This window comes from Microtus oregoni, unplaced genomic scaffold, assembly GCF_018167655.1.
Source record: "Microtus oregoni isolate MIOR12 unplaced genomic scaffold, Mior012 000028F_ref0000031, whole genome shotgun sequence".
NCBI classification, from domain to species: domain Eukaryota; kingdom Metazoa; phylum Chordata; class Mammalia; order Rodentia; family Cricetidae; genus Microtus; species Microtus oregoni.
Window position 1 is genome coordinate 19,519,749 of NW_024543087.1, and position 243,793 is coordinate 19,763,541.

At 41.9% G+C, this 243,793-nt stretch overlaps 2 protein-coding genes and 1 pseudogene across 4 annotated transcripts; all 3 read left to right on the top strand.

Annotated features, from left to right (window-relative positions):
• The first annotated feature begins 32,717 nt into the window (after positions 1-32,717).
• On the top strand, positions 32,718-33,639 carry LOC121464540 (annotated as a pseudogene).
• Positions 33,640-40,392: 6,753 nt separating this feature from the next.
• Acp3 (acid phosphatase 3) lies at positions 40,393-89,413 on the top strand. The gene is made up of 11 exons (XM_041677453.1): positions 40,393-40,503; positions 51,948-52,043; positions 54,456-54,542; positions 54,971-55,123; positions 59,023-59,121; positions 61,741-61,833; positions 63,786-63,918; positions 66,813-66,895; positions 69,235-69,338; positions 75,931-76,100; positions 88,950-89,413. The coding sequence occupies exons 1-11, from the start codon at positions 40,393-40,395 to the stop codon at positions 89,066-89,068; spliced, it is 1,248 nt and encodes a 415-aa protein (XP_041533387.1). The 3' UTR covers positions 89,069-89,413.
• A 29,491-nt stretch (positions 89,414-118,904) lies between these two features.
• On the top strand, positions 118,905-242,153 carry Dnajc13 (DnaJ heat shock protein family (Hsp40) member C13). Of its 3 annotated transcripts, XR_005976505.1 has the most exons (58): positions 118,905-119,128; positions 137,337-137,417; positions 154,231-154,306; positions 155,036-155,185; positions 156,344-156,385; positions 158,987-159,187; positions 161,003-161,209; positions 161,304-161,399; positions 161,899-161,990; positions 163,827-163,993; positions 164,102-164,181; positions 164,270-164,439; positions 167,253-167,352; positions 169,178-169,285; positions 170,375-170,530; positions 171,190-171,246; positions 173,459-173,580; positions 175,024-175,099; positions 175,302-175,397; positions 176,177-176,320; positions 179,363-179,377; positions 179,912-179,994; positions 182,155-182,308; positions 185,357-185,460; positions 185,545-185,704; positions 187,004-187,066; positions 187,700-187,801; positions 189,957-190,061; positions 191,104-191,306; positions 192,372-192,456; positions 195,005-195,159; positions 195,646-195,691; positions 198,144-198,298; positions 199,742-199,943; positions 201,357-201,472; positions 204,556-204,634; positions 206,449-206,584; positions 208,490-208,674; positions 209,049-209,123; positions 210,421-210,540; positions 212,135-212,314; positions 213,045-213,212; positions 214,313-214,426; positions 215,218-215,334; positions 216,434-216,611; positions 218,624-218,715; positions 220,074-220,173; positions 222,675-222,749; positions 223,081-223,193; positions 226,240-226,409; positions 226,529-226,571; positions 226,973-227,146; positions 228,065-228,244; positions 228,489-228,629; positions 231,791-231,934; positions 235,895-235,994; positions 240,453-240,561; positions 241,293-242,153. XR_005976505.1 is itself a non-coding variant. In XM_041677122.1 (57 exons), exons 2-57 carry the CDS (start codon positions 137,350-137,352, stop codon positions 241,388-241,390), a joined length of 6,738 nt encoding a protein of 2,245 aa, XP_041533056.1. In that variant the 5' UTR covers positions 118,905-119,128; positions 137,337-137,349; the 3' UTR covers positions 241,391-242,153. The 3 variants fall into 3 exon arrangements, 2 of the variants coding, with proteins under 2 accessions (XP_041533056.1, XP_041533057.1); XM_041677122.1 differs by lacking the exon at positions 240,453-240,561; XM_041677123.1 differs by lacking the exons at positions 179,363-179,377; positions 240,453-240,561.
• Positions 242,154-243,793: the final 1,640 nt, after the last annotated feature.

Here is a 243,793-nt window from a genome sequence, read left to right on the forward strand (position 1 = left end):
GGGAATCCCACATCATCTCCCCTTTTCTGTCTAAATGAAAAGAAAGGTTTTAACTTTAACATACTAAAATTACATATAACAAAACAGGTATCAAGCAAGAATTACAGTTATAATATCTACTTTATCTTTTATCATAACTAAGGAAAACTATAACTATCTATTCTTCAACTCCATCAAAGAACCCTAAAGGATATATTACCTAAGTAAAAAGGAAGTGCATTGTAAGCAACTTCCAAAACTCTAGACTTGACAGAGACATCTTGCTGCCTGGATAGTCACCCAAAGTTCTTCTGTAATATTGGGGCATCCATCTTCAGCCTATAGGCCCATAATATCTGACAGACTTTTCCATAAAGCAGGAAATTTTAAAGACTATTTTGCCTCTATTGGCAGTTTGTCAGTCACTTTCTTTTGTACCCTGCAGAAAGTCTGGCAGACTCTTTCATGAAGCGGGAACCCTGAAGGACGGCCTCACCTTTAGGCAAATTAATCAGTCACTTCTCTGTGGGTCCTGCATGCCCAGTTTACACCACACAACATCAAGTAGTCCAGGTAAGAACAACAAATGGCTAACCAATGTCATAAGGAGCCTCTTCAATGCCCATCATCCTCTTGAAGTAGATTGGTGCTGCCAGAAGCAGATATGTCTCATTGTCATGAAAAGTTCAAAGTTCTTAAAACATTTTAAATACTGTATTCTTTTAGTCCTTGAAAGGTTATCAATCTAAAACATATCTCTATACATCTAGAAAATCCAACCAACATGACTACAAGCTTGACCATTATAGATCATCATCTATTAACCTATAATATTTCTTAATTATATATTACATTTCCAAATAAGATGCACAAACACAATGCTCCAATCAAGAGCAGAGATATACATAAAACAAAATTGACCTCAAATTTGCATCAACAAACCAAGATCCAAACCAATGCAAAGCATTCATCTCTATAGCATATCCCCCTTTAAATGTAAGCAAACATTATAAATAATCATTTAGGAAATTTGGGTGTTGTTCTCTAAACTAGTTCCTGTTGATTGTGAATGCTGTTTATCAGGTCTTTCATGAGGTATACTATGTGGTAGGTCCATCTCAGCCAGCAGTCCTGAAGCTGTCATAGATGTTGGACATTCTGGGTCACTGCTTCAAGGGATCTTGCTTGATCAAACCATATTAGCCAGTAAAGAATACACAGCTTTCTATCCTCTGTAGAAACAAAAGCAGAACCTCTTTTCTAAAGCAACATATTCTTAGACCCAAATTTTGAAGTCAAGATATCTTTATGTTGGTTCAACTTAGCAGCCCCCAGAAACAAATGTCTATCTGGAGTCAAAAATTCATAATAAATACAATAATATGCATAATCCAGACTCTCTGTATATTTTCCATCTTTATGTGTGGTGTAGGTTAAATTATATTGAATATTGTATACATGTATTCTTCTACCTCTGTTTGAAACATTGTTTATGTATTGACATATATATTTACCATTTTGCAGTGTACACTACTACCTCTGATCAAGATACTTATACATTGTTTACATTTGAAGGTCATTGTTCTTATTTATTGCACAGTTGTTTATTATTTTTGTCTTTAAGTTAGATAGGTATTGAGAATTATAGATCAATAGTCATCTATGTTTGTCATATTTATATTTAGGCTAATCATGTTCTTTAGATACATAGAGATTATATTCAGTATAGATAGTATAATCTTCAACCTCTTCAAAGAGCTGTAGAAAATAGCCTTTAATCTAACCTAGAGTTCCATGGTAGTGAGACACAATCACTCCTGGCAACACCTATCTACTCCTGAGAGAATGTTGAGCACCAAAGACATTACACCTGGAACCTTTCTTCTTGGCAGAACTGGCCTTTGGGCAAAGAAATGCCCATACCTCCACCACTGACAGAGATACAGAGTATCCGTAAATGGATAAAACAGGACTGTCATATCCTGCCAAGACAGGGTAAGATAGTTTTGAAAAGTTTCTTGCCTTTAAAAATGGTGTGTCAGTTATGTTAGGCCTTAGCCAAAGTTGGTTGCCTCAACATTGCAAATGAGACTTTGGGTGATTGCCCAGGTAGTCAGTTGTCTCTGTCATTTGTTGCACATTTTGGAAGTTTCTCGATTGTACTTCCTGTTTACTCAAGTAATATTACTTCCCTACTCAGATCTTTGATGGAGTGAAGATTAGATAATTGTAGTTCCCTCCTCATGATTTAGCTAAACTTAATTTCAATACATTATTTAGACTCCTTGAAATAAAATGCTTAGTAAAAATTTTGTTAAGTATTCCTTGCTTAATATTGTTTATTATTTGTAATTTTATATTTAGTATCTGTTCCTATTGTATATAGCTGCATTGGGTTTGGATCGATCTTGTTTAGACAAAAGGGGGAGATGATGGGGAAGCTCAACCAACCATATCTGATTAGGGTGTGGCCACCTGGAGCCCAGGTAGAAAAACTGGGAGAGGCAGGTGCTCTCTCTCTCTCTCTCTCTCTCTCTCTCTCTCTCTCTCTCTCTCGGTGCTCGCCAGACCCTTTTGGATTTCGGACCTCCCACTCTTGTAGCGTGACTTCTCCTTTTTCAAGTATTAAAATATAACTATTGCTCTTGAGCTGGTCTGATTATTTATCGTACTGACCTAATTTGTTAGCATATGTGGCTTATTTTTAATTCATTTAATCTATGACTGTCTGTACTCTGTCTCTTCAAAGACTTTGTTTTATTTTTTTAAACTATTTTTTATAACTATACTCCTTTTCTTCTCTTGCTTAAGCCTAAGTACATTTTTTAAACATACAGTGACCCATTCATTCAGAGGTTTTTTTCCTATCTGAATCTGTCTTTACTGCATATCTGTAATCATTTTCTGACCAGGATTGCTTTTAAAATAGTAAGCAGCTTGGTCACAACAGCCCTGAATGCTGACTCCGCCTCTCTCAGCCTTTCAATCTGGCAGAGGTAGTTCACCGCCTATTCTGGGACTGTCCGGTGGGAGCCATCCTCCCCACCTCAACTCTGAGAAGCACCATGCAGCATATAAACCCTTTTTATCTGAGTAAAAGCTAAATCTGCCATGCAGCGCACTGTGTGGCCTGGAAATATCTCTGTGTATGATGGTGGGAATCCACCATGCTCTCCTGCTCATGCACTCCTAGCAGACCTGATTCTGCTACCTGCCCAGGTGGGGAGCGCTAAGCCATGGGTATGGTCTCAGCTACTTTCTTCCTGACCCTGAGTGGTCACATAAGCACCTAATCTGAAGTGGATGGCAGGCATCAGCCCCATTTTGGTGCCACTTTGTAGGCGGAGGCTGCTTGTTTGTTTTCTGGCTTCCTAGACCCAAAATAATCACACAGAAACTATATTAACTACAACACTGCTTGACCTATTAGCTCAGGATTCTCATTAACTAACTCTTACATCTTACGTTAACCCATTCCTATTATTTTGTATTTTACTACGAGGCTTGTGGTTTACTGGTAAGGTTCCAGAGTGGGCATCTTCCTCCTTCAGCAGCTACATGGTGTCTCCTCGACTCCACTTACTTTTTCTCTCTATCTCTGCTTGGAATTACCACCTTGCTCTATTCTGCCTGCCATAGTCCCAAATTAGATTCTTTATTAACCAATGGTAACAAAGCACATTCACACAGAGGGGAATCCCACATCACGCCTGTCATTCAGTTCCAGGTGATTTGCCACCTAATCTGATCTCTGTAGGCTCCTGCATACACATGGTATACATGCATACACTCAGGCACATACATAAACCCATAAAATAAAACATATTTTAAAAAGGAAATGGATAAATCTGGTTGTTCAGAATGTTAGTAGATCGACCCTGACTACAGTAAGAAGATACACAGTGCAGCAATCTGAAAACACCACAGTTTTTGGAACTTGCTGTGGCATTTGCTACAAATCTATAGATGTGCTGAGAGATGACTCAGAGGTTAAGAGTCCTGGTTGCTCTTTCAGAAGATCCAATTTCAACTCTAAGCACCCACATGGTGGTTCCCAACCATCTGTTCCAGGGGATCCAATCACCTCTTCTGGCCTGGGTACCAGACACGCACGTGGTGCACAGACAGACATACATCATGCAGGCAAAACACTCATATACATAAAATATAAAATAAATCTTAAAAAAAATCTACAGACAAGGAAAACCTTAGAGGCTTAACTAAACAGCAGGCTGTGCTAAGCAGTTATGAGCCACATAGTTCCAACCTCATTCAAACTTAGGTAAACAGGCTCTCATAAGTCCAGTGTCCAATCTGATAAAGGATGAGTAATAAAATCATGAGACACTCTCGCCTATTACCATAGTAGCAAAACACTAAGCCAAATATTAGCAAAGCCAGTCTACTACAGGAACAATGGATTTTCCCAAGAAATGTGAGGATAATGTAACCTTAGAAATTAGTTATTTAATATATTTCTTGACTTTAATCTATCCATGTTTTATCTCAATAAATTCAAAGGGAATTTGAATAATCTTTGTAATATGCATGACTTTAAAAGAGAATAAAAGGCTGGAGAGGTGGTTCAGTGGATAAAGGGCTTGTCTTGTGAGCATGAGGACCTGAGTTCAAATCCCCAGAACCCATGTGAAGCCACCTGTCTGTGATCTCAATGTTCCTCTGCTGAGCTAGGAAGTAAAGACAATAGAATCTTCAGAAGCTCAAGGCTGGCTAGCCTTGAACACATATCCCTGTGTTCATGGAAAGCTCCTGCCTCACACAAGATGGAAGGTGGGGACCACCAATACCAATGGTGGTTCTCTGGCTTACCCACATGCATTGTGGTACACACATGCCTGCTCTCGTGTTACACACACACACACACACACACACATATATATATATATACAACAGAGGGGGAGTAAGGACAGAGACAGAGATGGACAGAGATAGAGACAGACAGAGGGATTTTTAAAAAGAAAAATCAACAGGAGAATAGAAGAAAATTTCTTGAACCCGATAAAAATCCTGCTCCCCAACCTTTACTCTTATGTTCTTGGCTCTGAGCCTAGCTTTTCATGGCTGAGCCAGCTCTCAGGCCACTAAACATTTACTCTTGTAGAATAAAATAAGAGCCAGCGTGATGACCCACGGAAGACATTTCTTATACAGTTACAGACAACTCAAGGGTACTTCCTCACTGCTTCTGCACAGCATGGCACTGGGCACTAGCTAGCATTTTAAGGCACGGAGAAGAAAATGATGTGTTTAAAATAACAAGGCTCATTGCAAAATACAGCGTGGGAGAAGGTAGCTGGCGCCATTCTCAAGGGGGTAATTTAAAGCCAGTGTCTACGCTACAAGAAGCCTTGAAGGCAAGGAGAGAAGGTTTACGGGGAAGGCCAGAGAATCTAGGCAAACAGTTTCGTTCCTGGCTCTTCCCCAATCAGTTGATTGGCAGAAGGAGCTACCAACAGTAAGCAGTCAAGGGGCTGGGCTTACAGGGCTGAAAGGCAAGGTGGGCAGGATTTTCACATTACTAGTCCCACTTTGACCTCCAGAGCCATCCCAGCATAAAGCAAAACTTCTTCCCCCATCAACCCTGGAGCCCCCATTCTCTACCCACCTTGCATGACAGAAGACTCTGCATACCTTCTAGATAAACACTGAAGTGCCGTCCACCCAGTGCTGCAAATAGACTGTTCCCAGTGGGAAGGTGCAGAAATTAACTGTAAACACACAGAACCTGTACAGCAACTTGGTGCAGCCTATGCCAGAGGTTCTAATAACCCCCTTTTAAAGTAGAGGGTTGGTTTGTTTGTCTTTTTCTCCCATTGATTTTATTTTTCTCTTAATTTTTTGTAGCATTTAAAGTAGCTAAGACTGAAAATTTAAAAACAAAATTAAAAAACATCAGCTACTTTACCTGTAACACTTTTAAAATATCCCATAAGAAGAAAGGAAAGAAGGAAGGAAGGAAGGGAGGGAGGGAGGGAGGGAGGGAGGAAGGAAGGAAGGAAGACAGACAAGCATGGATGGTGGTATACACTTATAAACCCAGGACTGGGCTGTTGGAGAGATGGAGACAGAAGATCCTTGGGGCTCACTGGACAGCCAGTCTCAGGTCCCAGTAAGAGACTCTATCTCAAAAACAAGGTAGACAGGATAGAGAGACGGTTTGGCAGTTAAGAGTACTTGCTGCTCTTCCAGCAAACCTGGGTTCAATTTCCAGCATCCACATTTTGGCTCACAACTGTCTGTAACTCCAGTTGCAAGGGATCTGATGCCCTTGCACACAATGCACAAAGATGCAGGCAAAAAAACTATACACATAAAATAAAAATAAATAGAAATGTAAAAAACAAAAACTATGTGGGTGGATCCTGAGGAATGAATGAGACCTGAAGATGCCTCTGACCTCCACAGGCGTGCGTGCGTGCGTGCATGCGTGCGTGCGTGCGTGCGTGCGTGCGTGTGTGTGTGTGTGGACACACACAGACAAAAGTAATGAATGAATGAATTAATTAATTAATTGGAAAACTTCCTAGTACACAAGCCACACCTTGCACCTGGACCTATTACCTATCACATCAGAATCTCTGGAGTGATGCAGATATCAGTGCAAAACAAAACAAACTCAGACTACTCCTGCACAAATGAGGTGCTGGCTGGTTTCTCAAAGGGGATCTACAGATCAGAACATTGGCCTTCTGGGTAGAACTACAGAGGACTCTACCTACCCAGACCTACTGAACTACAGTTCACAGTTCAGCAAGGAGACTTGCATGGCCGGTACTAAGGACTGATTTAGGGACTAGCCATAAGTACTGCCTGTTGAGGTGCCATGGCATGGAGATACTTTTGTGGAGTGGCAGGTTGATCTGGGTTGTCACCAGCAAAGATATTTCCAGAAGGTCTCTCTTCCCCATCCGTCCTTCCCTCTGCTGTCAGAATGATTGTCCAGAACCCAGGCCTGTCATTCATTACCTTTTAAGAGCCTATAAGGTAAACTTCAAACTACTAACCATGAGGAAAAGGTCAAACCCCTAACTCACCTGCCCATCTTCAGCATTCTCTGTCCTTTGTATCCTCCCAAATCTCTTGAACACCTCCAACATGCTCACACAACATGTCCACAGTATGTATACATGCCACACACCGTACACCATATACCTCACACACCATGTGCCATATATACCAAACCACACGCAGGCCACACCACATATATACACACAGAAACTGGGTATGTTGTTATAGTTCCACTAAGTTCCCTCACTATACCTGTAATTCTGCTGCCTCACAGCTCTGGAGTTAGGATTCTTTTCCCTGTTTCAAGATTGAACTTAAATATCTGCCCTATTGACCCTTCTGGGAAGGCCAGGCATTTCTTTCTGCCATTTCCCACAGCCCTGTCTGTGGCAGCTCAAATATAACTGTGGTTACAGAGTGGGAAGTACTATTTATGTCTCTCTGGCTAGTGTCTTGGTGCTCTTACTGGCAGGAACCATGTTCTCATTCCTGCTGTTGATCTCTGGCATCTCCTGTCCACTCCTCAGCCAAGGGATGGTAAATTTTCCAAGGAACCTTGGCCAGGGCTCTCACTAGATCCTCTGCCTGCAGCTTCATCCCTGGCTCAGGATGAGGATGTGTGTGAACTGGCTCTTCTCAACAACACACATTAATAAACCACACACAGCAACAGTCAGTGAAGGCTGCCTTGGGGGTGCAATTCTGCCCTCCATCCTCACCCAGTTGCATACAAAGAGAAAGTGGGTGATGAAAGCAAGGCCTGTGAGAGATAAGGATAATGTTAAAATGCTCCTAACACATGTCTCTTCTTAGATAATATTCCAAATACTGTCAACTGTTGTTATCCACAATAGTTGGTTTCCTAAATGTAGCTCAACCTGTGAACAGATAAATATGTAAGAGTTAGGTACCTACAAGCCTCTGGTCGAAAGACTTTCATCACTAGGGACAAGGAGACAGACCTCATTACGTTAACCTCTCTCTCTCTCTCTTTCTCTCTCTCTCTCTCTCTCTCTCTCTCTCTCTCTCTCTCTCTCTGTGTGTGTGTGTGTGTGTGTCTGTGTGTCTGTGTGTCTGTGTGTCTGTGTCTCTCTCTCCCTTGCAACCAAGGCAGAGGCAGGAAAGAAGTCAAAGTCATTCTGTGGCTGGGGCCCCTGAAAGCTAGGGAAAAGAAAATCAGAAAATAGCCACGTGGGGGAAGCAATGTCTTGAGTATAAATAAACTTGACCACATTTCCCTTGCAACCCACTCCTAGATGACAGAGCCTTCCCAGAGACCTTGAAAGAAGGGCAGAGAGGTCAACATGTGGTCTAGTCTCTGCCAACGTGCTTAAAAGAGACCTTGCAACAGCTTCTGAGAGACTGCACCTGGACCTTATTAAGAATCCCACTTTAAGGTTTTAAGCAAGGAAATGATGTTACCACATATGGGAGACAAAGCATGAAACCTCACGTAAAAAGCCTTTTTTTACTGTATTTAGCTCTGTCCTTGCAAAGAAGAGTTCACCTCAGCCCGTGCTTGCACATCAAATTGTTGTCCTGAAGACACGGTGTCCTGTCGCTTTGTTCAGAATCGCACAGCAATCCTCCATGACACAGCAAATTTGAGGTCAGCCTTGGTTTTACAGATGTGCACCACCACATCTGACTTATGCAGTGCTAGGGATGTGCATGCTACATAAGCCTTCTACCAACTGAGCAACAACCCCAGCCTTTCTCTTTTTTGTGTGTATTTTTTTCTATTTTTATTTTACTGAAAATAGATGTTTTTCATATAATGTATTCTGATTATGGTTCCCCCCCCCAAAAAAAATTCTCCAAGATCCTCCCTACCTCACCTCCAGTCCAAATCCACACGTTTTCTGTCTCTTGTTAAAAAACAAACAAGTTTTCTGTATTTTTTAAGCAGGGCCTCACCACATAGCCCAAGGTGCCCTGGAATTCAAACTCCCCCTGCTTCAGTAAGCATAAGTGTTGGGGTTGCAGGTGTGCCCCACCAGGCCTGGAAACATGTACCCTTTTTTTTATACTTGACATCTTAAGAGTTTTGCTTTTCTCTTCTTAAGAACATTAGGAATGTTTTGGGGTTCATCAAAGTTTTTTTTTTAATCTACTGAGATGATCACAAAGGTTTATTAAGTTGGAGAACCACACTGAAAGATTTTCTAATGTTGTCATCCTGTATTTCTTGGGGAAATCAATTTTATTACTTATACCCATTACTGGGTTTACTTTGCTATTTTTTTGTCTTCTGCAGGAATGAGTAAGATTGTTCTATGATTTTTCATATTCATATTTTATCAGATTGGACAGGAAAGTTCCATTACATTATTAAACAATTTTCTGCTTACCCAAAAGACATTGTATAATACTGGAATTGTTTTTATTGCTGTTTAATAAATTTCTGCTTTAACCCCTTGGAGCCTGTGACTATGTGTGTTGAACAACTCAAATTTTTCTCAGCATGTGTCTACAAATAACTGTGGAGTCTCTGTAGTATTCATTGGAGGATTACAAGTAGATGTTATTAAGTGAACATACTTATTGCTCTTGTTGTTGTTTGAGACAGGGTCTTACAATGTTACTTGGGCTGGCCTGAGACACTCACTATGTAGACTAGGCTGGCCTTGAACTCACAAAGTCTGCCTGTCTCTGCCTCCCAAGCACTGGGGTTAAAGAAGCAAATCATCATGCCTGGCCTGGATGTACTAATTGTATTAGTTATGCTTCTGTTGCTAGGATGAAACACAGTGGGGTAAGAGTCCATGATGGCAGACTCAGGGCATTGAAGCCTGTCCTGAAATAACACTTGTAGACCAGGCTGGCCTCAAACTCATAGAGATCCGCCTGCCTCTGCCTCCCGAGTGCTGGGATTAAAGGTGTGCACCCACCACCCCCAGCCCAAGAGCTCACATTTTAAACCACAAGCAGAAAGCAGAGAGTGAACTAGGGCTGGTGCCTGGCTTTTAGACTTCAAAGTGTCACCCCTACCCCAGTGACATACTTCCTCCAGCAAAGCCACTCTTCCTAAACCTACCCAAATAGCACCACCAGCTGGGGACCAAGTGCTGAAACCTATGAGCCTGTGAGGGACCATCTCATTCAAAACACTACACTCATGAAGTTGGAATCTGTGAGTAGCGAGGACGGGGCTCATGTTGTAAGTGGTAGGAATGCTAGCAAATCAGAAGAGATGCCAACCACGTCATTCCATCCCTGGAAGTTCCTGCAGGGCTGGACAACAGTGCTCTGACTGCTTGGGGCTGAGTCATGGACACTCTGAGGAGAGCCCAAGCTCTGCCACATCTGGACAGCCAGGGTGGCAGAGCAACAACAACTATGTCTCCAATTCCTTCAGCTACACTAGGCTTCTTGATGCCAAGGTTATTTACCAAACTGAGAAATCTCAATCTCATACATTACTTAGTATTTTACACATGTGTTTGATTCACTTATGTTAGAAATTTTATCAGCTCTCCTTCAGACAGAGAAGTTCATTATACCTTTAAACAGGGGCTCTCCTGACAACTGGGCAGTTTACTAGCTATCTGGTGGCTACCAGCAAATCGCTTGAGTTTCAAGTGGTACCACTCCAGTCTTCAGAGACAAGAGTAGAGCCAGTTCTGCAAGAACAGCCTGGTGCTGTTCAATTTTGCAAAATATCTGTTTCTGACGGCGTCACATAAGGGCACAGGGAAGTAAAGTTACTCAGCCTATAGGCATGTTTCAGGGCTTTGATGACTGCCATGGGAGGCATTATTGCTAGCCCTGGCTCTTGGCTAGCTCTAGGAACACAGTGTGTTCTAATCGGAGCTTTGCAAATTGTGGTAGCCTGGCAATGTCTGGGAAAGTGAGAATTCTGACACAGTAGGGTGGGAATGGGACCGGGGAGTATCTTTGTAACAAGCTCCTGAGGTCTGTTGATGATAGTGGTCATGGTCCAGAGACCATGCTGGGGAAATCAGGGTCTGGAGTCATGGATGCTTTGGGCTTGCTTCGGCGTCAGAGGGATGCTCTGAGAGTATAGACTGCTGCTGACTGTTTCCAACTCCCATACGCTCAGCTGCAGTAGCCTTTCCAGCTGCTTCCTAAGTGACAAGAATGCTCTTTGTCTGGAGAACTCTTGGGGACTCACTTGCTTAGCCTCCGACCTAGAGAACCCCATCCCCACCCCCATGAAATTCTCAAGGGCAGGGCTGATCTTGTATTCATTTGATCTTGTGTGACTATGGCAAGAACGGTTATCACCACCTGGATCTATGGCAATTAATAATAAACTTTATCATCTGGTGGGAACTGTCTTAAGGCCGTTCTGTCTCAGCTGGCACAGAGCTAACCGCCACTTGCCAAATCTTGCTGTCAGATTCTTCTTATATGTTCTCTCTTCTCTAATTTCTCCCTTTTTGCAAGTGACAAGCTCTGGAAAGAAGTTAGAGGGTGGAGGGCCATGGCCCCTTCTGTTTGCATTTCTTACACCTAAAACAAGACCTGTAGAAACGCAAGTGATCCATGAATACTGGAGGAGGATAGGAAGGAGGGAGGAAGGGAGGAAATGTATCCCCTACTGTGGATTTTGTTACCAGCGTGTCTTCAAAATAACTAAACTGAATACTTTGCCTAAAGAAGAACGCTGTTCTAGAACTTTGTTGTTGTTAGGCCTTTACTACCAGTGAAGTCCCTCTAGTGATAATTCAGATTAAACAAAAAAATATTGTCAATGTGTTACCATACTATTGGCTGACACAAAGTATCTGGCAATCAGGTTTCTGAGAAGAGTGTGTCTAGGTCTGTTCTCAAGACACAGAGCGTTCTCTGCTACTGGCTTGATTTCTCAGAAGATTGATCTGCCCTTCATGGACAGCAGCTGCCCACCAATTACATTCTGTTTGCACAGCTAAGACACCTGCCTGGGCAAGTCAATTGTCCCACAGCTCGGCAATTAGCTTGTTAGGCTTCCCTTCCCTTTCCTTTCCTTTGATGAGATCAAAGGCTGCAAATCTTTATAGGAACTTACTATGTGCTGGTGGTTTCTGGGGATCAGTTTGGGGGTTATGGGACAATCAAATGTAGCCTATACCTGCAGGAGGTCACAGTTTTTCTGGAGGGCGAAGTGTCGGTGGCTTTATGTTAGTTACAACAGAGCCCAGAAGCCATGAGATAGTGAGGGAGTGACATTATTCTTGAGACATCCTAGGACTTTGAGAAAGAGTAACATTAATAGTGGCTTTTAAAGGATATAGAAAAATTAATTCAAAAGCCAAGCATAGCAACACAGTGCTGGTACCCACAAGGCGAAGAAGATGCAGAGATGCAGGAGGATTGCCTTGAGTGTGAGGCCAGCTTGGATTACGGCAAAACCCTGACTTAAAAGGGGTGGGGGACAACAGATATGGTGGCATGGGCCTTTAATAGCAGCACTTGGGAGGCAGAGGCAAGTGAATTTCAGGACAGGCTGGTCTACATAGCAAATTCCAGGCAGCCAGGGATACATAATGAGACCTTGTCTTAAATAAGAAAGAAGAGTTTGGATAGGGGTTTATCAATCTTGTTGATTTTCTCCAAGAACCAGCTTTTTGTTTCATTGATTCTTTGTATTGTTTTCTGTGTTTCTATTTTGTTGATTTCAGCCCTCAGTTTGATTATTTCCAGTCTTCTACTCCTCCTAGGTGAGTCTGCTTCTTTTTTTTTCTAGAGCTTTCAGGTGGGCTGTTAAGTCTCCAATGTGTGCTTTCTCTGTTTTCTTTAAGTGGGCACTTAGTGCTATGAACTTTCCTCTTAGCACTTTTAGACCTGTTAGTCGCGAAGAATTAGAAGTTGTTATCAAAAACCTCCCTACCAAAAACAGCCCAGGTCCAGACGGTTTCAATGCAGAATTCTACCAGAACTTCCAAGAAGACTAATACCTATACTCCTTAATGTATTTCACAATGTAGAAACAGAAGAGTCATTGCCAAATTCCTTTTATGAAGCTACAGTTGCCCTGATATCAAAACCACACAAAGACTCAACCAAGAAAGAGAATTACAGGCCAATCTCACTCATGAACTTCGATGCGAAAATCCTCAATAAAATACTGGCAAACCGAATCCAAGAACACATTAGAAAAATTATCCATTATGATCAAGTAGGCTTCATCCCAGAGATGCAGGGCTGATTCAACATACGCAAATCTATCAATGTAATCCATCATATAAATAAACCGAAAGAAAAAACCATATGATCATTTCATTAGATGCTGAAAAAGCATTTGACAAAATTCAACATCCATTTATGATAAAGGTCTTGGAGAGATTAGGGATACAAAAGTCATACCTAAATATAATAAAAGCTATTTACAGCAAGCTGACAACTAACGTCAAATTAAATGGAGAGAAACTCAAAGCCATCCCACTAAAATCAGGAACACGACAAGGCTGTCCACTCTCTCCATACCTCTTCAATACAGTGCTTGAAGTTCTAGCAATAGCAATAAGACAACATAAGGGGACCAAAAGGATTTGAATTGGAAAGGAAGAAGTTAAACTTTCATTATTTGCAGATGATATGATAGTGTACATAAGCGACCCCCAAAACTCCACCAAAGAACTCCTACAGCTGATAAACACCTTTAGTAGCATGGCAGGACACAAGATCAATTCCAAAAAATCAGTTGCCCTCCTATACACAAAGGATAAGGAAGCAGAGAGGGAAATCAGAGAAGCATCACCTTTCACGATAGCCACAAATAGCATAAAATATCTTGGGGTAACTCTAACCAAGGAAGTGAAGGATCTATTTGACAAGAACTTTAAGTCTTTGAAGAAAGAAATTGAGGAGGATACCAGAATATGGAAGGACCTCCCTTGCTCTTGGATTGGGAGGATCAACATAGTAAAAATGGCAATTCTACCAAGGGCAACTTATAGATTCAAGGCAATCCCCATAAAAATCCCATCAAAATTCTTCACAGATCTTGAGAGGACAATAATCAACTTTATATGGAAAAAGAAAAACCCAGGATAGCCAAAACAATCGTATACAATAAAGGAACTTCTGGAGGCATTACCATCCCTGACTTCAAACTCTATTACAGAGCTTTAGTATTGAAAATAGCTTGGTATTGGCATAAAAACAGAGAAGTTGATCAATGGAATCGAGTAGAAGACCCGGATTTTAACCCACAAACCTATTAACACCTGATTTTCGATAAAGGAGCTAAAAGTATACAATGGAAGAAAGAGAGCATCTTCAACAAATAGTGCTGGCAGAACTGTTTGTCAACCTGTAGAAGAATGAAAATAGATCCATATCTATCTCCATGCACAAAACTCAAGTCCAAATGGATTAAAGACTTCAATATCAGTCTGAACACACTGAACATGATAGAAGAGAAAGTGGGAAGTTCTCTACAACATATGGGCACAGGAGATCACTTCCTACGTATATCCCCAACAGCACAGACATTAAGGACAACATTGAATAAATGGGACCTCCTGAAACTGAGAAGCTTCTGTAAAGCAAAGGATACTGTCACTAAGACAAAAAGGCAACCCACTGACTGGAAGAAGATCTTCACCAACCCTGCAACAGACAAAGGTCTGATCTCCAAAATATATAAAGAACTCAAGAAACTAGACTTTAAAATCCTAATTAACCCAATTAACAAATGGGGCACTGAACTGAACAGAGAATTCTCAACAGAAGAAATTCAAATGACCAAAAGACACTTAAGGTCATGCTCACCCTCCTTAGCGATCAGGGAAATGCAAATTAAAACAATTTTGAGATACCATCTTACACCTATCAGAATGACTAAAATCAAAAACACCAATGATAGTCTTTGCTGGAGAGGTTGTGGAGTAAGGGGTACACTCACCCATTGCTGGTGGGAATGCAAACTTGTGCAACCACTTTGGAAAGCAGTGTGGCGATTTCTCAGGAAATTCGGGATCAACCTACCCTAAGACCCAGTAATCCCACTCTTGGGAATATACCCAAGAGATGCCCTATCATATGACAAAAGCATTTGTTCAACTATGTTCATAGCAGTATTATTTGTAATAGCCAGAACCTGGAAATAACCTAGATGCCCTTCAATGGAAGAATGGATGAAGAAAGTGTGGAATATATACACAGCGGTAAAATACTACTCAGCGGTAAAAAACAATGACATCGTGAATTTTGCATTCAAATGGATGGAAATAGAAAACACTATCCTGAGTGAGGTAACCCAGACCCAAAAAGATGAACATAGGATGTACTCACTCATAATTGGTTTCTAGCCATAAATAAAGGACATTGAGCCTATAAATTTGTGATCCTAGAGAAGCTAAATAAGGTGAACCCAAAGAAAAACATACAGTCATCCGCCTGGATATGGGAAGTAGACAAGATTGCAGGGCAAATATTGGGAACTTGGGGGTGAGGTGGGATGGGGGTAAGGGGAAATGGGGTGAGAAAAGTGAAAAGGGAAGGATTGGGGAGCTTGGGGGAATGGGATGGTTGGGATAAAGGAAGGGTGGATATGGGAGCAGGGAAGTATATATCCTAATTAAGGGAGCCATCTTAGTGTGGGCAAGAGACTTGACTCTAGAGGGGCTCGCAGGTGTCCAGGGAGATGTCCCCAGCTAGTACTTTGGGCAACTGAGGAGAGGGAACCTGAAATGACCCTATCCTATAGCCATACTAATGAATATCTTGCATATCACCTTAGAACCTTCATCTGGTGACGGATGGAGATAGAGACAGAGACCCACACTGGAGCACCGGACTGAGCTCCCAAGGTCCAAATGAGGAGCAGAAGGAGGGAGAGCATGAGCAAGGAAGTCAGGACCGCGAGGGGTGCACCCACCCACTGTGACAGTGGGACTGATCTATTGGGAGCTCACCAAGGCCAGCTGGACTGGGACTGAATAAGCATGGGATAAAACCGGACTCTCTGAACATGGTGGACAATGAAGGTTGATGAGACACCAAGGACAATGGCACTAGGTTTCGATCCTAATACATGAACTGGCTTTGTGGGAGCCTAGCCTGTTCGGATGCTCACCTTCCTGGACCTGGATGGAGGGGGGGAGGACCTTGGACTTCCCACAGGGCAGGGAATCCAGACTGCTCTTCAGACTCGAGAGGGAGGAGAAATGGAGTAGGAGGAGGGGGAGGGAAATGGGAGGTGGGGAGGAGGCAGAATTTTTTTTCAACAATAGATAAATAAATAATAAATAAAAAATTTTAAAAAAAGAAAGAAGAGGAGGAGAGGAAACATAGCTCCACTCTGAGGTGCTCCAGCTCTGCGCACCTCTCTGTGTGTTCACCGATACAAACAGCTATTTACGCTTTGCTTACAGGATTTGACAGCGGCCACAAGTCATTAAAATGACTGAGTCCAAACTGAGCTGAGTAGCATTTGGTAGGAACTGGGGGCGTGGCCACAGGCTCCAGTTCCCGAAGTGGCTAGTATGGATTTCCCACTTCCCACCACAGCTTGCTCAGCTCAACTCGCCCTCCCTCCCGCGAGTGTCCTACCTTGCCACCACAGTGTCTCCACTTCTGTTTTGGTCGTTCAGGATCCTCACTACCAGGGCCTGTCTCAGCGTGCTCCTTTTTTTGTTTTGTTGTGTTGTGTTGTTTTTCGAGACAGGGGTTCTCCATAGCTTTGGAGCCTGTCCTGGAACTAGCTCTTGTAGACCAGGCTGGTCTCGAACTCACAGAGATCCGCCTGTCTCTGCCTCCCGAGTGCTGGGATTAAAGGTGTGCACCACTTTTGTAATTGAGACTTTGCCAACCAAGAAAACTTCTCAGGCTGACTCCGAGTTGTTAGTCCGCAGATCCCTCTTCAGCAACCAAGCCCTGCCACTTTCTTTCCTCCACCCGGATGTAAAGGTGTACGTCCGGAGCTTCTGCCTGCGAGTCCTTAGGAATTGGGAATCTGAGTGGTACAAAGGGGGGGGGGGGGGGGTCCTGTGTCTTTAAGAGTGGGGAAAGTTTAGGTTTCGGTTTTCTTTTTTCATAATTTAAGAACAAACAAACTTGTGTGGGTGTGCCTGGGGGGGGAGGGGCCTGCTCGTGCACATGAGTGTGGAAGCCAGAAGTCAATCTCAAACACTGTTACTCAGTAACTGTTCACTCTAATTTTTTTTAAAATTTATTTATTTATTAAGGATTTCTGCCTCCTCCCCGCCACCGCCTCCCATTTTCCTCCCCCTCCCCCATCAAGTCCCCCTCCCTCATCTGCTCGAAGAGCAATCAGGGTTCCCTGACCTGTGGGAAGCCCAAGGACCGCCCACCTCTATCCAGGTCTAGTAAAGTGAGCATCCAAACTGCCTAGGCTCCCCCAAAGCCAGTACGTGCAGTAGGATCAAAAACCCACTGCGATTGTTCTTGAGTTCTCAGTATTCCTCATTGTCTGCTATGTTCAGCTAGTCCGGATTTATCCCATGCTTTTTCAGACCCAGGCCAGCTAATTTTTGAAACAAGGATTCTCACTAGGACCTGATGACGTTCACCTACAGGGATAGACTACATGATTAGTGAGCCCAAACACCCTGCTGTCTCTGCCCCAGCCTTGGGATTAGAGATTAGAAATGAAATGAATGCCTGCTTGCTTTGTTTGCTTGCTTGATTTTCTTTCTTTTTTTTTTTTTTTTGCTTGATTTTCTTTTTCTTTTTTCGAGACAGGGTCTCACAGTGCAGCCTTGGCTGACCTGGGACTCATTATACAGACCTTGTTGGCCTTGAACTCACAGATTCACCTGGCCCTGCCCCTGAGTGTCTAGGACGCTGCATTCAGACATACCTGGCTTTTTGTATGAGTGTTGGAAATCAAATCTGGCCTTCAAGCTCTCATAGCGAACACTTACTGCGTAAGCTACCCCCCCCCCGCCCAAGTCCCGGGTTCCACTTTTCTAATGGGCCATAAGGGGTGCCAATGTTGTCGGTCTGTGGGCCACTCACTGATGCAATCACATTCTGACAGAAGACAGGTAATTCTGACAGAAGGCACGGAAAACACAAGGTAGCCCAGTGAGATGGCTTAGTGACTAAAGGCCCTTGCTACCAAGCCTGGTGACCTAAGCTGGACCTCAATGAAAGAGGAAGGCAGCCAACACGTTATCCTATCCTTCCCGCGTGCACGCTTTGTCTCTTGCACTACCCCACATACTCACATGTGCACACAGTATAAGTAATTTGAAAACATTTTAAATAAAACAGAACAGCAAAGCAGCAGCAGAAGGGCCCAGGGTAAGAAATGAAAATAGGGAGAGCGTGTTGAAAATAGGTTTTTGGAACATGACTGCTGTCTGGTATGAAGGGAAGTCTGGGAGTGAGGGAGAGGCGAAAGACACAAGCAAGTAGTCACTTCGATAATGCTAACATGCATGGAGCGCTTACATCATGCTGAGCAAGGGCAATGCCTCTAGAGAGCCATCTAGCCAAGTCCCTTCAATAGCCCTGTGACACAGGTGATAGTGGTAGGCAGAAAACACCGCTAAAAATGCCTATGCTCTGGCCCGTGTGAATATGGCAAAGGACACTTAAGACTGCAGACTAATGTTATCATCTCACCCTAAGCTAGGGAGATTGCCCTGGATTTTCTAAGCAGTTGTAATGTAACCGTAGACTACTGGAAATAAATGAAGGAAAAAGAAGACAGTGTCAAAGTGATGCCATGTTAAAGATGCTCAAATAACCACTTCAGGTTTTGCAAGCAGAAGCAAGCCACAAACCAAGCAGCCTCTAGGAATGGAAAGCATAGAGCACGCATCCCCCCCCCCCCCCGCCGCCAAAGCCACAGAAGAGAGACAGCCCTGCCACCATCTTCATTTTTGCTACTTAGGATCCCGAACCGTAGGATAACAAATCACAAATGTTTTAAGTCACCAAGATGTTAGGAATTTGTTATAGCAGCCACAGGAAACTAATACGGCACCCTTTGAGTATATGGAAATAAATGTACAAAGTTCCTTTACTTGGTAGTAACTGACTAATTTGGAGGCTGAACTCTGGAGATGGACTTGACATTGGTTAATAAGGCATTTGACATCGTATAGTAAGCATCTGGATTTAAGAAATCAGACTTGGTAGGATTTTGTGACACTTCCATATGCATAGGTTTAGGAAATGAAATCTAGACTAGGTGTGTGAGTATACACTATAATCGCAGCCACTTGGGACATTAAGTCATGTTGTCGGGGTTTCTGTCCTGCCCAATTTCCACAATTGTTAAGTCCCCAAAAAAATCACACAGATGTCTACATTAATCATAAACTGATTGGCCCATTAGCTCAGGCTTCTTATTAACTTTTATAACTTATATTAGCCCATTATCTTGTCCATGCTAGCCACGTGGCTCAGTACCTTTTTCAGTGAGGCAGTCACATTTTGCTTCTTCTGTGTCTGGGTCACACTGCAGAGGAATGGGCTTCCTCCTTCCCAGAATTCTCCTGTTCTCATTGACCTGCCTCTACTTCCTGTCTGGTTTGGTTGTCCCACCTATACTTCCTGCCTAGGTTCTGGCCAATCAGCGTTTATTTAAAATATAATTGACAGAATACAGACCATGGACCCACACCAAAGTCAGGAGAACGAAGCATTCTCAAAGCTAAAATAACAGAAGGAGGAAATGGAATCAATTGGGGGGAAGGAGGAGGAGAAAGAAAGGGAAAGAAGGAGGGGGAGGAAAAGGAAGGGGAGAGGAGAGAAGGGAGGATGAAAGGAGAGGAGGAAAAGATGAGGACGAGGGGGAAAGAAGAAGAGAGGTGATAAGGGAAGAGAAATCCAGGGTAAAACCAGGTTTTCTGTTTTCCCTATTGCTGGAGGAATGGCGTCTTTCCATTATTACTGATATGACTAGAAGCAGCAGACATGCAATTGGATCTTCTGGGGGAGAGTGAAAATACATTTGTATCTAATGTCCATCCTTAATTCTAGACTCAGCCTGCTGTCAAACCAAGCTACGACAGCTTCTCTTTAGGAGACAGTGCTCAAGATGGTCTTCACTATGGCTCTCCATGCAAGTTCAAGGGGGGCAAAATGGGTGTGGGCGATGGACACATGGCCCCTGGAGAGACAGTCAAGCAGGGTAGACCTTTAATTTTTCTTTTGGTGCTAGGGGCTGAACCCAGGGCCTTGTACATGCTAAACAAGCTCTCAAGCTGAATACCCAGACTTTAAAAAAAATGTTATGTGGAGACAGGGTCCCACTGAGCTACGCAGGATCATCTTGACCTTACTCTGTATGCCTGAATGACCTTGACTTTGTCATCCTCCTGCCTCACACTCCTGAGTAGCTGGGATTATTGGCCTTTCTGAGCCACCAGGCTGGTTTATCCTTCAAAGTCTTCCTAGTGGTCTGTGAATCATGTGGTTAAGCATTTCTCTTCTATACCATGCTCTTTGCTCCAAGTCAGCTTGTGAAATTCCTGCCTGTGAAACATCTCTAGATCTCGCTTCTTACACTGTGGGGACAAGCAACCTCCCTTAGGAGAAAGCGTCTTAAGTTCAGAGGAAATAGCCTGATGCTAAAGGCAGCCAAAAGCTCCTATTAGAGGGAAACAGTGTTGAAATCTCACAGGCTTTGGTGTGGCAAGGGCCTGGTTCTGCTGGCTGTTATCTGTGTGGTCTTGGGCAAGTTATCTAACCTCTCCGCATCTCCCTTCCTCATTTGTAAAGTGGAGGATCTAAGTGCTCTGTGCACAAGACATGCTCAATTGAAAACTAGAATTAAAAAAGCAAAGCAGAGAACCCTATCTATAGCATACCCTCACCAGGCGTGGGGGATTAGTTTTGCACAGCCTGTTTTTCTCAGCTTCCATGTGAAGTACAGAATTCTGCTATTTATTTGTTTCCAAGTTTCGAAGTGTGGGTTCCCAACTTCAACAACCCACAAAAAAAGGCAAGTGCTCACCAGGCCCAGCTTCAAGTCACAATTGTACTAAAAAAAAAAATTTGTCTAGAACCCAAGATGGAGACGTCAACTCTTTCCTTCCATTGCTAGGTTATTTTCCTTCCATGCATCCCAAGACACACTATGGTCTTTTCTCAAAAAGCCACTTAATTTTTCTGGCTATAGTAGTGAGTGCCTGGAATCCCAACACTCTGAAAACAGAAACAGGAGCAATGGAGTATTAAGATGATCCTGGGCTACACAATGATGTCTCAAAAATAACTGACAAAAATAAAAGGCCTAGGGGTGGTGAGGTGGCTCAATTGATAAAGGCTCCAACCATCAAACCATACAGCCTCAGTTTGATCCCTGAGACCCACATGGAGAAGGAGAAATGGACTCCCTTACTCCTGCAAATTGTCCTCTGACTTATAGACACACACACGCATGAGAGAGAGAGAGAGAGAGAGAGAGAGAGAGAGAGAGAGAGAGAAGAGAGAAGAGAGAGAGAGAAAGATATAAGAGAGAGAAAGAGATGAGAGAGAGAGATATGAAAGTCTCATAAGCTACATGCGTATCCAAAGAGGTCTCCCATGTCTTCACCTTGGCTTCATCTCCTCTTTCCTCCAGGTTAATTTTCTTCATACAATTTACATGTGTGTGAAAGTGTGTCATAGATGTGTGTGAGTGGTGTCTGTCACTTCCATGCCCAGCTGTGTGCAAGGAATATGGAGTCTTTCTCCACCTGTTGGAACTATCTATGCTTGTAGGTTCACTGCCGTATTCTTGCCACTGAAAACTGGTCTGCCACGTACCGGATGCGGCACGTGTTTTTGTTAGCTGAATGCTTGAAGATGGATGTTCAATCAGTGAGTATATTCCTTACTTGTCAGGCTCTGCAAACTGCTTTGAATAAGCAGTCTTTTATCAGCCTCGTGTTGTTGGCGAGGAAATAGGTTTGGGGTACTTACCCAGGGCATACAGACAGCATGTGGTGGGATCTAGACTCAGCCTATACTTGTGTGCCATCCCCGCTGGAGCATGCAGTGGTGACACGCCTAGAGAGATGAATCCAAACCCGCAACATGACATTGTCATCTATAAACCTTACACTCAAGAACCAAGCAACTGAGGTTGCAATAAAACCACCCACACCACATACGTACACACAACTGAATACTATTTTAAGTAGTTCACCATTTTTGTGTTGGGCCTCATTTATAGCTATCTTTGGCCACAATGTAGCCCACAAGCCATGAGTTGGGCGCACTCAAAAGGATCTAAAGATCTTAAGACTTAAAAGTCCCCCTCTAAATATGACATTAATTGACATGAAAACACTTGATAACCATATGAGTTAAAATATAAAGCGTATTAACCCATAGTTAAGTTTCTCAGCCTCTTGCTAAGGCCTCACAAAGCAACAGACACATAATCAAAGCACGAAGACAAAAAGCAGACACGTTTTAAAAAGAACAATATTATTTTAACAAGACCATCAGCCAACCCAGACAGATCTGTTAAGGGTCCATTTGGAAACCAGAAACACCTCTGCTCCAAGCCGCACGCTGTGTTCCTGTCTGTGAGGCACACAGTGGATTACTGCAGGGCAGAGGGGGACAGAAAATGGGCTTGGGCTGAGAGCATGTGAGAGCAAGCCATAGTTCGCGTGAAGACAAGATGGAAGTGATTGTACCTGCCCAAGGTGGAGGCCGCATGGGGAGGGTCACCTCCAGGGCTGGGATGGGCTTGCTAAAGACTGACCTAGGTGTGTAGAAAGTAAGGACAGATTGCCTTTAACGACTCACTCTCACACACACAGCCCAGGGGCTGCTTTTCTGAGCTGGTTGGCTGTAGCACCTGTTTGGCAATTGCTAGTTTATCTGATCTCACTAGCCTTGCTCTGCAATGTTTCCCAAGAGTGAATTTATTTCGCCTTTCTCCCTCACCAGAACCTACCACAATGCTTAGGAAACTCCAGGCTTCAATCAGTTTAGAAAGAACCTTTCAAGGTTGTTGGGAGGAATAGTGACACCATTTAAAAGGGTTTCGGCAAACCCTGGGTGTTCCCTTTGGAAAGTGTGTTGGCTTGACTCTCAGTTTAACCTCCTCCCACTGACCCATGCCAGAGCTCTAGTAAATAATTGACTAGCCATTTTCCAAGGTTAACAAGTTTAACTAAAACACTTACACAGTGATTATGTAAGAATTTATTAATACTTTATCATGCCATAAATAATAACAGCAAATTGAGTCAAATAAAATAAAAAATATTTTCTATAAATAAAAGATTTAATATTCAGGTAGGGAGACTAAATGTAAAAGTTGTTCAAACATTGTAAAATTGTTGTAGGAGGTTCTTCTGTCTTTATGTTGCTCTCATTGGTTAATAAAGAAATTGCTTTGGGCCCTTAATAGGGCAGAACTTAGGTAGGTGGGGAAAATTAAACAGAATTCTGGGAGAAAAAAGCAGAGTTGAGGGATGCCATAGACCTGCTGCCAGAGATAGACCTTCTGAGACTTTGCGGTAGGCCACAAACTCGTGGTGATATACAGATTAGTAAAAATGGGTTAAACTAATATGTAAGAGTAGCCAATAAGAAGTTAGAGCTAATGGGCCAAGCAGTGATTTAATTAATACAATTTTTATGTGGTTATTTCGGGGCTAAGCTAGCCAGGTGGCCAGGACAAACAAGCAGGCCCTCCTCTTTGCAACATAAAATAGGTAAATGGTAATAACAGACAATTCATCAAAAAAATTAAATGATCAAGAAAAAATAAATTTGAAATAAAGCTTTTATGTTTCCCAAAAATTGAAGACTATAAAATGAAACAATAGATCTTTTTTGCACACCAAATTAGTATGAATGAGAAGAGGGAGGAAGAAGGAACAAAGGAAAGAAGGGAGGAAGGAGGGGAGGAAAAGACACTACGGTATGGAGACTATACATTTTCAAGTAGGTTTTACCTGTAGGATTTTCAACGATAATATAAATTTTCTAAAATATAATTTGTTAATATTATGAAGAACATATCTAAAGTGTTTATCATTTGATTCAGTAGCTACAGTTCTACAATATCTGCTTGGGCAACAATCTAGAACGATAGAACACTTATAGAGAATGGCATTCATCTCAGTGTAACTTGGCATAGGAGAAAATACACAAACGTTAAACAGCTAAGGTACAAAAAGCAATTACTAAACGTTTTTCAAATATATGATACCTTTGGAAAGTATTGACCTACAATACAAAATAATGAGAGGCTCCTCCTTTCTCTCCTTTCATTTCTTCACTTCCTTTGGATTCCCCTGCCTACAATGAGACACTTCCCTCCTTCATAATGCAGCTTCCCGCTTAGTTAACCCTCTCTGGAAATGCCCTCCCTACACCCAGAAGCGTGCTGCATTAATCAGCGGGTACTTCTCAGTCCCTCAAGCTGACAGGCAAGAGGAGTCGGTAACGAAGAACTATCACACCGCGATTTCTTCATGGGTTTCTTAACCAGAATCCTTCTCTACGACAGTAGGTCTTGTTGTTTGTGTTTTAAGACTTTTAATTACATGTCTATATGAGGATAGGGTATGTACAGGTGTGAACACAGTGCTTGTAAAGTCCAGAAGAGGGTGCTGGACCCCTGGAATTGCAGGCAGTTGTAAGCCGACTGAGTTCTGGTCCTCTGGAAGAACAGCACATGCTCTTAACTGCTGAGCAATCTTTCCAGCCCTGATGGCAGTATCTTTAACAGAAGGTTCACAGACCATCTTCAACAACATCCCTTGGGGTACTTATTTACAATCCCCATTTCCACCCCTCCAAGTCTTAAGAATCAGAATCTCTGGGAGCGGAGGCAGAAGCCTACATGTTTTACCAAACTTCAGGTGATGACAAGCAACCAAGGCCTAGCCACCCTGTGCTTCTTCAGGTGTGTAAACTGTAGCCTGGTGTGTTAGGGTGGTTTGGTTTTATGGGGAAGGCATACCCCCCATATTCTCTGGGCTAAGGGAACAGCTAGGAATCTCTCAAACTCCGGCAATATGTATTAGGCACTTTTCTCATTTGGAGACAAAATGTCTGGCAGGGAGTTATTTCGGCTTACAGTGTGAGGGTACCCTCATCCTAGAGGGGAAGTCATGGTAACAGGTGCTTGAGGTCACGTTAAATCCAAGTCAGGAAGCAGAAAGGTTTGGACCCTCTTTATTCAATCCAGGACCCTATCCTTGAAATGGTACTGTCCACGTTTAGGATGGGTTTCCATGTCAACGAGCCTAATCTAGAAAACTCCTCACAAACATACCCACAGATGTGTCACTATGGAGCCTCGAAATTCCAGCAAGTTGACAACGTTAACGACCAAGATTAACCATCCAACAACACAATGAAGCTGTGGATCAAAATGTCAAAATGATGAGTTTGTCTGTTCTTTATTATGTTATGTGAGTTCCTTTGATGATGGGTGAGCTCAATATGGAGGAAAATTAAAGCATATATTGTAATGTGAGTATGTATTATGTTTATTGTGGTAGTTTGAATGAAAATGCCCTCCCTAAACTCAAAGGAGTGACATTATTTCAAAGGAGTAGAATGCATGGCCTTGTTGGAGTAGGTGTGGTCTTACTGGAGGAAGTGTGTCACTGGGGGTGAGCTTTGGGGTTTCAGAAGCTCAAGCTGGGTCCAGTGGCTTGTTCTTTCTTCCTGCTACCTGCTGATCCAGATGAAAAAGTTCCAGCTCCTTCGCCAGCACCATGTCTGCCTGCACACCACATGCTTCCTGTCAGGATGATAAAGAACTCATCCTTTGAACCAGTAAGTCAGCCCCAATCAAGTCCCAAAGCTTGCTGCAGATTCTGCTGCTAAAGAGGCTTTGGGAAGAAACAAACAGCAATCACATGTCCGAGATGCTATTGGGAACCAGAATGGCCATTGGTCCATGAGCCTGGAGTCAGGAGAATGGCTGGCACTGAGGACATCCGTCTATTATCCTAGACATATGGATAGTTCATAAAGTCATGGGACGGTATGAGGTCATCTCTACAGAGTGTGGCAGTAGAGAAAATGGTAAGCACTGGGTAAAGACTGAAATTTTTAGCTGTGGATGAGCAAGGAAGATACTAGGGTAAGGGGTTGTTCAAGAACTGGATTGTGGTGATGGCTGCTCAACATCATATATTTATTTTAAAAAAATTATAGAATTGTGTACTTGAAGTGGGTAAATTTGTCTTATGCCAAGTATATCCCACTGATGGTTTAGAATTTTAAAAAGACCAAGAGAAGGGTGCTGGGGAACTCCAGTATTAGATTCAAACAGAGGAGGAGGGGCCTGGAATGAGGTAAGGGCGGTAACACCATGGCACAGAATAAGAGGGAAGAGAAAGTTCAAGGAGAAGTGGCCAGTTTTAACAGTTGAGAGTGTTAGCAGAAAGGTGATGACAGAGAAATAGCCTCTGGATTTGGTCAGATGCAGTGATGTTCACTGTGGTAGCCTCTGGATTTGGTCAGATGCGGTCATGGCCACTGTGGTAGCCTCTGGTTTTGATCTGATGTGGTCATGTCCACTATGGTAGCCTCTAGATTTGGTCATATACAGTGATGTTCACTGTGGTAGCCTCTGGATTTGGTCAGATGCAGTCATGGCCACTGTGGTAGCCTCTGGATTTGGTCAGATGCGGTGATGTTCACTGTGGTAACCTCTGGATTCGAGCTGATGCGGTCATGTCCACTGTGGTGGCCTCTGGGTTTGATCTGATGCGGTCATGTCCACTGTGGTGGCCTCTGGGTTTGATCTGATGCGGTCATGTCCACTGTGGTGGCCTCTGGATTTGAGCTGATGCGGTCATGTCCACTGTGGTGGGCTGTACATCTGGAGTGATGGAAACAAGAGTAAAGTCAGAGTCACTTGAGAGGAGAGTGGAAGACAGCCACCATTAAGGACTCTGAAGAAATTTAGCTGCAAACAGAATAGGAAATAGGGAGGTTGATGGGGATGTCAAACTGCCATGGAAGCCCTGAGTTTTCCTGCCGATGCAATACAGAGAACGGAGAAGAGCCTTTGAGTCGAGCGAGGCAGTGGGATACAGAACACGGTGAGATGAATAGTCTTATAACACAGGAAGTCATCAATTCAGCCACTCTAGTTTGTACACCAGCCTTGCTCCTGTGGCCTTGGCCTCTCAGGTGCTGCAGTAACAGATGTGTGCTGCTGTGCTCAAATAATCCATCCTTCATTTCAGGAGGGGGGGAGGTGGAGGCACAGACATGCTATTCTCAGGACCTTTACAGTCGCAGTTGAAAAATAAAGAAGAAACAATGTCTTCGAAGGAAATAGAATCATGGAGAGTGGAGAATGTTTTAAAAATTTGGGGATGTAGGGGTTAAGCTCACAGCCCGGAAAGCGGGGAATTGAGTCTGCAGAGCTGAGGACGCACTGGAGGTCTGGCTTTTCATATGGCAGCATTCACTTATACAGATTACCATAGCCCAGCTAGTTAAGGGCACCTCCTATGGTCATGTCTTTGTTCTCCTTCTTGATAATATTCTAAAGTTGATTTGATTTCATAGTCATGATACAGGGACATGGTAAGTCCAGTTCTGATTTTGAAAAGAAACTGGTAGTGTTTCACATTGAGAATGAAGCTGGGGTGTTGGTGGATGGATGGCTCAGTGGTTAAGAGCACTTGCTGTTCCTGTAGAGAACCTAAGTGGGTTTGGTTCTCAGCACCCAATATGGCATGGGCACAGCAGATCTGCTATGCAATAGAACCAGAATCATTTCCGGCTCTGAGCTCAGATCTTGAGCTGGCACTCCCTAGCATTAGGTAAACCTCCCATCCTAACGGTCTCTGATCCCGATGGCTAACACAGAGCCTTTGTGATTTTCTGAAGGAAGGAATGCCTGATGGGAAGCTCTTAAAATCTGGGGAGTTTCCTGGAGTAGTCAAAATACCTAAGATGGCAACTCTTGGCAAGCTTCTAGACTGCTTCAGGGTGGAGTGCTGATCTACCAGAAAAGCAATGAGATTGGAAAGTTGTTGGTCAGGCCCTGGTCCCCGAGAAGAGAGAGGGGCTAGAGATTGGGTTGATCACGGATGGCTAGTGTTGAAATCAACCATATGCACACAACGAAGACTTTGTGAGACAAAATAACAAAAAAACAAAGTCATGATGTGGAGAACAACTGAGCTGCAGTTCGTGGTTAACGCACCCCAAGGGGACGTGGAAGCCCTGCACCCCTTCAACCACACCTAGCCTTCTCCCTCAGCTGCCTGTTTTCACTGCCTTATTGTCTTTTTAAACTAAACTGATAAGCAGAACTATCTCTATTAACTGGACCTGAGGAAAGGGCTGTTGGAAGCCCTGTAATAGCAGGTTGGTCAGAAGCACAGATCACAGTCTGGAGCTACTGATTGGCATCTGAAGTACAGGGCAGTCTTGTGGAACTGGACTCTTAAGCTGTGGGGGTGGGCAGACCTGGAGTGGAAAAACTCAACCGCTGTTCCCAATTCCCAGTGAACGCAGAGTAAACAGTGACCGCCGTAGCTGGCAAAGATGCAATCCGTTCTTAGCTAGCACCAGCTGGGTTTTCTCCAGTTCAGTTCTGACACTCCCTCTCTATAGGCAGCATGGACGCTCTAGGCTGGGCTTTCAGTCTCCAAGACTTCTTCTCACTTCAAATGTCTGCCACCGTGCTCCCCAAAATGATAATCATTGACCCACCCTCTGAAACTGAAAGCGAGCCCTCAATTAAATGCTTTCTTTTATAGAAATGGCCTTGGTCATGTTGTTTCTTCACAGAAAGAAAACAGTAACTCAGACACCACTCTTAAAGTAGCAATATTTTTCTCCTTGGTTTGTCAGGCCACATAGAAAGAAATTATTATTTTTTTTTCTGCAGATGCTTTTGTTCCTGCATGCTGGGGCGCTATGGTGATGCTTCTGTGCCCTGAGGGTGGAGCTGAATCTAGAATGGTGGTGGACATCTTGAGATGATGAACAGAACTGTTCTAACGATGAAAAAAAAAAGCTTAGGGTTTTTTTTTTTTAATGACATGCTGGACTCCTTGCTATGTGAAAATGCAGAGGGTTCTTCAAAATTCATGGTACAAATATGTGACCTTAGTAATAGTGTAGCCATTAAGCTCCTCAAGCCCGAGGTCTTGGAGTAGTCCTTGAACCTCACCCTCTCTCTCAAATCTCTCTCAATACCAGTCAGCTCCTCCTTCCATGCATTCTTTCAATTCTTTCTATTTGTTTTTGTCTCCTCTAGGTCCACTTCAGTTCCCGTTACGACCGTCTGCCTCTCAGGCCACTGTGAGCACCTCCTGGCCATTTGGGATCTCTTTTTTGCTCCTTTCTGATCTTTTCTCTGTAAACAGCAGCCACGACTTTTTAACACATATCACTCCCTTGATTAAAATCCCCCACTTGGCTTCCCACTGCGTCCAGAGTTAAGTACAAACTTCTCACCACGGCAAGCAAGCTCTTCTGTGGTTTGACACCTTCTGTTTTGAGTCTCAATACCTCCTACTCTTCCCCAAGGTCACAAGTTCCAGTCACACTGGCTTTTCCTCTCTCAGACGCCACAGCCTCAGTCGGTTTTCACGTTTGTCTCCTCTCCCTGGCATGCTCTGTTCCAGATGGTGCATGATCTTTATTTGCTCAGACCTCAGAGAAACCCTCTCAGCTAACGCGGTCCAACTTCATGACGTCACTCACCTTGTGACTTGTCCTGTCGCCCCGTGTCATTGTTCTCACCATAGTTCTATCTGACACAGGTATTCTCTGCCTCTCCCTTCGTGGAAGGGACTGTTTTGTTTGCTTCAGCATTCCAAACACCTAGATCAGTCCTGACCCGTATTAGCCTCGGTGGACACTTGGTTGAGTCAGAATGAGCGCAGGAACACGTGGTGGGAGCAGGGAGCGGAGGGAGAGGAGGAAGACTCTTCCCTGGGGATTTTAACTGCAGTTGGAAAAGAGCCCTTTCTTCTTCCGTCACGATCGGACAAGTCCTAGTTGTTTGCCTTGGAAGCAGGTAGAGCTGGAGAAGTGAGTCTGCGGATGAATGAAAGGTGGATGGCGTGGACTCCGGTGAAGTTTCTTCCGGGTCTTCAGTGACCTTTTCCTTCCCTTTGTGCAGTTACACAAAGTCAAGAATTGTCTTACTTACTGTATTAAGTTGCCTTTTTTTCCTAATTTTTAAAAACTCGTTTTATTTCATGTGTATGAGCATTTTTCTTACCTGTATATATGTGCACAATATTCACACTTAGTGTCTGTCAAGGCCAAAAGAGGGCATTGGAGTCCCTGGAACTAGAGTTATGGGTAGTGTCACCACATGGGTACTGGGAACTGAACCCAGCTCCTCTGAAAGAGCAGCAAGTGCTCTCAATGGCTGAAACATCTCCCAGCCCTGCTTTTCTTTCTTTTTAAATTTTTATTCGTTGCGAGTTTTATACACATCTACAATGGGTTTTGATTATTCCCATTCCCACTTTCTTTCTCCAACTCCTTCTGTATCACCCGTGCCCTCCTCCCTACTTCATCCGGTCTTTTCAAACAGCCCACCAGTTGATTTGCTCATTACTTTGACCAAGTACCTGGTCAGAAGCAACCTAAGGCCGGTTTTATATTGGCTCACACTTTTAGAGTACAGCCATTATGACAGGGAAGGGAGGGCTACCCACACGTCTAGGGGACAGTCATCACAACAGGGAAGGCAGGGCTGTAGGTATGAGCAGCAGCTGGTCCCAAAGCCTCCTCATTCACAAAACTGAACACAAGAGGTGGGGAGCAGGCTATAACACCATTATGGCCTATGGCCGGCTTCCAGTGACCCACTTCCTAACCTACTTCCTGAACAACTCTACTGCCCAAAAGCTTTCACAACCTTCCACACAAGCAACAGTAGTTGAGAACCAACTCTTCAAACACATGAGCCTATCGGAGACATTTTGTTCAAACAACAACATTTATTTAAGATTATCAAATTAGAGTTCTTTTTCATCTTTTTCATGCCATCACAGTCTATCATTGGCTCTTTCGGAAGGGAGGCTCTGGCCTGGTGCTAGTTACCTGTGCTGGGTCCCTGCTGTCCTCTCATCTACACCAACCAAGTGTATGGGGGAAACAAACAAACAACAGCAACAACAAACAGGCTGTATAACAAAGACGACTTCTCACTTAACAAGAGTGTTCTGGGAAGTCTATCTACATCCACGGGCATCCGGTAACCAACTGAGAATTAGCATGTAGTAGACACTGGGGCTACAGGGCTAGGGATACAGCTCAATGGGTAGGATGCTTGCCCAGCATGTATGAAGCCCTGAGCTCAACCCTCAGCCCTGTGTAAACTGGTGTGGGGCTCAGTCCTAGAGTCCCGACGTTTGGAAGGTTGGAGGCAGGAGAACCAGAAGTTCAGAGGCATTCATTCGTGGCTACTGAGTGGGTTCAAAGCCAGCCTGGGCTACATGAGACTCTGCCACAAATTTAAAAATTGCCAGACATTTTAAAGTTTTGGATTTTGTTGACCTTTTAAGGCTGTATTATAGGTGGAGTCGAGATAGGATATTTGCCATGTCGTTCCAAGCATCAAATCCTTGCATGACACTCCAGGTGGACGGCCGCAAAATGTAAGGACTTTGTTTTCCCGCCCAGTAATAAATGGTTGCTTTGTTCTGCACAGTAATTTCAGAGCTGCAGAATCCCTTCTGTGTCTCCAGAACTCCTAGATGATGTCACCATGAGCTCTGTTCCCTCAGGGTATTTAAACCCTTTTTACACACTTTTAATTGAAATGTAATTACATCACTGTCCCTTTCCCTCTCCTCCCTTCACCTCCTCCCATGTCTTCCTTCCAACTCCTTTTATGCCCCCTACTCTCAAATTGGTAACTATTTTTTCTTTTGTTATTTTTATATACATATAAAATATTCACAAAATAGAACTACAATCTGCTGAGTCGATGTTTGTTGTTTGTGTGTTTGTGGTTTCAGGGTTGACTACTTTGTATTAGATAGCCAAGTGGGGCCTCATCCCTGGAAGAGGCTAATTCTCCTCTCAGCAGTGGTTAGTTACTTGTAGTTCTTTGTCTAGGGGGTGGAACCTAATGAGAATTTTCTCCTTCTCTGTTAGCTTATCTATTGATTGTCATTGTGCCAGTTTAGTTTATACAGCCATTTCTAAGATAGACCTTTCCCATAAGATCCCAGTATTCTGGCTCTTTCTCCACCCTTTGCCAGTGTCCATAAATGCAGGAGCTTTGATGTACATGTATCCGTTAGGTCTGGACTTCCCATGACCCATTGATCTCTGCATTGTATCCCATGGAGGTTTTCTATGATGGTCTCCATTTCCTGTAAAGAAAGGCTTCTGTCATGAGGGGTGGTAGCTACGTTTCTCCATGGGTATAAGGGTGAGGTTCAGAATGCACTTGGACCCTTTTATTACAAGCAGGAAAAATTTGAGGACACCTGTCTGTAGGCCAAGTCCAGCAGGTGGCTTGTAGGCAGCTTGGTTCAGCCTCAGAGATCAAAGCAGACGGTTCCTTGACATCTAAAAGCCTCAGAACAATTGGCCAGTGTCTGCTTCATCTCATCCAAGCCTGCATTTTCTTGTTGATTGAAATCAGAAAAGGTTAGGACGGTTTCATCTCAAGAAGAAACAGAAGCGGTTATGGCCTGTCTCCCAAATAGAGTGATGGCTGGGAATCAGGGGGACATAAATGTGCCATTCACTTTGTACACTAAATTCAGGGGCTGTCGAAAACCTCTAATATCAACATGATTGTTTTAATAAAACATTAAACAGAAAATTAACAGGTACTCTTTCTTGTGGCGTTCAGCCATGTCAAGATGAAGCTGAATTATCTCCGCCCCAGCCACAGGCTACAAGCAGCTCGTTGAAGTGGATGATGAACGCAAAGGTCGCTCTTTCTATGAGAAGCACAAGGCCATGAAAGTAGCTGCCGATGCTCTCGGTGAAGAGTGGAAGGTTCCCGTGGTCAGAATCAGTGGTGGGGATAACAAACAAGGTTTCCCCATGAAGCAGGAGTCTTGACACACGGCAGAGTGCACCTGCTACAGAGTACAAGCATTCTCCTTCTAGACCAGTGGTTCTCTACCTTCCTAAGGCTGAGACCGTTTAATACAGTTCCTAATGCTGTGGTGACCCCCAACCATAAAATGATTTTCATTGCTACTCTAGCTGTAATTTTGCTACTGTTTGAATTGTATTTTAAGCATCTAATATACAACCCAAAGGGGTCGCGACCCACGGGTTGAGAACCACTGTTATAAACCAAGGGAATGGGGAAAATTGTAGGTCTGCTTGTGAGTGTACCGTGGATGCCAATCTGAGTGTTCTCCACCTGGTTATTGTAAAAATGAAGGATATTCCCGGGCTAACAGATGCCACTGTGCCTCAGCAGTTGGGGGCCCAAAGGAGCTAGCAGCATCTGAAAGCCTTTCCGTCTCTCTAAAGGAGATGACGTCCACCGAGATGCTGTCAGAAAGCCCTGAAACCAAGAAGGCAAGAAGCCCAGGACCAGAGCACCCATGAGTCAGCGTCTTGTTATTCTACGTGTCCTGCAACACAAACGCCTACATTTTGTTCTGAAGAAACAATGAGCTAAAAAAAACAAGGAGGTTGCAGAATATGCTAAACTTTTGGCCTAAAGAATGAAGGAAGCCAAAGGGAAAACACCCAGAACAGACTGCCAAGAGACATAGGCCATCTTCACTGAGAGCTTCTGCTTCTGAGTCCAGTCAAAACTAAGTCTTTAAGAAGAACAAATAAATGTTCTGCCCTTAAATCTAAAAAACTTAGTGAATGGGGGTGGGAAGTTTACAGTAGGCGAGATGGCTCCGTGGGCAAAGGCTCCTGCCACCAAGCCTGAAAACCTGAGTTCAGTCCCTGGTACCCCCTGGTGGAAGAAGGGCACCTGCAAGTTGTCCTCTGACTGAACTTTTGAAAGTTAGTTTTAAACAAGCCGTGATAAGCAGACGTCCATCTTAAGTGAAGACAGAACAGATAGTGCCGACGTTTCTCATTTTGTCTCAGGCACCGCCTGGTCCTGGCAGCCACAAGTCATCTGAGTTCGCTGCTTCAGATTTCCTGGGGCAACCATGAACCTGTTTTAGTAAGGCTTCCAGGTGATCTTCGCATATGATCAAGTTTAAGAATTACTAAAAAGATAATCACTGATGTTTCTCTCCTGCCTTCCGGGCTGGTGCACCCAGAGAACCACGCTACCATACTGGAGGGACCCAGAGAGCAAGGAAGGAACAGAATCTCACCTCCAACGACATGACCTGGGAGATGACCCCAGGCCTGGCTGCACTGAATTGCAGCCTTGTGAGAGGCCTTTTCAGCCCTTTGAGTCATCCCTGGACGCTTGACCCAGACTCAAGGTCGGATGATAATTACAGTTCATTTTAAGTCACTAACTTTGTGTTTATTTGCTTCAATGCAGTAGAAACTTTAACATCCTAGGCTTTCATGTACCTACATGGATCATTGTTTTTCCAACTTACTCAATCATGGTGGAAATCATGTGTTAAATGTTAAATCTCTACAAAATATGTTTACTTATCGATGCTCCTATGAGCATCTTTATAGTAAATAGAATATTGGCTGTACATAAAATTATTTTCATAAGTACTTCCTCATTAGTTGTGCACTAAATTATTTTCATAGCCACTCTATTGTTGTATGTCACCCGTACTATACAATCTATCCACTTAAAATGAACAGTTCAGTGGTCTTAGTACCTTGAGAGTGGGGCAAGCATCAGAGAATTGTCTCAAGGCCCACGAGATCATACGCCCTTTGACTATCACCCCAGGATCTGACACTTCCCTCCCTTCCCCAGGCAGAACCTAAGCTACCTGCTGTCTCCTAAGATTTTCCTACTTAACGCATCCTGTGTAAGTAGAACGGTGTGGTGTGTGGCTTTGCGGCTGCTCTCTTAGATGTTCCTAGGTTTGTTCAGGTTGGAATATGTATCGCTTCCTCTTAGGGCCAAAAAAATATCAATTTAAAAACAATCTGCTATAAAAGAAATTTCTGCTGGCTACCCCCCTCTTTAAACTCAAAAATATACATCATAAAAGTTTTACTAGTTTCTTTTCTTTGAAAGAGCTTGCCTATGTAATGAACTCCCTGAGCTATATGCACCTTACTTTAATGATGCCATACATGGGGACACTTGAGAACATTAAACAATAAAAACGTATGCTATGTTATGGACAAGAGAAAAGACATATGTACACACACTCACTCTCTCTCTCTCTCTCTCTCTCTCTCACACACACACATACACACACACACACACACACACACCTTCTCACACACATTCGCATGCACTCATACACATAGCTAGATTATAGGCAGAACATGTATTTTAAACCCACCTTCTATTAAATGTTGACTAGGAGGAGCTCATTTTAGACCAAGGTGCAGATGGCTAATCAATCCTAGAGTTGGCTGGAAGTCTATCAGGTGCTAAGAGTCCAATAACATAATGGTGAGGATGATCAGCATCCAGACAGGTGAGGCAGCATTCCCACCTGGTGCACAGCTATAAATTCCAGACCTAATCCATCTCCTCTTCAGCAGCACATTGAAAGCTGTTATGGCCCTTGATCCACCTAGGAGCATCAAAGTGTTTCCTATGAATTTTTATTCATTGCCATAGATTTGCGTCGCATCACCCAAATGCCTATCAAATACTGAGTCAGTTTCTCCCAGATCTTTTACATATTTATTTATTTATTTACTCATTTGATGTTTGTGTGTGCCCCCACCGATGCCACAGCTCATGTGTGGAGGTCAGAGGGTGGCTTGCAAAAGTTGGTTCTCTTCTTCCATCATGTGGGCTCTAGGAATAGAACTCAAGTCATCGGGCTTGGCAGTAAGAGCTCTTACTAAGTCATCTTCTCAGCTCCTCCTCTTCATATTTTTTAAAGATGTATTTACTTATTTTATGTATATGAGTGCTCTATCTGCATCATGTATGACTTTATGCCAGAAGAGGGCATCACATCCCACTATAGATTGTTTTTGGTTTTTTTTTTTTAGCTACATTGTGGTTGCTGGGAATTGAACTCACGACCTCTGGAAGAGCAGCCAGTGATCTTAACCACTGAGCTATCTCTCTAGCACCCTCCTCTCGATATCTTAAGAAATTTTCATCTCACTCAACTCCCATCCTATCCAAGGACAGCCTTGTCAGAGGAGCTGCCTTCACCTTACCTAGGCCACCCTCCCTATCAGGACCCAGCGGAAACCTGGCTAGTTCAGAGGTAAAAACAACCTTGCCTCTCTTACCCCAACTCAGGACAGCTCCAAAAAGACATCAAAACACCTAGCAGGGGCAGCTTGACTGTCTTTAACATTGCATTGCAGCCAAGCTTCTTCCTCTGTCAAACCCTGACTAGTTTTCTTCCCCTCTGCACATTGATGAGAGCCCTTCTTAATGAGCACCCTATATGCAAATCTCTATCTGAAGATATACTTCCCAAAAGTCCCAGCCTGTCCCAATGATGGGACTTCTCAGCACTGTGTTAGCCAGACGTTGGCACGCAACACTCGACATACGAAGGGATAAGCAGTAGGATAGAACACATGATTTGGACTCTACTGCATTCTAACCATGGGAAATTATTGCTACCCTTAACTCATATAAAGGCTTCTAATTTTTTTTTTATTTTACAAACCTCAATTAAAAGGCAAACACACAGCTCTCACCTCAAAAAGGATAAAAAATAGTTTATTCCAGAGTCAAATATGAGTGATCATGGCCTGGGAACAGTTTTAGGGTACCCAAATTCCAGTCCAACATGGCAACAGTTTCACGGAACTTTATAGAGACAGAATGAAGGAAACCATCCACCAGGGCACGTTTTAGATACCCTGGGGGAGGGGGGGTGAGCGAGTAGGCGGTCAGAGCGGAGAAGGGAAGCTTCTGCTTTAGGAGTCCGATGCTCTCTGATGACAGTCCTAGCATTTATGTTGGTGGATGTGAGGATCCATTTACACATTCCAAAGGACTTACCTGACACTCACAGGAATGCTGTATTACATACAGAGGTGGGAACAAGGTAATTGTTTAAGGGGCTAAAGATGAACCGAGATAATTCCACTCTGAACCTGTAACAGTACAGCTTCTACACATCAGTGAAGTCCTAATAAAACATCCGTTGAAGGCACAGCTTTTTTCTGAAAATTTTCATTCATATTCCTATACCATAATCAGCCTTGATTCTTTAAAACGTCTCCACAGAAGAGGCTAAACTGTGTTTGATTTGGGTTTTTTCTTACTTGAGGTTTTTTCGGGCTCAAGTTCATAGTTTTCAGGATTTATAAGACATGTACAATCTTTTAAAATGCTTTTTTTTAGTTTTTAAATGTGAATATGTGTACATGTATAGAATTATGCATATAGGAAAAGTCACCCTTGAAGGCCAGTAGTGTGGGATCCCTCTGGGGAAGAAACTGTGCTGGGAATTGAACTTGGGTCTTTCGCAAGAACAGTGTATGTACTTTACCACTGAGCCAACTCTCTAGTCCTGTTACTACCACTACTACCATTAGTGTGTGTGTGTGTGTGTGTGTGTGTGTGTGTGTGTGTGTTTGCCATGTGTGGGGGGCTACCTACGGAAGCCAGAAGAGGGCATCAGATTCTCTGGAACTGGAGTTACAAGTGATTCTGGGACACCTAACATGGATGCTGGGAATGGAACTGAGGTCCAAAAAAAAAAAAGCAAACACTCAACACTAAGCCACCACTCCAGCACTCCATGTGTATAATGTTAATCTGTCTCTCCTTAGACTTGATGATCAAAGTCTAAGACATCTTAGATGGAAGTGAAGTAGAAGCCATCTTCCTAAGTCAACAGAAATTGCATTTGAGATGTTTCTATTCAAGCAGCCTTTCCCTGGTTCTGTCTTTAAGAAAGCTTTGTTTTTGATATTGTTAGAAGTAAGTTTAGGGTCACAAAGAAAGAAAATGCTGTCCCAGTGAAAGTGTCCGAAGCAGGCAACCGTGTGCTTGTGAGAAGAGTGCACTACTCACAGAAACGAAAGATCAAGCTCGAGAGGACAGGGCATTCTTTGGTTTTCATTGTAGCTTAGATGATGACTGTCTTTCCCCAGTGGCTGGGTCTCACCTCACAGTCTTCCTCGATTGCCTCATGTTAAAAGAATCTGTGTGAAGGAAATGAAGGAAAGCAGGACCGGGGCACTTAAGTTTGGGGATGCAGCCTGGCCTTTATGTAAACAGAAGTCTTACCTGGTGGGAGTTGGAGGTTAAACATTTGCATCAAGGTTTTATAAGGTGGGAAAAAGAAACACATTTCTATCCCTTGTGGCTACAAAATGGAAGTGTTGCAGTTTTGACAACAAGGCTAATGTTTCTTAAGATCTTACCATTTGGGAGGGAGAGAAAAACTCAACCGAGAAACCACAGAGACACAAGGATCAGAAATGTTTATACAGTCCAAGAACCAGGTAGCCCATCCAACCACAGCCTTTTCAGGAAGGGCAAAGGCCATAACTACAGCAGTTCCCAGCATGACTCGGGGAACAAGAAAGAGACAGAAGGAGAAAGGAGACTGGGACCTGAGAACTTGGGATGCTCAGCAGAATCGGGGATCCAGCACTAGTTAAGAATTGGGAGCTGACTAAACCTGTGTGAACTGTAGCTGATGGAGAGTCCTTTCTGTTACCAGGTGCAGACTGCAGGGATTGCCATGGCAACTGTCTGTCCTGGTCTGGATTGTTTTTCTTCTTGTTATGACCAGTTACCTGACAGGAAGTAACCCAAGAGAGGAAAGGCATGCCTGGTCTTATAAGGAGATACAGTCCATCGTCGCGGCAGGCGGTTCCGTTGTGGCAAAAATACACAGCTAACACTCTTTCATCTTGGCAGAACAGGGAGCAGAGAGTGAGCAGCTATGCCCAGCTATAAAACCTCAAGGCTTGTCCCTAGCGGCCCATTTCTTGCTGCTCGGCTCCACCTCCCCAGAGACTCACAACATTGTAAAACAGTGACACCAGCTGGAAACCGTGCGCCAAAACACACGAGTTTGAGGGGGACATCGCTAACCACGGCGCTGAGCAGCCATCCTTGGCCTTGCACCGTCTTCTCATCCCCACACTCAGTAAAACTATTTGGTGGGGAACCCAAAGAGGAGAGCACGCATCCCTTTAAAAGCATAATCTACCACATGCACGCAAAATCTGACTTCCCCATACCAGAAGAGCCACAACTCTCCCACACGCCACCTCCCAGGGCTTCCTATGACCACAGGGCAATGCAACCTGCTGTCCTGGTAAATTCAATACAATGCTGACGACGTTGTGGGCAAGCCATGGTTCTTCCTCCATCCTGGGGGCGGAAACGTCACAGCAGGCCCTCCCTCTGCTCCACCCACTTCTCCTGCAGGTTCTCACCGAGCCTCTCCAGCAGGTGTTTCAGTCAGTGGTGAGACAGACAGGGTGGGAGCAAACAGAAAGTCTTCCTTAGAGTCCCAGTGACGTCATGGCTAGAGAGTCAAGGATATGTTTCTTCCAGAAGGTTCACAGCCAAAATTGTTGACTGTCAATAAAGCAAAGCAGTGTGGACTTCTTTGGTTTTGCTTGGGTTTTGTTCATTTATTCATTTGTTTCGTTGTTTGTTACTGGCATATGTTAGTTCTATATCATAATAGATTTCCCTGTGACATCTCCATACATGTACATAATGCATTTCGATCTTATTCACCTCCATACCTGTCTTAATCTCCGGCTAATCCCCTCTTCCCAATTGGCCTGCTGCTATGTTAGCTCCTTTGTTGCTATTTGTATTGGGTCTGTGACCGAGGGAGTTTGTTAGGCTTATTCTTGGGAGCTCAGGTGGTGGCTGTAAGTTGTTTGTTATTGTTTGTGTGTATTCTTTCTAAAAAAGGGGCCTCCAACCCCAACTTTGCATTGCCACAAATGACCCCAAATACCTTAAGGCATGAAGAGAAATCTTGAATATATCCCCATCCTCACTTTCCTGCCTCTTAAAAACACCTTTATTGACTGCACGAGAGTTGAAATGCAGACACCACCTTTGGCAGGAGAATAAGCCTTGTCATGTCAATACATGCCCACAACTGAAGCTTCCTCAAACACTAAGCGCTGAAGCCTAAGCCTTCCAGAGGCAGGGAGGGTTTCTTCCCAGGTGGCTGCCTCCAAGCCAGCACTGCATCACCATCCAGATGTGGAAGAGATGAAAGCAAAAGAGAAGGCTGGGCGGGAGTGGAGGCCTTGAACTGCTCCAGCTGAGCCTCCATGGGCTCCTAAAAGAAGTAGAGAAGGCTGGGATCTAGAACACCAGGCATTATTTGCATGCCAAGCCCTGCCCCACCCTTCTTGAAATCCTACTAGGGAAGAACGTGGCCCCGCCTTCCTGTCAATCTCTTGATTAAATAGGCACTTCCCTCCAGGAGGCCTCTGGAGTACAGCACCTCCTACTGCTGCCAGAAGCAGCTCTGTCCCACCATGAGAGCTCTCCCTCTGCACCTGACCCCGACAGTAAGCCTTGGCTGCCTGCTCCTGCTTTCCCTCCTCCCAGACCAAGGCCAAGCCAAGGAGTTGAAGTTTGTAACGTTGGTAAGTACACTTTTCTCATTGTTCTTCCTGTTACCAGGGTCAGAGAAATTGCCAAATGCCACCTTTCATGTTTCCTTTCTGTTATCTGCCTGAGACCAGCGTTGTTCAGACTCGGAAAGTGGACAGTCATGCAAGCTGGCTTGAATGAAGACAGCATTCCCATTTGCCGTCGACGGCACTGTTTCATTACTGACTTCCCAGCTGCCCTCTGGTCTGATTCCTGCCCTCTGTGATTCCCCAGACAGGGGAAGTCACAGCTAGCGCTGTTCATCTGCGGGGAGCTAGCCTGGCTTCTTCCCATTTAATGCCCATTTGTTTTCAAATCAAAGAACAGTCACTTTTGAAGTCACTCCTTATGTTTTTCGCGACACTGGTGCATATGCTTATTGTGTATATTTGGGAGCGCAAAAGAGAAACTGAGCACAGAATTTCAGAACTATCAACTAATTTAGTTGATCATTAAAACCATGATGTCCCCTATATATAGTCACTGTAATAAGCCATGAATAAAAAAGGAGAGAGGTGTGTACTGCCTGGTGTCGGGGGGAAAATATAGACTATTGGGAGTTAGAAACATATGGAAAGAACATTCTTCAAAGTTAAAGGCATTTGCCTCCCCCACTTTTTCTCTCTCACCTTCTTTTATTTCACATCCTCCATCGCTGTTTACATTTTTTATTTAATGTAGTGAAAGTTGGCGGATTTATAAGCGTGTTTTCCTTCTGCAAGAATACTCAGAAGCTATTTTCACGATTTAGAGAAAGGGTCCCTCTCACCTAAGCCTTCAACGTGCTGTCCTCTCCTGTCAGTGAGGAAAATCCTTTGCAGAAAAATCTTTCTTGTTACATAAATCATGATGCTTAGTCTGGTAAATCTTTACCGGTTTTGAGTCAGGAAAGAAAGAGGAGAAAAACCAAGAAAACACCATCCTCGTCCTGAAAACCATTTGCCAGCTGCCAGGCTACTGTGTTGATGAAGCAATGTTCCAGACTGTACCTCCTGCGGTGCGCTTTCCCTGACATGCATGAGCTCCTTGCCAATGTGCTCATTATCAGAGTGTAGGGGGCGTGGAGTTGCCTTGGGTTCTGCTGGTCTTGTTGCACTGGGCTTGGAACCAGCTGGCTCGAAGGCAGTCTTCTCTGAGATGGCAAGTGAGCTTCAGTCAGCTTCATGCAGTGGCAGCTCGCTGAGTTCCACCCACAGCCCAGGTAGCTGCCGCTGCCGCTGCCAAATGGTTGTGGTTTCCTTCCCAACCTTTCTGCCTCTCTACTCTCAGTTCAAATATGTTCAGTGACTACCAATTAATTCTTCCTTAAAGAGAAACCAAGCTACAAAGACAACTCTCTAACAACTCAAAACTTAGCCAGTACTGCATAAAGCAAACATTAACCACACTTTCTACAGTGGTCTCTTCCTATGAATATTAAATAATGGGCAATTTGATTTATCTTCCTTGGCCCCTAACAAAACAACTTCTTTCTGATGATAAAAGTCAAAAATACCATTTTCTTCCTTTTATTAATGATACAGACTATTTGAGTGCACATAAATGGTTAGACTGAGCATTCAGAAAAATCCTTGGGAGTTTATTAAGAGAACAAGTAGCCAGGTGGTGGTGGCACATGCCTTAAATCCCAGAACTCAGGAGACAGAGGCAGATGAATTCTTTCTGAGTTCGAGGCCAGCCTGGACTACACAAGAGTGACTCAGTCTAAAAGAGAAACAGAGCTCACACCTTTGATCCCAGCACTTGGGATCCCATGCTTTTAATCCCAGCACGAGGGAGGTAGAGACAGGAGTGATATGACTGGGCAGAGAGGAATATAAAACAGGAGGAGACAGGAGCTCAGGGATTTAGTCTGAAGTTTCATAGAGACAGTGTTCAGCCTGAGGATTGGTAGCGACAGGATCTTGTTCCTTTGGTCTGAGCATTTGGAGATGTAAGAACTCTAGGGACTGGCTTCTCTGCTTCTCTGATATTTCAGCTTTCACTTCAATATCTGACTCTGGGTCTTTATCATTAAGTCCAATTTGAATTTGAGTTACAAGTTTCTGTCTCAGAAAAGCACCCAACGTATGAATAAAACAGAGACAAAAGTTGGGCAGTGGTGGCACAGGCCTTTAATCCCAGAACTCAGGAGGCAGAGGCAGGCAGATCTCTGTGAGTTCAAGGCCAGCCTGGTCTACAAGAGCAAGTTCCAGGACAGGCTCTAAAGCTACAGAGAAATCCTGTCAGAGAGAGAGAGAGAGAGAGAGAGAGAGAGAGACAGAACAAATAGAAGATGATAAGGTGTGGTGGCACACACCTTTAATCCCAGCACTTGAAAGGCAGAGACAGGCGGTTCTCTGTGAGTTTGAGACCAACCTGGTCAATATAGTGAGTTCTAAGTAGTACATAACCCAAATCTAGTAACCCCATTACTCAGGAGGTAAAGGCAGCAGGATCAGAATTGCAAGGTTATCTTAAAAGCTAGTGCAAGACCAGCCTGTCCTACATGAGATCCTGTAAAACAAAAATAAAACAACAGCAAAATCCCACCCACAAACTTCTTGTTCCTGCTTTCAAGATGAAGATACAAGCGAAAGAGTTTAGGAAGCTGGATGGAGGTCACATGGGTAGAAAGGTAGCCTCAAACTCATTGTGTGAGCCTTTGACTTTGCCCCTGATCACTAGATTCCAGCTATCTCTGTTTATTGCACATAGCCCAGAACCTGGAGCTGATCTGAGCCAACTGCACAGTTTGTAACATTACTCTGACTTGGAGGCTGGAGATGGTTTCCTTGTTTTTACTCCATAATCCAAGAAAAATAAATCCTCAATTCTGAAAAGCTATTTGTGGGGAAAAAAGAGGAGACTGCCTTTGGTTCTTGTTCTTGCTGGTGAACAAACCCATGATTTGTTTGTTTGTTTGTTTATGTAGTGCCAGGGACTGAGTCCAAGGTCTCAGGCATAAATCCAAAGCCTCATATATGCCAGACAAGCAGCCAAGAAGGAGTACATGCTCAGCCCACTACTACATTGGACACATAAACATCATACACACACACACACACACACACACACACACACACACACCATGGAACACATGTAAAGTCAGAGGACAGTTTAGGGGAGTTGATCTCTCCTTTCAACACTGAATACCAGGGATTAAAGTCAAGGAATCAGGCTTGAATAGCAAGCCCTTTTTACCTACTTAACCATTCGCCAGTCCTACGTGATCTGTTTATGCAGCCCTAGCTGTCCTGGAATTTGCTCTGTAGACCAGGCTGGCCTTGAACTCAGAGATCCACCTGTCTCTGCCTCCCAAGTGTTGGAATTAAAGACGTGAACCACCACTTCCCAGCTAATTTACATGATCTTTATAACAAACTTACAAAAGTATTTCCTGTGAAATTGTGGTTTGACCACTTATTAACAGTTGGATGAAAAAAAAAAAAGGAAGAAGTTAAGTCTAATACAGGTTTACATGTTTTAAAAGGCTTTCTTTAAACCGTTGAATGAAATACATCTTCAACAAGCACTATGGATTTCAAGGAAGGAATCTATGAAGTGAACTGCTTCTTGGCAAGACTATGCGCCCACCTCCCTAGACTGTCTGTGAAGAATTGGTATTTTTAACTTTTGTAGAGAGAGGAGAGTACGTTTGCTGAGTCTCAGCGTATGCTTTGGTAATGATCACTCAGCGCCAGTCTTGCTTAGCTGTGTACCTGCTTATTTTCCCCACACGCTCACTTGCTTTCTTTTTACAATAATCTCACGCACCGTATTACCCCACCAGAAAGAGAGGATGCCATTGTAAAGCATCTCTCTCTCTAGCAAGGGGAAAACCACAAGTCAGGTGATCTCAGACAGACAAAAATTCTGGGTTGCTCTTCTGGCTGTTTCTAAAGAAAGGGATGATGACTCACAACACAGCACCTCCTTGTATTCTTCAGGGTTGACCTGATTTCTGCAGTAGTGCCTGAGTCACAGCGTATTCTTGGCTCAAAGCGCCTCCAAGCCCTGTGCACATTGCCTCTTCAGTGGGATGGTAACCTAGTCAAGCTTGGCCCTGCACATGATGCTAGCCATTGCTTATTTCCAGGACCACCCATCTTCTTCACGCCCACGCCTCAAGGATTAGCAGCCAATCCCATGATTAGTTTTCTAGTGCTTTTTCATTAGAACTGCAGCTGAAAGTGATACCTAAAAAAAGCACAGAATTTTTTGCTAACTCAATTCCACTAATGTTTGTTAACCAGATCTGGGAGCAGAAACAGGCCATTAATGAAAACAACTGAGTTTCAAGTTCCCTAAACTTAAAGCTGACGATCGCAACCACGGCTAAGCTTCCACTTTCACGGGTCATCTTCAGGATCCAGTGACATGATTTAGTCATGAAGTGTGAAAGGGGCCAACATGAAGTGCTGCTTGGAGTCATGTAGACGGACTTTTCTTTAGGCCTCCAGCTCATAAAACATGACACAGAGACTTGTTATTAATTATGAAAGCTTAGGTTTGTCCCATTAGCTCTTAGAACTTAAATTAACCCATTTCTATTAACCTACGTGTTGGCATGTGACTCATGGATTTTACCTCTCCTCCTGCATGTCTGTTCCTTCTGTCTCTACTGGTGACTCCTCTGTTCTTCTTTCCAGATCTCTCTTGCCCCCAGAAGTCCCACCTTAACCTCTTCCTGACCAGCTAATGGCCATGCAGCTCTTTATTAAACCAATCACAACGACACATCTTCACACAGAGTAAAGGGATATATTATTCCACAACAGAGTCGCCATCTAAAATGGAAGGTTTCTAACGTTTTTGGTTAAATTGTAGATGATCTCTAGTTAATTTTAAAGTTTATGGTCTTAACCATCTTAAGAATAGGCTTCGATGGTGTAAGTGTATTCACAGGCTTCCACATCACCATGAAGCTCTGGAACTTTTTTTCAAAACTGAAACTTCATACCCATTACCTGGTGGCTCCTCGTTTGGCCCTTCCCATCTGGGCCTGTCCAACCTTTGGCTCATGGGCAGCATCTGACCAAGGATAGCTATGAATTTGACCCAACGTAGCATTGTAAATTCACTTTAACAATGAATTTCTTTTGCAGATGACTGTCTCATTGCAATGTCAGAAGGCTGCACGTATCTCTTAGCCCTCTGAAAGCCAGTGTTCTACTCTCTGACTCTTTGAGTTAGACTCTCCTATCTCTAGACCTGCACCATAGTTGTTGGGACCAGCTCAGGCTGCTTACCATAATGTCCCCAAGGTTCTGAGGAGACCCTTCATTCTTAGATAACTTGTTGATTGAGTAGAGGCAAAGAAAGGAGGCAGATGTTGGACTGTTAGCAGCTCTTCTCGCTTCGTAGACCAACCACACCACTCTTTTGCATATATGTCTTCCCCATCTATTAATTCCAGCTCACTTTTTTCCCCTTGGGGACATTCAGTTCTGTGCATCTGGTGTGCCTTGTGGAGAAAGGCTAGGGGTGGAAATAGAGGGACTATCACACCACAGTTCAGACAAAGAAAGCATTGTGAAGACCCAACTGGATCAGAATACAGTAGACTTGGAAAGCAGAGGTAATGTTCTAAATTGTGCAAACACAATCTAGTGGGTTGTAAATATTACAGGAAATGGCGAATAGCTAATGACCCCATGATTTTAATGTGGGTTACTGGAGAGATTAGGATGCCGTGGAGGTAGAACATGTAGAGGAGGTTAGAAAGTAGCTCACACAGTTATTGTATGGTTACCATATAATAGAGCACTGTAGCAGAAAGTGCAGATCCAAGAATCAGACCACTTGGGTGGCCATGCCAATTCAGCCCAGTGCTAGCTGTGTGGCTCTAGATGAGCCACTTAACCAGTCTGGGAGTCATTGCTGGAAATGGGACTAATAACACCTCATGGAGTTATGAGGCTTTAGGAAATGCATGAGAAGTACTTACGCCTCTCTGGTGAGTGACCAGCACTAATATTCTTATACTAACCATTCATGTGACCAGTTCATTCTTTTTATTCTCAAACGAATCAGGTAAGTATTTACATATCTTTTAAGTTCAGTCCACTTTCTTTCTTCCTAGATTCAGGCTTTGGCCCAATAAACACAAGAGAAACATGTGTTGGTGGGAGATGCAGAATCACAAAACCTATTGCTATTTTCCTCAGTATACTGGTTCATTCAGTTCCTTTGTGCCTTTTGGTGGCAGAGACGTTCCATTTGCCTTCATCATCACTGTCTGTGTCTAGACAATGTCTTTGGCCACAGGCATGGACTTTGCAAGACAAGTTCCCCTTTTTCTTCTTGACTTCAATTGAAGTAGAATTTCAAGTGTAAGTAATAGGTTATAAACAGCTACCAGATGCCAGGCACCTGACTTTTCACACTCAATCTTCCAAATTACCCAAAAGGCATATTAGTGTCACATGGGGGTCAAGTTATTGCTATTGTTGTTTCATTTTGTTTTGACCTAGACCTTGTCTTTAATGGCCCGGCATTCAATAAATCCTATTCTGGATTGTAAAGAGAGCTACTACATAAAATGTCCTGCTAGAAAAGAAAAAGTGGTCCTTTTGCTCACAAACAGCCTCCTGCTCTTTCTCCCTCACTGTGTGGCTCCCTAGTCTTGAGTGCCCAGGAGCAGCAGATGTCTCTGGCAACCAGCACGTTCTACAGACGTGGGTGTTGGAAGCTGATGGTCCTGAGAACTGGTGTCGGCCAGGCAGGAGTCATCTAAGCTTGCAAACTCAGGAATTTCTTACCACTTGCCTGTTCACACATTTTGCAAATTTTCAGAGCACTGCACTCATTAGAGAGAATGTATCTGGCTCAAAACATTTTAGGTTGCCAATCGAGAAAAGTCAAGTTTGCAGAGTGGCCCAAATCCAAAGGCAAAAGCAACATGACTCTTAGGTAAATGCTTATTCAGGGAGATGATTAGATATTAATAGAGGTGTTCCTTGAAAGAGAGGGCTGTTTTCCTTTGCTCAACAGAATATGCCCTGGATGCTACAAACCACCTTCAACAGGAAAGGAAGCACACAGGACATTTGTGGGTGTGAATAACATTAGTAACAAACATAATAAGAAATACCATGGACCGAATGTACCCTGTGTATCGGTACTCATACATACTACTTCACACATATACTATTACACCTGCAGGTCTCATGTTGCTCTCGAGTAATCAAAAATGATTCTGTTGTTACGTGGAAAGAGAAACCGAGACACGCAGAACTTTGAGTTCAGTCATTTACTCAGGGTCTCTGGGGCAGTGGTTGACAACGCTGCGGCCTGAAACATGGCCTAGGTAACCAGGATAGCAGAGCTTTCTGTTTACAGCTTGTGCACAACGCAACACGCGGTTTGCCCCACTTCCCTTTCCTGTGGGCTTCTTGCTCTTCCTGGGCCCTGGAGAAAGATCTTGCTTAGGCCTCGCACATCTTCCTCGTGGCCAGGGCAGGATGTAACTGCATACTGACTCTTTACAGCTGGCTCTCCCCTTACCTCTTACAGCATTCGTCTATAGCAATCATCGTTTCCGCCCAAACTGTCTTATGTTCTGATGATCTGCCAATAGGTTTATTTCTTGGTTCCTTAAAAGGAGAAAATAGGACTGGGGAGATGGCTGTGAGTGTGGGCACTGGAGTTTGGATCCAAAGACATCCCAAGGTTTTTCTGCTATCTAGAGTTCTAAACTGGAAAGGACAACACGGTGGTTTGTTAAAACTCCAGCATGGCCCAAGGCAAGACTCACTGTTCTGAATCAAAGGCAGAAATTGGCGTGATAGAAGGGGAAGTTGAGGGCAAGGGAGGCAGGAAGAAAACAGGATGGCACAGCACAGCTTCTCGTTACGTGACAATGAAAATCAGAAGCTCTTGGGACACCAGAGGGATAGGAAGATGCTTTCAGAAGCCTGGAGGAAGGAGACCCAACCCAGGGTCCATTTGCTCATCCAGACAGGCCTTTAGTGTGTTATTGTATTCTAGGTAGTCGCCGTTTCCACAGGGGTTCTGCTTCCAAGGACTTCTTAGGAAGTTGCAGTATCAACTTGACTGGCTCTGCCATCACCTAGGGACACTTCTTGGGCATGTCTGAGAGTATATCCTGAGAGGTGTCACTGAGGAGGGAAGACACACTCTGAATGCCAGTTCATCCTAGGGCCCAGGGTCCTAGACTGGATAAAATGGAGGGTTTTAAACAAGAGAAATCTGACTGAGCACCAGAATTCCCCTCCCTGGCTATGCTTCTTGACTACATATGCAATGTGACCATCTGTTTTGTATTCCCAATACCATGCCCTCCTCGCCATAACAGATCATAACCAAACCCAGAGCCAGAGGAAAAGCCTTCCTGCCTTTCCTTAAGTGTTATTGGCAAGTATTTTGTCACAGCAATGAGAAAACTAACTAGTATGAAAGAGAAGAACCAGGTAATTTTTTAAAAAAATCTCTAAAGAACACAACCAGAAAATATTAGAGATGGAAACAAAACAGTAAGAAAAGGTTAAAGTTATACAAGGGCTACTTTTATGTTTTCCCATAGAGAGAGAGAGAGAGAGAGAGAGAGAGAGAGAGAGAGAGAGAGAGTCAGTCCTGAGAAGCAGCAAGCACTGGGCATTCATTCAAAGCAGATAAAGTCACACTGGGCAAAGGCACGGAGTTGGGCCAGCGGGAGAGATCCTGTGGCTAAGCCCATTTAGTGAGACAATAAACTGAGGACATTGAGAAGGAGGGACCTGATCAGGTAGGGTTTAAGGGGCGGGGACGAGCTCTTATAAGGACTTTGAATTTGTTACAAAGAGCAATAACATATGATATTTCTAAGAGTGATAAGGTTGTAAGTTAAATACTAACTATATACAGACTGATCATAGGAGCCGGCAGAGGGCTCATAGGAATTCCTTATTTAAAAAAAGTATCGTTATTTGCAGATCATATGATAGTATTAATTAATTAACCCAAAATTTCTACCAGGGAACTCCTAAAGCTGATGAACATCTTCAGTGAAGTGGCTGTATATAAGATTAACTCAAAAAAATCAGTAGCCCTCCCATATACAAATGATAAACGGGCTGAGAAAAGAAGTCAGAGAAATGATACCTTTCACAACAGCCACAAATAATGTAAAACATCCTTGGTGTAACTCTAGCCGAGCAAGGGAGAGACTAGTATGGTAGAAAGAAATTGAAGCTATCAGAAGATAAACATCTCCCATGCTCATGGATAGGAAGGACTAACATGGTAAGAGTGGCCAGGAAATCCAGGTGTGGTGGATCACACCTGCAATCCCACTGTTTGGGAGGCTGAAGCAGGAGGACCGTGACAAATCCAAACCAGCCTGGATTAGATCAGGGTATGCAGAGGCAGACCCCTTCTAAAGCAATCACAAGAGATAGCAGAGAGTTCTATAAAGCATAGAGGAATGTGAGATTGAGAGTTCTTGTGGTCTCAGGTCTCCTCCTGTTGCAATCATCACTAGTTCTGTGGAAACTCCTGACCATTAATAATGTATTTTTTACACTACACACACACACACAGAGAGAGAGAGAAAGAGAGAGAGAGAGAGAGAGAGAGAGAGAGAGAGAGAGAGAGAGATCCAAAGGAAGACACATTAGTGAAAGATACATGGCCAATGCCTGGTTAGTTCTACTTACCTGCTTGAGGATTTAGACTCATTACTTATCTAAGATGAGCTGTGAAGTGTATATCATAATAATGGCTATGTTGCAGAACTGGTCAAGAGAATTAAACACAAAAGCACTTAGCAACTCCTCAAGGCATAGCAATAATGGAAAAAAAACATAAAGGATTGTTGTAGTTGGGTGCTGGGAGGAAGGGTTGTGCTCTGGTAGAAAGAGTTGTTCATTGTTTCGGTAGAATGCTTATTATTGGATTTCTCCCTGGCTAACTCAGTGGTGAGGTGTTTGGTCTTTGCAATTGTGTAACAAGGAAATACAAAAAGCCAAGGGCCTACTAAATCATCCACAGGGCAGCTTCCTACAGTGAAGAATTATCTACCTCTGAAAATGTATTGTATTAAGATTGAAAAACTCTGAGAAATCAATGTGAGGCTAGTAACCTGGGAAAGTGTGTCACAACTATTGTTCCTCAGATCTGGGAGGTTTGCTGCACAGTGATCACAGATCCAAGCAGTCTAAGATGCACCTGGTTGTGGAAACAGAGTCACTAATGGCTAATATTGGTGGTTCCCACTTATGTCCAAGTCACTCCCACAAACTGGCACCAGTGGCTGTTCTTCCTGCTGGAAAGGGAAACTTCAAGCTTTATTTCCTTACCTTCCCCCAAGGGGGCCTCTTACCACCCTCTGCCCTGTTCCCCTCTGTATTCTGTAGGCTGTCTTCCTGGGCTTTTAATTTTCCACTGGTTTAGGGCAGCAAAGAATCACTTTATTCAGATACCAGAGTCATAGCATTGGTCTTAGAAGCCATCCTTGCTATTCTAGAATTCTTTCCTGAAGATAACTCAAGTTTGAGGCTGTTCCTTCCTTGGTGTCTACTGAACGGTGCTGTAGGTGTTCAGAAATACAGCATCCTTGCTTACTTACAGTGGGGTCTCCCAGTAGGTAATTCAAGTGACCAGCAAAGGTGAGCTCAGATCAAATGAAGTGTTCAACAACTATCCTGTATGTTATTAAATATTTTCTGCCTCCATGTAAGACCTCATCTTGTCCTTCTTGAATAGGTTTCTTTTTTATGTTTTGATTATAAAATAGCACTGAGTTTGGTCTGGCATGCTACTATTTTAGAATCAAAGAACTGAGGTTTCAGAAGTCCAAACGTCTCTCTTCAAAAGCAAATGCGCAGTCTGAATAGCATGGTGTGTATCCAGATCTAAGAAGCATGTTATTAAAGCGCTGAGATCCAGCTTTCCTATTCTACCAATCTGTAATTCATATGCCCCTAACCTCTAAAAATTAACTAATCTCTGAGCCAAAGTATTCCCAAGTGAGGGTGTCATTACAAAACTACCGTTTTTATTATGTGTGAAATTTTAAGAGCATTGTTGTTCTTAGTAATTAAGAGAAGAATATTTCTAATCAGTCTGTCTGCACCAAGTGATCTTGTATGTTCATGCATCTGTCTTTCATCTTAGATACATAACTCTATCTCCATGCATATACCATTCGCTTTCCAATGGCCAATCATCTTGATCGTATAATTTTCTCATGCACAAGAAAATGTTGGTGGTTCTTCCCCTGAGTTTCATTTGGACAGGATTTTAGAAGACTTATACCCTTTAGTCATAAGCCCAACTAATGAAACTAAGATCCCAGGAGAGGGGGCACTTTGCCATTAGAATTTTCTAGAACTCTCCAGGTGATTCCAGTGGATAAACATGGTATCAGCCATGGTTTAAGAAATTGTATTATGACAAGTAGACGCAAGACACTCAAGTGAACTTTGTAATGTTGTTGTCCCACATCTTTCCTTAGGTGTTTCGGCATGGAGACCGAAGTCCCATCGATACCTTTCCTAACGACCCCATTAAGGAATCCTCATGGCCACAAGGATTTGGTCAACTCACCCAGGTTAGTTTGATCTCTTTTATTGTGGTTTTATATTTTATGAGGCAGGGTTTCATATAGTACAGGCTGGCCTTGAACTCCCTACACAGCCAGGAATGACTTCAAACTCCTTCCTCCCAAGTGCAGAGATTTCAAGTACGAGCCACAGCTTTGGGTAATTTTTTGAGTAAAGGAGAAATATGTACAGAATTTTCCACTTTGATGCATTTATCCTGCTGACTGCATTTAAGTGTGAGAGGTTTCCATGGAGATGGTCTATTAGAGATTTGTTAAAAATAGCAATGATGTCTTACTTAATTGGCATAGGGCATGGCCTGGGCATTAGGATGTTTGGATGCTCCTCAACTGATTGCTTTATTTTAATGTGCAGCCAAAGCTGAGAATCACGACCCTAACCAACCATCAGGTTTTGTAGACATTATAGCTCAGAGAAGTCATGGGAAAGCCAGTATCTACTGCTTCAGAAGGTCAGAGCCCTTCCAACCATGGCCTAGCCATCTTTCTATCTAATGAGAGAATGTGACAAAGGCTCATATATTGTTTTCTTAGTACATGACACCTGTTTCCTTGCTCTAATTTTCTAGTGAGACTAAAAGACTTTTGAGGACCATGAGGTCTGGATTCACACGTAGAAGTCTCTTAAGTAGCAATCAGATTCCAAAACTCAGCTGTAAGCTAGAAGACAATTGGATCCAAAGTACCCACATCTTCAGCTACTCGGGCCATGGTACGCTGTCCTTCGCAACAGCCATCCTCATATTTGAGGAGAGACTACATTTTCCCTGATTTGTAAATCTCTGGTGAGGCTCTGGATTAATAACAAACCACAATACAATGCTCCTCTGTTGTAATAATTGGAGCAGTGGGGCTGTGTCCCCAGCACCCCGGCCGCCTGGCTAGCTTATGCCCTGAAATAATTACACGGACACTGTATTCTTTTAAACACTGCTTGGCCCATTATATCTATCCTCTTTTCGGCTAACTCTCGCACCTGGACTAGCCCATTTCTAATCATCTGTGTAGCATCAGTCTTACCGGGAAAGATTCTAGCCTACGTCCATCCTGGGTCGGAGCTTCATCGTGTGTGCCTCAGAGAGCAGAGCTCTAGCGTCCGCCCGGGAGAGGGAAGCATGGCGTCTCTCTGAGCTCACTTACTCTTCCTCCCAGCATTCTGTTCTGTTTACTCCTCCCACCTATGTTTTAACCTATCAGGGCCAAGCAGTTTCTTTATTGCTTAACCAATGAAATCAACAGATTGATATATGACACTCCCACATCACTCCTCTAAGCCTAGCACACCTGAATCGTTTGGGGGTCCTACCTAAAACGGGTTCCAGGGCCACATTTCAGATGCAGAGAGCTAGAATCTTTGGGGGAGATGCTGAGGAATCTGAGTTTCAACAGGTGTATCTGGATCCTTTTGTTTTAATGCACACCAGTGCTCAAGGAGCATGAGTTAAGGCTGATCTCAATGATCCACTGGGCTTTCTAAGAGAGATGGTTAAGAACAGATTTCTGGGGCTGGAGAAATCACGCAGTGGTTAAGAGTACTTGTTCTAGGATGATTCAGATTCAATTCCCAGGACCTACATGATGTCTAACAACCGTCTATAACTCCAGGGGTTCTGATGCCCTCTTATGACCTCTGTGGGCACCAGGCACACGTATTTACATAGACACACATTCAGGCAAAATACTCATACACATAAAATAATAAAATAAACCTTTAAAAAGATTTCTGAGCCCCTCTTCCAAAGTTACTCACTTTGTACACCAGGCTGGTCTCTCACTCACAGAAATCCACCTGCCTCTGTCTCCCAAGTCACTGCACCAGTACTGCCCAGTGCTCCCAAAGTTTCTCTTGCTCAATTCATCAAGAGTAGGGCCCAAGAATTTGATTTATAACATGCTCCCAAATGATGCCAACCCTGCTGATCTCTGACCACATTTTGAGTAACAAGCTCTATTTTTTTATGAGCCAGCCATAGATAGACTGTGGATATAATAAATCTGTTTACTGCAAGGCTTAAAGGGACCTTCAGATTCAGCAAGCTCAACTTCATTAGACAATTGGATTTTGTTCTCAAAACCCCCCTAGGATGTGATGAATCAATCACTTTGAATGTTCTGCCCATAGGGAATCCCACCACACCTCAAACAGGCCATTTACTTAGATAAGTTGCCAATTATCAGCTATATACATATATACCAGCCTCTTCATTGTGTGCTAACAACGATGAAGGAGTATTCTCAGGACATCCTGACTAAGGTGACTACTCTCTTCTGCCTCAGTTCAGATAGGAGATTTTATTGTGGAACTGATAGGCACATCGTGTTCACACCACGCACAATGAGGAAAGACATGTTCTATGATAACACATACCTTTCCCTAACCTTCACTTTTCTTCTCCATAGCGGGGCATGGAACAGCATTACGAACTTGGAAGTTATATAAGGAGAAGATACGGAAGATTCTTGAACGATTCCTATAAACATGACCAGGCAAGTTGGGAAACCAGGACTTTGAAACTTGACCCTTGAAAAAAAATAATTCTTCATGCATACGAAGAACTTATACCTTTGCCTATTTTCTGAAGAACTTATATACATCAGAGATCTTATTTACAGATGTTTTTCTCTTTATGGGACTATTTTCCCCTATATAGTCTTAGTTCAAGTTTTTATAGGTACCTGTGCAAATACTTTGGCTTAGTGTCGTTGATCAATTCAACTATTGGCCTATGGACTGCTTTGTCCCATTGTATTTTCACGTTACTATCCAATCCCCTGACAGACGTGATTATGATGTTCCCACAGAACCTGCTGATATCCTGTGTTTCCGCTCTTTCCCTAGCACCCTGGCAGCTCCACAGAAAGAAAACTTGGAGTTTCCTCTGATTTTCCATCTGCTTTGATTTATCCCCCTCTAGGTTTATATTCGGAGCACAGATGTTGACCGGACTTTGATGAGTGCTATGACAAACCTTGCGGCCCTGTTTCCCCCAGAGGGGATCAGCATCTGGAACCCCAGCCTGCCCTGGCAGCCCATCCCAGTGCACACAGTGGCTCTCTCTGAAGATCGGGTCGGTATCCTATATAATTCAGTAGGAGGAAGTCAGGCTGCTAGGGACTTAGAGATTCAGTATGATGGATACACAGGACATGAAAAGACTCAGACAAGCAAGGCTAGGAGCTGAGTTTCAATTTGGATTCATTTTGCTTGACTAGCATTTCAGTTTTTGTTAATTTCCCTTCGTCCATCTACACACGTGTGGCTACACACACACACACACACACACACACACACACACACACTTCCTAGTGTTCTGTCTTCAATCCCCATGATTTTAGTGCCCAACATAGGTTTCTCATCTCCCCTAAATATCCAAAGATCTCCATGTCCACCAAACACTCCTTTCTCATTAAAAATTTACATCCTGGGGCAAATGAAATAAGTCACTCAGAGAGGTAAAATAACAAACTACGCCCAATGCCTCACTGCTCGTAAACAACAGTCAGTCCTGGGCTCCCATTCAAAGCGTCTTCTTCCCTGTGAAATGGTGGTTCTCAGACTCAGCTGCAGGTGAGAACCACCTTGAGAGGTTTCAGGATGCCTGATGACTAAGGACACTCCTCAAGTCAATCCCTGAGGGTAGGGCCTGTACATCAGTATATTTTTAATTATTTTTATTTCATTATACATGTAGGATGTTTTGCCTACATGTATGTCTGTGCCCCATGTGTGTGCCAGGTGCCCTTGGAAGCCAGAAGAGGGAGTTGGATATGGAACTGGATACAGATGGTTGTGAGCTGCCATGTGGGTACTGGGAATCAAACCCTGGTCCTATAGAAGAACAACAAGTGCTCTTAATTGCTGCACCATCTTTTCAGCACCAACATCAGTATTTTAAAATATAACTTTCTTAAATTATTTCATGAGCAGCCAAGTTTGGGATGCAGCACCGTACACCAAGTTGCCTAAATAGAACTATTTGAGAGAAATTCAACTTAACTCAGACAGGGTGGGTTGACCAAGAAATCGAACCTTGTCAAAGGAACTGGTATCTAGAAAATATGAATAAATAAATCTAACCTTCCAATGTAGAATGTAAGGGAATATAAAGGAAACAGTTTGGAAGAGAGAGTTATTGCTCAGTTTCCCTGACCTGTATTGTTAGCTTGGCCATTTTGTGTTTTTATAACTGATCATTCCAGACTGGGCCGTTTATTTAAATACAGAGGTTCATTCAGCTCACACTTGGAAGACCTGAGGTCCAAGGCATGACACGAACATCTGTTTAGAATCTGGAGTGGGTCCTCTTGCTGGTCATGACCTGCCAGGGGATGTCAGAGGGTGAGGTGGAGCAAGTATATCCAAGAAAGTTAGCTTTCATAACCAACTCCCTCCCACCCATAGAGAACCACTAATCCGTTCCCGCATGCAGGGCACTTGGGATGCAATCAATCACCTCTCGCAGGTTCAGCCTCTCAACAGGAGACCAAGTTCCTACCACGGGACTTCTCCAAGGGACATATCCAAATCACAGCAACATCTCCCACTCTGCATTAGCATTGACCGGAAGTTTTTCCCAGGGACTTCTGGGATACACCTTCTCCTCTCTGCCCTGGCAACACTGCTAGAAACTTGACTTAATGGCAGTATGAATTTTTCATACATGCTTTGTAGAGTTTTTCAAAATGCTCTGTAGCAACAACCCTCCCTGCCAACCTCACTCAAGTTTAATCTACTGTAACCATTTTTCTGATGTTTTCTGAAAAGCTAGGATGATGTATTTATAGCCTTACCTTCACAGATTGGAATGGAAGCATTTATTACCAATGTCTGTGAACAATACTTTCCAAAAAGAAAAGACAATTATGTTTGCCACACCCTTTTCTGCAGAGATGAAGCCTGAAATGCAATATTAAGCATAGCCAAAGTAAAGCAAAGAAACTAGTCCATCTGTAATCCTGACAGAAGGTAATCACATTTCACAGTAGACACTGGTGCTCACTGGAAGAAGAAAAAAGGAACAGAAAGCGAGGGAGATGGAGAGAGAAACAGACAAATTAACTATCCATAGGTTCCAGCTACCTTTTCATTAAGGCAAGCAAAATTTTCTTAAAGAACACTAGGTTACTCCCTAGTGTTGAGTGATAAGACCAAACTTCATCCCTAACTTAAGATTTGTTTGATGAAAGAAATTGAGCATGCATCAGCCACGCGACACAGTACAAGATGATAGGCAATGATTTCAACACAAGCTGCATTTATTGAAGGAGTTCAGAGAGGAGGCCGCCCAGGGCAGGGATGCAGGTCCTCACAGAATCCAACTGTGAGCTTTGCACTGAGCTAAGGGAGGAGATGAAAACATGCATTCCTCGGTATTGCTTGCATGTGATGAGGGGTGGGTTAGTCACTGTGCTGACAGCGCTCAGAAAGGGAAGATGTGGGAGCCTCAGAAAATGTTGCTGATGTAATTCAGGGATGCAGAAATGAATGTAGGAGATTACATGCTCATAAAAAAGGAAGGAAGCAAAGGTAAAACCAGGTGGCATACAGAGTCAGAAAGGACAGACAGGAAGCCATATAAAAGCCTTCTGAGCAGCAGCTAATACACCACCCTTGTTCTGGTTGTTGACAATACGTCCATGAATGTGACAGAGAAGAGCCTAGTTTACTTGAGATTGCTATCTTATAGACAATAAAGAACACCAATAAAATGCTCTCAGATTGTGATAAGTTCCTTGGAAGAAGGAAGTGAGTTGCTGTAGCGGCTGGAGCGGAGTGACTTAGGAACCTAAGGTGGAGCACTCACAGAAGAGGGTCCCCAGTATTTCTGTACAGAGAAAGTGAGATGGAAGAAGGGGGTGGGGGAGCAGGGTAAAGCACTTACTGTTACTTACTGCTCATCTCACATAGACTCTTAGAAGGCAAGTTTGCATTTGATTCCAGGTAAAAGAAAAAGTCTGTGGAAGTCAAGACCTACAAAAACAGTTTGATCTTTGGGGTGCCCTTAGAGATGGTGGGGCTGCTGTGAGGAGAATGGACTGTACAGTCAGAGGAGTGGACAGCCACCCACCTGCTAGGGGGCATGGACAGTGACTGAGACAGATTACACCGGTCCAGACCAGGAGAGACGACCAAGAGGAAGGAAGGGGTCTGTGTTAGATCTAGGCTGAAAGTAGACCAGCTCTAGTGTCACTGCCCACAGAGCAGCTTTTTAACTTTCTCGTGGGCAGGAGGAAAGACGTTAGGAAAAGGAAATGATTGAAGATGAAGCTAACCTCAGCTTTATACACACTAAACTTCAGAATATCAGGGCTCAAAGAGCGGCCCTTTGAGCAGTGCTATCAAGGGCTGCAAAAACAGACCAGGTGAAAAAGCCTCACAACAAATTTGTAAGTCGGCAGCCTGCGCATTTCAGTTAAAGCTAAGAGAGATTGTGAAGCTTACACTAATTTCACAATGATCGTTCTGTCCTCCTCCTAGATCTTAAATACTACTATCCATACATTTAATTCATACCCTTATTTTGACGGTCTGCAGATTTGCTAGAATGAACTCGGTGAAGAGCTGATCCCTTTAAGATTCTATCCCAAACCTCTAATTTATTTCACCTCACTCCTGGGGAAGAGAGGGTGCACACAGAGGTGCACTTAGTGCCAGAATTAAAGGGATTGGGGAGGAAGCAAGGTAACAGCCATCCACACAGAAAATGAGCAACCGAGAATATTCCCCAGCAGCAAGCTCATGAGAGAGAACTAGGTAGATCACAGTTTCAGCAGCATGCCCTAGTGTGTTAAGACCCAAGGACCATTTGCCTCATTGCCTCTAATTTTAGAACTTCTATTCAGCTCACAGGACAGTACGGGATTTTAAGGCTGCTTTAGACCTGATGAGGCTTAAAAGGTTGGCACCGAGTATCTGCCGATGCTCCTCTGGCTAATCAAGGTCTTATGTTGTTTTCTTCGTCCGCAGTTGCTCTACCTGCCTTTCAGGGACTGCCCTCGTTTTCAAGAACTCAAGAGCGAGACTTTACAATCTGAGGAATTCCAGAAGAGGCTTCGTCCATATAAAGTTAGTAGTGTCGCCTTCCGTACACTGGGGTGCGAAGGTCAAGAAAAAGGGTGAAACTCGGCCTTCTTGAAGGAAGTGTGGCGTGAATGTGTCTGTCAGAGGCTTGTTTTAGCAACGATGGCCACCAGCCAGGACAGACGCCAGTCCCTTCCAAGTGCTTTACCTCTGTCCTTGACAAATGAATGACAGTGAACACAGGTGTCAATCGCCTGCTTTGAGGAGGAGAAACTGAGGCTCCTGTCTTTCGATACACAGCGTATGCTGTCCCCTTTTGGGCAATATTTGCTTTTCAGGGTGGCACAAAAGGTAGATATGATCACCTGGATTTTCAGAAAGTAACCATCTGAATTAATTACACATCTACACGGTCCAAGAATTAGAAAACATACAAAGTAAACACAATAGGATATGGTGGTCTCCCGATGACCGCCTACAAGTGACAGTGATGTTGTTTCCTATGGAGTCTTTTAGTTTTCTGGTGCATATTCAGATTGATAGCTTTCCTTCCATTACATGGATGCATTATACCAATCACAAGGCTGACCACTCCTTTTTTTAAAAAAAAAAAAGTTTTATTATTTAACAAAATATCTGGAAAATATTTTATATTTATATGTGAAGTATTTCTTCAATTTTTTGTAAATGTGCAGTATTTTAATTGATAAACATAACATTTTATTACTTTGATTTATTTACTGGAAATGTAGGTTTCTGATCCATTTATTTATTTATTTATTTTGCTTTTTTGTGTGTGTTTTTTGTTTGTTTGTGACGGGGTTTCTCTGTATAGCCCTGGCTGTCCTGGAACTCACTCTATAGACCAGGCTAGCCTCAAACTCACAGAGATCTCCTGGTCTCTATCTCTTAAGTGCTGGGATTAAAGGCATGTGCCACCACACCCCCAATTACTTTTATTAACACTTTGTGTCCAGAAGATCTTCCAGTTGCTCCATCACACTTTGTTAACTAGTTCACCTTTTCTCTCAATCTTAATTTGAGTTCTTATGTATCAAAATCTCCTTATAGATGGAGCCCATTTCTAGAATTTAAGTTCTATTTCTTCTTCTGATTAGCCAAACCATGACTTATTATAACTTAATAGTGTATTTTAATATTTAAGGTGCTGATCACCTGTCATTCTTCTGTTATCTTTTCTTTCCTTTTTTTTTCCTCTTGATTTTCAAGACAGGGTTTCTCTGTGTAGCTTTGGAACCTGTCTGGAACTCATTCTGTAGACCAGGCTAGCTTAGAACTCATGGAGATTCACCTACCTCCTGAGTGCTGAGATTACAAGTATACACCACCACCATCCAGCTGTTTGTTTCTTTCTTTGTTGTCATTGTTGTTTTGAGACAGGATTCTCTCTGCATAACACAGGCTGTCTTGGAACTCAATATATAGACCAGGCTGGCCTCGAAGTCACAGAAATCTGCCTGCTTCTGCCTCCCAAGTGCTGGGATTAAAGCTGTGCCACCACACCTGGCTCCTCTGTGTTCTGGATTTTCATGTGTATATTTTTAGCTTCTTTGTGAACTGTAGCCTCAGCCAGCCTCGTTTCAAAACTAGTTAACATTTTAGTGGTAATTACACATTGAACCAGGAGCTTTATGATAGCCTGTGCTTCCACACATGATAGTTAAGACTTGTACCAGGAGCCTCATGATAGGAGTGTGCTGTCTAATGCAAACTAGGTGATGACCCAGCCACTGTCCCCGTCCCTTATATCTCCCCTCACTCAGTCTCTATCTCCTTGATTCTATTACAAGCTCGTGTCACCAAGTGTGACTTTTTACATGGGCATCAGGAATGAAGCTGTACTCCCAGCCCCACGAATAGAAGATTCTTGAACACTTATTTCTGTTTATTTGATAGAAGTCTGTCGAGATTAATATTGGCAAGGAATAGTCTTCCAGAAAATTTATCCATCAAACTGTCTTCCAAAAGACCTTGAAATGGCTACCAATCTCACAGTCCGATAGCTGAACATGTATCTTGTTATGACAACATAGAACTGTCTAGCACATTGCCTACACAAATAGATATAGCATTTATACACAAGAACACACACAACACACACACAGACACCTACTCCTATATATCCCCATCTCATTTTTTAAAATATTTATTTATTTATTTATTTATTTATACAATGTTCTGTCTGTGTGCCTGCATGCCTGAAGAGGGCGCCAGACCTCATTACAGATGGTTGTGAGCCACCATGTGGTTGCCGGGAATTGAACTCAGGACCTTTGGAAGAGCAGGCAATGCTCTTAATCACTGAGCCATCTCTCCAGCCCCCCCATCTCATTTTTATAGTCAAGCCCATCCTTGCTCTTCTTGCCTCGGGACATTCGTTTGCATGTGCTATACTTCACCCATTTCTAAAGAGTCCAGGCAGAGTGCTTCCCTCAGCCCCTAGCACAGACCAGGAACATGTGGCAGTAAGCTAGCATCTATCTGCAGTTTTAGTGTACTCTGAAAAAGAAGCTCACATCAAATATGTCAGTCACCATCATCATTGCCAGTATCATTCACTGCATCTTGCTGCAATAGGTATCAAAATCTATGGATGATGAGAGGTCCTAGTTTTGAAATATTTTCCTTCTCTTTGTGTTCCAGAGCTTTATAGAAACCTTGCCATCGCTGTCAGGATTCCCTGGCCAGGATCTCTTTGGAATTTGGAGTAAGGTTTACGACCCTTTATATTGTGAGGTAAAAGAACTTATCAAAGATTCATTTGCAATCTTATTTTGTGATTTGATATGTATATTGAATCAGATAAATTCATTCATCTTCTTTCTCTTTTTAAAAATGTACTGCTTATATGGCCTCTGATATTGAAATATAACCCGAGCTGTTCTTATACAAGCTTGAAAATCTGTGCTCCTCTCTTCTCCTTACTTATGTTTCTGCCCTTTAGAAAATTGCAAACAAAATTGCTTTTCTTCAAAACATTGCCACTCATTTATTTGGCAGTCACACTGGAATGCCAGGTTCCTGTCATTGGTTTTAATGAAAAAAGCAATGCTGTTATATATAAAAAGGGGAGAAAAATTGCCAGGTTCTGGATATTAAAACAAGTCAGACAACTATATGCTAGGCTGTCAGCCATGGCTTCTGAAGAAAGAACTCCCCTGTGTGGTGCCATGGAAATCATCTTGTAGCTCGATAAAGCCTTTTGTTCACCGGGCTCCATCTTCTGGCCAAAAGAAGTAATTTTTATTCCTGTGTCTTGGAGCAGAATTCTGACCTCTGCAAGCCTCATGTCCACTTCTGACATGGAGGCCATCATGAGTGTGTGTGGCAGGAGCTACCTTCCAAGTTCTGTCTCGAAGAGAGATCACCCAGTTCACCCATCTCCATGACAGTCTCACCATGCATTCACCCATATTTCCTCTTGATCTTCAGCGTTTAAGGCTCCTTGTTTTAGTCCTGGCAATAGATCTTCAACTCCTCCTTCTCCTTTCTTCTCTTCTTCTTCCTCCTCCTCCTTATTCTCCTTTTTCTCTTTTCCTTCTCCTTCTCTTTTTCTTCTCTAAATTTTCTGCTTGTTCATATGCTTGTTCTGGAAATTAAGGCCAGGACACAGTCATAAAGCTACCCCAAGCTTTGTCACTGAATCATACCCCAGCAACTTCATAAGGTTTTCCCTGAGCTATTCTTTAATAAGGCCATGTCACCTGATGTAATTGTCACATCGCTTGCATCTTCCTCCTACATCCCTTTACTCTGCTCTTCTCAAAACCTCTCTTTTTTCTTTCTCTCCTCCCTTTCTCTCTCTCCCTCTCCCTCACCCCACCTTCTCCCACTTTTGAAACTAAGGGGGATCCTAATCAACTCCCCTGAATAGGTGAAAACATCCCCACAAGATCTGTACCTTTACTAATTGCAGCTCGGTCAGACATTCAGCAAACACTTGCCAGTACTCACTGTGCATGAGGTACAGATGTTCCCCCAGCCAGGAACTAGACGTTCATAGTAAACCTGCGAAGATTCCAGAAATACACAGATTTTTTATAACTGGCCTCGTGTGAAAGTCCTGACTTTTAGGAAACATCACCTAGCCCTACACACCCCTTTTGCCTTTGTCCTAGAAACAGACCACAGGGGAATGCCACTTGCTGCCTTGCCCCCTTTCCTCACACTCACTCAGCTTTCCTATACAAGCCAAGACCACCTGCTGGCACGGGCTGCTCACAGTGGCCCCTCTGCCATCAATTACCAGCTAAGAAAATGCTCCACAGACCTGCCTGAGGCTAATTTGATGGGGGCCATTCCTCAACTGAGAGTCCCTCTCCCCAGGTGACTCTAGCTTGTATCTAGCTGACCACAACTAACTAGCACAGCCTCCCTCAAAGGTTCATAGCAATATTCCTAAACCTTTCTAGAAGGAATGAGGAGCATCCTTGCCCCTGAGGCAGCATCCCTTTCTGTAACTGAGCCAGAGTTAAGCCTTAAAGCCTGTAGGGAGGGACAAATTAGTTTATTTTGATCTTCTAACTGAAATCCATGGCTGGCGCTCACAAATTCTTAGAGAGAAATGGCAGGATCAGCAAGGTTGCCTGGCCTGAGTTGTTCTTACAGGACGAAGAGGAAACGGAAATCAGCAAAGGAGGTCCTAATCACAACTGTGCTCACATCTCTCTTCTTTCCCATTCCTGCAGAGTGTTCACAACTTCACCTTGCCCTCCTGGGCCACCGAGGACACCATGACTAAGTTGAGAGAGTTATCAGAATTATCTCTGCTATCGCTGTATGGGATTCACAAGCAGAAAGAAAAATCTAGACTCCAGGGAGGTGAGTCGTTTTTTTTATATATATATAATGAAAAAAAAACTGTTGGCATTGCACTTGGACAGTCTGGGTCTGAGTTCCAGTCCTGCTAACCACCCCCTGAGTGACTTCACACGGATCACTCGAGCGTCTTACAGTTTCCAGTCTGCAAATCAGATACGAGGAGAGCACTGCTCATGAGGCTGTGAATACTAAAACGAACGTGTGTTTAGGAGGCTGAGAAGAAACAGGAAGTGGTACCCTATACATCATCCATAAACACTGCATTGCCATAAGAGACTGATGTTGCCCACTCTGGGTGTAAATTTTTAATTCTGGGAATGAGAATTTGGGGCTAAAATCACATGTTCCTCTCCATTTCTTCCAGATGTAATAGTTAAGGATTTTTTTTTGTCTGCGTTCCATGAGAACGGGTTGTGTCTGGCAGCTGCTTGGATGCACTACAAGTGTGAAGTTTGGCAAAAGTTAATACTTTTTGCAAATATTTGACAGATACTGCAACTGGCAAGTTTATATGACTTCTTCCACTGGTACTGGAAGATATCAAGATACTTATCAGTGACCCCACTTCATGGTTAGGATTGGCACTTTGTAGTCTTTGACACCCTCCCATCCCGGAGGCAAGGCAGAAAGAGGAATGCATGAGACGAATAAAGTAGGTTGAGACTGACGATTTAGGACAATGGTCAGTAAGAATCTCGGGGTGCTATTTAGCTGCTGTGGCAGAAGTCCCAGTCGCATGGCACAGATGCATACCGAATGAAAATGTTTGAGCCTTCCCTCTACACTGATGCAAACGCAGCAGGCCCCAGCCTTCTAGGAAAAGCGGTGCATCACAGAAAGGAGTCTTAGATGGAACCTGATATACTGAGAAAATACTAGGATACAGAAGTATGGAAGATGCTCCATCCTGCATGTTTCACAGCAAAGGATGCAGAGGACCTCATGGGCCATACAAGCAGCAGGCCTCATTTCTGGTCCAGCAGACAACAACAGTATGTTTCAGCCCCAAGCCCCTTCAAAAGGTGAAGGTGGAATCCTAGATTCGTTCCTCCAGCCACATCAACGATGGGTCCAGGAATGTTCTGTTCAGAGTACAGCGGGAAGCATCAGCAGACCCAGCAGTGGCTAGGGGACTCTCAGACCCCGCCCAGTACCTACAGAGTGAAAACATGCATTTTAATGAAATCCTTACGTGCTTTATATCAGAACTCTAATGCTAGCTGTAGGGATTTGTTTATAGGACTATAACTAGGGTTCATTCTAGTGGGTTACTAGAGGAGCGCACCAGGAGGAAGCCACTTCCTCTCTGAAGGTATGAGTTCTCAGTTTGAAGAGAGGGTTAAATTAGATTCTCCACAGAATAGTCCTTCTTATGAGATGTCTGGCCTTAGATTATAAAGGCCAGCCCGACCTGTTCTATGGGGCAAGTCCATTGCCCTTGACTAGCCAGAAAACTGTTCCCCGAATGGAGTTTTCTGCTATTGAGAGTTCTTATTGTTTGGGGATAGGATCTCATTGTGTGTAGCTCTGGATGTCCTTGAAGTCCATAGGTAAACTGGACTGTCCTTGAACTCATAGACATCTGCCTGCCTCTGCCTGCCAAGTGCTGGGATTAAAAGCATGTGCCACCATACCCAGCTTCCTGCATGGTTTTGACAAAACACTGTCTTAGCTTGTTGTTCTAACCTGGCTAGGTGAGAGAGACTTGTCAATCACGTGATGACTGAATGATAAAAAAGACACAATCCTATAGAAAGCATGAATTGCCTCAATGGCACAGCAACACAAGAACACCTGGATGGTGGCCGGTGTTCTCTAACCATTGCTGGAACTTCTGTCTTGTACTTGGTTTTGTGGATGGCAGTGCTTAGCAATATGTACCCACACATACTCAATAAACCCCCAAGTCTGGTTTAGGAACATTTGTCTATTCTTGTCATAGACTAGGGACTGGCAAATAACTGTCTATAGGCTGAATTCAGCCTGACACCTGATTTTGTAAATGAAGTTTCTGTTATGTTCCATTTAACCAGCCTTTAATGAAAGATGGATACAATATTAGTCTATGCCTGCATTTTCTCCATTGCTTCTTCTTTGTGGTTGCCCTTTTCTTCTACTTGGCAAAGTCTGGCTTCCTGTTCCAGGATTGTTTTGAGGCCTTTGTATCGTGTTAACCTGATGCTAAGCACCATGCTAAGGTGAATGCCATGTGGACACCTGTGCTTCTAGCTTTCCCCACTGCACCACAAGTCTTCCTTCCTGAAAATCTGTCCTTCTGTGCCAACCTCCGGACCTTTATAGTATTCTTGTACAAGACGAAAATCAGCATCCTTTGGATGGACATAGATGGAGCATGGTACTTCTGCCTAGCCCTTTGGAAGAAGGGCAGTCAGTGTTCCTCTGAATGGAAAAGATACTTTGAAGTTAGAAGTCACAAAGAGATTGGTGGCTGATGTCCCAGAAATGGCTACAAAGGGGGTTCTACTAAGGTCTTTTCGAAACAGCCACACTCACGTATTCTATTCTGCCTATAGCAACTTCCCTGGTACCACTATAAAACTGGGTGGTGGCTGCAGACCTATGCCTCACAAAATCTAAAATATTTACTATCTGGCCTTGTACAGAAAAAATAAGTTCACTAGTCTTTGCTGCATGGGACCCACTCAACTTTCTTTTCCAAGCTGTGTAAGTCATATGTGCCTCTGAGTTTCAGCTTGCACAAGACCTAATCACACTGTCTGACATGAAGCAGATTATGTGGCAAAATAGATTTTTGCCTGGTCTGTTAACTCACGACAGATAGAACTCTTGAGTGTGGTTAGACAAGAAGCCCGCAGATCATTATATAAGTCTCTGTGTGATTTATCTCTCTTGTTGATTTTGTCTCCTATAAGGTGTCCTGGTCGGTGAAATCCTCAAGAACATGAAGACTGCAACTCAGTCACAGAAGTACAGAAAATTCGTCATGTATTCTGCAGTAAGTGCCTCAGTGTTCACTTAGCATAGACATGTTCAAGTGTATGACATCATCATCTTCATATCTCCATCACCCAGAGAATGGTAGAAGCCTGCACAAAGCTTCTGGAATGAAATACATCATTCCACCCTTGAGGAATTTACAATGTAATACTAATACCAGCAGCAAGACAGGCATATAACAAACATGATACCAGACGATACATGAAATCCAGCAGAAGAAGGTGTCTTTGCACCTTCAAAGAGGCAGCCAGCCATCTTTCTGCTGCAGGACATGGGAAAAAGATGCATTGGGTATCCTGAAGTAGGAAGCCCGCTGAGTCATTAAGAGGAAGGGTGAGGGGTAGTATGGCTCCTCATTGTCGTGAAGGCTCATGAAAAAAACTGCTAAAACAGTGAACAGCTAGAAACACTTTTGTGGAAACTCTGGTATAGAATTAACAGATAACTGGTCTACCTGCTATAGAACCTTGCAGCTACATACAACTGTTTACATTTAAATCAGTTCTAATTAAATAGAACAAAACCTCAGGCTGAATATGATAGTTCATGCATGCAATCTCAGCATTTACCTAGAAGACTGGGACAGGAAGATTGCTATGAGGCCAAGGCAAGTCTGGACTGGATAGAGCAGGAGTTCTCAACCTGTGGGTCACAACTCCTTTGAGGGTTGAATGACCCTTTCACAGGGGTCACATATCAGATATTATGCATATCAGATATCTACATTATGATTCATAACAGTAGCAAAATTACAGTTATGAAGTAATAATGAAATAATTTATGATTGGGAGTCACCACAGCATGAGGACCTGTATTAAAGGGTTTCAGCATTAGGAAAGTTGAGAACCACTGACATAGAGAGCTCCAAGATAGTCTGGCCATACAGTGAAACCTTATCTCAAAAAGCGGGGAGAAGAGGATCAGGAAAAAAGAAAAGGACGAAGCAAAAAAAGCTTAAGTGTCTCCATTGTACTGTCCACATTTACACTGTTCAGCCATGCAGCCAGCATCTCCTGAACTGGACAGCATAGATGCAGGGCCTTCTCATCATCACCATTTTGTTAGGCAACCTGCAAACAGTGCAGACTGTCTGAACTAGAAGGCTCTACAAGGCCATCTTGTCCTGTGTGCCTGTTGTGGTAAAATGTGTGAAAAGCCCCCAAAGATGTTAGCACAGAAAAGACAGGACCAGGGAGGTGAAACAGGGGCATCGCTCCAGGAACACATCCTCCTGAAGACGAGGAGAAGCTGGGAACGGGATGTAGTATAGAAGACTGGTGTGTATTGAGGGGAAATGGGGCGCATCATAAAACTGGGGTGGCAACAGGAAAGGAAAGGGTTAGCTTAGGTGAGGAAGGCTATGCTTCAGCTGGAGAACAGGGGGGTTGTTACCTGCATGCACTCGAAATAGGAAGGACTGGAGAAACAGCCCATGGAGAAAGATAAGGGGCTTGCTTCTGAGAGGGAAGTGAGCCTGGGGTTAGACAATGCTGTCTGTCTCTCAAAGTTTCTAAGTGAGGTTCCAGTCCTGACTTGTGTGAATTCTGGAAAGTCTTAGATTTAACTAACTCCTTTTGAATATGTGTGCCCCGTCATTCAGCTTAGGCATCCAGATATATGCAACAAATACGTGTGTGTGTGTGTGTGTGTGTGTGTGTGTTCCCCAATACGTGGGATTGAACCCAGGGGTTTGTGCTCTCTACCAACTGACGTATAGCCCCAGCCCCAGGCAGTCAAATGTCCTCCCATTTTATACAAATGGAAGATACAGTTACTTGAGATTAAACAGCTTACCCATGCCAAGAGTGGGATTAAAAACCACCCTGAGGTAAAGAACTACTACATTAATATTTTAATCTTACACTCCCCACTCCCTTACATCTTTAACCCCCCTAAACATCCTTGGCATCGGATACTCTCCTACAACTTTAAAAATCGGAGATGTTGCAAATCTGTGGGAAATGCAACTTAGCATTCATGTGCTCCAGAATTTTTAAATGTGTTGAAAACCACTATAGCATGCAGAAGGGAAGGAGGGCCCACTGTAGGCATGGGACTTAAAATCAGGAGATTTGCTTCACATTTATCCTATTTGATGACTATATGAAATTAAACATGGTGCCTAATTTCTTGGATATCAATTTCTTCATCTTTTAGATGAAAACAATCTATGAGTAAATCTTACTGCCCAGACACACCAGAGAAACACGTTCCTCTTCTTACATATTAAGTCAGTGAGAATATGGAGGGGTCAGGAACCACCGCTGTATCTTACACTTGGTGAAGTTTGTTACCTGTGAAGCAAACAACAAAATGATTCGTTTCCTATCTCCGTAGCACGACACTACTGTGAGTGGCCTGCAGATGGCGCTAGATGTTTATAATGGACTTCTACCTCCCTATGCGTCCTGCCACATAATGGAATTGTACCAAGAAAAGGGGTAAGGGGCTGCTTTGGTGTTACTAGTTTGGGTTTGTTGGTTTGTGTTTGAGACAGGATTCTACTAAGTAGCCTTGGACGCCGTGGAACTCATTATGCAAACCAGGCTGCCTGAAACCCGTAGAGGTTCTTTTTTTTTTTTTTTAATTTATTAATACTTTGAGAATTCCATGCATGCATTCAATATATTTTGAACATATTCACCTCCATCCTCCCCTGAACCACTCCTGGATCCTCCTCACTCACCACCCCCGCACCCCACCCCACCCACACTTTCCCAACTTCATGTCCTTTATATGTTACCCTACTAAGTCCAATTTGTGATGCTCATATATTCGTGGAGAATGGTCAACCTTCCAGGACCCTCTAAAGGAAACCAGCTATTCCTCTTCTGACCATCCCTCAATAGCTCCTTAGCTGAGAGTCTGATTTGTTTGTTTAGACAGAGTTTTATTATGTACCTGGGGTCTGCCTTGCACTCACTTTACAGCAGAAGCTGGTCTTGAGCCTGCTCCCAGGCGCTGGAGCTGCTGCAATGGGCTACTATGTCAGCCTGCTATTATTTTGTTGCTGTTGGCTTCATGCCCACTGTGTCAGTCTCTGTTTGGTTTCATAGTCAGAGAGAAGGGTTGGGGATAACAGGACTTTGGCTCTTTCTATTGCATGAGCCTTTTATTGGGAAATATTGTGCACATATTAGAATGATTGGGAGAACCATCCAAAGTAAAGGAAATGACATTTTTTTTAATGAAGGCAATAAAAAAGAAGCAGACCTTACATTTTTTTCCCTTGGGGAAAAAACTCTCTGGTATAAGACACCAAGAGGGAAATAAGGAAGCCTGATGCTTTTGTAAAATATCTTTCAGTTAAACAGCCCAACCTGTCACACCGCTCCTGGTGACTCATATCCAGCATCCGGTGTCTTAAAGTCAACTGCTGAGCAGTGTTTACCCCGATATGACCTGGTGTGACCCTCACTGATGACTAGTTTGACCCCTGAAAGAAAAAGAGGACAAAGAAAATCAGGCTAGAGGTTTAAATGGTCTGGTTTATCTGGAACCGGAAGACTTCAGGGGTGAAGAGTTTTGCTTTTCAAGTGGGAGATCTCTGGGAAAATCAGAAAAAAATATAGACAAATATATTAGTTACTTTGTTTTGCTTTGGTAAAATACCATGACCAAGGAAACTTATAGAAGGAAGGGCTTATTGAAGGCTCACAGTGCCAGAGAGGAAAGAGTCCATCACCGTCATGGCAGAGAACATCGTAGCAGGCAGGCTGGCTGGCCTGGACCTGGAGCAGCAGCTGAGAGCTGACGTCTCACTCCGCAAACAGGAAGCAGAGAACTGGGTCTTAAAATGGCACACGGGTCTCCGTGGAGCAATGGGCAGATGTTAGTAAGCATTTGTTTAAAATCTGTTGAAATTATTATCAGTGTTGATGATATGCTCTTTAGCTTCTCGTTGTAAGCATTCCTTCTGATGTTCATTCACCACTAGGCAAAAATGTTGAGGGATGGGGCAATTTAACTCCTTAATTGGCTGCTGTTGTACTCTCCCTTGCTACCCTGGCAGCCTTGAGCAAGAAAACTATCAAACAGCTACCGGGCTGGACCACCGTTATGCCAGTATGGGCCGGTATGAACACCCTATGAATAACATCCTATGAACGCCTTCAATGCTCCGGAGGTGCAGTGCCAGCAAAGATTGTTTCATATAGTTTATATCAGACATTTTGCTAACACAAGGCTTGATGAGCTCTAGATGGCTCTGTAACCATTCCAAACTAGGTCAACGGCAGAGTACTTCCGCTGGTGGCAGAGCAGAGTGACTGTTGTAACTGGTGCCAACAGGGAAAAACTAACTGATGAAACATATACTCTCTTGTTGTTGTTGTTGTTGTTGTTGTTTCAAAACAGGATATCTCTGTAGCTTTGAAGACTGTCCTGGAACTGGCTGTGTAGACCAGGCTGGCTTCGAACTCACAGAAATCCATCTATCTCTGCCTCTCAAATGCTGAGATTAAAGGCATGTGCTACTTACTACCCAGCTAAACTCTCATTTTTACATGAGGTTTGTGCTCTGATTGGTGCAAATTCAAGCCTTCATCTGCATATCATATGCTGTGATTGGCCCATGTACCTCTTCTCGTGATATATTTGCGGGCTGTTCAGAGTCTCTTAGCAGGGAGCCACTAAAATAAAGTATAACAGCACCCATACTTCATCCTCCGTACCTTCACTCCTCACAAAGAGAGTGGGCCCTGCACAGTCAGGAGAAGGTAGACACTCTCTTTCCTGAACCTCTAACTGGGCACCAGGCATGAAAAAGTGAACCTAAAATGTCAACTTGGCTACTCTCGTATTCAAACACCTACCATCCATGCAGAGAAGAGTTCATAGTGGAAACTAGCAGGCAAATCAGAGCAAGGCAGTAAGAGGCTCTCCCAGTAACACAGGAGTCTGAAGGCCAACTCTGGGCACATGCTGAGAGACCCAGCTGAAATGCTGGCATCTGTTCTAGAGTAGTCTGCCTCTTCAGAGATAAGAGGATTTGTCAGTTTCCTCGAGCCCTCTATTCTCTCCAGTGTCTTCACCACAGCCCAGCTTGCTTTATTAGGGTGTACAGTTCTAAAATTGTTTTATTGAAGGGTGCAATCCCGAACTTGCTTTACTGGGGTGTACAGTCCTAAACTTGCATTATCAGGGGGTGCAGCCCTAAACTTCATTGGGGTGCTGTAGTATATTCTTACTGGATCACTGTGTCTCATAGCCTCACCCCAGTCTCTGTTACTAACCAAGTCTGGGGTTCTTTTCCACCAGGAGACTTGGGCACACACACGTTTTACCAAAGGGTCACACACATACTGATCTGGTGGTTATACTAGGATGTCTTTTTCTAGATTTCAGGGAAGATTCAAGGGTTAAACTTTATTGCTTGTCTTTTAGTTAGAACAAGGGGGACCCAAGTTAAGATGCGCTTTGGTTGTATATTACCTAATCCTGACTCGAAGCCTGTAATTTCTCCTGAAAGAAAAGATGGGACGTGAAGGGAGAATGTGTTCAATTCCTAGCCATTTTACATATGTGGGCTATTTTTATATATGTAGGCTACTGAAACTGTAGATGCCATGGCTACGTGTGCACTTAAAGCCTTTGTTTTTTGAAGGAGGGCCTCACAGTGTAGCCCAAGCAGGACTTCTGTTTGCGACGCTCCTCTCTCAGGTCTGTGTGGTGAGGTTACAGGCCTGCAGCACCGTGCCTGCTGCTCTTCAAGAATTTTCTCTCTAATCGGGCATATCAGTTTAAAGCCATAGATTATGTAAAGTAATTTACTTTATTAAATTACTGTATTTTTCCATTTTCACATTTTATGCCACAATTTATCCATTTTTGTGTGCCTTTAGTTTGTATCTTCACCACCAGATCCACTTTAGAAACTACTCGGCAGATAGATTCATTCAGAAAATTAACTTTCCCTTCAGCATCAATGAACCTAGGGTTCTCAGGCTTCGCACAATGGAAAGTTATCGCTTGTGTATCTAACCCTCCAGTGCAGGGAATAGCTGGCCACTAGGTCATTAGGTCAAGGCGAGTGCTGTGATGTCATAGGTTGACAGTCAGACACTGGGCTTAGGACCTACAGCTTCAAGGGCTGCCCACCTGCTGGCAGATCCTCCAAAGGAATTCCTAAGTGGAAAGGGCAAGTGGCTTTTCAAGCACCTCAACTCCAAAGAAACGTGGCCTGTTTGTTCATGCTTTATCGGCTAAAATGGAATACTTGATCCCACTGAGGTGCAACAGACTCTGAGAAATAATTCTAGTCTTTGGGTATAATCATGATTTTGACAGACTATTGGTCATCAAGTCCACTTGGGAAAACAGAGTTGCTGTTACTGAAAATGTCACCCAGAGATATAGTCACCAGTTTGTTCCATACTGGGCATCTTAAGAAATGTATCTTGAGGGATGGGGAGATGGCCTAATGAATACAGTGCTTGCTGTGCAGATTGAGGACATGAGTTCGTTGGAGAAGGCCAGCTTGTTTGTTCCCGGCCGCCCAGAACCAAAGTAATCACACGGAAACTGTATTAATTAAAACACTGCTTGGTCCATTAGCTCTAGCTTCTTATTAGCAACTCTTACATTAATTTAACCCATTTCTATTAATCTGTATAGTGCCACGTGGCAGTGGCTTACTGGCAAAGGTTTGGCAAGTCTGACTCTGGCTGCGGTTCCACAGCATCCTTGACTCTGTTTTTCTTTCTCCCAGCATTCAGTTCTGTCTTCCCTGCCTACATAAGTTCTGCCCTATCAACAGGCCAAAGCAGTTTCTTTATTCATTAACCCAGAAAAGCAACACACAGACAGAAGGACCTCCCACACCCTGAGTTCAAATCCCCAGCACTCATGTAAAAACTCTGTGTGTATGTATGTGTATACACACACACATACAAGCCCAGTGCTAGGAGGCAAAGACAGGCAGATCCTGGCAATCAACAGTCATCCAGTGCAAGCAAAACAGCAAGCTCCATATTCATCGATGAAGAGCCTAGCTCTAAATTAAAGAGAAAAACAGTGGGGGAAGATACCAGACATCAGCCTCTGATCTCCACCCTTGAACATGTATGTGTAAACACACACCATACCACACACATATACACAGAGACACAGCAACCTCTGATCTCCACCCATGAACATATATGTGTATACACACACCATACCACACACATATACACACAAACACAACAACCTCTGATCTCCACCCATGAACATATATGTGTATATACACACCATACCACACACATATACACCCAAACACAACAACCTCTGATCTCCACCTTTGAACATTTATGTGTAAACACACACCATACCACACACATATACACAAACAAAAACGTATCTCATAAACGGATATTTCACACAGTCACTATCTTCCTTCTTTAAAGTAGTATCGTAAAAGTTTGCTTATATGACATTTGCAGTTTGAGGTCATTATAATGAGACAGATCATTAACTCCTACTTGAATTTCCCTCCTGACTCCTTCATTGGTGAGTTACTTCCACAAACAGGTTGGCGCGGTCCAGTCAACTTTCCTGGATAGAAGCAGGTTTCAGGGAGAGCCCTTAGAATGACTCAGGAATTGAATCCATCCCTTTCTCTTCAGAGAGAACTTTATCTGAAGTCTTGGCATATCCCCCAGATGTCTTGCATTGTTCCCTTCTGTGTTTGCTGCCGAAGGAGACGAGAGACACATTTAAGACAAAGCCTGAAAAAATACCTGAGGGCAGAGAAAAAAGAAAGGAGCGAAGGAGAAGCGTTGAAGGGACAGACCAGGAGAAGGGAGGCCCAGCATCTAGTAGACCCCACATTTCCTGACCTCTCTAGAAATCAGTAAGACTTTATCCATTTCTATATTTGCCATTAACAGGAAACTGGAAAGCAAAATTTTCCCTGTTTACAAAGATCAAAAGCCTCCTTACCCAGAGATCAAATGGGAACAAGAGAGATGAACACACCTCTCCTTCCTTATTCCCTGAGCTGACCTTGGCCCCTTAGAGCAGTGGTTCTCAACCTTCCTAATGTTGTGACCCTTTAATATAGTTCCTCACGTCATGTTGGCCCCCAACCATAAAATTATTTTCATTACTACTTCATAGCTGTGATTTTGCTACTGTCATGAGCTATAATGAAATATTTGTGTTTTCTGATGGTCTTGGGGGCCCCTGTGAAAGGGGTCGTTCGAGACCCAAAGGGATCTCAACTCACAGGTTGAGAAACGCTGTATTAAGACGAAGCCTCTGACTTTTTCCTTAGGATCCTATCTGTGGCCAGTTTAATATGAGAGCTAAGAAATTAGGACAATCCAGTCCCTCAGTACAAACGTGAAGGAAGCTACACCGAGGATTAAGTGTCTGTTTTCAATAGGAACCAGGGGTACTGATAAAAATAAATAAATAAGCCGGGCGGTGGTGGCGCACGCCTTTAATCCCAGCACTCGGGAGGCAGAGGCAGGCGGATCTCTGCGAGTTCCAGGCCAGCCTGGTCTACAAGAGCTAGTTCCAGGACAGGAACCAAAAGCTACGGAGAAACCCTGTCTCGGAAAATAAAAAAATAAAATAAAATAAATAAAAAATTAATTAATTAATTAAATTAAAAATAACAACAACCAGCTTACGAGAGGTCTCTGCAGTTAAGAGTAGTGCAGCTCTTACAGAAGACCCAAGTTTGGGTCTCAGCGCCCACATCAGGCAGCCCACAACTGCCTGTAATTCCAGCTCCAGGAGATCCGAGCCCTCTTTCTCCCGTGGGTACCCACAAAACACATGGCATACACTCACGGGCATACATACATATAAAAATAAAACGTCTTTAAAAAATAGTAGATCTTCGTTCTTACTCAAAGTCACACCCAGCTCTGCTAATGATCTCTGATGAAGGATGCTGTCCCCCACTCTCCATGTCTGGCTTACCTAACAAACCAGCCTTTCCCATTCCCTTGGTCCTTAGGGAAGGGCGACAGTAGGGTGGAAAGAAATTCACGGGACAGTTTAGCATCGCGGAGCTAACATTGCTGTCTTCTGCCTGTCCACCAGGGGGCACTTCGTGGAGATGTACTATCGGAATGAGACCCAGCACGAGCTCTACCCACTCACACTGCCTGGCTGCACCCACAGCTGCCCTCTGGAGAAGTTTGCAGAGCTAGTGGATCCCGTGATCCCCCAGGACTGGTCCACGGAGTGTATGGGCACAAGCAATCACCAAGGTACTAAGGGCGCTTCGGCTTAGTGAGCTTGCAGAGCTCAGCAAGAAGTTCAGGGTGCTTTCTCAAGCAACCGGGGTTTCCAGAAAGTTCTTTGACCATTATTCCCCAGCTTGGATGGAAATGAGTTTGGGTTGATAACTGTATATTTTAGGAACCTCTCACTTCGAGCAACTCCTACCTCTCTATCTGTCTTAATGCTTAACTTGGTTGGTCTTTCTTACAGTGTTGCTGTAAAGAAAACCATGTCCCAGTATAATTGGGAATAAGAGCTAGGTCAAGGTTGTGGGGCTGCCATGGCGCCGTGATTAGCCCAAGAACTCTCCTGTTGAAGGGCTCCCAGGTTCTGCTTGAGCAGGATCGAATAAGGCTGCACTGAAAATGTTTGAAGTGAAACAGGTTTCAAACAAAGCCCACAAGTTAGTGTACAAACAAGAAAAAGAAGACGCTAACCATAGGCTAATGGACAAAGGACTAATTTACCTGACAACGGCATTTACCGGTCACTGCCTTCTCTCAAAGAAAGGCAAAATGATGAGACAAGAGAGACACCTGGAGAAGTTTTTCATACCCAGCCTAGCATGATCGGATTTTATATGCATGTTAAAACACATTGAGTAGCAGAACTAAAAGATAAAAACCTCTTTGTGTCCATTCATGCTCCTTTCAAAGAAACTAAAAGCCAAGCTTTCCAGAAAGCTCCATATATGGTATCCATACAGCAGCTCCTGGAAGGCACTTTGTAGCCAATAAAAAAAAAAAAACAAAACTGACAAGAACAAGAAACTCAGAAGCAGCACCTCCGAGGTAAGGACGCTTCGCCAAATGCCTCTCGATACTCCAGTGCCAAGAGATGCAGAATCTAAAGCCGATTCATAAGAGGAGATATGACGACACGCACACAGACACACACGCATGCACACAGGCATGCATGCACACATGCACGCACACACAGATGCCACTGAAACAAAATGAGAATATTCTAGATGCCTTCAAGTCCAAAACCTATCAGAACATTCAGTGTAGCTGCAAAATCTGCTCAGAGGACAAATGGAATGTTCGAGGTTCTGATTCTGATACCTTCCAAAGCCCTAAGTGAAGTACCTGGTCTACTGCCACTGCTCCTGATGCAGGAAAGTGTTATCTGGATGACGCTCTTGATTGGCCACGCAGCAGAACAGAATTTATTTCTAAGGTGGATAAAGTTAAGATGACTGCTGGAGGTGGCCCCCACCGGAAGCCAGAACCTACATCACGGCCACCCTCTCTCAAGTTGCTTATGGAATGAATAACCAGACATGGGTTGACAAGTTGTTTTGAGATACTTTCCCCCATGTAAATACATGTTGTTGGGGCCATGCAGCATCTACACTCTGTGAATGTCTTCCAGCGGTGAGGCAGGTGAAAACTGGCGAATAAAGTCTTTATTATTAGGACATCCAAAGGAAGCACTTTTATAGTGAACTCTGAAAAACTTGTGTGTGTGTATATTCCTGCAGGCATATGTAAGGGCTTTTTCCCTAGGGGAGGGTTGTTCTAATGTAACAGAAGTGACTGTATTATATATAAGATTATTCAGCTGATTTAAATTCATTTTTACATTAAAAACATAGTTTGAATTACTTGAGATAAAGAATAAGCAGTCTATCTAGCTCTACCTCATCTGCTCAAGATAGAACTTGACAAGAAGACATCCTTAGACCTTAGAAAGTTTACAGTGTAGTATAGAAATGGTATGTCCTACTCAGAACAAGGGCATGTTTTGCAACTTATATATCTATTGTATATATATATTATAAGATAATAATTATAAGTTTATAAGAAATATCAGCTCCACAAAGCAAGAATTTTATCTGTTGTGTCCTCAGTACCTCAGAGCTGGTAGGGTGCATTGTTTGGTGCTCAATAAATGTTTTCTCGCTGGTGTATAATTAGTCATCTTTCCTCCTCAGCCCCCTTCTTATCTTGATGAAACACAATAGCCATCACGTTTAGCCCACTCTGTGCCTTATCCCCCAGCCAGTTGTCTCCTCTTCTTACACCTATCTGTACCTATCTGCAGCGTGTTTTTGGAACCTCCCCCTCACAACAGGACCCTTGGCCATTCCATACCCAAGGGAAGAGAAATAGGAGTGAGCCACAGGGCATTTCAACCATAAGAAAATCCAGTGGCTACCATGTGGTAGCATCCCATGCAGATTCAAGGGTGAAACGTGTGTTTGTGTGTCTTCCCGGCACTGATTTCCGCAACATCTCTTTGGTAACCTGAAGTTGGCCACAGCTGCCCATCACAGAAATCAGCAACTGACACAAACCAGGGGGTTGCTTCAGAGTCAAGTCATCAGCACCCTGTTGATTTTAACTAGCAGGAAGCTTTTCAGGAGTCTATGAGACAAGGTGGCCACCAATAAAATAAACTTTATATTTAAACTCCCTAATGAAAAAGGACTAGATTATACCATCCAATAAAGTCTCAATAAGTGATCTAGAGGTGGCAGGCCAAAGTGGAGACATTCCTGATACAGGAAATGACCACTGGGGTTGGGTGACCTCTTGCCTTAGCATAGGTACTAATCAGTACAAGATAAGCAAGGCAGCTGGTAAGGGTTATAAATATCATTTCAATGGAACCACCAAATTTAGTACATAATTTAGCAAATAAAAAGGATAGGGGTCCAAGATCAATTTAACAAATAGTTCTAACAGCTGAGTTATGATCTTGTGGGTGGAGAGTCAGGGGTCAAGGGGTAGAATACAGAATATATGTTCAAGGTTGTCAGGATGGCCGAGCGGTCTAAGGCGCTGCGTTCAGAATATACGTTCAAAGAAAGTCAATACCTAAAGCAATATAAAAATTATATATAATATCCTACATGTATGACGTGCTGGCAACACTGAAATTAATGTTTGCAGACTGAATAATTGTTCAACCCTCCAGATTTAACCTGACTTTCTTAGGAACTCTAAGTTAGCTGGTCAGTAATGGGGAAGAAAAGCTAGGGATGAGTCTCAAATGGAATTGCTCAGTAAAGACCCTATCACTGGCTATATTTGCAAACCCACAAGCCGGCTGATCTGTGTCACTCAGTTTCTGTTTTTAGCATCGCCCCAGTGAAGAGCCCTTGCTCCATGATGTCCCTCCCAGCACCATTCCTCCCTCAGGAATGAGGCCAACTGGTGAAAACACTTTGTTCTCACCCTGCCACCATTGTCTTTAGTGACCCAGGCCATATCTCATTCATCATTAAAGGTCTTGGAACTTGCAGTAGCACTTGGCTGGCAGTACTTAGACCCCATATCTACTCCTGCCTCAATGGAGGCAGCTGTGGCACTTTTATGATGATCTAGCCTGTGTCCTGCCAACCAAACCAACACCCAACCCTGGGGACAGGCAAGACAAACAGGGAAAGAGTTTAGAAGCATGCCATATAGGAGCACCATGATGAAGGGCATACAGGCAACTCTGAGAACAAACTACAGAAGCAATTAACTAAATTGACTAGTCAGAGTTCTCTCCGATGGGGTAATGTTCAGACAGGAGCCTGAGGGAGAAAAGGAGCCAGCTGGGTGAATGGAATGAAGCTGAGCAGGAAGAAAAATGTCCTAGATAAGGGGAAAGAGAAAGTATGGAGGCCAAAAAGCTGAAGACAGTATGGGGCATTTTAGGAAGAGGTAGGTATTGAGTGCTTCCTCAGTGAAAAATTTAGGGAAGAGGACTGAAGCTGCCATTGGCTTCTTGCTTTAGAAAGGCCCTGGCTTCAACAGCCAACATCAAACTAAATGGAGAGAAACTCCCAGCGATTCCACTGAAATCAGGAACAAGACAAGGTTGTCCACTTTCCCCATATCTATTCAATATAGTTCTGAGGTCCTAGCTAGAGCAATAAGACACCAAAGGGAGAGCAAGGGGATACAAATTGGAAAAGAAAAACTCAAACTCTCACTATTCGCTGATGATAAGATAGTTTACATAAGCGACCCCAAAAATTCTACCAAGGAACTTCTACAACTCATAAACACTTTCAGTAATGTAGTAGGATACAAGATAAACTCAAATAAAAATCAGTAGCCCTCCTTTACACAGATGATAAGGGGGGGGGGAAGAAATCAGAGAAACAACACCCTTCACAATAGCCACAGGTAGCATAAAATATCTCAGAGTAACTCTAACCAAACAAGTGGAAGACTTGTATGACAAGAACGTTAAATCTTTAGAGAAAGAAATTGAAGACATCAGAAAGTGGAAAGATCTCCCATGCTCTTGGGTAGGCAGAATTAACATAGTAATAATGGCAATCTTACCAAAAGCAATCTACAGATTCAATGCAATGCTGATCAAAATCCTTCACAGACCTTGAAAGAACAGTACTCAAATTCATATGGAAAAGCAAAAAACCAGGATAGCCAAAACAATACTGCACAATAAAAGAACTTCTGGAGGCATCACAATCCCTGACTTCAAACTCTACTGCAGAGCTACAGTGCTTAAAACAGCCCAGTATTGGCATAAGAACAGAAAGGTGGACCAATGGAACCGAATCAAAGACCTGGATATTAATCCACACTCTTTCGAATACCTTTTGACAAAGAATCAAAGAATATCGAATGGAAAAAAGAAAGCATATTTTACAAGTGGTGCTGGCATAACTGGATATCAACATGTTAGAAGAATGAAAATAGACCCATATCTATCACCATGCACAAAACTCAAGTCCAAATGGATCAAAGACCTCAACATAAAGCCAGACACATTGAACCTTATAGAAGAGAAAGTGGGAAGTACACTTGAATGCATTGGCACAGGAGACCACTTTCTAAATATAACCCCAGCAGCACAGACACTGAGAGAAACAATAAATGGGACCTCCTGAAACTGAAAGCAAAGGACTCCGTCAACAAGACAAAATGACAGCCTATAGAACGGCAAAAGATCTTCACTAACCCTCACATCAGACAGAGGTCTGATCTCCAAAATATACAAAGAACTCAAGAAATTGGTCATCAAAAGATCACATAGTCCAATAAAAAATGTAGTACAGACCTAAACAGAGAACTCTCAACAGAGGAATCTAAAATTGCTGAAAGACACTTAAGATTTTATCTTACACTTGTAAGAATGGCCAAGATCAAAAACACTGATGACAACTTATGCTGGAAAGGTTGTGGGGTAAAAGGAACACTTCTGCATTGCTGGTGGGAATGCAAGCTGGTACAGCCCCCCCCCCCCTTTGGATGTCAGTGTGGTGATTTCCCAGAAAATTAGGAAACAACCTTCCTCAAGACCCACTAATACCACTTTTGGGTACATATCCAAAAAATGCTCAATTGTGCCACAAGAACTTGTGCTCAACTATGTTCATAGCAGCTTTGTTTGTCACAGTCAGAACTTGGAAACAACCTAAATATGACCGAAGAATAGATATGGAAAATGTGGTACATTTACACAATGGAGTACTACACAGCAGAAAAACATAATGACATCTTGAATTTTGCAGACAAATGGATGGATCTGGAAAACATTATTTTGAGTGAAGTAACCTAGAAACAGAAAATTATCACAAGTGCTCACTCATAGGTGGTTTTTAAACATAAAGCAAAGAAAAGCAGCCTACAAACCACAATTCCAGAGAACTTAGACAACAATGAGGACACTAAGAGAGACTTATATAGATCTAATCTACATAGGAAGTAGAAAGTAGAAAAAGACAAGATCTCCTGAGTAAATTGAGAGCATGAGGACCTTGGGGGAGGGTTGAAGGGGAAAGGAGAGATGCCGGGAGGGGAGCAGAGAAAAATGTAGAGCTCAATAAAATCAATAAAAAAAAATAAGGAAGCTTTAAAAAAAAAAGAAAAAGAAAAAAGAAAGGCCCTGGCTTCAGCGAGAGACTGGATCTCATAAGGAGGCTGAGGGCATGGAAGGTGAGAGGTTACTACAGTGGACAAGGCTAGAATGAGAGGAAGAGAGAACTGGGGTGTCGTTCAGGAGGTAGCGGCACACAGGAATACCTGGGCTGCATTCCCAACACCGCAAAAATACCAGGTGTGACGGTGCGGTGCACATCTGTAATCCCAGCAGTTGAGGGGTGGAGGCAGGGAGACCAGAATTCAAGGCCATTCTTGGCTACCTATCCAGTTAAGGAAAGATTGTGTCAGGACATTTCTTTTAGCGGCTGTTGTGTGTTTCCATGGGACGGGGCCTCTTTTTCAGCCCTGGCGTGGTTTTCAGACCCCTGCTCTTTGCAGTAAGGAACCAACGATCACTGTCATTTCTCAGCTTCTAGAACGTAACTCTGCTAAATTTCCAAAGTCTTCTATAGTTCAATCAAGCATATAATTTTAAATTAAATTCTAAAAGTGTAAAGCTTCCCAGAGAGGCTGGTGTGGTGTGTGCCTGAAATCACAGCACTTGGAGACAGAATGATCTTGAGTTCCAAGCAGATTTACCTCATTAAAGAGTGCTGGGCTAGCATGTATAAGGTTCAACCCTTGGTACTGAGAAAAGGGGTTGTCTTTCCTGGGGGTTTTTGTTTGTTGTTTTTCTCTCAAGTCCCTTGTCCAGATTCTTTTGGATAGATTCCTTCCACAAACCCCTGAAATAATCAGATCTCAAAACCCCGTAGCTGTGTCCTCATCCCATGCTCACCACGAGCCTGTCCCCCGACATCTCCAACCCCTACTGCCGCATCTAAGTGAAAAATTATAGACCTGTTTTTTCCAGCTACCTCTTGGCCACGTCTACCACAGAAGAGCTCATCTCCATCCCATTTGAAAACAAAAGTCATTTCGTCCTCTAGTCTGTAACAGCCCTGTCTGTGGAGCTCATCCCTAGCCACAGCACAAATCCATGGGGTCAGCTCAGCCGCATCTTCCCCTTGACCAGTGAGTGGTCTTTAGTCTGTCACCAACACTTTTCAGCTCAACCGAGGAATGACCAGCATTCTACTTCCCTCGTCTGTGTCCCCACGTCCACAACTCTAGTTCTGAGCCTTGGGTACCCAGCCTGAGATATTTGAACGGCTCCCTACCCAACCTGCCTTGTCATTACCATCATGACACTACAGGTTATTTTTCCTAAACTCAGGTAACAGCTCATCCCTCCCGAGCATTACTGGTCATTTCCAGGTGCTTCAGAACAAGACTAAACCAGAAACCCAAAAGTTGGACCCCAAGATATACACCAAGTCTTACCCACCCCAACTCCCATGCTCCACGCATTGTGTCCCAAACGTACCCTGTGCTACAATTCCTGTCTCACTGAAAATCCAATTTCTTATACAGGTCATCTCACATCTCATAAGCTTTCCAATTTTTCCCTTTTGCAAATTCAATTTACTCTGCTGGTTGCAGTTTTCTCTGTTTGAATGGCAACAGTAACACCTCCATTTCAGCATGGGTCACACTATCACATAACTACCTATCTGGTTCTCCCAGCACATGCTGGGTTTCTCAGGAGCAGAGCATATAGGGTCTCCCATAGTCTATCTGGTACAGGCTATGTGCTCACTGCAGGAAAGTGTGGGGACGCTTATCCCATGGGACTGCTGTAATAGCATAGCCAAAGTTAATGAGTTAAGTAAAAATTAAATTTCTAAATTCAGAAAATTAACCATGAAAATAGATTTACCTTTTCAGGAACTCACTATTATAGCCCAGGCTACTCAGGAGCTTAAAATCCTTCCATTTCAGCATCCCAAATGATAGGATTATAGGCATGTGTCATCATTCCCAGCCCTGTGAAAATAGATTTTTTCCCCAAGACAAGATAAAGATGATAGATAGATAGATAGATAGATAGAGAAAGACAGATAGAAATCATTAGCATCTGTCTCTCTTCTTTATTTCCACCCAGTCTCTTCTTTCCCTCTTCAATTCTGTTCCGTTCTCTCTAGCTTTATTGTAGCTCCATCTACAGCTCTAACTGACCAGCTGTTAGGCTCTAACTTTCCTAAAATTAGATTTTTCATGGCACTAAGCAGCATCCTGGTCATGAGAAAAGCACTGAACTAAAACCTGGCAGTTTATAAGTCAACATCTTTGGTGTATTTTTCAGGGGGGGTTGTTTTGTGTTTGGAACATGGTTTCACATATCTCAGGCTGGCCTCAAATTCCCTATGTGACAGAAGAATATCCTCGAGCTTCTGACTCTCCTGGCCCTGCCTCCTGAGGTATGGGATTGTAGGTGCATCTCTACCATCATCCAATTTATGCCGTACTGGGACTCAAACCCAGGCCTTTGCTCATGCTAGGCAAGCACTCTACCAACTGAGCCACACCCTCAGTCTTTAGGTCGCTAATTTTATGATTAATATTCATTAACACCTATGGGCCAGGTACTGATCCATAAATACAAAGTTCCTGAAATGGATAGTCAATTAGAAGAAACGAGAGACAAATGATAAATATAATGAGTATTCTGAAAGATTCAGATCACAAGTGTCTGTTAGCAGAAGGGAGTGGAGGATGGTACATGAATGGGACTTTGAAATGTGAAGACTTCATTGAAAAGATAAGACTTGAGCAAAGACCGTAAAGGCGTGTCCCATCAGGCTGGAAGAGTATTCCAGCAATGCTATCAGCTGAAGCGATAGCACCAAGCAGGGATGCTAAGGGGTGTTTGAAGAAAAGCTCGAAGGCCGGTGTGACAGGAGGAAAGTCGTTATCAGGACTTCAGCTTCTGCTCTGATGGACGTAGCCACAGTAGACTTCCCCTGAAGAAGGAGAAGGACAAGATTTGACTTGTAAGCATTTGGCTGCTGTGCTTAAAACAGATTGAGAAACAAGAAGCTGGGGATAGACCAAAAGGGCATTACAGTGGTCCTGGTAAATTGGGCTAGCGGAACCAGGGTGGTTGCAGAGATAGGGAGAACCATTGACTTCTAGATTTTTTTTCCCAATAGAACAGGGTTTTCCTGACGGATCAGGTGTAGGCTATTTAGAAAATAAAGGAATCACAGAAGACTCATTTTCCCCCTAAGCCAAGGGAGTTTTCATCATCCAAGGAAAGGGTGGCTATGAGAAAAATCTATCTGTAGGGAGGAGGCTTGGGCTTCAGTCCCCAGGACCGCATAAACCCAGTGTGATAGTGTACTCCTATAATCTCAGTACTTAGAAGGTGGAGACAAGAGGATCAGAAGTTCAAGGTGTTCCTTGGCTATACAGCCAGTTTCTAGCTACCTGGACTGCATGAGATCTGGTCTCAAAACCAAAACAAAGATAGAACAATTATTTAAATGTACTACAATGGAGGGCATATAAATGTACTCTCTCTCTCTCTCTGCTGTATATCTTCACCCTTCACTCAAGGAAAATACATTACAGCTTCTCTTCAAGAATCCAGTTTCCAGTATTACTACTCTTGTCTCTTTAACCATTATTGAGAAAATTGGGGTTACATGAACACAGGCACTGAGATCCATGACAACCGCCTGGTAACCAAGGTGCTATGGTGTGATTGGTGGCAGGCAGGATATACAGCATAGTCTTGCCAGACAAAGTCATCACTTCCATCATATCCCAGGTGGGACGGAGTGGGACAGTGTGAGATACCATCATGCTTCCCAGAGAGGTGCAGCATTTAAAACTCAGGAGTTGTTTACTTCTGGAATTTTCCACTTAATATATTCACACAGTGGTTGACTGCCATGGGTAATTGACACCACAGAACGTGAAGCCATAGATAAGGGAGACTGCTACATACCAAGTACACATTGCTTATGCATCAAGCCTGAGGTGGAAGTCATTAGTGAACAGATGGATTTGAAATCGTGCGACTGATAAGATCCTCTGTTTCTAGGACAATAAAATTACCTGCTGAGCCTTTATCAAATGATCTACTTCTTCATTTCCTCCCTCTGCAACAAGGTTAGGCTAAATCAGTGATTTTCGTATGTGCTCTTGGAGCACCACTGTTCCTTAGATGAGACATCAGGACCAGCAATGTTTGCTTCCCATTGCCTCAGTCACCCATGTTTATACAATTAAAAGATGTGTGGCTGGGCATGGTAGCAGCTGCCTTTATTCCCAGAACTCCAGAGGCAGAAGCAGGCAGAACTCTGAGGTCAAGGCCAGCCTGATCCACAGAGCAAGTTCTAGGACACCCAGGGCTACAAAGAGAAATCCTGTCTTAAGCACCAACAACAGAGGTGTGCACTGAGAGATGGAGCAAGCTGGTATGGTATGTCAGCTTCGGTGACAATGTGTGCCGGGGAGAGCAACTTTCTAATGTATTAGTTTCTCACCTGAAATATGACCTTGTGTATCTCCTCACGGCTGCTCACCATCATCTATCAAGAGATCTTTCTCAATAATTACAGATTCACACTACTCTGTGATTATGCAATAAATGTCCCCCAAATAAAACTATGCTCAGTTTCTCCATAAAATATGCTTTTTTGAAAAGTCAGTTTTATGGGGTTTTTTTTGGCTGTTTTGGTATTTAATAACAAATTCAAAGAAGAAGTAGGTGCAGGAGCCAAGGCCCACTCACTGTGTAATACTTCAGTTTCTTGTTGTGCATGTGGATGATATTGGTACAGACCCCATTCAGAAAGTCCTGGGAATGGGACACGAGGACCAGGATGCGCTTGGAAGTCTTAAGTTCCTCTTCCAGCCACACACAAGCATCCAGGTCCAGGTGGTTGGTAGGCTCATCCAGAAGCAGCATGAAGAGCCGAATAAAGAGGGCTCTGGCGAGAGCAACTCGCATTCGCCAGCCACCACTGAAGTCTTTCAGCTTCTTGCGCTGCATGGCAGGTGTGAAACCCAATCCATGTAAGATCCTTGAGGCCCTCATCTCAGCTTTGTTGGCATCCAGCTCTTCCAGCCGCTCATAGAGCTCCATGAGCTTCTCACACTCCGCATCCTCGTGAGCTAAGCGCTCAGCCTCCCTCTCCAGCATGGCCCGCTCTGTGTCCACCTCCATCACATACTGCAAGGGTGTTTTCTCGCTAGGAGGCATCTCGCGAGTCAGATGGTAGATGTCTATGTGCTCAGGGATGGGCACTTCACGCTTCCCAATAGCAGAGAGCAGCATGGACTTTCCAATTCCATTTAAGCCAATGAGGCCGTAACGGTGGCCTGAGTTTAGTTCTCGCTTGGTGTCACTGAGCAGCTCTTGACCATGAAAGGTGAGAGAGAGGTTGATGATGTGGACATCAGTACTGTTGGGGTGAGAGGCCAGGACGCCAGGGACAGCGCGAGCAGTAGCTTTCTTCACCTCAAAGTCCTCTAGCTCCTTGGTCAGCAAATCCACTTCTGTGGCCTCTCTGCCATTGTTCTCCTCATTTTTCTCCTCTGTCACCTGAGGTTCTGTGACAGCGTCTCCATTTTCTTCATGTCCCTTTTTGGGCCGCTGTCGAGCTTTGGCAGCTTCCTTCTTTTTGGCTGCCTTCTTCTTGGCCAGGTCGGAGGGCATGGTGATGAGGCACAGGGGTAGTTACTGTTCTTTCAGGAGTGGGGCCTCGCCGCTCGGCCTCTGTCGCAACAGAGCTGCTCCTTGGGCTCCTCCGTGTGCGGCCGGCTGAAAAATCAGTTTTAAAAAAAGGAATGGGCCGGGCGGTGGTGGCGCATGCCTTTAATCCCAGCACTCCGGAGGCAGAGGCAGGCGGATCTCTGTGAGTTCGAGGCCAGCCTGGTCTACAAGAGCTAGTGACGGGACAGGCTCCAAAGCTACAGAGAAACCCTGTCTCGAAAAAACTAAAAAAAAAAAAAAAAAAAAAAAAAGGAATGGTTCCACTTATTTTAGTCAATTGCTCCAAGTGAGTTATTCAGATTTTCCACTGAGCTTCTGAGCAGATTCAGTTGATCATTTAACCATAGAAAAATGCATGAGATTCACTGAGGAATCTGAGGCAATAGAATTGGAAGTTTGAGCCCAGTCCATGGGGTTGGGGGGAGGAAGGAAAGAAGGAGGAGAGAAGAAAGGAAAAGAGAGATGAAGGAGAGAATTAGCATAATGAGAAGACCGTATCACTGTGGTCTTCCATATCACTAGGATACCAGATACCAGGCAAATGCATGGTGCCTTCATGGATGGCGCCAGCCTTAAAGGTGATTGGTTGAGCCATGACTTATACATAGTAAAAGTGGACGAAAAATGTTCACAGAAAATAGTCTAGATGTACTTCTACATTTATCTTGTCTAGATTCTTCCATTTTAGATTAGGAAATCAAAATTTAGGCCAAAAGCCAGTATGCTGTCACTCCCCCCACCACCCCCTACCCCAGTCCATGGGAGGGAGGGGGAAGGAAGGGAAGAAGGAGGAGAGGAGAAAGGAAAAGAGGGAGGAAGGAGAGAAGTTACACTATGAGAAAACCTTAGACACTTCATTCAGTTACCTTCCCTCTGCAGTGGAGAGCTGAGGTCAAATGTCAAAGGTCATGCTGAAACTAGAACTTAAGTCCCCTCCTGACTTGAGTTCTATGTTCTATCCAACACTCTCTACTGAATCCAAGGCTGCTTCAGACATGCCTCTAGAATTTACCATCGAGGCAGGAAAGCTAGACATGATGGCACACACTTGTAATCCCAGTACTTGGGAGGTTGAGGCAGGAGGATCAAGAGTGCAAGGTAGCTAGCTCACCCTTGGCGACATAGCAAGGACAAGGTCCCTCTGGGCTCTGTGAGACCCTGACTCACACAGCAAAAAAGCAGAAGGACAAAAGCAAAGTTTTGTGAAGACTATATTGCTGACACAAAATAAAATACCTGTTTAAGTTTTAAATTAAGGCAAAAAGTCAACAATGATATGCGGTTTTCATCTGCTTTTTAGGGCATTCATTGAGGGGGGTGTTGTTGTGATCTCCGCCTGTTCTTAACATATTAATTTCCCATCGGTGTATTTGTCTTTGCAGTCCTGAGGGTCATCCTTGCCATTACCTTTTGCCTGGTGTCTGGTATCCTAGTGATACTGCTGCTCGCCCTCATCCGCCACGGGCCCTGCTGGCAGAGAGAAGTCTATCGGAACATCTGAACAGACGGCTGACCTCCAGGGACATCTATCAGTGAGGTGGCACCTTCAGGGTGGGCTTCTGCCATGTGGGCATTGAGAGTTGGTGTGAGCTCACTGCCATGGGGACGAGTGCAGAGCTGGCAGGTTAGGTAGGTCTTCTGGCCACCGAGCTGCTCAAGGGCTACCACAGGACTCCCCTGCAAGAGCTCTTCTGTTCTTCTCTGTTCTCTCACACAGAGGTCCTGAGAGAAACAAGAAGCCAAATTCTAGTTCATCTTGTGCCTGCAAAGAGGAAGGGAGAGAAAATAGGACCAAGACACAGGTTAGAGCAGAGTAGGTAATCCGGAATGTTAGACTAGAAGTGGAGAGTCCACAGGAAAGTGACTTAGTTATTTACTAAACCTCTCTCTCTCTCTCTCTCTCTCTCTCTCTCTCTCTCTCTCTCTCCCCCACCCCCCCCCCCCGTCTGAAAAGCAATTTAAACCCAGTGTTTGATAACTGGTAGACTTGTACCTGTACATCTAACACACACGTACATATATCCATATTCAAAATGTCTTGGGTAAGGCATTTGACTCTCAGAAACTGTAATGTCTTCCACTTTAAGAATAGCTTGGGTTATTTTCTCCCAATTCCCACACAGAGAAATAACTGAAAAACCGATGAGATAAAGTCATTTTCCCGACTCTCATGGCCTGATTTTTGTACAGTTTGTATTACCTTCACTTTAAAATTATGATGTCTTATACTCACAGGGCTGTTCATGGCCAGTATGAAATGATAATTTTTTTACTTTTTAAATTTTTGGTGTAGTGCTGGAATGCAAACCCCTGGGCTTTGTGCACACTAGGAAAATGCTTTACCATTTAACTATGTCTTAGACCCTTCCCAACCATGTATCAACATAGAAAGGAAAGTACATGGGGCAGGGGACTGGGGAAGATTGACAATATACTGGCGTTTGGCCTTAAATTTTAATTTCCTCATCTAAAATGGAATAATCTAGACAAGATGAATGTAGAAGTCGCATCTAGATTGTCTTCTGTGAACAATTTTAGTCCACTTTTACTACGAATAAGTCACAGCCTGGTCAAGCACCACCAAGGCTGGTACCATCCATGAAGTCATTAAGGAAAAGACTAAAACTTACTTGATATCGTTATATTCTACTCCGGACACACAAGCATTCAGCTGGTGACAAATTTGATCTCACTCCTCAGTCAGTTGCTCTACTTCCTTGGGGTTGCCTACAGATCTCAGAGTATACCAGATTTGGGGTGGGTGGGTCAGAGAAGGGCCTCTGGCCCCACTGTCCACGCTCACACGTCTTTCTGAAGACAGGCAGACACATCTGGACTGTGGATCCCAAGAGCATCCTCAGAATTCACTGTCTGGATGTCTCTCTGGGATGCTGGGGTCCTTGACACCCAGCAGGGAACTCTGCTCTCCACTCGGATCCCCACCCATCCCTCGAGTCCCATGGTGCCCCTGTTAAACACCGAGCACTCATCTCTATAGTCTGTACTTTAATATCATTCTCAACGAGCCAAAGCCATCAAAAACAAAACTTGAAGAGCGTTCTCTCTCTCTCCCTCCCTCCCTCTTTCCTTCCTCTCCCTCCCTGATATGTGTTTGTGTATTTATGTGAGTATGCATGTGGTTTTTATACACATGTTTTGCTTTCCCACGCATGCTCAGAGGATGAAGGAGGATGTCACATGTCCCTTCCTATTCTTATTACTTTAAGACAGGATTTCCCACTGAACTCGGAGCTATTCTGGAATCCAGAAAGCCCCAGTAACCCTTCTGGTTTGTCCCCCAAAGCACTGGGGTTAAAGGAATACACGGTTCACACTCAGCTTTTTACACAGGTGCTTAGGATTTGAACTCAGGTCCCCACACTCATACAGCAAGGCCTCTTACCCATTGTCCCATCTGCCCAACCCCCAGTACCTATCATCCCTCTGATTACTGTACAGAAAGCTCTCAGGCTCAGTATCACCATCTCCTTTACCTTCTTCCGCTGGCAAATGCTATAGCCATTTTTCACACAACATAGCAGAGGGAAAAATCACAAGTGACAAAGATCTGTAGAAATAAAGCAGAATGCACAGATGAACTGTAGGGTCTCTCAGAAAATAACCGGTAATAATGCAACTTCAACAACGGGGAAGGTGAACGAACTCCCAATACTGATAATTGCCTGGCAGGTGGGACAGATGTGACCATTCTAGTTGCCATGGTAATACTGCCGAAATATCATCACTAGAGCTGAGATCACCTCCGTTCTGGTGTGTGTTCCTTGTCATTTGAGAGGCCTTTGTGTAGAATTCACACAAAGCAAGCATTATCATGTTGATAATAATTACATAACAATCCCAGTGATGAGTAAACGGGAACGCACTGAGAGAGACACGGTGGGCTATCCTTAGCTTTAATGGCATAGCACTGACGGGGAATATAATATAAATGAATATAATTGTGAAAAAATACTAGTGCTTAAGAAATGTCATACATGAGGCTCCAACATTTAGCTGGCAGTCACTTGACAGCCTTTTGTACTAAAATAGGCCTCTTGTCCCTGAATTTACTTGTATTTCCTATTTTCTCAACTCCCTGCCCCTTTCCTATCTTAGTCTAATAATTGTTAGCTGACTGACTCCTTTTGGTCAGAGAGGCTTCTGGGTAAATGACTGTTTTAACTGTAATAACTGTTTTCTCTTTTAAAGCTCTCGACAAAAACCTCTCGAGCAGTAATTCACATGTGAAATGTTGGTGCCTCAGATCAGGGCCCCTAGACACACACAGTCACACACACAGTCTTAAAGATCCCACAATCAGAGCCCAGAGACACATACAGTCACACACATGGTCTTAAATGTCCCACAATCACATTTGCACATTTATAAAGATAAACTTTTTTTAATTAAATGAATTTTAATATAAAATTTATTTTTTAAAATGCATATAAAATATCATTTCAACAGGTAACTGATATTCAAAAGGTGTTCATGGAATATTTTAAAGATGTTTCTCATAACAAGTATTTAAAATCTGATAAATTTTAGTCTTTTACCACTTCCCAAGTTGGAGTATCCGACTTTGAAGACTCAGTAGTGGCTAGTGGCCCCTACACTGACTAGGGCTATAGACAACAGCCTTTTTAAAGCAGAGAGAACACATTCTTTATTTGTAAAATACACTTTGGGGCCAGATGGTGGTGCCACACGCCTTTAATCCCAGCACTAGGGAAGCAGATGCAGGTGGATCTCTGTGCGCTCAAGGCCAGTCTGGTTACAAAGTGAGTTCCAGGACAGCCAGGGCTGTTACACAGAGAATCCCTAACTCAAAACAAACAAACAAACAAACAAACACACACACTTTTGGTTATTGTGACAAAATGGCTGTCATCTTTAGGGCTGGAACACAGCTCACTGATGAAATGCCTGCCTACCGAAGGCAAGCCCTGAGTTCCATCCCCAGAACCACAATAAAGTAAAAATAAAAGAATCACAGGGGATTATTTTTCTCCCGTGTCTTCATTTGTTTTTTACCTTTGGCCAAACTGATGAAAGACTGTCTGAAATGCTTTAGTTTAAAACCTGTCTTAAAGGTAATAACGGAGCCCTCTTCTAACTTACCTCCTACTAAATGTTCGATGTCTAGAGAAGAAAGCCAGTAACAGAGGCAGAGGGATGCCTTTTCAAGGTCAAAAGGAACAAAGGGCAATGACTTCTCCAGGAAACCATTCACACGTCATGACTTCCCACACAATTTGCTTTATAGCTAAATCAACAGAAATATGGAAATATGTTTACCATGATGAATTCTGAGCCCGAACACATCACACACACAAACACACACACCCATGCACAGGTGTTGTTTGAATTAGGGTTTCTCTGGATAGCCCTGGCTGTCCTGGAACTCACTGTGTAAAACAGAGAAAATGAGCTGGGCATCAGCACGCATTCATTAGCCCCTCCCTGCTTTCTGACTGTCATGTGACCGGCTGCTTCCAGCTCTTGCCACCTTGACTACCCTGTCACGGTGGGCTTTACCCTTGTGCTGTGAGCCAAAGCTAACCCTTTGTCACTTATATTACTTTTCTCAGAGGACTACATCACAGCAACGGGAAGAGAAGTTAAGAGAGAAGGAATCAGTGCTGATTCCTTATAATTCTTGCATTTGTGCAGGGCTGGATTCGATACCATGATGATAAGTTATTATAAAGAAAGTCTGTCTCTCTCGCTGTCTTTCTGTCTACCTCTGCCCCCCATGCTCTTCCACAGCTACCTGCTACTCCACCAGAGGCCCTCCCTAAAGCAGATCCTGGCACCATGCTCTTGAATTTTCAGAACTGTGAACTAAATAAACTCTTTGTAAATTGTTCTGCCTCCGGTATTTTGTCATCGCAACATCAAAACAAATCAAAGTAACTTATGTGGAAAGCAGAAGAGAATAAGGTAGTGAAGCCAGATGCATGGGCTGGCGTCCCAACTTGGACTCTTACTAGCTATGCGGTGATAGTCACCTAAATTTTTTACCAGTCTCCTTGTCTGTGAACTGCAGACAGCAGTGGCTCCTAGTCAAAGTATTATGATGAATAAATGAACTACTACTTACAAATGCCAGAAATGGCCCTGGGCCCTAGTGAGCAATATATTATTATTAAAATAATAATATTTCATTAAATATTCAGTGTAGGATGTCAGGAATTTGTCACTGTCTGTCAAAAAACCTTATCATTCTGAATTTTATTGTTAAACAAACATGAGATGTGATTTTTCATTAGGTCTCTATACACTCTCAAGAGTGGATTTCAATCTTACCCCACATCTTAAAGTGACAACCATTATTAAAATGATGAAGTTTCCCGTGGGGGAGCAGCAGGGACACCAGAGATCTCATTAAAACTGTTTTTTGATTGAGGATCTGACTCTGAGCGAGGAGAACACTGCATTAAAGAAAGAGTAAGTGGATTTCAGCAGGAAGCCAACCGCCAACAGAACCTTCAAATAAAGTTCATTAACGCATGAAAACAGAACCTACGGAGGAGATGCGTCAAGTCGGCTCCACTGTCGTGAGAGAATAAAAAACAAAACATGGTTGGCTGTATAAAGATTTGTTATCTTGCTAAGCATAAAAAGGAATTATTTCAAACAGACTAAGAGTGAAGGCTGGGGGTGGTGATTTTTTTTTTTTTACTTCCTTTAGTGTTTTGATACATATCAGCTTTTTATAATTACAGAAGTAAACTGTCACCCTCAGGCACAAATTTCATTGATCTTGAGGCTGATGGAATCAAACAGGGTGCTACAAGCAGATGGTCTTCAGAAATGCAAGCAGGGCCTGGCCATGCGATGAGGGCAGGAGAGTGGGTTTTCCGGGATGGAAGCCAGGCATTGTCTCTTCACCAGCCTGCAGGAAAACTGTCAGTGTCCCTTCTTCCCAGTCATGTGGACTCATCCCTTCTGCCTCCTACAGACTCTTCCTGGCCTCTTGAGGTTCAGGTCAGGGGGGTAAAAGCCACTTGGATAACACTTGGATTGAGTGTATAGACTGTTGTCAGGTTTATGGTGGTTTGGGTCAGAACATTGAAATTGTGGCATTTAGGGGTTCTAGTGAGACCCTGCATCCTTTCTACTTTGTAAGATATTTTTTGCCTCCATTTGTAGTAGATCAAGAATAAGATGCAAGCGGGAGGTGGTGGCGCACGCCTTTAATCCCAGCACTCGGGAGGCAGAGGCAGGTGGATCTCTGTGAGTTCGAGGCCAGCCTGGTCTACAAGAGCTAGTTTCAGGACAGGCTCCAAAACCACAGAGAAACCCTGTCTCAAAAATCCAAAAAGAAAAAAAAAGAATAAGATGCAGGCTGGACAGCTGGCTCAGAGCCCATGAAAAGACAGACAATTAAGGAGGAAAAAAAAAGTAAATTTTAGAATTATGGATAAATACATACATAAAATTAGTATAAAGATTAAAATTAGTATAAGATAAATGTGATTTTTCTGTGAAAAATTAAAAAATGAGTTAAGTCCCAAGTGATAGAAACATATTTTAAAAAAAAATAAGTCTGGACCTTTAACAAAAATAGCTTTTAGAGGAATCATATGCTCCTACTGTTTAAAAATTACACATTTATATTTTTAAATAAAATTATACATAGAAAACAAAACAAAAATATTAAGAAAATCAAGTGATTGAGAGTTTCAAGTCAGATATGGAAAAATGGAAAGCGGGAAGGGTAGAAGGCAACACAAAGAAAGATAGACAAAGAGAACACAAGTGTTTATGGGGTTAAGTGGTGTTTGGGCAGGAAAGAGCTAAAAGAGTAGAGGAGTGGAGGGTTTGCTCAGAAACTTTAGTTTTTTAAAGACAGGTTCTTAGTCTGTAGTCTTAGCTAGCCTAGAATTCACTATATAGACCAGGCTGGACTTGAACTCACAGAAATTGACCTGTCTCTGCCTTTGATTAAAGGTGTGCAATACTATACCTGGCTATTTTAGATTTTTATTTCTATAATGGATTATAAACAGAGGCAAAGCTTTTCTTTGTGTCCTGTTTACCCAGTCCCAAATAATCACACAAATGCTTATATTAATTACAAAATGTTTGGCCTGTACTTCAGGCTGATTATTAAATAGCTCTTACAACTTTAATTAAAGCATATTCATCTACATTTTTCCACATGGCTTCATGGCTTTACCTGTTCTCTAGCATCTTGCTTCCACCTCCCTGGACTCTGCCCTTCTCTTCTCTGTATTTTCAGTTTGCCTTTCCCACTTGTCCTTATTCTGCCTTGCTATAGGTCAAATCAGCTTCTTTATTAACCAATGAGAGGAATACACATTCACAGCATACAGGAGGATTATTCGACAGCAATGGATCACACTTCTAGTTACAAAGCACAATCCTGTGTAGTCATTAGTATTACATTCAAGCAAGAATATCTTGAGTAATCATCTACAAGGCTACCAACAGCCTATGGGGAAAGTGCCATGACTGAGGAGTATGAGGGACTGAGACTCAGCTACTGGCGTCCCTAGAGAGGCCAAGAGATCATGGGGACTTGACAGCCAGTCCTAACCTGATTGACTGCTCTATCCCAGTTCAATTAGTGACACTTCCCCCAGAGAGCTCAGACCTGTGTAATAATTTACACATAACTCCCCTATGATGGCAGAGGAAACTTAATATGGTACCAGGCATCCCTTAAGGGCCATTGATCTTTGCCCTGGATTGCCAGTGAGGTCCGAGTGGCCTGCAGGCGAGATAAGAATGGAATACCGTGTTCCTGCTTTTGTAAACTTGCTGACTATTGTGGGAGTGAGAAGAAATGGTCCTTTTATTACTATCCACCAGGAAAGGAGACAGCTGAGAGAAGCAGAACAATTTTCTTGCCCAGCCATGGACTCCATAGATAACTGTAATGTCTGCCTTTGATGTCCGCCTTCATAAACTCTTCCCTTTGTCCCCTTGCTGTTGGGCTCTCAGGCTGCTGTCCTTCTGTTGGCAGTAAGAATAAATCTATTTACTCTAATTTTGAACTGAGTCTAAGTCTTTGGTCTTTCCCAGTGGGCTAGAATGCCACAAGAATGCTTGGGCAGCCCCAGCATTCCCAAGGCAGACTGGCTGGGAGCAGAGCAGGGATGAGGGCCTGGGTTTGCCAAGGAAGGTTGGTTAGGGTGTCAGAGCTGGACTATAACTATAGATTTCAAGTTTTCAGATGTTGTGGGTTGAATGTGAAATGCCCCCATAAGCTCATGTGTTTCAATATTTGGGGCCCAGCTGGTACTGCTGTTTGGGAAGGTGATGAAAACCTGCAGAGGGGCAGCCTCACTGACGAAAGTGAGTGCCAGGGGCTGGGTCTTTGAGGTTTAATAACCCCGCTCTACTTCCTGTCTGCTCTGTTTCCTGTTCCAAAGAGCTGGTTAGATTTTTGTCATCTTGATGCAAATTAGGGTCATCTGAGAAGAGGGAACCTCATTTGAGAAAATGCCCTGTAGACCAGCCTGTTTGAAGCCTGAGGAGGGGCATTTTCTTGATCAATGATTGATATTGGAGGCTCCAGCATACTGTGAGGGATGCCACCTGTGGGCAGGTGGTCCTGGGAGGTTTGAGAAGGTATCTGACCTTAAGGAGCAAGCCAGCAAACAGCATCCCTCCAAGGACTCTTCTCCAGTCCTTCTTACCTCCCGTTTCCTGCTTGAGTTCCTGCTCTGACCCCTGTCAGCAATGAACTGTGACCTAGAAGTATAAGCCAAATATGCCCTTTCTTCTCCCAGGTTGCTTTTGGTCATAGCCTTTCTTAGAGCAACAGAAACCTAACATGCATCAAGATTTGAGGACATCAGGATGCGAAGTGCTACTTCCACCATGATTTGCTGCCATAACAGACTGTCCCCGCAGCCTGTGAGCCAAAGCAAACCCTCCCATCCTTGGTTTGTCAGAGCCTTTATCACAGTGTGGAAAGTAACGTATTTGCTGTTAGCACCTCTACTGACGATATCAATTTCATAAGCGTGTGTGGCAGTTCAGTAAGGTGTCATAAGGAAGGAGCCCAGTGCCATGCTAGGTGGTATTATATTTAGTATAATTCACCTTGCTGTAAACTCCTGAGAGCAAAGGAAAAACACACATAAAAGTAACCCCATCTACAGTCTCATTTTTCAAGACAAGGTCATAGAAAATAGACCACAGGACTTGTTGAATTATGTCACTTTTCTGTGATCACAGATCCTTCTGAAATTTAATCTTCACCGGATTTAGTTGGTTATAGGTAATAAAGTTGCATTTATGAGGAAATAAAACCCAACAACCCTTGAAATGCAGATAGACAAAGGGAAATTTGTTTTTAGATTCATGTGGACAACAGAAAAGATGTCTTAAATAAAATGGGAGAGCTTGAGTAATATCAGAGAATGGTAACAATTGCCATAAGTTAGTGTAGCATGAATAATAAAAACCCAGAGACAAAGATTGGGGTTCAACCTGAAAATCAGAAAAGCAAGGCAGCAAGCCACTGGCTCTTTCCTCTACATCAGACCAAAATGGCCATCCTGCCTCCAGGAATCCTCAGAATGAGATTCAGCTAAGACCTATCTCTTCCGGTCTTATATTCCTCTATGGGGCTGGGATTAAAGACATGCACCACTACCGCCCAGTTTCCATGGCAAACTTTGGCTACTAGGATTAAAGGTGTGTGCCACCACTGCCTGGTCTGTACGGGCTGACCACTGTGGTGTACTCGCTGATCTTCAGGCAAACTTTATTTCTTAAGATACGAATGAAATATCACTACAAGACAGAAAAAGCAAGTTGGAGTTTCACTGATCAGCTTGGTTATCTTGATAAGCATGGGAATTTACTAGGGAAGGAGCTAGTCACGTGAATTTTAGTAACTCTAGGTAAAATTTAGTTACAGGTTCGAGTCATGTGGCTAAATGGGTCGGTGAAACACAGGTTGTACAGAATACTCATTTTGTAGCCATTAATTAAGTGGCTCGCTATTACAGTCACTTGTTAATTAAGCTTTTGAAGAACTGCAATTACAGCTTCTCATCTTCTTCAGCTGGCAGACCAACTCAGGCCCCAGTGTGGGTGACACAGAAGAGCGCCAGCCAGTGCACACCGATACGGCTTAGCTTCCAAACAGAAGGCTGCAGTTTCCAGATGTGCCCAGGGGCCTTTGTCTCCCTTTCCTTAGATGGCCATCTTTCGTGTGGAAAAGGACAGAGAACTGAGCAAAAACTGAATATGAGGAAAGGCAATTTGGCCCTAACCTCTCCACACCGCCCAAGGCTTTTTGAAGAGAAGGGACGTTTGCTATTAAAAAAAAAAAAAAAAAAAACTACCTCAATGTTATTCTGATTTTAGTTCCAGGAAACTGGTTTTTCTTGCTTATTTATGTGTCTGTGAATTGTATACATAACAGATCCATCCATTTCCCATGAAAACAAAGCAGTTCTGCCAACCACAGAAAAGCCACCTTTCTACCCCTCCCTCCCCTGCCTGTGACTTCTCCATCTCCCATCTGTATTTTCAGGGAAGTCATTTAAAAGGAATCATATAGAATGTAACCTTGTGAGACTGACTGTTTTTTTTTAAGCTTTTTAATGACAATATAATTAGATCATTTCCCCTTCCCTTTCTTCCTTCTGACCCTGCACATGCTCCTGTATTTCTTCCTCCCAAACCCATGGCCTCTTTTTCTTTGTTATTGCTATGTTTATCTTCTATATGCATAAATATAGATATAGAGCCTGCTTGGTTTGTTTAGTGTTACTTGCATGTATATGATTTGGGGGCTGACCACTGGGTATTGAATAATCAATTATGGGGCTCATCCCTAGAGAAGACGATTTCTCCCACTCTCACGCTAGGCTTGGTTGAAAAGCTATATAGGAATCATATTAATTTTTATTTACCTAAGATTACATATAACACATATAAATGTATGTATGTACACAGACACAGTTTTGATAAAGTTATGTCACTTGGGCTACAATTCTTCCCCCCAAGAGCCATAGACTGTCTAACAAAACACCCAATACCAGGCGTGAGAAAACCCCTTTCAAGTTGATCAGGCAAGTCCGAGAGACTCCTAAAACAATACAGGACATTGTTGCCCTGGGTTACCTCCCAGAGGTTGAGGTTAAGTCCAATTGCTGAGGACACCACACATTTTGGACAGACTTAGTGGATTCACACTGGATCGAAGGAACTGGAAGACGCTATGCAAACTTCTGAGGGAGTGAAGCAACCGATCATCCTATCTGCTATGATCCCTGGGAACCACAATAAACAGCCAGCATGGCATGCTACCCCTAAGAGTGGAATAGTGCCACAGCCAGCATCGTGGAACAAGAATGAAAACTGGCGTGGTTAGAGGATCCCCTTCACTGAAGAGAAAGAGGCTAATGGGAATTCAAGGACAGCCTGCATCGGATCTAGAAACTTCTAATGACCTGCACTGAAGACCAGACGCAGAACCAGGCCAGTCAGCTGAAATAAGCGGTTTGCTGGGAAAAGCTTCTGAAACTGCCCATCATGTTGAACTTGCTTCTCAGCTCCGGGAGGTCAAATGATTCGAGACATGGTGGTCACACATACATGGACGTGAAGCAGTGCACGTGCTGTGTGAAGGCAGCGGGGAGTTTATGAAAGCCCCAGATACCCTTTTGGTGGGGGAAGAAAACTCTCACTGCAGATGAACTCTTCCCAGTCTGGAAATGAATTGCTCCCTGCAAGGCCTCTGTGACTGAAGTCTGCACGTGAGGCAATGGGCAGGCTACAGATGGAGACTTTGATCTGGCACAGTGAGGACACTCAGCCTCTGTGCGTATCAAATTAGCACCTGTGGCCAGAAACGGTAGACGGCCCAGCTCCTCCTCCAAGACGTCCTCTTCAAATGCTGTGCAAACAAAACAAAAGGGCTTCTTGGAGAATGACAATCCTTTCCAGATTTTGATTCCTATGGGTAATGTCCCCACATATCCTTTTGTTGGTGATTTTAATCCCCATACCAAAGTGGTGTTTCTTTCTTAAAAACCACTTCTTTGATGCGAGCAAAGGATCAAGAAATCATGGGAGCTTTTAAGGCCTACTAGCTGCTCTGCTGGGGCTGCTGTTACAACTGAACAAGACACTGATACCATTCTAGAAGAGTTACAACATCTCTGACCACATCAAGAACCTCACATGGGTTTGGCATAATATCACTAAGGAGTATAAGTGTCATCTGGAAGAGAACACTTATAAGTTCACCTGACCAGAGATTTGCCATGGGTGAGGTGGCTGCCAAAACAAGCAAGCTGTGTCTATGATGGCAAACTTTATGCCGGGCACAGCTAGGATGCTGCGGAAGAGCTGAGCTGTGACAAGAAGTTGAGGGAGAAAGGGCTGATTCTGTCTTATGGTGAGAAGGGAGACATCATCGCAGCGAGGGAGGCCTGGTGATGGGAGCGTGAGTCACTTGCTCATATCTTGGAAGACCGGGAAGCAGAGTTCAGGCTGGAACTGTAGTAGGCTGTTGGATCCTCAAAACATGCCCTCTAGAGATCCACCTGCTCCACCAAGTCTTCCTTTCAACTTCCTAAAACTGTGCCTGCCACCATCTCGAGACCAAATGCTCAAACACATGAGCATGCAGGGGACATTATAGCAAGTTCCTAGAGGTGGTCTCGGTGACAAACGAAGAACTGTTAAGTCCTGGAACCTGGATGCACAAATACAGGAGAACTGAAAGAAAAGACAATGTAGAGGAGTGATTCTCAACCTGTGGGTCACGACCTTCCACAAGGGTGGCATATCATACATTTATGCTATGATATATAATTATATTTATCATATATTATAGTAATGAAGTAGCAACAAAAATCATTTTAAGGTTGAAGAACTAAAGGGTCATAGTACTAGAAAGATTCATGAGAACCACTGCTGTATGTAGTAATAAGAGTGGCGGGGCTGCATCCCCAGCACCCCAGCCGCCCGCACGGCTAGCTTTACCCGAAATAACAACACACAAATTGTATTCATTTAAACACTGCTTGGCCCTTTAGCTCTAGCCCTTACAAGCTAATTCTCACATCCCGATCAACCCATCTCTAATAATCTGTGAGCACCGGTCTTACCGGGAAAGGTTCAGCATGTCTAACCTGGCGGCTTGCTTCATCGTGTGCATCTGCCCGGGAGAGCGGAGCATGGCCTCTCTCTGAGGCATCTGCTCCCGAGAGGAGAGCTGTGGAGTCTGAGCTCACTTCCTCTTCCTCGCAGTGTTCTGTTCTGTTTACTCCTCCTACCTATGTTCTAACCAATAAAATGGGCCAAGGCAGTTCCTTTATTAGCCAATGACCTTCCTCCATCAGCTGTAGAGCAAGGGGCCCCAAGCAAATTCACAGTGCAGACTTCAACCATCTGCTTAAAATTTAAACATGGACCCCAACTGTGAGGGAGTTAATGCAGAGATGTGTTCATGGTACATTATCTACTAAAAACCAAATTCATGATGGAAAAAAAAGCCAAACAAATCCATGGAGTTTACGGTTAAAGAACGATTACAGCAGGAGATTACAGTTCCGTGTTAGCACTCCGGCAGGCCTTCCTGCAGGACAGATGTGGAAGACAGCAAAAATGATGAACCTGACTTAGCATTGACAAACCGATGTTTGTCTTAGTCTTTAACCCAAAAGTTTAAATGATAGGGAAAGGTAATTTAGAATTAGACAGTCATATAATAAGGGCACAAACAATGTTTGTATAGATTTATGGTTTTGTGTTTTAAGGTGCTATTACAAAAGAGTCCAAAAGTTAAAAGGAAATAAAATTAAAATTTTATTGAGTGTGGGAACACTCCCAGCACACAGGAAATGGAGGCACAAGGATTACAAATTCAAGGTAATCTGGGCTATGTAGCAAGCCCCTGTTCTGTAGCAGGCTTTCTTGGACCACCAGCCCCCAAACCGTGACACGGAGACTTATTGTCAATTATGAATGCTCAGCCTTGGCTTTAGGCTTGTTTCTCACTAGTTTTTTTTTTTTCTTTAACTTAAAGAAACCCATTTCTATTCATCTATGTGTTGACCTGAGGCTCATACACCTCATCTCCGTACTCTTCATCCTGCTTTCCTGCTTCCCCCACTTCTGGGTCACTGGGCCCTGGCTGGTCGGGCACCAGCTGGCCAGCTCCCCTTTTCTCTCTGCCAGCCAGCCCCACCTATCCCTCCTCGGCCTAACTATTGACCATCCGGCTTTTTATTAGACCAATCAGGTGCCTTAGGCAGGAAAAGTCAAACAGCAACACACCTATACATAGTTAAACAAACTCAGCAAAAACAAAAGCAATACACCTTTACATAGTTAAAGAAATGCAATATATCTTTACGTAAACAATTATTCTGCAACAGAACCAAATGTAACACATCTTTACTTAGTTAAACAAATATTCGATTCCACGATACTGTTTCAAAGAAACAAACTAACAAGCAGCACAGCCTAAGTGTGGACTGTGTTAATCTATGGCAGTGCACAGTAATGTCGTAAACCTTCCCACTCTGTCATTGCTCACCCACTGGCTTTTCCAAAGGAACACCTGTCCTGCAGGTTCCATGCACACTAACTACTCCATACAAGCACACGGCAGCATTTAAAAATCCTACCCACTGTACTCTACTGTGCCTTCTCTGTGTTTAGATGCACACGCATTTACCATTGTATGGCAGTTTTGAGTACTATGGCTGTGCAGGTTTGGGGCTCGGGAGCATTAGGCTACGCCACAAAGAGAGCCTTGGCGTATAGGAGGCTCCCATGCGGGTTTATGCAAGTGCAGCCCGGGGTGTGCCCACGAGCATGAGTTCTCCTAATGATGCACTTCTCAGAAAGCATCTCTGTCAGCACATCATGCATTGCCAGAGCTGAGGGGGTCGCTGGTTTCTTACACTGGTTTGTGGGTATGGTCTGCCACCTAATGTCCATACGTGATCCTTGCATGTCTGCATTCATGAAAACTTGAAAAATAATTCAAATGTAAACAGGCTTTGTTTTTCCTTTAACATAGGCTTTTTTTTGGTTTGTTGTTTTATCCATATCCCTCCACCCCCACCACACACACACAGCCCATCACTGTGTGCCCGCAGCTCTATGCTGCCATGCCTCCCATGCCCCCCTGCAGTGTGCTTGTTTTCCTTCTACTTCATCTAAAGGGTGAATTCTTTCACAAACCATCAAAATCCCTACAGTGGACTTTACATCTCTCTTTAAATACTCATGTTGGGCAAAACTGGAGCAGACTACGGCATAATAATCAATTTACCACTGTCTGTGTGTAGTAAGTACTGTTCTGACTAGGGGGAAAGTTGCAATCTTTGGCAATGAGGGATTGTCTTGAGGATTCTTCCTACTGTTTTTTGTTTAGATACCCCTTTCTCTTGAATAGTGGGTTTTTCCTCAATTTCGCCATGATTCTTACTTAAGCTTCTGTGACTGGTATCAGAGCAGCTTGGAGAGGAAAAGGTTCATTTCGCCTTACAGTTTACAGGAAGGGAGAGGCTCACACCAGAAAAACATCTTACATCTTACCGTCCATGATGAAAGGAAGTCAGAGCAGGAATCTGGAAGCAGGAACTGAAGCAGAAGCCACACCTTTTGCTGACACGCTCTTGGTGACTGGTTCAGTCTGCTTTTTGATAGCTCCCAGGACCGACTGCCCAGGGACAGTGTGACTCACAACAGGCCGCACCCTTCCACAGCCAACACCAATTAAGAAGATGCCCCACAGGCTTGCCTACAGGCCAATCTGATGGAAGGGATGCTTTTATCCCTCGAGATCCCCGCTTCTCAGGTGACAGCGGCTGTATCAAACTGACCAAAGCAAAACACTAACTAGGGCACCGTGGCTTCAACTTGAATTTTTTAAAATACAGATTTGATGAGTGAGTGCACACATGCATGTACGGCATGATAGCTCGTCTGATATGAGACACCGGTTTGTGCTTCTGCTGTTTGCAGGTTCCAGAAGCATTTACTAGGCTATTGCTACACTCCTGTAATGCAGGAGGTGCCTTCAGAGCAGCTGCTGTGTAGCAAACACCATTTTAAGTGCTTCGTGAGTATGAGCGCACACACATTGGAAACGGACACTACCTCCAGCTTTGCTTCTCAGATGAGGCCTGGGACACACAGTTTTAACAGTACGACGAAATGCCGCATTCTCGAAGGGCTGGTTTATGAGAGAAATGAAACTCAAATTCACGCAGTCTGGTTCTGAAGTTCAAAGTCTACCGCGCTGCTGTAGCCCAGTGAAGCTGTGTGCTCCCGGACCTCCTGGAAAGCTTGTTAGGACAGACTGCTGGCAGTCACAGACCCTAACTCAGCAGATCCACAGAAAGCCAGGCATCAGCCACTCAGGGAGCGCCCAGCTGGTGCTGATTCTGAGGCTCCAAGAGCATTTGAGAAGGCAACTAAGTGCACCTGAGAGAGGCTGGCTTTTCCGGGCTTCTCCCTCCACTCTGAGACAGGGACCCATGGAATGCAGGCTGACGACAGACTCACCGTGTAACTGAGGAAGGCCTTTAAATGTAATCCTCTTGCCTCCCCCTCCAAGCCCCCGCCCAGTGCTGGACTTATGTACCACCATACCTGGCTCTTGTTACCCGAACTTTACTATGAAACACTGAAATGTAAGGCCTGCTGGGTTTGAGGTGAAGTGTGCCACCTTCTGTTTCCTTACTCTTTGACTGTACAAACTCATGCCTCGATTCTGATCATAACCTCCATATGAAATGACACTATGATGGCACTTTGATTGGGACTTTCTATTTGTCCCTTGATCATTTACCCACCCCTTTCAATTCTACCTAAGCAACTAAGGAGAAGAATATTCTGAAACAGGGCTGTGCTTCATGCTAACTATGAGAAACGGGCAGCCCACATTTGATCCTGGAACCCACATGATGGAAGATGAGAAACAGCTCTCACAAATTGTCCTCTGACTTCCACAGACATGATGTGGTATGCACATCCATAATGCCACTTGAAATAATAATAAATAAACAATTTGATATTTTACCATGCTGCTAAGCAACTCCACAATTAGTTTTTAATAACTACCCCCAGAAAGTAAAACATATTGGTGCTTGGAGATGACTCAGTTGGTAAAGGAATTGCCTTGTAAATGTGAAGTCTCAAGTTCAGATCCTGGAACCCAGGTAAAGCTGGACATAGTGACACACATATTTGTAATGCCAGAGCTCCTATGCGGATGGAGGAGGGGCAGGAGACTCTCCAGAAGCTTGTAGGCCACCTAGCCAGGCCTATGCAGTTCCAAACAACAAGAGATCCTGGTCCAAACAAGATGGCAGATCAAGAGGGACATTTGAGGTTATCACCTGCTCTCCTCATGCACACTGTGGGGTCACATACCCTGAACTCACTCACATACATACATAACTGTGCTCACACACTTTATTTTTAACTGTGTGATGGTATATGTAATATATAGCACACATATAAAATACATTGGATGACAGATTGCAAAGCTAAAATAATTGTGGGAATATTCTACTAAGATGAATGAGAAAGGGATCAGTAGTGAATATTGCAATGGGATTTAAAATAACCCATGTGTAAGGAGGTTCATCTCAACCTTGTGAGTCAAAGAAACAAACCAGAAACAACCTAAAGGTCCTTCAGGAGGAAAGAGGCTAGATTTGGTTCATATGCAGTATTTGGCCTTCATAAATAATGAACAAGTTACCAGCTGTAGGAGTTCTGTGGTAGAGTTTTTAGGGTCGCTTATGTACACTATCATATCATCTGCAAATAACAAAAGTTTGACTTCTTCCTTTCCAGTTTGAATCCCCCTTGATCTCCTTATGTTGTCTTATTGCTATTGCTAAAACTTCAAGCTCTATATTGAAGAGGTATGGAGAGAGTGGACAGCCTTGTCTTGTTCCTGATTTTAGTGGAATGGCTTTGAGTTTCTCTCCATTTAAATTGATGTTAGCTGTCGACTTGCTGTATACTGCTTTTATTATATTTAGGAATGAACCTTGTATCCCTAATCTCTCCAAGACCTTTATCATAATGGGGTGTTGAATTTTGTCAAATGCTTTTTCAGCATCTAATGAAATGATCATATGTTTTTTTTCTTTCAGTTTATTTATATGATGGATTACATTGATATATTTTCGTATATTGAACCAGCCCTGCCTCTCTGGGATGAAGCCTACTTGATCATAATGTATAATTTTTTTGGATGTGTTCTTGGATTTGGTTTGCCAGTATTTTATTGAGAATTTTTGCATCGATGTTCATGAGTGGGATTGGTCTGTAATTCTCTTTCTTGGTTGCGTCTTTGTGTGGTTTTGGTATCAGGTGTTCCCAGGTGTCCAAGGGGATTTCCACAGCTAGGTCTTTGGGCAGCAGAGGAGAGGGTGTCTGAACTGGCCTTCTCCCATAGCCACACTGATGAATATCCTGCATATCACCATAGAACCTTCATCTGGCGATGGATGGAGATAGAGACAGAGACCCACATTGGAGCACTGGACTGAGCTCCCAAGGCCCAGATGAAGAGCAAAAGGAGGGAGAACATGAGCAAGGAAGTCAGGACCATGAGGGGTGTGTCCACCCACTGAGACGGTGTGACTCATCTATTGGGAGCTCACCAAGGCCAGCTGGACTGGGACTGAATGAGCATGTGACCAAACCGGACTCTCTGAATGTGGCTGACAATGAGGGCGGACTGAGAGGCCAATGATAATGACACCAGGTTTTGATTCTACTGCACGTACTGGCTTTTGGGGAGCCTAGTCTGTTTGGATGGTCACCTTCCTAAACCTGGATGGAACGGGGAGGGCCTTGGACTTCCCACAGGGCAGGGCACCCTGACTTCTCTTAGGACTGGAGAGGGAAGGGGAGGCAGAGGGGAGGGAGGGGGACGGAAATAAGATCAGAGGAGGTGGAAATTTTTAATAAATAAATAAACAAACAAAACAAACAAAAAAATGAACAAGTTATATACTCTAACACTGAAGATGTGGTAATGAAAATGGGAGATACAGAGCCACAGGTGCTGTTTGATACTGTTTGTGTAAAAGCTACACAGACACATACGTATGTACATACACATGCATTTATCTATTATAAAAAAACTAAATAGTATCAACTTACAAAATGTGTGTGTGCATGTGCACGCACAGTGTATGTGTTCAAGTGACTCTGAGTGAAGGGTCAGAGGTTGACCTAAGCATCTTCTTCTATTGCGTTCTATCTCAGTTTTGAGATAAGTTCTCCTACTGAACCAAAATCTCTCTGGCTACATAGGTGCTCAGCACACCCCAAGGATCCTCCACCTCTGTCCTCACTGCCCAGCTCTGGGGTCAGAGGCATACACTAAATGCTGGGCTTTTTAATGTGGGTGATAGGGACCCGAACTGAGGTTCTTGCATAGCAAGCCTTTTACCAACTGAGCCATCACCCCAGTACAAATACTATCAGGCTTTTTCTTTTAAAAAAAAAAGACTTATTATTTTTAACTATGCTTATGAGTTTATATGTGGTTGTTTATACACATGGGTGCAGGAGCAGAAGGGATCAAAGGCATCAGAAGCCCTAGAACTGGAGTTGCAGACAATTGCAAATTGGTGGAAACTGAGCTCAGGTTTCTCTCTAGTTTTGGTGCCTGTCCTGGAACTTGCTCTGTAGACCTAGACCAGGTTGGCCTAGAACTCACAGAGATCCATTTGGTGTCTGCCTCCCGAGTGCTAGGATTATCAGATTTTTAATCATGCAGGTTCTCACCCCCAAGTGCATAGAAATCCACATAATCACTCCACCAATTATATATTCCTATATTTATTTCAAGTTGGTGGAATTAAGCAAAGAGGGATTGGTAGAGGCAACTTGCCTTCTAAGTGAAGTGTGGACTGTGTTCTTTGCTCATCAAAGAAGGTTAGCAGCCAGAATCATTGTCATCAAAGGTCTGGTCTGATTCCACCCACATCCTGCCCAAGTGAACTCTTTGGTCATGCTGACTGAACACAAGGCTTAAAATGCCTACCTTTGTCTGTTTCAAAGCTCTAACAGTACTGAGAGGCAGGCTCTTCAGAAAGCTCAGCTCAGGCAACCTTGCCATTTAACTACAAAAGGAAAAGTCCCTTTCCTCTTTGAATCTCATGCATTTTGGGGAAAACTACTTTCCTTTCCAAGTAATGTTAAAGAAATGCGCACCGGCAGGAAGCTGTGAGCAGGTATCCCTGATAGTGGCATGGAGGTGACAGAGATGACAGGAAACGCAGAAACAGAGAAAAGATGTAAAATACAAACTTCCCTACTGCCAAGTATAAAACACAGGCTGAGTAACACTGTGTCTCCTACATGATCAAAGCAATTTACCCCAAGATGCTGAACTGACACCCCTCTTCTCTGAAGCAAGCCCAGAGCGCCAGATACAAAAGCCATGGAGATGTCAGTCATTTGATTTTGGACTTCAAACTCTCTCCTAAAGAAAACCGGGCTTGAGAAAAACGCAGTATTGATAATTTAGCCAAGCACAAGCCATAAAACAGTAGGCTAAGTCCTGAGAGAGCAGTGGGACTTACTTCTTGGAAGGCTTTTCCCCAGCGACTCAGCTCTGATGTGGGAGCTGGGACGCTCGCTGCCGTGGCTTGAAGGCCTCAAAACAGTTGACTGGTTCCCCGTAAATAAAGTGCTTTATAAAGACGCTGATAATCCTGAACAGACACAAAGGAGGGAGGGATGAAAAGAGGACACAGAGCAGGGTGGGAGTGAAGAGCTTCAAGGAAAGTTGAAAGGTACCTGCCGACTTAATCTACCAACTTATCTATCTATCTATCTACCTACCTACCTAGCCACATACTTATCTATCTAGCTACTTATCCATCCATCCATCCATCCATCCATCCATCCATCTCTCATATATTTGGGTTTTCATTTTATCCTTTCCCATCACAGATATTGAGGTTTTTATCCTGGCTACTTAAGCCTCCTTCGTGACAGAGGAACAAGGAAAAGGTAGAAAACACCCACCCACCATTAAAATCAGAGAGTGAAATGTCAGCAAAAGGTTTGCTGTTGTTGTTGTTTTTTTTTTTTTTAAATCCTTTCTACCAGGAAAGCCATTGTGGCACTATTGTTTGCTGGCCTAACAAAAATGAAACCAAGCTTTCACTGAAAAGTCTCTTATTCTCCGGCCAAATGCTGAATCGACAGCCCAGTTTCTGCAAGCACTTGCTTAACGGCCACAGACAGCTTCTGTTCCAGTGATATACTGGGTCACATGGAAGAGACACAACAGAAAGCAGGACCAGGCAGAAACTAAATTAGTGCTTTGAAGGTTTGCTGGGCTGGCATCAGATCAGGCATCTCCGCCAGGAACTGTTAGCTTTCTGCAAGGGTGTTTGGTAGTTATTTCGTGGCCTGAAAAAAAAATTAACTCTTTGTAAAAAATCTCGATCTTTCTTACTCAACCGAGAATATTGGCCATTCTCAGTAAGTCCTTCTGTGATCTCTACTTCTCTGGGAATTATCATTTTTTCCTTTGTTTTTATGTGTATGGATGTTTTGCTTACATGTATGTAGGTGCACCCCATGTATGTAACGCCCACAGAGATTAGAACAGGGTGTATATTAGATTCACTGGTGTTATAAGCCACCATGTGGGTGCTGGGAATTGCACCTGGGTCCTCTGGAAAAATAGCCAAGGCTCTTAACCCCTGAGCCATCTCTATAGCTCCATGATTTTGTTTTCAAGTGAAGGCTGGCCTTGAACCCATACTGAACTTCTTGTCTCAGCCTCATGGGTGCTAGGGTTAAGGGCAGGAGCTACTATACCAGAAAATACACTGATTCTTAAACTGCAACGGCCTTACCTGAGAAGTACAATCAGAGTTTTGTTTTGTTTGTTTTTCAAGACAGAGTTTCTCAGTGTATCCTTGGCTGTCCTGGGACTCACTCTGTAGACCAGGCTGGCTTCAAATTCACAAAGCTCTACCTGCCTCTGCCTCCCAAGTGCTGTGGTTAAAGGCATGCTCCACCACCACCCAGCATACAATAAGGTTTTAATGCAAAACCCAATAAGCAGCCTCAAATTCCAGAGGCTTGTGAAGTTTTGAGGAGCCACATGGTTCATTTGGGCCCTTCAAGGGCAAGGCTGAAGGCTATCCCTCCATCAGAGATGCTGTAGACTCAAGTGAGATGCCAGGGTTACAGAAGGAAGTGTGTCAAAGTAATAATCTGTGATGACTGTCACAGGATACTGTATCAGTTACTTTCCCATTAGTTACTTTCCTGTCTGCAAAACAGCATGACCAAGGCAATCTGGAGAAGGAAGGGCTTATTTACACATATGGTTTCTGCTGGATAACAGTCCATCACCATCACTTCCCAGGCATGGAACAGCAGCAGAGAGCTCAAATCTTGAATGGCAACTAAGAAGCAGAGAGGATGTAACGACTAGCTCTAGGCTTTGAAACCTCAAAGCCTGTCTCTATTAAATACCTCCTTCAGCAAGGCCACACCTTCTTAACCCACCCAAATACCCCGAAAAGCATTACCTGAGAACCATGTGGTTAAACATCTAAACCTATGGGGGACATTCTCATTCAAACCACCACAGACATTCAGCTGCAGAGTTGGGATTCCTTTGAGGCTATTCAGGTCAACACTCCCTCCCATCTTGTTTGTGGCAACAGATTTGGCATCTTCCAGAAAATCCGGATGAAGGATGCTCAAGTGTATAGCGACAGAGGGCAGGCAGCAGGAGTGACTGCTTGCTGCCCTCAGTGGAAGTTACACCAGTCTGACATTATGGCAACACAATGCTGTCGGAACCAGTGGATCCTGAAGAACAGCAATGGATGGACTTCAAGCCTGCCCTTCAACTCTGCTGGGGGGTGAATGATTCTAAGTCAGGTTCCGTTGAGGTTAGGAATCGTTCTAGTCTGCTTTTTTGCTGATATGATAAACACCACGACCAAGGGCAACGTGGGGTTGGAAAGAATTTATTTCCTCTTACTCTTTACAGTTCGCTGAGAGAAGAAGACAGGAACGCCAGGCAGGAACTGAGCAGTGACCAGGAAGGAGCGCTGCTCACGGGCTTGTTCAGCTATCTTTGTAGCCCAAGCCTACCCGCTCAGGAGTGACACCACCCACAGTGGGCTGCTTCTTCCCACATCAATCAGTAATCAACAAAAAAAACGCCTCACAAGCATGCCCGCAGGCCAATTTCATGGAGGCAATTCATCAGCTGAGATTCCCTCTTCCAAGGTAAGTTGGGTTTGTGCCAAGCTGACAAAAACTAACAGCACAGGGGTGATTTTTTAAAAAATAAGATAGGCAGAAAGAAAAAAAATTAAAGTTAGAGAGAAAGGAAAGAAAAAGAGATCAATTAAACATTTTTGAAGATGAAACCAGCAACCTCTGCCCACGTTTTGTGTAAGCCACTACCTCTATTAATAGCAAACACAGTAACATCACACAGCCATCTGCTCCCTTCTTAAAATACTGGAGGCTGGGCCCAGTGTTAAGCAAACTCGGCTCATCTTTTCCTCAAGACACGCTGAGCAGAGGGGAACAAAGGGGAGCTAAAAGGCGGCACTAAGGGAAAAAAGAAGAGTGGACGGCTCCCATGGCCTGATGTATAAATCTGCCAGCCACTACACACCGTGGATTCCAGCCTCCATGACCTGATCTGTTAATCTGCCTGCCACTACACACCGTGGATTCCAGCCTCCATGACCTGATCTGTTAATCTGCCTGCCACCACTCAGCCTTGGATTCCAGCCTCCATGACCTGATCTGTTAATCTGCCTGCCACCACTCAGCCTTGGATTCCAGCCTCCCAGGACCTGATCTGTTAATCTGCCTGCCACCACTCAGCCTTGGATTCCAGCCTCACAACAGCTGTCACTATACAAAATTAACTCTGACACTTAGAGACAGCTGTTTAGCAAAAGAGGCGAGATAAAGGATGAAGATCCTTTTCCCGGTCTGCCAACTTGGACCACACACAGCTCTGTCTCCTGAGATTTTCGATTATTTTGCAGTTTCACTTCTTCCTTGTCACTGATTTCAATTTCACTAGAAGCAGCGCACTTTCTTGTAACCCTAACTGAAGCTCCAGATGGGGCGGCACGGAGTTAAGTACAGATGTAGGAAGGCCGTGCTTTCGGTACTCGCAGATGCTTGTCAAATTCTGCAACTCTAGACACTTGATGGCTTTGAAGAGTTGGTTTAACTAGCAGTCATTTTTCTTTCCTGAGCCAGGGTTTCTCTGAGTAACATCCCTAGCTGTCCTAGAACTCACTATGTAGTCCAGGTTGACCTCAGACTCACAGAGATCCGCCTGCTTCTACCTCTCTAGTGCTGGCATTAGAGGCACGCACCATGGCGCCCAGCTGCCATCATGCCCAACTAACTAGCACTCGTTTTCAACAAGAAGATCAAATGCTGGCGCTGGAGAGATGCCCAGAGATTAGGAGCACGGGCTGCTCTTCTAGAGGACCCAGGTTCCATTCCCAGCACCCAATAGTGGCTCACAGTTCCAGACTCAGGGGATCTAATGCCCTGTTGGCCCTCCATGGGTGCAAGTCAAACATATGGTACACGGATATATGCAGGCAAAATACCCAGACCCATAAAATAAAGTGAAGTGATTTTTAAATGATTAAATGTTGTATTCTAAGACTAATGTTGGTAAGAATGAAATCCAAGTTGAAACTCTAGCATGCCATTCTGGGAAAATACACTATGAGCTGGGAAGTACAGCAGTTTGGCTTTGGCTTTAAACTCTCTAATGTAATCTTTTCACAAAAGGATTCGCTGTGGTTACTCCCGACCAAGGGGAGAGGGAGTCATAGAACAGCTTATGTTTACCTGAGTACAGTGATACAGAACATGAATGCTGAGATCCAAGAGTCCTGTCTAAGAGACCTCACTGTTCTCCAGTGACTTGATACTGGGGAAAGCTGCATGCCATCTTGCTTAAGTGTTGGGCTCCTAATCTGAAAAAAATAGCAGTGTCTTTGTGTGTGTGTGTGTGTGTGTGTGTGTGTGTGTGTTCTCTATCAGAAGGATAGAGAGGTGGTTCAGCTGTTAAGAGGACTTGTTGCCCTTGTAGAGGGTTGGGTTTGGTTCCCTAGACCTACACGGGGCTTACAACCGTCTGGACCTCTAATTCCAGGTCATCTGCTACTCTCTTTTGACCTCATCAGGAGCCCAGAATATATATGCTGCACATATAAACAAGCAGGCAAAACACTTACACATGTAAAATAAAAATAAGTAAGTGTTAAAAAAAAAAGCTAAATTCAATCAGGAGCTGGAGAGCAAGCTTGGCCAGTAGTGTCTGCAGAGCAAGCATGAGGACCCAATTAAATCCCCAGCACACACAGAAAACCTGGGCTTGGTGGCATACGTTTGTAACGCCATCACCAGGGAGACTCTCCTGCCAGGAAGCCTCACTTAAAAACAGCAAGCTCTGGTCCAGGGAGAGACCTTGCCTTAGAATAACCCAGGTGGATGCATGGGTCCTGGAGAGCACCCCCTGAGGCTGACCTCTGGCCTACACAAATAGGAGCACACATTTATATGCCACTAGTAACAATGAGTGAAAAAGACAGAGACAGCTTGTGAAGGAGCTAAGAAATTAGCACAGTACAAAGTAACTGTTTAGTGATTGACAGGCTGATCCAAAAGCTGAACTATTTTTTCCTGGGCCACCTGAGGCAGTACAGAAAACTAACAATTACTTATTGGGAAGGTGTTCAACAATGAGGAGCGACCTTATTTCACTTGTCTCCTAGCTAAAGCACCAGAGAGCAGTTCAGTTAGGTGCTGGCTCTACTAGTTAGCAGTGCTGGCTGTACTAGTTACCTGTGACATTTTTGCAAAACCTGAGTGTAGGCAGAGTTTCTCTGTGTCTAGGCAGCTGCTCCCAAATAATCATTCAGAAACCTATTATTAATTATAAATGCTCAGCCAATACCTCAGGCTTATTACTAGGTAACTCTTACAACTTCAATGAACCCATTTCTGTTCATCTATGTGCTGCCCTGAGGCTCATGGCTGTTACCTGTCCTGCATGTCCTGCTTCCTTTCCATCTGGCTGGGGACTCCTCAGACTCCCTTAACTCTGCCCCTCTTCTTCCCAGCATTCTCCCTGTCCTGAAAATCCTGCCTAGCCATTGCCCAGTTAGCTCTTTATTAACCAACAAGAGTAATACATATTTACAGTGTACAAAAGGATTATTCCACAGCACCTGAGCCCAGGCATGTTTTGTTGCTCAGTTGCTGTCTTAGTTCCCTTCCTGTTGCTGTGATGAAGCCTCCTGACAAGAGCACTGTAAGGAAAGAAGCGGGGTTTATTTCTTGACACAGGTCAAGGCGTAGTCCATCATGGAGGGGGAGTCAAGGCAACTGGTCACACTGCGTCCACGAGCAGAGAGCAGACACTGATGAATGAATGTGCTCAGCTCACTTCCTCCTTTTCATAGGGCCCCAACCCAGGAAATGGTGCCAGCCACAGCGGGCAAGTCTTCCATATCAAGTAAGCTAACCAAAATAATCCCTCACTGGCCTATATAATTATTTCTGTATTTAGAGTTGAGTATGTTGTCTCTGTGTACATAGATAATTCATTGCAATGTTTCTGAATGAAGGTTTTCTTCTAAGGCTTTAAGGCATACAGGGTAAGTATCCTTTATCTGAAATGATTTTGTCAGAAGTCTTTCAGATTTCACATTCATAAAAGGGGGCTAGAATGTGTGTTATTTTAGCAGGTGAACATCCATAACTGAAAACGTTGAAATATAAAACGCACCCAAACCTGAAACTTCTTAGGTGCTGACATCAATGTCAAATTTTGGATTTCAGATTTTCTGATTAGAGATGTCCAACTGTATCCATGAGTAATATTGGACCCAACACATATTGTATTAGTTATTTTCTGTTGCTGTGATAGAACACCATGACCAAGACAATTTCTAGTACCAAGAGGAGTTTTGGGCTTACGATTCTGAAGGGATCACAGGCCGTCATGATGGGGGAGTATGGCAACAAGAAGCAGGCACGGTGAAATTCTGAGAGTGCACATCCTTTACCATAAGCAACGAGCTGAAAGCAAACTAGAAACAGGCGAGGCTTTTGATTCTCAGAGGGTGCTTCCAGAGACACAGTTCTTCTGGCAAAGTTGCCATTCCTAAACCTTCCCAAACTCTGCCAACAACACTGAACCAAATGTTCAAATGCCCAAGATCACAGGGGCTCCTTTTCATCCTATCACGCAAATAAAAAATTATTCATGTGCTATTTTGCATTTTTCAAATTAATGTTACTTCATGTTCAGTTGCCACATTAGGAAGGTGGTTGTTGCATTAAAAGTGGTTTATCTGGGTTTGGTGAGGGATGCCTGTAATCACAGCATTCCAGGAGCTAGAGAAATGGCTTAGCAGTTTAAAGTACTTGTTGCTCTTGCAAAGGAGCTGAATTTGATTCCTAGCACCCACATGGTGGCTCGCAACCATTCATAACTTTAGTTCCAAGGCACACTCTGGCCTCAACATGCACCAGGCATGCAAGTGGTGCAGATACAAATGTGGGCAAAATTCACATACACTAAAATAAATACATCGAATAAAAATTTAATAAACTGGCCTGGAGGGATGGCTCAGCCGTTAAAGGCTAGGCTCACAACCAAAAATATAAGAGTTCGGTTCCCAGCACCCACGGCTGTCCCTCCAGGTACCTTAAAAAAAAATTTAATAAACTAAACCCACAGAACAATGGAAAAGGAGAACTGAAGGTTAAAGGCTACGAAACAAAGCAAGTGATGGGGGAAAAAAGACACTGTGCACGGTACAGAGTTCTCAGCGATTATTTTGGGTCTGGACAATGATATAATTAGGAAAGTCGTTTTAACAGCAGCAGAGAATTCAATAAACAGGGCTTGCCAGGTGGAACTTTTAAGATCTTGAACCTCTCCTGTGTTCAATGTCAACTTAGAACACAGATAAAATTACTGCTGTCTAGAAAGTGGTGAGGTGTATATTTAAAAAGCTTTGAAATATTATATCACATAATTTGGACTGAAAATCTGATAGGTGCGCACTATGAAAAAGTATTTGCAATCTTGGACTTTGAAGAAAGAAAAGATAAATATAGAAAGAAAAGTTTGAAGGTCTACCTTGAATTTGACACCCTCTTCAAAAAGTTTAGGGGGTGGGAACAAAGTAATTTAACAGAAGTCTAAGGAAAGATGAGCCAAGTCCTCCTCCTTGCCCCAATTCTTGTCTCTAGTTCTAGCATCTTGAAAATAGTGACAGATTTATGTAAACTCAACTCAGAGAAATTAGAAAGTTGTACAAGGGCTGCATCTGTGAGACAGGTGAATAGGCAGGGAAGGGCAGGGTAAGATGGCATGGTCAGGTGCACTGGCAGAGACTAAAAGGCTCTGACACAGATGAAGAAAAGTGGAAAAAAGCAAAAGCAAAAGCAACCAAACAACCCCCCAAACGACTCCTGCAAGAGAAGGCTTGTTGGAACAATCTGCGGCTTCTCAGCTTCAAGCTCTCTTCAGAGGCAGGGAATTTTCCACTACAGGGGAGCAAGACAGTTCATGTTACCTAAGCTCATTTCCACTCTGAGGATCCATTTAATGCTTCCAAATATTGAACAGAGAAGTAGTGTCAGGGTTCAGTCGTTTGATGGCCTCGGCGCTACATTCTCTGTGGCCAAATCTTGGCTCAACCTTTAGGATGAAGTTCACCTAGAACTGGCCACTTTAACTCTCTGGGTCTGCTTCCTCTACCAAATAGAAATGGTACAGCCCACATCTAGTTCTGGCACTACTCTAGGGTTCCATAATGTATAAAAAGCCACATAGCTTTTCTCCCCCATGATGGATAAGCCAAGAGGCCCCTTAACACTCGTCTTCTTGTTTCTTTTTTCTTCTCCCTTCCCACTCGATTTCAGGCCCTGTCTTTACAAACTAGCTGTTCCTGTTTGCTCCTTATGCATCTTATCTTACTGCCACGCTGCAGGAAAGCCTATCTAAGGAAAACTGCAGTAGTCTCCAGTAACAGAATGCGTCCATTAGTCAAGAAGCAAAGTCTGTAAAGACGATTTTACATGTTTTTAACTCATGACCACCATCTATAAAATGAGTCAAGCACAGACTCGGTCCCTGAGAAATTCCAGTTCCAGTATTGCTACACAAGAGGAATGTTGAGCTCACCACAAGCCTTTAAACCTAGATCTGTGTGTCCATGCAAGTTGTCTTCTAAGTTTTTATTTTATTTTCATCGAATTACTTTTTAATGGGCAGTCTGCACATCTCAGATCTGAAATAAAGCAGACTTTCCTTGCTCATAGATCCAACACAATTGCCATCTGAACCCTTGTCTCATTCTGATACACTCTCGATCTTTGGAGTCCCTCCTCTTTTTATAGTTTCAGAGAGCTGCTACCCAGAGAGCAGAAGTTCTTTGTTTGTTTGCTTTTTGTTTTTCGAGACAGAGTTCCTCTGTGTATCTTTGGCTGTCCTGAAACTTTTTCTGTAGCCCAGGCTGGCCTCGAACTCAGAGAGACTCGTCTGCCTCTGCCTGCCTAGCGCTGGGATTAAAGGCGTGCCCGGCTGGATAGCAGAAATTCTGGAGTCAACTTTCTTGAGCTCAAACGCTAAGTCTACTACCGTGGGACTAGACCTCAATGTACTGAACATGGAGAGTAATCCCCATCTCAAAGAGCCCTGGCTCTGGGATCAGAGGACAAGGACGGCAGCAGTGTTACCTGTCGGGCATTCCACCTGCTAAGGCCTTTGACTTCTGAGTCTTCTCCATCACCTCACAGACCACCCGAACTTAACCCCCTGCTCAGCTATGGATCTGTGAGTGCCTACAGCAAGTAAAACATTTAGGCTCCCGATGTAGCTAAACCAGAGCTGTGCACTGAGGCTTCCAACGGCTTCATTGATGCTCCAGGACACTGAAGTCTAGGACCGGGCAGCAGGGACGTCCCCATTCAGAGTTACAGTAGCCGGCGCCTGGTGGGCACAAGTCGAGGGGCGTGGCCTCACCTGCCCACGCCCGCTTCAAGGGGCGTGGCTCGCTACCAGCGGGGCTTGGAGATCTCTGGGCCCAGCCTTACGCTCTGCGCACGCGTAGTTCCCGAGAGGCGGAACGGCGGGCGGAGCACACGCGGCGTTTCCCGGAAGGCAGCGACTGAGTCGCAGAAGGTGGGTCAGTGTCCGCCCGGGGGCGGGGCGCAAGGCGGAAGCGCTGAGGTCAGCTGACTGGGTCTCGTGACCGCCGGGGCGGAGGCCACGCAGGCGCGTTGGTGTTCAGCGCTCGCAAGCCTGGGCGAAGATGGCGGCGTCCAGAGCGAGCCTCTGAGAGGCGGAGGGAGGAGCGGAGGGGTGGGGGCCGCGGCGCAGGAACCCGCGGCGACAGGCCCCGGCGGGGAAAAGGAAACCGAGAGGGGACGGGGCCGGCCACGCCTCATCCCGCTCGGGACTTGGAGCCGGCGGCGGGCGGAGCTCGGGCTGGAGCGCCTCCAGCCTCCGGCGAAGGTAAAGCCGCCTCCGGCTCTAGGGTTCTGCGGTACCGCTCCCACTCGCGGTGATCCGGGGCTCCGGGCAGGGACCCCTGGGCGGGCGCTGTTAAGCTGCTGCGTCCCGGAGCTGCTAAAACCAGCGGCTGCTCCTCCACTCGCTGGGGTGCCTGCGCCCGGACCCTTCCCTCCCCCGGCTCTGAGTGACATTTGCCCCGGACACTGCCCTGGCAGCCCCACCCCTCTCTCTGCCTGGTAGTCTTCTCTTCTCCCATCACTGTCCTTGTTCCCTTCTTCTCTTGGTAACTCGCCCTGACTCCGACTCCACACCTCCTTCCCCTGCGGGCTCCGCCCTCGGGATTCCCTCCTGGATGCCGGCGCCTCCGGTTTCCTTGGGTCAGCGATCCTCTTTCCTTCCTCTGGGGTCCCGCGTAGACTCGCTTTACTTTTTTTCTTTTTTCTTCCCTCGGCTCTGTTTCGATTTGATGGGAAAGGAGGAACAGCTGCTCCTCTCTTCTCCAGGCCTTTTATGAAACATCAAGTTTTCCCCCAAGGCTTTTCCTTCGTACAAGGTAACCTGGCCTGTTCACTGTTGCCGGTGCTGGATTGCTGTGGTTTCACCTCTGAAGGCGGCCTTTGGGGAAGGTGAAGCAGAGCGTGGACGCTCAGTGAAGTGGCTGTTGAGACTACACCTGCGTGCTTTTTCCCACAAAGCTCCGGGTTGTAGGATGCTAAATTAACCGCTCTTGTCTTGGAACCGTTTCCTTGATCACTTGGTGGAGGACTGATGTAAATAAAAGTCGTCCCCTTCATAGAGACGAACTCCCAAAGGACTGATTCCTTACTTCCCGGATCTGCTTTTCCCTTTTATTCTACACCGTTTAGTTTTTTGTTTGTTTGTTTCTAGTTCTTCACTGTTTAACTTTGTTTAGCTTCCAGCATAAAACCCTTTTAATTTTCAAATACAGTGTAAAACAATGTATAAGCCGCAGTATCGCAAATGGTGGCTTGGGCTGTTAATATCGCGTAGCATCCAGGGACCAGAAGTCCAAGTTGAGAAAACACCGCGTTTACTTGTTTAAAAACAGGAAGTACAACTAAGGAGGAAAAGAGGAGTCAGAGTTAAGAAATAGGGATGTAAAGACCTTAAAGCTAGGCTCCTGGGCCAATATATTTGTATTTCCTTGAGAAGCTATGCATATTTTTTCTTTTTTTTTCTTATGTGCCAGTAATAGTCTAAAACATACTAGCAAGCCTAGTTGCAAACAAATCAAGTTGTTAAGGTAAAAAATACTTTTATTCATATTTACTCAAATATTAATACCATGGATAAAAAACGTTATACAGTGTTGGACTGCATGATTTATTTGCAAGAGTTTATGTCTATTATGGATAAACAGACGATGGTTGCCCAGGTAGACAATAATAATCTGCTCTTCTTAAACTTCAGAGGAAGGTTCATAGTGGAATCTGGTTCCTAGTAAATTGGAATTGAAAAAAAAAGGCGTCTTATACCTAAGTTGGCCCTGTTCTTCGGGCAGTTGTATTTACACAGGTGAATGTGAGGTTTCTGTTGCATGGGCTTCTCCCCTGCTTCTCTGAGGGACTGAAAGCCAGCAAGGTGTAAACTAGTTTTACAGCTAATTGGTAGCCCAGTCTTATTTGCTGCTAAGGCTTTGCTCCATGTCCAGTGTTGGGCAGTGGTTAAGGTGCTGTTCTTAGTCGGTTATGCTTTCTTTTAGTTTCTGCATACCAGGGCGTTCTTTCTGTACTTAGAATATTGTTTCTGTTTACTTGTGTGTTTGTGTGCCATGATGCACATGCAGAGGTCAGAGGGCAACTTGCATGCGTGCTTCTGTTCTTCATTGTGTAGAGCCTGGGGATTGAACTCAGGCTCAGAGTTAGCTGTGATGGTTGGCTCCTTCATCATACGAGACAGGAAGATTGAACTCAGGTTGTTAGACTTGTCAGAAGGCCTCTTTACTTCCTGGGCCATCTTCATGGTATGCAGTTGTTTTGAGATACTTTTTAGTGTTTTTCACCTTCATCAGCTTCATTAAAACCTTCCTTTTTATATAAAATAATTGTTAACGTGCCTTTCACTATCCTGGAATCATTTATATCATTTAGCTTTGATTCTGCTACTAAAAGCTTTGCTTACATCTTTACAGCAATGGAAAAAAAACTAACTTCAAGTTGATTACTTCAGACTGCTTAGAGAACTGAGGAGATAGTGAACCATTAGCTCAGACCTTAAGGAGGGGTTGGAGAGGGAGGGTGAAAGCTAGGGGAGGACCTTCGGACAGTGGTTAAGAGTTCAGCAGAAGGGTTGAAAAATGGATGAAAGCGAATGTGCCAACCTAGAAGCTATTTATTATACACAGAATCCACTGTGTGCACTCCTAGAAAACTGGAGTCTGTTATTCAGACCCAGTGGAGGGGAACAGCAGCAGAGCTTTTAAAAGGTCAAGAAATTGCTCCAAATTGTTCTCTCTTTGAAACAACAAGGTTTAATATATGTGTGGGGATGATATTACAAACACACACACACGAGAGACAGAGAGATAGAGAGCGTGCACTTAGGCGAATATGGAGAAAGTAAGAATATCTAGGGGAGGGTTAGTCAGGAGACTAAAGAAGGCCATATTCCTGACCCTGTGATGTAATATAGGATTCAGACTGATACTTAATCAGGACAGAGACTACATCTCCATCTCCTGCCAGTAAATGGTCTGAATCTGTCACCCTGATCACAGAGTACTGCAGGGAAAAGCACAAGGTTACATGAAGCACAACGCAAAGGTCAGACCGATTTCTCTGGTAAATCACCTCCCACCACAGACACATATTATTCTGCAAAAGAATGAAGTCTGTGGTGCCCTAAAGTTAACTGTCACAAGGGCTTAAAGCCAGCTCAACTCCTAACTAGGTTAATGTACCCTTTGCACTCACAGCCTGGCAAAGAAGGGGATACTCATTTCTGATAACAAAATTATCCACCTTAGTTTCCACCACTCTTATGTGTCCAGCTTCCAGTGAAACAAGAAGCGTATGAAAAGCTAAGGAGGGGGTGGGGAGGAAAAAATTCCTAAGAGAGCAATTGTTATAGCTACACTCAGATTGATGTAGGTAGATAGTGCTATCCAGCAGGGAGTTTCAAGTGACCGTTAATGGTTGAGGCAGAAAACATGGTCAGATGCTGGATGATCTGAGTAATTTCAAACCACAGGAACTGAAGGACTTGAACAGAAGTCCTGGAAATGAAAAACATAGTAAAGAGATGGGGAATGCCTTTGGGCTTCCCTATTTGACACTGCTGAGAAAAACAGCAAACTCCAAGCATGGCAGCACAAAATATCTGTTCTATGTCACTAAAACATTGAAAATACATCCAAAGATTTGCAAATAGGGGCTGGAGAGATGGCTCAGTGGATAATAGAACTTGTTGCTCTATTTGGAGACCTGAGTTTGTTTTCCAATACTCATGCAAAATTACTCACAACCGCCTGTAACTCCTGCTCCAGAGGATCCAAATCCCTCCTCTGGGCTCAGCAAGGACTACATCTGCTTGCAGATAGGCACACACATACACATTTAGAAACAATAAATGTTAAAAAGTTTGGATAGTCAGGCGGTGGTGGCACGCACCTTTAATACCAGCACTCAGGAGGCAGAGGCAGGTGTCTGTCTGTGATCAAGACCAGCCTGGTCTACAGAGCAAATTCTAGGACAGCCAAGGCTCACAGAGAAACCCTGTCTCAACACCCTCCCCCACTCCCAAAGAGTCTGGAAATAGCAACAGGTTTTTTTCCCCACATTAATAGGTAAAACTTAAGTCTACAGAGATAGAGAGAGAGAGAAGGAAAAATTAGTTTTTAAGTTCTGTAAGATTTTGTAAGGGAAATTAGGAGTGTATTTCACTTGTATCATGTAAAATTAGAAGGTTAGACAATAATACAAAGGATGAGGAGATATAGAAAATGCTCTGAAATATTTTCTTTCAAGGTAGAATGGTCAAAGTTCTATTAGAGTTCTAGTGTGTATTTTAAATATATATATATAATATAAAACACACATATATATACAAACATGCTTGCATATACATATATAGACTATATATATTTGCTATGTGCAAGTGTACATGTGTATACACGCACACACCACAATAGGTGTATAGTCTGCAAGATTCCCTCTGTGAAAGATAGGTAAAAATAAAAGGGTGGAGAAAGATATTCCGTGAAACCTAAAGATAGCTCCATCAACTACATTAATAGACAGAATTGGCTTTATGGCATATTGTACAGGCAAAATTTCCAAGAATATAGTCTTAATTGTACAACATAAACCTAGAAAAATTCTAGAAGACAGGAAGACATTTGTTGGAATGTTAGTTTTTAGATAGTATACCAAAAAATACCCATAAAAAAAAAGATACAGATTTGGCCAACAAATGATAAAAACGTGCTGTACATTTAAGAAAATAACCACACCTGTCTGGTAGCATTTAAAGATGAAAAGCATTTATGATAAAATATAATCAGTTCTGCTATAACAAGGCCATGTGCTTTCCTAAAAATCACTTTGTTATGTAAAATTGAATAAAAACAGGATTTATCTCAAACATAGGTTAGGATCACAGAAACGGGAAGCTTTAAGTAGCACATGTAAAACAATGGGGGCTTGGAAGCAGCACTGTTGGCATGTATCTGGCACTTGGTTAACTGCCTATGGAAGTGAGCATTGCGAGGGGTATTGAGTTACTGTAAGTTTTGAAAGGAGGAAATGAAGTTGTATGGTGTTCACATGAACTGTCGTTCATTGATCTGTGGTGTGCATGTGCATGCTTTGAGAATTTCTCGGTGGCTCTGCTGAGCTGAAATGTTTTCTGCATTCATCTTGTTTCCTGGTGGCTTTTGAAAGCAGCAGATGTGAAATGGGAATCATACTCCTCCGCGTGTTGAGTATATTCTCGGCAGATACCATGTCCCTGAACTGTAGCCCCAGCCCAGTGTACCAGCCATGTTGGGATAAATTAATACATTATCAAAATGGCGTTGTAGCAGAACTGACCATATGCATTTCAATATACAAATAAGGATGACCACACACACCACAGTAAACACTGAAATTGTCAGAGATGTGCACCTTTGCATAGAATCAGTTTGTGACAGGCATGGATGGGTACACGTTTGTCATCTTGGTGACTCAAATACTGCAAGTGGAATTGCTGTTAGCTTTGTTTTCTGAACTGAACAAGGTAAATATAGTCTCTCAATTTATAGTAACTGTTGTGCTGGAAATTGGTGTACATTAAGCCCAATTGAATATATTTTGTGTTTTACATTGAAATTGAATTAGATTGTGGGACTAGTTCATTATAAATAGGTTTTCCTCTATGCAAATGAGCATTTGGACATTGAGGACAGGTTTTCTGGTCTGTTTGTGTCTGTGTCTGTTTCTGTGTCCTTAACTGGAAGTGTCCCTGGAGGCCAGAGAGAGCGTTAGATGCCCTGGATTTGGGGTTTTAGGCTGTTGTGAGTCCCTTGATGTGGGTGTGTGAAGCTGAACTCAGTAAGGTCTTCTGGACAATCAGTTCATGCTCTTAACCACTGAGCCATTTCTCCAGCCCCTAGTTCAAAATTTAATTCAGTATTTTAAACATGTTTTCCTTCTGGAGCAGTGTACTTTTGCTGAGTGCCTGCCAGTCCATAACCCCCTCTTGTTACAGACACTGATGCATAGTCATGGGAACTCCCCAGAGAGTCACTGATTTAGGGAATATCCTTTTATTAACTAGCTGAAGCCAGGGCATGGTTATTGTCGTTTTCAGTGACTTAAGACACAATTACTTGTGAAAAGGTGCATCCAATTTGGCATACTTATGCACAGTTATATCCGTGTGCTCTTAACTTTATTCAACAATCCACATACTGAACCTTTGGACTGCTTATGAAGAAATATGATTTCTAAAACAGGGTCAAAAGCAATGGGTTTTGCCATGTTTCCTTTGGTAGACCTCACCACCTGAGCAGCTCATGTATTTCGCCCACATCCTGAGCACTGGTTTGTATTTGACTAACAGATAGGAAACAAAACTCCTAAAGCAGTCTGTAGTAATTATTCTCGTGCGCTGCCTTTAACCATAGTTATCGAATTTAAAGAACAACTAAGGTTTGCATGGATCAGGATTTCTTTCATAGATCCAAAATTCTATACCAACTTTACTGAAAGTTGGACTTTTACAGGCGTCTCTGATTTGTGTTCCTTTGGTATTTTTCCTGTAGATTCCCCTTACCCTCAAGTTGTAGTCACAATTCAGAATGTATTTTGAGTATTTATCAAATTTTAGAGCAGATTAGCTACATTTCCCCCAAACCTTTAAGTCACTTGCTTAATTTTTAAAACTAGAATATTCTTCTTTAAAGGTAAATCTGTGGGTTATAACCCTGTGGGAAGGTAGAAGCTGCTCCTGGTAGTTAGTATGGGTGAAAGAGAAATTTTTGCCACATAAACTGCCTTTATTTTAATATTATTTCTTATGTATGGGTGTTGACTATAAAACATAACTAGACTATGTTTGCTGCAGGGTTAAAGGGAAAGCAGGTTAAAACATAGCCATCAAAGATCTCCCTTGCCGACTAGGGCCTCCTTACCATGGTAGAGCTTAACTTTGAGGTGTCTGCTACCTGAGCTTAATCATCCAGAGTGTGTTGTTCTTGCAAAAGCAAGCAAGATTCTGCTTTGAGATACAATGAAATAGAAATAAGGAATAGAAAGTCTGAAAAATATGTAGGAATTAGAATATATAAATAAATCATCAGCAGCACAGATTTTAAAAGAACTGAGCACATTTCTGAAAAGATGAATATTCTTTCAGATGGAATAGATTAAATATTTTTCAGTTTTGGAAAGGGCAAAGTCACAATATATTTTCTATGAAAAATTTAAAATTTTAAATAATAGATAAATCTATCTAGAATGAAAACTGTTCTCTCAGATGGAATCAACATATGTATGATTAAAATAGGAAGATGCCTCAGTTGGAATCAACATATGCATAATTAAAATAGATCTCTCTCAGCTCAGCATTTGATTTATATTGAAGTAGGAAGGACAATAAAATTAACTGTTGTGATGAGGTTGGAAGGTATCTCAGCACAGCATAAGATCCCAAGTTCAATACCCAGAACCCATTTCAAAAAGCCAGGCATGGTAGCATCTGTAATCTCAGTACTGGGAAGGTGGGACCAGTGGATTCCCTGGGCTCACTCACAGATCACCTTAGAGTAAGCTGTAGGTTCCAGGCCACTGACAGACCTTGTCTACAAACAAACAAAAAGAAGGTCCTGATGAACAACTCTGGAGATTGGCCTTGGCTTTGGTCTGCACACCTGGGCACACAGTTAGCTGCTGTGGTACATAAGCCCAGTCCTTCTCCATGAAGACCATACTAAGAGTACCTTCAGATTTAGGAGTTGCCTTTTAATTACCACCCCACTTCATGAAGAAATTTCTTAATGTTTTGACATTTTAAGAAAGAATGAAGCAGAACTGAGATTATTAATACTGGCATGGCAAATAATACAATAGCACACTGTAACTTCTGGACAGTTATTGGGGTATATGATCGTCATTCAAACATAGATGTTACTGTTTGCTTCCCTGTTTTGTGACAGCATTTTTCTCTAGGGGTCAATCTCTTCAAGTTAAGGGGCATTAAACGGGGTGTACTGAAACCATAGTGATCTGTTTCTTGCTATTTTAAGGTTATTGTAGGGTATTACACACACACAGTATTTACTTGTTCTTTCCAAATAAAATACTTAAACTTAGTCATACATTAAAAAGAAAGTTTTTTAAAAAAATGACCTGGGTACAGTACTTTATGTCCCAGTTATTGTGGGTTACTGAGGCTGGAGGATCACCTGGTTGTAAGAGTTTGAAGGCAGCACCCTGACTAAAAACAGAAAGAAAACAGGGTTAAAGTTCAAGTGACAGGTTTATCCAGACACAGCACATTTTATCCAAAACAGTTTAGGTGTAGCTTTTAAATCTGGGTAAAAATTAATATTCTGCTAGCCATTTTTTAACCCTTTGTTTGAAACAGTACTAGGCTAGTAGTATAATTTAAATAGATTTCAAATCTGATTGTGAACACTAGATTTTTAAGAACCAGTGAAAAGGATTCTTCTTTAGTTAATTGCTGCCTAGGTGGTGGTTCCCATGAGATAAGTTGCTATCCCTGTCTGCACTGTTAGATGGCTTTCACAGGGAACAGTGAACAGCGACTCCAGGGAAAGCTTCTTCAGGAAAGTAAGGCTTGCTTGCAAGTTTTCCTCAGCATTGTCCCGTAAACATGCCACTGTAGGCCAAGTTGGAAGAACTTTGTATCAGACTCTGGCATGCCTTCCTCCTGCATCTTAACCTCTGTCATCGCTTTATTACACTTCTGTCTGTCTTTATCCATATGTCAGTCCATCTTAATTTTTGATGCATTTCAGAGCAAAGTCATGCTCTTAATTCATTACCTGAGAGCAAATTCTATACTTAGATTTCATAGTCTCAAAATGAGAAAATTAGTCTCTTCCCGATATTCCAAATTGTCATATTTATATAAGAATTACTTTCAGGGGCTGGAGAGATGGCTCAGAGGTTAAGAGCATTGCCTGCTCTTCCAAAGGTCCTGAGTTCAATTCCCAGCAACCACATGGTGGCTCACAACCATCTGTAAAGGGGTCTGGTGCCCTTTTCTGGCCTGCAGGCATACACACAGACAGAATATTGTATACATAATAAATAAATAAATAAATATTTTTTTAAAAAAGAAATACTTTCAGATAGTTGTGTAAAATGTACACTTTTGTTGTTGTTTTGTTTTGAGATAGGGTTTCTCTGTGTTAGTGCCCTAGCTGACTTGGAACTTGCTCTGTAGCTATGTAGACCAAACTGGCCTTGAACTCTCAGAGACCCATCTTCCTCTGCCTCCGAAGTGCTGGGATTAAAGGCGTGCATCACCACCGCCCGGCTAAAAATGTATACTTTTAACAGATGAAAAACCTGCTTACTCCAATTCCTATGTTCATTTTTTTTTTATTTTTTAGTGTTTTTGTTCATCCTTAGCTACCAAGTCCTTTGAATTTATTTAACGCAAGCCAGGCATATGTGCTTAATTTACTGTGCACGCAGCCTTTTTTACTTATAGTCTGGTTGTAGTCTGCTTCAGGCTATGTCTGTGCAGCTCGCTTCAGTGTCAGCTTGATGTAGGGCTCTGCTCACTGGACTCAGATTTTTCCCCTTCCCTCCCCTCTCTCCCCTCCTTTTCATCCTTCTTTTCTGTGCGTCAAATCAAAGCCATGTATCTCCTCAAGACCACTATAATTTTATTCATAAATGATTGTAAATGGGTACCAGCATTACTATCAGTAATATATGAAAATGCAAGACGGTTATTCGAAAGCACAAAGCATGAAATTCATTGAAAAGAGTGACTCGTGCCAAACACTGTGATAGTTGACCTGTGCGCTATCCCCGAGGCCAGCCCCAACCCTTTTTATTTTGTATTGTTTTGAAGCAGTCTTGATATTCGTCTTTATACTTATTCAAATGCATTCTCCTACCTCAGCCTCCCAAGTTTCAGGATTATAAACATATACCACCATGCCTGCCAAAGCCTGAATTTTAATTTGACATTTTAACCTTTATTACATTTCTATCAAAAGAATAACCTGAGATGTTGCAAAGAAATTACAGTAGTGATCTACCAAACTATAGAGTGGAAACCTTTGAAGCCGACCTGCCAGCTAGTGGAGCATAGTTTAGTTAAAGGGTGGCATGCAAATATGCTTTTCCCTCCTCAAAAGCAAGTGTAAATCTTGGCATTAGGATGAGGGAGGGGGACTTGATCGGGGGAGGGGGAGGGAAATGGGAAGCGGTGGCAGGGACGAGGCAGAAATTCTTAATAAATAAATAAATTTAAAAAAAAAGAAATAAGCCAAGCTAAGGCTGGGCATTCATAAGTAAGAAAGAAAAAAAAAAGAAAAAAAAAGAAATGGAACGTTCTTGCAGGAATGAATTTAGCTGATAGTTTTTGTCTTGCTTTCTTTTTTGTTTGTTTTGATTTTTCAAGATGATGTTTCCCTAGGTAGCCCTGGCTATCCTGGAACGTGTTCTATAGACCAGACTGGCCTCAAACTTACAGAGATCCTCCTGCCTCTGCCTCCTGAGTGCTGAGATTAAAAGCATAAGTCATCACTGCTCTGCCTTCGTTGATAGTTTTAGCAAGTGGCCCACCTAGTGGGCGAAGGCTGGCAGGACAGAATCCCATTCTACCATTTATCATCTTTTTAAGCTGTGCCTGTGAAAAGAGACTCTTACTGACATTACCTGCTTGATGCTTCTCTGTACCCGGAGGTCTGCAGTTTTCTTCATGAATAATAAAGAATAATGGCTGCTTAAGTGTTTTTGTCCATTAACAATTATATTTAAACTCCTTAGAGCTTATTAAAAATAGAGAAGAGATAATGATGGGACATTAAGTTTATTCATGAATTTTCTTTCATTCTTTTTTTTTTTCTCAAAAGTCACAAGTGGTTAAGTAAAAATTGTGAGTGCTGATGAAGTCAACAGAACCCGGTTCTTTTGAAGTTAGAAATTCTAGGTGATACACAGTAAGTCCTTCATCTATTGGGAATAGGTTCCCAGATACTCAGTGAATTGTAAACCAGCTGGTAGTGCTGAACTCTTGTTTGCTGTGTTTCTCTCTCTCTCTCTCTCTCTCTCTCTCTCTCTCTCTCTCACACACACACACACACACACTACCTTTTTCACCTCAGCTAATCACGTATCAGTATGGCCGCGGCTTTTGAAATTGATATGACTGCAAAACTCATGATTTTTCCTTCACAGTCCATGAGAGGAAGTATTCTTTTCATCATAGACATTAGCATCCTTAATGTGCACACTTCCTTTCCTTATTGAGAACATTACCCTTTCACTGGAGGGAACTCACATGTATGTCCACGTTGCCAGCATCTCTACTCCTTGGTGTTGGGTCCATTGTGAAGTAAAATAAGCGTACGCTAACAAAACAGTGCCACACCGTGACAAGCAGTCTGATTATAAGAGGCTACCAGGTGACTAATGTCCTCAGAAGCATGCACAGTGGAGCAGAGGGAGTTAGATCTCATCACATGACTGAGACAGTATGCAGTATAAAACTTTAAATTGTTTCTGAAAGTTTCTTTTTTTTAAATTTTTTTAAATATTTATTTATTATGTATACAATGTTCTGTCTGTGTGTATGTCTGCAGGCCAGAAGAGGGCGCCAGACCTCATTACAGATGGTTGTGAGCCACCATGTGGTTGCTGGGAATTGAACTCAGGACCTCTGGAAGAGCAGGCAATGCTCTTAACCGCTGAGCCATCTCTCCAGCCCAGCTGAGCCATCTCTCCAGCCCTGAAAGTTTCTACATAGCATTTTCAGACCATGATTAACTAAGGTAGCTGACACAGCATGTAGGTTGAGTTGCTCTACATTGAATTATAGAAGGTTGGTATTAATAGAAGATGTAGTGCCAATTCTAGTTGGTCTTAATAATAAAAACCTGGAGTTGGATATTGGGGTAAATGCTGAAGATCAGAGAGACAAGGGAGCAAGCCAGAGCCACCCCATACCTCGCCAACTTCTCAGCCAGAAAGGGACCAAGCTCCTTTTCCACCCTGCCTTATCACTTCCTCCTTGGGCCTAGCCATATCATTTCATGTTTCCTCCTCCCAGGGGCTGGGATTAAAGGCATGGTCACCACTGCCTGGCATCTGTGGTTAACTAGTGCTAGCTCCGCACTCTGATCTCCAGACAAGCTTTATTTGTTATAGCACAAACAAAATATCACCACCAAAAGATATAGGGGGATCATGTGATATCATCCCCCCCCATGCCCTAACGTATACTTGGAAATAAAAGGGGAATGGAAATGCACGGGAGATTGTGGGCAGTGGTGGCACTTGCCTTTATTCCCAGCACTTGGGAGGGATCACAGAGACCCAGCTGGAGGATCTCTGTGAGTTGAGGCCATCCTGGTCTACAGAGAGAGTTCCAGGATAGCCAGAGCTGTTATACAGAGAAAACCCTGTCTTGAGAATCAAACAATGAACAAAAGAATTTGTGTATCTGGAGTATAGTTAAAGAATGATAGTTGCTAGTTAATATTCATTCCTGAGTCTTTGTTCTGAGTTAATTACTTAACTAAGTTGTCTCCTTTAGTCCATACCACTCTTTGAACAGATATTCATCCCTATTTTATAGGTGACTGTAACTCAGAGAAACTAAGAAATTTGTTCAACCTAAACATCAGTGAGTGGTCTGCCTTTGGTACTGCCTTTGGTACTGCCTTTGGCAGTAAGTAGTATTTCTTTAAATTTACCGTTCTTACCTTGGTAGTAGATGTATGCTGATGTAGTACATGGACCAGTAGTTCTGGGATCTGTGCCACAGCTGCCAAGGTATATCTCCTGACCACTGCTCCAAGCATCCCCGACTTACTGCCACACTTTTTCTGTGGTTCGTTTGAAGTTTTTCTAGTTCTTCCCTGGATGGTACACTGTCAACACACCCTCTTCGCCTCTCTTCTCGTCCTAAAGCTTGGCTCGGAACTAGCCCAAGCTAGCCTCATCATGGTGATACTCCTTCCTCAACTTCCTAAGTGCTGGTATTATACTCATTCGTCACCATCTCTAGCTGTATTTCTTGTGTTTTCTGCTTTGTGTGAATTGCTGCTGCATTTTGTGAGTTTGTTTAGAAGTCTGATGGTAGTCTGAAAGAGTTCATTCAGTTTTCAGGCCACGTGCTCCTCACCGGATAAAGTGTGTTAAAAAATTACCAGAGGTTTTCCTGACAGTATAAATAAACTTGAAAATTTAGGAAGGTTAATGTCACCCTGCTGAGCAATGGGTCCCAACTTCAGACCTCATTTAGCCTGGCTATTTATTTGAGTTTTTCAAGACAGGGTTTCTCTGTAGCTTTGGAGCCTGTCCTGGAACTCCCTCTGTAGACCATAGCCTAATTATTTCTAAAGTGCTCAGAGTTAGTTAAAATACCCTTTTTGTGAAATCTCCTCAAACAGTACCTGAAGTCATGCATGGATAGATTGTTGTCACGTGTTTGTTTGGAACACTCTGGAAAAAGTCAAGAGGGCAGCAAGCTGTAAGAGGAAGTGCTCTATGCTGTACTCATGGGTGGTGGGATAGTGCCGCTTTGGAGTCTGCCTGTATTTACTGTGGTCATTCGTTTGTTTGAATTTGCAGTTTCAAAAGCCACTTCCTACAGGTGTTTGATCCTTTCCAGATAAAGATAACAATTGAAATCAGTTTTGGTTAGCTCAGGGACATGCTGTCAAAAGATACATGAGTAATTACATGGCCGAAATGGATTTCCTGAGGTTGAGGGAATATAGGAAAACTTGCATCAAGTGTATAGAGTGAAGAGTTTAAGCAGGTTGTACCAGAGCCTGACCCAACCATTTAATTAGCTGTGTAACCTTAGCATATAATTAAACTTCTCTAACTCAGTTTTCTTGTCAACAAAATGGGAACCATCAGGACAAGAGAATTTGATAAATGTGTGGTAGATGCCTAGCCCAGTCACTAGCAACCGAGTACTTGGTAAGAGTTGCTTTGTAATCAATTTTAGGACATGCCATACAGTTAGAATAGGATCACAGTCTTCCAGCCTTCAAGTATCCTTCAATGAAAGTATTATGATTTCTATTTTGAGACTGTGCAGATATTAATAACAGCTCTGAATTACCTCATTTGTAAGGTTACTTGACTACTTGGAGCCCTGTCTCCTGCTCCTCTGCTCCCATTATGAAGACATACTTATGTGAGTATACCACAACTAAAGGAAAAGGCTTTCATGCCAAGGAGCAGTTCCCGGTGCCTATGGAGGTCAAAAGAGGTCATTGGAACCCCTGGAGCTGGAGTGAAAGATGGTCGTGAGCCAAGTGTGGGTGCTAGGAATTGAACCGAGGTCCTCTTCAAGAACAAGTATTCTAAACCTCTGAACCATCTTTTCAGTCCCACCTATAGGAATCTTGATATGTAAGATTTGAGTAATTCTGTAGTTCTGTTTCTTTTCTGCTGCCAGGCTAATCCTCATCGGGAATGTAGTTTTCCTTTAATAAGTAATCCTGGTAGCCTTTGGTTTTGCTTTTATAGTATGTATTAGACCTTCTGTCTGTCTTCGCCTCAAAATCTTCTCAGTGTGTTTTCATCTTTCCTGAAACTCATTCTTCTGTGAATGGTAGGCACCAGCCTGTTCTGAATCAGTGACATTCATGGATTCATTCTTCATATACTTTCTTTAAGAATTCATAAATCTCTATTGTCATTAATTGCAGAATTATTTTGCCTTGGTTCCCCTGTGGATTTTTTAGGGCTCATATCTTTTTCTTAATTCTATGTAGCTCAGGCTGGTCTCTCGTTATCTTTTAGCTTTAACCATGCAAGTGCTGAGATGCCTAGCATGTGCCTGCAGTCAGGCCTTTATAGTATTTCTCAGGTAACATTATTTCCCTTCTCAGATCTCAGGCCTTTATAGTATTTCTCAGGTAACATTATTTCCCTTCTCAGATCTCAGGCCTTTATAATATTTCTCTGATTTTTACTTTGTAGTCTGTAGTAATAAGGGCGGCGGGGCTGCATCCCCAGCACCCTGGCTGCCCACATGGCTAGCTTATGCTCCAAAATAACAACACGGAAACTATATTCTTTTAAACACTGCTTGGCCCTTTAGCTCTAGCCCTTACAGGCTAATTCTCACATCCCGATCAACCCATCTCTAATAATCTGTGAGCACCGGTCTTACCGGGAAAGGTTCAGCATGTCTAACCTGGCGGCTTGCTTCATCGCGTGCGTCTGCCTGGGAGAGCAGAGCATGGCATCTCTCTGAGGCGTCTGCTCCCGCTCCCGAGAGGAGAGCTGTGGAGTCTGAGCTCACTTCCTCTTCCTCCCAGCGTTCTGTTCTGTTTACTCCTCCCACCTATCTTCTAACCAATAAAATGGGCCAAGGCAGTTCCTTTATTAGCCAATGACCTTCCTCCATCAATAGTCCTTAATGGTATCAGCTAGGTTCTCTTCAAGATAATTTTTTTTTCTTTTTTAGTTTGTCCGAAATAGAGCTTTGGTATAGACTAGGTCATTCTGTTTCCTTCAGTGTGGACCAAGAATTCAAATCCCATTCTTCAGTGTCAGCCATTCACCTTTCTGTCCATTTTATCATTCCAGCCCCCGCCCCTTTGTATATATGAGGGGAAACTATCTATATTATATGTGTAGTTCAGGTATTTTGTTGTTGTTTTTTTTAAAGTCTTTGGTAATATCTCAGTTTCTTTTCAGCATAACTACTGCAAATGATTCAGAAGGACGGGATGTTGATGGGTTTAATAAATTTTGGTTGGCTCTTCAAGTTACATCAAATGCAAAATACAGAAATAAGTGTCATACCCATTCAAACAAAAGTCACACCAACTCAAGCAAAGGGTCACACCCACTCATAGTATCAGACCACCTCAAAGCAAAGGGTCACATGAGCTGTCCAGACTGCATTTTCTTGATGCTCACCAATAAGAAAATGCAAGTTAACTGTAAGATAAATTTCTTCTTTCTGATAATTAATAAAAACTCAAAAATTGGTGGTGTTCTTCTGTTCCTTAGAGCATGAATTAATGGTACTTTTCTCAAAGATTTGGCAGATTCTTGTTTGGACTGCCACTCTTAGAGCATCAGGCTTTAAGTGGTCATTAGAACTGCCCACAGGATTGCCACATTACGTTCACTCATGCAGATGCTTCTCCAGTGCAGCTGTTTTATGTCAGTCTCTCCTGTGGACTCCAGGGACGCATTTGTGAGCTACTAGGACTAGATAGATAACTGAGCTTTAGACTGTGAAGAATGCTGTGAGGAAAACAAGGACTTAAAAGAATAGAAGTGCAGACAAGAGGGTGCTAACTGGGTAGGGTAGATCTCACTGTAAACGGGATGGTGAGCATAGATTTGAAGGAGAGGACAGTGCAAGCTACAGACTATCTGGGGGAAGAGCATTTTGTCTAGAGGCTAAAAACTCAGGTGGTGGTTTAACAACAAGGAGGAAGAATGAAGGCTCTCTTTGCCCTTCTAGTGTATACTTAGGAAACGAAAACATTTCCACAACAGCTCGCACACATATGTCATAGCAAGCAGTGTTATGTATAATAACCAGAAGGAAGAAACAACACAACTGTCCCTCAGTAGATGAATGAACAAAATACATCTGCAAACAGTAGAACATCATTTGCCAAGATCCCTTATATGGGCAGAAACAATAGCAGAAAGTCTATTTCTCACTGCCAGGTGCTGGGGGAAGAGATCCAAGGTATAACTGTCAGTGAGGATCTGTTTTGGTGTTTGTTTGAGACAAGGTCTTACCATACCCAGGCTGGCCTGGAACTCACTGTAGACTAGGCTGGCCTCAAACTCAGGAGATTTGTCTTGCTTCCTAAGTGCTGGGATTAAAGGTATGTACCACCACGCCCAGTGACAGCTGGTGTCTTGGGGTGATGAAAAGATTTTTGAGTTGGTGATGGCTGTAGAATGTTTATGCATAGACCAAACAGAATCATGTACTTAAGATGGTGAATTTATGGCCTGTGAATTAATTTCAAAAGGGAGTTGAAGTATGTAAAGATGTAAAGCAAGTTTAAGCAAGCTGTAATTCCTATTGTTCCATTTGAATTATTTACACTTTGGTGAAGTATCTTACAGTAAGTTTTAGCATGCGTTTCTAGTAAGGCCAGGGAGAAGAGGCCACTTCACAGCTGAGAAACCAGGTCCCACATTCTTCCTTAGTTTTTTGTGTAAGTTTTGATGTATCTTCAGAAGATCACCAACTTTTCATTAATAGTAACACAAATCCTGTCTTTCAAAGTTACTTAAAGAATTTAAGTGTTTCATTTTTGCTTTTTGTTTTTTTACTTCCATAAAATAAGTTATTTCTGGGTTTTGTGTATTGCTAGGCTACAGTCAGTAGATACGGCACAGCTTTATTCTCACTGCAGTGCGTCACAAACCCAGCAACCCTTATCTGTTTTTGCTCTGTCCAGCCGAGGATTCTACTAATCAGACTGCCATAAAAGTCTGTGAATGCTCATCTTCAATCTCTTTATTGCCTTGATATAGTCTGGTAATAAAGTTTACAGATAGATGCTCTTTGCATAGTGCTGTTCTAGCATGGTCAGGAAGTGGAATACTGTCTAGTCTTAAATATTTTCTCAATATTTAATTTTATGGGGAAAGATTATTCTGTAGAGGTGCATGGTGATCTTAGGGTGGGTTGTTTGTTTTGAGATAGGGCCTCACTGTGTAGCTCTGGCTATCCTGGAACTCACAGAGGTCTGCCTGCCCCTGCTTCCTGAGTGCTGAGATCAAAGGTGTTCGCTATTATACTCAGTCCAGTTTCCTCTCCTCTCCTCTCCTCTCCTCTCCTCTCCTCTCCTCTCCTCTCCTCTCCTCTCCTCTCTCCCCTCCCCTCCCCTCCCGTCTCCTCCCCTCCCTTCCTCTCCTCTTCCCTCCCCTCCCCTCCCCTCTCCTCCTCTCTCCCCTTCTCTTTCATTTTTGTAAATATAAAAAGGGAGGATTCAGTGTATATTGGTATATTTTAGGATGAAAGATATCTTATGAGCATTTTGTATTTCTTTTTGTGATATGTACTACTTTCCTAATTTAGAGAGTTTCTTATTTGTAAATTCTGAGTTAATACTGCTCCCTAAAGTACTAAGGGACAGCAGTGTGGCCAGCCCTTAGCTGTGCAACAGAAACTTTCTGTAATTGATTTGACTCTTAATAATTAATTTTAGGTGCTCACAATGTGCCAAGTCACTGTTTAAAAGTATTAGAGGTAAAGATTAATTTTCTCATCTGAAAACTTATACTAGATTTCCTTGTACTCAGGATGTTGATTGAGGACAGCTCTTGTCTTTAAGCAACGCAGACCAGTGGTTCTAGTGAAAAGGTAGTGGTTGAGGATGCAATCATGATATGGTACTGAACACAGTATTGATGTCTCATGTCCTTAAGTACTTTGTGGCAATGCAGAGCTAGGGAACAGAGAGATACTGTCCCTTACTGTGAGAGATTCAGGAAAAATTAACATTGTATAACACTGTATTAAGGGAATCCATACCTTTGTCTTCCAGGTTTCAGCACAAAATGAACATAATTAGGGAAAATAAGGATCTGGCATGTTTCTACACAACCAAGCACTCATGGAGGGGAAAGTAAGTATGCTTTGCTTTACACTTCTGAACTTCCATAGAGTATCCTTTAAAGGCATTGTCAGTATCTTTCACAGTGAGGCACAACCCAGCGGTACTGTTGAACTTTCTTTTCTGGGAAGCTATGTGCACATTTTAAACACATAGGTCACATGGAAATGAATTGTGTCCCTATTTCTTTTGATCTTTCTAGATCTTTCTTTTTTAAAAAATTGAAAAGTAACAAGAGAAAGGGTTGCTATCATGTCCAGTTTATGCTACAGTGTTGTCAACTTTATTATTCAGAGTCTAGCTTATTCAACCATTTGCTTCTATTGAGATTTGGAGCTGTTTTAAAGACTGTATTTAATTATTTAAGAATGAATTTTTTAGTTGCATTCTTTTTCTTGAGTGGAAATGATGTCATTTCATGTTTGTATTTGTTTTATTCAGACCAAGATGTCTTTGTGTTCCCTTCCTATAGGATAGATTTCTTCCCTATAGGTTATTGTAAAGATTAAATGAAGTAATGTGGAGTGAATGAAGGCTTTGAAATTTTGCCTGTAGTACATTGAGTATTCAGTGCATGAAACTGGACTGTTAAAGAAGAGGTCATTCTGAGAAGCATTGAACAGTGAGACTGTGTCTAACCTTGACAGACAGGTGACCACAGTCTTCTATGTTGGGTCATGAGTAACACAACACACATACATAGTTTTTTGTTCATATTCCTCACTCATCATTTCTTTGGTTGATGGTATGGTGGCCTCTTAGGGTAGTTCAACATTTGAGCACTAGTGTTCTGACTTACCTTAGCAAACTGACTAATTTTGAAAGATTTGATTGCTTAGACTTGTTTTTTGTTAGTATCTTGCTTTGTGAGCTTATGTTAGTGAGCATGATTATTACCCTGTAGAATACTTGCCTGTGTTTCACTGAGCAAAGTTAAGTTGCTGTGCACAAAGTAATGTTAACCTCTAGTTCTTTGATTGGACTTGACTATCTGATTTTTTTTTTTTGAGTAGTAGATTGCTCTGATTATCATTATGTAGCTCCTGTTTTTGTTTACTATACACTGATACTTCATTTCTGTGGGGAGAGATTCGCTGTGATGCTTGCTGCTTTGTGAGCTTGTCGGTAATGTGAGCCTCTAGAATTTTCAATGCTTCTAGAAAATGATGACTAATGCTTAAGAGAATCCCATTTATTCTGTAACAGTAAAGTCATTTCTGTTTTCTTTGCCCAGTTCCCTTCCCTCCATTCACACATGGAAACATGATGTTTTTCTAACCGCAATAACACATTTTATAATAAAACTCACCCTTACAAAGAAAATATATAATTCATTTAATTTTTCTAGTATATGTAAAATGATGATGTGTTACCACTATCGTTAGAGCACACTTAAAAAAAATATTTTCTTTAGAAACCACTGTCTGCCAGGCACTTACTTACTGAGTGATGTTGGTTTTGTCTGTTTGGAGGATCTCGTAGAAACCAAACTGGTTAAAATGTGGTCTTTTGTAGTTGTTCTTCCAATTAATGTTTCAGGGTTCTTCTGTATGTTAATAGCATGTATCAGTACTATTTACTGCCAAATCATAGTTGGTTTCATGATTGTACAACATTTTTATTGTTTGTTCTTAAATTAATGGGCATTTGCGTTGTCTACACTTTTTTACTCTTATGAATAAAGCTTGTATGAATATTCTAAATATGGTTTGGATGAGTCAGTATTTCCAAGAAGTGGAATTGCTGGGGTTTATGGTGACTCCATGTCTAACTTCTGAGAAACAGTGGAATGCTTGAATATGTTTTCATGTGCTTTTTGGGCATTTGTAATCTTTGATGAAATGTCTGTTCACATCATTCACCCATTTTTAATAGGTTGTCTCTCTAATTGCTGAGCTGTAGGAATTCTTTAAACACAAATTCTGTACCAGATAAGTGATTGCAACATATTGTTCCAGTTCTGCGGGATGCCTCCAGCTGTCTTGATGCTATCAATTTTCAATGTTGATAAAATCATGCTTTTGTCTTTTTTGTTGTTGTTACTTGTGCTGTTTGTTATGATTTACTCCTGTGTTTCCTTCTGTGACTTTTATAACTTTAGTTTTGAGTTAACTTTGATGTGGTGTGAAGTGAGGGCCTGCATGAGAAGATCTACTTGGACCTGAATCACTTGATGAAAAAAAACATTCTTTTCCCATTGAGTTGTTTGGCCCCTTGTCAAAAGTCCTTTGACCTTAAATGTGAATTCTCAGTTTGATTCCTTTGACCGGGATGCCTGTCTGTGCTAAAGTAAGTAACATGCTAATTTGATTTACTGTAGCTTTGTACCCTTTGAAATTGGCAGGCATGAGGCTGTAACTTCAGTATTATGTTGAGTATTCTCCATTTCTTATACTGCTATATCAATTTTTCAGTGAGTTGTCAATTTTACTAAAATGTGGCTGGAGTTTTAATGCTGTTGCATTGAGTTTCTGTCTGTTGGGGACAAAGTGCTGCCTTGGCAGTATTAACTGCCTGATCTAGGAACAGAAGATAATGCTCTTTGCAGGGGTGTTTTACTTTGAATCCCTTCTCTCAAATAGTGACTTCAGTTGGCTCTGTGCATTGTGCAGTACTGAAATCCATTACTATATTTATTTCTTTTCTGACCAATTCAAATCTAGGTTTAAGGTATTCTTCAACAGTGTTAAAATAAAAAAATAAAAATGTCATTCAAAATTTTATTTTAGTTTTAGTTGAACATTTCTCTAAATGTGTTTATACAACAGATTCTACATGTGATTTTTTTTTTTTTTAAATTGGAGCTTGTTTTAAGAGAGTTTAGACTCATGCAAGTTGCCATCCCAGATCTACCATCTGGGGAAATTTCTGATTGTAATGATCAAATGAACACATACTTCCCTTTCTCTTCACATGCTCCCTTAAAGATAACCCCACAGATTGTACCCAGGGAAATTCGTGTGACCCATTGTTGTACTTTTGCGCTGTTTCCGCCATGCCTCAGGTCCAGCTGTGTTCTGCTTCTATGAGTATAGGCTTGTCGGATGCAAGTGTATAGTCAGACCCCTGGGCTGGCACAGCAGCTTCTGTGAGTATAGATTTGTCAGATGCAGGTGTATAGTCAGACCCCTGGGCTGGCACAGCAGCTTCTGTGAGTATAGATTTGTCGGGTGCAGGTGTATAGTCAGACCCCTGGGTGGCACAGCAGCTTCTGTGCTTGTTGTTTTTCTCACCGGGGCAGTCCATCCGTAATTTAATTACGTGTTTCTTTAGAGAGCAACAAAGGGAGATTACAGGGAATAAAAGCACTTTTCTTCCATGAAAACAAGATTTCCTCTTTGGCTTAAGCAAGACCCTTCAGGCCGGAAGGAAGGTGCAGATGTTTGGCTAAAGCGGAAGTGCAGATTCGTTGTGGAAAACTTCAAAGTAATACGTTGTTTTTTCTCTTTAAATGGAATTTACAAGTACAGACTGTCTATGGGTCACTCCAGTATTAGTTAGTAGAGCAGGTACTGTAATTTTGAGTGGGATTTTAGTATCTAGACAGGATTTTAAGCCCATTATGATAGGAAAATCTGCAATTGATCTGTGAAGTTCAGATGTTCATCACAGTGCAGACAGTTGCGATGATTAGAGGCAAGGGAGAGAGGGAGGGGTTGAGGAACATGAAGCTGCTACATTTTTATGCTTATGTTCTAGAATAAGAGTTGGATAAGAGAAGGGGTGCCGGTTCTAGTGATCAGAGGGCTCCTACAGGGCTTGTTTTCCTTGTATCCTAGCTTTGATGCTCCCAGGCTCAGCCTTAGATGAGTCCATCCTGAATTCTCATGTTCTGTCTGTATAGCTCTCTGAAGCCATTACCAGGTGATATGAAATTTGAAAGTACACACTGGATTGCATCTTTTTTGGCAACTTTACATTTTACAGTGTACAAAACTTTTACTCCTTCTCATCTGAGAAAGACTATGGCTATTGATTGTGTATCAGAACCAAGACCTTTAAAAAGGCTCCTTTTCATGGGGCGCCTTTATAAGAGAGAAAGGCATCTTGCTGAGTTACTGGATGGCGTTGAAGTTTGTCTTACCTGTTGTTTGTCTTCTCTGATCTTATAGCTTCTAATGAGAATGAGCCCTCTTAGGTAAAGTAGATTTTTACGAGAAACTGAGTATTCTGATGGTATAATCAGATGACAGACTTGCCCACTCCTTTTATTCTGGTTTTTTTTTTTTTTAAAGTATGAATGTACTGAAGCAGTCATGATTAGTAAAGGAATATTTAAAACTTAGAATTATAATCAATTTATTTCCCTGGAATTTTAAAATCTGCCCCCCCCCCCAATAATTAATGTTCATTACTCTAGCAGAAAAACAGCAATAGGATTTGCTAGCAGGGATTGGTTGTTTTCTTATGTGACAGACACATAGTTTCAAAGCCCTCACATGCATTATTTCTTACGATTCTTTTTTTTTTTTTTTTTTTGGTTTTTCGAGACAGGGTTTCTCTGTGGTTTTGGAGCCTGTCCTGGAATTAGCTCTTGTAGACCAGGCTGGTCTCGAACTCATAGAGATCCACCTACCTCTGCCTCCCGAGTCCTGGGATTAAAGGCGTGCGCCACCACCGCCCGGCTTTTCTTACGATTCTTATATGCTAAACATATATGTTACCCACATCTTTCAAATGAAGAAACTGTTCCTTAATTATCAGAGGGTCCATAGTTGATGAGTAGCCCAGGAAGTATTTCAGTGCAGACAGTGTGACCACAGAGTTGGTGAGCATAACAGTTATGCCCTGGTGCCTCCTGTAGCAGCAGTGCCTGGTAGGAAGTGGAAGAAATCCTGAATGTATAAAGTTCTAAGTGTGTTTAATAATGTTTAATAAAGTTTAATACTGTGTGTTGCTGATATGAGCATACTATGGCAAGGACTCTAGCCTCAGATCCTTGGAAACTGAGTGTGAGTGTTGATGGCAAACAGAAACTGTCTATCATACCTTTTTACCCCCTGAAGAATTTTACCCTACAAAGACAGCTTTTTCTAAGAATAGAAAAATCTGTCTTGATGATGGAAGTTACAAAATAATCCCACACTAGTTCAGAATTACGTATAATAAAAGGTTATTTATTTAGGGAAAACTCACAGATCACTGTCCTAGGTCACAGTCCTCTGCATGAACGGGGAAGAGGAACAGAGTCTAGTAGCCTGAAAGTAAGAGAGTGAGCACAGGCTACAGCTGCATTTATAGTATAAGAGACCACTCCCAAGTGGCCTGGTATCTTAAAGGCTATTGGCTGAAGGAGTGAAAGGAACTCCCACAGCACCTCCCCCAATACAAAACTATATACACAGGAACAGATATCAAATATAAGATTTTTTTGTTATTTATTTATTAATTAATTAATTAAAGATTTCTATCTCCTTCCCGCCACCGCCTCCCAGTTCCCTTCCCCTCCCCCAATCAACTCCCCCTCTCTCATCAGCCCTAAGAGCAGTCAGGGTTCCCTGCCCTGTGGGGAGTCCAAGGACCTATTACATTGATAGATTTGCGTATGTTGAACCAGCCCTGCATCTCTGGGATGAAGCCTACTTGATCATAATGGATAATTTTTCTAATGTGTTCTTGGATTCGGTTTGCCAGTATTTTATTGAGAATTTTTGCGTCAATGTTCATGAGTGAGATTGGCCTGCTGGGATCAAATATAAGATTAGAATTACAACCAGCATAAGCAATATTAAGCAAGGAATGTATGCTAAATGTTTTAATAAGCATTCTATCCTAAGAAGTCTAAATCTTGTATTGGAAATGGCTAAATCATAAAGAGGACGGTAACTACTACTATCTAATCTTCAACCCCATCGAAGGCCTGAGAAGGGAGATAATATTACTTGAGTGGGCAGGAAGAGCAAATGTGCAGTAGTTGACAGAGACAACTGGCTGCCTGAGCAAACACCCAAAGTCTCATTTGCAATGTTGAAGCAACCAACTTTGGCTAAGGCCTAGACCATTTTCAGAGGTAGGAAGTTTTTTGGTTTTTTGGTTTTTTTTTTTTTTTTTGAGGTAGGAAGTTTTTAAAAACCATCTTACCCTGTCTTGGAAAGATTTGCCAGTCTTTTTTTTTCTTTCTGTTCTTTTTTTCTTTTTCTTTTTTTTTTTTTTTGAGACAGGGTTTCTCTGTAGTTATTGGTGCCTGTCCTGGAACTAGCTCTTGTAGACCAGGCTGGCCTTGAACTCACAGAGATCTGCCTGCCTTTGCCTCCCAAGTGCTTGGATTAAAGGCGTATGCCACCACTGCCTGGCCACAGTCTTTTTTCTTATATCCTGCTTGTCCAGTTCAGACAATGTGCACTTTGTCAGCGGTCGAGGCATGAGCAGTTTCTTGCCCAAAGGCTAGTTGTGCCAAGAAGACAAACCCCAAGTGAAGTGTCTTTTGGTGCCCAACACTCTCTCAGGAATAGATCGCTGCTGCCAGGAGCAATCGTGTCTCAGAATCTTAAGTTATTTAAATGCCATGTTCTACAGATCTTTGAAGTAGTTGAAGGTTACCTATCTATGCATAATACAATCTCTGTGTATCTAAAGAACCTAATTAGTCTGACTAAAAGCTTAAGAAACATGAATGACTATTAACCTATAATATTAAATACCTATATAACTTAAAGATTAAGACGTCATATCAGAATATTAAACAATCTTTAAACAGCTGTGCAGTAAGGACAACAATGACCTCAAAATGTAAACAGTGTATAAATATCTTGATCAGAGGTAGAAGTATATAATGCAATATGGTAAATATATCCTAAAATTGTATCAATGCACAAAATGTCTTAAACAGAGGTAGAAACATGAATGCATACAGTATGACAAAATAACTTTGCATAGGTGTACAAATATTGTAAACAGAAATAACAAATATAATTTGAACTTGTATTAATGTACAAAAATCTATACCAATGTAAATATAATAGCTCACAAGTATTCGTTCTGTTATTATTATTAGTGTGTGTAAGTTCACACTAATGTACCTATTATCTCATTCAGCTTTCCCAGTTGTTTGATCTTAGGCCTACATAATTTCCACCCCAACCCCCAACCCTATGTGAGTAATAATCAACCCCTAAATGGTATCTCTAACTGTGAGGACAAACTTTGTTGGGAGAGGGGACGTCACTTTCTAGAATTGCTTCCTGCTGTCATGGGGGCAGTGTTTTTCTATGGGATCCTGTAAAAGTAAAATGATGGTTAAGTTTCAAGATTGCTGTTTGGTATGATTGCAAATGGTCTCTGAGTAGTTGATAGGGTTTTTGTTTGTTTGTCTGTTTGTTTCTTGAAGTTCTTATTTGGAGTTCTGGCCAGAATTTTTTAAGAAGGTGCGCCATTTCCACAGCTGGCACCCAAAAACCAGTCTAATGGTAGCACTATCAGCATCATGACGTCATATCAATCACGTGGGTTCATTGTTGTGGGGCCCCATCTTCCTGGAAGCTTCAAAGATTACTGCAGGAAAATCTACTGTTCATAATTGAAAACTTAAACATTATTCATATAGACATATATTCAACAAAAGATATAATTTAGACAAAGTTGGCATGGAGAAAAGTATTTCCTTAAAATCTATCTTCTTTCTGTCGCATACCAGATGATTGCTGACATGAGACATAAATTTTTAATTTTTCTTTTAACAATGTGCTTGGATTTAGAGAAGGATAGCCATTGTCCAACTCCAAAGCCAGTTTTTTTTTTCAAGTAGAGATGTATACATGTCCAGATGATCAAATTTTCAAATTTTACCATGGAGATGGTATAGCATCATAAGTCAGATTTTTCTTTGCTTGTTGATTCTTTCTGGATAGCTATGTCTTCATCTTTAGGCATCTTGATATCCAAGGTCTCTCCACTCTTTGAAGATGAGTATTTTCCTGCAAAGACAAGAACAGAACCCTGCCCCAACCCTTATGAGGTTTTCTTACCACATGTATGTGTGTCACCTCTGTGGATGAGCTGTCATTTCTCTTTCTCAAGAGGCTTCTCTTTTTCAAACAGAATCTTTATTAATTTTGATGGTAGCCATAGTTTTTCTTCTCCTGTGGAAACAAGAGCAAAACCCCTTCCCCAACATAACACATCTCCTGGTTTCCATTGTGAGGTCAAGACATCCTTGAAATATACCAGCTGGTTTAATTCAGAAGTTCTTTCTGTTATCCAATATCTCTCTACTGCTGTTGTTCCTTTCTCATTAGCGTTAAGAAATTCAAGGTTAATAAAGCATTATGCAATCTATTTCTGAGGGTATTTTCCATCCCTTTCTGTTTAGCATACCCTTTATAGTTCAATTTGATCTTTCTGTAACTGCCTGACCTGTAGGATTGTTTGGTATACCTGTAATATGCTTTTATATTATAATAACCAAAAAAATCATTTTATTTTCTTAGATACATATGCCAGACCATTATCTGTCTTTATTTGTGTAGGTATACCCATGATGGCCATAACTTCTAATAAATGCGTGTTTACTGAATCAACCTTTTCTGAGCTCAAGGCAGTTGCCCATTGAAAACCTGAATAAATGTCAATGGTGTGGTGTACATATTTTAAATTTTTTCAAATTTTGTAAAGTGGAACACATCCATTTGCCAGATCTCATTCCTTTGAGTACAGGTAATGGTGTTTGGTTATTGAAAGAGCAAGTAGGACATCTCTTTATAATCTCCTTAGCTTGTTGCCATGTAATAGAAAACTTTCTTTTAAACCTTTGCTGTTGACATGATTTTTTTTATGAAATTCTGAGGCCAATCAATAATCGATCAGTTTTGGTATTGCCTTGTGCTAGAGGATCTGGCAGACCCATATGGAATCGGATATGTGTTATGTATATGGGACAAAGCCTATTCCTGATTATATCTTGAACCTGTATGAATAATGAAGTCAACTCTGTATCATCTGGTATAAATTTATCAGTTTCAATATGCAGGACAACTCTTTCTGCATATTGCGAATCAGTAACTATATTGAGAGGTTCTTTAAAATCCGTAGTACCATGAGAATAGCATATAATTCTGCCTTTTGGACAGAATTATAAGGGCTTTGTTCCACCTTACTTACATCTTCTGATTTATAACCTATCTGATTTATTTGCATCAGTCTAAAATGTATGGGTCCCAGTTATTGGTGCATCATGTACAATTTGGGGAAGAATCCAAGTAGTTCCCTTTAAAGGTTAATTCTGTCAAATAACCACACTGAGACTATTTATTAATTATAATTGCTCGGGCAATAGCTCAGATATGTTACTAGCTAACTCTTTCAAATTATTTCAAATTAACCCTTATTTCTTATCTAGATTCTGCCATGTGGTTTGGTACCTTTTCACAGTATGGCAAGTTCATGCCCTTTTCTCCAGGTCTCCTCATTATTCTGAGATTCCTCCCTCTCTTCTCTCTTTGTTTGCAAGTCCCGCCTAACCTCTGCCTGTCCAGCTTTTGACCACTCAGCTTCTTTATTAACCCAATCACAGTGACACATATTCATACTATAAAGGAATAATCCACATTGTATTACTCAAAATGATCTACAGATTTAATGTGGTCTCTGTCAAAATGCCAGTGACACTCTTCACCAAGCAAAAAGAAATTCTCAGATCAGAACAAAAGTACAACAAACCCCCACATTACTAAAGCCATCCAGAAGGAAAAGAAAGCAAAAGGTCTTATGTACCTGACTTCAAATTGTACAAAGCTATAGTGATTGAAGTAGCATGGAGCTGGCATAAAAACCGAACAGCGGAGCAGGACAGAGCCTAGATAGAAGCCTAGCATCTGTGGTGGTGATAAACACATACATTGAGGAAGGACGGCCTGTACAGTGCAGACAGAAAATGAGACTACACCCTCATCTCTCACAAGTTAGAAAAACCAACTCCAAGTGAATTTAAAGACTTGATATAGGACCTAAAACAAAACTTTGAGAAGAAAACACAGAAATACTTAAAAGTATTGGAATGGCCAGTGTTTGGGTGGATGGGCAGAAAGGAGTCACAAGACCGCTAAAGCAAGGGAAATGAAAGCAAAGTAAGTACATGGCATCAAACTGCTACAAAACCAAGAGGAAATGGAAAGACAAGCCACAGAATGAGAGAATGTATTTGCAAATCATACAACTATCCAGGGGCTAATAACCAGAATATATAAGGAACGCCAAGAACTAAACAGCCAAAGTGATGAACAAAAGCCTAAGTAGACATTTTACGATGCTGATATATACTAGCCACACATGTGAAAAAATGCTCACTGACACTAACCATCGTGGAAATATGAATGACAATCACAGGTATCATTTCACCCTAGTGAGGATGGCTGTCATCAGGAAAACTGTGAGGATAGATAGAGAAGATATAGAGAAGATAGAGAGGTGCCCTTAGACACTGCTGGTAGGGATATAAATTAATGTAGTTTCCATGGAAAGTGGAAAGGGAGTTCTTTAAAATGTCAAAGCAGAACTAGTGTAGGAGACAGGAATCCCACTATTGGATATGTAAACTAATGGGACAACTCTGAAGAAAATCAGTAAACATCTTCACTCGTGTTTATTTTAGAACTATTCACAGAAGTTAAGAAGTAGGATGCTTTTGGGCGGTGGTGGCTCACACCTTTAATCCAAGCACTCAGGAGGCAGAGGCAGGTGGATCTCTGTGAGTTCTAGGCTAGCCTGGTCTTCAGAGCAAGTTCCAGAACAGGCTCCAAAGCTACAGAGAAACCCTGTCTCGAAAAACCAAAAAAAAAAAAAGAAAAAAGAAAAGAAAAAAGAAAAAAGAAAAGAAAAAGAAGTAGGACATTTTAGTGCATATTGGCTGACAGATGTACAAAGTGTATGACATACAATGGAATATGATTCAGTTATAAAAGAATGAAATTGTCATTTGGGTCATGAGTGGAACTGAAGATCAAAATAAGCCAGGCCTAGAGAGGTGGGTGCTATGTGGAGCTCACACAGGTAGAATCTTAGAAAGTTCATCTCATGAAAGTTGAAAATATATCGGAACTTACAACTGTTTATGAGGGGATTGAATGAGTAAGACATCATTGTAGAGCACTTCTGTAGTATACATGAGGCTCTGGGCTTTCTCTCCGCCCCCCCCCCCCACCCCCATAGTGGCATGTCTCAGGATAACAGTGATGTATTTCAAAGCATCCAAAGGATTTTCAAGATTTTCATTATAAAGCTATGATAAATGTTCGAGACGGTGGATATGTATATTCTGGTTTGAGCTTTACACAATGTACACAGTATTGAAACATCACATAACTCATAAAATATAAGAGTAAGTACTGCCATCAGTTAAAAATTAATACAGGTGTTAGAAGGGGCTTGGTGTGGTAGGAAAGATGAGAAAAAGTGTATATGTGTGTGTGTAAATAGATAGATAGATAGATAGATAGCATTTTCTTAACTGATCCTCAAAAAAAGCACATAATAGTTAATTCTTGGGACTTTTTTTGTTTTGCTACTCTTTCACTCACAAAATGAAATCCAGGCTATAGTCTTAGTGTTTTTATTCATGTATGTGTGTGTGTAGTTTGCATGTGTATGTATGCATACTTGTGTGTATGTGTTCATGTGGAGACCTAAGGTTAATATCAGAAATCAGCCCCAGTGCCCTTTCACCTTATTCAATGACCAGAGTCTCTCAGTGAAACGCAGAGCTGGTTGTTGTCTCCCTAGCCAGCTTGCTCTGTAGACCCTTGGTCTTTGTTTTCCAAGGCTGGACTTACAGGCAGGTTGCCATCTCCACCCAACCTTCACTGGGATCCAAACTCCTCAGTGCTCACAGGGCAAGCACTTGACCCCCAAGTGCTTGACCTTAGCCACCTCCTGACCAGAGCCACCTCCTGACCAGAGCCACCTCCATAGCTATAGCTGCATTGCTGGATAACGAAGATTGTGATTTTTCACTCTCGAAGGTGATTCTAGAAAATAGGATTTGTGAATAATTTCTATTGAACTTTGATTTCATTTTATATTTCAGGTCAAATATCAGTTTTAGGGGCCTCTATTTCATTGTTTTAGTTCCTATTAATTTACTGATTCTTCAAAGTTTTACAACTAGCTATGGAGATAAGTCTTAACTACTTCACCAGTCACCCAATCCTTACTTCACATTAGGCAGAAATGTGTTCTGTTTAAAGGAAATAATTTTATACTTTAGTTTCTAATTCTACTTTAGACTTTAAAAAATTGGGCAAAGTGTAGTATGAATTTTTTCTATGATAAAAATTCACATCTTAGCAACTTCTACAACTCATAAACACTTTCAGTAAAGTGGCAGGAGACAAGATTAACTCAAAAAAAAATCGGTAGCCTTCCTGTACACAGGTGATAAAAGGGCTGGAAAAGAAGTCAGAGAATCAACACCCTTCACAATAGCCACAGATAGCATAAAATATCTCAGAGTAACTCCAACCAAACAAGTGGAAGACTTGTATGACAAGAACTTTAAATCTTTAAAGAAAGAAATTGAAGACACCAGAAGTGGAAAGATCTCCCATACTCCTGGGTAGGCAGAATTAACATAGTAAAAATGGCAATCTTACCAAAAGCAATCTACAGATTCAATGCAATGCCCATCAAAATCCTAACAAAATTATTCAAAGACCTCAAAAGAATGGTACTCAGTTTCATATGGAAAAGCAAAAAACCCAGGATAGCCAAAACAATCCTGTGCAATAAAAAAACTTCTGGAGGCATCGCAATCCCTGACTTCAAACTCTACTACAGAGCTGCAGTATGAAAACAGCCTGGTATTGGCATAAGAACAGACAGGAGGACCAATGGAACCGAATCAAAGACCTGGATATTAATCCACATATCTTCAAATATCTGATTTTTGACAAAGAAGCAAAAAATATCAAATGGAAAAAAGAAAGCATATTTTACAAGTGGTGCTGGCATAACTGGATATCAACATGTTAGAAGAATGAAAATAGACCCTTATCTATCACCATGCACAAAACTCAAGTCCAAATGGATCAAAGATCTCAACATAAAGCCAGCCACACTGAACCTTATAGAAGAGAAAGTGGGAAATACACTTGAACACATTGGCACAGGAGACCACTTTCTAAATATAACCCCAGCAGCACAGACACTGAGAGATAAATGGGACCTCCTGACACTGAAAAGGTTCTGTAAAGCAAAGGACACAGTCAATAAGACAAAACAACAGCCTACAGAATGGGAAAAGATCTTCACTAACCCTCACATCAGACAGAGGTCTGATCTCCAAAGTATACAAAGAACTCAAGAAATTGGACACCAAAAGATCACATAGTCCAATAAAAAATGTAGTACAGACCTAAACAGAGAACTCTCAACAGAGGAATCTAAAATGGCTGAAAGACACTTAAGGAAATGCTCAACATCCTTAGTCATCAGAGAAATGCAAATCAAAACAACTCTGAGATTCCATTTTACACCTGTAAGAATGGCCAAGATCAAAAACACTGATGACAACTTATGCTGGAGAGGTTGTGGGGTAAAGGGAACGCTTCTTCATTGCTGGTGGGAATGAAAGCTAGAACAACCCCTTTGGATGTCAGTATGGCGATTTCTCAGAAAATTAAGATACAACCTTCCTTAAGACCCAGTAATACCACTTTTGGGTATATATCCAAAGGATGCTCAATTGTGCCACAAGGACATGTGTTCAACTATGTTCATAGCAGCATTGTTTGTCATAGCCAGAACCTGGAAACAACCTAAATGCCCCTTGACCGAAGAATGATAAGGAAAATGTACATTTACACAATGGAGTACTACACAGCAGAAAAAGATAATGCCATCTTGAATTTTGCAGGCAAATGGATGGAGCTGGAAAACATTATTTTGAGTGAGGTAACACAGACACAGAAAGACAATTATCACATGTGCTCACTCATAGGTGGTTTTTAAACATAAAGAAAAGCAGCCTACAAACCACAATCCCAGAGAACTTAGACAACAATGAGGACAATAAGAGAGACTTATATAGATCTAATCTACATGGGAAGTAAAAAGTAGAAAAAGATAAGATCTCCTGAGTAAATTGGGAGCATGGGGACCTTGGGGGAGGGTTGAAGGGGGGAGGGGAGCAGAGAAAAATGTAGAGCTCAATAAAAAATCAATAAAAAACTGATAAAAATATAAATTTAAGAAGAAAAAATTCACATCCTATCAGGGTTTTTTTGCCTATGTGGAAATAACTTTGGCATTATTATTATACAATATGCTGATTAGATAATAAAAAATGTAATAAAGAAACAAATGTTTCTGATCTCTCAGAGGTTTTTTTGTTGTTTGTTTTTAATACCTATCAGGTTCAGTTTGTGTACTCATATGTTCTTGAATATGTGGCCTTCCATTGAAGTGCAGTTTGATTAACAGGGGCTCTACTCTTAAACTGACTTTCTTTCCCAGCAGTTGTTAGTTGGCAGTAGTTTCTTTGGTCAGGGTGGCACTGTGTGTCCCTCTCTCCATGGTAGGATTTGGTATGGTTTGGCCTTACACAGGTTTTATACATGTCACAATTTTGCGTTCACATGTGAAACTGACCTGCTGTGTCTTGAAGAACCATTTCCCTCTACTTATTCACCACCTTTGATTCTTACATTCTTTCCATCCCCTATTCTACGATGATCCTGAGCCTTGGGAGAAGGGGGTTTGATAGAGAGATTTATGTGCCACTTAGGGCTGAAAATTCCACACTCAGCGCCATAACCATTTGTGGGTCCTGTGTTTATCACCATCTTCCAATAGAAGCTTCTCTGAGATGGGTTGAGAAGCATTGATCTATGGGTATAACAGTGAGTCATTAGAGTCAGTTTCACACTGTTCCTGTCTAGTAGGATTATAGTGGTAGGTTCTCCTCAGGGGCTGTGACTTGTCTAGTCACAGGGCCTGGGCCCAACAGTGGTTCCAGGTATGGGTTCTGTATTGTGGAGTGGTCTTAAACCCAGGCAGAAAGTAATTAGTTACTCCCATACAGTTGTGCCACTCTTGTACCAGTGGGCATTTCTTGCCAGGCTGATCATCACTGTAGCTCCCACAGTTCATAGCTGGGGAAGACTAATGATTGCTTTTCTCTTCTGATAGTGTACGTGCACCTCCAAGCACTGCAGAAGCTAGCCAACATAAATGAAGCTTCCAAGTCAGGGCCGGCTTGATAGTCCCATGTTCTGTGACTTAAGTATATGGTGTCTTCAGCAGTGGGGTATCACTGTCAGGTTCTGGAGCACAGCCAAGAGCCTGGCATAGATCCCCAAATATTACAGGCTATTATTGGTGCAGTTGACTACCCTGTCTTTAATAGAAGCTTGATGTGTTCTCCTGAGTCTAGTAGTAGCTTTTGAGCAATATATTGTACATGTTTTTAGTATATTGGTTAACAGCAGAAAAACTTAGAGGTCTGGAAAGTATTTGATTTACTTTAGTGGCCATTTTTATAATTAAAATACTACTGAATACAAGTATTTCAGTAATTGTTATCAGTCATGAATAGTTTTTTTTCTAACTGAAATTTGTTTCTCTGAAATGAATCGTCTTCTTTGATTTTAAGAAGCTACTTGGTTATTATTTATGCTTGCTTTAAAAACAAACCAGTGTCTTGGTTTTCGTTGTTCAGTCACTGGGTTTAGTATCATTTAAAGAGTTAAGATGCTGCCCTTGTCTACAGTTTTTTTTGGGGGGAGGGGTTTTGAGACAGGGTTTCTCTGTGGTTTTGGAGCCTGTCCTGGAACTAGCTCTTGTAGACCAGGCTGGTCTCGAACTCACAGAGATCCACCTACCTCTGCCTCCCGAGTGCTGGGATTAAAGGCGTGCGCCACCACCGCCCGGTTTGTCTACAGTTTTTAAAGCATGGGTGTTGCCATTTTCTTCCCTCTGGAGACTGCTGAGTCTGGTGTTTTATATATTGTCTTTCTTCACAGCTTTCTAACGTTTTGTGCAGTGATTATTCTTAATTTTGAAATTTATCTGCATAGACTATTATAGAGAATTTTTTTTCTTAATTCTGTATCTGTGGTAGTGAATTTTTTTGTTCCCAGTTTTTTCCTTACATTTTCTTTATTATTCTATTCTACCTAATGTTTTTGTTCATGTTTATATCTAAATGTTTATATCTAAAGAGCTGTCTTTATTTTTAAATGTTTTTCTAGTTAAGTTTCTCCTTTATCATCAGTATAAGCTCCTCTTCATGAGAATTACTGATAATTCAAGTGTCTTTTCTTGTTTGGTTTGTTACTTTCAGTAAAGGCAATAAAGTGAGAAATGAAAGGTTGCTTGCCTGTGATGCAGGCTTCCTATGTGTTTAAAGTTGCAACAGACACACGGCAGGTAGCTGCTTAAGTAGGAATTGCCATTCCCTTATATGCTTTGTTGGGCAGTTGCAGGCCATAGCTTTTCCTCCTTCCCATTGTGGCTTTGATGGAAGGATACTTTGAAAGAATTAGTCATGTGCAGTGTCTTGTTAAAAGAAAAATGTCCTATTTAGAATTCTTTCAGCATCCTTGGCTACTGCCTTTTACTGAGTTAAATCTGTGCTAACATCACCACATTTGTGAAGAGGTCATATTTTCTATGTAGAACACTAATAGTTTCCAGTAAAATAAGTGGTGCATGGGTTTTAAATCTGATAATATTTTAGGATATTAAATATGAAAACAAAAATAAGCTGTATTTAATCACCATTGATCAGCCAATACATTTCTGTTTATTAAAATGTTCATTTTGTGTTAGTATCATATGTATTCAACTAAAAATTTTTGTTGCTTAAAACTAAATGTAAGATTGTCTTTCCTTGTAGGTATAAGCGAGTCTTTTCAGTTGGAACCCATGCAGTTACTACATATAATCCCAATACCTTAGAAGTAACAAATCAGGTAATTAATGTTAGAAGCTTTTTAAAGGTTTATATGAACTTTTAAAAGCCAAGATTGCAGTCTGTTTTACCTGTTGAAGTCAGCACTTCAGGAGAGAAATGTCAGTCTGTAGATATGTGTTTGCATGTGCTCTGTGCTCAGGAGCAGAAGTAAAGTGTGTGTGTACACTGTTTAGTCTCTAAGGAATGACTATTTTATGTTACTACTGTTTCTAGTCTCTAGCAATCTCATTTATAAAATTAGTCCATTTCTAAAGTTGTTACTATTATTCAAGCATATATTAGTTATGTTACAAATTTAGTTGTTCACAGACTTACTGGAAAATTAGAATGGCTTGTTTGTAAAGGCGAGACTAATTGAAAATGGATAAGTAAACATGCTTAAAGATAATCCGGCTTCTTTTAATTTTAAATTAGGCATGTTTTATATGTCCTTCTTAATGAGTACAATCATGAAATAATATTCCCTATTTCTTTTCACTTACTTAAATTGCTTTATATTAATAGCATTAAAATCATAATACAGATTTTTCTTGCTGTTGTCTCTGATAGTTAAAACCCTTTAAGAGAACTTGAGTTGTGGAATTGCTATAAACGCTGCTCCACTCTTCAACCTCCAGTATTTGTAAAATGTTCCTTTAAGCAGTGGATATGGAATGAAAGAAATGAAAACAAACTTTACAGCTGATATTTCAGAGCAAAAGTTAAAGGTTTCCTTTCTTTTTGCCAGTGGCCTTATGGAGACATTTGCAGCATCAGCCCTGTTGGAAAAGGACAAGGAACAGAGTTCAACCTCACATTTCGTAAAGGAAGTGGGAAAAAGTCAGAAACGTTGAAGTTTTCTACAGAGCACAGAACAGAGCTACTTACGGAAGCTTTGGTGAGACGACCCATGTGTTTAAAGTTGCAGGTCTCTCTGCTTCTAGAAGTGAAGTGGTTACATTGAGTCCTGAGTTCTGACCCTGTGCTACTCTGCTCTCTGCCCCTGTGCCCGCTGTGCACTCCTCTGCCCCTGTGCCCGCTGTGCACTCCTCTGCCCCTGTGCCCGCTGTGCACTCCTCTGCCCCTGTGCCCGCTGTGCACTCCTCTGCCCCTGTGCCCGCTCTGCACTCCTCTGACCCTGTGCCCGCTGTGCACTCTGACCCTGTGCCTGCTGTGCACTCTGACCCTGTGCCTGCTGTGCACTCTGACCCTGTGCCTGCTCTGCACTCCTCTGCCCCTGTGCCCGCTGTGCACTCTGCCCCTGTGCCCCCTCTGCACTCCTCTGCCCCTGTGCCTGCTCTGCACTCCTCTGCCCCTGTGCCCGCTCTGCTCTCTGACCCTGTGCCCGCTCTGCACTCTGATCTTGTGCCCGCTCTGCTCTCTGACCCTGTGCCCTCTCTGCTCTCTGACCCTGTGCCTGCTCTGCTCTCTGACCCTGTGCCTGCTCTGCTCTCTGACCCTGTGCCCGCTCTGCTCTCTGATCTTGTGCCCATTCCTCTGCTCTTTATTAACCTTTAACTTGACAGTGAAACTTTACCTTTCCCATTAAAACAAATAAACAAAAGAAAACAAAATTTGGAAGTTCTTTATATTTAATAGTGTGCTAGTCTTTTGAAATGTACATAGAAGACAAAGCATTATATGTTTAATCTATTTTGCTCATTAGTAAAACCCTACAGTATTTTTTTTTGTTTTTTTTTTAACCTTTTATTTTACATACCAATCTCAGTTCCCTTTTCCTCCTCTCCTCCTGCTCCACCTGCCTTCCTCCCACTCCTTCCCCTATCCACTCCTCAGACAGTGTAAGGCTTCCCATGGGGAGTCAACAAAGTCTATCACAATCACTTGAAGAAGGACTAAGGCCCCTCCCCCTGTATCTAGGCTAAGCAAGGTATCCTTCCATAGGGAATGAAGTCCCACAATCTTTATTAACTATCCTTAAACTATAAATTTTATAACATAGTTTAGCATCATAATTACCAAATTATGGCTTTTACCTGTTTGGGCTATAAAAGGCTGACTCATGAGCCTTCCTTATCTGTGTTTTCTCTTTCAGAGATTTAGAACTGACTTTGCCGAGGGAAAAATCACAGGCAGGGTAAGATTTGACATTTATCAATGTGCGTTCTTACATGATTAAATGTTGTCCTCATTGTAGAAATCATTCCACAACCTGTGTGTTCCTATTACAGTAAAGTCCAAGGGAAATAAAACTTTAATGCCTCTTAACATGAGAAATAGATGAATGTAATTTAACAGGAAGCTCAAATATAAGGAAACAGGTTTCAGACTTTTGTCAGATAAGAAAAAAATCATCCACTCTAAAACCAGAGCATTGAAAATGGTACTAGAAGGCTGGCTCAGCAGTTGAGAGTGTCTGCTGCTCTCACAGAGGACCTGGTTTGGTTCCTAGTACCCACATAGCAGCTTACAACCGTTGGAAACTCCAGTTCCAAGTTCCAAGGAATCCAGTAACCAGAATCTGACCTCTGCCTGTACTAGGTGCACACATGGTGCAAAGGCTCACATGCAAACAAGACATTTGTACACTTAAAATAAATCTCTAAGCAGTGCTTCTTACAGTGCTCCAGACAGTGACACTAGTCCTCACCACACTGCAGCAGGCTGTTAGAATGGGTAGCAGTTTGGTTTATTGAAGATTTGAGGTCTGGGAGGTTTGGTTCTGTCTTTCTGAATGTTCCTGTATTAGGTCTGGCTTATATTGAAGTCCAGCATGGTGCTGGCATGGTGCTACAGCTTTGGGAAAAATCATTTGCTTAGCACAGTCCTGACTTTCCCAGCTGAACCTCTTTAGTGTGTCACTGCAAAGCTTAAACTAGAGACTTCGGGGAGAAGGGATGAGGAGTTTTGGTTTTTCTCATGAAATATTAAATTTCTTAACCATAAATGGGTTTTATGTTTATTTGCACTTTTTATTTTCCTGGTACCAGAGATTAAATCTTAAGGCCTTCTCCACACTGAACTCTGTCTGCAATCCTCAGTTTTTAAAATTTGAGACAGGGTCTAATTAAGTTGCTCCCAGGCCTTGAACTCCCTCAGTAGCCCAGGCAGACAGTCTCTGGTCTCAGCCTTCCAGGTAATGAGGACTGCAGACTGTCTGGCTGTTTCTGCTTTTCCTATGGGGAAAATAAAGCCTTCCATTCTGGCACTGGTGGGAACCACTATCTCTGCTGAAGTTAGAAGTAGATTCTCATGTGCTACAGAACTGGCCCTCTCCTTTTAAACTCCAGTTCTTCCTGTGGGCATTTTTCTGTTGGCTTAAGTTTCCAGAGCCTCGTGTATTTCAGTGCTAGCCCTTGGCTGGTTGCCCAGGAACCATTTTAAAGAGTTTCATGTAAGCTGATGAGCCACTGTTTATTGTCATTGAGGAGCTTCTGTTGGATTTGTATGAATCACAACTTAGTGTGCTTATCTTAATTATCTCAGGTGAATGTTCTGTGTGTCTCTTTGGATAACAGATGCACCTGAAACTGGTCTATAACCTCCCCTTTTAGTTCGTCACTTGCTACCTGTCAAACTTAGAGGTTGGACAGTATTAGTAGAGGATGTGACATCTGTATCTCCCTGGAATAAGGTGGGGGCTGCATTACAAATGCTGGGCTTATATAAGCAGTGATTACATGAGTTGAATTTGGTCATGAGTCCTGCTGTTACCTTTGCTGTACACTAAATTATGGACTTTGAAAGTCCTTTAGGCTTGGCCTCAACAATAGATCTTAGAGATAATGATATATTTCCATTAGCAGCTGCTGTCAGTTGAGAGAAATGGAGAATATCCATTAGAGTGAGTTTGGGTGTGCTAGCAAGCCTAGTAGGAAAACACCACTGAACAGTAGACATCTCATGCTGACATCTGATGCCCTGCTACTCCTATTTGCAAGGGATCTCAGCATCCCCAGGGCACTTTCTTACTGCTGTGATCAGAACTCAGAGGTAACCTTTCAGTGGTGTTTTTAAGAAATCCTAGAAGTCATACCACTGGTAAAATTTTGACTTCAGAATTTCTTTTTGGATATAGATAAATTGTATGTTAATATAACTGGGCTAACACGGTGTTTAAATGTAATACTGTGACTTGCCCAGAAATTCAACCTAATCAAGTCAAAATCTTTTTTCCTTAACTCACTCAGAATACATTTCACTTTCTGTTTAGGGTCTCCTTTGATGATGTATGTTGTATGTGATTTTAGGGTCTGCTTTTGGTGCGGGCTTTATGCCGTATGTGGTTTGAAGGGGTTTTTTGTTGTTGTTGTTTGTTTTGTTTTGTTTTTTGCTGCTTTGTTTGATTTTTGAAACAGGATCTGGTTGTGTTGCTTCTGCTGCCCTGGAATTCCTGGGCACAAGCAATCTCCTGCCTCATCCTTTGAGTGGCTGGGACTCTAGGCACATCCATTTCCCAGCTGCATTTCATCTTGTTTCCTCTTTCCACTTGAGAGCTATATAAGGGAGTTTAAAAATCTTTCACAGCATAGTGTAAACCATAGTTTTGGCTAATAAAGGAAGAATATAATGTCTTCAGTTTGTATGAACATTCTAATGAAATAAACACTCCTATCCTCTTCCCCTTCTCCCTAGCTAAAATTAACAATCTTACAGTTGAGTTGGGAGAGTAGCAATTAAAGCTTATTAGAGTTTGGCTTACATTTGACCCTGAAGGTAATGCTGTGCTTCTCTCTAGAGATATAACTGCTATAAGCACCACTGGAGTGATACAAGGAAGCCTGTGATTCTGGAAGTAACTCCTGGAGGCTTTGACCAAATAAATCCTGTAACCAACAGAGTACTTTGTTCCTATGACTATAGGAATATTGAAGGCTTTGTAGATCTTTCTGATTATCAAGGAGGATTTTGTATACTTTATGGAGGATTTAGTAGATTGGTAAGTAGTATTTTTGAAAAGACATTTTCAAAGGGAGTCTTGGGAGTCTGGGACGATGACTCAGTTGATGAAGGACTTGAGGACCTGAGATGGATCCACAGAGAATAGTTTAATAATAATAACTGGGAATGGCAGTATATCTGTCATAGCATTGGAGAGACAGACAGACAGACAGACTGGATCTTGGTAGTTAATCAGTCTATACTACTTGGTAAATTCCTGGAGGGGGTGGAGAGAGGTGGACAGTCCTTGAGGAACAACACCTGAGGCTGGCCTCTGGCCTCCACACACACAGGACTATATAACTAGGCAGAAGTGTGATATCAAGAGTCTGGCAGACTGTAGTGTCAGAGATACCTAAGATTGAATCTGTTTTCTGTCTCTAAAATGAGGGGGATAACACGCTGACATTGTGTTTGTGTGTGTGTGTGCGCACACTCATACACATTGCTTAGTAGCATTCCATAAATGGTGCTGTAGTTTTTATCAGCATCATGTCATACCAGAATGTTTCTAGGTGTTCTTTGAAAAATTTAATTCAGGAGGAATTCCATAGTTATAGGGAATTCTGTCCTCTGTTGAGCCATTTGTAAGAAGAAACATGAATGTGTCTGGGGCCTGCAGCATGGTTTTCTCTTGTCATTTTGAGTTACTAAGAGACATCAGAGAGACTGGGAGACACCAGACACTGCTTGCAGTGCTGAAATCCTATTAGTAATGGAAGCTGTTCTGTTTGGATAGAACCATCTTTGCAGAATCTTGCCTTTAATAAAACTTAAGCCTTTGACCTCATATATAAGCACTAGTGTCTAAATTGGATAGGCCTAACTGCACGTTTCCTAGTTCCTGTAGCTGCCTTGTGGCCAGGGAACACTGTCCCAAAATTTAGTGTTCATTGGATAAAATACCATCCCCAAGGTAGCAGAGCAAAGGCAGTACCAGATCTCTGAGATACATAAGAGGATAGATGGTATTAAAAGGAAAGCAAGCAGAATAATGGACATGCAAATAACATGATTTATAACATGCAGTGTGCTGTCAGCCCTTTTCTGTGTAAGGCTCTTTGTTCAGTAGATACAATCCTGGTTTCACTAATCTAGGAACAGGGTAGATATTTTGTTATATCTGAGTATTAAAAAAAAAATGAAAGTCCAAAGGAAAAAGAATGTTTCCCCTCATTTTAAAGTAACAAAGTCTCCTGCCCAAAGGCTGTCTCTTCCCTAGAGTACAGACATTTGCTATGATTGACTTCTTGACAGGAAATGCGCCTAATACTGTCATGTAACAAACTAACTGTCACAGTTACTCAGCTAGGCCATATTGTGGAGCAATAAGGTGAAACTGTTGGGACATTCCTTTTATTGCCTTGACAGTTGGTTTGTAGCAACAATGCCCAATAATGACAAACATTAAAATATTTAACATAATTTTGCAAGAAAATTATCATCTAAAACAGTTCAACTCAGAGCTGCCTTGATTGAAACAGGGACTCTTACTCCACAGTCCCCACCAACTTCCATAGGCTTGGGCTCTTCCTTGGAAACTAGCATGCTGTTTGGTACCAGTGGTGATAACCAGACCCTGAGAAGCTATGGTGTAATTTCTGTTGGCTGAGTTGGTTTAAGGCTTCCTATTGAGACTATGTGTTTTAATTTGTGTTTGTTCTTAACTATAATACACTGCTTACTTACCCCAATAAGTTCTGTTGCTTTTTTTCTTAGAATTGTTACATTAATATTTTTCATGTGTGTTGAGTAAATATGATCCCGTTTTAGTTTTTTGAACCCTGACTTAGAAATTTCAATATCTGTACAGCATTTATTTGCATCAGAACAAAGAGAAGAGATTATTAAAAGTGCAATAGAACATGCTGGCAACTACATAGGGATCTCACTGCGGATCAGGAAAGAACCTTTAGAATTTGAGCAATATTTGAATCTTCGCTTTGGAAAATACAGCACTGATGAGTCTATCACATCTTTGGCAGAGTTTGTGGTCCAAAAAATATCTCCTAGACATTCGGTAAGATCTGTATGTTGAACATAAAAATGTGTTCTGGAGTTTTGACAGCTTTCTTTAATAACTTTTAAATATATTTCCATTTTACTGTTTGAAGGAACCTGTGAAGAGAGTTCTAGCAGTCACAGAAACATGTTTAGTAGAACGAGATCCAGCAACCTATAATATTGCAACCTTGAAGCCCTTGGGAGAAGTAAGCAAGCTTTTTTCACTTAAATGGGCCAGCTTCCTACTGATAAAGTTGGCTAAACTTCTGTTTTAATATACTTATTCATTCCTAAGAAATGAGAAGCAGGCTGGTGTGATGGCTCAGGAGTTCAAGGCCAGTTTCAGCTACATAGCAAGTTCATGGTTAGCCTAGTCTACATGAGCTCAAAAATCAGCAACAACAAAAGTGAATGGGAAACAAGCATAATCTGTATTTAATTATTAACCTTCATATTTATTAGTTTTAGGGCAATGGAGAGCATAAACATTACCTTCCAGATCTACAAAGAATGGAACGTTTATTTCCATAGTTGCATATAAAATGTGAATAAAACTTTTTAAATAATTCTTAAATTCTGACATTAAAGCAGGTTACATTTTTTTAAAATTGACTTTATAAGATACCTAGTTTTTACAATGAAATACTATAGAGCTAAATGTTTAGGGATTTTGGTAAACTTTTTGTTTGTATTTTTTTTTCTTAGGTGTTTGCATTGGTTTGTGACTCGGAAAACCCGCAACTTTTTACCATTGAGTTTATAAAAGGGCAGGTTCGGAAATACTCGTCAACAGAAAGGTAGGGTTTGTGTGTGCATGTGTATCTACTTTTCTTTTCATCATTTCGAGATCATAGTATGCGCAGGGCAAAGGAATTGATCAGCGAGGGATAAAAAACAAAGGTTATAGTTTAGAACTTAGAAATTATCTAATTTGGGAGATAATATTGCTGCATGTTTTATTTTTTCATTTCAATAAATCTTTATTAAAACTAGAGCCAGTTACTAATAAAAAGTATTTTGAAGTTATTCATACAAGTAAAATTAAAATGTTTTTTAAAAGAGAAAGCAAAATATCTTCTTTCATTTTACATACCAGTACCAGTTTCCATTCACTCCTCTCCTCCCATTCCCTTTACCTTTCCTCTCCACCCTACCTGCCATCCACTTCTCAGCGAGGGTAAGGCACATTGCTTTGGGGAAGGTTCAAGGCCCTCCCTACTATATCTAGGCTGAGCAAGGTATCAATCCAAAGAGAATAGGTTCTTAAAAAGCCAGTACAAGCAATAGGGATAAATTTTGGTGCCACTGCCAGTGGCCCCGCAGTCTGCCCCAGCCATGCATCTGTCACCCACATTCAGAGGATTCAGTTTGGTCCCATACTGGTTCCTTTCCTGTCCAGCTGGAGCTAGTGATCTCCCATTAGCTCAGGTAAACTGTTTCATCATGGTCTTGACCTCTTTGTTCATATTCTCATTCTTCCCACTCTTCTACTGGACTTGGGAGCTCAGCCCAGTGCTCCTCTGCGGGTTTCTGCCTTTGTTCCATCAGTTGCTGGATGAAGGTTCTATGGTGACATGTAAGATATTCATCAATCTGACTACAGGGCAAATAGTCTCTACTATTGCTTAGGGTCTTGGGGGTTATCCTTGTGGGTTCCTGGGAATTTCTCTAGTGCCAGGTTTCTTGCTAGCCCTACAATGTCTCCCTCAATCAAAATAACTCTTTCCTTGCTTTCATCTCTGTCTTTTCTTCATCTCGACTATCCCATTCCCTCAAGTTCTCCTCCTCCCTCCCCTTTTCCCCTTCTGACCTCCCTTCTCCTCCCACCCTGCTGAATATTTTAAATGACCTCAGTTATCCTGATCAGTGTTGATGTGCGTATCCAGAAGCTAACCTAATCCTGATGAGGCTTGTCTTGTCAGTTATTCTGTCACACACAGCCAAGAAGCACTTATATTCGTGGTAACGTTTTAGAATTGCCAAAAACTAAAAACTGCTTGTATCATGAACTGAGTCAGTACCCAGAGTGTCGTGTATCCACACAGTGGATGATGGCTCTTAAGCAGTGTAGACACTGTCCATGAGCAACTAGGATGAATCCTGAAAACAGGTGATGAACAATATAAGCAAGACACGTGAGACTACATGTTGTGTGGTTGTGCTTTGTTGACTGTTCTTTAGAAATTGGAAGTAGATGCAGCCCATCTGTGATCAGCTCTGTACAAATAGACACTAAGAAACTTTTTGTGGTAGTCAAAATGAATAAAAACTGGATCATGATGATCGTCCAACTATTTTAATTTATACAAAATTATGAAAGATTTTTGTGGAATTTTGTGATTTGTATGTCAGACCCAAGGAAAGATGGTAAAGATAGATAATCTTTAGACACCAAAAACCAAGAAACATGCAAACCAGAGTGCTGTCTGCCTAATACCAGGTCATAGAGTAGCAGTATGGTGAAGGACTGCTATGACTATGCAGTCTGTGCTGGAACTCTGCTGTTCTTGCTGCCCACTGAGCCCTAGTACATCCCCTAGCATGTTACCTGCAGAAAAGCCTGTGCTGTATTCTGGACCCAGAGTCCCCTTAAGTATCAAACCTAAAGCTTTTTACTTTTTAACTTTGCTTAGAGATTCCTTGTTAGCAAGTTTGCTGGATGGAGTAAGAGCCTCTGGTAACAGAGATGTTTGTGTTAAGATGACACCGACCCACAAAGGTCAGCGATGGGGGTTACTCAGCATGCCTATAGATGAGGAAGTTGAGAGTCTTCACCTCAGATTTCTAGCCACACCTCCTAGTAAGTACTTGTTTAATGCAATTACATTTCCACCCACCAACATGACAATAGTTTAAAAACTAGGAATTCAAAGCTTTAAATCTCTTGAACTTTTTCATCTCTTTATAGATGGCAACTTTGCTGATGCTGTATTCAGGTTCAACGCTAACATTTCCTACAGCGGAGTTCTGCATGCTGTAACGCAGGATGTAAGATACATTGTGTTGTACTCTTGCTCATTGTAATTGACTTTGGTTATGGAAACTCTACCCAATTACTTACTCTTTCTTTACTTAGGGTCTCTTCTCAGAAAACAAGGAAAAGCTAATCAATAATGCCATAACGGCATTGTTGTCCCAAGAAGGAGATGTTGTTGCTTCAAATGCAGAACTTGAGAGCCAGTTCCAAGCTGTGAGGAGGCTTGTAGCCTCCAAAGCTGGTTTTCTGGCCTTCACTCAGCTTCCAAAGTAAGTTAGCCAGAGTGGGAGAGGGCTTGCTACTTCAATGTCAGGGCCTGGATTTGGTCTCTATGACTATAAAAAATAATTCATGTTGTGTTCTGGACCTAACTTTATGTAAAGATTTTGAACATCTTAAGATAGAAAATACTTAGTAATTTATTTCTTTTTTTTTCCTTTTCTTTTTAAAACAATCTTATTTTACATATTAATTCCAGGTCCCTCTCCCTCCAGTCCTCCTGCTCACCTCATCTTCTTCCCATCCTACCTCCTCCCATCCACTCCTCAGAGAGGGTGAGGCCTCCCATGAGGAGTCAACAAAGTCTATCACGTCACCTGAGACAGGACTAGGGCCCTCCTCCCTATATTTAGGCTAGACAAAGTATCTCTCCATAGGGAATGGTCTCCAGAGATCCAGTTCGTGCACTAGGAATAAATACTGGTTCCTCTGCTAGTGGCCCCACAAACTGCCCAAACCACACAATCACTCATCTTCAGAGGACCTAGTTTGGTCTTATGCAGGTTCCCCAGTTGTCAGTCCCACTAGCTCAGGTCAGCTGTTTCTGTGGTTTTCCTATCATGGTCTTGTCCCCTTTGCTTGTAATATTGCTCCTCCCTGTCTATGGCTGGACTCCAGGAGTTTGGCCCAGTGCTTAGCCGTGGATCTCTACATCTGCTTTCATCAGATACTGGATGAAGGTTCTATGATAACAATTAAGGTAGTCACCAATCTGATTACAGGGGAAGGGCAGTTTAGGTGCCCTCTCCACTATTACTTAAATTCTTACCTAGAGTCATCCTTGTGGATTCCTGGGAATTTTCCTAGTGCCTGGTTTCTTGCTAACCCCATAATAGCTCCCTCTTTCAAGGTATCTCTTTCCTTGCTCTCCCTCTCTGGTCTTCACCCAACTTGATTTTCCCGATCCCTCATGTACTCCTCCCCGCTCCCCTTCTCCCTCCCCACTCCCTACCACCCTCCCCTGTCCCTCTACAATGACACATTACTAAAGAGATGTTGTCTACTTCCCCTTCCCAGCAGAATCTCTGTGTCTCTCTTAGGGTTCTCCTTGTTTCTTGTCTTCTCTGGGGTTGTGGACTATAGGCTGGTTAATCTTTGCTTTATGTCTAATACCCACTTATGAGAGTACATACCATGTTTGTTTTTCTGTGTCTGGGTTACCTCACTCAGTATTTTTTTTTCTAGTTCCATCCATTTGCCCACAAATTTCAAGATGTCGTTGTTTATTACCACTGAGTAGTATTTCATTGTGTAAATATACCACATTTTCTTTATCCATTCTTCAGTTGAGGGGCATCTTAGTTTGTTTCCAGGTTCTGACTATTACGAATAATGCTGCTATTAACATAGTTGAGCAGATGTCCTTGTGGTATGGGTCTGCATCCTTTGGGTATATGCCCAAGAGTGATATTGCTGGGTCTTGAGGCAGATTGATTCCCAATTTTCTGAGATACCACCGTACTGATTTCCAAAGTGGCTGTACAAGTTTGCACTCCCACCAGCAGTGGAGGAGTGTTCCCCTTACTCTGCATCCTTTCCAGCATAAGCTATCATCTGTGCTTTTAATCTTGGACTTTCTGACTCATGTAAGATGATATCTCAGAGTCATTTGATTTGCATTTCCCTAATGACTAAGGGTGTTGAGCATTTCCTTAAGTGCCTTTTGGCCATTTGAGATCCTTTTTTGAGAATTCTGTTTGATATTGATATTTTGATATCTAGTTTCTTGAGTTGTCTGCATATTTTGGAGATCAGTCCTCTGTCCAATGTGGGCTTGGTGAAAATTTTTTTTCTCATTCTGTAGGTTGCCGTTTTGTCTTGTTGACCGTGTCCTTTGCCTTATAGAAGCTTCTCGGTTTCAGAAGTTCCCATTTATTGTTGATCTCGGTGTCTGTGATACTGGTATTATATTCAGGAAGCGATCTCTTGTGTGAATGCATTCAAGGCTATTTTCCACTTTCTCTTCTGTGAGGTTCAGTGTGACTGGATTTATGTTGAGGTCTTTGATTCATTTGGAATTGAGTTTTGTGCATGGTAATAGATATGGATCTATTTGCATTCTTCTACATGGAACATCCAGTTATGCCAGCACCATTTGTTGAAGATGCTTTTTTTATTGTATAATTTTAGCTTCTTTGTCAAAGATCAGGTGTTCATAAGTGCATGGATTAATGTCAGGAGCTTCAATTTGATTCCATTTGTCCTCCTGTTTTTGTGTCATTACCAAGCTGTTTTCATTATTAAGCTCTGTAGTAGAGCTTGTCAGGGATGATGATGCCTCCAGAAGTTGTACAGAATTGTTTTGGCTATCCTGGGTTTTTTATTTTTCCAATTGAAGTTGAGTATTGTTCTTTCAAGGTCTGTAAAGAATTGTGCTGGGATTTTGAAGGGGATTGCATTGAATCTGTAGATTGCTTTTGGTAAGATTACCATTTTTACTATGTTGATCCTACCTATCCAAGAGTATTTCTTTATGTAAACTAGATGTAATAACTTACATACGGTGATTTGGTGGTTTTTATCCATGAGCAATGAAAAGGGAAGGTAGGTGGAGCTGATATGGGATTTTGGCCCCATATTATCACTGACTTGTATGTTAATGAATTTGAGTAATTATTTGCCTTTTCCTTAATACTAAAAAAGTTTCCTGTTAAAGCAAATAGCTAGGCTTAGGAAAGTGCATCCCAGAGGTGAGGTTCAGAAAATCCAACTGATGCTCTGCCACTCTGAAAACTTAAGATGACTTGTAATTTTAATAAAAAAAAAAAAGTTCTGATTTTCTACTTGGTGTTTATTCTGAAAGGTTTCGGGAACGCCTAGGAGTGAAGGTAGTGAAAGCACTCAAGAGAAGCCACAATGGCGTCGTCCACGCAGCTGTCGATATGCTCTGTGCCCTCATGTGTGTAAGTTTTCTTCCCAAGTGGCTGGAGGGTCCTGTTTCCATAAATCCAGGTTTTCTTTACCAATCCAGTTGTGCATTTCCTAAATTGTTCTCATGGCCATTTGTTTATTAGTTAACATTTATTAGCATATTATATGTACTAAGTGGTGTTTTATGTGCTAGATATAAAACTGTTGGGAAATAGTTCCTGTCCAAATTGTTAGCAGCCTAGTCTGGCAGACTCATGTGCAGTGTGAAGCAGAGGCCATGGCACCGCTGAGGGGCAGCCCTTAGCAGTCTTTAGTGGTGGTAAGGAGAAGGATTCTCAGTGTTTCTTAGAACCCATATTTGACCTTAATCTTAAAACTGGAATAGGGTCTTTCAGTTCTGGCTAGTAGGCCTTGCCTGGCATAGAGGATGGCTTGTCCAAAGGCATGTGTGAGAAGCCGCAAACACTACAGTTAATGATTGGAATGTGTGTGGAATGGGCAAAGGTGGGTAATTTGGACCCGAAGCTAGAGGTGTGTGCAGAGACGGTTGTTGAAAAGCCTTCTCTGTCAGAACAAAGAATGGGATTTATCCTTTATATAAGGATCACCTGAAAGGTTTTTTCAACAAGGGAGCAGTCACAAGACTAGGTTTGGCTTTCAGAAAACCCACTCTGGTGGAACATAGAGCAGAGATAAAAGTTAGAAACTGGTAGACCTGATTGTCATGTAAAGAATGAGATGTTAAGCTGGGGTAATGACAGTGGCTGAAGAAGCAACACATGAAAATCCAGTGGTAACGATCTTGCTTTTTATGGCACACTGTGTGGAGAGAGTGACAGCTGTTGTGTGTGGCCAAGTTTCTGATGTATCTCAGTATTTTGTGCAGTATCTGAGCTTTTTCTATATGCAAAGCTTTATAGGCAATCAGTGATAGAGGACAAACATACATAATCACTGTATAACACCTGTATTTATTCCCTGAAGTGGATTAAAGTTTATTATCTTAACTATTCCATATAGTCCTGATTAAGAGTTAAACTAGAACATAAAACAAAAGTAGGTGAAACAGGCCGAGTTCTCATTGGTGTTGGAATTGGCTTTGTGTATGGCTGACTGGTTGATTCTGGTAGTCGTGTTTCACAGCTGAGTCACCCTTACCTTGCCTAAGCCTCCTATTAGGTCACAGGGTCCGGACTCTGCTTCTGACCACCATGCAGGCATTCAGTCAAGGACAGCTGAAAAAAATGAAATGCATGCCCTGGCAATGCTGAAGCATGCATGGGTAGCCCGTTCTGTTGAACTTGTCCGCATTGGGTTTCACCCTCTAAACTGATGAGAAGACTGACCAGGTCTCTTCCTCAAGAGGGCACCAGATCTCATTGCAGGTGGTTGTGAGCCCTCATGTGGTTGCTGTGAACTGGACTAAGGACCCCTGGAAGAGCAGCCAGTGAGCACTCTTAACTGCTCAGCAATCTCTATGTTTGCTACTTCACTAATTTTAGCACTTGCTTTCAAATTCCAAGTTTCATCATTTCAAATTTAAGTTATAAGATTCTTGGTGTGGGGGATTGTTTTCCTTTGGTGAGAAAGGCCTGTGACTGAAAAAGGCATTGCTTGTGCATTGAATATATAGTAAGAACATGTTGGGTTCTTTGTCAGGGAGTCACCAGGTCTAAGCAGACACTGGAGAAACTGGCAGTTCTGCCTGCTTCTCGTCACGAGTTTCCTTTCTGCTGTGTGATTTAAAGGCTATGGGTTTTAATTGCTTCCACGTGATGTGAACGTTCTCTGTAAATAGCTTTTTTGTGATGCCAGCACAGAATACTGCTTCTGAATTTCACTCTTTTTAATCAATAGCCCATGCATGATGACTATGACTTAAGACAGGAGCAGCTAAACAAAGCTTCTCTTCTCTCTTCAAAGAAGTTTCTGGAAAACTTACTGGAGAAATTTAATTCCCACGTGGTGAGTTGTAACTACCCTTTCCTTCATGGGAAATGTGATACAGAGATTTCCTAGAAGTGCAGTGTGGACTTGATTTGTCACAAAGCTCATCCTCAAATAGGCGTGTTTCATCTTTGCTACCAGTGGCAAAATATTTGTGCATTTTATTAGCTAATATAGCAACTAGAGATCGCTAATTTTTATTATTAGCTAATGCATCAAATGGAGAAGGGTACCAGTAAATGCCTTCAGACTTTTATAATGATATTTCAGATTTTTTTCTTCTTTAGAAAATGTCATGAAATAAATTGTTCTAAAAATAAGTCTTCCTTAACTGACAACTAGTCTCTCAGGCACTGGATATCTTAGAGGACAGAAATTCTGTGAATACAAACACATTCCCACAATTTTAAAAGTATTTTTAGATTGCATTTAGAAAAATGTATATGTAGGTATCTTGCCTGCTTGTATGTCTGTGCCACATGGGTACAGTGCCCATGGAGGTCAGACGAGGTCATCAGATCCCCTGAGACTAGAGTTAAATTTAGTTGTGAGCTTAGCTGTCATGTGGGTGCTGGGGTCTGAACCCAGGTTGCCTGCAAGCACAACAAACATTAACTGTTCTGTTAACTGCATGCCTTTAATTCCAGGACACAAGAGGTAGAGACAGACAGATCTCAGAGTTCGAGGCCAGCCTGGTAACAGGGTGAGATCTATGACAGCCAGGGCTACACAGAGAAGCCCTCTTTTGAAAAGCAAAACAACAACAACAAAAAGTTAACTGCTGAGCCAGTTTTCAGGCCTGTAATTGCTTTCTTTCTTTGCTCCACTCAGTTACAGATTAACTTTAGGTAGAATGCATTTCGAGAAATTTGGAACATTGTCTTGAGCTTTGACTGAATTTTAATTGTTTCTTTTGAAGATAATAAGCAGTGGATTTGCTTTATTGGCTAATAAATAAGTACTTAAACATCATAAATTTGAATCTGTTGAAAAATTCAGGTCATTATTCATGTCTGACACCAGAATTAAGAGACATGAACTTGTCATTGCTGTGTTGGAACTGGAGCTCACTGTGTTTGTTCTAAGCAATGTACTGCTTTCTTTCAGGATCATGGGACTGGTGCCCTAGTAATTAGTTCACTCTTGGACTTCCTTACCTTTGCCCTCTGTGCTCCATATAGTGAGACAACCGAAGGGCAGCAGTTTGATATGCTCTTAGAGATGGTAGCCTCCAATGGAAGAACCCTCTTTAAGCTCTTCCAGGTGAGCCTGTCTAATGACTGCACTGACTGAATTTTTACATGAAGAATTTTTGCTTCCCCACCCTTTCCAGTGCAGGATCAGTAATTCAGGGTCTTGGCTGTGTACCAAGGCAAGCACTCCGCTGCTGAGTTCTACCCACAGCTGGATCAGAGTTCAATAGTGTGCACACTTCCGTTGTACAGTGTAGCCGTGGACATCACATGTCAGAAGATTTTTAATTGCAGGTTTCTTGGTGTTTCATGTAGAGCTTTCCACATGCTATTGACTGCTGTTGTGTGTACTTCTCCAAGTGAAAAGCTTACTTTGTGGGGAAGGACTAAAGTTCCCTTTCTTTACAAATGTCCAAATAATCAAATGAGTTTTAACCACATTTACATATATGAGATTTTAGTATTATTAGTGTTGCTTCAAATCATTCAAATTCAGGTAATGATTGTATATATTTTTATTCATGTAAGTGTTGCCTGTTTTCCACCTACGTAGACCAGCTTGTTTAAAATTTGACTCTGATCTGACTTAGAGATGTATCTTTTCCTGATTGGTTTTCCTAGTTTGTTGCTTTTACTTGCACAAATTGTGTGTGCTCCTTAGGTCTGACAGCTAAATGTGTCAGAATGAAATTCTCTTATTCACTGATGTTTTCCCTTTCATTTTTAAAGCATCCTTCCATGGCAATTGTAAAGGGAGCTGGATTGGTTATGAAGGCAATAATAGAGGTGAGAGAATAATTTTGAAGTCTTAAAGTTCCTGGAATTTTGATTGATTCTTTTAACTGACTTTGACAACATTGCCATTCAGTCTTTGGGAAACTTTCAGTTCTCTGGGTAAGAAAGACAGTTTTAGATCTTTATTCAGAATTTGAGCATAGAGCTCATGCTGAAAATATATTTATACTGTCATCTCCAGATATTGTACTCACACCTTGCTTATTTGCTGTGTCATAAAGTCAGCTTTCTTCCATTTCCCTTGATGGTGGGTGCATTGAATTTGAGATATGGAGGCTGTGCCAGGATCTGCTGTGGAAAAGTTAATGGGAAAAGGATGCCATTGTGAGTGATAGCAGAAGTCCCTGCTGTGGTCACTAAGCTGTAGGCATCAGGACTCATGGTAGCCATGAGATGCTGCTTCTGCAGGGTCAGTGCTTTAGCCTCCTGTTGTTAAAAGATAAAGTCATGGGCTGAACAGATGGCTGGGTGATTAAGAGCACTGATTGCTCTTACAGAGGAGTCTGGTTCAATTCTCAGCACTGAAGTAGCTCCCAGCAGTCTTTCATTTCAGTTCTTTGGAATCTGTTGCCCTCTTCTGGCTTCTGTGAGCAATGCATGCATTTGGTGCACAGATAAGAACAGGCAAAAATAAAATAAAATCTTGTTAAAAAATTGAAAGGTAAAATCATAGTTACCAAATAGCAGCTGCATTCTGTGATGTTTTTGGTGCCATTGGTCTAAGTGGCTTTTGAATTCTTGTATCTTTATTATGTCATGCTAGCAGTTCAGATGAAATGTGAGATTCTGTTCATCACAAAGCTTGACTATTGTGGTGCATAAAAACAACTTGATGAAAAGCAAAGAATTAGTTTGCCCTTAAGTATTTGCATGCAAAGAAAACTTTTTTTTTAAAAGGATGTAGATGTCAAACTGGTTAGAACATCAAAGTTTGCTTTGTTTCTGTCATGCATGTTTAGTGTATATATACATTGCTGAATTCTAAATTTCTCGCTCCAGCTAATAGGTTCTAAAAATGGCTATCACATCCTTCACTTTTGCAGAGCTCATGGCAGCCAGGCACAGTTAGGACCCTGATGTCAGTCTTCTCTTGACACTGTTATTCCAGCATTTGCCATTCCTATAATAGAAGCATTCATCCTTTATAAACAAGGCACTGACCTTGGGCTTCCCAGACAGATATCACATTCAATTTATAGCCAGTGATTAGACCTCATGTCTATGAAAGATATAATTTGTACACAATCTTGGCAAGTAGTGCAAATGTATGTAAACCTTGAAGGAAATGTTCTGATATTCAGTAAAAAGAAACACAAGTGACAAATAAAAATAACCTATTTTTAATCACTGAGAAATTCATAAGCATTTTGGTGAGTTTACCCTCAGATTGCATACTATTCAAAGTGATGCATGTGGTCCAGGTATGTGGCACACACCTTTAATCCCAGCACTCTGGAGACAGAAACATGTGGATCTCCGAGTTGGAGGTCAATCTGGTCTACATAGCAAGGTCTAAGTCACCAGAGCTATGTCTTTCAGACAGGACAGAACATAATGATGTGCACACACATGGTGCTATGTTCCAGGCTTGCATTCATCTTGTGTGTTGTGTGCTTGTACTTTCTCATTCACACAGGCATCTTGGCTGCTTCATAGAGCAGAGCATCTTATATATCACATTGCCTTTTAGAGTCAAAATGCTTGGATTATCTTTAGTATTTATATTCAGTATTTATATACTGGTTATATTTCAGTATTTTCAGTAGTCCTGGTGTGTTGCTATTGCCAAAATAAGTCTGTGTACGTGAAGTAGGATTAGAATAAAGAGTTACCCCACATCACACTGTCCTTTAATAACAAAAGTCTGACTTGTATATGTCTTCTATAGGAATTGCTATTCTCCCTATGCCACCTTTCCCTGTGATTAGCTGATAAACACTCAAGAAATCATCCTACTTTTAATATTAAATTCAGCAAAGCATAATTCATAAGGTAAATTTAGCTGGAAATTAGGCTTCATTCCAAAGGCACAACATTAACTACAGTCCCTGGTGTTTTGAGGGGGGGGTCGATAACTAGAAGTTACTTTTATTTTATTGTATACTACCTGATTCTTTGTGTCAAGTTGCAGGACTGGTTTTATAAAGCTGGCAGAGTTTGTTCTAGATAGCTTTTTAGGGACCATCTTTCCCTTTTTCCAAAGGAAGGTGACAAAGAGATTGCTACTAAGATGCAGGAGCTTGCCCTAAGCGAGGGCGCCTTACCCCGGCACTTGCACACTGCGATGTTTACAATCAGTTCAGATCAACGCATGCTTACAAACAGGTAAGTTGTCTAATTCCCATAAACTAACTTTCTGCTAAGGTCATGTTTCTACATTGTATGAACAAAGAGAGTTAGGATCATGCCAGCATTCCACTTTCTTTTGATCCTCCCAGTTCCATGAAGGATGAAATGATTATTGTCTCTGTTCATGGATAATTTGGGATAGAATTGGCGGAGGGTGGGGTCTGGTTCTTTTTCTGTTGTCATGTCAGAAGTCTTGACTCACAGTCCTGGGAGGGGAGCTGAGAGAAGGCATTCTAGAAACTTAGGAATCTTCAGTATAGGCCCAGGCCGTTTTGTTTCCTCGGACTGTTTGCATCACACAGCCCCACATGGGAAGCTTTCAGGGTTAATTTTTTTAGAAAATTTGGTCAATTAGGTAATCTACTTTATAAAAAAAGAAAAGAGAAAGGAAAAGATCTTAACCATATTTCCACCCTATTTTAGGCTTGTTCCAAATCTTTTTTTTTTTAAATATTTATTTATTTATTATGTATACAGTATTCTATCTGTGTGTATGCCTGAAGGCCAGAAGAGGGCACCAGACCTCATTACAGATGGTTGTGAGCCACCATGTGGTTGCTGGGAATTGAACTCAGGACCTTTGGAAGAGCAGGCAATGCTCTTAACCACTGAGCCATCTCTCCAGCCCCCTTGTTCCAAATCTTTGACCAGCCATCTTTTTTCCACCAAGTCACTTAAGTGAAAAGAAACATCAGTTGCCTTGTTTACTCCAGGCTGCATGAGTTGCACCATTTTAACTTTATGGCTTCTGATAGGTGACCCTCTCAACTACCCCGAGCATACCTGATTCTGAAATTTCAGTTTTGACTTTAGATGTAGCATAACTTCCTTGTGCATCTTTTGTCAGTACTTGTAATAACAGATTAATTTTATCAAATCAAATTAACTGCTGTGTGTACACATATTTTAATTTTTTATTTCTTTAAATGGATAAGCACCTATGGCATATTTATAAAATAAAAATTCAAGCCAGTCAGATGGCTCACTTGGAAAAGGCACTGTCCACCAAGCCTTCCAAAACTGAGTCTAGTCTCCTGGACCCAGACAATGAAAGATGAATACCAACTCCCACAGATTGTCCTCTGAACTCGGTGACCCATGCACTCACATGCACACTCAACGCACACACACTCACACACTCAATAAACCAATGCAATAAAAAAATAAGAAAGTAGTGCTCTAAAGCAAATTAGTGTAGCTGTTAGCGAAGCACTTTAATTTAGAGGAAATTCTGAAATATTAATATTTGATAGAGTGTCTCAAAATCTTCCCCATTGCATATTAAATTTTGACAGTTTTTAACATCTAAATTATTTTTTGTAGCCATATTTCTTATAATTATGAAATTTGTTCTTTAAAATTCCTTTCTATTCTAGCATAGCTAAAGCAGAAACCCTTCTCAACGTCTGCTTTTTTCAGACAGCTAAGTAGACATCTAGTGGGACTCTGGACAGCTGATAATACAACCGCCACAAACTTGTTGAAACGCATTTTGGTGAGTCCACTGAGGAAAAGAAAAGCTTTTTTTTATGCCTATCAGACAGAATTTATGATGTTATTCACACCCTAACTGAAAAGGCATGCACTCTAGGACATCCACACAAGTTGCCCCGTGACCAAATTGTAGTGTTAGCATGTTTGGGTTTTGACAGCGATTTTCTTTTGTTTTCAATATGGATTTCCTATTTTGTTGTTAGCCACCAGGCTTGTTGGCATACCTGGACAGCTCAGATCCAGTTCCGGAGAAGGATGCTGACCGCATGCACGTCAGAGACAATGTGAAAATAGCAATGGCAAGTACTGTCCAGACTGGCTCTTTGGGGCTACAGTACTATCGTACCTCTTCTCTGGAAGACTAAAAGCCAGAAAACCAGAGCTGCTTTGAGTCCTGAAGGTTACGTCTCATAAAATCCACCTGTTTCAAGTTGTACAGCTAATTAACTTTTAATAGACCCACAGAGTTGTGTAACTATCACCACAGTCTAATTGTATGAATGATAGTATGTTTTTCTCTAATTCAACTTAATCATACATTCTTTAGAAATTTCAAGTGTATGTGGTATTTTATAAAGAAGATGGTAATAGGGATAAATGCTGAATACAAGTTACTTGTAACTTTTCCTCTTTCATTAGCTCTGTTAATTATGACTGCCCTGAGCTGGATGTGATGGCACACACCTTTAATTCCAGCTCTTGGTAGGCAGAGGCAGGCAGATCTCTTGTCTACATAGTGAGTTCCTTGCTATCCAGGGCTACATAGTGGGAACCTGCCGCCTAAATAAATAAATAAATAAATAAGAAAAATGTACTGTCCCTGAGTTAATTCTGAAAGTATTTCTCATGTTGCTGTGTGATGTTTCTTACATCTTCCTTGCCGTCTTAAAACATGAGTGAGGGGACTGATTCTCATATAGGAAGCTTTATTCCTTATAGAAGTTTTCACTTCTGTTTCTTCATTAAACTCTAATGTATAGTTTTTATTTTCTTATTTGAAATAGTGTGACCCAACGGTATATAGTTTTAAGACAAATGTGATAGTAGTTAAGTAATGAATTTCAATATTACATTACAGGATCAGTATGGAAAATTTAATAAAGTTCCTGAGTGGCAAAGACTAGCTGGAAAAGCTGCCAAAGAAGTTGAAAAGTTTGCCAAAGAAAAAGTTGATCTTGTGTTGATGCATTGGAGGGATAGGATGGGCATTGCTCAAAAAGAGGTATGTCTTTACTTAGGAGCAAGGTTCAGTGTGTGTGTGTGGGTACAGTTTTTTTTTTTAAAGATTTATTTATTATGCATTCAGTATTCTGCCTGCCTGTATGCCTGAATACCAAAAGAGGGCACCAGATCTCATTATAGATGGTTGAAAGCCACCATGTGGTTGCTGGGAATTGACCTCAGCACTTCTGGAAGAACTTCTGAGCCATCTCTCCAGCTGTGTACAGTTAAAGAAAAGAAGTTATGAGTTTGAAAAGAACAAGGAGGTTTGGAGGGAAGAAAAGGGAAAGGAGAAATTTTATAATTTCTGTCTCAAAAATTATTTTTAAAAAAGAGGTTAAAAGGAAATGTATCTTAGTTCAGACCCATTCATTCACAGGTGTGACATTCAGATATTCCTGACAGAATACTAAGAGCTTAAAAAAAATTAATGTCACTTAATTCTGATTCATATTTTCCTCAGTTACTAGTTTGGATAACTAATGATTAAAATTTTAGTTAGATAATATAAAATTGCCGTATTAAATTTTCTCCTACATATTCAAATTTTCATGTTTTGTCTTGCAAATGCAAAATATAGTATACTTGTTAGACTGTTTTATTCAGAACTAAACACATTTTTGTGATACTCTTCCTTGAACCAGTGTCAGAGGTGAAGTTTGTTTCATTCTTCTGACACATGCCATGTAAGTCCCTGCAGCCTGCACACTCTGTCATGGGTTAAGTATGAACAGAGTGCTATTTGGGAGCTGACTTACTCTCAGTTTTTCTGATGGCACCTCACAATGTTTTTATTTTGGAAGATTATTTCCTTATTAAAAGAAAATAATTTTCACCTTCAAATGGATTTCTAGCAAGTTGCCAGACTGCCTAAATATGAAAGAACAAACATGTTGTGTATTGATCTGAAATTTGGATCTGTCTTGAGTTATTTAGAAGTTAAGAATGATAGGTTAATGCTAACTTGTCTGCATGATGACCACAGTGTAAAGAGCCACTAAGAGGCTGTCAGCCTTCTGGGGTGGAGCACACCGAGGTCGAGGCTGTGCTTGCTAGCCCTATCACCCACTACTCAAGTTGCAGTCTTTTCAGAAATGCATTTTCCCTCTTTCTAAAATCAGAATAGCATTACTTCCCATCTCTGTCTTACGTAGTTGCTTTGATGTACAAATGAGATGATTAAAGCACTGTGTAGCTATCTGTCCATGACAGTTCTGCTGCAGCATTTGAAATACATGTATGTATGATTAAAATATTTTTCAGTTCTTTAAAATTGCAAGTTCCTGACTTCAGCCAGTTAAGCCCATTTCTAAAGTAATGGTTATTTCAACTTTTCAGTATCTGATATTATATGTAACTTTTATAAAACATACATAATCCTGAACATGAAGCTGCTTAGCTAGCAAAGGGATATCTGTTGCAACAGTGATTTAGAGGAGAAAGAAATATTTTTAGTACCAAAACTATCTTACTGATAGTTGGTATTATTTGCATTGTATAGCTACAATTTTGAGCACATGGTGAAAATATTTGGGTCATGAAGATGAACTGATTATTACTTGGTTTGTATATTGTTTTTAACACTAATTTATGAAGGAAACAGAGGTTAAGTTTTGTGGCTGTCACCTGCATAGAAGCAAACAACATCAGAATGGTGGTATTTGTGGTGGTCTGTACCTTCCTTAATCTGGCTGCCCAATTTTGAGAGAGCTGCATCTCTTAGAATGAGATATTCACGGGGCCAGTTTCAACTGCTGTTGATGCTATATGTTAGATTAGGAGCACCTTTGGTTAATGCTGACTAATTGATTAAATTTAATTAATTAACTAATTAATTTGGCATTTTTGTTGTTTTGGTACATGTTTTGTGCTTTCAGTTTAGGAATTTTCTTTTTTAGTTAGTAATGATATTAAGCTTAATTTTGTACACTTATGAGGAATTTATTATTTTTATTGGTATGAAATTTGTATTTTTACTATTCTAAACTGCTGTCGATGTATATGAAAAGGTGGGAATTTAATGAAAGCACTGTATTATTGCTTTAGTTTGGATTTTGGTTTTTAACTGGGCTTTTCTAGAACTTACCTTTAGCTCTCCAGCCACCCACCTCAGCCTCTGTGCCTTGTCACTGGAAGTACTTCTGATTTCTTTTTTTTTTTTTTTTTTTTTTTTTTAATTTATTTATTTATTTATTTATTTTTTAAATATTTATTTATTTATTTATTAAGTATACAATATTCTGTCTGTGTGTATGTCTGCAGGCCAGAAGAGGGCACCAGACCTCTTTACAGATGGTTGTGAGCCACCATGTGGTTGCCGGGAATTGAACTCAGGACCTTTGGAAGAGCAGGCAATGCTCTTAACCACTGAGCCATCTCTCCAGCCCAGTACTTCTGATTTCTAATGAGAAGTTTTCAGTAAAGAATTGAGTTTTTGTAAACACCAAACTTACACTTATTCAAGTCAGTTTGTGTTAGTTTTTATGATGGTGTATGGAATTAAATTTTATTGTAAACACTTCCATACATAACCAGTAAGTTGTATTTCAAGCAATTTTTTTTCAGATTTAGTCTTTATTTTTATTCATTCTATGCCGTATAGTCTGTTTTCTTGTTTTATCTGAATTGTCACACTAATGAAGTCTAGACTTCAGGTTTTTATACCACTCTGTGCTTTGTGCTTGTTACTCGAGGATTAGGGTTTTCATGTCTGAAATATGTACAGTTACACTTAGAGCAGGTACCCCTAAGGGCATGATAACCTTCAAGGATTGTTTAAGATCATCTTTACCTTCCAATTGCAAATCTTACATAGCTACCTATTTTAGAAACAGGGTTCAGTGCTTTATAGGAGTTCTGAGGTCTACAACTGCCAAAAATTTGAGTTATAGGTTTCAAAAAACATTGAAAAGTGGAGATGATTTATATTGGTGACATTCTTGTTTAATTTGTATTATAGGTAACAGCTTACCAGATTTAGATTTATACTGTCCTTTTTATATTTTTCACCTTATTTTTTTTTCCTTTTTACAATTAAATTCAGGACAAAAACCATATGGTGAGTTAAGCCCTTTACATGTGTAAAGTGTGCTGAACTGGCGTGTGGCATTGTCTTGACATGCTTTGGTGTTTCCATCTGACTTCACATTACCTGGATGCAATGCTAATTTCTTCCCCGTCAGCTGCTTCCATGTGTGCTCTCCCCTCTTGGCTTTGGGAGTGGTGTAATAATGTAATGTTTTTACACTTGTTATGTTTTTTTTCATGAATTTTTATTAATTGCATGTAAATGTTTGAAGCAAATCAGTTTTTGACTTGTAAACTTTCCTTGTGATAGTGTAAACATTATAGCTTTGGTGTTGAAATAGCAATTTTTGGTTACACGGGTGATATTTGAGCATCAGTGAAAACAATTGCTAGCAGATGATTTGGAATGGTTAATGTTATGGACTGTTTCACTAACTTAGTTTCTGCCAGCTTGACAAACACGGTTCCTCAGTTTTTAGGTGATGTCCTGCTGCCGTGTCTGATGGGTTTGTTCAGTGGCTATGTTGTGTGCTGTGTAGTTGTACTTGTTTGTTCTCTTTTCTAGAACATAAATCAAAAGCCAGTAGTTCTTCGAAAAAGAAGACAAAGAATAAAAATAGAAGCAAATTGGGATCTCTTCTATTACAGGTAAACTTGAGGCCTCTCTCCTCCTGGAGGATGTGGGGCAGGATTGTCTCTCAGGGAACAGTGACTTATGCTGCAGATCCAGATCCTGAAGATGGAACTGTTAAGATTGGCTCCATTAGACATGCTCTTAGAGAGTTAAGGCTAAGTCAGCCATCCAAGGAGCTTAAGTTATTTTAAGAATTTTATTAAGACTTAGTGTTGATTACATAGGCTACTTCTGTGGCTTAGAATTAGCTGCTTACCTACCTTCACCCATGTTCGAAGTGGAGTCTTAAAAGTGGTGGATGATAGCCGAGCAGTTGTAGTGCAAACCTTAAATCCCAGCACTCGGGAGGCAGAGGCAGGTCGATCTCTGTGAGTTGAAGGCCAGCCTGGTCTACAGAGGGAGTTCTGGGATAGGCTCCAAAGCTACAGAGAAACCCTGTCTCAAAAAGCCAGGATTAAAAAAAAAGAGGTGAATGCCTGCAAGAATGGCCAAGATCAAAAAACTGATGACAGCTTATGCTGGAGAGGATGTGGGGAAAAGGGAACACTTCTGCATTGCTGGTGGGAATGAAAGCTAGAACAACCCCTTTGGATGTCAGTATGGCGATTTCTCAGAAAATTAGGAAACAACCTTCCTTAAGACCCAGTAATACCACTTTTGGGTGTATATCCAAAGGATGCTCAATTGTGCCACAAGGACATGTGCTCAACTATGTTCATAGCAGCATTGTGTGTCATAGCCAGAACCTGGAAACAACCTAAATGCCCCTCGACCAAAGAATGGATAAGGAAAATGTGGTACATTTATGCAATGGAGTACTACACAGCAGAAAAAATGCCATCTTGAATTTTGCAGGCAAATGGATGGAGCTAGAAAACATTATTTTGAGTGAGGTAACACAGACACAGAAAGACAGTTATCGCATGTGCTCACTCATAGGTGGTTTTTAAACATAAAGTAAAGAAAAGCAGCCTACAAACCACAATCCCAGAGAACTTAGACAACAATGAGGACACTAAGAGAGACTTACATAGATCTAATCTACATGGGAAGTAGAAAGTAGACAAAGACAAGATCTCCTGAGTAAATTGGGAGCAAGGGGACCTTGGAAGAGGGGAGAGGCAGGGAGGAGAGCAGAGAAAAATGTAGAGCTCAATAAAAATCAATAAAAAAAAAGAGGTGAATGATGAAAGCCTAAGAAGATTGGTAAGAAATGAATGTCCATTCTACTGGGCCTTCCACACGCTGATCCTGTCCCCTTCTCTCGGTGGACAGACATTAGAGAGGTAACATTCAGGAAGACAGTTGCATGGTTTTTGAAAGTTCTTTGGGTTACTCAGGGAGCTCAGTCTGGAGATGGTTTGAAAACATCCTGCATTAGGGTTAGGGTTAGACATTGCATACCATTTCAGGTATAGGATACCTTAAGTATATGCTTTGGATTTCTTCCTCAGGAATCTCAGTTGTAGTTTTCCCTGAAGGCACTTTTGAAACCCTGAAGTGGCACTTGCTAAAGGGCTGCTGACTAATAAACAGCAGAAGTAAAATCCATTCACCACAGCCTAGGTTTTTTCCACATTTGTTGTAATTATTTTTCCTGCAGTCCTACAGAAACTCACTGGGTCATCTGTGAGGGCCACAGGTTGCCCTGAAATTGAATAACTGATGAGATTCTTTTCTTTTTTTTTTTTGTTTTTGTTTTTTCGAGACAGGGTTTCTCTGTGGCTTTGGAGCCTGTCCTGGAACTAGCTCTATAGACCAGGCTGGTCTCGAACTCACAGAGATCCTCCTGCCTCTGCCTCCCGAGTGCTGGGATTAAAGGCGTGCTCCACCATCGCCCGGCTGATGAGATTATTTTCTAATTTAAATTTTTATTAGCTACAAATAATTGAAACTGAAATATCCATTTCAAAGCTTCATGCAAATTTATATAATAGTATAAATTTCCAAAATAAAAGAATTATATAGTGAATACCTATGTGTTTATTACAAGATTCTACTATTGACATTTTACTGATTGCTTAACACAGAGTTTTGGGTTGGTTTTTTTTTTTTTCTTGGTAAAGTTTAATAATCTCGTGATTTTCTTGCTTATTATAAGGTGCAATAAGGGCTGTTGATAGATCTTGAGAGATGCTTGTTTCTTACTATTTCGTGATTGCTTATGTGTCTAGGTTTAGTCAAGACCATGCTAGATCAAACCTCATTTGGAATTTTAAAACACGAGAAGAGCTGAAAGATGCCCTTGAGTCTGAAATGAGAACGTTCAACATTGACAGAGAGCTTGGCAGTGCCAGTGTCATCTCCTGGAACCACCATGAATTTGAGGTACAGCTTTGTTTTCAGAAAACATTCATCTCAAAGAATAAAAGCATCTTTGGAGATTTAAAAATACTTATTTAACTGTGTCCTTAATATAACATAAAATATTGGAGAATTCTAATCTTTGCTTGAGACAAAAATAAAGAATGAATTTTGATCAGTAACTTAACATTATACCTGATAATTATGCATGACTTTTAGTAATAACTTAAACTTATGCATTCAAATCGGATCTTTGCATATTGTTGTGCCCCATTTTTTGTGACTTTAGTTTTTTTCTTTATTGAAATGTAGGTTTTTAAATTATGATTTTATTCTGGTTAAAACTATATTTTGCTACTTTGTTAAAGTAATTGATGTGAAGAGTGAAGAAAAACACATGGTAGATAATTTGATGTTTTTGAATATTTAAGTATATGAGTATGATGTATGTTATATTTATAGTGATGTGCTATGTGATGCTGTTTTGCTTATTCATGGAAGATCATATTGGCCAGTGACATTATAACCATTTTATTTGGTATTAAACATGTTTTGGACTGTTTGCAAAAAAGCAGAATAATCCAGCAACATGCCTATCAGAGTGTATACCCATTGCTAAGTGATATATGATTGTATATAATTGAAACCAACGTATTCGACCATGCGCATAATCCTGCTGGCTTTGATATTTAACCTAGTTAGATGTACTCAGCACCTCCTTGGTTTAAGGCACCTGTAGTCTCCTGGGTTTCCTTTTCTGTGCACTCTTTTTCAATCTTCTTTACTCCTCTCTCATCTCCATGACCACAAGTTGGCCTGGTATCTTAGGGTTTCTATTGCTACAAGGAAACACCATGACCAAAAAGCAAGTTGGGGAGGAAAGGGTTATTTGGCTTAACAGTTAGACGTCATAGTCCACCATTGAAGGAAGTCAGAACAGAAACTCAAGACTGGAACCTGGAGACAGAAGCTGATGGCAGAGGCCATGAAGAGGTGCTGCTTACTGGCTTGCACCTCATGGCTTGTGTAGCCTGCTTTCTTATAGAACCCAGGACCACCAACTAAGGAGTAGTACCACCCACAATGTGCTGAGCCCTCCTCATCAATCACTAATTAAGAAAATGCCCTATGGACTTGCCTACAGTCCAATTTTATGGAGGCATTTTCTTAATTGAGGTTTCCTTCCTCTCAGATGACTTCTGCTTATATCAAGTTTACATAAAACTAGCCAGCATACCCAGGGATAAGTTCTTGGGCCTCTTTTCATTTATATTCATTCCCTTAATGATCTCATCATCTTATGGTTTTGATTTTTTTTTTCAAAAAGTTCATCAGTTTTTGTCTCCTGCTTAGGCTTTCTTTCCTAGAGAATGTACATAGGTTCATCCTCAAATTGGACATATAATGGTCTTTCTTCAGGCTTGTGCTGTTTGACCTTCCTTCTTCTCTTGTAGTCTCTTTTGACCTTAGATAACAGATAGTTGTAGTCAGAGGCATTGGAACCATCTTGTATACTACAAACCTGGTTTTACAAGCAAATTCTGTCATATAGCCTTCAGAAATTATCCAGAACTCTCCTTTCTGTTGGACTGTATCACCATCAGCCTTGCCTCCCTGAAATCTTGCCAACACAGTAGTGACAAGGTCGCCTGATTCATGAGCAGGCAGAGTGTTGGAGGTAGAGCTCAGTGCTGAAGTGCTTGTCAGTATTGCAATGAAACACAGAAGTGAGTGGATTGTATAAATTCTCTGCTCAGTCCTTGCTGTTTCTGTGGCTTGTCACTTCATATACAGTTAGATTAGGTTCTTGATATGACTGCAGGACCTGTGTCCCCCTCAAACCAAAATGTTTTCACTTTGGCCTTATCTCATCCTTCTCCCCCACTCTGACTTTGTTCCATTTACACTGACCTCTTGGATACCACGTATTAGTACCTCAGGGTCTTTCTGCTTGATGTTAGCCTCTGCCTCTAAGAAATCTTTTTGGAAAGCCTTTTAATTTGTTTTCTCATCTCCTTCTTCAATGCCGTCATCTGATGGGCTTTCCCTATCTATGCTGTTAAAGCTTAGTCCCCTTTGTACGTAGGCATGCGTTCCTTTGTATTCCCTTTCCTTTCCACTTTCCTACTTCACTCTTTAGCACTTACTAGCACCCATTCAATTTTTCAGAGATACCTAAGATACATTTTTATTTATTCTTTCAGAACTTCATGCATGCATACAATATTTTTGGATCCTATTCATTACAGTTCCTCCTCCAACTCCTCCCAGATGTGCTTCCACATCCCCCTTACAACTTCCTATCCTCTTAACTTATTTTTTAATAACCAACAACTGTCCAGTTAGTGCTGCCCGTCTATGCATAGATGTAGGTTTATCTACTGGAGCATGGTCAGTCTTCTGGGGGCCACACTACTGGAGAAGCTGGTTTTCCCTCTCCTGGCAGCCATCAGCTATCAATAGCAGTTCAGTTAGGTAGGGCTCGTGCACCTCCCCAATCATGCTGTCTGGTGACTGGCTTGTCTTGTGCAGCAGCCACAGCCATGGTGAGTGTGTGAGTGTAGTGGTCCTGTCAGGCTCAGAGGTCACGGTTTTGTTCTGATCCTCCCCAACCTCTGGCTCTCACCATCTTTCTCCTTCCTTTTCCTCAATGCTCAGATCCCACAGCTCTCTGGACAGCCAGTCTAGACAGATGGCAAATTCTTCAAGATGGAAAGCTGTAGGGGTACACCCAGTGATGACCTCTAGCCTTCACATACGCATGCATGTGTACACACACACACACACACACACACACACACACACACAAATAGTGTATTACCTGGTATTTTAAGGAATGATAAACTCAGCCAGGGATGGTGGCACATGCCTTTAGTCCTGCACATGGGAGGCAGAGGCAGGCGGATCTCTGTGAGAGCAACCCCAGCCTGGTCTACAGAGTGAGTTCCAGGACAGCCAGGGCTACACAGAGAAACTTTGTTTCAGAAAGCAAACAAAAAGAAAAAGTTAAATTCTAAATAAGAAAAAAAAATCTATTATAGACTAAAATTGTGTTTATATTTGTTAATAAAGGTTAAGTATGAGTGCCTGGCAGAGGAAATCAAAATAGGAGATTATTACTTAAGATTGCTGTTGGAAGAAGATGAGAATGAAGAAAGCGGATCGATAAAGAGATCGTGAGTCCTATCTTTAAATCTCTTTAGGTTTGTTGTCACTATTTGTTTCTTGGTTATTTCTACTGAACCTCTTTTTAAATCTAGGTATGAATTTTTCAATGAGCTCTATCATCGCTTCCTGCTCACCCCAAAAGTAAACATGAAGTGTTTGTGTTTACAAGCCCTTGCGATTGTTTACGGCAGATGCCATGAAGAAATAGGGCCCTTCACAGATACAAGATACATCATTGGGATGTTAGAAAGGGTAAGGACACCATAAAGGAAGACTACTGTGTTTAGTGTCAAAACTAATTTGATCCTATATAGTGACTTTCTACATGAGTTTTTCTTTAGTTGCTGTTATACTTGCTTAAGTTTAAGAAGAAGGCATAAGCATATAGCAGATGAATTAAAATTTGTCCATGCCAGTTTGTTCCATGCCCATTTGTTTTTCCAGCTTTTTATTTTGAGCAGCTTTGGTGGCTAACTCACTGTCTTGAAGTATGGTGAGCTCATCATGTATATACAAGAAATAGTAACTTGCAGACTTGTGTGTATCCTTGGGTTTTCACTTTTGAAAAAACCCATAAATGCTTCTGACTTGTTAAATTTTAAAGTGTGAAGATAGTGAGGTTTCTTAGAAGATCCATGATTTTAAACAGGAAATAAGTCAGCATGCATTTTATTTTATGTAGTTTGCATTGGCACTCGAGCATGGGGTGTTTGTTAATTTGCTTGCTAGGCAGTGGATTTGACTGTGATCTATTTGATGCAGAGTTTGTCCTTCACTCTTGAATTAGTCTTTATGTTCCTATATTTTTAACCATTTAAATATTAACAAGTTGCATGGAAGAGAACCATTTTGCCAGTTTTCAGAATGCCCATCCATGCTTGTTCCGGTTGTCAACTCTGAGCCATTGCTTTTGGGAAAGTTTATGCAGCAAGCAGCACAGCCAGGATGAAACCCTGTTGCTTGCTATTAACTGAGCAACAGCATTGAGTCCTTTGATATTTTTTATTTGGAGGTGGAGCAGGGAGTGTTAGGATTTTTCTAAGTGGCGTAGGCTGCCTACAAACTCAGTGTTTAGCTCTGGCTAGCTTTGAACTTGCAATCCTTTTATCTCAGTTTCCCAAATGCTAGGATTAGAGCATGTACCACCATGCCTGCTTTGCGTAGAGTCCTAAGTGCTCTTCCAGAGAACTGGAGAACTTAGAACACACTGTTTGTGTTTTAATAAACAAGTATGTTTTTTCTTCTCACTTATGTTCATTTTAATGAAACACCAAACTTTTCCAAGTCAAAGGGTTTCACTTACTTTACCTTTCATGTCTTTTTAAAGCTAATATATTAGTTTGTATGACTCAATAATATCTTCCATTTTAGGAAATTAAATAAGTTCTATAAAATTGCATACAATGTAGGAATTGCAGTAATTGGCAGGCAGACACCTGTCTCTTAATGTTTCAAAGATGACATTTTTTTATGAGTTGTCAGTTGATCTTTTGAAACTGTCTCATGAATATTTTATCCACTGTTGACTAAATTGTCGTTTATTTCATTAAGTGCACTGATAAACTTGAACGGGATAGACTGATCCTCTTCCTGAACAAGCTGATCCTTAATAAGGTACAGTATTCTGTATAAATACACTGTCGTTTCCAAGTCATGTGTCCAAGCGCAGCTAACCTGTCAGTCAAGTCATCCAAAGACAGTTCTTTTCTTCTTTAGATGAAAAAACTGAGTGCTTTGGGTTTATAGTGGGGAAAGGTTTTTTGTTTTTGTTTTTGTTTTTGCCAATTTTCCTGAGTAGCCTGCCCTAGTGTTCAGGGTGCTAAATGAAACCCCTTCCTTTACATTACAGAAACAGAGGGAGGTGCTGAAGGGTGGCTCAGAGGTAGAGCACTTGCAGAGTGTGTGTATGGCACCACATTAATGGGAACATTAAAAATTTTTAATGTAATATTTTACTTTTGTTATTGGATAGCCTGTTTATTGATCAGCAGGATAATTGTGGGATTAGAGTTTATCGTGCTGTTTTGTTTTTCTTGGGGGAGAGGGGTGCTTAACTCAGACCATATTTAAGTGAAAATTCTAAATGTTCTTTTTATATTATAATTTTGTGCTTTTAGCCCTAAAACACCAAGTAAGTATAGTTGCAAGCCAGTCATGTCTAAAGAAATTCCATATGTGCTAGCAGCACTAGAGAGTGTGCTGAGTTACAACACTGTTCAATTATGCAAAAATGTGTTCTTATTTTAGAAAAACGTTAAAGATCTCATGGACTCAAATGGCATTAGAATTCTTGTGGACTTGCTTACCCTTGCACATCTTCACGTGAGCCGGGCAACAGTTCCCCTGCAAGTATGTTTGCTTTCTAGCTCCTGCAAGCTTTGTGTTCTTTGGATACTGTAACATGAACGGTTCAGGCCTGCTTGTTTGTGTTTTCTGTCCCCCCACCAGGTCCCCCAGATGTTTAGCCCCAAAGAAAATCACACATAGGTCTCCATAAATTATAAGCTGATTGGCCCATTAGCTCTAGCCTCTCACTTGCTAACTCTCACATCTTGATTAACCCATTTTTCTGATCTGTGTTAGCCATGTGGCTCAGTACCTTTTTTTTAGCTGGCAGCTCACATCCTGCTGCTTTGGTGGTCTGGGCAGGAGTGGGAGGAATCAACTTCCTCCTTCCCAGAATTCTCCTGTTCTCATTACATCATTTCTATTTCCTGTCTGGTTTTCCCACCTATATTTCCTGCCTGGCCAATCAGTGTTTATTTATAACATGATTGACAGAATACAGACAATTCTCCCGCAGATACAATTTTAGAATCACAGTGGTCACTGAAATCTTCATTTGGGTTCGTGTACATGGCTGGCAAAACATTTCTCTAATAATTACAATAGTGCCAATGCAGGGAGATTAATGCATGCCAAAAAAGAATCATTACCACCGGAATCAGTTTTATTTCCTGATGCCATTTGTCTTTTATGGTCAAGGAACTGTATCTCTACTATGGCTTGTTTTTGATGCGGTATGACCGTTCAGTTAATTTCATTGGATATGAAATTCAACATTGGCAAGAACCAAGAATATGTTTTCCCCTAAGGCCACCGCAGGTGTTATTCAAATCATCATATAACAAGACAAAGCCACCAGGCCTTCCCTGGTGCTTGATTCAAAGGGAGATCTGTATTTTAGCTTATTTGATGTTTTTTAAGTTTTTAGATACAATTTAAATTTTTTTTTCTGGCTCAAGATGCTTTAATTATGACAAAAGGCCTTTAAGTATTTTAGAATGGTTGTTTTCTAGTTTTAGATCTGAATAATAATACAGTGCTTATAAAGTACCATTGCGGTACACCAGGTACTGTTCTGGAGTACATTTGCACCCTAATCCCTTAGTGGCCTATGTGGTGGTTTTCATCATTTCCCCATTTGCAGCACCAGAGGAGCAGAGGGACTGGGTACATGCCCCTGTCACCTGTAAGCTCAAGCTCAGACCCAGAATTAGGAAGCCTGGTGCTCTTAGCCATTCTGCTGTATTTACAGTTTGACTTTAACTGAAAGCTGATCACTACAGGGGTATTTAGGAACCATGATACACCAAAACTTAATAACATAAAACTCTATCTTTCAAAAACATTGATTAAGAAAACTATAAGAACTATCTGTGTTGATAAAAGAGAAAATTATTACAAATCTAATTTTTCTAATCTTCGTTAGCTTTGTCTGTGATTCTGGAAATTGGCAACAGTCTGAGCCCAAAATAGTTCATGTTGCTCTGTCTCCATTAGGCATCTTATATTCATAGTCAAAGAAGGAAGTGGCATGTAGAAGACAGAGTAGGTAAGGTACAAGGAGTTGATTGCTGCCCACTTCTGCCCTACCTGAACATGTTTGAGCAGTTGGCTGCCTGTGGCTGGCTAAAGCTAAGCCTCAGCTGTCTGTTACAGAAGTAGATTAGGAAATGATTCGTTTGCTAGCTTATGGCTCAGAGAGAGGTTTCTGGCAAAACCTAAGTGTGTGCAACAGCAGCAGCAGCTCAAGGCCAGACCTCACTCATTTTTACATCATGAGGAAGGACAGAAAATCTTTAACCTGCTGAAACCTATGCTGGCATTTCAACTCTGATCTAACTGCTTACTCAAGTACAGTTTCCCTCCCCCAGAACCTTAATATGTTGAGCATTATGACTTCAGATTAATAATATTTGTTTATTATATAATTACTTATAGTAATTTTTGCTACTGAAACTTTAGTGCCATAAGAATTTATTAATGGCCACAGGGAATACAGGTGTTCTTAAATTTAGACAGATGAGTGAATTTAGGAACAAACTTACATATATTAACAAAGAAATATCTTTCTTTGGCTGTTCCTTAGGCATTTAATCCTATTTCTGAAAGAATTTAAAAGAAAAGGTTTCAGACCAAAATTTGGTACTGAATAAATTGTTTATGGCACCTGCCCCTCAGATTTCTGTCTTGGAAATAACCGAAATCTCTTTTAACATAGAGCAATGTGATTGAAGCCTCTCCAGATATGAAGAGAGAGAGTGAGAAGGAATGGTATTTTGGCAATGCAGACAAAGAAAGGAGTGGTCCCTATGGATTTCACGAGGTGTGTGCTGTGTAGGAACTTCCCGTCATCTCTACTTTGTTGATGTTTCTTTGTGGAAAGAATCTTCCTGCTTTTACCGTGTAGCCTGGACTGACAGATGCTGACAGCACAGGTGTGCAGCATCATGCCTGGCAGGTCTTTGCCTTCTTATGCCCTCTTTTTTAGTATTCATTTAAATGTTCAGTATTTCCTTCTAGATACAATTTTATGTATGCATGTATACGTGTCTGTAAATGTCTGCCACATGTGTGCAAGAGCCCAAGCAGACCTGAATAGGGCATCAAATGCCCCAAAACTGGAGGGACATGTGGCCATGAGCCACCTAACATGGGTGCTGGGAACTGAATTCAGGTCCTCTGGCCGAGCAGGACGTACTCTTATCTTCAGAGCCAGCCCAAGAAGTTTAGTATCATTAAACTCATTTCTGTGTTTAGCACCTAAATCATACAGCTCCGTTTCCTTCTAAAGTATTAGGCGACTTGAAGTTCTTGAGATGTACTTATGTGTACAAAACTATGGTTCAAATCTTTCAAGGCTGTTCTTACTCAAACAGTAGCATTGATTTTTTTTTCAATGAATTTTTATACAGTAACTATTACTATCTTAACTATATATTATACAGTGCTTCACATGGTATAAGCATTGAATAGTACATGCTCATTCTGGAAGCCAAGAGTATCCCCCTTCACCACAGTATTTGGTGCTGTCCTCCTATCCCCCTCAGTCTCGTCAGAATGAGGGACCAAGCCTTCTCATACATAATTTGGTTTCTGGCCACTTTGCTTATCATTTGTGCACTTTACCATGTTCTGCGTACTTTTCTGTGGGCCAGATAGATGGTTATGCTTACCTTGTCAGTCAGATTTGGGTTCCTAAAATGCTGTTGGCACGATCTCACGTATTCGTGGTATATTTGCCATATTGGCACATCACTGTCTCATAGTGGATTGTTGTTTTTTATGTATTGTGCTGATGTAGAAAACATTAGCAAACATTTGATTTGATTTTGTGTTTGTAATAATGATGCCTTCAATCAATTAAGATGCAAGAATTATGGGCCAAAGGAATGTTGAATGCAAAAACCAGATGTTGGGCTCAAGGCATGGATGGATGGCGACCTCTCCAGGCGATACCTCAGCTTAAATGGTGCCTATTAGCCAGTGGGCAGGCTGTTCTGAATGAAACTGACCTTGCTACCTTAATACTGAACATGTTGATCACAATGTGTGGATATTTTCCAAGCAGGTACAATGTCATTAATGTTTTCATGACTAGCAGGGACTAGCAGATATCCTGATTTCTCCATTGTGTGGATATGTCCTCTGTAATGTTATAGGATTACTCTGGCAGTTTAAAACAAGGGTGTCCTATATGTGGCTTGGAATAGTGCTTCCTTGACCTTTAAACTTTCTGAAACAGTTAAAAAGAAATAATTTGCAAGTTATATTGATGTTGTAACTGAAAACACCTTTTTCTGGGGGATTTCAAATAGTTTTACATAAATTGATATCAGTTGAACTCTAGCATTGGTAACAACCATAATATTTATATGGATTAGATAGGAATGTTTGGAAATAGATATCTATAGCCCATGTCCGTATTGAGTGCCAGCTCTTGATCTGCCTGGCTAGCCAGACCTGCTGTTAAAGATGGGATAATTGACAGCTCACCCCACAGGACCATTACAAGCAAGGATTTGCTTCCTGTAACAATCACATATGTAACCTTTACCTGGAATATTTCAGTCTCCATAAAATATTTGCACACACATCATTTTGTTTTTGTGCTGTTCTAAATTTAGATAACCTGATAGAAATGACTAAGAAATACATATCTTAACACTGTCTTTATCTCATAGTTCTCTTCAAAAATCAGGTTAGACTCAAAACCATACAGTTAGCATTTAGAAATGGTAATGCAGTAATTAAAGCTGTATTTGAAAAGTACTGGCCATTGTTAAACTAAGGTTCAAGTTTATTTGACAGCTTGATATAGGGCCTTTGTGGGGGGATTGTCCACAGACAGTGTGTTAGACAACAGAAAGTTTAATCAATTAAATAATAAATAAGAGTCTTTGGCTCTTCTAGGGTACTGTTTTTCAAGGAAATCTTATGGAAGGAAATGAAGTCATATTAAACAGCCAGTAGATTTAAACCAAATACCTAATCATGTTCCCAGCTGTATGAGAGCTTAGTCTTCATTTACAAAAGAGGAAGGTAACTTGCTTCATGCCTAGTAGAATGTCATATGCTCTGAACATACAAATTCCAATCAATATATTAAATGTTGACCTTAGAAAATATTTTCTAGGGATCAGGACAATGCCATCATTCGTCCTTTGCCCAGAGTGAAGCGACTGCTGTCAGACAGCACCTGCCTTCCCCATGTCATCCAGGTGGGTCACTTCTAGTTACCAAACTAGACACTATTTTAAAGATTATCTTATCTTACTTTGTGTTGATTTCATTTTAACCCATTTCATTTTTATAAAGATGAACCCTAAGTTATATTTACTTCATATATACTTTTTTAAAAAATTTATTTTTTTGTGTGTGTGTATGGTGTTTTGCCTTAATGTATATTTGTGCATAATGTATATTCCATGTGCATGCGTAGTTCCCCTAGAAGCCAGAAGAGGGTATCAGGACCTCTGGAATTGGAGTTTCAGCTGGTTGTGAACTGCCTTGTAGGTTTTAGAAACCAAATCCAGGTCCCCTACAAGAGCATTCAGTGCTCTTAACTGCTGAACCTATCTCTAGCCATAGTTCTACATTCTAAATTGAGTTGTTACTGGGGAAGGTATATCCAGGAACCTAAATGTATGATATTCTCAGATTCTAGAATAATTCAAAAGAGATTTTATTTATTATCCATTCTTAAAAATACCATCACTTTGGGAATGGCAAGGGTGCACTCCTTTGTGCTACAGATTGATGTGGGCCTATAGGCTTGCATGCACTAGCAGCTCACAGATAGGGGCACACTCATTTCTCTAACAGCAGACTCACTAGCATTCTCCTCGGATTTTGACTGTTTTCAGTTGAGGGTTTTTATGGATAATAACCACTTCAAAGCATAGAGTTGGATAAGTAGGTTATTGTAACATGAAGGGCCAGGCCTGCTTGTTTGTGTTTCTATCCCGCCTGGTACCCCACAACTGTTTAGCCCCAAAGAAAATCACACATAGGTCTCCATAAATTATAAGCTGATTGGCCCATTAGCTCTAGCTTCTCCCTGGCTAACTCTCACATCTTGATTAACCCATTTTTCTGATCTATGTTAGCCATGTGGCTCAGTACCTTTTTTCAATGGGGCAGATCACATCCTGCTGCTTGGTGGTCTAGGCAGGAGTGGGAGGAATCAACTTCCTCCTTCCCAGAATTCTCCTGTTCTCATTACATCATTTCTACTTCCTATCTGGTTTTCCCACCTATATTTCCTGCCTGGCCAATCAGTGTTTATTTATAATATGATTGACAGAATACAGATAATTCTCCCGCACCAGGTTATACTAAAATTTCTCTTCTTTTTCTGCATTATGCTGTTCTTTTGGAATTTCTAATACCTACAATTGAGACTAGTAATAAACCCAAATAAGTAGATTCCAGAGATTTTTAGGTAAACTTCTTCCTATCTATTTATTATTCTAACCTCCTAACTGTCTTCATTTTTCCATTAACTATACATTAGACCTTATGATCTGTGGCGATGATTTTTGTCATTTTAATTCAGAGTGACAGTTTATGTTTTAACATGTGTTGCTATCTAAAACCCATGGAAATCACTGATAGTACAAAGACTGCTGAAGTGGCTTAAGAATTTTTGGGGTGGTATAGTGCACAGAGAATAGATGTTCTAGGTTTTCTCATACTGTGACAACTTGAAAATCTCTTATTGTTTGATTGATAATGTGAGATAAAACTCAAATTCTGCTATTTTCCAATACCTAATCTCAAGCTATAGCTGCCCTTAACGTTGGAGAAGATCCTACATGACTGTTATTCCTTTTTTCCTTCCTAAAACTTACCATAACATGCAGCAGTGTGAATGCCTTGTTAAACAGCTAGGACATGAAGCAGAAGAAATTTGTGACACCAGCTTCAAAGACAAACAATCCTTCTTTGTCACTCCTAAATCTAGATTATTGGCTTGTCACAAAACTCTTCATCTTCTCCCTGAGTCTCTTGGCCTATCCCATGGGGACAATGCTTACAGCCTGCTCTGTGTGTTTTTGTTTTTACTAGTAGTAACTGACTCCAAATTTGGAATTTTTTGGAAGAAAGTATTTAAAGAAAATTGAAGTACCACCTTAATTATGTAAGCAATAAGTAAAACTTACTAAAGTGGGTTAGCACACATTTGTTCAGAGCAGGCTCTGCTCGGGTCTGTATTAGCTTAGATGCAATCAGTGAGTTGAGGTGTCCCCTCAGTGTTTTAGAGCCTTAGGTCTCTCAGTGCTTTGTGGTCATCCCAGCCTCAGAGTTGCACTTGTAGTCCTGCTTTTCAGTGCCGTTCACTAGGGGCTGGTTTGTGTTCTACTCCTCAAGTATCCTTCAGGGTATTGTTCATATCAGCTTAACTGAAATTAATGCAGCACAGATGCACATATATGTGTGTACATGTGCACACGCACACATGCTCTCATATATGATCAAATGCATGTAGACAACACACACATACACATGCACTCTTATATGTGTGTGCATCAGAGACACTCTGAAACAAACAACTTTACCTATGACAGCGCAACAAAACTAGCTTTGTCCACATGGAGGCCTTTTCCCATCTCACTTCTATCAGTTCTCAACAGTGTTTTACCTTCTGCATTAAATGTAGAATGAATCCTTTTAAAGTTGGTTTTGCATCTGATACAACTTTATTGAATCCCATGGATGTAAGAAATGATAACCTCACCCAACAAAATATTTTGTTTACTTTTTCAGCTACTGCTGACCTTTGACCCTATCCTTGTTGAGAAGGTTGCTATCTTGTTACACCACATTATGCAAGATAATCCTCAGTTACCTCGCCTCTATCTCAGTGGAGTGTTTTTCTTCATCATGATGTACACAGGTTCCAACGTGCTTCCTGTTGCTCGGTAAGAACATGAAAACACTCTGTCTTAAACTACCTGTTACATGTGTCTCACTTGACAGGAACTTTTGCATTATTGATTTTTTTCATTATAACAATTATCTAATAAGATGTCTAAAAATTTGGAAAGTAAAGGAGAATGTGGGGACTCAGAATTGTGTCAATTTACCAGAACTAGTATTTGAAATTTATTTTATTATATGTGTACAGATATGTAATAGAAATGCATTTATCTATGCACACAGTTTTATATTTTGCTGTCTTAATGAATGTCTCTATTACTATGTAGCCTTAATATAACTGTACTTCAAAATCATTATAGAACATTTCAGGTCTTAATCAAATTAAGGAAATATGGATTGATGAGTTGACCTTTTAACTTCTTTTTTAACCTTTTTAAAATGCATTAATGATCCATTCTTTAAATACATAAAGTCACCAAAACCTAATCAGTTTCTCTATCTGAAAGACACATTATTTTTCTTTCTAGGTTTTTGAAATATACTCATACCAAGCAGGCTTTCAAATCCGAGGAGGTAAGCACATTAACTGCCTTCACACAGACACCCAGTGATCTGTCTCCACACTCTCAGGTAGTTTTCAGAGTGTGTAAGGACTTGAAGGTCGGCATCACATAGTATTTCATTTACGTTCTTTGTAGTACCTACACATAAAAAGGCTAAGCAGATTTTGTAAATGAAAGTGTTGCCATTATGTCTACATTGAAATCGCAACTATGATTCATCCCTTGATTGATTTTAGTATGTTACCCTCTTCATGTAGGAGTCAGATTAATAGCTTTTGTAGAGCTGATATTGTAATCTGATAATTCTTAAGATTCATTAACACTAGAACTTCCTGCCGGGCGGTGGTGGCGCACGCCTGTAATCACAGCACTCGGGAGGCAGAGGCAGGCGGATCTCTGTGAGTTCGAGACCAGCCTGGTCTACAAGAGCTAGTTCCAGGACAGACTCCAAAACCACAGAGAAACCCTGTCTCGAAAAAACCAAAAAAAAAAAAAAAAGACTAGAACTTCCTTGTGTTCAAATCCCAAGGCAGAAAAAATGGCAGGTTTCCTTTTTGAAGCTATACTGTCTTCACATGCTGTCAGAGCATTCTTGACCTTACGTTCAGGAAAACTTGATGTTGGCAAAAGATGGCATTAAGGAAGTTCATCAACCTGAAATTTTATTACCTATCAATTATTTTACAGAGATACTTTGTTGTCAAAAAGTTTGCAGCAGGTGTTTCAAATTTGTTCCGCTTTTGCTAGAACATTTAATTTTTTATTTTGCCCAAAGCAGACCACTGCTTAAGACCCTGAAGAGTATTACACCACTCTGACATCAGAAACTAGGCAGTAATGAAGGCTTCACAGAGTAGCCACTGAAGCCCTAAACATAACGAGTTTGACTGGCACATTACGTGAACCAGGTGGTGCTAGCATTTTACAGGGTTTATAAGTAGAAAAGGCGAGGATAAAAAGCAGTATCTCTAGTGATGCTTAATACAATATTAGTCTTTTGGGGCATTCTTTCTCCTTTACTTCTGTGCATCAATATGTAGGTAATTTCTTTAACAAAACAAAACAAAACTGGGCAAGGGGGGTTTGTGTGTGTGCTTTCCTGTGTACCTATAAGGAAGCCAGAGGTCAACTTGAGATGTCTGTCTAACTTCTCACTGAACTGAAATCCAATGTTTTACCTGGGCTGGCTGATCAGTGAGCTCTGGGATCTTCAGATCTGTCTTAGTGTCATCTCTCTCCCATCCATGCACTGAAGTTACAGCAGGAGCTCTCAGCTTTGATGTGGGTTCTGGGAATCTAATTAGACCTTCGTGCTTGTGCAAGAAGCACTTTACAGTCTGAGATAGCTCCCCAGACCCTGGAAACTTCTATTTTAGAAATTATTTGCCCTAAGTATTTTGAATAATTGCAGCAAAATTCTATATGTAGGAAGTCCCAAATAATAGAACTCTAGGAAGCTGAACAGCAGATTTTTCACCCAGCAGTTTAACAAGTAAATTTATCACTGTTGTTGGCAAAAAGTCTGAAAATTCTCGTTTTGAATATGTTTCTTTTCCATGTGTAGTGCTGTCCTTGAGAAGCAAAACACATTAACTCACCTAGATGGGAGGAAGAGAAGCATTTGCATTCACTGGGATCAGATTTCAATCCGAAGAGAAATGAGTTTTAAAATATAGCTTCTTAAATTGTGAGCAGATTTGGACTTCTTGAACCAATTCGTTGTAATTGCTTTAAATGAAATCTCCTTTCTTAAATTTTATGCCTCTTTAAGATCTTGATTTAAGGACTAGTGAGATGGCTTAGCAGGTAAGGTGCTTGCTACCAGATCTGGAGGTCTGAGTTGAGTCTCCAGGACTTACGTAGTGGAAGGTGAGAGCCTACTTCTACAAGTTATTCTTTGACTTCCGTGAGCATACCCTGGCAAGGGGAGCACACACGCACGCACGCACAGAGTAAATAAATAACTTTCAAAGGAGCTAGACTTACTGGGTATTGAAAACGGCAGGTATGGGTAGGAACTGTAGCGACTGGTAGAGTACAAGTAGGTAATGTCTTTATGGATCCTCCTTGTTGTCCATCGTTGTTATTCATGGCCACAGGCTCATCATCCTTAGTCCTGTGTGGTGGTGCAGGTGACCCCTGAGAAGTCTAAGACGGCTGCAAAGCTGGTGGCTGTTGCTTCTGCCTTTGACTTCACATTTTGCTGTGTTCCTCCAACCCCCTACAGCACAGAAGTGCTTTGTTCTGGTTGTGTTTGTTTGTTTTTGAGGCAAGGTCTCTCTGCCTAGTCCTGCTGTCTGTCCTTGAACTCACAGAGATGCTGGGATTAAAGATGTGCTCCACCACACTTGGCCTTGTGCTCTTATCTTGAAATGCTCTAATTATTCATTTATCAAAATTTTAAAGGTGATTTTTATTGTTTCTAACTACATTTTGTCCATTTTTGTTGTTTTTATTTTAAGACTAAAGGACAGGATATTTTTCAGAGAAGTATACTTGGACATATCCTACCTGAAGCAATGGTTTGCTACCTAGAAAATTATGAACCTGAGAAGTTTTCTGAGATTTTCCTAGGTGAATTTGACACTCCAGAAGCAATCTGGAGCAGCGAAATGAGGTGAATAACCCAGGCTTGTGTTTATGCTTCGAATGTTTGTTGCTGATCACCTGGCTTGATTTCCATTGCAAGAAGCGTTCTTATAGTTTCTGTATGTTCCAGATCAACTGATAGGTTTTGACAAGACCTGAAGCCTCTTCTGTTCTCCTAGAAATTGATAAATTACTGTTAATATAACTTTTATATAAGACTGTTACCTGTTACCACTAATGGCAATACAGTCAAGACACAACTTCTGGATTCTTGGGAGTAGGCCTGCACTCCACAAACTATGCCCATATAAAATGAATCAGACTAGAGATGCCCACAAGAGTTTTGATGAACATTTCCTAGCTGTCTTAAGGTTTTATTGCTGTGAAGAGATACCATGACCACAGAAAACATTTAATTGAGGCTGGCTTACAGTTTCAGAGATCTAGTTCGTTATGTCATGGCAGGAAGCATGGGGGCATACTGGCAGACATGGTGCTGAAGAAGGAGCTAAGAGTTCTACATCTTGATCTGCAGGCAGCAGAAGGAGACTGTGTGCCACACTGGGCATAGCTTGAGCATGAGACCTCAAAACCTGCTTCTACAGTACACACTGCTTCCAACAAGGCCACACCTCCCAATAGTGCTGCTTCCTATGGGCCTACAGGGGCCATTTTATTTCAAACCACCACCTTAGCCAACAGGTTTTGACATTACAAGGAAAACATGGGAGAGACCCAGAAACACATGGCAGTGTACACTGTGCACTTCACCTGTTCCTGGGAGACATGGCTGCCTCTGTGAAACTCTCAGCTCTCTTAACTACATGACATTTGGTCTTTACACCACCCAGTTCTCAGGCCAACTTTACATTCTCCATGCCCCCTATTTATTATCATTGGATTTTGGGGGTAGGTTGACCTTTATACTTGTTTTATGCTGGCCACCATGTTTAACGGTTACATTCTGTGTGTCAGTCATATTTTTGTTGAGAGAAATATGTAGGAATACAAATAAATTAGAAATAGTTTTTGTGTGTAATATTTTTCTTCTTTAATTGTCCTGAGTGCCTCTCTCAAAAAGATTTTTCTTACCACATTGAATTCTGCTTTGCTTAGGGCCCGAAAAAGACCAGTGCCTGTAATGAGCTTTTTGGGCGGTAAGAAGTCTTAGTGTCTGGCTATCCTGCTACCTGATACACGTGCAAACCCCATGACTCTGTAAGGGCTAGGTTTTTGGTAGGAATGACTGAGCCGATCTGCATTTGTCTTCGGTCCTTTTCATCGAGTATTATAGATAGGTTTATTTCTTCTGAGTATTTACAGTATGATTAAAATACCCAGTAACATTTAATCTAGCTTTGTAATTGAGTAATTCTGAAGATTTATGTAATTTTCTTGCATGATTACCCGTGTTTCTCTTTAAGTAAACTAACCCTTCAGAATGCCTGAACGGAAGCTTCTGTGATTGTAGGCGCCTCATGATAGAGAAGATTGCTGCCCATCTTGCTGACTTTACACCTCGCCTGCAGAGCAATACAAGAGCACTTTATCAATATTGTCCCATCCCGGTTATCAATTATCCACAGCTAGAAAATGAACTATTTTGTAATATTTATTACCTCAAACAACTTTGTGATACACTCCGGTTTCCAGACTGGCCAATTAAAGATCCAGTAAGTTCAGTTTGTTCCTTCTTAAACTGCAAAAACAATTTCTAAACGCTTGTGGATATTCTTTCCTCCTGTGATAAAAATGATAGTAGCTTCTTTAGGTGTTCATAGTGCTATGTGCCTGTAGTCCCCACTGTTTGGGAGGGTCACACTGGAAGGGTGCCTAAAGTTTGCAGCAAGCCTGAAAACTGGTGAGATTGACTCAAAGGAACAAAGAGGAAATCGCTGTTTCTTAAACAACATGTACAAAGTAGTTTCTTAATACATTTGGGTAGATTTTAGACTGAAAAGTATTTAATTTTTTACAGTTTTTTTATCTTTTATGACAAAGACAAGTTTCACTCTCTGGCCGGTGCCCATCTCGTGGACATAGGTGTTTGGTACCTGAGACAGTTTTAGGTTGGCTGTTACGGGTCTGTGTACATTCAGAATGCTGCCTGATTTCACCAGGCATCAAGGTTCATCTCTAAAATGGAGGTGATAGAAATGGCTGCTGTCTGAAAGGAGGTTCTGAATATTGAATGTTCATGTAAGCACAACTCCTTGATGTCCAGAAGAGCAGAGCTGGAGCCGTTGGGTCTGTGAAAAGGAGTAAAGTAGCCTGGGTGCCCGTGCTGTCACTTCCTGCAGCACAATTTCCCATCCAAAGGGTCAGAACATCTGCCGTTGGTCCCACACGAACTGTCTCTGCACAGTGCTGCCACCAGATACAGACAAGCCTGGCACTGGTTCAGACAGGATTCTATGAAAAGGCAGAAAACTTTTAAGTTCTCTAGTGAGATAAAACTTTATTCACTGAGAAATGTACCTTATAGAATTTTAGCGTGTTTTTGGGATTTTAAAGAATTAGCTTTAGTAGTAAACAGGGGCCCCTGTGTTATCCTGTCTTCTGGAGGTAGGAAGGTTGCAAGGCCAACCAGGGATAAACAAAACAAAAATGAATCTGACATGTTGTGTAAAGTGTCTGCTCCTTTGGCATGTAGGCATACAGGCATGTTCTAAGTATTAGCCACTGTCCTCCCATCCCTGTGCAGCCTCAGTGAGTTTTCTGTCTCTTGCATTTGTTTGATGCTAGCATATTAATAATAAGTAGGTGACATTAAGAAAGGCTCCATGGGGTGCTTGCTTTCTTAGTACAATGTATCTTGTACTAATTTTGAGGTTTTTTATGTTTTATGAATATTTCTTTAAAAGTTAACAGATACTTTGTTGAAGAACAAAAAATACAACTTAAAAGGAAATTCTGTAACTAATAACCTGGCTGCCAACAATGTTAACACTTTGTATTTCAATATACTATAAATTGGATAGCTGAGAAATGTTGATTTAAATAAATACACCACAAATATTATACAAACCTGAAATTCTATTTTGAATCATTTTACTGGATACAGATTTTACTGTTATTTCTTTAAGGTTAAGCTTCTGAAAGATTCCCTTGACGCTTGGAAGAAGGAAGTGGAAAAGAAGCCGCCCATGATGTCAATAGATGATGCTTACGAAGTGCTCAGTCTGCCTGCGGGCCAGGGGCTGTGAGTTATTTCAGAATTACAGTAGTAGACGTCTGCTGTATAGTAAGACATTAGTACCAAAGATGAAAAGCCATATAAACTAGCCATCTTTTTTTAAATTTTATTGATTTTTATTGAGCTCTACATTTTTCTCTGCACCCCTTCCTGCCTCTAGCCTCCCCTTCAACCCTCTCCCAAGGTCCCTATGCTCCCAATTTACTCAGGAGATCTTGTCTTTTTCTACTTCCCATATAGATTAGATCTGTGTATGTCTCTCTTAGGGTTGTCATTGTTGTCTAGATTCTCTGGGATTGTGATTTGTAGGCTGGTTTTCTTTGCTTTATGTTTAAAAACCACCTATAGGTGAGTACATGTGATAATTGTCTTTCTGGTTCTGGGTTATCTCACTCAAAATGATGTTTTCTAGCTCCATTCATTTGCCTGCAAAATTCAAGATATTGTCTTTTTTTCTGCTGTGTAGTACTCCATTGCATAAATAAATGGATTTTCATTATCCATTCTTTGGTCCAGGGGCATTTAGGTTGTTTCCAGGTTCTGGCTATGACAAACAAAGCTGCTATGAACACAGTTGAGCACATGTTCTTGTGGCACAATTGAGCATCCTTTGGATATATACCCAAAAGTGGTATTACTGGGTCTTGAGGAAGGTTGTTTCATAATTTTCTGAGAAATCGCCACACTGACATCCAAAGGGGCTATACCACCAGCTTGCATTCCCACTAGCAATGCAGAAGCGTTCCCTTTACCCCACAACCTCTCCAGCATAAGTTGTCATCAGTGTTTTTGATCTTGGCCATTCTTACAGGTGTAAAATGGAATCTCAGAGTTGTTTTGATTTGCATTTCTCTGATGACTAAGGATGTTGAGCATTTCCTTAAGTGTCTTTCAGCCATTTTAGATTCCTCTGTTGAGAGTTTTCTGTTTAGGTCTGTACTACATTTTTTTTTTTATTGGATTACTTGTTCTTTTGATGACAAATTTCTCAGTTCTTTGTATATTTTGGAGATCAGACCTCTGTCTGATGTGGGGTTAGTGAAGATCTTTTGCCGTTCTATAGGCTGTCGTTTTGTCTTGTTGCTTTACAGAAGCTTTTCAGTTTCAGGAGGTCCCATTTATTAATTGTTTCTCTCAGTGTCTGTGCTACTGGAGTTATATTTAGGAAGTGGTCTCCTGTACCAATGCATTCAAGTGTATTTCCCATTTTCTCTTCTATAAGGTTCAGTGTGGCTGGTTTTATGTTGAGGTCTTTGATCCATTTGGGCTTGATTTTTGTGCATGGTGATAAATATGGGTCTATTTTCATTCTTCTACATGTTGATATCCAGTTATGCCAGCATCATTTGTTAAATATGCTTTCTTTTTTCCATTTGACATTTTTTGCTTCTTTGTCAAAAATCAGGTGTTCGTAGGTGTGTGGATTAATATCCAGGTCTTCTATTCAGTTCCATTGGTCCTCCTGTCTGTTCTTATGCCAATACCAGGCAGTTTTCAGTACTGTAGCTCTGTAGTAGAGTTTGAAGTCAGGGATTGTGATGCCTCCAGAAGTTTTGTACAGGATTGTTTTGGCTATCCTGGGTTTTTTTGCTTTTCCATATGAAGTTGAGTACTGTTCTTTCATGGTCTGTGAAGAATTTTTGCTAGGATTTTGATGGGCATTGCATTGAATCTGTAGATTGCTTTTGATAAGATTGCCATTATTACTATGTTAATTCTGCCTACCCAAGAGCATGGGAGATCTTTCCACTTTCTGGTATCTTCTTCAATTTCTTTTTTCAAATATTTAAAGTTCTTGTCATACAAGTCTTCCACTGTTTGGTTGGAGTTACTCTGAGATATTTTATGCTTTCTGTGACTATTGTGAAGGGTGATGTTTTTCTGATTTCTTTCTCAGCCCATTTATTTTATGTGTACATGAGAGCTACTGATTTTTTTGAGTTAATCTTGTATCCTGCTACATTACTGAAAGTCTTTATGAGTTGTAGAAGTTCCTTGGTAGAATTTTTGGGGTCGCTTATGTAAACTATCATATCATCAGCAAATAGTGAGAGTTTGACTTCTTCTTTTGCAAGTTGTATCCCCTTTATCTCCTTTTGGTGTCTTATTACTCTAGCTAGGACCTCAAGAACTATATTGAATAGATATGGAGAGAATGAGCAACCTTGTCTTTCCTGATTTCAGTGGGATCACTGTGAGTTTCTCTCCATTTAGTCTAATGTTGACTTGCTTAAACCAGCCATCTTACAGGGTTTATTTTATTATAGTTACTTACTCATTCATTCATTCATTCATTCATTTAGGTTGCATATTTATTGATATACATAAGACCCATGAGAATAATCTGGAACTCTAGTCACTAACTCTGACCTATTTCTGATTTACTAACCAGATATATTCTTCTGATCTTGTTGGTAGCCATTGCATTTTATCAGTTGAACTCTTGTGTGCAGTGTGCCTACTATCGTCTAGCACATGGTGCTCCTGCACATTCTTGATTCCCACTTCCTCCTCCAGTGCATGCTGTGCTTGGGGAAGGTCTGTGGACATGTGTGCCCAGGGCACTGCATGTGGATTAATGGCATCCCTGGGGAGTCTGTAGTGACTACACATGATGGCAGAGGAAAATGCCTTCAAAGGCATTTTTTTAGAGTACAGAATGTTTGCTAAGTTTTCTTAATACTGATAGAGTAACTTAAAATACACAGTTTGCAGTGGCATTTTAGACATTATGACTAATTTTTGGATTTTAAAACATACTTCTTATTTTATCAAATCCTAAAAATAATTTTGTAATTTTTTTAAATAGATAATACTAAAACTATATTATAAGCTACTAAATTTTATAATATAAGTTTAACCTTGCTTAGGGAACTTTTAGCTTTTACTTCACCTATAAAGATAACATAAAAATATAATCTTACTTAAATCTTATTGGATTTAATTGGATACCTAATAAATGATCAAGTCCAAATATGGGATCAATACTACAATTCTGCCGTATAGACGTAGCATATTCCAGCATCATGATTCGATGATTGTTTTTTTATGTACCTTACTGTGTTCACAAACAATTTCCCTCCTTCTAGGCATGGTGAAAGCAAGATTAGAAAAGCTTACTTCAGACTCGCACAGAAGTACCACCCCGATAAGAATCCAGAAGGAAGGGTATGTGCCCCCTTTGCAATGGGCTTCACTTGATTTTGCTCTGGTTGCCTCATCCTGTGTACCTAATGTATGAACAGGCTTCCAGCCACACCACAGCCTGTGCTTTCTCTGTGGGTAGTCTTCTCACAGTCAGCTGGAAAGGGCTGCTCCTGTGACGAGTATGTTGAGGACAAATTTATCCTCTAGCCTTACCCATTTCTGTTTGAGAATTAACTCTCATTGTCAGTCATAAGAATAATAGATAAATTGTAATTAAGGTATGTCATCATCATTCAGATTAAGTAATGTTTATATTTTTTTTTCAAATGGCTCCCAAAATTCTTATTATCCTAAGCAAAGAAGTAGGAAATGGGAAACATAAGTATTTCTGACAAGGGAGACTTGGTGGTGAAAAGATGCCACATATGTGAATGTAACGCTTTTAAAGTTAAAGGCCTGGCTGGCTTTTTGTTTTTGTTTCATTTTGATTCATTTTTAATTTAAAGGGAGATGTTTAATGAGTTTTTGTTGTTGCTTTGTTTGATTTAGCAATTCAAATTCAATTCATACTCATAAGTAAAGTCTTATAAAGTAGCAAGTTTGATATTACTTGTCAAATTGCTAGGTTTAACGTTTTAGATTATTAAAATACTGAATAAAACTATTGTAGTGAAACTTGCAGGAGTCTGGCCCTTACATAAGGCTTTATGCTGCTGCTGACCGACGTTTCGTTTTTAGTAAGTCATTTACTGTCTCCGAGGTGCAAGATCCTCATGAAGACAATAGTGGTACACACCGAAATAACTATTCTGCAGATTAAATAATAGAATTTAACACAGAACTTGGTGTAGTGCTCAGTAAACAGTAGTACTTGAACTCATTCCGATGAATCAGCAAGTGAAACTGCTTGTCATCAAAGCCAGAACTCAAAATGAATAAAAGGGAGAGCTAACTCCCGCAAGTTGTCCTCTCATTTCCACATGTGAGGTGGCAGGTGTGCACCCCTGTCTTCTCCCACATAGATGAAAATGTAATGAAACAAAGATTTTCAAGAATAAAATATACAGTAGTTCTTATCAGTAGTCTTCCTACATTGAGTCAGTCTTCAGTATAGATGAGAAATTTAGGGATTTTTGTTTTGGGGTTTTTTGTTTGTTTTGTTTTGAGACAGGATCTCATGTATCCCAGGCTGATCTCTTAACTGTCATATGGCCAAGGATGACCTTAAGCTGTTACTCCTGTCTTCTGGGGTCACAAAAACATACTACTATGCTCAGTTTCTTTGGTGCTGAGCTTCAAACCCAGGACTTCATGTATGCGAGACAAACACCTTGCCAACTGAGCTAGACTCCCAGGCTCTTTAATATTTATCTGTGTTAACATATACTTATGTCATATTTAAATTTTTATGCAAATATTTTCCTTGCACAAAATTGAAATCCTTGGATGCTTAGTCAAGAAAAACAAATGTAGTTCCCTCTTAGTATTACAACTAGATGGCAGTTGGAATGAATTCCTTAAAGTGAAGGGAAAATTTAAAGGAATTGGTAAATTATATATTTTTTTTTTTGCTTTTGTTTTTGTTTTTGTTTTTCGAGACAGGGTTTCTCTGTGGTTTTGGAGCCTGTCCTGGAACTAGCTCTTGTAGACCAGGCTGGTCTCGAACTCACAGAGATCCGCCTGCCTCTGCCTCCCGAGTGCTGGGATTAAAGGCGTGCGCCACGACCACCCGGCTGGAATTGGTAAATTATAATAATAAAATACCAGTTATGTCTTGTTTTAAGTTTAATTAGAAAATTTCCAATTAAATCCTAATTGTTTGTGGTTACATACAGGACATGTTTGAAAAAGTAAATAAAGCGTATGAATTTTTATGTACCAAGTCAACAAAAATAGTGGATGGGCCAGATCCAGAGAATATAATTTTAATTCTGAAAACACAGAGCATCCTTTTCAACCGACATAAAGAAGGTAAATCCTCTGTTGTAACAGATTGTGGATTATTTTACAGCTAATCTCACTGAGTTACTTGTTTGGTAGCATATTCTAAAGGATTTAGAATTGGTATTGAAAAGGACTTCTGGAAAGCAGCTATCTTCCAAAGGAAGGCCTCAAGCGGTTGCTTGCTGTGCGCCCTCTCTTCTGCCTGTGGTTTTCAGAATTTTGCATTGCTAACACCTTCCGAAATGGTGTTACTGTTCTGTGGTGCTGTTTGATTCGTTCTATGTTTAGCCATATAATAGCAGACTCATTAAATGATCTATAAGCTAGTAAATGGAATCAGGAATTTAAAGATTATTTAATTATCTTCAGTGACATACATGTAAAAAACTACCTGACTTGGCTCCAGCAGCCCCAGAAAGCAGAGCACACCAAGTATGTATGGGTTTAAAATGAAGAAGAAACTTGAAAAGATTGTCCCTCTCACATCTGCTATTTCATACTGTCTCTCTCAAGACCCTCTGTCCTTTGGGATAGTTAGAAAAACATTGGATTCTGTGAAATAAATGCTATTTCAGGGTTCAGGGTTGTCCAAATGTTTTCAGGGTCATTATAGTAAGTATAAGTAGTCCTAGCAGTTAACAACCCAGAATGTCTAAGGCTATGTTGAACATGTTTCATTCTTCGTTGATATGATATGAGGTATATATGTGAGATATATATATTGTATTGATGTAGGAGCAATGTAAGGTGGTGGTGTGGAGAGAGAAGGAAGAATGTAAGAAGTAAGGATTCAAGAACAGCATTGATTGTCTGGGGAATTTAAGAAGAGAGGGGGTTGCAGTTGGATTTGAAGGGGACAGCTGAGAAATTAGCAAGTGAATCATTGAAGAGAGCTGTGATCATCGTACTTGTATGTGACTTGAAGAGAACATAAACATCTTAGTTAAATGGCTTCTAGAACTAAGAATGAGGGTATAAGTGTATCTCAACACTCCCCCACATACATACATACATGCGTATATACACACGTTTGCTTTTTTCTTCTTAAGCCATCTTAAAACAGTATAATTTAGAGCAGATAGATTTTGATTATCTTCAAAATACAAAAACACTTTATTCTTATTTCAAGTGAAATTACAGAGTACTTAAGAATATCATGGCCAAGGGGGCAGGGAAGTGGCTCAGAGGCTAAGAGCACTGACTACACTTCCACCCGCAAGACCTAGGTTCAATTGCCATCACCCACGTGGCAGCTCACAGCTATCCATAACTCCAGCTCCAGGGGATCCAGTGCCCTCTTCTGGCCTCCAAGTGATGTACAAGTGATATATAAATACAGACAAAAACCTCATAAACAAAAAATTAAATATATATCATAACTGATTATTTGCATATTTTGCCTTATTTAATAGTTTTTTAAAAACAAATTGGATTTTAAAATTCTTACTGTGTACTGATGACAGCTTTTACCTCTGAGTGTAATTATCAAAACAGAACTAGGTAAATAGGTAATACATTTTTTTTATATTTCTGCTAGCAATTTATATTTCAGGATTTGTAAAAGTTTAAAAGAAATAGTAAAATAGAGCAAGGAGCCTATTCTTAGAAACTGATCACACAGTTCTCATTTATACTTCTTAAGAGAAATGTGTTCTGAGTGCCACTGTGATTACAGGAGCACTTGCTGTGTCTTGCTGAATGTAATCAGATGAAAAATTACAAAGGTCACATGGGTGACAGCAGATACTCTGGTAAATCAGTTGTCTTCATGCCAAGTGCAGTTAATTTACCAAGAAATATTATAGTTCACCACAAGATTTCACTGAAAAGGAAAGGTAAATTAGGACACATTTAGCATACAGAGTGTTTTATTTTTGAGGTACCGTAACTGAATCATGATGCGACTTTAACACTGTCCTTCTGTTATTTCAGAGTTACAGCCTTATAAATATGCAGGATACCCCATGCTAATTAGGACCATAACAATGGAGACTTCAGATGACCTCCTTTTCTCAAAAGAGTCACCACTGTTGCCTGCTGCTGCTGAGCTGGCTTTCCACACAGTCAACTGCTCAGCCCTCAATGCTGAAGAGCTCAGAAGAGAGAACGGGTTAGAGGTAATAGGCACAGGCCTCGGGCTTATCTTAAGGCACATTAAGTAGTTCTTGACAGTTCAGAATCTCTCCGCACAAATGCATTGGGCACAGCTTTTTCTTTTCCTTTATTTCACCAGATAGCACATTTTATAGCAGGAGTCAAGAGTCCTGAGTTCAGGTGGTCGGTAATGTTACTTATAAAGTAGTTCCTAGGAATGCTTTAAAAAAAATCAGTACACCATGCAGCCCTTTGTTTACTTGTTTATGTAACAAATGTCAATTGAGTAAGTGTTCATCTGTAACGTTAAAAGGTTGTGTGATGTTATCCATGCTGGAAGAGGCTTTTTACATTCAAGTCCAAGTGGAGACCTAATGGCATACTTCTTCCTTGATAGGTGTTACAGGAGGCATTTAGTCGCTGCGTGGCTGTCCTGAATCGCTCCAGTAAACCAAGGGACATGTCAGTGCAGGTGAGGCTTAAATGGTATGTTAGATGGTGGTTCAGACATCGACTGGGGTGCTTCTTAAAACTGCCTTCCGCCTTACTGAGTTTCTCAGTGTAGGATAGGGTAGATGATGTGATTCTCAAGCAGGTTTGCAGGCAAGGCTGGTGCAGCTGGTCATACTGTAAGAACACCACTAAAAGTCCTCACAGCAGTAAGATTCCCTCCCTTCCTCTCTCTCTCTCTCTTTCTCGTTTTTTTGATATGCAGTCTGTGTAACAGCTCTGGTTGCTCTGGAACTTGCTCTGTAGACCAGGCTGGCCTTGAACTCACAGAGATCCACCTACCTCTGCCTTCCAAGTGCTAAGATTAAAGTTGTGTGCTATCACCATCCAGTACCTTTCTCTTTTTAAAAAAGGTGGAAAGCCATGTGCTGGCCCTTTAGGTTTCCATCACCAGCTTCAAACACTCACTCGTCATTTCTGTCATTCCTGTTTCAGTTACCTCTGCACCTCTCTAGTTTCCTCCTCACACTATATTCACAGACTGTTGTTTGTCAAGGTTGAAATAACTTGATTCTTTAACAGAAACCCATCATTAATTCACTAAATTATAAAGCATAGCTTTTTATGTGATCCTTTCTTTCCTTAGGCATAGACTAAATAAGTTGGGTACTGGCTCTGAGTTGAAGCTGCTGTGTTGAAGTGGCTTGTATGAAAAGAGTTTTTGATATCCTGCCATATTGAGCACAAAAATACCTTAACTAAGAGTCCCATGAGCTTTTTTAAAATAAAAGTTAAATGGGTATTTAAGTCATTAAGTTTACATTCTCTGTTATTTAATATTTTTTAAATTTATTGTTTATTTTTCATAGCACTTTTAACGTTTTTTAAAAAATAAAACTATTTTTGCCAGGCAGTGGTGGCACATGCCTTTAATCCCAGCACTTGGAAGCAGAGTCAGGCAGATCTCTGAGTTCGAGGCCAGCCTGGTCTACAAGAGCTAGTTCCAGGACAGGCTCCAAAGCTACAGAGAAACCCTGTCTCAAAAAACAAATAAACAAACAAACAAAAAAAAGCACCTATTCTTATAGCTCAGTGGTAGCACAAAAACAAGCCGTGGTGTGTTTGTTCATAGTATGCTGACCTCTTCATCTATAAGAAATCTTAAGATTTCCCCTAATTTAATTGAAAAGTCCTGTTTTTAATTTTGGAGCATTGTGTACAACGTTAAGTATTGCTCACATCTGTGCAGATTTTTCTTCTGTCATGTCTTTCATAATGAGTACATGTGTGATTGCTTCTGTCTCTTGTGCTGTCTGTAGGTGTGCGGACACATAAGCAGATGCTATAGCGTGGCTGCACAGTTTGAAGAGTGCCGGGAGAAGATCACAGAAATGCCCGGCATCATCAAGGACCTCTGCCGGGTGCTGTACTTTGGCAAGGTATGGCTCACACCTTACAGGGTATAATCACTGTAGGTTTTCTTTTCAAACAATGAGTGCTTGATTTATAGCCACGTGTTTACCCAAAACTATTTCTAAGTAAATTGCTCATATCTTTTAAGTATTCTTCTAGAAACATTGCTATAAACAATGGTTTTCATCTTATTCTGGCCCACAAAAAGTAAGAATGTAGTGACATAGCTAGAAGTGAGTCTCAGTTTCTAAGGAAGGAAAGAGAGAAGATGAGACTAAAATCTTCTAGGACAGGACATTGTAGAACCTGTGATGTGGTCACTGCTTACTGTGAGGGCTTCTGAGAAGTAAGAACATGCTGACTCCCTCCCAACCTGGAACCACCAAGAGAATCCAGCTCTGAAGATGCTGTGCCTGATAGGGAAGAGACTTGAGTTATACTGAATAGAAAGGACGGAGGTGCTAATCTTGGTTGAGGCAGCTGGGACTGGGGACCTGGTCAGATTCTTCGGCTTCTTCTGCTTGGTGCCTTCTGAAAGCTTAGGAGGAACAAGGCTGTTGGTGTGAAGCTCAGATCTTCTGCTTGGTGCCTTCTGAAAGCTTAGGAGGAACAAGGCTGTTGGTGTGAAGCTCAGATCTTCTGCTTGGTGCCTTCTGAAAGCTTAGGAGGAACAAGGCTGTTGGTGTGAAGCTCAGATCTTCTGCTTGGTGCCTTCTGAAAGCTTAGGAGGAACAAGGCTGTTGATGTGAAGCTCAGATCTTCTGCTTGGTGCCTTCTGAAAGCTTAGGAGGAACAAGGCTGTTGGTGTGAAGCTCAGATCTTCTGCTTGGTGCCTTCTGAAAGCTTAGGAGGAACAAGGCTGTTGGTGTGAAGCTCAGATCTTCTGCTTGGTGCCTTCTGAAAGCTTAGGAGGAACAAGGCTGTTGGTGTGAAGCTCAGATCTTCTGCTTGGTGCCTTCTGAAAGCTTAGGAGGAACAAGGCTGTTGATGTGAAGCTCAGATCTTCTGCTTGGTGCCTTCTGAAAGCTTAGGAGGAACAAGGCTGTTGGTGTGAAGCTCAGATCTTCTGCTTGGTGCCTTCTGAAAGCTTAGGAGGAACAAGGCTGTTGGTGTGAAGCTCAGATCTTCTGCTTGGTGCCTTCTGAAAGCTTAGGAGGAACAAGGCGTTGGTGTGGAGCTCAGATCTTCTGCTTGGTGCCTTCTGAAAGCTTAGGAGGAACAAGGCTGTTGGTGTGAAGCTCAGATCTTCTGCTTGGTGCCTTCTGAAAGCTTAGGAGGAACAAGGCTGTTGGTGTGAAGCTCAGATCTTCTGCTTGGTGCCTTCTGAAAGCTTAGGAGGAACAAGGCTGTTGGTGTGAAGCTCAGATCTTCTGCTTGGTGCCTTCTGAAAGCTTAGGAGGAACAAGGCGTTGGTGTGAAGCTCAGATCTTTGATTGTACTAGCAGTTTTGCTGTTGTTCCTTTATTGCATTTACATGAAAGATGAGAAAGCTGATCTCGGAGTCTTTGCACTTGGTAAGATATTTTGTAAGAAAAGATAGCTAACTGGGCATGTGTTACTAGCTGGTTTCTCTTGGCAGTGTTTTTCACCCTGCAAGTCAGTGTGTTGTTTTCCTTGCAGAGTATCCCACGGGTGGCCGCCCTCGCAGTGGAATGTGTCAGTTCTTTTGCGGTAGACTTCTGGTTACAGACACATCTATTTCAGGCTGGAATTTTATGGCATCTACTTGGTTATCTGTTTAACTATGACTATACATTGGAAGAGAGTGGCATTCAGAAAAACGAAGAAACCAACCAGCAGGTAACTTTACCCCAATCCCAAATCATCGGGAAACAAAGCTTGAGCCATTTAGAGATGCTGTTTCAAGATGGCTGTTGACTGCTCCGTACGCTGGCACACGTTCTTTAATTGCAACCCAGAGTGACTTCAACTCACTCCATAGCCCAGACCATCCTGTCACCTAGACTATCTTCCATCTTCCCACTTTCCAGTGCAGGGATGGGTTTTACTTATGTGTGAAGGATTTAAGGCAAGGGAATTGAAGGAATGGAAATCATATAACATTTTCTTAGTTATTCAGTCAACTTTATGATTTCAGAATTATATAATAGGGAAGTATAAAAATGTATCAGGCTCTTGGAACTAGATTTTCCCAGCACCTTTGTATTTGTCTGATTTTTAAAGTTTTTTTCTTCTATTTCTTGGTTCATATTTGTTGTCATTTATTGCTCATATTCCCAGCATGTGCATCTAGCAGTTAGGTCTCCCTGTCTCTTCCTCTCACCCCACTTCCAGGTGATTATATAGGACAGATAAGTATGTCAGTGCTAAGGGGTTTCCGTATTTAAAAACAAAATAAATCTGGAATGTATAAGTTCTATGGTGCTGATGTTGGTACCCCTGTGCCAGCTGTTTCCTTGCTGATCATTAAAATATTTCTATACAGTATTGATACCATAAAGCTATTTATGTCACTTATGTAAGGGAACATACCTACTTTAATGTCTTATTTTATATATATATATAACAGGAAGTGGCCAACAGTCTTGCCAAACTCAGTGTCCATGCTCTGAGTCGACTTGGTGGATATTTACTTGACGACCAAGCAACCCCAGAAAATCCAACTGTAAGGAAGAGTTTGGCCGGCATGCTGACACCCTACATTGCTAGAAAGCTAGCTGTGGCTAGTGCTACTGAGGTAAGGACTACAGCAGTAAGCTGGGTTTGTGAATAATGCAAAAATCCTTTAAGTTCTAAAGGAACAGGATAATCCCGATTGCTCTGGGAAACCTGAAAATTGAATGTTCACTTGCTTGTTCTCTTAGCCAAGAAACTGAGTATATTGTGGGTTTATGGCAATGACAGCAGACCTTGGAGTCTAATTTCTGGGACGGAGAATTAGCTTCATGTTTCTCAACTACAGAGCCTACCATTATTCTTAACCAACCTTGAATCACAAAGGGCTAGGACAAGAGAACGAATTTGCAGTGATATTTCCAGTCAGGAACTAAATTTGTTTAGTTGTTTGTTGTAAGTTATAGCTATTCTTGGTCAAGGTTGGAATGCTGAAAATACATCCATGCAGCCCACACCCTCCACATACATGCATTTTCATCAGTTCATGGTGAATAAGTACTACTCGGCTCCCACTTCCATGTGTGCCCTCTTTGGTGAGGGTCACTGAGAACCAGGCTAGGAAAACAGCATTGAAATGATATGGGGCCATTCTCACTTAGACGCCACACATGGTCGACTTCCTTTCTGGCCTAGAGCTCTGGAAATGAGGAATGGAAACATTTTCATTCAAACCCTTGAGGTGTGGAATATGTGTTTACAGTTGAAGAGAGCCAACTGGAAACATCATCAGCCTGCAGAGCTCCTCAGCTGCAGCCTGAGTCAGGGTGTGCACAGGAAATCCACCTGGTGCACAGGTGCCCATCCCCCATTTTCCTTAGGGGTGTGCTTCATAAAAATGTAGATTTTGTTTCGAGCATATGTATGTGCAGAAAGTATGGTGTGTATTTAGAAATACTTACTGCTAAGTAGATACTTAGGGTACTGGGGTTTCCACCAAACAGAAGACTGAGGAGTTGATTGAAATCAGGCTCGGATTTCACCCCCAGTCTCACATTTACTGGTGTAAGACCTGTGACAAATAACGTCAGCTTTTGTAGCCTTGGTTTTCCTTACTGCAAGATGGTTGGCATCAACAAGCTTGTCAGACTTACAGAGATACCAACTGCAATCTGATACTCAAGGCTCCATGAGTGTGACTTAACAGGAATACTGTCTTCCTAGATTCTGAAGATGCTTAACAGCAACACAGAGAACCCTTACCTGATGTGGAACAATTCTACAAGAGCGGAACTGCTTGAATTTCTTGAGTCACAACAAGAAAATATGATTAAAAAGGTATGTTAGTGTTTTATATGCTCTTAGGTGACAGGTGGAATCTGTCTTGAAACAAAATGTGCTATTTGGCCCATTTTAAGGATAGCCTGGTGTTGTACAAGATAGTACTTTAGGGTGTTAGAGAGATGGTTCAGCAGTTGGGAGTACACACTGCTCTTCCAGAGGATCTGAGTTTTATTTGCAACCCCTCTAAGTCTGCTCATAATTCCTGTAACTCCAGCACCAAAGCTACCTGGACTCACCTGTGCAGTCCCACACATGCAGACACACAAACATAATTAAAAATAATAAAAACAAATCTTTAAAATACTACATTGGCATTTTCTTGTAGTTATTACTTTCGTACAGCTAGCAAAGTGTTGCTCATGATGAACTGATTTTCCTGTCAGTCCATGCTTCCATTATCAAAACTGACATTTCCTCTTATTCCCACCTTCTAATGGAGAAGCTTGTATGCACTAGGAGAATCTGGTGCTTTAATCAATATATTTATTACTTGTCACTCCTAGTCCACGTCTGTCATAGCCTGCTTTCTATTGCCAATTCTTAATTCTTGACTCAACCCTAGTGACCTTCTGAGACTTCAAAATGAGTCCTAATAGTCTTAGTAGAAGTAAAACGCCCTGCTGTCACTGAGCCAATCCGGCAATGTACTGCCCACATACATCACAGTGCATTTGCCCTCTCTCGGTGTGAATGGATTTCCTGAAGTATTCTGTGCATTATTAAGCAAAAAAGGGTAGATTTACAAATGACATTTACATCTAACAATCTTTTTTCTCTTTTTAAAGGGTGATTGTGACAAAACTTACGGGGCAGAATTTGTTTACAGTGACCATGCCAAAGAACTGATTGTGGGTGAGATTTTTGTTAGAGTATATAATGAAGTCCCAACTTTTCAGCTAGAGGTAAGTGCTTGGCTTTTAATTTTATCTGATGCCTGTGATAATATTTACTGAGAACTACTACTGACTTATTCAAGTTGTACAATTTGGAATTAATACCTCTTTATTTGCTGAGACCATTATATGTTGTCCTGGTACGAGCATCTTCATCTAGATCAGTGGTTCTCAACCTGTGGGTCATGACCCTTTTGGAGTGGTCAAACAACTCTTTCACAGGGGTTGCATATTAGATACTTGCATTACAATTTATAGTAGTAACAAGATTACAGTTATGAAGTAACATTAAAATAAGTGTATGGTTGGGGTCACCACAACATGAGGAATAAAGGGTCACAACATTGGAAAGGTTGGGAAGTACTGCTCTAGATTGTTGAAGAATTGAGTTTCATGAAGCTCAGAAAACAACCTTGTATTTGCTGCTTTAGGGGAAAGGCAAAATTTTGTAGTTGAGTGACTTGTAAAGAGAGGTGAATCATACCGTGTGTGTATATGGATGTTGTGCAGACATATGTGAATAGGGTCTTTCTTTGTGGCCCAGGCTGGCCTTAAATTCAAACTTCTCTTGACTTAGCCTCCCAAGTAGCTATGATTACAGACATTCATTACCAAGGTGGGTTAGAAATAATGCTTTGTTTTAGAATTTGCTCCTGAAATTGGAATTTACCAAATTAGTGTGTATTGTTATTTACAGAATAATATATTTAACTAGTTAGTCAGCAAAATGAGTTAAATGATTAGAACAGACCCTTGGAAAGCTGGCCTCTGAATTTCTGTTGCAACTGTAAGTAATTTTTGTATTCTAAAAATACAATTTAATTGTAAAATGTCACAGATGTTCTTACTTAGATTAGTAAAGGGATCAGATATCCTAATCTTAACATTGTACCAAGATACTGGTGAAAGTGTGTAAGATCTCAGAAAGTTAGGTAAATTTTAATTGGTTTTGGTTTTCCCATTCCTTTATGCATAGCTATATGCATTTGTATTCACAGTTCAATCACATTCATTCAGTTTCTTGAGGTTTTTTTCTTTTGCTCTTAAAATTTTCAGGATAAGTTATTATGATGGCTCGCACATTTATATATTTGTGTGCTTGGCTTAGGTTCCAAAAGAGTTTGCTGCGAGTCTCTTGGATTACATAGGCTCTCAGGCTCAGTACCTCCACACGTTCATGGCCATCACTCATACTGCAAAAGTGGAGTCAGAGCAGCATGGGGACCGCTTACCAAGAGTGGAAATGGCTCTAGAGGCTCTGAGAAATGTCATCAAATACAACCCAGGTATGTGATTGCACCATTGATTCATAGCACCATTAGAACAACCAGAGAGTTCCAAAACACTCTGAATTTTATTGTGGGGACTCAGGGAAAACTCACACTTGGCTCTTTGCTACATGTGATATAATAATAAATAGAGGTGACACCATACTGTCTCCGAAGGCTAGAAGAGAGTTCAAGCTACTGTGTTTAGAAGAATTCATGATTAAGAAAAAATAAATTGAAATAGCACCATTTGTTACTGAGAATTTTCATATTACTATTACAAATTGGCATGCCATGTATATGTACTTGAATATTTATTAGATGATCTAAGTGTTGCCTCTTTTGTCCTCAATGCAGTATTATTTGCATATGGACACTCATTTTATGAAAATTGTCTGAAGTTTTAAAAAGGGTGAGATTTCTTCTCTTAAATGTCTTTCAAAGGACATTAAAAAATGTCCAGATGACCATCCTAGCTGCCTGGATCTAGGCTATAACAGTGCAGGTAAAATGATGTTAACCTGGCACAGCCTTCATTTCTAATCTCTGCCAGCAGAGGGAGACCCTGAAACAGCACAGATTTAAAAAATTGAATTTCTTTCTTTCTTCTTTTTTAAATTATTTATTTTTATTTTATATATATTAGTGTTTTGCCTGCATGTATGCCCTTGTGAGGATTTTGGATCCTCTGAAACTGGAGTTAAAAACAGTTCTGAGCTTCCATGTGGATGCTGGAAATTGAACCTGGGTCCTCTGGAAGAGCAGACAGTGCTCTTAACCACTGAGCTATCCTCCCCACCCTTCAATTTAAATTTCTTTAAAGTACTTATTTACCCTGTTCAGTGACTATTGAAATGCTATTAAAATTTTTAACTTTTTGGTATTTGCCAAAATTTTGTTCAAATAACCAGTAGCAGTATTAGGGAAATTATTTAGTCACAGGGTACATTGACTTTTAAAACCCAGAGAATACATCATTCTGTATTGTTTGAGGTCGTCATAAAATGCTACTGGTGTTTTGAGGCACAGTGAAGCTTCAACACAGGACGTCTGTGGGTTGCAGCTGGTAAAGACCTGAGGAGGCTGCATGGGAACTCAGCTTTGAGTCCACCCCTGCAGTTCTCATGTTAGGACTGTGCGCGCTCCTTGCTTTCCTGCATTCCATTGATTAGTTGGCACAGTTCTTACCTATTAATAAGTGGTTTACAACTGAATTTTAAAGTAGCTTATTGAATGTTTTCAGACTTTGAGGGGACAAAGGCATCAAGGACTTCAAAAGATGACACATTATACTCTTTTATGTGTTTGTAACAGAAGGAAGGGTGTGCTGAGCGAAACCCTCTGTTCTGTGTTTTGCTTGATTAACAAGAGTGCTAGCAGATATATCGAATTAGGACTGAAGTGGGTAGGAGTGAAAACATTCTTCTCTTCTAAGAGTCGCTGATGTGTGCATATCAAATTGTTTCTGATGTTGTCTTTAAGCTGCAGAGTTCTGTCCCAGTCTTAATTAAAGACTAAATGATGTCAGATTCTCCCAAAGTACAATTGTGTTGAGGGGGTAATCCTAAAATCTAGACACAGCTGTCCAATCTTTCAACATTGCACAGCATCATCATCTAATGAGTAATTGTTACCCCTCAAACCAACCACGCCCCACAGTGCTTTGAGTCAGTTTACATTGTGTTGGGCTGCAATCATATGTGTCCTGAGGCTCGTGCCACTTTTGGGCTATAGGTTGGAGAATATTCGTAGAGGTAATGAGTAAAATTACCTTCTATTTAGGATTTTTGAGTTGTGTTTGGACTGATTATTTTAAATTTTTCTTGTTTTTAGCCTGGGACTAGAGGTAGGCATGTAAGCAAACTAAAAAATCTCTAATATTCTGTTCTTTGCTGCTTAACACCCTGTGCACCTTCCAGATACTCCTCAGAGTTCCAGAGATAAGATTCACAGCAAATAACAGTGTGTTTTCTAAAGGCCTACAAGTGTATCTCTTGTAAATAATATAACTTCTTGTTCTCATTCCCTAGGTTCTGAAAGTGAATGCATTGGGCACTTTAAGTTAATATTTTCTCTGCTCCGGGTCCATGGAGCTGGTCAAGTGCAGCAGCTGGCTTTGGAGGTAAAGCTGTTTTATACTAGGGGGCCACACCTCCTACCACTTACTGTCAGTGCTTTGAGACTTGATCAGCCACTGTCTAAAGTTGATGAAAATCTGTGTGCTATATTCATTTTGTCTATTGCCTCAAATTTGTGTATTTTTCAAGTTGAATTGATGTAATTATTAATATAACCTTAAAGAGCAAATGCTGGACACTGTTGTTCAAGGTGGTTCTATCTGTGGTTGTTGGCATGCATCAAGGCTTGGGTATATTGTAGAGTGCCACGTGGAGTGTGTTAGAGACTAGGCTTTACTGGAAAGTTTCGTAACCACAGATCAGCAAGAGGAGAAGGCAGTTCCCTGTCTTGGTGCCCACAGAAAGATGTGTTATGACCGGGACACCTCCTGAGGATCAACCTTACCTCTTTCCCATTAATTGTTCCTCCTCCTTGTACACCTAGCACAAAAATAACCGTTTTAGCAAGACTTGCAGACCCCTTGGTGAAAGGTTATAGAAGACACATCGCAAACCCTTGGGTGGTAAGGGTACCAGAGAATTTGGAGCCCTTTCTCCAAAAGAATGAAACTATTAGGGCCACAGGATGCTGTTTGGTTGCAGCTATTGACATAATAAGGAAGCCCCTGATCATGGTCGTACTTGTTCAGGCAACTCAAAGTAAGAGCTTGCGGTCATCTTCAGGTGGCCCTGTCATTAGAACACATGGTTTATTACCAAAAACACCACTTTCAACCTTGCAGGAGAAGGTACAAAAATAGCTCTAAAAAACAAAAAACACAATGTAATGTGTGCTAAGATTACCTTTTGGTTTGTCATATTCTTAGTAGAATAGTAATCGTTAAATTTATCAGAAAGCATTAACAAGCATGTTCTTTGCATTAAGAAACACGCTTTACTGTTTACTTCCTTCAGAAATCTTGTAACTTTTAAATTGAACATTATCAGACCTAGAATACAGTGTTCTGGAATGCTGAACCTGGTTCGAGTGACATCAGTCTTTCATTGCATACAGCAACGGCTAGACTTGACAGAGCTTTACTTTGAAAGAAGAGTGCACCAATTTCTCTATTATAGAGGCTAGAGCAGTCTGTTATGTTAGCTACTAAGGACATTTACTTCCTAAAGCAAGAGAAAGTTGTGAGAAAGACTGGTCCCCCAACTGCTCCCCATTTGTGATCACAGTTCTGGAAGGCATTCAGATAGAAGGTTCCTCAAATAGTCAAATTAGCAATAGCCAATCTTTTGAAATTAAACTCATCTAAAAATTTTGTCTTCCAAAGATTTTTGTCACTTTTGTAAAACCATCACTTCATTTAATTTAGGGCCAAAATTATTTAATATCCTGTTGATTAATTTTCAGGTTGTGAATATAGTGACATCCAACCAAGACTGTGTCAATAATATTGCAGAATCCATGGTTTTGTCCAATTTGTTGGCTCTTCTACATTCATTGCCATCAAGTAGGTATATGTACAGATGGAATTTTGGAAAACACAGCATAATAGCTGATAGGGGACAGTAGATCATGGTTGATACAAAACTTGAGACATGTCATTCATGTTGAGTTTTAGAATATTTAAAGTAGTACTCACCATATTAGATTTGTTTTTCTAATTATGTTTTGTATAAATGAATGAAATTATGTTGTTTCCCATATAAAAGTAGAAAGTTGGGGAATGAGAGAAGTCTAAAACCCAAGCAAAATACCTGGAAAATGTCAGTTTGTTGAGCATAGTCTTGGTCTGAGTAACTAAAATGTGCTGGTATTCCATAATGTATTATACTTGAAAGGTCTTGGGTACTAGAAGGTATGTGTAAGGTAGTGGTGATTGCTTTGCACTTAGTCCTGTGCCCTTTATCTTTTACTGATTTGATTCCAATAGAGATATTACCACTAAGGTGATGGTGATACTGCAGTCTGATTCTGATACAGCCTGTACTGATGCAGGTTCTTTGAAAGCAGTACAGTTGTCCACTGTAATAGTTGGTCATTGTGTTGGTCTAGCCTTAAGATTGTTTTGTGGGAGGAAGGTCATTGAGGTTTTGACCAATTGTAGTCTAGCTTCAATCACAAAACCAATACTGAGATACATCCCTAGTCCACTTCACTAACTTCTGAATGTTGTACATACCTTAATTCAACCTCTCTTCAATCTTGTAAGTAGGGCCCTCCTTAGTCATCTTTTATTGTTTGCCGTTTCTTCATATCTAATTGAGTAGAGTTGCATTTTTCTTGAATAGTATTTTCTTTTTTTATTTAATTATTAAAAATTTCCACCTCCTCCCATTTCCCTCCCACTTCCCCACTCCTCTCCCTCTCCCTCTCCAGTCCTAAGAGAAGTCAGGGTGCCCTGCCCTGTGGGAAGTCCAAGGCCCTCCCCCCTCCATCCAGGTCTAGGAAGATATGCATCCAAACAGATTAGGCTCCCCAAAAGCCAGTGCATGCAGTGGAATCAAAACCTGGTGCCATTATCATTGGCTTCTCAGTCAGCTCCCATTGTCAGCCACATTCAGAGAGTCCGGTTTGATCACATACTCATTCAGTCCTAGTCCAGCTGGCCTTGGTGAGCTCCCATTAGATCAGTCACACAGTCTCAGTGGGTGGGTGCACCCCTCACGGTCCTGACTTCCTTGCTCATGTTCTCCCTCCTTCTGTTCTTCATCTGGACCTTGGGAGCTCAGTCCAGTGCTCTGATGTGGGTCTCTGTCTCTATCTCCATCTACTGCCGGATGAAGGTTCTATGGTGATATTCAAGATATTCATCAGTGTGTGTTTTCTTTAGAATAAATAACAAACTTGGAATAGCTCTTTCAAATGGCAGTACTCAGGAATCACAAGCAGATGGATCTCTGTGAGTTCAAAGCCATCTAAGGTTACATTGTTAGATCCTGTCCCCCACCCCCCAAAAAGGAAAAAAGCAAACCTTAAGAAGCTATTTGCAAATTTTTGTTGTCATACCTTATAAGCTTATGTGACTTTTCCTTTTCTTTTTCAAACTTTGTAAGACTTACTGCAAAACAAAACTGGTTGGTAAAGTAAAATATGACATAAATCATAGTTTCAAAATATAAATTTAGGAGCTAGAGAGATGGCACAACAGTTCAGAGCGCTGACTGCCCGTGCAGAGGACCCAGGTTCAGTTCCCAGCACTCATATCTTGGCTCACAACTCCAGTTCCAGGGGATCCAGCACACTCTCTTCTGACCTCTGGGCACCAGGCACAAATGTGGTGCACAGACATCCATGCAGACAAAACGTTAATATACACAAATAACCTTTAAAAAGACAAAGAAAAAATTTATCACTGCTTCATTTATATAGTATAGCCAGCACTTTACTCTTACAAGTAAAATAGCCTGCATTTAGATAATTCAACTGACTCTGAGGGGTGTCGCTGTTATTGCTTTAGTCTCAGCCCAGTGCTTGTCAGCCTCTCCTTTGTCAACTCTTCCTTCTTTTAGCCTCTTGTCTGTCATTCCTACTTTACTCTGAAGGAGCCAAGTCTGTTAGTTCAGTGAACTTACACAGCATGCAGCTATGGCCTAGGAGTGCAGCACCGGTTTACAATTGTTCTTCCTCCTGCTTCCCTAAGATGCTAACAACAGGTAGACATCTTAGGTGCCTAGTGGGGTGTTCTCTGGATGGAAAGAAATGATGATTTGGGTCATGGAGAAAACAGTTGGTAGGAAGCTAGTATATAGCATAGTGGTCATGAATGTGGACTTGAGAGGGAAGGAAAACCAGCTATACCACTAACTCACTCTGAAACCTTCGGGTTGAATGTTCTGGGCCTCAGCTTCATCACAGCACAGCTATAACAACACTTGTCCTGCTGGCTACTGTGAGGCGGGAATCTGATACACTACAGAACATCTGGCTAAAGGGTCTGGCACAAGCTGATGCTCTGTAAATGTGAGCTAAGGAGTTGATGCATTCCTTGACATGTCTTTTGCTCTACAGGCCGACAGCTTGTTCTAGAGACTCTCTATGCTTTGGCATCGAATACAAAGATAATCAAAGAAGCCATGGCAAAGGGTAATGTACACAACTCTTTCTCCTCCATCTAGCTCAGTGAGCCGTCCTTCACCTTGAGCTGCCTCACAGTCTGCTGATGTAGAATGCACTGAAGTGTTAAGAGTTCTTAAAATTAAGACAGCTAGCCAGGCATTGTGGTGGCCCTGTTCCCAGCTACATAAGGCTGTGACAGGAGGACTGTTTAAAATAGTGGAACTTCATTGAAAGACAGACAGAGAGAGATGAAGGTATAAGATGCGGTAAGTTGGAGTTAGGTGAAGTGAATAGAAATTACTTGTGAGAAAAGTCGCTTTCTGCATGGAAGCATTGCTTATTTTTCTTTCTTTCATAGGAGCTTTGATTTATTTACTGGATATGTTCTGCAATTCAACACACCCACAGGTTCGGTCCCAGACAGCAGAACTTTTTGCTAAAATGACAGCAGATAAACTAATAGGTCCCAAGGTGAGCGTAAAATATCAGTTACTCGGGTAATTATTTCATGACATTGGATTATATGTCTGTTTGGGATGGCAAAGACAGGAAGTGCTTTTCTGTGGAAGCTGGGCTTGTTGCTCTGTGTCAGGGAAGCCTGTGCTGAAACTTGGAAGGCTCAAGAGAGTGGAACAAGGTGATTGCTTTTTATCTCACTTGAAGAGAAAGGGCAGGGCTGGGGGGAAGGTTCAGTGTGTAAGAGTGCTAGTTGTGCAACAGAAAGACCTAAATTCACATCTCTAACTCCCTGATGAAAAGAAGGACGAGGCCTTGTGTGCCTGTAACCCCAGCATGGGGAATAGGGGAGGAGATCTCACAAGTGCTCAGCTTGTCTGTGATAGGAAGCAGCCTGGAAGCAGCACTGTTGCAGTGAAGTGTTGATGTGCAACAGATGTGGTATAGGCTAGGCCGCTGTCCAGCCCTGCCCTAGACAGCTGAGGAGCACAGACATAGCACTGGAGGGTTAGGGGGAAGTCAGGTGTGCACACAGGTTAGGGTCAAGTTAAATTCTGAGCACTGGAAAGGCTCTAACTTGAAACTACTGCTTACAAATGAAAACATGGGCCATCATCCCACTGCTGAACAGATTAGCACTCTGAGACTCAAGGAGTAATACTATTATGTATAGTGGGACCAATAACTTAATATGCCCGTGGCAGACTAGATTACAGAAATTTAGAATGGAGAAGACTCGGTAGGTTAAGATAGTTTATCTAAGTAAAATTAAAGTTTGCTTTTGAATCAGTTTACTAGCATAACTCTGCTTAAATCTGACACATCGGAAACCCATCTGCCTAGTCAATAGATGGCTTCTACGCAGTCTTACAAATAGAGCTACAACAAGCGTCTACCAGTGGGCATACTCTGTTCGGTGCTGGGGTGCTTGCCCAGCAGACACAAACTCGGGGTATGAGCTCCCAGCACTCCTGGAAGAGAGTGGGGTATGAGCTCCCAGCACTCCAGGAAGAGAGTGGGGTATGAGCTCCCAGCACTCCAGGAAGAGAGTGGGGTATGTGCTCCCAGCATTCCAGGAAGAGAGTGGGGTATGAGCTCCCAGCACTCCAGAAAGAGAGTGGGGTATGAGCTCCCAGCACTCCAGAAAGAGAGTGGTGTGTGTAATGGTTTGCTTACAGAGAACCTGTTCCTCCAAATTCATGAGAACAGTTCAGTTTGGGCTTTAAGCCTTGAAATATTTTAAAATATAAGGTAAGTTATTTGGAGTTTTTTTTTTTTAAAGAAAAAAAAAACCAGATCCTAGACTGTAATAAAGCAGTTTTAAAACTATCAGCCATTTCTGCCATAAATTCACATAGAACAATGCCAAGATTGTTAGATGCTGACTAATAGTGAGAAGGACTCGACTGGGTTTCTAACTAAATGTCCTCCAGAAGATGGTTTTTTTAGAACTTTGAAAAGCTCAAGTGATGGGAAAGCTAAAGGCCAAGTGGCCGGGGGTGGTGGGTGGCAGTATGGCCTGTGATCTGAATTCTTGCTTTATGGATCCCAGCCCTGGGCTGTGAACTTAGTTTATGACATAGTATAACTTGTCTCCGGACCTAAATGTCTTTAGATTCACAGAGAGGAAGTTAAAGTCTTTCACTCCGACTTTGGCTTCGAGCACTTCTTGGGGCTGTGGTTTCTGAGCTTTAAGAATGTGCTGTTGGGGGTGGGGCACAGTGTGGTAGTCTGACAGTAAAGAAGGATTCTTACCCTCAGGAGACTGATGGCCAGGAAGAGCAGTGAGCTCAGCTACTTTTAGAAGGGAATAGCTTGTGGCATGATGTTTCTGCACTCAGGTATAAACAGAAGTAAGCCTAAGCCTGGGAGGGTCTGTTCACTGCATTTACTGAGTAAGAAATAGCCTCCTGTGGGACCTCGGCACCATCGCTTCCTTCACTCTAGATTGCTGGCTGACCGTGAAGGACTGGCATTAGTCATTTGGGGAGTGTCCTGGCGTGTAACTGTCATTGCTTTAGTTCATTGGCTGTTAGAAGTTAAAACTCAATCTATGACCAATAGTTGTACAGAACTTTTGGCATTTGTGTGTGCATGTATGTGTGTGACTGTGTGTCTACTGACTTCATGTATGGTTATAGAATAAGCATCTCTGTGTCAGGAGTCAAGAAAATACCTAGCAAGTGAAGTTTCCACAAGACAAGATTTGAGCAGTTTGACGTGGAAGGAAAATGTGTCTTCCCAGCCCTCATTTCCCCTTTGCCCTTGTGCCTCCCTCTAATTTTCAGATGTTTTATGCACTGGATCTTCATGTGTGTGGTGTGTCTTGGGTGGGGTTTATGCTTGGGACTGAACCCATAGCTTCTTCTGTCTGAGCTGACGCCAACCCCTGTGTTTCAAAACTACCATTAAAGTTCTTTTTTGGCAAACACAGTGTGCCCTAAAATATGATGGAGCAAAACAAATGCACTTAGATTACTTGTTGGGCATAGAGATGCACTGTGGAAAAGTTAGTTTGTGGGAGTATAAAGGCAGAGGGATGGGGAACAGGCCAACCAAGGGTTGTACTGCACATAAAGAACCTGTTCAAAGCATTCTGGAAACTTTACACAAGGACTTCTGAATTTTTTTCTTGGGTGGATCTGTTGGTTGAATGGTTGGTTGGTTGGTCTTTCTGTTTTGAGACAGTGTCTCACACTAGTCCAGGCTGGCCTGAACTCCCTACGCCTGAACTACTGCCAGTCCTTTGGCCTCAGCCTCCTGAGTGCTGGAATGGCAAGCATGAGGTACCACACCCAGCTAGAGTTCTTTCAGGTTTCTTAACTAGAGGGAGCAGAGAAAAAACTAGATATAAATAAGTATGGCAGGTCATGGACTTGTAAGATTACTTTCTCATTAATCCAGATTTATCTCTTCTGCTTTTCCAGGTCTTTTAGGGAACTGTTATTAGGTCTCACTCATAGCACAGATTGCACTGCTGTTCTGTCTTAGGAAACGTGGAAGGACGTGTCAAATATTGATGTTTCCAGTGGCCCTTAAAACTCTGAACTTCCTCCCCTAGGTTCGAATCACATTAATGAAATTTCTGCCCAGTGTGTTCATGGATGCCATGAGAGACAACCCTGAAGCTGCTGTGCATATATTTGAGGGGACTCATGAAAATCCAGAGCTGATCTGGAATGACAGTTCCAGGGACAAGGTGTCTACAACTGTGAGAGAGATGATGCTAGAGTAAGTAAAGATGGACTCCCAGAGATGGGCGTGGTCCTGCTCTGTCTGTCCCCTTTCCAACACTTGTTCTGAAGGTTAATTTGACTAAACTTTAATGTTCTTACCCCCCCCTCCCCAAGGCACTTTAAAAACCAACGGGATAACCCTGATGTGAACTGGAAGGTAAACTACACTTTTACTTCATAAGGCTTTTTGTTTTGTATTTTTGTTGTTGGTTTGTTTTTTGTTTTTAATTCATGTTAAATCAGTTTGTCGGCCTTTAGCTGTTGATTACTCCATTGTTAAGACATGTTGGACATGACCACGGAAGGCCAGGCTTCAAACAGATATAAAAGTTGTAATGCTTACACTAGAACTAAATGATAGCGACTTCTTTTGTAGGCTCCATTAAAAGGAAATGTCAATTATTATAATTTTATTGTGTTTAAAACAGTTGTAACTAATGACTATCTTTGTACTAGTTTATTGTGTGCAGATTTCATTAATTGTCTTACGTTTCTGGCTTCGCAGAGGAATGATGATGTAAAATGACTCACCCATGATTCCTTCTCCTCTCTCTAAAGTTGCCTGAAGATTTTGCTGTGCTGTTTGGAGAAGCAGAAGGTGAACTCGCTGTTGGAGGAGTTTTCTTGAGAATCTTTATTGCACAGCCAGCTTGGGTGCTAAGAAAACCCAGAGAATTTCTTATTGCACTGTTAGAAAAATTAACTGAGCTCCTGGAGAAGAACAATCCACATGTAAGTGTCAGTCATCAACAAAATACTTGAAAGAGTTTGCTGAATATACCAGTTACTTTTCCCTCAAAACCATGTTCTCACTGACCCGGGGAATCGGATCCAGGGCTAGGGCTTTACCTAACATGTACATGGCTCAGAGTTTGAGCTCCTGTACTGCATGAAAACAAAATCTCAGAATAGCAGCTGCCTTTGAATTCAGATGTGCATGTTGAGAGTTTGTGTGTGTGTGTGTGTGTGTGTGTGTGCACGCGCGTGCTCGCGCGTGCATGCATGCTTGAGTGTATTGGGGGGGTACGTGTGCATGCGTGTTTGTGTGTGTGTGTTTGCAAGCCATGATCATCTATATGAAGACCATAATGGTCATCAGATATATTAAATAGAGGTTAAACATTTCAGCAAATAGAAAGTCTTAGGTGCTCTAAAATCAGAACCCTTAAATATCATAGTGATGCCCAAACTCAGGTAGGAATGTCTGTGTAAATATTCTTAGATTTGAGACACTTCTGGATTGAAACATTTTGAGTAAGGTATTGTTGGCCTATAAGAGGACTTTTCCTAGAACTGGAAGAAACATCAGCTAACAACTCCTGAATTCCTTTGTATTCTTGCGGCTGACTCACAGTAGCATGTATGTAACCCTGCCTTAAATTGTCATATAGTCATTTAGCTATTATCTTTTACCTCTGCCATAAAAACACAGTGTACCTGGCCCAGTGAAGTATGTGATGGCACATTCTCAGGTCCTTAGGTTTGTGCCTTTTATCAAAGAAAAAGAAAGTTTGCTGCTCTGTTGGGCTGTGCAAATTAGATTCAGGTGTCAACTTGAATCTCTAGTTTTGAATAAATGTTTTAAGTCTATTTGAGTTTTTTAAGTGCTTTGTGGTTTATTTGGCCTGGTATTTTATTTGTTCTTCCCAGGGAGAGACTCTGGAAACCCTGACGACGGCCACGGTTTGTCTCTTCAGTGCACAGCCTCAGCTGGCAGATCAAGTCCCGCCGTTGGGACATCTTCCCAAAGTTCTCCAGGCGATGAATCACAGGAATAATGCCATCCCCAAGAGTGCTATTCGTGTTGTTCACGCCTTGTCTGACAATGAGGTATTAATAAATCCTCAGGAGCCCAGAATTCCAGAGCTTTATCTGTGTCTACTTGACGACACTTCGGAGTGTCAGTCCCTGTCTCCTGTGTGCCTTTATCTATCAATTTCGGTGATTAGTAGAGATGGAACTTATTCTCTCTTAAACAGAAAAGTGGGTTTTAAATTGCATTTTATTACTGTGGAACTTACCTTACTGTGTATAACATTCTACTCCACAACTGTCCTTGTTTTGGGGCTCTCAGCTGTGTGTTCGAGCCATGGCATCTTTGGAGACCATTGGCCCACTGATGAATGGAATGAAAAAGCGAGCGGATACTATTGGTCTGGCCTGTGAAGCAATTAACCGAATGTTCCAGAAAGAACAGAATGAATTAGTGGCACAGGTAAGTGACTCTCCATGAGCACTGTTTCAAGAAAGCAGACAGGCCAGACAGGTGCTCTGTGGCTGTGGTCTTAGGTCTTTGTGAGTATCCTGAAGTTAAAGTCTCACCAGCTTTTCTCTCCCCTCCCCTCTCTTCCCCTCCTCTCCACTCTCCCCTTCCCCTCCCCCCCTCTCTGCTGTCATCCTTAGCTTCTTTGTAAAAGTTACTTTGGGCTCTGTTCATTTCTAGTATTTTTTGAGTCATGTGAGGTTTCATTCTTCTCATAGAGACCACTCACCTGGTAGAAATCAGACTTGGTAGATATTGGTGTACACAGACACTGAAAGGAAAAAGTAAACTCTGGCAAAAGTGAGTTTTCTTGTTCTGGGTGTAAATACCACGTAATCTCACCTTTGTGGCCGTGCTTCTGGAAACAAAGACTGTTTAGTTACCAGAGGCCAGGGTGGGAAATGGGTGGAAGGCTTTAGTTTGTGGGTCTGTTGCACTGTGGTGACTGCAGCTATGTGCACATATAAGAATAAATTTAGATGCCCTCATTATAAAAGATACTTGAAGCCGTAATTTTGTTCATTAGCTTGATATTTTACATTGTCTTAGTGTTTGTATTGTGGAAAGACACTGTGACCATAGCAACTCTTTTTTTTTTTTTCAACAAGCCTACTTTATTTTTTTTTAAAAAACATTGATGGAGAAATGTTTATTTCCTATAAAATATGAATCCAAATAAATTTAGATGCATTTTCTAATCAATGGGTTGATCATCCTTTTCAATTAATCCTAGATGAAAGTTATCTTTTTTTTCCATTTTTTTTTATTGAGAAAAGGAGAAAAAAAAAAACAAGTTTCCACCTCCTCCCAGCCTCCCATTTCCCTCCCCCTCCTCCCACCCTTCTCCCCCTCCTCCCACTCCTCTCCCCCTCCCTCTCCAGTCCAAAGAGCAGTCAGGGTTCCCTGCCCTGTGGTAAGTCCTAGGACCTCCCCTCTCTGTCCATTCCTAGGAAGGTGAACATCCAAACTGGCTAGGCTCCCACAAAGCCAGCACATTACGTAGGTTCAAAACCCCATGCCATTGTCCTTGGCTTCTCATCAGCCCTCATTGTTCGCCATGCTGAGAGAGTCCAGTTTTATCCCATGCTTTTTCAGTCACAGTCCAGCTGGCCTTGGTGAGCTCCCAATAGATCAGCTCCACTGTCTCAGTGGGTGGGTGCACCCCTCGTGGTCCCGACTTCTTTGCTCATGTTCTCCCTCCTTCTGCTCCTCATTGGGACCTTGGGAGCTCAGTCCAGTGCTCCAGTGTGGGTCTCTGTCTCTATCTCCATCCATCACCAGATGAAGGTTCTTCTTACTTAGCTTCTTTGGGATCACCAATTGTAGACTCCGTGACCCTTGTTTATGGCTAGAAACCAATTATGAGTGAGTACATTCCATATTCATCTTTTTGGGTCTGGGTTACCTCACTCAGGATAGTGTTTTCTATTTCCATCCATTTGCATGCAAAATTTGAGAAGTCATTGTTTTTTACCACAGTGTAGTACTCTAATGTGTAGATATTCCACACTTTCTTCATCCATTCTTCCATTGAAGGGCATCTAGGTTGTTTCCAGGTTCTGGCTATTACAAATAATACTGTTATGAACATAGTTGAATAAATGCTCTTGTCATATGATAGGGCATCTCTTGGGTATATTCCCAGGAGTGGTATTGCTGGGTCCAGGGGTAGGTTGATCCCGAATTTCCTGAGAAACCGAAACACCGATTTCCAAAGTGTTTGCACACGATTGCATTCCCACCAGCAATGGATGAGGGTGCCCCTTCCTCCACAGCCTCTCCAGCAAAGGCTATCATTGGAGTTTTTTATTTTAGCCATTCTGACAGGTGTAAGATGATATCTCAAAGTTGTTTTGATTTGCATTTCCCTGATCGCTAAGGAGGTTGAGCATGACCTTAAGTGTCTTTTGGCCATTTGAACTTCCTCTGCTGAGAATTCTCTGTTCAGTTCAGTGCCCCATTTGACATAGCAACTCTTATAAAGGAAAACATTTAAATTGGGGCTAGCTTACAGTTCAGGGGTTTAATCTGTTTTTATCATGGTGGGTGGTGTGCAGGCAGACATAGTGCTGGAGAAGGAACTGAGAGTCCTACATCTTGATTCACAGCAACAGGAAGTGAACTGTATCACGCTGTGCATAAGAGACTTAAAAGCCCACCCCCATGGTTAACACTTCCTTTGACAAAGGCCACACTTACTCCAGCAAAGCCACACCTCCTAATAGTGCCACTCCCATTTTCTTTTAAGCTATCAGATACACCATTACATTACTTTGTATTCCATAAAAAATATAAAAATAATCGAAAACTTCTCAGTTAACCTTTCATCTTCAAAGTCTTTGGTGGCAAACCTTGCTAGATGACAAAGTGACATCTGGCTGTCTATAAACTGAAGACAAACCCCTACACCTGTACCTGGGCATCTGGTTCTCCTGACCTCTCCCTTCAGCTTCTTCTTCACCCAGCCCTCCACCCTCAGTAAACAGAGGTACAGAGTGTGGGTATAGAGGAGGTTGTGAATCTACTGCTGGGGCTCATCTGAAGTGACTAACATCAGGTTCATCTCACTAAGTCATTAGGTGGACAGGGTGTACACACCTCTGGAGAGTCTGTGGGAGTGATAGCATGTTATTCAGCTCTTTCAGGGTGCTAACTAAGTGATGACTGCAGAGAGCGGTGCTGGAGGAAGATACAAAAGGCAGCCAAGTCCTTGGAGGCTGCTGCCTGTTAGAGTGACCCCTTTAGCCACAGTGACTCAGAGCTTGGTTCTGTCCCTCCTGGGTCCAGATGCAGGTTCCATTATGCCCAGCTCTGTGGTGTACACTTGTTTCTTTTCCCTTAGGCACTGATTTTCTTATCTGAAATAATAATTGTATCTTCATTCAGTGTTAGGAAGATTACATAATTGATGCATAACATTTAGAAAGTTTGGTAGAACTGAATCAAAATCACTTTAAATAAGAATGCTGTTTCCGTTTGATACTAAAATAAAAATCTGCATCTGCATTGAAATGCTGAGAACAGGTTGTCTTACTTACTGTAGATAAGATCCTAGTGGTGAAATTACATCTTCAGTAGCTGGTGTATAACATCTTCATTGTGCTTTATTCCAGGCTCTGAAAGCAGAGTTGGTCCCATACCTCTTAAAGTTGCTTGAAGGCATAGGCCTTGAAAACATAGACAGTCCTGCCGCTACTAAGGCCCAGATTGTTAAAGCTCTCAAGGCAATGACTCGAAGTCTGCAGTACGGAGAACAGGTGAGTCTGTAAGAAGCATTCTTGTGTTCCCTACTAAGAAGTATGTTCAAAGTCACGATCTTGGCTGTGGATGATCTGGGAACCTGTATTTGAGTCCTCAAACCAGTGTGGCCAGTGTTCACATAACTGCTTCACAGCTGCAGAAAAAGCATAGGCTTGTGTCCAACATGCATGCAGGGGGGTTCTTTTTCTGTGTAGTAACAGTATGTTCTCTATTTCAAGAAAACCATTAAAAGATGTAGATGAATTTGGAACACTTAGTGTAGAATCAGATATCATTGAAAAGATCTGAACATCATTTTAAATTATATTAGTGCTTGAAAAGTGCTAGCTTCTTTTCCCTTTGCAAAGTGACTGTGCAGTAATGTGTTTCAAGTGCACATACACTGATTTCAGACCTCTTAAGGATCTACTTTTCATCTTAGCTTTAAATTTATTTCATTTTAACAAGGGATGTGTGTGCGTGTGTGTGTATGCGTGTGCACGGGCGCACACGTGCACATGTATGCATAAGTACATACACGCCAAAACTCATGTGTGGAGGTCTTTTGATAATTTGCAGGAGTCTATTCTCTCCTTACACTATATAGGTCCTGAAGATTGAATTCAGGTTGGCAAGCTCAGCAGAAGGCACCTTATCCACTGAGCATCTCTCCATCCCCCCTGTTTTTGTTGCTTCTAAAGCGTTTTGGTTTGGTTTGGGTTTTTTTTTGGGGGGGGGGGGTTCAAGACAGGCTTTATCTGTGTAATAGTACTGACTATCCTGGAACTCACTCTGTATACCAGGCTGGCCTCGAACTCACAGAGATCCTCCTGCCTCTGCCTCCCAAGTGCTGGGTTTAAAGGCATGCGCCACCACCACCTGGCCACCTGTTTTCTTTATTGAAGTGACATCTGTATAGCGAGTTAGTTTCTTTTCTTGTTTTTGTGACAAACTACTCTGGCTCACAGTTCAAGGTGCATCGTGGTCAGGAAGTCCGGGTGGCAGGAGTGGAGTATTCTGGCTCACACAGACTAGGTCCATCGTGGCTGAGAATCAGGGTGGCATGAGCTTAAAGCAGCTGGGCACACCACATTCACAGTCGAAGCACAGAGTGAGAACTATCTGCTGCTGCTCAATGACCTTTTCCCCTTGGCGTCCAGGGTCCCACTAGGGGATGGCGCCACACCCGATGAACAGGTCTTCCCACAGCAGTTAAGGCATTCAAGGCAGTTTTCCACAGGCATGCCCAGGAGCCCATCTCCAGCTCGTTCTTGATTCTGTCAAGTCGACAGTTGACACCAACCATTTAAACTCCAGCCCTTGCCAACTTGCCATGCAGACACGTCATTTTTTAAGCCATAACCATCCGCCATTTATCCTTGGAGATTCATGATCATGTTATTACATGAAACACTCTCAGTCCAACTTTTTAAAGTCTCATGGTCATCAACAGTTTTAACACTTGAAAATTCTAAAGGCTCTCCCTTTCTATAAAAGTAGAAACAAGTTACATGCGTAAGTCACAAAAGAGAGCAATCAGGCCAAAGCAAGGTAACATTTCTAGCATAACGAGTGAGTACTAAAGCTCAGCTCTGTTGCAGCCTCTGAGGCTTGTCGTATGATGTGCTGCGCTTCAGAGAGCTTATGTAGCCCCACCCTCTATACCTACAGCTTTCCCATGGGTCCAGGAGCTCCACTGCGACTTAAATTCTGCTCTCATAGGCTCCCAGGGACTCTGCAAGGACTCCCTCCTAAGGATCTTGTCTGGCTTCAGGTGCCCTGTGGCTTTCATAAATCTTGTCTCTTTCGTGTATTAAAAACCAGTACTATGTAGATGATGTTCCCAGGTTCTGCCACCAGCTCAGGAGGGTCCCACCCCCAGGAACATAGCTGTATCAGTCTCTGTTTTGACTCTGAGGAAACACTTCCAGACAGGTGTTTTTAAGGAACAGGAAACCTCTTTAGTATAGGTTCCCTTCTTCTAAATGGTTCTGGTTCTTCACAGGCTAGACCTCTGAGGGGGAGAGTGTTTTCCCAGTACAGCATGGGAAATTTCTGTTCAGTGGTGCTAACTTCTTTAGCATCAGCCTGAATGTTCTCCTGGCTTTGGAGTTTTCTGTACCATACAAATTAGTCTGTTATCTTTAAACTAAAGTACACTTCACCCAAGTTCAGAGTATATGGACAGAATTGGGCCAAATTCACACAGATGCCCTCTAGCCCAGTCCTGAGAGAGTCCTTGTTCTCCCCCAGAAAGCTCAAGAGCCAGGCACCAACTATACCTAATTTCTTGTCTTCCAGTCTCCTGCCAGAATATCCCATTATGCTCTCTTTTCAGAAGTGAAGGATTTTCTAGACCAAACCTTCAAACTCTTCCAGATTCCTCCTGCAAGCCATTTCTAGAGGTCTGCGATTCGCATGCTCAGAGCAGATCTTCCTGCCTCAATTCAGGCAGTTTAGACAGTGTCCCTCAGTCATAACACAGTTAGTCTAGGTCAGTGGTCCTCAACGGGATCATAACCATCAGAAAACACACATTTCTGATGATCTTAGGAACCCCTAGCCCTTAAATTTATTCTTGTTGCTGCTTCATAATGGTAGTTTTGCTCCTCAGCAGCGTCTCCGTTCCTAGGACCATGAGAAGTGTGTGTTTCCCAGTGGTTGAAAGCTGCTAGAGTCTTTCAAGTTGACAATGCTGACCATCAAACAGAACATGAAGTTACTATAGTGAACAACGAACTGGCCTTTCTCACCTTAGCACCACTGCGATAATCTCACCCTGCCTAGCTCCTGAGCACATCACCCCTGTGGCTGGTAATTTACTCTCTCCCACAGCCCCAGCCATGCAGCCGCCACTCTGTTTCCAACATGTGGCTCTGTGTGTTACACATATTTTCGTTTTTGCATTGAGATTGACCCATGTTGTGGGTGTATTAAATGTTTTCATTTCTTTGTATGTTTAAATTTTCCATTGTGTGTATAATTGCTACAGTTTGTCCATTCACTGTTCAGTGGAGGTTTGGGTCATTCATTTCTGTGTGCAAATGTTAATTTTGTGCTTAAATATACTTTATTAAACTGTCCTATAGTGAAATTAGGCTTCTGTGTTTCAAGAAAAGAAACATTTTTGATGCCACTGACTTTCTCTCAGTATTTGAATCATTTAAAACACTGCTAAAGAAGACAAGTCACATCCGTTGCTGCAGTCATTTACTGGTATGCCTCTGGGTGTTCTGAACGGCTGGCAGATACTCCGTGTGCCTTCCCTGTGGACCGTCCCCTTCACCTTCATTAGCATTTCTAGGGATGAAATTAGCCAAGTGGCCCCGGCACCCACTCTCTACTCCCAAAGAAGGGGGGAAAGAATAGCACCTCCTAAAACCAGAGCTCTTCCATCCCCGGCTCAACTCCTCGTTCACTACTGCTGCTGCCCAGGCTGGAATGGGGCCCATCCTGCTCCACGAAGAGCTCTGCTTCAGCACACACAACTAACTGTGAGCTTTGCATCTGACTTAGAGACTCAGGATTCTCTGAATTGTGTCTTCCAGGTCTGCACCTCTTAAGTTACTATTTTCTGTACATTTTCATCTTCCAGTCTAGTACACATGGACACAGTAGTTCTGTTGTAAAAATGTTTGCCCATTTTACATGTGATACTCTGATGTTTTTCTGTTCACTTAGTTTCTTATGTGTGTGTGTTGTTCATGATCTGCTCACAAGACACGGCACATCCTTTGAAAGGCTGATTTAAAGTTGTAACTCCAGTTTCCAGCATCTTCCCCAACCCTTCCTAGGTCTGGTTCAGTGAGGCACGCCCAGCACAGTGCCCAGGAACATGTGTGTGTGATGTCGGCCAGTTCCTGGTCCTTCCCCAGTGGCCTTCTGACTTCAGAAGTTATTTTTCCTTCCTGGTTCAGTCTTCCCACGACTAGTCCTTTACACAATCATGCTAAGTAGGGGTTGCTTTACTTCCCCAGGTGAATGAAATCCTCTCCCGCTCTTCAGTCTGGAGTGCCTTCAAAGACCAGAAACATGACTTATTCATTTCTGACTCTCAAACAGCAGGATACCTCACAGGTAAGTCAGACCCGAAGGTGCCTGGCAGGCCCTCTTCCTGCCCTGACCAGACTTAAAATAGCATTCCTCTCATCACTTAGGCATCTGGCTACCATTTTTGGGGGGTGCTGTGAGCATGTCATAAGCATCTGTTTCAACCTTGCACAGCGTGTGGTGTGTGGTGTTGGATGTTTATGACGAAAGCTGCACGTAGCCTAGTTTTCATCCGGTATGTTAGCAGCAGCTAGCTTAGATGTACAGTATGTCTGTGCAGTGTTTACCTTGAATGTGGGAAAAGTATGTGTCCGAAACCAGGTAGCCTAGTGCCCTTTCTGTCTCAACAGAGTGAGACTTCATAGAAATAATTGTGTACAGAGTTTTTTCTTAAAAGTTTGCAGTATAGTTTTGCTAAGTATCTTTCCCATGGAGAAAATATGCCAGTGCTGTTAGAAATAAGACTGCCAAGGGCTCAGAAGACATTACACGATGCTCAGGACGTGTTCATTTGACACACAAGCTGCATGGTAATTTAAGATCATGGCTTTGGTCTGAGAAGTGGCAGCTTCAGTTGCTTTATGAAAGGCAAGGCACTCCACCTCTTCTAAAGATCTTCACTGTGGATTTAGCCTTGTGAATAGGAGGCCACTCTTGGTGCCTGCCTGAAATGGTAGCATGTGAATAGATAGCAGCCCCACATGATCTTCTAGCAGAGATGACAGAGATAAAGAGAACAATGTTAACAGCCAGTACTCCCCAGACAGACAGAGCCATTGTTTTAATAGCCCTGATTGCTCTCAGAGAAGGCTGTAAGAATCATACCTACTTGATTCTCAAATTTTCAAATCCAAAGGATTCGGAGAACAGCTTCCCTGCTTTCAGTTTTCAGCTTGCTCATGACACTACTGCTTCCCCTTCTTGTGGCTCCTGTGTCACTGTAGTACCAGTCACTGCTCATACTACTGAATCTGTCTGCTTCTGACTCTGCTGTGGGCCTGTCACTTGTGTCCTCCTGTTTTCTGTGGAGAGAGGTAGAATGTGGTTTTGGTCTACTCACACCTCCCTCTCTCAGGTAAAACTAACTGTCTATATAGGAGTGTATTTGTTCCCACCAAAAGCCTCCTCAGTGTTTCTGAAAGGTGACGGGCCACATTTTCTTTCTTTCTTTCTTTCTTTTAGATTTATTTATTGTGTATACAGTGTTCTACTGGCATGTATGCCTGCAGGCCAGAAGACAGCACCAAATCTCATTATGGATGGTTGTGAGCCACCATGCAGGTGCTAAGAATTGAACTCAGGACCTCTGGAAGAGCAGCCAGTGCTCTTAACCTCTGAGCCACCCCTCCAGCTTGACAGGCCATATTTTTATGCATTATCTTTGATATAAGAATGGGGCTTAGTTGTTGTAGCGAAGAATGAAGGACTGGTGCTGTGCAGGTCAGGAGCAGCTTCAGTAGCTTCACGTGATGCTTCTGTTCCCCGTGTACCCAACTTCCATCAAGGTCGAGTAAAAGCTCCAAGGTGTTCCTGACACTGCTGCTTTAGCGGGGACTCCGTGATGAGATCACATGGCAGTTTCTCTTAGAGACCTGGAGTTCCCATTGGCCTCACCCTTCCCAGGTCCCTAATTACTGTGCTGCTCACCAGCACCTCTGCTCCTCGTATGATACTGAAGTGTGGAGGGTGTGCAGGAAGGAAGATGCTGCTTGTCTGTGTCTTTTCTTCCATCTGTGTCCCTGGAATGAATGAGGCCTCTAACAAACAGTGTGACATTGGCAGATGTCTGGATAGGTGCGGCCAAGTAGCAATGGTGAAACATCCCATCCCTCCCTTGGAAAGGGCTAGAACTTCTGTGCAGTGCTGAAGCCTGCAAGCAGGTCTGTACTGGACAGGATGGGCTGTGAGCCACACTTGCCTTAGATCTGTTCCTGGCACTTCTCAGGCTGGAATGTTTTCTGTTAGTTCGGAGGATTTTCTCGCTGATTTTACTCTACTCCTTTGAAAGGCTTTGAACCTGTGCCTCACACTTCTGAGTTTCCCTGCAATTGAGGGAATGCTTCCTTAGTGCCCAGGCTGCCAGACGCTTTTTGGTGTGTGTTGTATTTAATTGGAATTTAGTGAAAACCCAATCTTCATATGCTACAGACCATACCAAGCTCTTCTCTGGTTCACGAGGAGACTAAGGTACTGTGAGAATACACACCCAGCCTCCCTCCTAACTGAAGTGTTTGAGTATGTTTGGCAGTTATATGTGGATATTGTTTAAGAGACAAGGAAATAAGTTTCTGAGGAGAAAGTATTACCTCAAAGAAAGCTGCAGATAAAGGTAGATTTTTCTTCTCCCGACTGCTTAGCAAATACCAGTTGATTACATGCTCAAGATGAAGAAGTGAAAGTCCTGAGTAGGGTTAGTTAGGATTGATAAGAAGACAGGACCACCCATTTCCAAAGATCCTCTCATGGCATACTGTTTCTTTAAGAGCGCCTCTGCTAGAGTTATCCCGTGCAGTAGATACACAGTGGTGTGTCATCTGAGCCCTGTTACTTAGGCTTTTTGCTAGATTCAAGAACCGCTAGGTGCCAATTGGCTCAGAGCCTCTAAACTTCATTTTTTTTGTAGTAGGAATTTTTCAAGTTATTTCACCTAGGAAATCAATAGTAAAAGAATGCAGCAGTAGCATGAGGCAGAGTCGGTGCTTTTAGGGGCTGCAGAGATAAAGAGCTTTCTGTGACAAGTGTGTCCTCAGTGGGTCCCTGTTCATTCTGTATTCCTCTCAAGTCCGACACACTTTGATAATGTTCCCCTGTGCCCTGGAACCTCTGCTCCTTCCCCACTTATCCCTGGAGAAAACAGGGCTGGTTATGAGATGCAGGCAGCTCTTTAGCCCAGGGCAGCCTAATGTATTCTTAACAAAACCCAGAGGCCCAAAAAGTGGGCCTCTGAAACTCAGTTGACTTTCCCTGTGGAGACAAGTGATGGGTGTAGAATTGGGCTTCATTATAAGCTCATCATTTCACAACTTGATTTTGGTCTAGAAGTTCCAATTTTTTTTTCAGTTCAGAATGCCCTTCACATCTCGCAATGTCTCATATCCTGTGCAGTATAGTTAAGTTTATGAAGCCGTTGTGTGCAGTTGTGAAGTTTTTATTTGTATAACTATGATGATCAGCAAGTGTCCCTGTGTCTCATCACTGTTAATGATTTGCTGGCCTGGTCTGTCACCTGGGTACTCTGTCCCTTTAAGAGACAAGCCCTGCCCTCTCCTAACCCCTCCCCTTCTGCGGAGGGAAGTGGATATCCCACCTCCTCCAACCTGAGTGCACTCCCTCTTCCATTCTTCCCTCCCTCCCCCTTCTTTTCCCTCCCCCTCCCCCCTTTTCTCCCTCTCTTTCTCTGCCTGGCAGCTATCCATCTCTCACCCACCGCCTCCCACCTGCCTGGGACCCACAGAGGCCCCAGGTGGTGGGACCTGGCTGCCACTTTTATCTAAACCATTACATTGGTGCCCTGAGAATAACAATCACCCCATCACCCTCGTGAGTTAGCCCAGGATTCCCCAGTGACATCAGTGTTCCCTGCTTTCATATGTAGTAGCCTTATAAACTCCTGCTTTGATATGAATCAAATTGAATTTTTGTCTTAGCCTTTCTTCCTCTCACCATGATAGAATACCCTGACAGAAGCAACTGAAAGTAGGAGAGGTTTATTTTAGCTGTTCCAGGCACAGCCATCATGGTGGAGAAGTCAAAGGCAGCAGGAGCCTGAACCAGCTGGTTACACCGTATCCACCATCAATAGGGAGATGAATGTGTACACGCTAGTACTCAGCTCCTGTCTCCATTTTCTGTGACCCCTGATCACTTGTGGAGGGAATGATGCCACTCACAGTGGACGGGTCTTCCACCTTGGCTAACATAACTGAGACAGCCCCCACAGGCATGCTCAGAGGCCTATCTGTGAGGTGACAACTCTGACTATCACAGCCCCCAGTCTGAATTGCTAGGAGCCACACCCCTCTGTAGTGTTTGTGTTTTGGTCATCTGGACCTGTCTGGTAGTCCTGTGGTAACGGTATTTCTGCTTAAAGTGGAGAGCAATGTGGTACTTGGCTCTGAGCTGCACTGATGGGCTGATTTGTTTGGTCGTCGTCTTCCTGGTTTGATGATTAGCAGAAGGTGATAGATAGTTGATGGAGTAGACCCCAAAGACCTAAGAGGGGAAAATCCTTTTTGTAAGTGTTAAAGTACATGGTTCCAGGTGCCCAGGCACTCTGGTTAACTTTAGTCCCAGCTCCTTCTGGTAGAGTCAGCACCTGTACAGTGTGTGACAGCTGTTTCCATGAACTCAGACGCTGAGAAGTGAGACAGAAGTGAATGACGGCCTGTCCACCATCTGTCCTGTTGCCTTACCCTGCATCTGGTTGCCCTGCTGTGTGTACTTCCTCACCACTCCCTTGCTGCTTACATTTCTTTTTTCCCCCAGGTGTCTCTCCTTCCCTTCTAACTGGCAGCAGCCCCCTTCACCTCAGGAGTGGGCTTTAGAACCGCTCTGCCAGGCAGCTTGCTAACTTCTGTGTAGCTCTCTGGAGCAGGTAGAGAAACCTTTTGCTCAATGCATGCTGCTCGCACTGCCTTTCCCATCCCAGCCCTCCAGTGTACACATTGGCCATGTTTCCTCAGCTAAGCGCTGCCCCTGTGCAGTGCTATGCCAGTTTCTCTTGCAAGGCGCTTGTTCCATTGTGTGATGCTTCTGAGGTATATAAACAGATGTCCGCAGTGCTCCACGTCAGCTCCAGAGGCCAAAGCCATGTGCTCCTAGGACTGCTGACAGTCACAGGACACATGAGTCTGGACTAAAATGCTGATGTCTTCCTTGGAGCACTCTCCGATTGTGAGATGGGTATTCGAGCCTTCCTCTTGCACCACGTGAGCGCAGGCTAACTGGAATGTTCTCAGAAGCTGCTTTTGTGAGCGTCCAGTCGTGCATCACTTTGAGATGGGCTGAACGGGTGGGGAGACGGTGTCCTTCGTTGTTCTCATGTAACATAACTCCTTAAGTATCCTGGAATTTTTTTTTTGTAAGATTGAACTTCCCTGGTGTGAAAATAGGGGAAACTCCCTATTTCTATACCAGTGTTACTGCATGAATTTCGAATTTCTGATTGTGTCATATAATAAAGCAAGCCATGAACATAGTGCTGTGTCACTGTCATTGTAGGCAGTTACTCATATCATTTTCAGTTTCCTGGTGCTTTACTGCACACTGGACCCTGTGTTCGCCTGACTTATGTAGAAAATGCCTTCTTTGCTTTCTCTCTTACAGGACCTGGAGTTGCTGGCTACCTTACTGCAGGTACATCCTCATCAGCCATGTCTAACCTTCCGCCTCCTGTAGACCATGAGGCAGGAGACCTTGGCTAATCAAACTTGAAACACTCAGAGACAATAAATGCTGAAAGGCCAGTGCTGCATCCACATTCCTCCAGCCAACATGTTGAAACAGACTCTTGCTGCCTTTCTCCTGGTTTCATGACAGTGTTATTCCTTTTTCTATAAATATATTTTTATTTAGGAAAAGAGTCAGTGATTCTGACATACCGTGTTTTGAGAAAGCACTCTGGGTCAGCCTCCATGGGTACACAAGAATTTCTTTTTCTTGGTGTATGTAAGCACATTTTGTTCTTTTTTATCTGTTTACAAGACTGTGAATCAAAAAGACAAACTTTCCTCCTAGTTTTTATAACGTTTTTCTTTTTCTTTTTTTTTAATTACTGTGACTGTGGAGTTAAGCTGCAGTCTACAGACATTGGGCTAAATCTTGTCCCCAAGAAAGGGCACTTCCCTTCACTGCACCCAATCTCCATGGCCATCTTCCTCCATCATCAGACATTAGGTTTCTGTCCCTCCACCTGTGACCAGATCCTCAATCCTTAATTCTCCAAGAGCTCGGTGCACATTGGTGTGTAGACAGGCTTCACCAAACTGAACGACAAGGAGCTTGTGCAAAAAAATTAAAGTAAAAATGGATGTCAAGATGTTATGTAAGAGATTAGTGTAATTGTGAAATGTTCTATACATTATCAAATATATAAAGCTTTCTATATTGAATGTACATTATACAGATCATTCATATGTGTACATAAAATTTTAAAAATAAAGGGAATTGACTGCTTTGTTAATGAGATATGTTTGTTCTTTAATTTTACCCTTTGAAAACCTCTGTGTTCACTTCTGAGGGAGATGGAGCAGTCGGAGGCAGGCTCACCCCCTCAAGCTCGTATGCTTAGCTGTCCACCTCTGCTCATTCCTAACCAGAAACAGAAAGCAGCACGGTTATTTTTTGTCACAACCCACACGTTGAGAACCACTGCTCTTTTTGCTTCCTAAATATATATATGGTAGGACACTAAAAGGAGTCAACAAGTAATAGGGGAGAGAAAGCCACAACCTTTTTTTTTTTTTTTATTCCACCAAGTAAAGCGTCCAGTGTCAGTAATGGGCTAGGTTACATCTTGTTGAGTTGTTGACTAAAAGAGCTGCATAGAAACCCCCAAACATCACAGGCTATTGGTTGTTCTCCACAACCTGATAATGCCCAACGAACATGGAGAAGTTGAGTTGGTTGCAAACTAAAAGCTTCCCCTCACTAACGTCCATGGTACTAGAAGGTAATCTGCACACTATTGGAGGAGAAAGGTGATCATCAGTATTACCCAGCTACCACCCCTGGGACCTGCAACTGAGACCTACCTGCAAGATATACTGGCTCAGTGATGGCACAAATGTTACAGGAGTCACCAGCCAATTTTGCTTGATTTAAGAGCCCACCCCATGAGATGGTCTGACACTACTAAAGTGGCCAAGACCCTGAGGCCAGATAGGTCATGGTCTCCAGGGGAATGTTCTGCTAAAGGAACATATCAATAAAATGAATCCTAATGCCATACGGTAGATCAGTACCTCCCTCAGCCCTCATCAGAGAAGCTACTTCTTGCAGTGGATGGAAATTAACACCGAGATCCATAACTGGCCAATGTGCAGCGAGTAAGAGGCTTTGGAGAACTCAGTCCTTTCAAACCCTTCCCATCAAGGCTCAGGGATCTACATGGAAGGGGAGGAAAAAGATCCTAAGAGCTAGAGGTGATGGATGACTCCCAGGAAACGGTGTCTTCCGGGCAACAGGACGGGTGCACATACGAACTCAGAGACTGGCAACACACAAGGCCTACACACTTTCCAGTCAGATGGGGTCCCGGGCACAGGATGTCACCCCTAACCAAGAAGTTTTCTGCAATTGATACCCACTTAAAAGTTTTCAGTTTTCTCAATGGGGCCCCCACACAAAACTTAGTGGTATTTTTGTGGATGTTTTATTTTGTTGGGGGTTTTTGTTTGATTGGGGCACGTTTTGTTCTAGTTTGTCTTTTCCTTTTTTTTAAAATTGTTTTTGTGTTTTTGATTTTTCGTTTTTCTATTTTTTTTTTTTTTTGAAAGAGAAAAAGTTGGGTAGGTAGATGGGGGGTCTGCCAGGTTCTGGGGGAGGGGTAAAAACACAAAGTTGAAAAAATTAAGAAAAAAAGATTTATTGGGTAAGATCAATTTGGTGTACTTCCGGGGGGTGTATTTTGCAGAGAGGACAACACTCCCCACTAGTGCACAGCCCTTGAGAGCAGTAGTGCAAGAACACTAGCCTGGGTCAGTCGCAGACATCACTCTGAATGTGAGGATTTCCACTAGGCGAATCAGATTCCAGGGCCTATATGTGTAAAACAAGAAACGACATTGATAACATTTGGGAACTAGCACTTAGAAGGAAAAAAAGAA

Excerpts from the sequence above, each read along its gene's own strand:
- Acp3 (XM_041677453.1), top strand. The coding sequence starts at position 40,393 with ATGAGAGCTCTCCCTCTGCACCTGACCCCGACAGTAAGCCTTGGCTGC. Across the intron at positions 52,044-54,455 it reads GATTTGGTCAACTCACCCAG|CGGGGCATGGAACAGCATTA; the intron begins GTTAGTTTGATC and ends TCTTCTCCATAG. Across the intron at positions 59,122-61,740 it reads AGAGGCTTCGTCCATATAAA|AGCTTTATAGAAACCTTGCC; the intron begins GTTAGTAGTGTC and ends TTTGTGTTCCAG.
- Dnajc13 (XM_041677122.1), top strand. The coding sequence starts at position 137,350 with ATGAACATAATTAGGGAAAATAAGGATCTGGCATGTTTCTACACAACC. Across the intron at positions 208,675-209,048 it reads GAAGAGAGAACGGGTTAGAG|GTGTTACAGGAGGCATTTAG; the intron begins GTAATAGGCACA and ends CTTCCTTGATAG. Across the intron at positions 210,541-212,134 it reads GGGTGCTGTACTTTGGCAAG|AGTATCCCACGGGTGGCCGC; the intron begins GTATGGCTCACA and ends TTTTCCTTGCAG.